The 241040-nt window shown below is 30.5% G+C and overlaps 4 protein-coding genes across 10 annotated transcripts; 2 read left to right on the top strand and 2 right to left on the bottom strand.

Moving 5' to 3' along the window:
- Nucleotides 1–12547: 12547 nt before the first annotated feature.
- Nucleotides 12548–28612, bottom strand: LOC129957161 (intraflagellar transport protein 22 homolog). Its single transcript, XM_056069338.1, has 6 exons — nucleotides 28428–28612; nucleotides 23720–23802; nucleotides 21947–22036; nucleotides 19646–19744; nucleotides 15451–15551; nucleotides 12548–12746 (listed from the first exon to the last, which is right to left on the bottom strand). The coding sequence occupies exons 1-6, from the start codon at nucleotides 28464–28466 to the stop codon at nucleotides 12592–12594; spliced, it is 567 nt and encodes a 188-aa protein (XP_055925313.1). The 5' UTR covers nucleotides 28467–28612; the 3' UTR covers nucleotides 12548–12591.
- A 13183-nt stretch (nucleotides 28613–41795) lies between these two features.
- LOC129956464 (CUE domain-containing protein 1-like) lies at nucleotides 41796–86854 on the bottom strand. Of its 4 annotated transcripts, none has more exons than XM_056068357.1 (8): nucleotides 86728–86854; nucleotides 55388–55853; nucleotides 53720–53925; nucleotides 50962–51160; nucleotides 47432–47581; nucleotides 46276–46345; nucleotides 44755–44875; nucleotides 41796–42608 (listed from the first exon to the last, which is right to left on the bottom strand). In XM_056068357.1, the coding sequence occupies exons 2-8, from the start codon at nucleotides 55764–55766 to the stop codon at nucleotides 42552–42554; spliced, it is 1182 nt and encodes a 393-aa protein (XP_055924332.1). In that variant the 5' UTR covers nucleotides 55767–55853; nucleotides 86728–86854; the 3' UTR covers nucleotides 41796–42551. The 4 variants fall into 4 exon arrangements, with proteins under 4 accessions (XP_055924332.1, XP_055924330.1, XP_055924333.1 ...); XM_056068355.1 differs by lacking the exon at nucleotides 86728–86854 and adding an exon at nucleotides 60598–60842; XM_056068358.1 differs by lacking the exon at nucleotides 86728–86854 and adding an exon at nucleotides 56484–56571.
- Nucleotides 77721–112979, top strand: LOC129956463 (ATP-binding cassette sub-family G member 1-like). Of its 3 annotated transcripts, none has more exons than XM_056068353.1 (13): nucleotides 77721–77821; nucleotides 94579–94840; nucleotides 98031–98145; nucleotides 101971–102160; nucleotides 102904–103049; nucleotides 104201–104324; nucleotides 105141–105255; nucleotides 106247–106446; nucleotides 107864–107965; nucleotides 109903–110071; nucleotides 110831–110931; nucleotides 111694–111849; nucleotides 111951–112979. In XM_056068353.1, the coding sequence occupies exons 2-13, from the start codon at nucleotides 94594–94596 to the stop codon at nucleotides 112293–112295; spliced, it is 2010 nt and encodes a 669-aa protein (XP_055924328.1). In that variant the 5' UTR covers nucleotides 77721–77821; nucleotides 94579–94593; the 3' UTR covers nucleotides 112296–112979. The 3 variants fall into 3 exon arrangements, with proteins under 3 accessions (XP_055924328.1, XP_055924329.1, XP_055924327.1); XM_056068354.1 differs by lacking the exon at nucleotides 77721–77821 and adding an exon at nucleotides 86938–87076; XM_056068352.1 differs by lacking the exon at nucleotides 77721–77821 and adding an exon at nucleotides 89218–89500.
- Nucleotides 112980–115618: 2639 nt separating this feature from the next.
- Nucleotides 115619–213714, top strand: LOC129956986 (ATP-binding cassette sub-family C member 3-like). Of its 2 annotated transcripts, none has more exons than XM_056069080.1 (31): nucleotides 115619–115697; nucleotides 119752–119961; nucleotides 124634–124765; nucleotides 126959–127087; nucleotides 131133–131264; nucleotides 134129–134190; nucleotides 140115–140249; nucleotides 142521–142682; nucleotides 146539–146713; nucleotides 149654–149908; nucleotides 154732–154797; nucleotides 157706–157843; nucleotides 173089–173232; nucleotides 175301–175385; nucleotides 178191–178390; nucleotides 183738–183917; nucleotides 186091–186258; nucleotides 187570–187754; nucleotides 190493–190574; nucleotides 192513–192608; nucleotides 192690–192801; nucleotides 194546–194690; nucleotides 196722–196887; nucleotides 199750–199949; nucleotides 200030–200156; nucleotides 201195–201299; nucleotides 203322–203471; nucleotides 206893–207051; nucleotides 209988–210154; nucleotides 211060–211254; nucleotides 212067–213713. In XM_056069080.1, exons 2-31 carry the CDS (start codon nucleotides 119896–119898, stop codon nucleotides 212176–212178), a joined length of 4230 nt encoding a protein of 1409 aa, XP_055925055.1. In that variant the 5' UTR covers nucleotides 115619–115697; nucleotides 119752–119895; the 3' UTR covers nucleotides 212179–213713. The 2 variants fall into 2 exon arrangements, with proteins under 2 accessions (XP_055925055.1, XP_055925054.1); XM_056069079.1 differs by lacking the exon at nucleotides 115619–115697 and adding an exon at nucleotides 117109–117189 and having other exon boundaries at nucleotides 212067–213714.
- Nucleotides 213715–241040: the final 27326 nt, after the last annotated feature.

Raw genomic sequence — 241040 nt, 5'->3', positions numbered from 1 at the left:
TCAGTAAGAAAACTTTTTTATAATTAATTTGATATAAAACTAATTTCAGATATTTTCAGTGATGCAAACGTTGTTCTGCATCACTGAACATACATATTCCGCCATATATGTATCGAATTCTCCAATTCAGTATCCTTGATAATATTTGGGATCATCCCAATTATCAGATAGCAGATTCTTGAACGATCACAGACTTACCGAATTATCACGTGAAATCCATAAAGCGAACAACAAATCATAAAGAATTCCATTAGAATGACAAAATGATATTAAAATGAAAAATTGTGGAATAAAAACACTGTCTGGAAAAATTCGTTTTAATAAGATTAAATTAACTCGGTAAGAATTGCAAAAGAATAAAGATTATCTCTTCGCAGTTCCCGTTAAAAATAATACTAGAATATTTTATTAGCAATAATAATACTTTCAATTATAAAACGTAATTTAATTAAATTCCTTTATGGATGTTTATTTTAATTTTTATTTCTTACAAAATTGCTATAGTAGATAAACAACTAAAAAAATGAACAAAAATTGTAAATAAAGCAGCATCAGGGTTACTAGGAGAACTATTCTTGCTTGGTTAGATTACCATATTGGCGACAGAATCGGGGGCACACTAAATTAGAATTCAACCTATTATTGCAGTGTTTGAGTATTTGCAATAAAAGCAAATCTTGTAAAAATATATATTTGAGTTAAAACATAGAGAAGAAAAAAGTGGTAAGACTTAAAATTAATGTTCGGTTTCTCGCCAAGCATGACAAAATCTTTACAACCTTCCAAAAAATCGCCCAATACCTATCATCTTGGAATTATAAGATACAAGATATAATGGCAAACGACTTATAAAGTTTGCAATAAATAATCGTCAGAATTACTTTTGGTAAAAAAGCACCCATCTCTTCAAAAATAAACAAATAAAAAATAATAAAATCAACTTTGGCGAATGGATATAAATATAAAATCTGGCCATAAAAATTCTTTACAATTTTAGGCAGGGAAGCTTTTATGGCCGAGAAAGATTCATAGGCTGAGCTTTGTAAATCGGCAAATTTTTTATTTACTGATACACGCGCCATCTGGCAGCTCAGCACGTCTTGTTATGTACTGTTAAGTGACTTGAAAAGTATTTGTTTTTCTTCTCTACTTTGTGTCACCTACATATGTGCATGAATAACTTAGTATTTATTTGTAGATGACGTACTGACTGTGAAAAAAATTCTAACTCTCCAAAGTTAACATATTTCTTTAACTGTTTCATATTCATCAACATCTTGGAAATTGCGTGAAAAAATGTTGTTCCCTTAATAGAAAACTATAAAAACAATATCTCAAATGTTTAAGTATAAGTTTGGCATAAAGCCAAAAACAAATTTCTGACTCGCCAGGCGCACTAAAAAAGTTTCTATTAAAAATAGCAAAAATTGATTGATACGGTCATGAAATTCGCTGTTTATATAGAAATAGCGTTTGATCAATGGCGTATTCTCGTAGCTTCACAGAAATGACGAATCTGATTACGTAGGCAAAAGTACAATAAATAATTTATCATATGTATGACGATTCGTTGTGTGGACATCAAGACTGAAAAATCTTCTGCACTGCTCGTTCTCAGATTGTGAAACCCTCCACGCTTTCACGCATGCGTCAGGAGACATTTATGTCATTAAAAATAGGGTGAGAGGTTAAGATGAAAGGATGATATGCTTACATTTAGCAATAGGGTGAAAGATTATTCGTGGAATTAAGAGGCGTAATAACCCCGCAGTTTTCTGTGCACCACTCCTCAGCAAAGCGCAAGCGTCGAAAAGTGCTGGTCAAGGAATCCTGGAACGAACAGTAATTAAATTAGTTTTCTCGAAGCTACAAAACTGCTATTCTTATTGCAGATTTTCCTGTAGTAAATTTTCCGAGCAAAAAGAGAAAATCTTTTCCAATAATTAACTATTTAAAATAGATTTTGTATCTTATTTTAGAAACAAATATAATATTTTTTTAACGAGAAAGAAATTTTACGAATGGTAACATTATGTCTAAAAAGGATTCTATAATCATCAGAAAAGCGATGAATTTCCTGAATATTGTAGAAATAGATAACTGCTTCTAGAAAAAGACACACATCTTTTATTAGGCGGTAATACGCGAGAATAGGGTACTGCGCCGTCGCCAAATATTCGAGTCTCGCCAATTATATCGAATTTCGCCAACTATTATAATGGTTGGTATTAAATCATATTAACTGCCTTAAATCAATCATATACTAAAAATAGTAATCTTTAGCTTGTAAAAATTACAAGTTTGGCGAACATTTGGCGACGGCAATATGTTCTTTCGATTCTGCCGATTTAGACGTTAAAATGTATAACGATGATCAGAACTACCTGTTTGCATTCTTATAATTATGATGTTATATTTTCAAAAGAAATAAATACGGAAATACTATTTGTTATTCTAAAATTTAGAAAATTGTATCTCTTCCACTTATTATGCAAGAAACAAATGTTTTGTTAAATTATTTTATCATCATTAACATATAGTGATGAAGTGAAGCAAATCTGGCTTTGGAGAGTTAGAAGTTTCTTTTTTTACCTTTATAATTAGCTCAGGTGTATATTGTCGAATGCAAAATAATTATTGATTTCTTTCATGTTCTGATTCCTGCTGTCTGTCGACCGAGTGAAAAAATGAAGTTTCCAATGTATTAATAAACAATCTTCCAAAATAAGAATTATTGTTGTGTCTTTGTTGTTTTTCCATTCGCATTAGGTATAAGATGATATCATCAAGTTGTAGTAAATTGTTCAGACTGTATAAAATATTCGAGTTGTAATAAATATAAAATAGGATCTTATTTTCTGTTTCATAAAAAAAAAAAGAAATCATTCAGACGTTTCTGTTAATGAGGATTTATTTGTTTGTTTTTATTGTACATAAAGTATACAGGGTGTCTTTGTACCATGGTTGGAAACTTCTAGGAGAGATAGAACACACCTAGACAATTCAGAATAACATTGAAATGGTTGCTGGCTGGAAATGCTTGCCAGACGCGATAGATGGCGTTGCATGTACTCAGGATTCTTGCAAAGAATCACACAGAAGTCATGGGATGATTGATTATACGAGCGCGGAACTCGTAGATATATAGTATCTGACTTAAGGGGCTGTGGATTTCAATAGATGAGCCGCTAGAACTTGTACTCTCACCGACACCAGATAAAGTATTCTTCACGCCATAAATTTTTTGGACACTGTGGTGAAAAGTTTACAAGCCAGATAACAGCTACGAGACACGAGTATTACTTTTGTCTTGAAGTCTTGTTATTCGGCTGCGAACCGCAAGGTCCCAGGTTCTATCCTCGTTCATTCCAATCCGCTACAACACCAACAGTTATCCAACAGCGGTTCAGCGGTCTGTTTATGTAATTTATTAATTTCCATTTCAGATCAAAAATTGAGAATGCGTACTTTTGTGGGTGTATTTATTTCACATTAATACATGCACAGGTGGTTACAGTCCATTTACAAGCTCTTAAAGCTGGAAATGAATCATAAAGGACATGAATAATAGTTATCTAAGAAAATATGCCAGCAAGAAAAAAAGCACACAACACAAGTGGATGGAAAAAGCGTTTTACTAAATAAAGTAACTAATAATCAATAAATAATGCTGCAAAAAAAAAAAATCTTCGAAATTTTAACGCCAAACAACGCCTAAAACATTAAATACCTAAAACGCTCGTCAGCCATAATGCATTTATAGTAAGAATGCATCCAACAAATGAAGGCAAATTTCAGTAAATTAATTAATCTTTGTCATGTGGTTTTTTCTGAATATTGTTGTCCTGTTAAGTTCTTAAATATTATTATATTAATTGCAGATTCATTCTTTCCCACTTTAATTTAAAGCATAAATTCTACGAGAAGTAACAGAAAACTAGAGATATACATATTACGTTATGACTGAAGTCCTTTATAATATTATGAGTGAATTATATGACTATCAAAATTTGAAGTTTTAAAATATTTTGATGAAGAATCTATTAAAGTAGGAATTGCGTAAAATATTTAATTACTAGCCGCCTTTGGCGACCAGCCGGTTCGCCAATCTTAATGTTCGTTTAAATTTTAATAATTAAAATATTTTACGCAATTCCAACTTTAATAGATTCTTCATCAAAATATTTTAAAACTTCAAATTTTGATAGTCATATAATTCACTCATAATATTATAAAGGCCTTCAGTCATAACGTAATATGTATATCTCTAATTTTCTTTTACTTCTCGTAGAATTTATGCTTTAAATTAAAGTGGAAATGATTAAACTGCAAAAAATATAATAATATTTAATAATATTTTTTACTGAAACAAAGCATTTTTTTATAATATGATTACTGATAACAGAGTCACTGAGTATTTTAACTTTATGGGCACTAAAGAATATCTTTCTTAATTTGTGTAATATCTCAAGAATTTGTCAACAAAATTTTCTCAGATTCATCATGAACAGATCGATTCATTAACAATGTTTAATTTTAAATGCATCAAACACTAAGAAAATATAATGAATCGTTTAAAATAATCGGTCGAAAACAGGTTTAAAAAAACGATGTACTTAAAACTATAAGCATATACAAAAAATATATAACTAACATAAATACAATTTAATTACAAAAGCATCCAACTAACCTAAAAATAATTTAAATCATCCGTTGATAATGGTTGTCATGTCAACAATCAGAACACAATGCGAATGCGTGAATTTTCAACGCCAGTTACGGTAACGCAAATACGTGAATTTTTCTACGTCAGTTGGGGTAACGCTATGCAGATTAGAAATTTTTAATTTCCTTTATTCTGTGTTATTTTATTTCAAAAGTACTTCAGAATGAATCTGAAAGATGGATTAATTAACAATGTTTAATTTTAAATGCATAAAACATTAAGAAAATAAACAGAATCGTTTGAAATAATCGGCCGAAAAATGTTAACCCTAGCCTCATTACTATTGGGGAAAAAAACTGAAGCCTTACTCATTTGGTGGTGGGGAAAATGGAAGTTTTTTTTGGCGGGAAAGTTAGTTTTTGATTAATAATTAAAATTCTAATTAAAAATTCAAAAAAAGGGACCCCAGATGTACATTCCCGACCTCTAAGGTATACATGTACCAAATTTGGTAACTGTAGGTCAAATGACCTGGCCTGTGGAGCGCCAATACACACACACACACACATTGAGCTTTATTTATAAGTATAGATTAAAATTTAAACGAACATTAAACTTGGCGAACCGGCTAGTCCCCAAAGGCGGCTAGTATTGAATAAATGTGTGTGTAAAACACTGTGTGTTTTGAAGAATGTTAAATAAAGCAAGAATGTTTATATATGTTTAATTACATAAATTTAAAGATAAGGGTAATACTGAATTTTTGCATTAAACAAATAATGTCGTGAAAAAAATGCAGTTTAAGAAAATTTGTTTATTTTTAAAGTGAAAAGAATGATAAAACAAAATAAAAAAGCTCAAAATGTTCTTTCCAATATAAGAGATTATATATACAAATCAAAAGAAGTAAAGCAGGTGTAGCTTCTGGAAGTTTCTAATAAAATATTTACATGATGTTGCCGATAGAAGTTATTGTTCTTCTGTTTTTCATTTATTTGATTATTTGTTTTCAAGATATTAATTTTTAGCTCACGTGCCTTTATGCATTTTTAAAGTAAGAAGCTCTATTATTTATTTTGTAGAAGTTTTATTATTTCTTTATTTTTTAAACGTGGCAATATGTGAAATAAATATTTTTTTTTAATCATCCAAACGTTATATAAATTATGTGCACGATCAAGGCCTGAGTACCTGGCTTGTTAAATCCAATTTTGAAAAGACGCCAACTGGCAAAATTTTAACGAGTTTTTCTGCAGACAAGTGAGATGTTTTGAGCCTCAATTATTTTGTTATTAAGTTGATATTTTCGATGGCCAAATTTAATTAAACTTGTTTGATTTCAAATTTGTTAAAATGGCCTTAAAATCTAGCCATTTATTTCCTAGATTTCTAAAAATCTTCTAAGCACAAATGCGACACAAAGTAAAGGAAAAACACATTTTCGAAATGGTATCCTGTTGTTACTTACGAGGCAGTCACACGCCCATAACATGCGTGAATATATATCGTTTGCTCTCTGGAGAGAGGACCGCTGAGTGACACGTTGTTAGGGCGAGTTTATTTCGATCAAAAGATGAATCATTCTGGGAAAACACCCGTTCTTTGTTTCGGCTTCGTGAGCAGCATGAAAACCGGTTTTAAAAACATTCGCTTTCTAGTTGAACCAACCAGTTCAAACCGGTTATTCTCGGTTTCGTTGAATCATATTTTGAAATGGTATCAATAGGAGGCAAAACTGTTTGAACATTTTGTAATTCTAACAGAAGAAAATAAGGAATAATGAAAAAAGTTTCAAAAAACATAAAATTAAAAAAAAAAAATTGCCTTAAAAATTTTTTTTTGCTCATTTAATGAGCAGAAAATAAAAATAATTATTGCAATAAAAAATAATTATTGCAGGATCTTATCGAGACGATCCCACATGTCTGGTAGAAAAAAATAATTGCCAAAGCTGTGCCATTTTCGCTCTATTGTTTTGCTATATAATTTTTTTAAAAAACGTATCAATTGGAAAAATAATTTGCTCTAATTTTCTTTATATATATATATAGATTATCAAATTTTATAATTTAAAAATTAAGCTTAATAAAACTGATACATTCTTTATGGATGAAAAATATCATATACAACAAATTAAATGTTTCACTGCAGGAGGAAAAAATTACAAAATGTACATACTTTTAAAGGATTTTCGATTTATCTACAGATAATCTATTATCTATTTTCGATTTATTTTTTCAATCGGCCAAATGGCTTACTTTATAATTCTTTTTTAACTTATGTAGCAGATTATACCAATATATTGTTCGTTTCGATATCCCATATTTATCACTTTTGCACAATTCTACTCCGCAGAGGGGTAAGGAGAGCACTTTTCCGAATCGAACTAGACAGTTGAAATTGTTTACTTGTCTTCACAATACATTTATAGATTTCTTTCAAAATTTGAACCAAGTCCGTCCTAGAAAATCTGTCTGCTAATCCCTGAAGTAGTTTTTGTAGAAAAATAGTTTTGAAACTAGTTTAATTTTTTAAGAGTTTTTTTTCAAACATTTAAAAACATTTTCCTTCTTATGACTTAAGATTCATGGTTTAATTTTACAGAAAGAAAATGTAGTTCATTGTATCTTTATCCTTCATGTAACCTTGAAATCCAGTGAAAATTGAGATTGGAAACGAGTGAGTGATAAATAATAACGTTGGGAAAAAGAACAATTGATCTGAAAATTCATATTTTTAGAAATAAGAAAACATTTAAGATTTACTGCCTATATATAATTTTCTTCATTAAAATTTCTTGCATAAATATTTTAAATTTTGTTCACAAATACTGAAATACTAATATATTAGGAGAGTAAATTAATTAAAGTAATTTTTAGTTTGAAAATGAATAGAATCAATAATTGTTCTTGATATAAATTGTTAATCGTCTGCTTTTAAACTTTCCTTCTAGTGGTTTTTTTTTTTTTAATTCTGCTATTTTGTTCTGAAAATAGTTCTTCATATGCATCTTTCTTCCTCAGCAATAAAAAAATATTATTAAAAATTGTGCATAAAATTGATTTTGAAAAACTTATTAAAATGCGAGAAACAAATTAGATAAAATTTGCGTCACTGAAAGTTACAGGATGTTAAGATAATTTATGGGAAAAAATATACTCGGAAGACAGACACTACGGAAAACTACAAAATTTTGCTTAATTTTTAATTAACTGAAATTTTAACTTCTCAGAATTCTGTATTTTTTCCAATTACAATATTAATCGTTTATTTCTTCGTAAAAGAGGTAGATAAAGATAACAGAAAATTTTAAAAGCAGTATTTTAAAATCTAATTAAATAAGCTTTAGAATTCTTTTAAAACCAAGAATAAATGTTGCCGAAAATATTTTTAAAAAATGAAACAGAAATATAAAAAATAAAGGCAGATTAGTTGTAAGTGTCATCGTTACCTAGCAACGGAGTACCAAACGATTTTCTTATTTAAAATTCGTCTACGTCTATTCAGATATTTAGTAAACTCACCTGTGAGTAAACTTTGAAAAGTAAGTTACAATGAAATGAAGCTAGTATCATTAAAAAGGCAAAACTTTTAATATTAACATAGGATAAGAATGCTTCTATTCTAATGGGATAATTTGCCCAAATGTTTCAGAAAAAAGTTCAGTTAATTTCTGATTAATATAATATTTAAATAAATTTTGTCTATGAAAAGTTGAAAATATTTTTTCTCTTGTCTTAAATAAAAAATGATCAGAGTTTGATTAATTCAGCTCAGTGATTTAGGAAAGAATGTGGATCATACATAGATAGAAAGCTATAAAGGCCTTTATTTATAAAAAATTTAACAGAAATTAATTGATTAGAAAATGTTACACGAAAATCTCTTTTATACAATCCAAATTCGACAGAAATTATTTCAAATATTCTTATAAATTTTTCCGGTTAAAGTTATATTATTTGTTAATAAAAAAAGAAGAAAAGGAAAAAAAAACTTATATTTAAAAATTTTCCTTTATTGCAGATTATTTTCTTAATTAATTAAAATCAATCATTCGTTATTCATATACATACAGATCATATTACCATATAGGTTCCATTAACCCCTCTTTAGAAAGAATTAAAAACAAAAATGCATAAAAAAGTTTATTACTCTATTGATGTCAAATGACCTTTTAGTCGATATCTCCCAAAGGTATTATTATAGCCTTATACAGCATTCAATTATTCCTTAATCTCTATGAAGTAATTTTGAATACTTTCCTAAATTTTAATTATCGTAATACACATTTCCATGATTTTCGCCAAATGAATATCACTGCGATATTAAATTCCATTAGGATTTTATTCTTCGCATTTTTTGCCCTACTGCACGATGAATTATGAAGTCTTTAAACGTTTTGGCTTAAACTTTTCTAATTATTTTCTTTCAGCAGAAATGTAATTTGCCAGCGTTTAATTTTTTTTCGTGATTCTTGTCAAAGTGGGAATGCTAGAAGTTTTTATTACAACCATTAAATTGCCATTTCGTATAGTTATCTAAGCTGGCGAGTTTTTGGATGGTTGGTTCGATTTCTTCATGCGTTTGGCGAGAATTCGGACAATAATCTCACCGATAAAACACTTGTTTATGCTCGTTTACGTGTAAGAGTGCGTAATACATGGAAATGCGAAAGATTTCATCCGGAAATTTAGAAAACCTATTTCCACGAAGCTAATGAATTAATTAATTCGAGTTACAACGAAAGTTTTTTTTATTTAATTGTTTTTACGAATTTAATACATTTAATTTTTTAAAAATTTATTTGTTAAGGTTTTTAAATAAAAAAAAAGATAACAAAAACAAAAAACACTTAGCAGGAGTGTTCTACCCAAAACTTTCTCACGCACTCTCTAACTCGCCATGCCAGAGAACATCTTACATGGCATTAGCATACAATAATTACGAAATATTAACTTTTGGCGTGCATTTAGTATCTTTACTGACTTTATCGTGTCACCCTTGGCGAGTTATTTGGCGAATAACCCATGGCACGCTGTTAATAGTATCCGGAAATGGAGTCTTTATTTTAGAGAAGTTTTGAGATTAAGGTTTAAGATTTAACACAACATTGCACTTGTAGTCACAAAATTTCACACTAAATTTGATATATTTAAGTCATTGTGTTTTTGAGTTATCGCATTTGCATGTTTCTGAAAGTAACAGACAATCAATCCGCTGCTGGATTTGGCTCAAAATTCGATTGGTATCTACACTATAGACGATGAACCTGCGCACCGAATTTTATCTATTTACCTTTTTCTTTTTTTTTTTTGGCGAGAAAAAATTCATCATTTATCATAGAATCATTCAGACATTTTTTGTTCTTTGTTCTTTCTGATGCGAGGTTGTGTATGTGTTTACATTTTATTTTCCATTTGTTTTCTATAGTTTTCCAATTTTAGGTATGTTCACCTTTTTTATATTTAAGGACTTTTATATTAAGGACTTTTTAAAATTTAAGGACGCCAAAACGGCAATTTATAGCCAAGCATGGAATGCCTGAATCTATCTTCTGAAATTGTTGCAAAAATAAATCAGTCCGTTTCTGCGCATGTGCTGTTTTACTTGCCGTCTTATAAGTGTAAACCAAGGCCAGTGTAAACTCGGCTTTACTACCAATTGTTTTTTTTTTTTTTTTCCTTTCTAAGGACTTAAATGAATAATTTGCATTCGCAGAAGCCATTTTTTCTTTGAAAAAATATTATCACTATTACTAATTAAAGGGAATGAGTGGCTGTTGTAGCTCTTCGGAAAGACTGTCTGATCATGAATTACCAAAATATACAGGTTGCCCCGAAAACTATGGATACATTTTCAAAATTGAATTAAAAATAAACAAACAAAGCTTTTTCCTAAATGTTTTTTATGATCCACAAAGAAAAGATTAATGTTTCTTGTATCACACAGAATTAAATTTTATATTAACATTCAAATTTGTTTTTTTTTAAACAATAACAGCTACATTGTCTCAATATTTCTAGAATTTTGATATTAAAAATATTTTTTTGCATAATTTCAAACAATATTGTTCATTGTTGCAATGAAATTCAAACCTTTTTATTGTTCTATCAAATATTTTGGCCGCTGTTTCAAGATCCTGTTTATATTTTCAGATTCTTTGGTAATTCTTATTGTAATTTTATCTCAGGAAATTTTGGGAGGAATTTATTAACAAAATCTGTTAATATGTTAAGTGATATGCCAGTATGCTGATAGATAATATTTGCAATTCTTAAAAAGTTTTATAAACATGTTTTAATCCAGCTAATATGCTGTTAGACGAGCTCTTACAATATGCCATGCTCTTTCAGTACCAGATCAATTGTGTTATATATATATATTATTTTGGTTGAATTATATTATTATTATGAATTATATTATATTATTGAATTATATTATATTATTATTTTGGTTGAAGCTGAGTGCAGGTTTGAAGACATAGGCGATACGTTGTAGTTTTGCTTTCGCTTTATTCTCTCTTAATATCCATCTCGAAAAGTAATTTATTTACAAACAGACGCAGCACATCACAAAAGCAGAACTAAGAATAAAGGGCCGAACAAATGATCACTAGTCTTATATAACATTGGATTTCTGGCCATGTGCTAATTCAATACACGTGGTGACCTTTGACACCTTTTCAAGGGCACCTAAGGGATCACTTTCATTTGAGACGTAGTACTGATGGCGCATTATTCTTTACAGAGGAATTAATCAAATCGAAAGTGGAATATTGGATCACGAAATAAGAGAATATTGTTAGAATGAAGTTACCATGGGCCAAGATAAAATATTGGAAATTAATTAAATTGAAATTAGAATTAAAATATCATTACACACACACACACACACACATATATATATAAACTGAAGTTGTCAAGTTTAACATGGAAGATGACATGGATACTTATATTGTTACGAATCTGTAATGTTGCTTTCCAGCACGAATAGTTCCTTCGTAAGAAAGGCCGTTTTACGATCAGCCATATTCGATGCTGATCGGATGCTGGATCAGTGACCCCCAGGCCTGGTGCTAGACTTGACAAAAAAAATAGATAATACTGAAATCTTCAAGAATTTTGGCGATAGAAGCCGATATATGCTGGATTGTTCCAGAACCTTCTCTGCCCTGCTCCGGAGACTATAAAAGGCCGGCAGTCTAAGCCGAAGAATTCGTGTAGAGAGTCGTCGAAAGGTTAGAATCGCATTGCGAGTCAACGGCGAATTAGTTGGATCAGTCCAGCGTAGCGCAGGCATCGAGTGGTGCTAAGATAATGGTACGAATTCGAAATACCACTTCACTGCTCAATTAATCCGAAAATAAGGAAAACTATCTCTAATGGATAGCTACAACTATCTCTAATGGATAGCTACAACTATCTCTAATGGATAGGGGATCAATGAGCTCCGGCCTTAGCGATTAAAAGGAGTTTCTGGAAAATGCACGAATTTTCACGATATTAACTAGAAACCAAGATACAGAATCGTTCTAAAACTTCCCATACTCTATCGTAGAAGGGCACATACGATAAATGGGATTCCAGACAATACTCTGTTTGAAATATTGGTCTCTAGAAGAATTCAAAGAAAGAATTCTCTTTGAGCGCTTTGTGATGTGCGGTTGTTTAATAACTATTTGCAGTTTGCATATGAGTTATTATTATTATTATTTGCAAATACTACCTTTGCATATATTTCTGTCGTCTTTTGCTACCTGTATTGCGTGTTTTCCTCCGAATAAAGCGTTGTAATTCAGCATTTCATTAAAATTAATTAATATTCCGGGGGGAATGAACAAGTCATCAAGGGCAACTATTCAATCACAATACAAACACAAGATTCAAAAGAGAATATTATTTTTATTGACTAAAATGGAGAGTGCGTCAGTGCTGGTTGAGGATGGAGAGCTCCTCTTGATCCCTCCGCTCGCTGATGTTGCTAAGCAACCGCTGCAAAAAACTGTTGAACTCCCGCCTCAGAGCTCCACCGTTCTCCTCGACGCTTGTGTTCAGCCACGGGATGCGGGAGAACAGGCTGGCTGAAAAAGAGACAAACGGGATGAGATATAACATCCACCCCCACATCCTTCCCTTACTCAGAATTATTCACAGCCCGCAATATAACATAGATCTGAGGGGAGGAGGGGGGGGGCGGAATAATAAACGGTCAAAATAGGAAAATACCTAACAGTACCACATCTCTGGCAGGCACCCAATTTTTCAATATTTTTGACGGTTTTTTCAAGAAATCTGAACTTAGAATGGACGTGCAATCGAACTTATTCATATAAAATCAAGAATTGTTTTTAGAAATCTATTCTAATAACAATTCCAAGTTTTATATTATGCCGTTTTATGACTCTAACAAAATACATCTCTTTATAATTTAAAAACTGCCCAATTAGATTATTAAATAGTATTTAGACTGAGTAAAATAAAATAAAAAAGGAGGGGGTATCAATTTTAAAATCAAGTGTATCAGTTTTAAATTAGATTTTTTTAAGACAAAATACTGAAATCAATCTGAAGATAACCCGAAACTAAATATTTTGTTATTTCAGTTTGTAAAAACTTACTATTAAAAACTACATATATATAGAGATTGAAATCAGTAAAAAGTAAACAACAAGTCCGATTGGTCCTGTATCATTTTTAATATTGTTACCCATAAAAGTGACGAGTTCATTATTTTACTTATAGGTAAGAAGATTTTTAAGAACAACATAATAAATATCTGTCTATATACTTATCTAACCGATAAAACAGTGATTTTTATCTGTTATTGTTGCTATTATCTTGCCACATTGGGCTTTTGTCTTCAACACCAGAAGACTCTTTTCTGAGGGAAATATATTGTGCATACACTCACAGCCAATACAGAAGAGTATCTATCTTTATTTTCCAACTTGCCGACAGGAAATTATTCCTTTTTTTAAAAGGTAATGAAGAACCCGTTTTAAGAAAGATGATTTGTTTCAAAGCAGAGGCTCTCTAAAACTATAAGTCGTGAATCAATTTTCGATGGATCACAGTAAGATCTAGAATGTGTATATCTTTCCAAAGTTTGCGAAAATATGATAGTTAATACATTAGAAATATTCTTTTTGTAATTATATTTAATATTTTTTTATTTACAAAATTACCTGCCCATAAAACCTTTTTCAAAACAGAATGTGTACCGCTGCTCTCTAAAAAAATTCCATACGTTTAGAAATGAAGTGGGGAGCTATGGATTTAGTTTCCAAAAAGTTGACCACAATGCTTTAAAATTTAGGAACCCTTGATTAAGAGATTAAAACTGATCTTTTATTATTTAATAGTTGCCTCAAGCGACCAGTTGATTCACCGGGTATACTGATTATATTCTGATATCAGATAAATCATGTAAATGTAACTCCATGATTTCGCCAGGCCCTGGTGGCTTGGTGGTAAGGTCTCGGTTTCGGAACCGGAGGGTTTCAGGTTCGAGACCCGATTCCACCGAAGAACCGTCGTGTAAGCGCGTTTGTGCACATTAAACGTTCGGGTCAAACGTCCTACCGCTGGTGTGGTATGGTGTGGAGAGGGGGGTGCCAGCTCAGGTGTCGTCCTCGTCATCTGACCGCGGCTCAAAATGACCAGGTCCGTCCTAAAATAGCCCTAGTGTTGTTTTAAAAGGAGACGTTAATATAACTAAACTAAACGATGATTTCGCCACATCATCTGACATTAACGCCCTATTTTTTTAATAGTCTTACTTAAGTTATGTTTACTGTGTACATGAACTTTTCAAATGGAGATCAGTCCCATGACATCATGGAGGGATTAAAAAAAAATGCAAACATGAGGTTCATCTGTCCTGTAAATTTTGCGGTACTGTAAATTTACTTTTTCATGTTTCCTAAACTATACAGATATTAAACAAAATCCTTCTTTCTTATCTTTCAACAGTACAAGAAAATCAACAATTTCTGATGAAACAATGAAAACAATTTGAATGTCAGGGAGAAGATTGCACATGTGCAGAAACTGCGAAGCAGCAGCTACTTGTTCCATCGACACAAGCACTTGCTATTATCTGCTGTTTCAGCACATGCGCAATCTTCTCTCTACGCATGTATGATTTTAATGGTATTTTATAACTGGCTGAGTGTAAATTTACCTTTAGATTCAGTCGTCGTTTCCAAGGAGGAAATAGTTCAAACTGGATCCCGGCGAGTTAAAGTCACGGTGAATTGTGTATTAGAGCTTAGAAATAATGAATTAAAACAGGAGTGACATTCTTTTTAATTTAGAAAATGTTAAATATAAATAATTTTTGGAAGGAAATTTCATTGTTTTATTGAAATTCAAATCATTTTTATTGTTCAATGAAGGATTTAATTTTAATTGATCTCCTTCAACAGTTGAAAAGTAAAGAGGAAAGATTTTGCTAATTATCCGAACACTTTCCAGGAAGAACCAGAAAACAAAATAACAATATCGTAAAAGACAACATGTATTTAAAAACAGATTATCCAAACGATTATCAAATTTTAATAACATTATGATATCATGGAATTCAATACACATGATAAGCAATAAAGCTATTCAAATAACACTATTCGTATGTCTGTTACAGTTTTATGAATATTTTGTCGAAGGAATCAATATTAAATTATGGAGAAGAGATTTAATTGAAATGAAATAGAACCAGTATTCTCGGAGATGTAGCGGGTCGCCAAAGGCAGCTAGTCAAGAACAGAATTAAAAAATCAGTCTTACAAAGTTCTGATGACCGTGTTTCTGACTGGTTGGGCTTTCTGTGACAAAGTATCATGCACTGAGCATCCTTCAGGCCTTGAGTTTGGACGAAGTTGGCATACCTGCAAGACATACAAACACTTAAGGGGGGACACGTTACCTTCAAACATTTTTTTTTAATTTTAAGCATTATACAGTAAAGTTTCATAGTAGTGTAACACTGAAATAAAAACACCCTGAAAAGAATAAACAATTCATCTAAACTGCTTAGATGAAATTTCCATTTTTAAAATTTGCTAATACTTTTTCAAATAAAAGTATTTTGCTTCAAATATTTTTATAGATTTTCTGAAATATATTTCTCAAAATTGTGCATGGATTACAAAATGTATTTGGCACCTATTTGAATATAAAATTTTTTTTATTATATGTGTAGAAAAATAAGGAAATTTAGCAGTATCTCATTTTAACTCTAGCCTCTAAAAAAAACTAAACAAATGAATACTTATTGCATTCACGCTTTTATTAAATACATAATGATGAACTTGTGCACAATATTTGAAAATGCTATCTTATTTTGGAAAAATGTCTTGGCGTTTTAAAAATATGGAGATGAAGAAAAACAGAATGTGGTGAAAAAGATATTTAAAAATTTATTTGTGAATAAAAATCTTTTTACTCTTTTCTCAAGCAAATTTTTTGCATAATCATAAGAACTACATAATTTAATATATATATATATAAATCAAAACACTTATCTTCAATACAAATATTTTATAGAGATTTAAGTACTCATTATTGGAGTAAAAAGAATTTTTGATCGAGAAAAACAGCTGTATGAAACCGACAAAATATTTAGATTTTTTAAAAATAAATTAACGTATCTGGTGATTAAAATGTATTGAACAAATGATTTAAAAAAAACAGATTTGTATAAAAGTTCTTTTAAAAAAAAATTATAGTATTCTTTGCGCGTTTACAAGAAAGTTTAATTTTTTTTTCTTAACTAACTTATACTCAACAGATTTCTTACGTTTTCTCTGATACACACGCCTATAATCCCTGCACATGGCTACATTATTTGTTCAAAAAATGTTTTTCCCTGCTTGAGCACTTTTTAATGATTTATATGTCCCTACATTGCACTTAGAAGCTGCATCTGCAACTGCAATTTTGACTCGATACAGTGAAGGTGAAATTTCTTTTGAGCACTTATTCCATATTACACTATGAAGACTTTCGTTTGAATTATGTGTCAAACATCTTGTGTAAGGTTAAAGAAGCTCCTCTGATGTCAGTCGTTGATAAACTGTCATGATGTTAGGGACAAATTTCTCATTTATTGGTGTTTTTATATGTGTTTTATGTGAACTGATGTTTTACCATTGGCCAAAGCTTCCTGATAAAAGCATCAAGAATCTTTCCCAGAAGGAGCCATTTCTCTGCTAAAAAGAGTGAAACACGGCAATATTTCTTTGGGCTGTGACACTAGTACGAAAATTCCGAGTCTTTAAAGGCCATTTTTAAAGGTTCAGGTCCTTTTAAATCCCTGTCAATATTATTAAATAAAAAATATAAAAGTTATTAAATAAAAAAATTTAATAACTTTCGAAATAATACAGATGCAGCTTTAATATTTTAGTGTGATGTGAAGGAGAGTATAAGCAAACCAATGCGCCAAGAAAAAAAAAAAATCGATATTTTGATCATTTTTTAGGTACCGTGTCGCCTTAAGTAGGGTAAGAAATAGGCATTGGATAGAATTTTGAAGTAATTACTTATACTGTTTTGAATTACATGTTTGAAAACCAGAAATCTTTAAAGGTAGCAAACAGTTAAAATAATAATTAAAAAATAAATAGAGGTAAAATGTAAGTATCTTATATTAAAAAGTAAAAATGCTAACTTTGATTTGCTTTGATCTCTTATAATCTCTCATCTTTGATAAAATATCTGGAGATCAAAACAAAAATCGTAAAGACTGTGAAATACTATTAAAAATCACAAATTTTAGTAAAATGGGAATTATATATTTCAAACATTAAAATTTAAAAGACGATTTCAGTTTTCTTTCTGATTGATATTTCTTTCGCTTAATTTCTTTATCGAACTGTTTTCAGTGATTTACATTAATGAATTTTGTTTTAGTCTTAAAAATGATGATCAAAAGTTATTTTCAATATTTTAGTGACTTAAGAAAAGCCTGCTTTTAAAATGTTTTTTATAATTCCTAATTTTTAATATATTTGATTATGCATTAAACAGCTCGTTCTATTTTTGAATTCATTTATTATTATATTGTATTTCATTCAAGAAAAGACAAATACAATAACAAAAATAATTTTTTTCGGATTTAGGGACAGCTAAAATATGAAGATTTAACACTAACGTCTAATTTTAGGATAATTATAATACTTTTTACATTTTACATCCGAGAAATTAAAAAAAGTTATTATTTTTATTTTTATTTATTTATTTCATATTTTTTATTTGCTTTCTTTATTTTTATCATTTTATTTTTAATTCAGAAAAATCTGGAAAAAAATGAACAATTCATAAAATTCTTGAAGCAAAATATTTTTTGTTAATGATTATAATTTGTCATATATGAGAAAATAAATAAATAAAAGAATGAATCTAAATAACAATTAGCATTCTTTTCTCCAATAGCTGTATAACTAAATTAGTTCAAAACCGAAATCTCTTTTGTCAACTGCATCAAATTCATTAAATACACTCAATCAGTTAAAATTTTCACAATAAAAATGAAGTGCACGTGATCAAAAAGTTGTGACGCCTTTGTCAAAAGTAAACAATCAACTGCAAATAAACAAAAGAAAAAGAAATCTAAACTGATAGAAAGAGTGTCATTTAAAAAAACAAATTATCACCGCGATTCAGTTGCAGCAGGTGTTCGAAATATTCGCTTTCCTTCCTGAATGTGAGTTCTGACTCACTTCACCGCATTTTACAGAACTGAGTGAAATATCAAAATGCTGAATATGTTGATAAATAGAATAAAACTGACTATTATCAAGACGACAAATAAAGCTTCATTTTCAGAAATATAATTAATTTTTAAATTATAATAAAATAGTTCTTGGGGAACTTTTTTTCCCAATTTTAAAAATATTTTTAAATATGATTTACAGACTTTTTTTTTCTTTGCAATAAAAAAAACAAAAACATTTTCATTATTTCTAAAAGAATTTAGTTTTAGAATTTTCTTTCTACAGATTAAAGATAAGAATCAAAGCAATACTGTTTTTCTTTCTTCCCCCTTTTTTTTACATACTAAAAAAAGCAATGAGCTTTATTATTAGTTCCAATTCTAAATCTTAAATATATATATATATATAATTTATAAAGTAATAATATATTGTCTGACAAAATACAGAAGAATTATTAAAAAAGAAGAGCAGATTTAAAATATTTCTAATGAATGGCAATCGTTAAAGGCGCATACGATAAATAGCTAGGTAGAGGAAACGTTTTATACTATACATTCGAATTAAAATTAATTGTGCATATCTATAATAGCATTTAATAATTTAAATTAACTTGAATTAAAAACGTATATTTATTAATAAATGTTTTGTTTTACTGCTGGATTCCAGAATGTTATTAATGATCCATTTACAGTTTTAAAGTCTGTTACAAAGCATGTAAGAAATTACTGTTTTTATGAAAAATTCTTAGTTTTAATAAATTATCAAATCATTTATTATTTAATTTTAATAAATTTTAAAACTAATTATAAATATATGTTACAACAATTCTTTTAATTGTTTGAGTTATTAGTTTTATACGCGATATTAAATATGTTTTTTGTATGCATGTTATTACTGCTTTATTTGAGACTTAAATTTAAAACAAAATAAGGATAGACAAATCAAATCTAAAACATTATCATGTTGCAATGTTTTAAAATAGAAGTCCGAATTTCTATTATTATTTAATACAATTTCTTCTTAATTTTCTCTCACTTGTATCTGCTTCCTGTATACCTACTTATTTTCTCATATATAGTATATAATCGAGGTCTGATTTCTGACAACTAACAGCGTTTTTCTATAGAATTCCGAAATTCATTTTTGCTTTTTAATCTGAAATAAAATTTCAATCCTTCTTTGTATAGATTTTTAAATTAAAAACTAGTTTCTGAAAAAATAAATATTGTGGTCATTAATCCATGAAAGTGGGAGATTATCCTTACCACATGTCCATCTCCTTCCGGATATTGGAATAGTCGCTGCTGTAGACAAAGATGACCCCATTTGCTTCCTTCATCAAGGCTGGCCAACAATTTTCGAATCTGTGCAATATCAATAGAATTACTGAGAAAGTTGAATGCTAATTAAAGTCAACTGAAAGCATGTTAAGCCGCTTATGAAAACCAGAATCAAACTATTAACCTTACGCAAAAAGATATTAAGAAATTTAAAGTTTTTGTATTACTGGTCGCTTGTCTATGCAAATAAATTTTAACAGTAAATCGAAAACATAAAAATTTATTTTAGTTGAGGATATTGAGATAATTCATTTGATCATAATCCTACCTTTAAACATAGCAAAAGCTGAAAATCTTATTCTACTTGATTTAATTTGTATTCGTAAAATTGAGTAATTTTGACAGCTTTACAAAACTTTATCTAACCAGCGGGAGTGGTTTTCCCAAAACTATCTCGCATACTCTAAAAAATTTGTCATGCCAGAGAACGTTTGGCATGATATTGGCGTAATAGTTATGAAATATTAATATGTGGAATGAAATTAGCATTTCTACTGAATCGATCGTGTTGTTCTTAGCAAGTTTTTTAGCGATTAATTTTTGGCATGAGGTTAATAGTACCGAAAATCGAATTTGAGCTTTAGACGCATTTTTCTCGATCGATTGAAAGAAAGATTTGACACAAAATTGCCATTGTAGTCACAAAATCCAATACCTAATTTGGCATATTTAAATCTCTGTGTTTTTGAATGATCGTTTTAACATGTTTCTGAAATTAAGACCGACAGAGAGTCAACTCTTTGTTGGTTTTGTCTTAAAATTTGACAGGTATCAACACTATAGATGTTAAATTTGTGTACCGAATCTTACCAATATAGCTTTCCTCGTTTTGTAATTATTGTCTTAATTTATATTTGAACAGCCCGACAGACGGACTTCCTCTGAATAGATTTTATTCAAAATTTGATACAAATCTGTAATTTTTTTTGTAAAAACGGTGTATCAAATTTCAACCTTCTGATTAAAGCGTTTCTGAGTTATCTTTGTCACAGACAGACGGACATTTTCTAATACAAAATATCAATCGATAGTGTTTAAAATTAAATTTTGACCCAATATATCAATAACATTTATATACATTAGGCTAACATTCGAAACTATTCAACTGGCCGCAATGATATATTCCGTAGTTTATCTCATATTGATACTTAAATTTCCCTTGATTATAGCTGAATATTTCAAGAACAAGTCCAAACCTTCTAGTATAAATTTGACTTAAAGGATCAAAATTGAAATTTAACTTACTTTCTATCATAACATATGTATATTATAAAAGTCATTGTGGCTATGTCATTGTTACATTTCTTTCTAAGCAAATAGGCCAAATTTCGCCAAACTCAGCATATTTTTTTAAAATTTATTTTTATTATTTTTTTTGAGACAAAAGGACAAATACTGTCAAAATTTCAAAGTACAAAAGATAATTAAATGTTCAATTAATTAAAAATTAACTGTAATTTTGAAGTTTTTCCGCAGTAATGTCAAAGTAAATTATCCTTAAGAAGTATTTTATACCATCTTAAAATTTCATACTTTACTCTTTCAATGACCTCAGTTTCATTTCCGTAATTTTTTTCTTTAATTGTAATTAAGTGTTCAGAATTCAATAAAGAATGAAATAGATGTTGATGATTTTTCGAAATAAGGTGAGCTAAACAATGGTGAGACTTTGAAGTATACTACTTTTATATTTTAAAATACTTTTGGCAAAGTTTTTCTATTGGTTTTAAAAGAATTTATGCGAAAAGCTGATAAGAGTTATTAAGAGTTAAGTTTTTCTTTTAATGTTATTCTAAAAGATCATTAAAAGAAAAATTTTAAAGCAGACGATTAACTATTTATATCATGAGCAACTACTGACGATTTATTTTTATGTTTTTATAAAAGAAAAAATAACTATTTAATTAATTTTCTCAAAATATTCGTTAAAACCTTTTTTATATTTTAGTATTTGTAAACCAAATTTGAAGTATATAATTAATATTAATAACTTGCGGCAAAAATTAATTATCGGTGGCTTTTAAAAATCATTTGGTTCAACTGACATTCTAATTTTAATTTAAAACGATTCAGAGGACAATGTTATTTTGTTTATTATATTTTATATAAAAGTACTTTTTGCATTAAAAATATTAAACACGTAAATATTTTAATTCCAAGCAACATTGGGTACAGCACTAAGAGTTATTATAATTACAAATCGGAGCAAAATTGAAGAAAACTTACTTCGTATCTCCACTGCAATCCCACAATTCCACTTCAGCTTTCGCAATGCGTCCACCAATATTTAAATTATCGCTCTCGAATTCTAAGATTCTACAAAATAATGCATCATAATTTACTAATGTTATTACAATATATTATGATGTTTATATTTAATAACATAGAAAAATTACAATTTTAAACATTAAATTACTTAAGAAATAATGAGCGATAACTCGAACCCGAATGACGTATGGGTTAAGGGGTAATAACTTTTCCTTTCTTTTTTTTTTTCATTTTGAAAGTATACTAAAAATAAAAAATTCTAGATTACATTTTTTGCCCTGCTTCCACGAAAGTTTTCAAAAATAATTTGCTAAAGAGGAAATCAAAATTAGATTTTATTCATTTTATAATTTTTTAATATCTTACTGCTATGTTTTTAAATAGATGAAGATAAAAAGGTTATAATTTATACAAAAATTTAATTATTTTGTACCAAATGTTTACCTATTTCTAATCGTACGACATTCAGTCTAATACTTTGCATATTTTATACGTCTGTATCATAATTCGTAACCAAGCAAAAAGAATAACCATACCAAGAATAATTCTTACACCACACTGCCAAGTGCTATCAGCGTTCTACTTTCGTTCGATTTCAAATGCATCATTTTGACACATTTTACTTGAGAATTTATTTTTAATCTCAAAATGCTAAGAGGTTTGAAAGTGTAGTCTGCTAAAATAAGATTAAGCAGTAACCTAACTTAGGTCAAATTAATGTAGCAATGAAATAAAAATATAAAATATATTAGCATTCAAAACTAAATATCACTTATTTTGAAAAAAAAAAAATGATTTGCAAATAAATACTTATTTTCAAAATTAAATCGTCTTACATCATTTGACCAGGATAATTTTGTACCCGTAGACTATTGATAAAATCATCTATTTCGTTGTATTCTTTCATAAATCCCGCTTTATGTACTAAAAATATACAAAAAAAGCGATGGTTTAATATCTTTTACTAATAAAAGTGTCTGCATATGTGTGTGTATGTTAACGCTCAACCTAGATAGACCGCCAGACGCAGAAGCATCACATTTAGCATCTTCACGAAAATTAGTAGCAACACTAAAAATGATTAGAGTTTCGCTTCAATAATGAAATATATTGTTATAAAATCGGATTAAAATATTTTTAAAACTTGCTTAAAAATAGAAAAAAAAAAAAAATTATGCAACACAAAACTGACTGAATATTAAGATGATGTAAAAATCCTCTTCAGTTATAATATTTTCGAAAGTCTCCCAGGAAAAAAAAAAAAAAAAAAAAAAAAAGCAAAATTTTCGTTAAATTTTTATTAAAATTAAAATTAAATTTCAAAAAACATCGTTATGAAGTTTTAAAGTATTTCCATTCTTTAAAACATACATGTGGTGCACTTGTAGAATATCAACACAAATACACTCAATCATCTCTATTACTAACTCAAATTGAATTCTGTTATTCATTCATTAGTTATCATTAGTTTATGTATATACTTTCTGAATAATGCATTTACAGTAATAACCATTAAATTTATGTGCGATTTCAATATTAAAAAATAATTATATCTCAGTTATATTTTTAGAATTTTAAAAATAGTTTTTCATCTTTTTAATGTGGCACATTTTTTTTTCTCAATATATTATGATGAGCACATTAAACGAAATAAAATGAATCGAAACAACACACCTATATATTACATGATATATAGAGAGAAAGAGGTATAAAAATCAAAGAACGAATTACCTGACACCTTGCGTAGGATAATATTCATTAGGAATAGTTTCTGTAGCATCAGCTAAGAAATTAGAGATGACAGTTTTCCCACACTAAAAAGAAATGTATGATTAAAGCCATTGTTAAAGCTTAATTGCAAAATAAAGAATAAATTCTTTATATTTCAAGAAGATATTTTTCTTTCATATTGATAGCAGCTGCCAACAAGAATAAATTTTGTTACCACACATTACTTTGCTATGAGTGCAGCAGCTGAAAAGTATATCCAAAATCGCCGAGAGAAAAATCATAAATTTTGCAATATTAGACAACGATATTTTAACTGCTTTCAAGTTAATGGAAAAACAACTTCTTTAAGAACTGTAAACAAATAAATTAAAATAAATAAATTGTGATAATAACAACCTTAAAGCTGTTCCACCTTTGATAATTTTTTAAAAAAAGGGGGAAGAAAATATCATAATCTAATCAATTTTATTATCAATGTTTTCGGATTACACAGTCAAATTGTTAAATTTTTAAGAATTAAACTTGAATTCAATTACCTGTGTTAAGATAATACCACAACTAGCATTTCTGTAAAATAAAAAAGCTTTTATGATATTTATAAAATAATTCTTTGTAAATATGATTTCATGCTATATAAATGTGAACAAAGTAAATTCTTCTGATAATCGAAACAGTTGAAAAATAACTTTCTGCGAATAAGGCTTTAATCTTCGCCAAATACGAATGTTGGCGCAATTCCTTTCTCGACATTTATTATCTAGAGTCGTTAATGAATTGTTAAGATTTGGTAGATATTTGTCTGGGGAGTATGCATGGGGGGATTTCTATTCCTACTCTAAATAATAAATAAGTATTCAGATATTTGCAAATAGGTATTATTCTTGGAAAATAATTTTAGTCACCATTTATAGGGGGGAAAAAAAGGCAAAAATTTTAGCAAATAACTTCTTATTTTTTTATGCCTTATATTTCATAATGAAAGCAAATAAAGAATTTTATACAGATGGATAATATTATAATTGCAAAAAGTATAAACAAGTGAACATAGACAATGAATTTTACATTTCTTCTGTATAAAAACCAAAAGAATTGTTTTAAATTAAAAAAATTTAGTATGACTGCAATTTTACACAAAATCTTTTTGGAAAAACAAAATAAAAAGTAAATAAATAAGGAATCATCTTATGAAGAAAATCATTCCTATATATTCAATTAAATAAAATTATTCAATTTCAATTTCTAGCTGAAATTTTTTTTTCAAGCATTAGTCTTAAAGATTCGATTAAGAATAAATTACTTATAATACATTTCACTTAAAATTTTCACACATTATAATCTTTTTTTTCTCTTTAAAATTACTACTATTCAATATCTACATTAAAGTACTTATTTCTGAAATATCATAAATCAATGCTGTTAATAAAAGAAGTTTTGAAGGAAGAAAATAGATAATTATATATTTATGACACATCATACAGAATAAACCAACTAAGCAAGAATATTACAATTTTATATTGTCAAAAAAATACAAATTTATCATAAATCATTCAATTTGAATATTGCTAGCTAAATGTCTTATTGTAAATTAGGCATTTTTGTACAATACAAGACACACAACTAATTGAAATAATAATTTTCCATTTAATTTATATTATTTCAATAGTTGGCAAGTTGAAATTGGCAAAATATATCAATTCTCAATTACCAAGATAATGGCCAAATCTATCAAAAGCAGCAAACTAATGTGAAATTATTGAAAAATTGTATATTTTATGGTGTAATTTTGATAATTTTGCTGTTGTAAAGCAAACAAGCAAAAATAAATAAATAAAATAATAAATAAAAATAAGTAGGCAAGATTTTCTTAGTATAAGAGCAATATGAACTTGCTGATAAATAGAGAGCCCTAAGTAAAATTCTGCTTTAAAAAAAGATGCAGCATATTTTGAGTTGCTGCAAGAAATTTCTAAAGTGCTGTACCATTTACTTTATAGAATAGTGACAACTAATAAAATTTCAAAACTGATTATTGAAAATAAAAACATGTCTTTAAATTTCTAATGTTTCCATTTTAGTCAGAATTAAGCTTCTATAAATATTGTGTTTATATTCCACAGTTGCAAAATGGCTTGGATTTTATTCTTTATTCTAACTTTATTAATTAAACTAAACTTAAATAATTATACGTGTTTGTTTGCATGTTTTTATTTATTTATTTGTTTGAAATACTATATATTTGTTTAAAATGTAATCAATATGTTGGCTTTTTAAAGATACAGCAAGGAATTAAACTTCATATAGAATTGCAAAGAAGTGTGAAACCCCTTTAAACATTTAAATCAAAAATGAACTAAAAAAATATTATATAACTGAAAAATGAGATAAATATATATTCATTCTTCTAAATGGGACTTCAATTCAATTATTATATAGTTCACACTACATGTAGAAACTTTTTGAATAAACAATAACAAACAGCAATTTTAATTTTTTTCTTTTTGAAATGATGGATTTCAACTAACAGATTTCTCACAAATACGTGAATGTTCAGCACATATATGAATTCAAAATCTGTATTTAGCAATTTTATTTACTGAATTCAATTTTGTATTCATTTTATAGCATAAGTATCAATAAATTTAGCAACAATACTTTTACTGATGAGTTTTAGACTCACAGCAATTAAAGACAGCTCACACATTTAACAGTTACTTCATTAAATATATACAAAAATATTTCAGAAAATTCCACGTTTAAAAATATTTCAAGCTAAGAAAAATATAATCAGCATATGAAAAGAAAAATGTTTTTAGTAAATTTAACACTTAGTTTTTCATATATTCAAAGCTCTAACAAGAAATTTTCTTAGAATTCAATGTTTGAATTTTTGATTTGTGGCATATTTCAGAAAACTTCATTTACTGTTGGGATACTAAATAGCACTAATACAGAGTCATAAAAGATTACTAGCAATGATCTCAAGTGATAACTTCTTAACTGTTTTGCCAAGTGCCATATATGCATTGATTTATCAAATTTTGATAATTGTAAGCAAAAAATAAACCATTTATAACGATTATAATTCAATATTAAAATTACTTAAAATATATAGATAAGTCTTCAATGGATTTCCACTTGAATCAAAATAAGAAAATATTCCCAAAATAGAAGGTGTCATCTTATTAGATAGTAAAGAAAATGAAACAGTTAAAAGGGGTTAAATTACAAATAGAAATAAACCAAGTAGAAGACCAAATAGGTTCAAATATATCAAACTAGTATATAGAGATTCAGTGGTGGCTTTAGACATTTTGCAGCCCAAGGTAGTGCTTACTAGGAGGCTCATCTTTTTAAAAAAGTCTAATCAATTAATAAGTTAGTTTAATTTTTTATATTAATAACTTAGCAAAAATGTATATTTTTCTTTCTTTTTTTGTTATGACTCATGATATCAAAGTTTTCAGATAATTATATTTAAACAGATGTTTGCTATTTAGATTTATTGTAATAATTAAATGAGTGCAATGAAACAGATAGAAACCTCACTATTATACTTGGCAAGATGTCAGTATCATCCTAATACTTTGTAATTAATAGAATTTGCATTTAAAAAAAATTGTTTTATTTGGCAATATGTTAATAACATTTTTTAAAAAATCAACTTGCCTGGAGTTCCCTCTCAGTTAAGTAGTCTTAGGCGATTGCCTAGTCAAAAATCTACCATTCTAAAGACCATAAAAGAAAGAATATAACTTTGAACTATACAGTGATTTAAACTATTATTTAGAGAACTAATGAACATGCACTTTAGCAAAAATTCGTACACTATAATCAGATGAAGATTTTAATTCTTTTCAACTAATCTTAAAATAAATATCAGGCCATGAAGGATGAATTATTTTGTTGATTGCAATCCAGTCAATTTTTTATAGCAATATTAAATATCATTTGTTAGCATTTGATGAAGTCATCCAGGATGGTGGACTTTTGAACGGTTGGCATGATTTTGTCATGCTTGTGGAGAAACCACTAATTTTAAATCTTATAGAATGTCAGTAGATAGGAAAAGATATATAAAAGGTAAATATCCATTAAATGCTTTAATAGAAAATATCTTTTCTCTTTTATTTAAATCAGGATTTTTTGAAACTTTTTCACTCACAATTTATTTTATGTACAAAGTTGTTCCATAATTATTTTTTTTTCAAGTATCCTAGAGTTCAAGTAATTTGATGAATAAATAAGGTCATGAAATATATAATTTTTTTTGAATTGATATATTATTTTTATAAAAATGATAAAGTATGCTTCAATTTAAGAATTATTCTTGCTTATTTAAGTCAACAAATTTGGCAAAAGAACAATTAAAGCTCTAGGGACTTTCAGGGTCATAAATTCTGGTTTCAATTGAAGAGAAAGCTTTTTTATCAGGTTCTGATTTAAAAATGTTTATCTTCTTTTGATAGTGCCAACGATTCAAGAGTTTAAATTGATGTTATAACTGTCAATAAACACAAGCACAAAAATAATTTTCTATCAACATTTTAAGATAAAATCAAAAGGATATATTTTCATATTTCTTTTATTTTAATTCTATGAATATTCATATAAATATATGATTTTAAGGTTCAGTGAAGGCATTGATTGTATTATGCACACTGAATAAATAGAATCCCTCCAAAGAAAAAAAGGGAATAAGAAAATTTACCTCACATGGACCAATGACTAGTAATTTTACTTTGTACATATTTACAATTAATTGCTCCTTTCAATTACAGATGATCCATTGTATTTTTGAAGAAACATTTGCAATATAATTTTTGTTTACATCTCGCAACATGGTTGCTATGAAGCATGGTAACCTCCAGAATGGGATGTTATCGTGGTTGCTAAGATAAAATTCAACATTTTGTTGCCAGTTGTAAATGTAAAAAGTTGAAAACAAATTTGAATTTCGTTTCACCATTTTTGTTTAATTTTATTTGTTCGGTTTGTAGGGCACTAACATACTGCTCGTAAATTAATTCAATCGAGTAGTCGTAAATTAAAATGTAATTTAATAAACAACAAAAACATTTTTTTTAAAAAGTAGCAAGACTATCAATTAAATAATTTCCATGGTTTTTCAAACATTTCTATCTGTGTTAATTTATGGCATAACTCATAATTAATAATATAAAGAAAATTTTAAAAAGATGCATGTTTTTATAGCTTTTTAAAACGATCGAGAATCAACGCTAGGGCTCATTACTTCTGCTTTTCAAAATATATTTCGGAAATTTAAAAATAAGCGCTGAAAAGTATCCAAAAATTCCCATCATAAATTACAGAACTTGTTTTAAACCTACTACAAATTATTATGACATTAAGATGGTAAAAATAAGGCATAGTTTTTTCTAACTATAGTGGGAGTTGTAAAAGATTCTTTTATTAGTCTAATTGTCTGATCCAAGGGATATAATCCTCATAAATGGAAACTTATTTTCATTCCGCCACCTTGCACAGAATAAATCAGATCTTTGATATTTAATACTACTTGATATTTTTGGTTTTTGCTTCGAAGAGGTTGAGGAATCTTCAACATGCCCCCCCCCCCTCAAAGTAGAAGAGGAGGAAATCAATACTGTTGGCTCCCCCACTTCAGGAAACAATGATTAGATTATGAGAAAGAATATTATTTAGTAAAATAAAGAAAGAAAGAAGATTTTAGTTTTCGGAGTTTCTTCGTAAACAAGATCCAGGACAATCAATACTTTCTTCATTATAAAATTAAAAATTTACCTAAGAAAGAATAAATTTCTGAAATAAACTAAAATAATAACTTGAAACGAATTCAAAATTTAATATTATTATAAATTTTCGCATCGAGTATTCAAATCTAAAAGGTGGTTAATTTTTAAAATTAAGTACAGTGCGTGTAGTAATAAGATAACCCACATTTCATTCGTTTATAATGGGGTCAATTCACGGTCACGTGTCAGGTACCAAACAAACCGCTTCTGTTCAATTTTCAACCATTCTGCGCATGTCGTTATGTCTGCCGATAACGTTGACACTGTTTACATTGTTGTTGACGTTGTTTAGTAAATATTAAGCTAGCCGATCAATTATTAAAAACTTCTGATTTTTTAAAAAAAGATATTATTTTGAATTATTTAATCCAAGTTTTCGTAGTTATATAATTCTATTTTTTATATTAAAGTTTTAATTAGTATTTTCAATGGAATTATTGTTTATGCAAAATTAATTAACATCGCTTTTTAATTCGTTTGGTGCCGCTTTATTCTTTCCTTTCCCATATCCCCCCACCCCCTTTTTTTTTGTCCGATGGATACATTTTGACAAATGACTATGGCAGTGTTTTTGAAAAATTACATATGTTCTTTTTTACATATTATTTAAATAGTATTGAATGTTGAATTTTATTAATATAGTTCCCCCAGTTAGTTCTTTTTAAAAATAATTATTACTCTTAGATAAGTTAATATTTTAAAGCTTACTAATGAAATTATTGTATTTTTTTTTTTCCCCTTATGTAATTACTTTTATAAATATTGAGACTTTGATGTTTTCAGTTTGCTTAGAAGAAAGAACATGAAACTCAAATTAGTATATATTGAATAAATTATGTTTGCAATTTCAAATTATGAAATATAAAAGGTATGGATACCTTTTTTTAAATCTATGCAACTTATGAATAAATAATTTCATTTTAATTTGTAGAAATCATTAACTAAAAACAAACAAATTCACGCTTTCATAATTTTTATTTATATATTATATATATATATAATATATATATATATATAGAGAGAGAGAGAGAGATAAAATATATGTGATAATTATTTGAAAAAATATGATCAAATGTATGTTTCAATGTACTCACTAATACAAAAAACTATTTACTATTTATCAACATTTATTTTTCTAGACACTTAGAAATAATATAAACACAGTATGACAAGAATGTTAATGTAAATGATGAAATCAATTTTATTCAACAAAAACATCCTAGATACTAAAGAACAGTTTTTTTTATCACTAATAAAAACATAATGTTGAACAGTATACTTTTAAAGCAGGACATTTATGAAATTTTTTTAAATGCTAAAGTTACATTGATAAAAATTATGTTGAATGAATAAACAAGAATAAGGTCATGATATATATATATATATATATATATATATACAGAGAGAGAGTGAGAGAGAGAAGTTAAATAGGATATAAAGAGGAGTCGAAAGAAACACTTTTATGCTTTCACAGAATTTTATAATTCAAAATTGATATGTTAAAGAAATAGAAAAAAAAGTGAAACATGCATGTAGCAATGAAGTTGGGAATAAAAATTATATAATAAATGCTGATATGGAAAGTGATTTTCAATGAAAAGACCTTTATTTATTAAAAATGAAATCACTGAAGTGCACAGTGTTATAACAGGATATTATGATAACAATGAATTTCAGTTTAAATACAATAAACTATTGACATTTCATTTTTAATAATAGAAAAGATGTTTGATATAAATTCACTTTGAATCCATCACAAATCTGCAAATGTAATTAGAAAACTAGTAATATTCACTTCCACCTAAGTTTAGCATTATAGCAGTTGTTATTTTTGCAATAGGAGTTTGTTTACTTACATAAATTAAATTTAGATAAGATTTTGTAAAAAAATGCAATGTAATACTCATGTAAACATTTTAAAACCTTCTAAACATATTCAAAATTATCAGAAATTTCATCAAATGTGAATGAAGTAAATTAGAAATGCACTCATGATTTTGTTTGATTGTTTTTGGTGGCAAATCGCTTACCGATTTCTTTTTCTTCGAAGAATTTTTCTAACAAATTACTGGAACAGCTATATTTAATAAATGGACACACACTGAATGAATTCTTCAAAATGATCGAAGCATATCACCGACTTCGAAGGCTTGAAAAAATCTATACCAAAGGTACCAACCATAGGCAGGATTGTTGAAAGGAAAATAAGAAAACATTTGATCATGACAGTCACACTTGTGTTTCGCATTAAAGCATCCATCAGCACACCAGTATTTCCTCTTTTAACACGTAATAAGAGGAAAGAAAATGACTCAAAAATTGTAACTGCAAATGTAAACAAAAAAATCCGCTTCATACTCGGCGGAGAACGTTAATGGCAGACTGATCGACGAGAGCGGCGCGGATGAAACTTAAATGCCATGCGCAAGAGGTACATGACATGTGACTTTTACGTCACATGAATTGACCCCATTGCTTAGTTCTTTTACATATACTTTTAAGGTTAAAAAAAAATCTATTTAGCCAATATTAGGAAAAATTTAAATTAACTATAAAAACAAAATCTAGTATTATTAAATAAATTTAAAAGTAAGTCAGAAATCAAAATTGGCCTAAGAAAATTCGGTACTTTTCAGTTAACCAGGCACAAGCGAAAAGTCGCCAGATAATTTAGACCTGCTCCCAAAAAAATGTTGCCAAAAAGGGCTGTAGAGGTTGGTTTGCATGCAAGTTGGCGCATGTCTTGGGGACGTTTGTTGGCGCAGTTCTAAATTACTTTGCTATCGAAAATTTTAAGATTATCATTCGCCAATATGGATTTTGCTGGCACTGATCTTAGGTATGATTCTGATTACCATCTCAAACACAACTACCCAAGAGTTTAAAAATCCCTTATAAAATAAAATTCTTTTCAGAACGGTGGCCATTGAATTTAATTTCTTTTCCGCTATTATCAAGCAGTGCCAAGGGCAATAATTTTCTTGATTAGCAAGTTTAAGGGAATATCTTTCATTAAAAACGACTCTCAACTATTCGGCCAATTATGATGGCAGAGCAGGACGAATAAAAAACCGGGGATCTATAAACGTTCACATTTACTGCATACCATTAGCAAAAAGCCTTTTTATTCAAAAACCAGTACTTATTTGTATTTTCTGACCTTTTGTTGCTCTCTGGTCAGTACTTTACTAATGTTTGCCATATACTGTAGCGTACATTTAAAAAAACTTATTGCTATAAAAGGAAGTTAAAGAAAAAAAAAATTATCATATACAATTTTAAACTAAATTTCATATCTAACTTTATTCCAGGTAACCAAAATTCGTATATACAGCACATTATAAATACAAACAATTTTAAAATTAATAAAACGTTTCTAAAGAATTTAAATTGATTTGGTATAAAATTAATCATAATTTACTATCAGCCACTTTTGGTGATTAGCTGGTTCCCGAGGAATTTTGATTGTATTTACTGTCAATTCAATCTCTTATACATAATGCTCATGATTCTCGCAAGATCATATTTTTAAGCATCAAATTATGACAGAAATGAAAGCCGGGTTAGTTAAATAAATTAACACCTGCTCTGTCAGTGTATATATGAACCATTCAAATAGAAATAAATTCTTTGATACAATAGCATCTAAAAACGTAATTACTCATTTCATGTTGTTGTCTTGTCCAGTAGTGCAATAGGATTAGATCTGTCCAAAAGTGGTTCAGTTTAGTTTCCTGTAAGCAGGCAACATGAACATTCATGAAGAATGGAGGTCAATTCCGCCAACTTTTTCTGTGTACCATTAATACTGAGTTGAAGAATATTCACTGTCCGCGTAGCTGATTTCTCGACGTGTCCTCGGACTGCAGAACACGACGCGTCGGCTGCCCCGTAAGCAGTAGCATTAAGACTAGACAATAATATTGCACTACTCATGGAAGAGGGGGGTTGCCAGAGCCTTCGGCGAGGTTGGACTTCTACTTGTTGATCCGCGGAAGGTTCTATTTCCCTTCTACCACCAAAAGGAAAAATTAATGGAGGCATTCCCCAATCCGCCACTTATTATTTTTCTTTGGTGAGTCTAATATACAACTTTAAATTATTGTTTTATGTTCTTTATGTATGGTAAATTAAACTAATTATAAGGGTAAACATTTTACAAACCCCGATTTGTTATTTTCATACACACCAACTATCTACTCCAAATAATATTATATTGGAATATGAGAACAGCAATTAAAAATTTATATAAATCCCATGTTTGTGTGACAAATATTATGAATACAGCCAGTGCTGTATAGAATTATTAGACTTTGATATAAATAATTGTATTTTCTCATGAAATATTTTATACTTTCACAAGAAAATTTAATAATTTTACATGTAACATACTACATTTCAAAAACCAACAATTTATTAACCCAGAGAGCAAAGTGAGGAAAAAAAAAAAAAAAAAAAACATACCTAAGTAATCTAAATGTATACAAAATACTTATTAAGGGCATATTTTAGGTTTCAATATAAATTATTTTTATTAAAATATTACATTTTTTTTATATTTAGTATGAATTAAGTTTTTCTGGTGATAAATGATAACTAGTTTTTTTCGTAAGATGAATTTAATAAATTATGAATGTTTTTCTAAGATATCGGTAAAGAACAACTCTTGAAAACAGCTGCTCAAATAAATAAATAAACAAGTTCTGAATTTTTTTAATGGTATAATATTGAAAATAATAATCATAAAATACAGAAATGACAGTGAAACACATTATCTCTTCAAGAATGCATTTATTATCTTTTCAATATCATAAATGCTTCACAGAAAAATTCATAAATAATAACTATAACAAAATCTCGACAACCATAGCATAGCATCTTTCATAACTGACATATGGCGGGGAAAAGTGCAAATATGAGGGGAGAAACACACAAAAGGTTAATCTAAGACATTTTTAACTTCCAAACATTTGATTTCATAAATAATGATGCTGCAATAAATATTCTCTTTTCTAAAGCACACATAAATAGTTATAAAAACAACTCTCTCATCAACTTTCACAAATCTTTAGTTTCTACATATATACATAAACAAATACAAGTGTTCCTCTTGTTTCACAACTGAGCATACTATTTTGAAAGTTCGATGCTAAAAATATGTAAAAGTTAAATAAGAAGACAAGTTAAAGCTGAAGGTCAAAAACAAGTCTATTTAAAGATCCAGAAAATATTTACACTAAAGATTCCTACTCAAACACTCTTAATGTATATAACTATGCATTTTCATTAAAAATAGGCATTTATTATTTTCTTCTTAACATTAAGATTTCAATTCTTTACAATGTAAATAATGATTACAATTTAATTTTAGTTATTTTATTTAATAATACAATGTGTCTCAATCTACAGATGTTTTTAAAGTCAAAATTATATACTAATTTTTAAGCTCCAACAAGTAATTTCTTGTTCAAAAACAAGAAGTTATATATTAAATAAATAAAATCATAAAGAAATTAAAAAAAATATTCTTTTTTAAAAGCACAATTTTATAAAGAATGTATAAATGCAAGAAGGAATAAGTATTGTAAGCGATGTCAAAGTGTTATCAAACTGTAGAAATAAAAAGAGAAAGTCTTAGATCACTTGTGGCAGCAAGAATTTTTTTTACAACCTAAAAATGTTTTTCATCATCATCAAAAAAAAAAAAAAAAAAAAAATTGAGGTAATGTGAATCATTTTTAATTTTTTCAAATTTTAATGTCTAACTTATTATAGACAGTGATACAATTAAGTTTAAAAGTATATGTTAAAAAATCACTCACCAACAAAAACATACACTTTTTCAAACAAAAATTTTTAATTATAATAACTGATTTTTAAATCTCATTAAATAATGAACTTGGCTATATTATATACATATGATAAATTGAAAAAGCTTGTGTTAAACAATAAGAGTAAAGCTAGGTACACCAAAACAAATCCACTTTATAAAGATATAGGCAAAACTGTCAAGCTCATTAACTATTAATAGAAGAATAAAAAGGACATATATATATATATATGTTACAAAAATGCTGTACTCAGCAATATGTGAATAACATCAGTTTTTTTTTTAAATACATGCTTTCAATCATTGTAAGCATTAATTGTGAAAAATTTAGCTTTACATCGTTTTTAGTGAAAACAGGCCCATATAGGGTATATATCGACATGGATTCACCGCTATTAATTTATGAACAATAGCTGCCTCATATATAAAATCGGAATGCTTCACATACAATATGGAATGCCATTTTAATATAATTATATTTCTGCTTTCACCACATTTTTTATTGAATATTGAATTTTTTATTGAATCACATATAAAAATGGAATGCTTCACATACAATTTTGAATGCTATTTTAATATAATTACAATTCTGCTTTCACTGCATTTTCTTTTATTAAATTAAGTTGATTCAAGATGACTATTTCAAGCTTCTGTCTATTAGTGTTATATATGAAATTCCTACTTAGATGTTCCCATATAACCCTGCTTGATTATGGTATTTTGAACCATTGTCCATTATGACATACAAGACATAATGGTTTTGAACCATTATGTAAAATCTTGTATACTATTTGAGTGATTAATAGCTTAGGAGCATTCTTTAGCATAAGAAATAGAATTTCTTATGTTCAATTTTCTTTAAGTCTGCACAAATTCCAACAATATTAAGAAATAAAATACAAATAATGAATGATGAGTAGGAACCTTATTAAAACAGGAAAACAAAAATAAACATCTCTTTATGCATAAAAATGAGCAAACATGATTGACTAGATGCAAAAAGGTATATAAAAAATAACAATCATTATAAGTTATACAATATGTAATATAAGGAGTAGAACACATCCCTTTATTCTTCTCCAATCTTTGTTTTATAACCCAAAATATACAATCAAGAATGGGCTAATGTAAAAAAACACACACCAGAAATTTGAGAAATGGACTAGAATTATCATTCTATTTCAGAAAAGGATGTGTTATATCCATATGCACACTATAACACAGATGTAAAAAAAAAGCAACAAATACAAAAAGAATGCAATCTGGTTTATACTAAAGTATTTTTCAAACCTTCATATTTATTTTAAGATAACACTTTCATGAAGATACTTTTCTCTAAAAATAATCTTGGGGTGAGCTATTTAGACATTATTGACACATAACAGTGGAATGCCAGAGAGAGAATGTTAAAGAAAAAAAAAAGAAAAAAAAAAAAAGACACCATTAAGTTTAATTAAATGCTGTTTTATTTTAAAAATACATTATCAGCCAGTGGACCACTTTCATGCAATATCCATATATTTGTATAAATTGGTGAATGGATTAACATTATGTGTATTATGTTTATGAAGATATTAGTTGTGGTGGTATTTACTAAAAAGGAATTTTAGGGGAAAAAATTTTTTATCTTCTTTTTAATCTGAAGTGAACTAAGCATCTTTAGATTATATTTATTACTGAATGTTAACAATAAATGTTTAAGCCATCATATAGGCATATTTTGTTCAATTCAATACCTTAAATAATTGTTTCACCTTATAAATATTTGTTAAACCATTTGATACAAACAAATTTTGTCACAAAACCATAACATTCCATGCCTAATGACTTTGGCTCATAATGTATTAATATATAAAATAAAACTAATCATAATTTTAATCTAATCTTTAAAATCAAAGACTAATCCTAATTTCTTTTGATAAAGCAATGAATTCTTTGAAGGAATAAATTCTATTATACCTTATCATAAGAAATGTTTCAATTAAAGGAGTTACTTTTGAGATTTTCTTTACTGAAAAAAATACACAAAAATTTGTCCCCCAAAAATAATTTTAATTAAAAAAAAAGAAGAATAAAAAGAACCCCCCTTTTTTTAATAAAAAGTTCAAAATCTTTCTAAAATGAAGCAAACTTAATTGAAGATTTAAATTCAATGTTGTAACAGAATATTTTTAAATAATTTTTACAACAAATAAACATATCAATGTAAACCAGATTAAATAAAATTTGTAATATTTCTCTATAGCAATATTATACTATAAACTTCTAAAGAAAAGCCTTCAATGTGTGCATCAAAAAATATTTTGAAGTAGCACAATGAATGTAATTGCACTCGGATTTCTCTTTTAAGCACCAGAACTTTTATGCGGAAAAGCCCGCACATTTATTAGAGTTTGTTCACAAACCTAATTTTGGAAAAACCTGCTTTGAGTAAGATAATTTTTCAATATTTTAAGAGGATTTTGAAATTCTAATTTTGCATATAACAATATATAGCAATTAAATATTCAAAATATCAGTATGATAAAAATAAAATATGAAACATCATTTTGTGAATTCTTTTACTTATTAAATATTTGAAACAAACAAACAAAATAAAAAGGAAGGATAAACTGATTTTTAAACAGAAATAATTAATTCAATCAAAGATATAAATATAAAAAAAACCGAATGGATTTTTTATCACTTGCTTTTGCAATATTTAATTATTTAAATTGTGCTGATGTAGCATTTTTAACTATTTTTTTTCTTTTACAATTTTTGCAAAGATTTTTAATTTGTATTTTTGATAAGATTTAAATAAATTTTTACTTGTTAAATATTGATATTCATAAAAGAAGTTAATATCTCCAGTTTCAGTTAATTATTGTAGAAATATAGTCAGTTTTCTAAAATTAGGCTTCCACTGTCAACAAACTCTAAAATTCAGGACACTTTCAGGTTGAAAAAAATGGGTTACATAGTGGCTTTGAGATGGATAAATATAATCTCGTACTGTACACAAGATATATATACAATCTCTGTTACAGCATAAGTACAAGCAAAATTGTACTAAGTTATGTAAACTTCCAAGAACCATAAAATAAAATAAAAGCCTTACAGTATGATCCAGAAGAAATATTGATAGAGGTTTTTGCAAGTGGCTGTCCTAATAGATTTTACATAGCACATCACAAAATCAAATAAAATTAATAAAATTATTCTTTTATTTTAGAAAAAAACCCAAACCAAACAAGCAACTGATTCATATATGATCAGTTGATACAATGAAATTCAGAGAAGTAAAATCATTTAAACAATTATTAAAAAGCTAATTTTTCAAACATTATTAATAATAATATAAATATGAAATAATACCTTTAATTTGCTTTCACAAACCCCAATCTTATAATTATCTTTTATATTCAGATCTGTCAATAATTACAACCAAATATAAAAATTACATCTAACAAAATTTGAGGCATTATATTCAACAAAATAAGCTCATAATGAATTGTAAGAATTTCAGCATTTAAATGTAGTAGCTCATATGAATTCTTTTAGAAAAAAATTATAGTAAATTTTTGCAAAAATAAATTAGCCTTTTTTCTTTGTAATTATAAGGAATGTAAAAATAATGCAGCATTTTTTTTTAGTATCACAAATAATTAGAAATTGAAAGAACATTTTTGTGTGAAATTGTATGAAACCTTGTCATGTCCTAAATTCACAAGTGAATATGGATATACTTAAACACATGAAGCATTCTCTTTTCATTTCAGAATACTTAGTTTTAAAGAAAAGAAGGTCAACATTTTATTGTTATCTGGAATTCTTGACAATTTTTTTTCCCAATTAATAATGAATAATTTAACAACTGCATAACAAAATTATTTTCTTAACACATTTTCTTTATCTTGAAAAATGAAAATTTTCAATAGAAGTTTTAAATTAAATTGCTATTTTTAATTTATTAATTTTATTAAAAAAACTTCAACAGTAATGTTTCTGTTTTTCCTTAAATTTTTTTCTACTATATACTTCTGCTGAAAAAACGCACAAAGTAGATTAAATGTAAAATCACATTTAATAAAAAATTATCTTCTAAAAGAAAACAATGTTTTTTGTATGCTACTACATTTAAGTTATAACTTCTTTCCATTTTGTTAGAATAAATTACATCTCAAATACAAGTCTTGTGAATTGGTGTTTCAAAATCCACTCCTTTCAAATGCACTTTCTTGGAAAAATATGTCAAGAGTGTTCACTACCATTAAACAACAACCAAAACAAAATGCTTTACAATTAAATTAAATATGTCAAGAGTGTTCACTACCATTAAACAACAACCAAAACAAAATGCTTCACAATTAAATTAACAGCATAGAATAATCACTATTTTAATTTACTTAAACAATTTTCAATATCTAAAAGAAGAGAATAAATAAAGATGTTTACAAGGTCAGAAATGCAGAAGATATCACTTGAAGTTGACATGCTAGTTAGTTAGTTAGTTTTTTTCTGATTTTGATATGTTTAAGATTAATGGAGTTATAACACTGAGAGAGGGAAAAGTCAATATTAATGATTAAAACATGATATCAAAATGTGATTTTATTTTGCAGATTCTCTAATTATTTTTTGATAGCTTGCTATTTATTCTAGAAGTCTACTTTAATTCATGGCAAAATAATTAATTTTTAAACCATTAGAAATAAGGATAGGACATAAATGAAAAGATTTTTAAATGACAAAAAATTATATTTCACATTCTTTTGCAATTTTTTGATTCCATTAGGTATATTTAGTAAACTTTTCTAAGAATTCTAATATTTTTTTTTAAAAATGACTTTAATGCTTCTGCAATTTAAACTCACTCAAGTTATGAAGTTTTAAAACATTGCTATTAGTGAAGATTTTAGATACGTTGAAAGCACCTAAAGAAAGATTATCCAATCAATGAATTTGTTTGCTTGAAGCAACTATTGATTATTTCAATATAATAAAATTCGAAGCATCATAACTCCATCAAATTTGAATTCAGATAAGTGGATATTTTTTTTTGTTTCTGTTGAAAATATTAGTGCACCAAGAATATTTTAATAAATATGACAAACAGGACCATGGAATAACAAATCTTGCAATCGTAATTTTTTCAGCAGTATATTAATTTAATTTAGTAACATAAAATATAATTCTTCACATTTTTTAGATAATTTTTCCAATTGGAAGCATATGCTTTTCTCTAGCACATTAGGCATGCATTAACTTTTGGGATACAATTAGAGTGCACATTATGTACATAGTATTCTCACTTTTTAGTAGCAGAAATAATTGATTTTTCCATTTTTTCTTTCTTTTCTATGAAGGTAAGCATACACTAGAATTTCTATTCAAACAAAATATTTTCTTTTTTAATCTACTAATGTTTTTCTAAACATGCAACTTATTCTTTTTTTGGAATGTAATAATGAATGTTTCTTTCACATACAAATGAAGGGGGGAAAAATACACAAATAATATAAATCCATTGTTACATTTCACATGAATATGTAATAACTGCTCTTATTATAGAGTAAAGAAATTAAAAGAATTCCAATCTGATTATCAAACCATAGTTATTACACTAACAAAATTATCCAATGTATTTGATTTTGATAAAAATGCTAAAATAATGATATATATATTTGTCAAATTCAAAATGTACATAAAATTGTCACAAAGCTTTTGATCATGTAGATGTAAAATAAAACGTTCATCTAAAAATGAAAAAAATATACAAAAATATTACATTGATTAGTTTACCCGCATTATATTGAATGTAATAATAAATTAGGAGGTAAAAAGAGTTGAAGATGATCAAATATTTTTGAAAAAAAAATTAAGGCAATTAATGTTATTATTAATAGAACCATCAATGTTTTGTCAGATTTCAGATTAGAAGCTCTCAAGAGCACCTGAACTTAATAGGACCACAGGTTATTTAAAAAGCTATTAGCCTAGCTGCTAAAAAAATAGATAAAAGGGAAAAATTTCTGAATTATAAAATATAAGTTTGCAACGTCTGATTACATAGAAATACTAAAACTCTTATTAGATAAATTAAAATACAATTAATTAATTATTATTTATAATATATTAGAATATTAATTAGTGTTTAATTGGTTATACATGTTATATTCCACTTGACTAGCCTTGCAAACTAATAATTTTCAATGTCATATTTGTTGAGAATTATTATTTTCTTATAATTTATCATAGCAATTAAATGCTTTTATTTGTAAATCAGAAAACCATTAATCAATAATTACTGATTGAAATTTATTATCATTTTTGATAATATATAAACATATTAATATATATATATATATATATATATATATATATATATATATATATATATATATATATATATATACAAAACTACTAAAATAAAAAAAAAATTAATATATTAAATTAAAAATTTGTCCAGAAATATAAAACTTGATTCATGTGTTATTAAAAGACAGGCTTTGTAAAATGCATGATTTGGGACAACAAAATTCAAAAATCCACTGCAATTCAGACATAGTGAAAATATAAAAAACATATAATATTCTTGCAGACAAATGAAACAATAGCAAAAAATTGTATAATATTATATAATCAATTATTTTAAATCTAAACATAAATAATAATAAAATTAATTAAGACTCTCTTCTAAAAGAAATATAATTTAAAGTAGCAGTTTCGAGTAATAGCAGATACACACTCAGTATTTGATATGAATCAGAGCCTTATGCTCAACCTTTACTTCACAACAACTTTCCCTATCACAATAGTTTCATGCTTGCATCTGGACACTAAGCAAAGGTATATTATTGCTATATAAACTGTTCACCTGCATGGATTTTAAAGGCATTTATTAAAAAAAAATATTTTGCTAATACCTTACTTTATAAGATCTGACTTCAGAATTCAGCATTATATGCCTATTATAATTTTTATAAAAAACAAAACAAATCTTTTCAATGGAAACATTTAAGACAATTTTTTTTCACAGAAAACAAGAAAAATCAACAATATAAATGCCACTGCAAAGCACTTTTAAGCTGCTTTTTTTCAGAAAGAAAAAATATAAAATAACCTGCTTGTATTTTCTCCACAAGAATTTGAAAAATCAGCAAAGATCAACAGAGCTTTTAAGTCTTTCATATGTAAGAACACTTTTTGACCAGTATACTCTGGTTACTTACAGATCCATCTTGGAACGTTCTAATGTTTGAGATCGACCACCTGGGCCTCCAACCTAGAAGATAAAAATAAGGTTAAAGAAATAAATATGATTTCTTAAATAAAATTCTCGTATAGAAAGATTTACAGTAATTATTAAGATTATTTTCTGTAACACATAATAACCTTTACAAAGATCTTAAAAGTGAAATTGTAATCAATCTGAATAATTTAACAGATTTTAAATTTTCCCACAGAGTTTTTCATTTTTTATTTACTTAGAATAAAATAAGTTCATATTAAAAATATTGAGCAAATAATTCATTCATAATTATATTCTTAAAGCAAAATAAATATATATTTCGCTTTTAGAGTATAACTGTGAAAGAATTTCATACATAAACTGTACAGATATTTGTTGATTAATTTGATACTGCTACAATCAAATGAAAAAGATATAATATTTTTAATTGTTTTTGACTCTAATTAATATTTAGACAAAAATATAAAAAAATTCCCAACAATTATAAAGAAAACCACAGTTTAATACAAAATGGAACAGATTCCACAATAAAGTTATTTATACAATTTATAAAACTATTAATTAAAATTAGTTATAACAATTAATAGCTTGAAACATTCTAAATACAAGCAAGAATTTTAACATTCCAAGTAGATACAAAATTTAAGATTTGCATTAAAAAAAATGTATACATTTTCAAATAAATAGTAAATTATTTTTCTTTTTTGGCCTGATTTGATTGTATCTATCAACTGACTTTGAACTTTTATATTTTAAAAGTTTGTTTCTTAATCTCCATTTTTTTTTGTTTTATGCTGATTAAATACATAGGATTTATTGTTTCACATATTAAGAAAAACAAAATTGAATTTGATTTTCATAAATTAAGATTCTAAAGCTTCAGTAACATATTTTTGCTCTCGATTCTGCTATAATTTTTCCAAATCTTTAGATATCATTTACATGCAAATTTTGTGTAAAAGAAATTGCATCATTTAAATCTATGACTGGTCAACTTAAAAATGTTCATAGTTACTTTATTTAGATTAAATATTAGATTGGGTTAAATTATCCTACATTTGCTGATAATTTATCACGCTACTGTAAACTGTGTCTTTCCTGAAAGATTTCTTCAAGGTGAAAATAAAGAAAAATAATTAAAAAACGACTTTCCTTTATTTTCATGAAAGTAATTGAAAATGAAAATAAAAAATAAATATAATCATGCGACTAGACAAAAAGGTTACAGAACCATTATTGTTTATTGATAATACTAAAAAAAGAGAATAATATAGCTGCTCGTCTATAAATACTTTAAAAGCTTGGCTAAAAATAACACAAATCTATTTTGGAAAGTAAAAAATCTGCATTTTGAGGCACTTGCAATTTTTTTTCCACTAAAATTTTAAAGTGAAATCTTGTCATTTTTCTGCAATAATTCTCGAAAATAGAATTACATAAATACTATTTTTACACCATTTTAGAACTTTTTGTTATTAATAGTAATTATGATGCAATTTTACCCTGAATTTTGACAATTATATATATATATTGCTCTATTCTTAAAAACTCAAAAAGACAGATTCAGTCCATTATTTACATTATAAAGAATAAGAAAGTGGAGTTACACGACTATGATAGACAACGGGCAATTAAAAAGTAGATTATTCGGACAACTATGATGTCATAGGCTTTGATTCTGTTACGAAAATTTAAGCAAGAAAAGAGCAGGAGTATAGTTAAGAGAAGATTAGTAAGGCTTTAAGATCTATCACAATTTAAATGTTTTTCTTTTCTTTTTAATGAAATCTTGAATATTAAATTATACATAAGTTTTTTATGAAATGAAATACAGCCAAAATTTTTTGATCCAACAATCTGCAAAGAATAAAATATTTCAGAAATTATTACACCAGAATATAATGCCATAAAATATTTGTTTTATTTTGTATCAAATGAAAATCTTATTACAGCCAGACATAATATATGAAAATAATGAAACACAGGGAATCCAACTTATTGAGCATTTTAGAAAATTTGGATTATATGCGAAATTTAATCAAATAATCTTGAAATGCCAAATGCTAACTACTGGTGATTCAGATTACTGAGGTTCCATCATATATGATACTTAAGAATAAGCAATATTTATAAATCTAATGCATTTAAAAAAGCTGGCAAAAGAACAAATAGCTCTTACATGACTGTTCCAAGTGTCTTTTTTATTGACTTCATTTTCTGAGTCATCTTCTGAAAGTTCTGAATATTCATCCTCATGTAAAAGGAGATTGTCCCTTGATGGATTAGAACCATCACCCAGTCTAAAATTCAAGTTAAAGAATAGAAACAAAAGAGAAAAGATATACAAAATATTGATATTTATATTGTTACAAAATTTTTTCTTCTACAGATACCGCTAATCAATCGCTAGTAACGCAGCACATTTAATTGCTAGTTCAGCAGCTTCCTTGCTGTCTAATCCTTCAGTTTCTCTATGTGTTGGCAACTCCAACTCTCACCACACACCGCCTCTGACTATACACACGACTTCTTCACAAACACACAACAATTTCCTCGCAGCTTGATGGTTGGGTTGACGGGGCGCCTAGCCCCGGCAGGGGCTTATCCTCGGTAAGGAGAGACTTCACAGTGCTTTGCTGTCTATACTTTGCTGTGGCCGTCTTCTTACGCTGCCATTGGGGTTAGTAAGTTTTTACTGCTTGTGAGCTAGAATTGGCTATTGAGATACTGTTTAATTTGAGTTTGAAAAAATAAAAGTTAGGAAGAAAAACTAAGGGGCTGAGATAAATTAAAGTAGTATATTACGGGGTCTTCTAGAGTTTGTAGATGGTTTATATTTAGGGATTTTAGCTATTGCTTCATTTTCATTCTTATCCATGTTTTTAAAGAAGTTAGTGGCTAGATTTTTAATGAATTTTTTAAGAGGGGGATAGTCTAGGCATAAGTACATATTTGTATTGGGCATGTAGTATTTCATATTGCAGAAATTACAATTTCCTCGCAGCTTCTGAGTGCCCGTCTTTTATAGTTCCGGGAGGCGGGGCTAGGATCTTCAGATCAATCACGGCATACCTGGGTGTATCTCGGTTATTACTGGATGGATCGTGAAGCTTCTCGAACTTTCTGGTATTATCCATTTAGTCGCCAAACTCGCCAAATTCAACGCCAAGCCGCCAAGCTCAGCACGCCGTGCCGGATAGCAAAATTACAGATTTGTAACAATATATATTTAAAAACACGCATTACTCCAACAAAACCAATAACTTATTATTTTCTGATCACTAATTTATTAGAATAATAAGATTTTTTTTTTTTTTTAGAATCATGAAAAAGAAGAATAATTTTTTTAGAATTATTATTAAGATTAATTTCAATTTAAAGTAGCAGTAGGGACTGATCTTGTAATTTTGAATAAAGATCCGATGATAAAATAAATAAGCACAAGACTCTAGAAACTTTCATATATTTTCAAAAGAAAGTACAAGAAGCATAAATAAATAACTTTTAGATACATTTATTAAAAAATTTTCTTTGACAAGAATCAATTGTAATTATTATATATATATATATATATATATATATATATATAGGAAGGAATAAATTAAAACAAAATGAAAATATGGCCTCAGATATAATGTAATAAAGAATTATTTCAAAGAATTTTAAAAAATGTCAGCAAATTTTATGAAGTAAAGGATACATGGGTTTGAAAGATCGTCGTTTTCTTCGGGAAAAAAGCTTTGCTAACTGAGTGAATTTCTTTCGTGAAACTGAAAAAAATATTTATGATTTAATTAAGAATTAAATCATAAATTAGAAGAAGATTCAGAAAACACATAAATTAATGCAAATATTTTATTACTAAATTTAAATAATTCTTTAGTATATAATCTGTCATATCTATAAAATTAATTTCTAACTTCCTAACTTTAATTACAGTTTTCAATATTTAAAAACAGTAAAATCTTTAATCTTTTCCCCAACTATAACAAAAAAAAAACAAAAAAAAAAAAAAAAATGTTTACAATAATATAATAATTTTAAAATTCAAAAAAATATTTTTTTAATGATTACAATTTTATTGCAGTACAATTCCCCCATTAAATGTTAGCAATTTTTTAAAAAATATTTTATATTTAATTTGCAATAACAATATTTATCACTGCAAAGAAATAAAAACTGTTTTCATTGTTTCATCAAACACTAAATCTACTGTTTTTTTTTTAACTGTTAAAAACCAAGACGTGCATATTGTTTATATTTTCAAATTCTTTTGCAATATAATGAATTTTTATTTTCTAAATTTTGTTTACCTTAATAATTTTTTTGTGTCTTTTAAAAAATAAATAAGTCTACTGAGATATTAAATATGCTTGAAAATAACTCCAGTATGCTGTATCTTTATACTTATCATTTTTTAATTCCTTATTAGAATATTTTAATCCAGTAAACATCCTATTGGATGTACTTGAATAATATATGTAAATTGCACTAGATAATTTTTAATATTGGAAAAACAATCTATAAAAAATAAGAAAGTGAAATTTCATCACAGTGTAACAACTAAATATTAAATAATTCATTCAGTTATAAATTCTACTCTTTTAAGAAGATTCATATTTTTAAAGATTGTCGCAAATAAAATAAAATAGTTAATTTTCTCATTTTGTAGTTTATAAGTGCTTTTTTGAGTGAATCATAGATATCAAGCTATGCATAAGAGATTTAATTGAAATCGAACACAACCAAGTATTCTAGGCAAACCAAAAGAGCTTAATTTAACAAGATTACAGCAGAAACATATCGTAATATTTTCATTTGTCTTTCAAAATGATACCTTTTCCCATGTTCCTTACCTTTTCCCATGTTCTTGATCTTTTCCCTAAATGCAGCATCTGTCTCCTCTGGAGGCGCCGCGTTGCAGTAAGGAAAATTGCCTTCCAATTCTTCCCCTCGGCCCTCAAGGTCTTCGGCCTCATCTTCAGGGGAGGACACATCGGAAGAGGCTGAAATAAGCCAGTTTCATGAGCTATAATTATACTATTAGGAATCTAAAATATTGTTTCTTGGCACAATTAGTTTCATAATAAGGAAAAGAGTTGTACAGATATTTTAATGAATATTGAATGAATACCAAGTTAATGCCACTAGGCTCTGGCCCTCATTAGGCAACAAAAATGAAGATGCTCAAAACTATTGGAATTTTGGTAATATCTCAATTAGGAGCCATGATACAATATTTTTGTAGAAACGTTATTGCTTAGTAATGGGATCCTAAGACTCCAAATCAATAATTCACATGAATAATAGTCACATGAATTCTGTCTTTGATCTCCAGCACATTCTCCCTGAGTGCTTAGTGATATTGCAGTTGTTTAACAATGATTTGTTGTTTGCAAAAGCGATGTTGAATTTTGCAAGTACAATTTTCCAAGTATACTTCAGATGTGTTTTTTTCTAAAATAAAGCATTGTTATTTGTAATTGAGACTACTAAATTCACTACACATTCATCAGACGATTTTCAACAACAATATCAAGATTTTATAACCAAACATGATACACACCAATAAATCTATGCAAAATCTTCACACATTCCAGTCTCCTCCCAAAATGATTCAAATTTTTGTTTGTTTAATAAAATTTAATACTCAGCAAAGTATACACATGAAATAGCTAAGACACTTCATTGATGTGAATGCTTTTGATAATCTATACTTATAATAAAGCTCAATGTGTGTGTGTGTGTGTGTGTTGGCGCTCTACAGGCCAGGTCATTTGACATACAGCTACCAAATTTGGTACATGTATACCTTAGAGGTCGGGAATGTGCACCTGGGGTCCCTTTTTTTGAAATTTTAATTAGAATTTTAATTATTAATTAAAAACTAACTTTCCCGCCTAAAAAATCTTCCATTTTCCCCACCGCCAAATGAGAAAGGCTTGTTTTTTTTTCTCCCAACAGTAATGAGGCTAGGGTTAACATATTTCGGCGGATTATTTCAGATTCTGTTTATTTTCTTAATGTTTTATGCATTTAAAATTAAACATTGTTAATTAATCCATGTTTCAGATTCATTCTGAAGTACTTTTGAATTAAAATAACACAGAATAAAGGAAATTAAAAATGTATAATTTGCATAGCGTTATCCCAACTGGCGTAGAAAAATTCACGCATTTGCGTTACCGTAAAAGGCGAAGAAAATTCACGCATGCGCACTGTGTTCTGATTGTTGGCATGGCAACCATTATCAATGGACGATTAAAATTATTTTTAGGTTAGTTGTATGCTTTTGTAAGTAGTATTTATGTTAGTTATATATTTTTTGTATATGCTTATAGTTTTAAGTACATCGTTTTTTAAGTAGTTTTTTTTAACCTGTTTTCAATGATTTAAATTATTTTTAGGTTAGTTGCATGCTTTTGTAATTAAATTGTATTTATGTTAGTTATATATTTTTTTGTATATGCTTATAGTTTTAAGTACATCGTTTTTTAAGTAGTTTTTTTTAACCTGTTTTAGACTGATTATTTTAAAGGATTCATTTTATTTTCTTAGTGTTTGATGCATTTAAAATTAAACATTGTTAATGAATCGATCTGTTCATGATGAATCTGAGAAAATTTTGTTGACAAATTCTTGAGATATTACATAAATTAAGAAAGATATTCTTTAGTGCCCATAAAGTTTAAACGCTCAGTGACTCTATTATCAGTATTATATTATTAAAAAATGCTTTGTTTCAGTAAAAAATATTATGATATTAATTGCAGATTAATCATTTACACTTTAATTTAAAGCATAAATTCTACGAGGGGTAACAGAAAATTAGAAAATACATATTACGTTATGACTGAAGGCCTTTATAATATTATGAGTGAATTATATGACTATCAAAAATTGAAGTTTTAAAATATTTTGCTGAAGAATCTATTAAGGTTGGAATTGCATAAAATATTTAATTATTAAAATTTTAATGAACATTAAGATTGGCGAACCGGCTGGTCGCCAAAGGCGGCTAGTTTACAATATAATGTAAAAAAATGTCTTTGTAAATGATATTTAATACCAGAATGCAAGAATCTTGAAATTTTCATCACTCTTGATAACGGCCAAATAAACATTGTTAGATTATCTATTATGAAACATATTGAGCAAATTAATTCTTTAAAGCATGTTTTACTTCACAATTGAACCGAAGTACGGTTAAGTTAAGGAATTGAAATGATGTGCTAATATCTATTATATTTTCTTTTGACTTGTACATTTTAAATAAACAATAAATTTAAGAGAATGGTAATTATATCTTTCATATCACGAATATATATTGAGCAAATATATACATACAAATAAACTTGCTTCATCTGAAATATGTTAAACTGACCAAAATAAAGTTACATTATTTCCAAATATGCCACAATGTTTGTGATACTTTTTCTTTTTAATTTAATCTAAAATACAACCAATGTATTTTAACATAAACTGAGCATACAAAACCAGAAAGTACTATTTTAACACAAAACAAATACTGGCACAATTCCTAGTTATGAATCATATTATGTCTCTTACAGTTATGAAAAACTACAATTAATGAAAAACTGTAGGGTAAATAAAATACAAAACTTATCTTTCTTTTCCTATTTTTGTAGTACAGCACTGAAGCTAATTCAGATTTAATGGCATATTTTTTTTCAAAATCTAAGAAAAAAATTTCTTTAGAAAACATCATTTAGATTATCCTTTAAAAAATACTGTTTTATTTTCTTAAAAAAAACTTATAACTGAATACTCAAATTATTATCTTTACTTATAAAAGGAAATGTTAGTGCGTATGTATGTGTGGCTTTTTACAGAAGACCATTAGATCTAGAGCTACCAATATAGGGAAATCAGAAAGTAACCATGTGGATAGATTTTGATCTTAATCACTTCAATAAAAAAAATTAATTAGAATTTATTCCAACTGTTTTTATTGTTTCATCAAATATTTAAATGCATGATTTTCTACCATTGATAAAAATTAAAGAAGAAAAATTCATCTAATCTTTAGATTATTTCATATGAGGAACAAGAAAATGAAATTACATTGTGATATAACACAGCATGGAGTCTGAACAAGTTATTAAAATAATTAAAGTGTGTGACACAATTTGATGCTTGAAAGCACTTTATTGAGAAATCATAAACATCAAGTTAATGCATAAGATAATTAACTGAAATTAAATAGAAACCATATTCCTCATCAAACAACTGACCTTCAAAGTGGTAATTTGAATACATTCACCCATTAGAAGTGTTAAAACAATAAAACATCATTTAAGGATTAATTAACTTCTTTTTTTTCCTCTTTGAAAAAAATAACTAACCAAATGTTTTCTTTTCTTACCTCGTTCTAATGTTGATAAGAATTCTTTGTTGTCTTTTAGCTCTTGGAAAAACTCCTCATTCTGAAGAAAAAGGGCAATACGCTCATCTTCAAGGTATTGTGTGAGTTCTGGATCATTAGTTGCTGTGCTGTCATGGCGTTTACGTTCATTTTCTTCAATGCGCTGCTGGAGAATTGTTGAACTCAAAATTGTCACTTTCTACAAACAAAGATAAAAGCAAATATTAACATTAGAAATCTTAAACAAAAGAAACATTTCAAAATAAAAAATAATTTTTAAATGTGTTACAACACATCTCATTATTTTTTACCTGTATGATTTGAAACTTTTATCAGATTCATACATTGTTATCAAATGGTGAAGATAAATTTCAATACATAATTTAAAAAAAATATTACTAAAATATTACACATCAATTCCCATAAAGTGCACATAATAATGATGAGGAAAAAATGAATCAATAAATTCAAAGAAAGAGAAACAAGCTATAATAAAAAAAAATATATATATATATATTTGTTCTATTAAAGCTTATGGAATTCAATAAATCATACTCCTTCAACATTGGAGCACTTCTCACAGAAAATTATTTCCACTTAATTTTATTCAATAGTACAAATATAATCAGATTTAGGGATAAATATAATTCAAAAGCATAAATTTAAAATAAAAAATCATTTTTTCCCTCTGAAAATTAATAACAATCTATTTCAAATGTTTCAAGAAAATTCTTAATTAACATGAAACAAAGATATTCTACCATAAGTCAAGAGTTATGAATCATAAGAATATCTTTTTAAATATAACAATACAAGAGATAAGAAATATAAATCTAATAATCAGCATAATTATAATCTAATAAAATAATCAGCAGATTTATTTGTATAATGTTTATTATTTAAAGATAATTACTAACCAATTTAACCGTAATTAAAAAAAATACGGATGACTGAAAACAAAAATTAAAAAACAGAGGCTACCATCCTTAATTTTAGATGATTGAGTGCCCAATCCATATATTTAAAATATCAGCAAAACCAAAGACCACTGGGCCAATTTTTATTTTAAATGGAAATTCTTAACACCTACAAATCTCTTTAAAAAATGTCTGCCCCACCACTTTATCCTTCATTATACATTCTGTGTGCAAAATTTTAAAAAATATTCCTCAACTTTAATAACTGGACAAATTTTACCATTGTTCTGGTTTTCAGGGGCATGAGATATAACTAACTGCATCCATGAAAACAGACAAATACACTGATCCACATATCGACTATGGATTGATCAGGTTTCTTTATCTTGGATACAATTTTTAATATATACAAATGGTGTCTAGGTTACTTTTAAATGTTTATTCATTTACAATACCTGATAACATACCCCACCATCATTGCTAAACTTAAACAATGCATCAGTCCGAGGCAGTTAAAATTTTACAGAATTAGTATGTAAGAGACTGTTAAAGATTCAAAGAGTCTGTGCACATGATAAATCTTTGGTAAAATTAAGTGGTAAAGTGTTTTGCTGGTTCCCTTTTGTGCCTTTTAAACCTCATAAGTAAAATTAGAATTAAATAACATTATTTAAGGGCAATTAAATAATAATATTATTTAAAGGCAATTGCAAATTTCCAAAAATTGAACTATTAAAATTATTATTAAATAAAAAAATAATCATTTATTTATTTATAATATACTTGGATTTTAATTACTCATTTAACTAGTTACTACATTTCACATAACAGATTCTATAAAATAATGATTGATATTTTTTTTTTTTTAATTTCATTATCAGCTCATAATTTATCATAATAGTTAATTGATTTATTTACAAGCAAGAAAAAACTTAACTAATAATAATGGTTAATATTTCAAAAGTAATAACTTTTTAATAATATAAAGTCATTTTACATCTTTATATGCATACTAAAACAATGAATACAAACATACATATTTTTATAAACTTGCTAAAATAAAATTTAAATCAAATCAAACCATTAACATGTCGATTAAGTTGATTTTCTTCTTTAAAAATGGGAAAGCAAATTCAAGCATAATTAAAAGAAGGGCATCTAAATGTGTACTCTGGTTATCATAAAAATGCTTTAAACTTGTCAATGTTTTATGTGGAAATTAGTTTCCAAATGGCTTATCTTTTTCCAAGTTTGAAATATTTATTCAGATGTTATATGAATTCTAAAATAAAAATATACTTGCCAGAATATATTTTAAGTGCTTTGTTTAGAAGAATAGTCAGAAATTTGATTAAATTATTTATGTAATATATATAAAGTATGATCATACAGAATTATTATGCATACATGGGATAAAATGGATTTTTTGTGTGTGAATTATAAGCTTCAACATTAAATATATCCTTATGCATGTACTTGTCTGTACTGTTCTTTTATGTTTCATCACCAAAGCTGCATTGTACCCAACGAGCAACTGTTATTCAATTTAATAATATGAGATAATTTATCAATCAACAGTGCTCAGAAGATGCTTTTCTCTTATACATAAAAATCTTAAGGTTGAGCCACCTCTGTAGAGAGATGCAAAACTCCAAATCAGGCCACCAAACTCTTAGTAAGAAAAGACTACATTCAAATTCTATTTTTGTAGCAAACAATTTGAATAAAAACTAAATTGTTTTTAATTGCTATATACATCCAGCATAATTAAAATCTCTTGCTACATACTTAATTACAAAAATCTTACTATAAATATTTTTAATACAAAAAATAAAAGATACCTTAGCAGCAGGCTTGGTTGAAGGACTTTCACCTATTTTTAAAAATGTTGGAGGCAATTCTCCCAAAAGAGGAGGCTTCCACTGCTTTAGAACATTTAAGGCCACACTCTCAGATCCCTCAGCACCTTCAGCTGCTGCTGCAGCAGCAGCAGTAGTTGCAGCTGCAAGAGACGCTTCTCCATTTTCTACAATATCAGGTAACCTGGCTAGAAGCACAAACAAATCATCAGACAAAGGCAATATTTTTTATCAGTTATTTGCAATATAAAAGCAGCTAATTAAAGCAGACCATGTTGCTTCTAATTTTTTTTCTTCCTTTGTTATAAATTATGCAGCCCAAAACTATATCCATTTACATCTATGAAAATGATAAGAAATTGATGAATGGATAAATATATGAAAATTATTCATCTACTGCATGCAATAAAACTACTTATTAATAAAGAACATGATAATACAGAAAAAAGAAAATTTGAGAAAAATAAAAAAATATCATAAAGCTGATACCCCCCCCCCCCCTAAGCTAGTCTGTTCAAAAGATTGTAAATTACTTATGACTATGACTCAAATATAAACAAACTTCAGAATTTTTTAATTTTTCAGATTTTTAATTTCTAAATTTATAAAGTAAGTTCATTTTTCAAATATAACAATCAGAAATTAATCAAATTAAAGGAATTATAATAGAATGTAAAACTTATATGAACATTATAAGCTCTAACAATGCATTGAATGAAATTTTTATGATTTTCAAAAAAAAAAAAAAAAAAAAATATGTGAAGCATTTAAATCTCCCTTTAGAGAATAATTTATGAAATAACTAGCTAGCTTACATAGCTTTTTTTCCGGTTCAATGAAACAATATCTTTCTGTTAACAATTCTGCATGTCCTATACCTATAAATGTGCGCATCTCCTGTTTTCATGCAATAATTAGAAACAACACAAGAAAAGAAAAGAAATGCTTGCTTTAAAACATTTATAGATGATAATGAACTTTCAAATATCAAAACCAATATATAATAATTTCCAGATCTTAACAATGACTTTTTTTTAAAAAGGAGGGGTGGGGAGGAAGGGATGGCATTTGTGAAGCTAAATAACTAAATAAACTAATAAGGAAATTAAACAAAAAGAAGCTTTAGGTATTAACTCATTTTAAAAGTTTTTTTTTTTTTTTTTTTTTGCAGATTTTGGAAGTCAGAATGAAGCTTGTCATCCATAACTTAAGTAAAGCAAGTACATGATGAATTTTGGATATCAAATAAAACAATAGAAAGAAGATGTATAGAGTTTGTATCACATTAAAATTCTTGATTATATTAAAATATTTTGGATGTTTACTTTACAGCAACGTCAGGTTTTTTGAAACAAGGTTACAATTACCAAATTTCTATCATTTTAATAAGTTTTTTTTCTAGAATAGTATAAACTTTTGTTGCATTAAAGACTTTCTTCATAGATAAACTACTCGTAATAATGATATTGATTAATTATGTATTTATTAATAATTATGTAATTAGAGAAGATCGTCATTGACTTTTGTGAAAAATCATTTGCTATTAGTAAACTACCAAATACTCAATCAAATGTTCATGATTTCTAAAATTTCCTTAAATTTAAATACAAATAAATGAAGAACTTAATATTTTATTACTGCCAGGCTTACCACTTTCCTCAGGAATCTTTGGGGTTGTTTTCTCAACAGAAGCAGTTTCAGTAGAAGGATTCTGTTCAGCTGAATCACCGGAAGCCAATGCAAATGGTACAGCTTGATTATAAGATGGAGGTGGGGTTGACGGAGAATAGCAAGGGGGTAGTTCGTCATTTTCGGTGGCATCCAGTTCAGTTCTCAATCGCTCATTCTCATTGTCTGTACTCATTGCCAAGAGTTGGTCAATTGTTGAATCAACTGCTCCATTGTTTGATCGCAACACAACCTCAATCACATCTGCATCCATTTCAGGAAACATGGTCGTGAAGTCCCGCATTGCTTGTCGAAACTCCAGCTGAGTGACTGGTGGCCGGTCCTGATCTGTGGCAGCCATGTTACTTAGGGAGAAGAGTTAGTCACGTCTTATCTGTTATGGACAGGAGGTTCTTTAGAAAAGTTGCTTTGGTTTTCATTCCTGAAACTGTAAATGAGTTTTATTGAAGAAACATTTTTTGAATCTGATGATATAAAACCTGAATATTAAGTATTGATCTCATTAGCAAGGAATAGTTAGTACCCAACATGAATGCTGGTAAGAAATGTCATCTCGGTGGCAATGATATATTTGAAAAGAATAATTCAATTATAATTTTTTTTTAATTATAGGAAAAGACAGCTAAATTTGCATGCATTCCACCTAACAAAACAGAAAAGTATCTAACATTGTAAATAAATTTAAAAAAATGAAAATAAATAAAAATAAAATGTGACGAAAGCTTTCATAAACATATAAAGACATTTAAACTCCATATCATCAAAAGCAAACATATAACAGATGAGAGCAATAGATTCTAGTCTCAATAATAATAAAATAAAAACTCTCATTATTTACTTGGAGTTAGTTTTAATGTTTTGATTTATTTGATTTGTCCTTCGCCAAGTGGGAAAATACATTACAACTTATGAACACATTGATTGCAAATTTATATGAAGAAATTGATTAGGTTATCTTGCCTCATCCAGACTAGCTTGTTATAACTCAGATATGCATAAAAATGGTAAGATAATTACATTTAATACACTGACTGTTAGGACAGCTGATTATAATTACATTTATACACTAACTGTTAGGACAGCTGATGGTCTCATGGGATGAAGATGAGTCACAAGCAAGGCAAGCTCTGTCCTACTCCTCCAAGCACTTAATTAAATCTTTCTGTTGATATAGACCTTCAAAATAATTCATTCTCCATATTAATCTTTTAAACATTTCCCTCAAGTAAAAACAGTTTTAAAATTGAATTTCATCTCCAAAGCATGTTTTCTATTTGAAAAATTTATTACTTAAAGCTCAAAAAGTATCAACCAAAGCAATTAACCGAGGATTAAGAATAAAGTTAAATTAATATCTTTTTTATATGAGAGATTCAAGACAAGAAATAATAATCTAAACCAAATTATAAACATAAAAATCTAAAGTAAAGTTATAAAATTAATATCTCAATAAATGAATTAATAAAAACCATATAAAGGAAATAAATCGATGAAAAGGTAAAATAAAAACCTCATAATGCAATTAAATCTAAAAATAAAGTAAAATACTAAATATATTGTTTTATAATTAAAATTCCAGTTATTTATTCAACTAAAGAGCAGAAGAGAAAGGGGGAAAATGCCATTTTATTAAGAGCTATTAAAATGTTATTTATATATCATATACAGTTTTGACTTTAAAAAAAACTTAAATCAATTATTCTTAAATATCAATATACATCTAAAGATCTGTTTTTAAAATAACCAATCTAAAATGTAGAAAAACAATTTTTAAATCTGAATTCTATTCATTAGCAAAAATGATTTAAAGTAAAATAAATGAAATTTATTTATGTAACGGTGAATTTCTATTTATCAAGTACAAAGCTATACAGTTTTGGAGTATTTCTCATTTCTAGAGTTGGATTAGGTATACTTTATGAACAGCATTTGTAAGCGTCATTTTATGATCAAGAATTCAACCTAAAATTGCATGGGACATAAACCAAGTGATAGACACATTTAATAATAGTTTTTTTTTTTAAAGTGGTCTCACCAATGTCCTGATGGGTGTGTCATTCAAATGACTGGTAAAGGGATAATACACACATCGTAAGAGCAAAGTATACAAAATTTAGCAGTTACAACCAATTACAATAGAATAAATATGTAAACTTGATTGCATCTGCATTTCCTGTCTATAAAGCTTACCTGAAAATTAAATTATAACATACAATCTAATAAATGTTAATTGAATAAAAAATAAGAAAAAGCATAGTAAATAAATAAATAATTGCTGCATACATTTGATAACAACATAAAATAATACTTATAGAAAGATTGTCAAATTTCCTTTATCTAGTCAGAGATCATTGGAAAATTGAAGACACGCATCAAGTACAAATAAAAAGGAGACAAAATAAAATTATATAATAAAAAAGTAAAATAAAAAAAAACTTTGAAACCACAAAACAAATAAATGAGTAAAATACATAAATATTACTTAAATACTCGGAAGAAAATCATCCAACTTTCCATTATCTGATGAAAGAAGTTACTAGAACTTCCTGCTTAACTTCTATGTTTTTAGCTCTCCAAGCTGTTTTAAAAACCAAATAAGTTAAATTAAAATAATTAAACTTTTTACTTAAAACAGACACAAATTGATTTCATTTTCTCTTTGGAAAAAGGATGTTTTCATTTTCTGACCAACAAAATTGATGAAATATTTTGTTCACTTCAGGCATTATTTAATTACATTTTTTAATAGTAATAAAAAAAATTTAAATTAGTTTTTTGAAATCATTTTTACATAAAATTGATTTTTTCTCTAACATTAAACAAAAACTTTTTAATGATAAAAATTTAGTTACTTTCTTATTTTAACAAATTGAAAAAAATATTTACACATTATTTGTAATAATTTTATTGTTTCAATGAAATTTAAATTATTATAAAAGTTTTTGTAAATTTTGAATTCTCTTATATTGTTGGAAGCTAAGAAACAAAGGTTCTGCTTACTTTTTTTTTTTTTAATCTTCAATTATACATACAAAATTTTACTTTTATTGCATCCTTTTTTTCTAGGATCAGAAAAGGAAATATGCATATTAGGAAATTGACTGGCAACCTGAATGATTATGGATATTATTCTTTTAACCAGTATGTTTTAATCCGATGAAATACTGCAGAATGTTAAATGTACCATATTTGTTTAAAGTTGCGTATTTTGTATCAGGAATCAGAAAAATGAAGAAGGTGCTAATGTTATGCAGTTAGACATTACTCAGAGCGGATTGTATTAACATACTATTAAGAGAGGTTAATGTACAGAACTGGTGCAAAGTTATTATTATAACAGACCTAAATAATTTCTTGCAATATAAAAATTAAAAATATTTTTGTAGAGAACCCACAATATTAAACAATAAACAAGAGATTTAATTGAAATTGCACAGTCAATATCTTGATGAATGAATAGAAAAGGTAGAAATAAATATGTATGCAAGTGATATTTGTACTTTAAAAGTAAAAGAAATGAGAACCACTTAACTAAATGAGTAAATAAAATAAAATGAAGACTTCTTTAAAGCTATGAAATTTAAATTTACACTCGTATCTCAAGATTAGATCTGATGCAATTAATATAGATGAAGAGAATTGTCATGTATTTTACAGAGTATATGACTATTTTATATATAAATATAATAATATGCAGATTGTTAAGAACATGCTAAGAGAAGTATATTTCATCCAGAATAACTTCATTTGATATTGATACTGATTATATTGATTCATATCACTGAGTAAATTAAATTATACATATATAATATTTTTACATTATTGTCAGAAAAATCTAGAGATCGCCTAGTATGAGGATTTTAGAGTATTAAAAAAAAAAAAAGAAAGAATAATTTTTCCTTTTTGTTTCACTGATTGATCAGAATTGTATTTCTCCTCAATCATACAAGAGATTACTTATTCTTATTTCTCATCACATATTTTGTATGTATTACATCCATCAAAATAATATAAAAGTGGAATAAAATGATATATAAGTGATGAAAATACCCAAACATTAGGCTAGTAGAGAGAGAAAATATTAATAAGTACAACCTAGATTATGTAATGCATATTTTGTACAAAACATAGGTGTTTTGTTTTTTAATAATTCAACGCAGAATGAACAGTGTTTATAAAAAAGTTGAATGCTATAACTGATCAATTGATATTTCATATTAAATAACTAATGTTGCATGCAGTGAACATACCATAAAATTAAAAATACTACTTTAATTCAGTAAGTATAATAAATGCTTGTAGTCATTTTCTTATTTAATAGAATAAAAAAAATATGAAAATAATAATAATGAATTCATAATAATAGCCTATTTCTAATTTTGTAAAAATATAAAATTGAAAAAATAAAGATATATCAGAAAGCAAAAGAGAGATTTATACCAACAATACATATTTAAAAAAGAAAACTAATGAAGCTAGGGTGAAAAAAAAAAAAAAAAATCTATCAGAAGATGAAAGAATGTAAAGATTACAAATCTTTTTAATTTATATAAATTGTATATAATTCATTTATTTTATTTAAAGATGCATAATAATTACTGTCAAAAACAATTAATTGAATTTGATAGATATCAAATTTAAATTGGAAATAAAGGAAAACCATTTTGTTAAAAATATTTCCTCAGAATTAAATTGACCAAATTTTGAACTTTGAAATCTGTGCATATTTCCTAGAATTTGTTTTAGGAAGTAAATTGATTCTGCATATCACTTAACATATGAAAAAAAGTTTATACCAAATCCAAAGCAATCTACGATTAACTCTAAAAATAAATTTAATCAAATTAGATTTTCAAATTTGATTAATTTGTACAAAAAAATTTTAAGAAAAAATTAATGAAAATCTGAAAATAAACAATATAACATAAAACTATTTATTTGACAGATCATTTACAAATACAATGGAAATATATAACTTATAACAAAACACAACACCCATACTTAAAATTTATATCAGATTTAAAATGCGCAGTAGATGAAAATCATTTGAGAAGTACTTTGCGATGAAAGAATTATTTTTACTAATTTATAAATATAGAACAACTGGTCACTCTTGTTCAAACAGAATCGAAATAAAATACTACCATTAATTGTTAAATCAAAATACATACGTGAATAAATTCGGTTGTTTTTAGTTCCATGAAACCGAATCATTAAATCATGAATGTAAGCTAACGGCAATTAAATTAGAGACTACGTCATTTTGGTTATCCTCAGAGATATTCAGTAATACAATTTGAACAGTCATACTTTTCTTTACATTTTGATTTCAAACGAAAACAGAATGAAGTCGGCCTCCGGTTTTTACTTTCTATCGCAATACCAGATAGTATCTGGAGGCAGCTTGAATCCTAATGTCAAGACATTATCGAATCCAAAAATATTCTGTCATGCAGCTGGATCCAGTAAAATCCAAGTATGCGGTTGGTTAAAGCAGTAAATCAATGCGTTCATTCAACGAAAGAACCAAATACAAAAAATCGTGTTTTCCTTATTTCATCTGAATAAGAGAAAAAAAAAAAGAAAGAAAACATGATAGAGAGTGAACTCTTCTCAAATTTATTGACCATTAAAAATCATTACTGGTTATGCACCTGCTTTCTTATCTCTATAAAATTTGGAAACAATTTCTATTCTGAATGAATGTATGAACCGGTTCTAAAGTACCTTTCTGGATCTAACCACTGTGCTTTTGGAAAAGCAATGCATGAGTATCACAGGGAAAGCTAACAGTTAGGGGAAATTTTTGATGGATTTTTAAGAGTTATACAATTAATTTAACATTTTTTTACAATCGGCTAACTTTTCGTCTTAGTATCTTAAAAATTATCTATAATACAATACAATTACATATTAATAAAGCCTAAGAATGGGACGATTTACTCAAATAAGATCTATAGGTGAAATAAAAAAAAAGAGTCTATTTCTTTTTTTTTTTTCTCCCCAAATCTTCAGTTTAATATAAAAAAGATATCTTTCTCCCTTCCTAATAACTAAATGAACATTCAATGGACTAAATGAGTTATAGCCCAGGAATACAACTGATCCAAGAATGTCTTGCAACTTATTTGCTGCTTTAATTTCAATTTTGGGCAAAAAAATTTGCCTAATTATAATTTTAAAAGAATTAAAAATAAAAGCACAAATACAAATATACTTTGACGAGGGGAAATGTGCATCTAGGTGGGATTTTCTTGAAATTTTAATTAATTCGAGATATTTTTTCGCTTTCCCCCAGCAACTTTCAAAGTATTATTGTACAAAAAGGATTTTCAAACCGTGTGAAAATTTGAAAAGAAAATTTTTAATGATATCACTTAGATCTCATCTAATTTTTTAAATGCATTTGGGCGATTTTATTCACATTATTGGTTGCGTTATTTTCAATAGTCTATTTCATTGGCTCAATGAAATTCAAATTGTTTTCTTTATTTCATAAAATATTTAATCACGTGATATTCTTCGTTTGTTGAACGCTAATGAAAAAAAAAAAAAAAAAAAGATTCTGCTTACGTGAGAAATCAAAAGAAAATTATATTCCACGAAACATAATATGCATTTAGAATATGGATTACATGGTAACTTATGTTTTTAATGGCACTTTAATGCCATGGGATTTGACTCCATAAGGAAAGTTAATTACATAATAAACAGAACCAGAGTAATGCCATTAAAATAACATGGCTCTAATATCTATCACAATTTGATATTTAAAATTTTTTTTTGAGGAAATCATTTAGACCAAAATGGAAACTAAACACAACCAACATTCCCGGTGACCAGTCTGATCGCCAAGCCTAGAGAGTGCTAAATAAAATAATAAGTATTTATATATGGTTTACTATGCTAATTTCGATATTAAGCATATTATTATATTTTTGTGTTAATAATTATACAGAATAAAAAGAATAATGGTACGACCGGAGTTTAACCCCTTGCTTGGCGCAATTTTCAAAAATCGCCAACTCTCCAATAACGGTCTTGCGCCGTGTTTTGCGAAATGTTCAAAAGCGAGGGAGTAGATGTTCAATCATAGCGCATAATAAAGGCGAGGAATAATAGGCTTGCCAGTCTGGAGGTTGCGAGCTTTTGCGCGTCATCGCAACTTGGCGAAGAACGTGGTTAAACTGCGGTTTACCCAAAATAATTTTTAAAATTGCACCAGTTAAAATTAGTTATGTATATGTTTATAAGTGGCGGAATTCAGTATGCCAAATTTTATTTTAAAATGTCATTTTATTTATTATGTCATAGTATTTGTGCTAAATAGATACATTGAATAAAAAGTTATTTTTAAGAATGTAATTCTTTCACGGTTATTTTTTAGATACCTATTTTCGTTGGGCCATAGGCTCTTAAATATCTATTTACAGTTCTGACGGAGCATTTAATTACGCTAGTACATGACCTTCAACTTTGGTATAATAGTCCTATTGTAATGGATTTTTATGATGAATGATTTCTGGTGTTTTCAATCGGCACTATACCATCAAAATAATTCAAAAATTTTCACACTACTCGTATAAGTTTTTAGTTGTATTAAAATGCTTTTGAAATATTATTTTGCATAATTTACAATTGCATGAAATATTTTTTAAATTAAAATTTACCGTACAAAGACATATGATTAATATAAAAATGCATTAACTGATTGAATTTAACAAATAATATGCAATCAAAATAATAATAATAAAAAAAGAACATGCGCGAAAGAAATGTTTTCGAAATCGAAAGAAAGCAAAAGAATATTTGTTGAGGAATAATATCAATTACTTTTCTATTTTTAATTTAATTTCCAGTTCGCCAATTTCATTTGTAGAATAAACAACAAGGATCATTTTTTTTTATCATTAATTCTTTTTCTTCTAATTTGAAAATTTGAATCAATGTGAATTTGTAAAAATATCACATTGGTACATAAAATGAATGAATGAATGCTGAGCTTTTTCTCTAGATTTCAAAATTAAAGAAGAACGCAATAAGGTTTTTCAAATAAATAAAACAAAATCCGATTAAAAAACAGTTATTCAACAAAATTTTTATAAAAAATAATGTTTTTAATCAAAATTATTATTAACTATATTGCATCTATGTGTTTAAAATAATTAGAAAAACTGACTAAGCAGTGCCCCAATCTCAACCACTCTTCCGCTTTCGCCAAATTTTGATTTATATAAAAGCTCATGATTTCTAGATATTGTATTAATGGTAATCTGCCGCTGACTTTCTATTTTTGAAAAAAAATTCTAGAATTACTGCACTGTACACTCTTTATGAAAAAAAAAAATCTTTCTCCAGCTACAACCCCTACACCGATTTTGCTAGTTATTATTTCGTATGAAATCTTATGATCCTTAAATACATCACCAGTTATTGCTTGTCTTCCATCACTCTCCATTTTTGAAAGGTATTGAAAAGAATTCATTTTCATTTTTCTTTCATTTTCTACGGGGAAAAATTTGACAATCCCACAACCACAGCCATTGTGCCGTTTTCATCAATTTTTATTTTGTTTGAAAGCTAATGACGTTTAGATGCAATCATCAACGAACATCCCTTTTCACTCTCCCTTTTATGGAGATATTGCAAAAGAAGTTAACTAGGCACCATTTCAACAATTGAACCGATTTCAGCAATTAATTTTAACACTTTGGGCGCATAACTAACCATTCAGAATGCTCCATGTCTGTTTTACAGTTATTATAATTCAAAACAGTTATTTTGTTTGGCGTTATAAGATGTAGTTCATCAATGTTAGTTGATATGCATAATTAATACTATTAATATGGTGGGAAACAGCTGGTCATCGATGGCAGCTAGTCTATAATTAATTTATAAAGACTGGTAAATTTTGAAAAAAAAAAAAAAAAAAAAAAAAAAGACTGAGACAGAAATTTTAGGGCTTCTATTTAGGGACACGATACTCAGTTTTAGAAGCTCTGAAATCCATTATCAGAATTTAGTTTATATTTTATTTAAACAAAAAAATCTACAAGGAAAGTAGGTAGGAAACAGGAAATCTGTCTATCCTGCTCTCTGACTACAAGTGAACACGATGATTACATAATATAAATGATTTGATAAATAAAATTTGGTATACAGGTTTAGCATCTAAAATGTAGATAAAATATTCAATCAAATCTGACAAAAGACTGACCATTTGTCATCTGTACTTGAGTATGCATTTAAACTCAACAACTCTAAAAAGAAATGATTTATGTTTCACCAGTATTTAGTATCGACAAAATACAATAACATTTCTCGAATTTCCAAAATGCTGGAACATCATATCCGTAAGATTGAAATGGGACAAGGCAAATTAGTTTGACACAATAACGCTCACAGCTCTAAGAAAAGAATTTTTAATAAAACAAATAATTACAAAAAAAAAAAAAAAAAAAAAATGGGAAAAAAAATCTTTAATTATCGTTTGCGTTTTCTCCTGAAACCGCTAAGTTGGATTGTTTAAATTAACCCTTTTAGGGCCGTGGGAAGTATGCTTCCCACGATTTTTGTATGAAATTATGTAGGTTGGCATCAGTTCTGACAAATTTTTTTAGAACTGAAGCATCTAAGACAGAAACTTAGATGCTTCAGTTCTTTATCTCACACAAAATGATGCGTCTTGATTTGTTACTTCATTATTAATTAACCAAATTAATTAATAAATTAAATTTAATTTATCTAATAAGCTAAATGAATCCCTTTTCTTATTCTTATTTCAAGCCTAAAATATTTTAACATAATATGACTAAAAAAAAAAAAGGCCCTTTAAAGGGTTAATTCATGTACGTGACAATTTAAAAAAATGAAATTTGATATGTCATCTTGTGAAAACAATTCCAATGCTATGTCAAGTTTTAGTTTTAACTGGTCGGAAAAAACGCGTCCGTCGGAAAATCGATTTTCAGATTTTATGTATTAAACTGCATTTCAGGAATTAATCACTAGGAAAATTCCCACAGATCATTAAATAGAATTCTGTAAAAATGCTAAATTCACACCAAAGGTTAATATTTCATAACGATTTTTCGTCAATGCTTTGCAAGATATAAGCGGCCTTACATAAGGTCCTTAATTTTATGTGGGAGGGGGGGGGGGTAACACCTCGTTTAGAGAATGTATGAGAAAGTCTTAAGAAGACCAATCCATCTGGTTACTTTTTCATGCAAAAAAGTATGAAAACAGTAAATATTGTAATCATCCAAATATTCGATTTCATGAATTTAATAAATTCCTGCGAATCCGAAAAAAATCCGTTTTCGAAACTATGCCTATCTGTTTCTCCGCAAACATAGTAACTTAAAACGCAAAAATGTAGATTGCTGAATTTTTTTTACGACCTTAAAACCAACATATTTGATTTTTATCGAATTAGGGACAAAATTCTGCAAGTAGAAGTTTGTATCTTTTGGTTGAAAAGAAGACGTTCGAAAATTCATATTCATGTTTTTTTTTTTCATTATACCGAGAAAATCATATTGTGTCAATACATGTTGCACGAATGTTGTGTCCTCCTTCCAGGGACCGGATTAAGACCCACTATAAATTTCGAGGCCCCCTTTTCTCCACAAACATAAAAAAAAAAAATTATTGATTTTAATTTAATCTTTATATAACTAACAAAGTAACACATTTTTCAACCAAGTAACAAATAAAGTAACAAGTTTTGACAGTTTAAAATAGCAAAACGTTTCGTTGAAGATCCTTTTTTTTTTAAAGTTGGTTGCAGTATATCGAGTATAAAGCCAGTGTGAGTAGTCTCTGCGAAACTATTTCGCATACTCACCAATAAATGTCGTATTCCGCTCCCCCCCCCGGAAATCTGGTGAATTTCGCAGTTTTGGTAGGACCACAAATCAGTAATTAAAAATATAGATCTTTGACGTGAATCTGGCAATTTTTAACTGCGTCTGTCTTTCGAATATGTATTTTGAACAACTTTTTCCCCAGATCAAACTTTGATCCACACTCCACAAGATAACATGCCGAATTTCATTGTTTTAAGTCATTGCATTTATGATTCTTTGCGGTTATATGCATGCGAAAGTATAGACAGACAAACAGAGAGTCAACTCTTTGACAGATTTGGTTTAAAATTTGATAAAAATCTGTATTTTAGATGTTAAAACTGCATAGCAAATATTATTTAAGTAGCTCTTTGCGTTTTGTATTGATCAAATTCAATTGTTTTCGAACAGCTAGACACAAGGATTGCCAGTGAATAGATTTCGTCAAAATTAGATAGAAATCCAAAAATTTGTTCGTCATTACACATAGCAAATTTCCCCCGTCTAGCTCAAAGCGTTTTTGAATTATGGTGATCACAAATAGGGCTCGACGGTTTTCCAAATCCGGTTTAAAAAAAAACGGTTTTTTTAAAGTAAATTTGTCATATTCGAAAACCGGTTTTCTTGATTTAAATACCGGTTTTCCGGAGCGCCTGGATATTTGTCTTCTTCATAAAAAAATAATAAATTAATTAAAAAAAATTGAATTTTATCGGTTGGGACCGCTTCGTGTAGCAGTTGAAGGCTTAGAGCTATGAGATGCCAATTTATTAACAAGTGAAAGTATATTTGAATTTCTGTTAAATTAATGAAATAATTTAAACACTGAAATAAGTTTGAAATTATTATATGCTTTAGAAGAAAGAATTTCAGAAAGAAGACAAGTAAAATTAGCAACTCGTTTGCTGTATTTGCCAAATATACAAAACATTTCTAGTTTAGCTAAAAAAATCTAGTGTACTTTCTTTGGTTTCAAAAACAGGAAATTATTAAGTTATCTGGTTAGATATTATCTAGAATATTTCCTAATTTTTATGTGGAAACCGATTCTGATGAAAAGAAAATGGAAGAAACTACTCATCAGAGTAATGCTTTTTCAAAAGAAGCCATGAAAAAATCAATTAATAAGTTTCTTGAAGACCTTGAAAAAAAACTTGCAAATCCAAAGACACTGAAAGCTGAATTTTCATTATTTGAGGCAACGAATAAAAGAACAAAAAGAACTTAGAATTGTTATTTGATGCCATGAAAACTATAAAACCAAGCTCAGTAGCTAGTGAACGAGTATTTTCGATTTCAGGCAATATTGTGTCCAAAATAAGAACAAGACTTGGTCACCGTTCAGTGGATATTTTATGTTTTTTAAAATCCTATTTTCTTAAGAGATATTAAAATTAGTGAAAAAATATAAGTATTATTTGAAATGTTTGTTTCAGTTTTCGTTATTTTGTGTAAGTAATAAATATGCGTAATCCTTATTTTTTATATATATTCTGATTTTGATATTGATTTCGTTTTTTTGTGATTGTATATAAATTAAATAAAATATTTTCTCTTATTCTATTTTTTTTTGAAAAAAATTCGAAAACCGGCTAAAACCGGTTTTTTGGAAATATTGAATTCGAAAACCGGTTTTTGTATAAACCCTATTCACAAACAGATAAAAGATAATGCTAAAGATAAGTTTTTCTAACTCAGAATGGTTCGACATGTAGAGATATCTGGAGTTTAAATTTTTCGGCGATTACAATACTTCTATACTTTGTTTAGGAGAAAGTAAAATTGATAAAACATCTCTTATCAGAATATAATTAACATTTAATAATAGAACCAGGATATTTCTACTTTCTCGTATACGTAGTATTGAGAAAGTATAGTAATCGTCGAAAAATTCGAACTCGAGATTTAGACGATTTCCCATGTTTTAGACCTTGAGTTCGAAAAATACATTTTAAGAAAATGAACATCTATGACTGAGATAATTCAAAAACGCTTTGAGCTAAATGAATGAAATTTGATATATGGTTTTCTATCAGATTTAGCAAAATCTATCCGGAGGAAATCTGTCTGCCCGACTGTTTGAATATAAGCTAACATGATCCCTATAAAACGAAGAGAGCTAGATAAATACAATTTGGTCCTCAGAATTAATATGTATAGTGTAGATGCTACTGAGAAAGACTGAAATCTGGAGAATGTGGACTTCACCAGAAAATGTCAACACATACCAAATACGTCGGTGAAGGACCGAATATTTGATTATAATCTTGTACATTCTGGCCATCACCGATGTTTATCGACAAGTACAGATGTGCTTTAGTGGAGGTCGAAAAAGAGACAATAAAGATGACTACAAAACAAAGAAATATGCTGTTGAAGTTTCGTTATTATATAAAAATAAATTTAAGGGGTCTAATTTAAAAATTGATAGCTTAAAAATAAATGAAAATCTTTTGAAACCGTTTTTTTTTTTTATGATAAAAAAATGTTTAAATATTATCACAATCATTTTGTAATCATTTGATATTTTTGATTTTTGGTTTCGACCTCCTCCCTAAATAATAAAGTATGATTTGAAAATGCAGCAAAAATATTCTTATTCTGTTTATTCTGGAGAGATTATTTTACCGTAAATCCTAATTGCTTGATTACAGCAGAAGAGTCCACTAAAGTATAAATATTCGTTGTATAAGTTGTATTCGTTCGTTCAAGTATTTCGATGGCTAAACTTAAAAATAAAATCTTAATTCTTATCATTTTTTTCAAGTATAATTGCCATCATTATTAAGAAGGCAAGTAATAATGAGCATCCTTTCTTTTCACTCTAGAATCTAAAACTACATGTCAAAAAAAAAAAAAAAAAAAAAAAATGGGCTGCCTTTTGAAATCTACAACGGCATTTAAATTCTCGGCTTTAGTAATGCAGTGAAAACTCCTCCACAGATTGACGAATCCTCTCTTCACTGTGATTGGTCACACTTCTCGCCAAAAGAGACGAAAGAGTTACGTCACCTTTGTGATGCTTTATTGCTTCTGAAATACGGAGAAGAAAAAATGACGTATTCTTTGACATATTCAACATTCACCATCAGTGCATGGTACATTCGACATCTGCCGGTGTAAGTGTAAAATAAGGGCTTTTAGCAAATGTTTTGGATACACACAAAGTGATTGTGTGAATGTCGACATTGTCGGTGAAAGTCGACATAATCCAGATTTCGGTCTTTCATGGTAAAATAGGCACCTATTAAATTCTGAGCCAAATTCAACAAGCGATTGACCATCTGTCAATCTGTACTTTCAGAAACATTTAAACTCGATAATTCAAAAACAGAATAATTTAAATATACTAAATTTCGCATGTGATTTTGTGACTACAAGTGTAGTTTTGTGTTAGATTTTTTTTTTCAATCGGTTTGGAAGAATGCTTAAAACTCAAATTCGATTTTCGAATGCTATTAACTGCATGTCAGGAATTAATAATAATAATAATAAACCCTTCGCCAAGGATCATCCGATAGATTCAGTAAAAATGCTTTCACGCAAAAAGTGAATATTTCGTTAACTATTGTACGAAAATGCCATGCAATTTGTTCTTTGGGGTAACACTTTTATTCGGGAGTACACGAGAAAGTTTCGGGAAGACAATTCACACTGGTTATTTATTTATTAACTAGCCGCCTTTCGCGACCAGCCGGTTCGCCAATCTTAATGTTCGTTTAAATTTTAACAATTAAATATTTTACGCAATTCCTACTTTAATAGATTCTTCATCAAAATATTTTCAAATTTTGATTGTCATATAATTCACTCATAATATTATAAAGTCCTTCAGTCATAACGTGATATGTATCGCTCTGATTTTCTGTTAGCACCCGTAGAATTTATGCTTTCAATTAAAGTGGAAAGAATTAATCTGCAATTAATATAATAATATTTTTTACTGAAACAAAGCATTTTTTTATAATATGATTACTGATAACAGAATCACTGAGCGTTTAAACCTTATGGGCAAAAGAATATCTTTCTAAATTTATGTAATATCTCAAGAATTTATCAACAAAATTTTCTCGGATTCATCATGAACAGATCGATTCATTAACAATGTTTAATTTTAAATGCATCAAATACTAAGAAAATAGAATGAATAGTTTAAAATAATCGATCGAAAACAGGTTTAAAAAACTACTTAAAAAACGATGTACTTAAAACTATAAGCAAAACAAAAAATATAAATATAAGCATATACAAAATATTAACCTACAATATAATACAAAATATAAACATATTAAAACTATAAGCATATACAAAAAATATATAACTAACATAAATACAATTTAATTACAAAAGCATGCAACTAACCTAAAAATAATTTAAATCATCCGTTGATAATGGTTGTCAACAATCAGAACACAATGCGTATGCGTGAATTTTTAACGCCAGTTACGGTAACGCAAATGCGTGAATTTTTCTACGCCAGTTGGGGTAACGCTATGCAGATTAGACATTTTTAATTTCCTTTATTCGGTGTTATTTTAATTCAAAAGTACTTCAGAATGAATCTGAAAGATCAATTCATTAACAATGTTTAATTTTAAATGCATCAAACACTAAGAAAATAAACAGAATCATTTGAAATAATCGGCCGAAAAATGTTAAGCATAGCCTCATTAGTGTGAGGGGAAAAAACTGAACCCTTACTCATTTGGCGGTAGAGAAAATGAAAAGAGTTTTTGGCGGGAAAGTTAGTTTTTAATTAATAATTAAAACTCTAATTAAAAATTAAAAAAAAAAAAAACGGACCCCAGGTGCACATTCCCGACCTCTAAGGTATACATGTACCAAATTTGGAAACTGTAGGTCAAATGTCCTGGCCTGTAGAGCGCCAACACACACACACACACACACACACACACATTGAGCTTTATATAAGTATAGATTTGCAGTTAGTAGACTAGCCCTGCCCTTCAGACTTCTTAAATTGTGTAGTTAAGGTTTAGTACTTTTCCTGCATTTTTGATAACTGTTAAATTAAAGTTAATCTCATATACGAAGTGTACGAAGGGAAAGTATTGTCTTCATCACAAAATTAATTTCGAGACGTCACCGAATCTCCAAATTTCAGACTTCACTGAGTCTGAAAAACAGTTTCTTTGGAATTATAACTGTCTATATGCGGAAAAACGCTTTGAGATTGACAGCTGAAATTTAGTAAATGGTTTTAACTAAATATATAGAATCTGTTAAGAGGAAGTTCAGCTGTACTACCTTCCAAGTACAAATGAACACGATAATTGAAAAACGCAAAGAGCTAGACAAATAAAATTTTGTTCACAGTTCTCAAGAGCACATTCGTACCCAATTTTAATCCAAATCCTTCAAGAGATTGACCATATGTTTGTCTATGCTTTTACATTCACGTAAATGCGATATTTAAAAAACGTAACAATTTAGGTGAATGAAATTTGATATGTGAGCTTCTGCATCAAATTTTAATTTCAACCTGTTGGGAAAAAAAAAAAAAAAAAAAAAGGCTTTCAAAAAACATATCGATTTGTGATGTATTTATCACATCCCGGCGATTAATCGCGAAATATGCTCTTTCACAATTATTGCTCGATAATGGCACGCGGTTAATAATTCATAAGCATCAGTTTTCTTTAATGTGTTACAACCGCCTTTGACGACCATTTGGTTCACCGTAATTAAAGCTCGCTAAAATTTTCAATATTTTATTCAATTTAGTCTCTAATTAGCTTTCTTAAGCAAAATATTTTGAAGCTGTAATCATATAGCGCATATCTTTATCGTAAGAATCTTTTAGAAGTCTTAAGCCATTCTATTCATTATACTATGCATCTCTCTCATTTCTTATTAGCTCCCGTAAAATTTTGAGTTTTAATATGAAACGGAATTAAATTTAAACTTCAATTAAAACAAAAGTGTCTTTGCTAAAACTATTATAATGATTGATTTTTCATTCATTAACTTTCAAAAAATATGAGCTCAGAAAACAGAATCGTTCAGTATTGAAAATATTACAAAATAAATGTTATAATTAATAATATATCTGAAAAGATTATTCTATAACAAATTCTACGCTTCTTCATAAGATACAATTTTTAGTTCCATTTTCAAAGGGATTTAAATAATAATTTATTTCACATAATAAATGTACTTCTGAAAAAATTAAGGTCTAAATTTTGTACAGCTTCTTGTTCCTAAGGAGTCATATTCAATTAAATATTCTTGACTTTTCAAATTTAAATAAATAAAAATTTTAAAAGAGCGCACGTTTCTATTTTCTGTGATCAAATTTGACCAAGTTATGTAAGTTTGAAAATCACTACTTTAGGATAACCAACAATTGTTTTACTATTAAATGTATATGTTTATTTTTAAAGATTTAGAAATTAGCTTTTGGTATTTTTTTCTTTGCATATAAAAACACAAAATGATGGAATTAATAATGAAAATATTTTAAAAATTCTTTTTCTTGCATTTATTTTTCCAGAAAATATCATGTTTCATATTTATTTTATTTCCTATGGACACGTGCTGAAAATTGCACTTTTCTATGGTTGGATTGCAGTAAGAGTTAAACTAATCTTATAATTTCAGCTTTTCTCAGCAAAATGGCAACACGTTGATAAAAGCTATTTTTTCCCCCTCCGCAAGCATAACGGGTTTATGCAAGCTAAATATTTATTTTTATTTCGTGTTCAATATATTGTCAGAAAATACGTTTAAAATATTTATTCTAGGAATCGAGAAAATAATACTGCAAAATAATCATCATCATCATTAAAAAGATAATTTTTTGAATTTTAAGATGATGCATAAATCATTTTTGAATTATAATATTTTCGCCGAAATTATCACAAAAAACGCTTAAATTCAGTTCAGTATTTAATTAATTTAAAAAAAAGATCGCACCGAGGAACACATTTCCATCTTCCAAACTAAATATGTGCCAAGTTAAATGGTCTGATCTGTACAGCGCCAACATGCACTCTCACACACATAAATGCAACCACACATTCATCTTTATCTGTACTTATAATAAAGCTCAATGTGTGTGTGTGTGTGTGTGTTGGCGCTCTACAGGTCAGGTCATTTGACATACAGCTACCAAATTTGGCACGTGTATACTTTGGAAGCCGGGAATGTGCACATGGGGGTTATTTTTTCGAATTTTTAATTAGAATTTTATTTATTTAAAAATTAAGCGAAATTTTGGCGTGTTTCTGCTATAACTTCCGAAAATAATACCGCACAAAAAAGATTTTTACATGACGTTAAGGATCAAAAATTTATCTTTTAAATGATACCAATGTTTTAACCTTAAAATTAAATGTCTATTTTTAATGAATTTTTGAATAAATATTTTAACTATATTTTTCAACAATTTTTTTCGTACAAAATAAAAATAAAATTTAAGCTGCACGAGCACGTTTCGCATTCATGGGGAAAAAATTAGCTTTTTTCAAAGTGTTGCCATCACATTGATTAAAGCTCCAACTAAAAATAAATTAAATCTTTTTGGAAATGAAATCTGCAAAAATATAATTTTCGGCACGTGTCTGTAGGAAATGAAACAAATATGAAATATTATTTTTTTAAGAAATAAATTCAAGAAAAATTATTTTATGATCTTTTACACTATCTGTATTATTAATCCAATAAATCGGTTTTATTTTAAGGCAAGTTTTGTTTAATATGAACAGGATATCCATTCAAATCAGGGCCACACAGCTAATTTGTAAACCTTTAGTAAGACACAGATCTGCTAAAATGGTCTAAATGGAAAATGATTATATTTTATGTAACTTGATTCAATAAATGCTCTAATAAATAACGAATTTTTGATTTTACATAAAGCTTCTGCTGTGGAAATCACGAATAACAAAATGTTCTTGAAACACTAATATTTTAAATAAAAAGAGTTAATTTTCAATCAACTAAATCAATCACTTAAACTGACTGATTTATGAAAATTTGAATATCACTATTCAATAAAAAAAAAGAATAATTTTAGATTTTCCATCGATCGTTTCAAAGAAAATACGCCAATCAGCGCGCAGGTTTCTCAAGATTAATTCGCCTAAGATTATGAAAATGTTGAGTTTTTCTAAATTTTTAACATTCAAAACTTCATAAATAAGTCTTAGTTGATCGTTGAAAATAGAAACATTCATTCATTTATTTAAAATTTGGTGTGTCCAGAATATTTCTCAGAATCTGATACCTTACTGCATTAAATTTAGATTTCATAATTTTTGAAATATATTTATAGGCCGGAACAAAATATTTTTATTGATTTCATTTCAATCCTTTTGAAAGCAAAATTAAAAACTGAATTTTATGCTGAATATGAGAAATTTTTGTTGAATTATTGTTTGAGATATTACATAAATTATGAAAAATATTTTGTAGTTCACATAAGACTTAAATACCGAGCGATTCTGTTTGCAATACTCATATTCAATAATAATAATAATAATAAAATAACAATAAAAATGATAAATAAAAAAAAGCTAAGTTTCATTAAAAAATATCTTTATACTAATTGGAATTTCAGCATTTCCACTTTAAATTAAAGTTGAAGTTTTATTGGAAATGACAACACATTAGGAAAATATATATAGTAAATTGAATGAAACGATCTAAACAACAGTATAAGTTTGGTATGACTATCAAAATTTGAAGATTAAAAATGTTTTGTTTGAGAAGCTATTAAGAGATCAGTTACTTAAAATATTTAATTGAAAATTGTAGCGAGTGGTAATACTGGCGAACCGGCTGGTCGCCAAAGGCGGCTAGTTATAAATAAAGATAATCACACATTGACTACTATGACCCGCTCTGAGGCCCAAGGTTAAATCTAAATGACAGGACCGCATACGAAATATTAATTTTTGGCATGAATTTAGCGCTTTTACTGAATCTATTGTGCCATCCTTGGCGAATGTTTTGGCGATTAATCTCTGGCATAGGGTTAATAGTATCCGTAAGTCGAATTTGTGTTTTAGACACGTTTTTCCCAATAGAATGAAACAAAAATTTGGCAAACAATACAAAACTCCACTTGTAGTCAACAAATTTCATATAAAATGTAATATATTTTAGTCATTGTATCTACATGTTTCTGAAAGTACAGATAGACAGATACCTTCTGGATATGGCTCAAATCAAATTTGTTAAGTGTTTAAACTATAGATGTTAAATCTGTGTACCGAATTTTATCTATCTAGCTGCCTTCATTTTGTTGTTACAGTGTTATCGTATATTCGGACAGCTGGACAAACAGGCTTCTTCTGAAAAGATTTTGCCCAAAATTAGATTGCTGTCTACAAATTTGTTGTAAAGACTATATACCAAATTTCATCCGTCTAGCTCAAAGCTTTTTGAGCTATCTTTGTGACAGACAGATGGACATTTTCTAAAAAATATGTTTTTCGAACTCAGGCTGATCTGAAAGTGGAGATTCGTAAAAATCTCAAATATTTTCTCTATACTTCATATAATAGATTGTAAAAATTCAAAACAAACCGATAACATCCCGAGATATCTCGTGATTGGCTTGGTTTAGTTATATTAACGTCCCGTTTTAAAGAAACACTAGGGCTATTTTGGGACGAACCTCGTTAATTTTGAACCGCGGTCAGATGACGAGGAAGACACCTGAGTTGGAACCTTCCCCTACACCACACCACACCACACCAGCTGGCGGACGTTTGGGCCGGACGGTTTTAACGTGCACCAGACCCTCGTGATTGGCAGTCAACGTCTTAAATTTTAGAGCACTAAAAAAAAAAAATTACTCTAATATCTATTTTTCTCCTTTGTATGGTGGGGTTGGGGATTGGGAAGAATACAGTGCCCCATTGGTTGGAGCTCGATCAAAACATTGCAAATTCTATAATCAATTCCATTAACATTCACCACCTATAATACTCAGTTTAATTATATTAACATCATATTTTAAAGCAACACTAGGACTATTTTGGGATGGAACTCGTAATTTTAAATAGTAGTCAGATGTCGAGGACTACACCTGAGCCCGCACTCCCCTCTCTAAACTTCCGCATCACACCAGCGGGAATGCATTCGACCCTGACGGATTTAACGTGCACCAGATCCACTTCCAAGATGGTTCTTCGGTGGAATGGAGAATCGAACCAGGAATCCTCCGGTTAAGAAGACGAGACTAACCCCCAGCCCCTCACACCATCTAAAATGCATACTTGTGGATCAGATATCTACTTGTTACTGGGGTGTAGATGTTCGTACTGTAGATTACTGGCTCAAATATCATATTGGCATCATATCAAGGCTCAAAATTGTAGGATTGTTTCAAAAAAGTTTTCTTATTGCTTCAAAGTGAAATTTAAGTATAGAGATCTTAGGTACGTAGTGGCACCCAGAAGGCTAGTTCATACTAAATTCGCTGTTATTTGTAAATGCATACATGCTGATTTTTAGTGAAATTTAAGACGGCGCTGTACTAATTAAAATATTATTTTTATCTGATCGAGGATCATTAATTCTGTTGGTTTAATTACATTAAAGTAACTTTTCAGAGCAATAGTAGGGCTATTTTGGGGCGAACCTCGTAATCTTGAACCACGGTCAGATAACGAGGACGGCATTTGAGCTGGAACTTCTTCTCCAAACTTCCACACCACAACAGAGGGAGGGGATTTGGCGCAGACGGATTTAACATATACCAGACCCGCTTACACGATGGTTCTTTAATAGAATCAGGTCTCGAACCTGGAACCCTCCGGTTCCGAAAACGGCACCTTACCACCATGCCACCGCAGCTCAGGAGCGAGCCATAGAAGTCTTGTTCTACAGCTTCTGTTTCGTAATAGAAGGGTCGCAGATTCGAGTCATACTTTCACCAAATGTATATATTGCACATAGGATACTGATAGTCACATTCAGCGTGGCATTTGACCTTATTCTTTGTGAAGAAGTGATGGCTCAAGTGTTGTCACTGTCATCTAAGGTTGGTTCAATATGATGAAATCCGTTTGAAAATAGTTCTCATCATTTCAAAAGGAAAATATACTAACTCATGTGACGTCCCCGTCATCTGACAGTGGTTCAAAATTACGAAATCCGTCCCGAAATAGTCTTAGAATTGCTTCAAAACAGGATATTAATATAATTAAACTAAACAATTTGGGACGCCTTTTTAACTGAACTAAATTAAGTTTTGTATTGTGTTTATATAATAAGAATTTCGAATCATGCTGTTATAGAACTGAATTCGAAATTCGAACCCGGTTCCAACAGACCTTTCAGAAAGGGTGTCTTTGTTTACATTTTCGCACTTGGCCGCTGTTGTGTCAGTGACTGCGACACCAGTGAATGCTCTGGAAAAGGGTCAGAAAGAGGGAGGCCTGTGGTCACACCAGTTAACTGTGACCGTATCTCGTGAGAAAACGTTCTTTTTCAGCTGACGGAGCGAATCGCAGCAGTTCACATTCGCAGACCTCAGCCGAAGCTGAGAGCTCTTCCCGGAAATTGACATCTGGTGAGTAGTTGCATGTTCTAGCTCATGTTAAAAAATATGCAATAGAAGTGTTTTGGAATTGTCTTAGTAGCATGGTTTTTGCTACGATTAAATAGTTATCTTTATATGTGTATATAATTTAGTATTAGGAAATTTAAGTTGTTTTTTGGGCAAATGGAAGTGGATTTTGCTTGAAGAAAGTATTCTTTTAATGAAAAGTTTTGAAGGCTAACTTGTGTCTATCCAAAATTTTCCTGATAAAAGCTATTAGTTTCGATTTGGAATTTGTTTAGAAGTTATATTTTGCCGATTACTGAAAATTAAACCCCTTTTTAGGTCATTTTCTTCTCAAATGCCTTTTGAGTATCGCGGATTATTTAAAGACTTTGTTCTATGTGGGTTCTCAGTATCGAATTTATTACTTTCAATTCTCAAACTAACTTTCCAAAGGGACTTGAATTAAAAATGACTCATTTGAAAATCTGAATAAATCTGTTGCGAGGCAATTGCAAGTTCTACCGTTTGTCTTGTCTGTGCTTGATTTAAATTGAATGAATTCGTGAATTGAACTGCGATTTCTTGCATACCAGTAAGCATGTTTTACACCTATCAAAATAAAGAGTTTGATGCCTATAATCGAGCTAACGGAGCATCTTGAGTGGAAGCAGTTAGTATCTGAAACAGATGAAATGTTTTTCTGTCGACTATTTTGTATGCGTTTCGTTTTTTGTTTAGCTTCATATGAAAAAATATAAACGTATATGAAGATGAAGTGTTCAAGAAGGAAATTCGAATATACGGGACCACATACTAAATTTCTTTTACCTATTTTGTATTTATTTCACTTATCCTGTTTAAAAACACACGTATCAGTATGCATCCAAATTAGTTTTTCGAAGTCGGGAAACGTAATAAGTGGAGATTTATCCAAATCCCGCAGTGGAAGTATTTTTTTTTGACGATTATACTAACATTTTATATATATTTATCTCTTAATCGAATTTAAATCCTAACTTCGTTTTTATCTTAATTTTGCCCATATTAATTTTATTTTAAGATGTTCTTATTTCCTGATCCAATTCCCACTTTTTATTTAATTTTATACGGACTCTAAAACTGCTGGTCTCGGCATTTTCTCACGCTCCGAGTGAAGGGATAAAAATTCTTAATGCTTACAACATTCTTTTAAGGATACCTAAAATTCCCTTTTTTAAATCGGCAAGTATCAAAGAAATCCCTATCAAAATCTCGTGTTAAAATCTCAGAAGGAAAATTTTTGTATTTCTTACACTTTTATCGTGATGTAAATAGATGTCGGTTTTATCATCGCTTCTGGTATACAAGGTGCTTCACAAAGTGAAATAAATCGAATTAAAAAATTTTCAAAAGCTTCTATTCATCCAACTGCTACAATATATTTATATATGTATATAAAAATTATTTTGTATTGAAGTCTTGTTGAAAAATCGAATGTTCTAATGCAATTTTATTTTCAAATGCTTGAAATTTATTAGAATTTATTAGAGTAACAGCTTTAACTGTGTTCAAGCGGTAGTAATTTTTAAAATGGCGTTTAGCATTTTTTTTGCTATTATAAATATATTAAAAGTAAACTAGTTATTCGTCAATTCTGTAATTATTCGTGTGGAAATAGTCGTGTAGTACAGTTTTGATGTTCGGGCGCGCGGGTGTAGGGCAAATGTCTTAAAGTGACAAATTTTACGCCTTTATACAATTTACTCGTATTCTTATAACGCAAGCATAACATTTTCCTAGTTTACCCATTTTTTCACCCTCTTCTAGCCCCCAAACGAGTGAATTGGAGCAATGCTTTTAATTGAAGAATACTAAGCATGTTAATTCGAAGCATAGAATTTATACTATTCTTTCACGTCTAAGTTTAAATGTGAATTGAAAAATGTATCTCTCTATTTTTAATGTAGTTAAAAAAATACAACGAAATTTATTAGTAGGTTCATTAATTTCTTAGTTAAATCATTTATTTTCCTCTTATTAAAATGTGTGAAGACGATGGTTGAATTCAAGGCTAAATTATTTGAACTTTCAAGAAGACACTTGTACAAAATTCTATTAATCTAGAATTTTCAGGTTTTTTCTCTTCAGTTTCTTGGTATACGTCTAAACATATAAAAGCATTTAATGCCATTCTTTTCCTTTTAAGCTTATTCACTTGAAAAATTAACATTCTGATTCGTAACGCATAAAAAATGATTGGTTATAATGTAATGATATACGGTTCTTATAACCAGCTAAACAATTTATAAAAAAAATCGCTCCGAGTAGTTCGGAAATGGATGCTGGAACGCACACGGGAGTTGTTTCGTATATCTGTTGCCAGCAAAATCTGGTATTCTTTTAAATACTCGCACGTTTTTTTTTTTTTTTTTTTGGCTTAGTAAGAAACGATTAAAACTTGTCATGGCATAAAATACTTAGTTTTCAAAGTGGCAAACCAGTGTAGTAGGAAATATTTTAACGATTTATAATTTCCTTGACCTAGTGTATAACTTCGCTTTTTGGTATGTTCGAGACTTTAAAAATTCTTTTTCTGAAATAACTGTACTTCTGTAGAATGCGACTCTACAATAACAGCTTTATAATCGGGTCATATTGCCTAAATTTTTTTCTATCAAAAATTTGGGTATTGCATATGACTTATATTCTACGATATAGAATATTCCATTGTGTGGTCAGGATAGCCTGGTTGGTAGGGCGTTGGATTCGCATCCCTTGGGTTTCGAGTTCGAACCCCTCGGACCGAAGACTCGCCGTATGTGTGGTAGCTGGAGCACGTATAAATCTGTCGTGGTCACAAAGTCCTTCATGTCGAGAGTAATACCACTGGGAGTACTGGTTCAGAGGTGATTATTCTCTGATTCAGGTCTAAATTACGAAGTCCACCCCCGTAAAAAGGATTGTGACGCGAGTAGCTAAATCGTACTCTTGACCTTAATTGGCGCTACTGAAAAAACATCCGGCTTAAATTGCTGATAGATAACTGTCAGCGGACTTTAAAGTGTCATAAGTTACAGCAACACAATAGAATACCATTGTATAAATTGTATTCTGTAACATATGTAATAGCCTCGAAAATATTTTAAATTCTCGAATTTCACTTTGTCTGAAAAATACTTATGTATTCTATAAAATGCTTTGTATACTGCCAGTTACGTATACAAAACTGCAACCTCTAAATTTTTGTATAAAAGCCCAAATAAGTTATTCAAGATTAAGATTTTTCAATTTAACTCAAACGCTAAATAAATGATTTAGTGCAGGTTTTAGCACAGATTTTTCAAACTGCGTCTGCTCAATATTGTGCCAACAATATAACGATTAGATTTGTTTAATCAAGAAATGTAACTAACCTAAAAACACCCGCAAAGCATACAGACTCAATGGATTTATTTTATCTTATTGATACTGATAAATGTTTAAAATTTCTGATTCGTTGGTTGAAAATTGATTCACAATTTGACTGAACGGTCGATGAAGATTAAAATATTCAACATCGCTTTCATAATCGGAATTGTAATTACATGTTAATTCTATTTTAACTCCACGATTGTTTAAAAATTAATAACTTATTAAGAAAAAAAGCATCTCGTGCTATTTAAAAATGCAAAGTCTGATTCTCCAATAAGCATTTAGATTTTTAAGTACTTTTTTGCATTAAACTGCCTCAATTCTTTAAAATTTTCAAACAATGGATTGAGTATTATCGTTTATAAAAGAATTTTGCATGAAAATTTTTCTTTATGGGCTGCATTGGCATAACGCCGAGTGTTGCTAAATTGTTTTTTCGCATGCTTATATACAACGAAGTTTTCAACAGCTGACTTAATCCAGGACGACTTTTATAGTACATATTTTACTTGTTTCAAGTTCTGCTTAAAAATACTGATTGTTTTATTAAAGCTTCAGTGGAAATTTCTCATTAATAAAAAGATTGTTTTCTAGCAAAGCAGAATTTATCGGCTATTATGGATTAAAATTTAACCTCAAATTAACCCCTTAACTGTGGTTTCAGAGGATGGTGCATTCATTAAAAACACTTTTTCGACAAGATAATTGCCATTCAGAACTTATAATTCGATATATAAACTGCATTGAATCCATATACGTCCGAAGTATTCCAAAAATTCAGTTGAATCAATACGGTCTTTTCCAAATCCAAAAGTGTTATCTAATTAGATAGCGAAGAAAATTAGTTAATAAATATTGCTTAAAATTAAACGTAAAGACGCTTCCTATCGAAGACAATGCTAATAACAAGTTAAGCAAACAAGATCCTTATTTTTCGTAAACATTAAATTTAAACTTTAAGACTTTAAAAAATAATTACGATAAAATATGCACTAACAGTGTTAACCTTTGCCAATCCTATGCCCACCCTGACACAGATGTGCGGAATGTAGTTTTCTTGTTCTTGTTGAATAATGATTAAAGAGCTGTATAATAGCAAAAACTTTCACTTCGGTTTTGAGGAATTCTAAACAAGCTTCGAACTATTTTTGAAGTTTTCAAGCAATAAACTCCTTATAAACACTTATGTATGACAATGCATTTCATTAATTTGCAAATGGCAAAGGATTAATTACGTATGATACAATGTAAAAGAATGCGTTACTGAATTGATCTTTGTTCTAATTATTTCGCCGCTACTTAATGACTTGGTTGGTTATTCGATTTTTAATTTTAGAAATATATCTGGCATGATTTGATTATGAATGAATTTTTCATAGATCTACTATGACTTCCAAATATTAGTATCTTTAGACGTACACTTAAAAAGTGCTAATTTTAAAAGTACTTTCCTTATTACTTAAGGGGCCGCTGTGGCCTGGTGGTAAAGTTTTGCCTTGCAGCGAAGGGTTCCAGATTCGAACCCGATTCCACCGTGTAAGAGACCTAGTGCACGTTAAATCCGTCGGGACCATTTGTGCTCCCACTGTTGTGGTGCGGAAGATGGCGAGGACGACACCCGAGATGAATAAAAATTACAAAGTCTGTCCATGGTTTTAAAAACTGGACTCTAATATAACTAAACTAAATCTGTGTCACATTTTCTTTTAACTCGGTCACTCAAAAGGGCCTTTAAAATGCCTATTCGCTTTACATGTAAAACACTCCTGTGCGGAATTCTGAAAATAAAATTCCTAAGCCCTCATGACCTTGCCAAAGGCTCCTTTTTATGCGGAAAGCGTGACGCCTCTATTGGAGTGCACGAGAAAGTTCTGCGGAGACCACGCCCACTGGTACAAAAATTTACCTTTTCCCCGAGACGAATATAAACATAGCTATTACCTGAAAGTGACGTATTAATTTATGCTACGACAGTTGTTAGAACCTCGCATCTCATAAAGCGTGGAATAAATATTGTAATTCTCGAGGGAGAAACGAAATGTATTGTAATTAAACGAACATCCAGTGTTTGCGACCTTGATAAACGTTCGTTTTTACGAGGAAGATTAATCTGCATATTATCACGTGCATATCATGTTCAGCAATTTTTCAAAAGGTACTTTATTTTTTTTTTTCTGACCGTCATTTCAGGAAGTATTGGACATTACGTAAGTAGCGCGAAATTTCTTGACTTTTTTAACAAGCCAATTTGCAACCGAAAGTGTATTCGAAAGTCAAATAAGAAATATTCAGTTTTCATATCCGATCTGTGATCGTTTAGAGATTAGTTTTCGCAAGAGACGATTCATTTTTATTAATACTTATATTTAGATCAAATACTATCAAGCCTTTTGGCGATCATTTAGTGAATGATTCCAATAAAATTATCAACTATAAAAATGCTATAATTCCCAAATCAAATTTTAAATTTTGGTAAATACGCGAAATATAATATTCTGGAAATCAAACGCCTGTTTTGTACATTGTACTCGAAGCTAACCAATTTTGCCGCCCCCCCCCAAAAAAAAAATATGGGGTAAAATGCAATGCAGGTAATTTTTTTTCCCCAAGGTCATATGTATTGAGAATCTACTTTTTAAAGTTGATCAATTTTGTTTCGCATTTGACCACACATTTAAGTTAACATGCTAATCTGTTTTTATTGGAGCTTTAATAAAAATGCGTAGCTATTTTTAAATAAAGTTCAAAATAAAATCGTAAATTCTGTATAAATTAACCGAATTATTTAATTTTTACAAAGTATATTATTGAAGTATATTTTTTAAAGTATATTATTGAATTATTATTAAAACTTGTAAAGATAAAGTTCAAACAAACGTACCGTTAAAAATTATTTTGCATGTCGCGTCAAATAAAAACGGAAAACAGCTATATATGCTAATACATAAAAAATGTTTAAATGTTTTTATACTTTAATGTGTAAGCAGGTAATCCTAATTTTATAAATATTTCTTAAAATTGTGTAACAATTAGAATGCCGTGTTTTTACCCCCATCGGCCTTCTATTGGGTCCCTTCCCTTCTTAATCCAGCGCTCTAAGCGTTTGCCTAATCAAAAATCAATCTCTGCTTTAATATGAGATCGAAAAGGATTAAACGAATCCAGAAAGTTATCGATTAGAATACAATTCGATATTGAAATCTGTTTAGTACCAAACTCTTCATAATTTTTGTAATCTTGAATTTTTACTACTTCAATAAATTTAGTATAATACAATGAGAACTTCAAATAAATTTTTTTTTTAATTTGAAGTTGTTGGGTGTTGGTCCAGAATCTCCACTTTCCGGTTTGGAAGCAATAGATTCTGACTTTTTGCAAGTTTCGGTGTATTTCACAAGCACAGAAAAACTTCGTGTTTAGTGCCTTTCAGTTTAACTGGATGTTTTATTTCAATATTCAACAAATCCTCTTCGGCAGTTCTGAATCTTTTCCAAACCGGCAATTTATTTTAAACTTTTGTTTTAAAAAAATCACTGCCCAAGTTTTATTTTGTAGCATACGCCAGTAAACTTTTCGTCTTCTGGCTGGGCGTATGCTGCATCTGGCTTCACGTGTCTAACGTTTTCCAGTTGGTGTGGGCCCAGACATTTGAAAAGGGTTGCCAGTTCAGGTATCCTCGGCATCTGATCACGGTTCAAAATTGCAAAGTCTAACTCAAAATAGCCTAATGTTTCGTAATGGGCCTTAATATAACTGAAGTGTGTAGAAATAGATGTATTTTTAGAAGTAAAGAGCACGCTGAAACGCTCTGTAACAAAAAGGCAATGAAAGACATCCGGTAAGCTAATGTATTAAGTTGCATATGAGAAATGCAAGTGCAAATCCAAGCAATAAAATTTAAAATACGCTGAAAAAATTAGATTAACAGTATTTTCTACAACAGCTATCGAATCGGTTTGAAATCTACAGTAACGCTAATTATATATCTAGTGGCGTATCGTATATTCATTTAATCGTGACGCCTTTTAAAAAGCTACACATTCGACTCTCCTAACAATGGATACTCCTTAATTTCAGATGAAGTCCTAAATATTTTTAACTGGTATCGATAAATCTTGCTCCAAAAATGGATGCGGTTTTAAACAGAAACGTTAATCCAAATAAATAATATTTGAGATAAAATAGAAATGGCTGTTTCAAATTTAATACCAATTTGTTTCGTAAGATTGTATTGCATTAAAAGAACAACGTGCAATAATTCTTGAAAAGTTTTATAGAATTTAGTTAATTTAATATTTTCCGATGTTTTATTTTAGATTTATAAATATGCAAATCGTTCCGTCTTTGAATTTCTAGTGATTCTGTATAATAGTTGGAAAAAATTTTAAATAATTGATGGTCGATGGCTTCCGTAACAATGCTCTTTTCTAAGATTTGTTTTTGAAGTTTCCCTTTAATTTTTTGAAAAAATTAAAGACAATGCACAAAAGAATATAAAAAAATCTTCAATTAACGAAATATTCGTACAAATGTCGCCAAATTGGCTAGTTTCGTATACCCCCCTCTCCATTTAAATGGAAAGAAATTACAGGGAATTGAGTAGGAAAATTTCAGTGCAATTGAATGGCGTTATGCAAAATTCCTTTTCCGAAAAAAGTATTGGGGACCAGATTCGGCGAGAATAGCTTCATGGGGTGGGGGAGCAGCTTGCGTCCAAATGAAGAGAACTGCATGTCGGGCTTTGTTCTTCAAGGATATTTGAATGCAGTTATGAAAATCGCTTGCTTATCGAGGGTCTTTGTCAATCTCCAGAGACTACAATTCATAAACAGATATTCAAGGCAGTGGAATGAAACGGATGAATATGAAATTATAAAGCTAGCCGTCTTGAACGACCAGTAGACTCGCCGGGAATATTGGTTTTATAGACTTAAACAGTTTAGGCATAAGAAAATTGTTCGTAATTCCCTCAGTCTTTTAAGCTTCCATTTGTAGTGTCAATTTAGTGTGAATTAAAACCGCGCTGTTTTAATATCCACTAATCGTATAGCACCATTTGGAAGAATTCTTCGGAAATCTAGATATTTAAAATTACCAAAACCAAAGGATTAGTAACCCCATCCCCAAACAATGACCTAATTTCGTCAATTTGTTCCCCATTTAGAAGCTCATAATTTCTTTAAGTAATAAGTGGCCATACGCTCTTCCTGCATTTTCCTAAGATATCGCAAAGATAAGATATGGATCAGACTTGACAATTTAATCGATTTCGCCAATTTTTGCCATTTTGCGTAAATAACCAATCATTAATTCTATTAATTAATTTTATCAATATAGTTTAAAAGGTTAGTGTTATTAGATGTAACACCTCATAATTGATTGAAATTACCAAATTAATACTATTAATATCATGAGCAGAAATCTGGTCTCCAAAGGCGGCTAGTTTAAAAAATTATCAAATATATAAGAATTCAAATAAATAGTATAAATCAATACATTTCTTAAATCATTGTCAAAAGATTAAATGGAGACTGGCTTACCTAATCAGACGTATGGTCATTTCCGGATGATTTTCGGCTATTCAATTGTTTTTCTACAATTCATAGAAATAACTCGCGTGTCTCGTAAAACACAAGTTATGATCTTTCTGGATCCTTATTGGGTTTTTCTAACTCTATCCTGTCGAATTTTCGCAAGTAACTCATCCAGAGGCTGAATGGGAATCACCTGCGGGAATACGACAAAGGCTGTCAACAGATGTTTTCCACTGCCATTGTGGTTTCCTGTCGTTTGAGCTGACGGCAAGGTCTATCAAATTGCTATTTTGTTGACAGGTGGAAAAAGGACAGGTTTCGTTTATACCGAGGAGATTTGCCGAAATTTTATTGCGTAAGTAAAGTTTTTCTAAATTAAAATGGTTTTTTCTTTGGGTGAGGGGAGGGGAGGTTGTATAGAACTTCAAATGCGATTCATTCAATTCTTTATTGTAAAGCATTGATATTTCTAACTACATAACCTCGCGGGAAAATTTTTGCAATGTTTATTTTAAAAGCTGTGATATTGTAAACACTCAAATATGGATTGATATATTTTGTTAGATTTTTTTTCTGTTCATACAGAACAATTTTAACTTGTGCGATTTCTTTCGAAATTTATTCATCGCATGGACAAGATTCGAACATATGCTGACGCGTATAAAATGTCGCATGTCGTAGGAAAATAAAATATAACAAATGCGCTGCATTTCGCAACTATTCGCATGGAATATTGATTTTCCTGTTTGTTAAACTATTAATGAAATGCATCTAAAATTTCATCTTGGTGTTTAATAATTATAAATCTCATACAAATGCAATCTGTTGATAACTGCGCATTAAATTACAGTGTATACATTACGAAAAAAAGCGGATGTGAAAAATCTTAATTTAATGTTAAACGATTCTTCTGAACGTTCGCTGAAGCACGCGATTGATTAAATGACACAAATAATAACCGTTTGATTTTAATAACAATAGTTAGAAATTGTGTATTATCAAATTGCATTTAAATATCCTTAATTATATTAATAAAACCAATTGCTTAATTTTTATATCATAAAAATGAATTGCATATTAAAAAATTAATTTTTCGGAAAACAAAGGAAAAACGCGAAGCACTTGGCGTTTTTATTTTTAATTAACTGATATTTTTAATCAAGTTTGACTTCAAAAAGCTGACAGTGACCTTTCTATTGTCCTAAAGAGCGCATGCGCTAAATTTATTCTAAAGCGGGCAAAAACTGTTAATTTGTATGAAAGTGAAACACCAGTCTTGCATAATTTCAAATCTTAAATATGCTGTTTCAAAAGCGTGTTAAAAAAGTTTGAGTGATATTATGGAATCAATGTAAATGGTAATTCATTTCAAAAGTTAAAAAAAATTCTTAAGGTAGGTGATTACGTAAAAATTATTTTTTGAAACAAATACAATCTGTAATTTCAATATTATTGAGAATTTTTAATAATATTGAACACGTTTCTTCATAAAACCGTTAGAATTATTTTCAAGTTATTTTCTTGAAATTACAAGGATTTTCATATTTGCATCTGAATACATTTTAAAACTATACATCTTTAAACTATTCTCGAATTCTAATCTTTAATAGAATTTTTTTACAAAAAATCTCAAATTCATCTAATGCATATTTTTTATTATAATGAATTTGAACAATTTCTCAATGTTCTCTAGTTCCTGAACTAGAGAATATATAACAATCGTATACAAATTGCATACAACTTTATTAAACTACAAAATTTGCTCAACTTGAGTCACTCGAGTTTAACCTTTTGCACTCGAATGTTTTCTGTCACGATTCAAGACGGTGCATTTTGAAATTTTATTTTTACCTTTTGATTTTTAAAAATACCTACGCAATCTTAAAGATTTAAATTCATTTTTCAAGGAAACTTAAAACAGTAGCATGTATTCGTTTTTGGTGTAAAAAAAAAACGGGTCGAGGTATTAAGTGAAAATTAGCCATCGAATTATCTTCCCGAGTGCGAAGAATTAATCTATGAAATTTTTTAAAAAAATAATGCTAAAATTACAGCAATGAAGTGTTGCGAATCTCCACCGATTAAAATATAATAAATCGCTTATCCATTTTCAAAATGGTAACTTTATTTCTCGCATAACAACTTTATGAACATATTTTATCAAATCATTCGAAGATAAATTACCATTCCGATTAGATAAATTTAAAAGATTAGACAAGTAAAGGTAATAAAGTAGTAAACGGTAAATATTACTAAACTTTTTTAATCGGTTTTAAGGAAAACTTTGAATGGAACATCAACTGTTTAACGCATTAAACAAGTTTTCTTTGGATTTTAATGTCTTGCAAGCAGCGTCATAAGAATTGAAGGACGTTATATAAGCACTTTGTTTTTAAATTGCTTTCTTCAAGATTTGCACGCCTTACACGATGGATTGAGCGTGAGTAGTTAACAAGATTGTGAAATCGCTAAACATGAATTGGTAGTTAGTCCCAGTGTTAAGAATTCCATTGTCGAATTCTTGTTTTGTATTTCTAAGTTGTCATCGTCTTCCAGAAATCGAAGACCCGTTAAAAATCTAATTTCGTATGTTAGAGACGTAATCGTTTTGGAGGTCAACAGTTTGTTCTGTATCTTTCGTCGCTTCTATTTCTGGGTTTAGTTTAGACGTATCGGCCGAAAATCGAAAGGGGAAAAATAATCTCTGGCATTTTTAAACCGGAAGAATAGTTGGTTCTACATGAAAATAAACTTCCAGTGATCGATGGATTGTATTCAGGTACGAATAAAATGTTTTGACTTTTAAATCATGATTGAAAATATTAGAAGTTTATTAACTTCAAAATCGGTTCTTAAGAGTTATTATTTTTAATGTATCTTCTACTATAAATTGATTGAAAATTCAATCTTTATTAGTAATATATATTATCGTAAATGATAGCTTTCCGAATGTTTTATGCAAATTGTAACTTTTGCTGGTTTTTCTTCAATATCTACTTTCTCTATTTTAATAGTTAACTATTGTCCAAAACACAATGATCTTTTTCTAAAACTTGTAAAGGAGCTTACTTCGTTGGAATTGTAAATTTCTCCGTTTATGAAGTGTCAAATTCTTGCATTGAATTATAGAATTTTTGGAACTTAAAGCGATATAATTTTACACAAATCACTTGGTCTCGATTGTACTTATCTAGGACTCGGCACTCAAATGTTCTTATGATCTTGCTAGTTGAATATCCACAGTTGCTGGGGATAAAATCCCCCCCCCATGTTAAAAATGCTTCAGGTTAAATTAAAAATTTCTTTAAAACATTATTCTCAAATATGGAAGTTTAAGAAATTATGCACCAAATGCAAAAAATTAGTTGCATCATTCAACAAAATCCCAAAGCTAAATTTTTTTAAAAAAATTTAAATGCAAGTTTATTTTGTATATTTATTATGCAAAATCTTTGTTTTTACCAAATGCCTCGATTCTTTTAAAACCAATTAAATATTGCATTTAAAATCAAATATCTCAAAGGTAGAGTAGTTCAGCCTAACAGTTGCTTAGCAACAGGTTATCAGTACTTTCTCGTATAAAAAAAATCGTCTGCATCTATTAAATTTGTTTTGAAAAAAAATTTATAAAAATTAAAAGAATATTGCAGAGAAATTTGGTATTATTGAAAGTGTAAAGTTTTGAATTTTAAGAAAATTTTGTGCTATAATTTGCTTCGAAGTTACTGCAGCAAAACTTTTTAATTTCTAATAAATGGAATGTTTAACTTTCGCCTTTTTAACATTAATTTAATCTGATAGTATTCTTTCGTCTTGATTGTCTGCCCAATTGTATTAGAGATGTGGAGCATATATAGTCAAAGGCATTATTCGGCATTGAAATCTTTATTTTTAATTTAAAAATAGTATTTGTGCCATACTATACTAACCAAAATTCTTTTATGCTCAGAGAAACGTCTTAAGGTGATTAAAGTGATATTCTTTTAAAATCCGGCGATAGCTAATTTCACAGCAAGTTATTAATTTTTATATTAATGTTTCAAACTTATCCACAAATGTTGAACTGTTAAAATAAGGCTATAACAAATTTTTCATGAATAAAAAAAACATAAAAATAAACCAAATCGACAGCTTTTCTTGGAATAAATCTTAAATCGTCTGCTTCTAAATTTCTTTTGGTGTTATTGCAGAATACTGTCAATATATTCTGGTCAGTTTTTACGTATTCTTGAACAATAAATTTCTAATAATTGTAATAAATATAAACTGTACGAAAATTCGTTACTGAAAATTTAATGTTAAAATTTTAATGTGTAAAATGGCTTTCGTGAGAACACTTTACTTACGACAGTAGGAAAAAACCGCTAAAAACTTGTTTAATTTTTTTAAGTAGCTGAAATTTTAAAGACTGAATAAATTAGGGGTTGTGATTTTTTTTAAACCCAATTTAGTAAATTTTAAAAGCAATAAAGTGGAATATTTAAGTGCAAGTGAAATCTGTTATTTCACCGTTGCCTAGCAACAGAATATCTGAATTTATTTGAAACAAAGCATTGTTTTGAATAGTTTGCTTTTAAAATAAACGTCGAAGGGTTATAAAATTTAATTTTCCGGAATGAAATCGGTATAATTACAAAGCATACTTGTCCTACAAATTGTAAATATTTTCGGAGTTATTGGCAAAAAATGTCATCTCACTTTTTATTATGCAATTGAATATTTTAAGTTTAAAATGGCATAATTGATCTAATATAATGCAAAAATTTCAACTCTACTGTTTTACTGTTAAAAAGGATTTGGATTACTAAGAAGACTGACATTTTTCTTTTTCATATTTTCGGTTTAATTGAATAATAGTTTTCATATAAGCTAATTTTTACTGTTTTTCATGTTTTTTTCTTAAACAATACTGGACGCTTCCAACATATTCATGATTAAATTTTCTCCATACGCACTTTTCACAACGACCTGAAAACGCTATCTATATTTTTGTAGCAGTAAACTTAGCTTAATTTACAAATATTGTAGATTTACTATAAAAGCAGATATATTCCCGAGACAATTCTTATTTCTAATATTTAAAAATTTCAGTTCCAAATGTCCTGCGATTTCCGTCTGCAGTTTCTTTGTTAAATATTCATGCGCTACAAATATTTACTAGTTACTTCCAGCCAACAGTTTTTCGCCAGCTGTGTTAATATTAACCTTTTTAGGTACATTTGACACATGAGAACGAAATATATTTTTTCTGAATTTATATTTCAATTTTTTGTAATACTAAATTGGTCAAGTTATCTCTATCATGAATAATAGGAAACGAATTTGTGCATATATAAAACCTATTGCTTTTAAATATCCAAAAAAATTGTGCTCCAAATGCAAAGTGTACCCAAAGGGTTACACCTCAGTTTTGAATCTTTTCTCAACAAAATTCTATTTGAAATCTGAACGATAAATAAGACATTCTGGTAGCTAGCAGCATCTGCAAATTAGCGAATAAAATTTTCGAAATTGGTCCATATTCTTAAGACTGGGGTAGGCTGTACTAACTTTAAGACAGGGGGCTAAGAGTTCCTATTTCAAATTTCCAAAATCTGTGCAATAGTTGACTGATCCCCCCCCCCTTCCTCCCAGAAAGCGTCTTTTTTGTTTCTGAAGTATCTGACAAATGGAAGGTGGCCTACGAGTCTTCATATGAAACGGATCCATGAAGTTGGGCTGGCTTGTTTTCTAAATTATTTTAGATATTAGATTTTGATGCACACAGGCATCAATTTAATACAATCGTAACTAAATTATTCTATAAACTTTAGTTTTGAAAAAAAAATGAATATAAATGTCGACAAAAATGTCTCCATTTCATTGAAATTTTTTAATTAGTTTAATATTTGTTTTACTGATTAGAAGTCATACTTAAATTTTTTGGTCTTCTGATTTACGAAAGATTATCCATTTTGGCAGTTGTTGAAGACATATGTCCGGATTCTAAGATCCGTCCCGGAACTCTTTATCGCATATTTACTCACGCGTACATTTCACTACTTCACCCAAGAATTCTTCGTTCCGTGACCAAAGCTTTGTCCATTCGTTCACGGGTCCTTGAACGCATTCGCAACAATTCACTCGTTCTCATAGTTCCTCTCTAATTAGCATCTTAAAATATTGTCGTTTGTATAAAGGATGTAAAAGCAACTCATTGACCTTTCTAAAATTTAGTAATGAAGTGTTATAAACAGACTTCAAATAGCACTGTTTACTATCCGTTTTTGATTTACTTCCGCGCAAAGGTGTCATTTATAGTTAAAAATGCACATTTCAATGCTAACGACAACTTGGTCTTGTAAAAAAAAAAAAAAAAAAAAAAAAAAAGTTTAACATTTCTTACCGTTATTTATTTCGTAACTATTTTCCTACTATAACTTTGAAAATTAGCATCCAAAGACAATTCATAAATTTTAAAATTATTTTATAAAATAAACTTGTATAAACTTTTTTTACTGTTCGTAGCATTTTCTTTAATCAGTTTCGACAAAATCTAAAACTCATTCAAAAATTCATAACAATGTTTCGGCCTTTACAAAATGACTTGAGTAATTTTTAATTGGATTTCCACTTTCAAAGATACAGTGTAGAAAAGGTGAAGAAAATAAACCTGACCCTCACGAGTTCTAGATGGTGTAAAATTTTGGTATTATTACTTTACTTGATAGCTATTTTTTTTACAGGTAGTATGACGTCATGGATTGGACTTCATTTGGTATGTTCATGTACACAATAAATCGATTGGGTATAAGGCTATTAAAATAACATCTTTATTAAAATATAATATAGCTTAAAAATATTTTAAAGGAATAGTTAGCAGGTATAATGGAGTTGAAAGGTTACAAAGGTGGCAAGTAATTTTAACAATAAATTCTTTGCACTCGGAGACCTTTATATTTTGACCTTTATTTTGGCCTTATAATTATACTAATTTCTTTCTTTTAATATATTTTGATCTTTCTTTATTTTGTATGTGCAGATGCTGAATTGTAAAAAAAAATGTTTCGAAAATTCACGTTAAGAACATATTCCAGCCAGAAACACTCGCGAAGTGCGTGTTACAGGGAAAATTTGGCACGATTTTCAGAATCGTAATCTAAACGTTAATACATTCAATGCCTTGGGAGTCACCGGTGATCGCACTTGACTGGAATGTGGCGCCTTGGGAGTCATTGATAGGCTCGCCTAGATTTCTAGAAATGATTAATTTGGGCACATGTCAATATCTGATTCTTAATACCATCGTTATTGTAATGGTGTGAAGAAAGTAATACATTGCAAAGTTTGTTTTTATTTAAAATGCAAGCCTATTCTTCCACATCGAGATATGATATTAAAGCAACTCAAATATGGGGCGAGTCAATAGTCTTTACAATACACGCATCTTTTTGCACAAAGAAGTCATGACATGTACAAATCTTCACGTGTGAATTTGATTTCCCAACAGCACGAAGGGAATATTCACGATCTAGTTCTTTTGAGAACTTAGGATTATCACACTGTTTCAATTGCGTGGTTAAATTTTAGCTGTTGACACTTAAGGTATTGAACTTAAAACTCTTTTAGTTGAATTTTACGTGAAGGCTGGATTCGTTAAAATTCGGAAATTTACACTTTAAGTTAGACTTACAATGATATCGGTAAACTCTTAATTGGTCCAATCCACCCGCGTACTTTGAGCCTTTTTCAAAGATCCACCTCTTAAGGAGAACTTTATGCATTTTTCATTTCGACGTTTGGGAAAATTATATTAAAATATATTTTAATAAACTTGGTTAGATAAAAGAATTCATTGTAAATGTTATTTTCTTGCAGGTTGCATGATCCAAGATGGCAGAGCTTGTATCCATCCAAAAGTTCGATTCCCCTTCATTTGACGGAACGCCTCCCCGATGGGCAGTCAGGGTTCTTGTCCCTCCCGGCACTAAAGGAAAGGAAGGAGCAGCGTGGTCAGCAAATGGAGGTTTTGACATATCAGCGGTCGATTCCGGAACACCGTCCAGTGGTAGCGGCTTCCACTCCCGCCGGCCACCGGTCAGTTTACAGTGGCAAAACATCACGCTTACTACTAACAATGGTAAGATTTTTTTGGTCTTTGGTATCCATACTAAAAAATCTGGAAAAATAGTGTAACCATAAAATTTCCCTATTTGGCGGCATCTGCAGCTAAAACGAATGAACGAATTGAAACCACATTTCATATAGACTGCGGAAGGCATGAGAAAATGAATTCAGCAGAAAAATTGGTACCAAAGGTTGCCGATAGGGGAAATACTGGCGCTGTTGGAGTACAATTATCAGTGAATTCATGAAACTCGCGGAGAATCTTATTCTTCAATATTAAGGTCCCCTAGACGTCGTGCGTTATTTTCAATATTCTGCCCTTTTCTGTACAACCTATTGAATACGTTGTATGACGATGTTTGGTACTTCTCCACTGCTGCGTGTAAACTGTCAGTTTCGATGTTTATAACAGCCCGTCTTATTTGGCTTCCACACATATAGGTTGCTTAAGAACAGCCATGGCATTATATTGCCTAGTGTAGAACAGTTTTACCAGTAAAGCATGCTGCAGCAAGGTGGGTTTATGTTAAGCACATCAACAGTCAATCGCGGACAGCAGTCAAGAACACCAAAAGTTAAGAATGAACAGCTAACAGGTCGTTTGCTCTTTTCACAAGGAATGCATTTCGCTGTTGTCGCGCACTAGGAATTTTACATAATCTCGATATGCAAATTTCCTCGTTCGTACGTGACAGCAGTGCCAATATTTCTACTATTGGTACTATTTTTTTCTTCGGAATTTCTTTCCATGCTTTTCATAGTCTGTATACGAAATGTGGCTTCGTTTCGTTCATTCGTTTAGCTCTAGAAGCCGCCAAACAGGGAACGTTATTTTATGGACGTACTGTATTGCAGTATCCTTTAAAATGGACTTCCACGATTCACTTTCGAATACTACAAAGCATTGAACAGGTACAAAGTCGAAAGAAAAGTGATAGTGTATGCTTGCATTTTCATTAAGAAAAGTTTGTTAGAATGCTTCACTTGTTAATTTTACAATGCAAATTGCATCTGAACCAGAAATGCAGTTTCACCGAGAAATATTGCGAATAAAAGTGGATGTACATTTTTCCTGTGCATCTGCTTAATTTACCTTGAAATGATAAATGCGATGAAATGAAATTCATCTTGATTGTCTGTTGACGTGCTATACACGTAAATAGATTTTAAGGAAGTAAAAATGATTTTCACAATCAGTCAATTGAAGATTGTTTGCCAGAACAATTTACATGAGCAATCTTGGATGGAAAATTCAGTCATTTAGGAGATAATCTTTTTTGACTTTTACAAGGTGTCGGCTACTTCGTGTGGCTTAGCTTCAAGTTACAATGGATTCTTTTTGGCTCTATCATCTGTGGTGGTAAGAATTTCACAAATGGTTAAAATCGACTCTTGTAGGTGTCGGAATTGTCCAAATCACAGGCAAAATTGATGTATTACAAATTTTATAAGGGAAACATTTCCGAACAAAGTAATCCATCGGTACGATTAGTAATATTCGGAAGCAAGATTTGCAATGAATCTCTGGTTAACTTAAGGCATTTACAATTCTATTTATTCCTAATTAACAGTATACCGGGGTGGCATTATAAAGGCTGATTTTGTTGAAAGTTAAGGTTCAAGCTCCGAAAGCCAATTCCACCCAAGAACCCTTCTTAAACGTTCAAAGAATTCAAGTTTTTCGCAACTTTTGCAAGAACTTGATGTTTCTACTGCTTGGGTGTCGTCCTCGTCATCTGACCACAGTTCAAAATTACGAGACACGTCTTTGCTGTTTCTAAATGGAATACTTGTAGCTTATTAAATGAAATTCACCATAGGTTCGTGCAAATCCTCATGCCGGATAAAATAATGGATTTGAAAATAAAGAATAGAATGTCTAGTTTTTGTAAGTGATTCGTGTTGTCAAAACACTCCTAATAAATGCAGTGGTGAAAATTATAACTATGGGATCCATTTCCGACTTTCATTCGGTCATAAAATAAGCATTTCATCGCCGAATTCTTTTTTCAGTCTGAAATCTTGGATTATACTAAACAGAAAACTGCATAAATCGTAAGTCGTCGACATATTTCATAACATAATATGATAAACTATTAAACTCGCAGTTCTTATAGTATAGCCATTATTTCAATTAAAAAAAAATTAGAACGTTGCGATTGCTTGAACAGTCATTAGTTGACTAGTTTGCAAGTAAGCTGTTCAACTTGAATTTTTATATACAGGTTTCTGAATTCATGGGCAAAACTTTGAGGTTGGGGAAATACATATAATTAACGTTTTTATATAGCAACATGGCGCCGGAGTTGGAAAGTGTAGGCGGAAAAAAGCGTTTTTTCTTTATATATTTTTTGCATGTTTTTATAGCAGACAATGTACAAGTTCAGTAACGTAGCTTTAATAAAAATGAATTGTTTCAGAACAAATATCGAATATCAGAGGTTTATTTAGTTTCCATTATCGAACCGTCTGTAAACTATTTTGAGTTTGACTGCCATTACAAGGCCGCGGTGACCTTGTAGTATGGTCTCGGCTTCGGAACCGGAGGGTTATAGGTTCGAGACGTGATTCTACCGAAGAACCGTCGTGTAACGGGTTTGGTGCACGTTAAATACGTCGAGGCCAATACGTCGGGGCCTCTGGTGTAGTATGGAAGTTGGGAAAAGCTGGTGCCCTCTCGGGTGTAGTCCTCATTTGACCGCGGTTCAAAATTGCAAGGTACTTCCCAAAATGGCCCTAGTGTTGCTTTTAAAAAACGGGACGTTAATAATTAAACTTGACGGGCATTACGCGAGCTTCAAATGATTCTTTGCTGTTGGAGAATATTTTTGCATGATAGAGCAATATACACACTATGAGAAATTAAACATGCTTCTTATGTACAGGATTGCAAACTGTAACGGAAGAATGGCTTCAAGGTTGTTCCATGAAAGGTTCCTCAACTGGACAATTCTGGATCAAACATTTCATAAAATAAACCGCTCTTGATTGAATTTTCATGCACTTTTTGATAGACGGATCCTCAGCCCTTGTTTAAACTGCCTATACTTTCCATTACCGACCCGATACTGTTATACAAAATTTCACGCATCTTTCTTACCGATAAAGTTTGACTCGTGAATTCATGGAGACCTTATGTGCTTAATGAATCTGTCTTGATTCTGTCCGTTTAATTCCATACATTTTTCATAATTCTTTTTCAGGCAAGCCCATTTTAAAAGGAGTAACTGGCAGTGCCAGTACTGGTGAGTTGACGGCCATCATGGGACCTTCGGGGGCTGGAAAATCCACTCTCCTCAACGTTCTGTCCGGTTTCACGTAAGTAGATCCTTTCTTTTATTCACCGTGATGTAACATTCTATTCGAAGTGGATTCAAACGATTAGTGTGAGTCAAAATGTGTAGGCTTAGGATTTTGTTTAAGCCGGGTATAAACTATAAACCATCGACTGAAATATCTTAACTTTTCTCCAGACGCTAATGTTGTCCAATCAATGACGATGCTCGATTTGCTGAATTTTGAATTCGAATTCAAATCAACTGATAGTTTTGTTTTCTGGCATCAGAACCATACTTTTAAATCATAAATAATATATTAATCGTATTACAAACTTGTTACATCCGGAAACTTGTCGAAAATTTTTTGTTCTTGAAGGGATAGATTTTGTAACGCAATGTGAAATCTATATTGCTGTTGGGCAGTCTTCATCTAAAAATCCGGTAAACGTCAATGATACAATCCGATTATTTTATCGCCAAGACACGAGATGGTATCGTGCTTTTGGCGATACTTTGCCTAGATCTGAACCCTAAATTTCACTTTTATGTTTAAGTACAATTTCTAGTGTATTTTAGAAGTTAGGAAAAAATTTTTATAGACTTCATCATGCATTTGATGCAAGATGAAGTCTATGAGGTTTTTAGACTCTAATCGGCCGTAAAAAATTGTAGATTGAAAAATTCAATTAGAGTTGCATACAAATACAATTTTCGACATAATTTCCTCCAAGATTCAAGCACTTGTCATATCAGTAGGCCAAGTTTTCGATCCTATCTTCGAAGAACGCTGCCTCAAGTATGTATTTTATCAAGTTTTAAATGCTAAACATCTATGTATAACTTTAATTTGCGTCCTATCAGAACAAAGTGTTTAAAACAGCTTTTTTTATGCAGATTCCTTGTCGTATTTATGCTCGGCAAAGTATTATTCCTTATCGTAGTTATTATTAACCTAGATATAAGGGGAAGGATTAAATTATGTATACTATATAAAAACGTTATTCTTGCGCCAGTCAACAAAAACGCCTTTCCCTCCCGACGTGGAAATTTTTCGGATCGTACAAAATGTGAAGTCATACTTCACTTGGTTGGGACACTGTCCATCCTATCAAATATCGTCTTGGAAACGAGGTTGTATTAAATACCTTGAGTAAACTGAGGTTCCTCGTATGTTAAATATTTGTCAATCTTTTTACCGTTCCTGTGAAAATGGTTATCTGGTTGTGGTTGAAAATCGAATTCAGGCTTCTAATGGTTCTCGTGTAGCTTCTTAACGGGACGGTAACTGCACTACAGAAAGCATTAATTTTTAATCCCGAATTCAAAGGCTGATATGCGATAAATCTGATATGCGAAGGAAAACGCCCATCTAGACTATAAAACGTCTCGGCGAAGTCTTTTCGTGGCAGCATCGCTGTGACCTTTGTCGCTAGTTTCACTTGCTGCTTCACACAACCTACTTTCGCCGTCTTTTTGTGAACGCCGTAACTGGAGCGTTCGTCTGTAGATCGCGAATTCGGTCATGCGCCGCACATGAGCAAACAGCGACTTCTGTGTTGGTATCCTTTTGTTTGATACTTCTTTATTTATTAATAAATACAAACGGTTTACTTAATTCTGCCAATCTTAGATTAAGTTGTCTTGTAGATAAATTTTATTGACTTGAGTTGCTTCAGGGAGAAACGGGATCCTTTAAAGGGGAGGGCGTTAAGCCGATCGCGATCGACTGGTGGACCACCAAGGCATTTTGGTGAGGCTGCCTTTACTAAGACTTACAACGCGCATACTGAGAGAAACATTTATGGAACACCGATATAATATAAATGTAATCTCTTTATCACTTGAAGAAAACGAAGTTTTTCTCCTTCAAAATGACATAATTTTGAAAGCCCGAATTTCATAACCCAAGAATAACTTTTGGAGTCGAATGGATGAAGTATCCAACTTAAAACAAGTTTCATATCATTTAACATCGTTCTTTGGCTTTACCTGTGAATCTGTATTTTCAACGATGAATATAAAACAATATATCGTTCCCGTTTCGCAGACTACCTCTTGGAATCTAGTGCAAGATTAGCAGTTAGTAATTATATGCTGAGATATTCAAGGTTGGCAGACAGTATGCAAACTAAATCTTCTACCAACTATCGCTACAAGAGCTTTAGATGACAAAATTTTTTAATTTTTTTTAATTGTTTGATATTAAATGCACCATTTCATATTATTAGACCTGTGGCTATTATATTTTATTTTGCTATTATGTCTGTAGTTATGTAGGCAAGTACATATTTCATATTTATTGTTATAATAAATATTGTAGACGTTTTTTCAAAGCGGTATTTATTGCAAGGATCTTGTACACTGCAATGATGGAATCGATTTACTCGACTTCAGTCTGAAGCTATAATTATTAGCACCTTAATATATTGTTGCAAAATTTTTCTACAACAAAATACCGTCGATCAATCATAATAGCGTAACGCATTTAATCGCTATAGTTCAACAGCTTGCTTGCTGTCTAATACTCCAGTTTCTTTACTTGTCGGCGACTCCGACTCCTCTCACACACACAACTTCCTTGCAGCTTCAGAGTGCTCGTCTTTTATAGTTCCGGGTGGCGGGGCTAGAATCTTCAGACCAATCGGGGCGTACCTGGGTGTATCTTGGTTCCTACTGGATGGATCGTGAAACTTCTCGAACTTTCTAGTATGATATATTTAGTCGCTCTCAGGTTATTGACGCGGCAGCTGCTCAGCACCGATCTTGCAACGGTCTTTCTCACGATAACACTATTCGTGCCGGTTAGCAAAATTAGATTTGTAACAATATTGACTAATTTTGCAATGTATAATTCCCATTGTTAAACATAAACTCTGTTTACGTTCCACGCTCATGTGAGTATAGATCAGCGACATGGTCTCCCAAGAACTTTCGTCTGCTATTGTGAAATAAAGATGTCCCCCCCCCGCAAGGGCAAAAAGAACGGTTGCATATTTCTTGCATCCGAATTACTGGAAAAAGCAGCAGAGTTTAAAAATGGAGCTTAATTTTTCACGATTTCTTTATTTTGAAGGTAAACCTTATTAATGAATTGCCGCTGACGACCAGTTATCTTTAAGGTGGGTTTACACTCAGCCAGTTAAGATTCCAATAAATCACTCATGCACAGAAGGCAGATTGCGCATGCGCTCAGAGCGGAAAATAGCAAGTTCTTGCTTCGACGGGACGAATACTTTCTACTGCAGTTCCCGTGCATGCATGGTTTTATTGGATGGTTTGTAGCTGGTTGAGTGTAAACCCATCTTTAATTTTTTTAAAAATAGCGGAGATTTATGTTCAACAATTCCGCTACAGTAACAGACATTGTGTTAAATTCTGTTTATTGTGTACATGTGCTTCTCTTATGGAAGCCAATTCCATGACATTACAATGCAATTAAAGCTTAGTAATATATATTCCGTTTTTCACAGTATTTTTATTTTTGCTTTGCATGGTCTACTAAAACAATTCTTCTTAAAAGTTGCAAATTTTATGTTTTTAATTTTCCTTAATTTTGACAATTTTAATTGAAGAAAAACCAAATAAGATTTTAACTTAGAAAAAAATCCTCCTGATTTTTGTCATGAATTAATCATGACTATAATACCTAGTATTTCATGGATATTCATATCGTGAATTATATTGCCGAATCATACGAGTTCAGCCTTTCATTGTTGGAAGTGGTATACATGTATTCTTCATATAATGGAATCGCACATTTCCGCACATATATCTAAATCTGATACACAAAATCCTAAGCAAAAAGCTTTTATTCAGAAGTAAAGTGTCTCGCCGTTCAAGAATTCAAACAATTTCTTTTTTACAGGCGTGCCAAAGTGAATGGTCAAATCACAGTGAACGGGGCTCGTCGGGACATGCGTGTATTCCGCAAGCTCTCCTGCTACATCATGCAGGATGACCACCTGTTGCCCCACCTGACGGTGCGAGAGTCCATCCAGCTGGCGGCCAGGCTGAAGATTCCCTCCAGCGTCTCGAATCAGGAGAGGGAGAAAGCGGTGAGTCGGTGCACATATCAATGCACATAATGCACTTCGAGATTCACTTGGTCATGATTGGGGCACATATTTGTGCTAATTAAGAGGTGGACTTTTTGACATCTTCTAGTTACGAGGTGGTAAGAAAGAAGCCATCTAATTAGATGGCCCAAATTAGATATGTCTATATACTATTGAATTGATTTTAGATGACGGGGTGTTTTCTGTTTTTCATTCCTGTCATTTGTCAAAATGAAACCAAATATGTAATCGGATAATTACGGTGTCTTGCCTGCTGTCCACAATTGCGACTTGTTTCCACACATTCATTAAATCAGTGACAGACAGAATCTAAAAGTGCTCGTAAAACTTTTTTACCAAACCTAAAGTAGGAACCTCTCGGCCTAGTGTCAAAATATTGGTATCGAGATCATGCAATTAAATGACACTTTCTGCCGTCTTTTGACTATACTAGAAACGAATATAATATAGATGATTCGATATAGTTGGCTGATTCACAGGCGAGTCGCATTGGAGGCACTATATTAAATCATATATCTTAAGGGGTCTCGTATTTGCTTTCCATCTGTAGCTTGTCATTTAAGTAAAGATAAAGTACTTAAATTCTTTTGGTTCTCAAATCCCAAGATATTTTTGGTTCTCAAAGTAAAAGTGTAAAGTTTTAAAAAATTATTTTCGGATATTGGAAATTCAGATTCTCTATTTTGAACTAATCAAATATTTCATTGGATTCTCTTAATCAGGTCGATGAATGTATAGAGGCTCTGGGTCTGACTGAGCGGCAAAACAATAAAGCCAGCCAACTTTCTGGAGGACAGAGGAAGAGGTTGTGCATTGCTCAGGAACTAGTCTCCAACCCGCCTCTCATCTTCCTCGACGAACCCACCAGGTAGATAACTCCAATTTTGTAATATACTTTCATACAAATTTTTCTTTATATGAACGTAATGAGTTTTTAATATACACCAGTGTCAATTATCTGAAATATATGGCATAAATAAGTAAACAATTGTCAAATCTTTTTTAAAATTCCAATTTTGATCTAGGAATTACTAATTCGAGGATGCATCCTATCTGGGACTTAATTCCTATAACACAAGAGTATATACCGAATTTTGAACGAAATGTTTTGAAGTTGTTAGGTTACCCGAATGAAAAGTGGGCAAGGTGAATGAGAAGAATCTTAGAAATCGGGAGAAATTGCCATGGGCATTGTAACAAAGGTCCCACAATATACGTAGCAGGTCTATACCTTTGCTGTAGAGAGATGGTTGTTGATTCTTGAGGAAATCCTGCACAGCTTCCTTTACTTCGTCATCCGAATGGACGACGCAATGCTCTTAAATGCCCCAAAGATATGGAAGTCTCAGGGTAACAAATATGAATTGTACGATGGGTGTTCCAACACTTCCCAACGGAATTTTAAAGTCGTCTGGGTTTCAGGAGGACGGGCATTATCACGGAGGAAGATCACTTGTGTTCCATTGTGCCGGTATGGACGCATCTATGTATAAGATGATTTTACTTTCGATTTCCTCTCCACGAACAGCTTTCACTGTAGAACGCCGTATGCAGTGCATGCCTCCTACTGCCCTTTATATCCCCGTTCGGTGACGCTGCTATGACTGCAGTCATTCTGGCGCAGTTGAAATTGTCATCTTTTCATGTGGGCAATCCTTATAAAAGTATGCAAGTTGAACTTTAAGCCAATTCTTAGTAGTGAAATATTATAAGCTTTTTTGAACCTCACAAAAGATGCAAATCGTGCAGTGGATGAACATTTTGTGCTGCCTAAAAGTGGTATTCAAGAGTGCTTAAGTGCGTCCAATTGGTATTCGTTATTAAATGGTTCATTCAATTAAAATACTTAATTGCTTAACAATTGCGATTAATTCATTAGTTCATAAATTAATCTCTTTGAAACAAATGTGCTGGTTAGGTTAGGGATGGCAGGGTCGTTCACAGCAATTCATCAGATTCGAAAGAAAACATTTAAAACAATCCTTCATATAGTGACCATCTTGATCGAATCTTTTGCAGTGGCTTGGATAGCTCTTCATGCCTGCAATGTGTCCAATTGTTGAAGTCGTTAGCTGAAGAAGGCCGGACAGTGATTTGCACAATTCATCAACCCAGTGCCCGGATATTCGAGCTATTTGATAAGGTAAGTTTGAGTGATCATTTAATGTTGAAACACTTTATGTATAATCAATAATTTCAAACCAAGTTGATTTCAATTTAACTGCCCATTTAAACCAATTCAGATTTGGGAAATCTATCGAGTGGGATCCCAATCGTTCCTTATAAGTGGTGCTAAAAATTCCACAAATGACAATCTTTAACGTGGTTGAAAATGGCGGGTTGGATTCGTTATTACAAACCTGATAATATTAAGCAATATAGTGATGATTCTAGTAAATATTTTTGTGTGGATTTGAATAAGTAGATTCATGAACAAAGAATTTTGATAGTATAAAACAACAGTGATTTTGACAAAGCAATAGCATTAACAGCAATCGTATCAAACTACGCCCACTGTAATTAAACGCTTCTATAAAACCTTCCATAGTATATTCATGACATTTGCGAGCAAAACCGTTAAATTATATTTAGTAATTTGGATCTCTAATGAACAAATTTATATAAATACTGAAAACAAGATGAGTTTGATATCGCGTTTATGTTAAAATCCGTTTTCCGGTGAGGGGGAAAAATGCAAGTTTAAAACATTTCTTTTAAAATTAATAGAATTAAATGCAAACATTGATCCCCCCCACAATGAAATAGTCTCATTTACTGATAACCCAATATTATCTCCCCCTTATACGATTCCGCATACACTTGTCATGGGTTTAGAAATGCTATTCTACATTTTTGGGATCCCGTGAGCTTGTTTTTAGCATTATATTGTTGGAGACTATTAAATAGTTGCATTAGATTCCGTATACCTATCCATTTAACGTCGGACGTTCTTTTCCAGCTGTACATGTTGGCAGAAGGTCACTGCATTTACAGAGGATCGACTAAGAACCTCATTCCTTTCTTGAGCGAGCAAGGTCTATCTTGTCCCACATACCACAATCCAGCGGATTTTGGTGAGTTATTTGTATAATTTTCTTTGTATTTTACATTTAACGGAATTCACTCGTGACATTATTCACATATTAAACGTAATCAAGCACCGTCATCTGAATTTGCAACTAACTATTTGGAAATATTGCACTGAATGGCAAAGTGCTCATATTCCAGCCATTTAACATCATGCTGTGCTGTTACGCTTGGCGCAGCATGGTCAAATATAGCTTTTGAGCCAACTCTACTGTGATGCTTTATAAGCATTTAGTGCTAATTTTTTGAGCAAACAAGATGTGTTACTGTTCCGCTTTTGCCAGTAATAAAACCAACGTGACAATATTTAAGCGTCGCAACTTACTAGACAAACACTACATGAAGAATCGTATGTTAAGGGGACTGAAACCAGCTGCAAATCATCCAGTAAAACCATACGTGCGCTGAAATTGTATAGTAGCAAGTACTTGTCCCGTCGAGACAGCAACTTGCTGTTGCCCTCTTTCTCAGCGCATGTGCAATTTTCCTTCTGCGCATGCGGGGTTTACTGGCATCTTTTTAATTGGCTGAGTTTAAATCTGCCTTTATACAAAATTGGTATATAATTGATAGTTTTATCCAAGTTTCTTCAACTTGGATACCTAGCTTAAGGGCGATTAGAAAACTTTGAACCAGGAGGAAACATTAGCGCCGAATGATTCCATAAATCCTTGGGTATTATCAACAAAAACGGTAAATTATCTCCATTAACGAACTCATTAGAATCTTACCACACTTAAATTTTTAACCAGGTACGACGAAATATTTCAATGCAAAACGAATTGAATATTAATTTCCCGGTTAACAAGTTTAAAATAAGTCCTCCATGTTCTTGCATCCAAACTGGAATCGATAAAACGTCTGTTCGCATTTGGGACCTGAATCTCTCCACTTGCATTGAGGTCCCGAGAAGTTAAAAGCTGGGATCTTGATTTAGAATGTAAAGGTATAATTGCAATATTCGTCTTCTTTCGGCAGCAACGGAGGTGGCGGCAGGCGAGCACGGCGACTGGATCTGGAAGCTTAAGACGGCAATCGACAACTATGATGGAGCCAATGATGTCACGTCTTTGGCTGACGAGTCTTTCATCTTCGATGGGCGCACTGAACTCGGATTGCAGGCTTCTACTCTTTGCCTATTGGAAGATCAGGTGGAGAACAAACCTTCTCTCTTAAAGGTAAGCCTTCGAATTGTGTGGTACACGATCAATCTGCATTGTTTAACCTTCCGGTACAAATTCTGTAACCGTAAAATTATTTATCACTTATTTCTATTTTGCAAAGATGTTAACGCCTTGTAGGCAATCTTTTTGTCCTGTTGCAACAAGACGTGCCTTGTGAATATAGACTTCTTGTAGACCATTCCGCCACCACTGAACTGAGCAGTATCGATATTTCTTTGTAGTCGACTGTCTATTGTAGTCACTTAAAATAAGGGTATTGGAGACGAATATCACACCAAGGAAGATGGGAATTAAAATTATGGATCTGAAGCTGACAATGGAAAATCAAGTCCTAGTTGAGTTAAGAACAATGGGAATGGTCATAAAGTTGAGGCAATTAACAGACATCCGAATGTGTGAAATGTAGGCAAGGCTACAACACCACAGATTAAAAAGACGGATATCATTACATACAATGTGGAAATAAGCGAGGCCGAAATGGAGAAATTGGATTTCTTCAATTGACTTACTAGGAACAGGTGGGTTATATATATGATAAAATAAAGACCAAGTTCAACTCGCTTGGTAATAAATTTGGTCCCATTAGAGTTCCGTATAATTCAAGATAAATCATGACTAAGTGGCTTTGTATAGTATATACTTAAAACATATGTGGAGCCCCTTAGATGTCATAACTAAGATTTTTGCATGTCCGATCAAAATGTATGCAAAAAGAAAACTCTGCCAAGTGGTTTGAATCGCATAATTATAAACAGCAAAATGCAGAAATAGTATCACAAAAGGATAAGGGTTATAATGCAAGCGAACCACACTGCAACATTTGAGAACTGCCTTATATTTATCAGGGAGGGATCAGTTGAACAAATTAGGGTTAATAAACCCTTAAATAAAAATTTCTTGACCAGTTATTCAACAATCTTGGACCGCGTAAATCTGTCGTTATATAGAACTGGGGGGGGGGAATACACAGCTTCCTAAGCAGTGTTAAATTGTTCATGGCTCTAAAGGTTGAAAAAAGATGGCTATTAATTTCTCTCGTTGAAATTTCAATCTTAAATTAATCTTGTGTTTCCCTTAATTGTCAAAAAAAGTTGTTATCATATAAATAGGAAGTTAAAATATTCCACGTTCTAAAAGCGTGTTCCATTCCATTACCAGGAGGCTGGAATTGACAGAGGCTAGAATTTTTAGTCGGCTAGCTGGGAACGAAACCTCATTACGAATTAGGACTGCGGGCTTCATTTTCGCGCACTTTGCCGTATTTACATAGCATTTATTTAGTGAAGTAAATTAAGTCGCATTTTCAGAGACATCCACTACTTTTCGATAACTCCAGCAGACACCCTATTTAATAATCGTTTGTTTATTACGACCCCGTGTAAAATGTTCTTATTTTAATTTCGATCTGTAGGAGAACGCCTTGGAAAGCAGCTTCGGTGGTTATGCTACCAGTTCCTGGAATCAATTTAAAGTTCTTACGTACAGGAGCTTAATTTGCACGCTTAGAGAACCAGTAAGTATCCTAAAGTACCTTGCCAATTTTTAATCCTTCAATTCCTTTTTAGATATTTGAATGAATATTTTTATTGCAAAGCTCTAGTTTAGTGTTTACTGCTGGCGTCCTCGACGAAATACGAGGCAAAATCATCAAATATGATGCTTGACCATATAAAAAATAGTGAAACAACCACTCGCCACTTTTATTCAAATTATAAGATAACGATTGCTTTATCTAAGAACTTCTTTTTTTACCTTCATGGATCACAATTGCTGAATCTCCTCTGAATTCCGAAATAACGAACTTTTGCAAACCGGTCACGGTCTGTATTTTATACAATAAAATTCTAATACGCGATGCCTTCGACATCTGAAGGTACAGTGAATTTAACCTTTTAAAAAAATCCTACGGCTTCGTTAATTTATTAAACTCGAGGATTCTGAGAATAACAAGAACAGTGCAAGAAAAATGAAAGCATCAGTTCCTAATAGCTTTGCTAGTAGACGACTAGATTTTCTTAAAAAAAAACTTGAAGGAATAAATACTTACTCGGCTCAACTGATTCTTCACTTGAACAGGGAACAATTTCTATAAAAACTTTTGTGATGCAAACGTCGTTCTGTCGCTGCCCTAAAGACTTCAAAATGCAGAAACAAAATCCACAAATACAACAACCCTCGTATTTGATCATATTTTTGATTGTCCTAATCGTCAGACATCGGATTATTTAATTCTTATCAAATAGTTACTGGAAATCTACGAAGAGAACAATAAGTCGCAAAGAATTCCTTTAGAATGTTAATATTAAAACGAAAAACTATGAAATTCCGTTTGAAAGCTAATATTAAATGAAAAGCTGAATAAAGACAAGCAATTCAAAAAGCTCTACCAGATGGTTTTAGTTTACGAATTTTGCCAGAACAGAAAATAGGCGATTTTAATAATATAATTCTGTAAGAATTGCAAAGTTAAATCTAGTTATATTTTAAAAATGCCACTGATTTATTAGCAGTAATACTCTCAATTATAAAACGTAATTTAATTAAATTCTTCAATAGATGTTTATTTTTAAATTTCATTTCTTACAAAAGTGCTGTAGTAGATATACAACTCAAGCAACAAAATAAAAATACAAAAATTAAAAATAAACCAATCAGTATTAAGGCTGTAGGAAAATTATTACGCTTGCTTTTATGGGGTTACCATATTGGCGACAAACTCGAACAGCAGTATTCGCAGCGCCAAGCAATACTCGTTTCCGCAAGTATTCCTTGTCTGAGTGGCCATACGACAGATTTGGCGCTGTGAACTTGCTTCCAACCCTTTGGAATTATCTAAGAGTTGTTATAGTATTTTCTAAAGTATTTTCTTCATGTTCTAAAATCGTAACTAGTTATCGTCTTTTTTCCGATGCCCTACAATTCGACAGCAAAATCTTGTCCTCCTTTCCTGTTGACAAGCAAAATCAAAATATAAAATCGCATTAAAGAAACTTGCTCTGAGTTTTATATCCGCTTCATTAAATATTAACTTCCAAATTATGATAAAACACATAATGGATATACTTTAAATTTATTTTCTTCAAATTAAAACTAGTTTTTATTATTCAATATATTTGCATCTATAAAAATATTCAAAGCGTCCTTCTTGCAGCAATTTGCAATTTTTTAAATTGCACTATTCTTGTAAAAACTGCCCCGCAACAATTTTACAATTTTATCGATATTGTCTGGAATTTAGAATATTGATTGTTATGGCTATATCTTAAAATCAGAAGCACTTGTATCAAATTAGCACAAGATATTTTAAATCTTAATCTTTCATGCTATTCCACAAAATATTCTAAACCATAATTACTCAATTGAATGAGAAATGAACATTTAATTTTCCATTACTTCATTTAAAGTATTTGTAGAAAGATTTCAGTGCTAACGTTATAATTCTCCCAATAGATGGCGACACAGCTCCGCTTCTTCGCCCACGTGATAGTTGGTCTTTTGCTGGGCATGCTGTACTATGGCATCGGTAACGATGCCAGCAAGATTTTTAACAATTCTGGGTTCCTCTTTTTCTCGCTGCTCTTCCTCATCTTTACCGCCATGATGCCAACTGTCTTAACATGTGAGTAAAGTCTTTGTTTTACTCTATCAATTTAGTTGAACTAAAATCCACTATCCAAATGGCTTTTTAGTACGCATTTTAGATTTTTAATAACTCGAAACGCTCTCGTACGTACATCTCTATGTATAAAACACTAACGTACGTGGCGCAGAAATCGGGCTTGTTACCAATTTTCAAATGGCAACAGTAAGATGTAAACAAAACATACATATTTCAGACTGCTTTATTCATTGAACTTTTACAGCTGTACTGAATCAAACGCTTCGCTTAGCTAATTATTGGAGTTACAAAATATTATAATACTTCCGGAGATGGTTCGCCATGTCAGCAAAGAGGAAATTAAGTCAGAAGAGAAGATATGAAAGAAATCAAAGAATTAGACTTCAAAAAGTTCAATCAAGTGAAAAAATAGGCTTAACGTTGTCAGATAAGTAATCGTGGTAAGACTTAAGATTAATGTACGGTTTCTTGAAGAAACATGCATAGAACTTATCTATGGTATTTTTCGTTAATTCAAAATGCTATTTAAACTTAAGACTAAGAGTGTTTTTTAGTTCTAAATCGAAATTGACGGATTTTACTCTGTACTGATATTTTGTTTCAAAGAATTCATTAAAGGAAACGTGAAATAAACTTTCTATTCGATTTGGTGGCCCCTCTCTGATGCGGGGCCTGATAAATTATTCTGGGCGAATAAACTGGTCGCTTTAGACGACTAATTTTTAATACTCCTATTTAATAGCATTTATATTTTTTCAGTCCCCATGGAGAAAACGATATTTGCCAGAGAATACATCAACAGCTGGTACAGTACCAGAATGTACTACTTGGCCAAGACTGTTTCGGAAATACCTTTTCAGGTGAGACATTTGAATTTCTTTTATTAAGTATAAAATGCTTCATTCATTGTCTCCGGTAACTTCAGTTCTGGGACGGTATTTGTTTAGATATCTGAACTCGCCAGTTTGCAATTCTTCGCTGAAAATTTAATAAAAAGGATATGTAGGGATTTCATCTTTTTATATTCTAATATTTTAGAGGACAGATGCTTTTTTTTTTCTAATCTTAATTTTCTGTGTAGAACTGTTGGTCGGTTAGAATTATTTTCTGTTATGGATTATTTTGTAAGCTCTAAAATATTGATGTATTGAAATATTTAGCCCATATATGCAATTTTCAAATCTTTAAAAGAAAGATTAGGATTTAGATTAAATGCTTAAAATTGCATCTTGGCTATCTGCTCAAGATTTTAAATTTCATACACTAAAGAGGAAACGGAATATCGAACCGACAGCAGATTTAAAATTCTGTAGAATTTTTTTTCGTCTTTAGCGATTACCAAAAAGAACCATGTGCCAAGTATTAGTTTAAGTAGTTTAGATTACAGTAATTTAATTCTACAAATTAAAGTTCTTTACAAACTTCTTGTAAAAATATTCCAAATTGTAATCTCCCCCCCCCCCCCAAAAAAAAAAAACCCCAACTAAACGCCAACATTTAGAAGTTTCCACTTGAATCCAACTACGATTTTTCACAAATCAGAATTGAAGACTGGTAATTGCATTTCATAAAAACGAAACTTTGGATTCTTAGCATCATTAAATCGTACGATACTCTTGCAGATCTTGTTCCCTGTGATCTACTGCAGTATCGTGTACTGGATGACTTACCAACCAAATGATTTAGTACGATTTGGCCTCTTTATCCTATCCTCTATCATGATCTCTCTGGTGGCGCAGTCCGTTGGTTTGCTTATTGGAGCTGCTACAAGCGTGCAGGTAAGAAAAGAAATATGTAAATTTAATTAAGTTTCAATATGTAAATTCTGCTTTTTTTAAAAAAAATAAACTGATATTAAAACTGCTTAATTTTTTGATAGAATGCTGTATTCTTGGCTCCCGTGGTGTCCATCCCAATTCTGCTATTCAGTGGTTTCTTCATCAGCTTGGATACTATTCCACCCTACCTAAAATGGCTGTCTTACATCTCTTACATTCGTTATTGTTACCAGAGCGTGCTACTCGGCATCTACGGCTTAGACAGAACCGAACTGCATTGTGATAAAATCTTCTGCCCCTTCCAAGAACCTCAAGACTTCCTGAAGGAGATGGATATGGCGGGCGGGAACCTGTACATTGACTATGCTGCCATGTGGGCTTTCTTCTTCGTCTTCAGACTGATCTCCTATTACGTGCTGTACTATAAAATGGTCTACAATCGGTGAATACTAAGTTGCTTGGAGACGCATCTTAATTTCTTGCAGAAATTGACATTGACACTTTCATTTTTTTCCAAGAACAGTTGTGCATTTTATTACTGAATGGTTTTATATTGTGTGCTTTTAGACACCTTGTACAATTGTGACTTATCGTTTCCATTTTTTTAACGGAAACTTTGAGAAATCTAATGTTGGTTGCAGCAATGTCTTGGAAATGCCTTCATGTAGTGAACTTTCTGATCTATTTTGGAACAATTTGTAAAGTCTGTGGTAGGATGTTGTGAGAACCGACTTTCAATATGCTCAAGTCACAATGGTGAAATTAGCTGAAAAAATCATTCGATGCGTCTCAAACTATTCGTCATGTAGACCAAAGTGCTTCATTTCTTAAGGAGGAAAAATTACCTCTTGTCGTACTTCACGATTCTCAATTTTTCAATCCATCAACCAGATGTCATCTGTATGCAATGTTTGCAACCAGTATACCAAATGTTTTGCGTGTGCATAATTTCCGTGATTTCTCTAACCACCGAGTGGTTTGTTTTAATGATTTTATTTTTATATTCTCAAAGTTTGAATAGTCAAACTGTATTCAAGTGTGTTTAATTTAAAGAGTTCTGTATTCGGACTTATTAGATTTCGGATTTTACTTAGTTTTAAAGGATTTTACAATAAAGTATTTTAGTTGAATTTTTACCAATAATCTGTTATTTGATTTTTATTCCTAGTGATTTCAGAACAAGAAATTACATTATGTTTGTATACCTTCTGATGGAGATTTAATTTATTCCTGTTCACGATATAATTTACAGCAGAGCAGGGTTGCCACTAGATCAAGTAACTAGTTATCTGTGGCCCTGCAGTTTCGGGAGGGGGGGGTACCTTAATGTTTACACAGCAGTTTAATTTACAAAGGTCGTGTATCCGAATTAAGAAATTCAAGGTTTAATTTTAATATTTTGATTGCCATTCGGGAAGATTTCGGATTGCAAGAATTTCAGCGCGGCAGTCAACATGTTAATAGCACTTTTATTTTCTCATTTTTCCGCACATGAACAATCTAGGCATACGTTGTAAAATATTTCAATTTGTAGTTATGTGTATTGTTTAACCCCTTGCGGTGAATTACCCTTTAAATTTTAAACTCGTAAAATAATTTGTGAACAACCTGTGTACTCCTATTGACCTAAAACGGTTAAATATCGAAGGTAAGTATAATCTTCCTGGGTTTTTTTTGGGGGGGGGGTCCCTTCCCTGGGACACTGCACAGTTAGAACTCTTGAAAGTGTGACTAAATAAGCATTGCAGTGAAGCGCGAAAATGAAAAAAAAAACTAGAATTTTAATAAAAAAAACACTACGTTATACCTGTGTAGCTGATTTGGCATAATCTAAGATGCACCACAAGGAGACATGCCCAGATTCGCTATTGAAGGACAATTTCCGTTTCGGAAAAAGTTAACTGCTCTCCAAGACATTTTAATATAATTTATAAAAAATTTATAGTTACATTTAAAATATAAAAAAAAGTTATAATATATTAAATACTTACACTATTATAAGAAACGAATGTTAGCGAAATTCGAAGGGCAAGCACCATGTAGCTCCAAGTAAAGATTGCAAAGGCTACAGATATAGTTTAGCAACGAACTGTAAACCCACGCATTTGCGATTGCGTTAGAGTGGGTTTAATTCGTCAAAATAGGGGGTGAAAGGAAAGATGAAAGGAGATGTTTAAATTTACTAGTATCTAATAGGGGAAATCCAAGGTCAAAGGAATACCGGAAATGCACTCGTCATTCCGCGTCTCACCCCTTAATGAGATGGAGTCGTCGAAATGTAGTCGTCTCGGAATCCGTTGACGAACTAGAAAAGCCCCAAAACTTCAGAATGGGTAAGGGTTGGTCATTTCCAAGAATTCTGACCTTCCCAAACATTCTTTGAATCGAGTTCATTTTCCACGAAAAAAAACGGGAAATGAAGACGCAGGTGTTCTATTTCCTGCATAGCGTCTCGCCGAGTAACACAATCGGCGCAGTGTTCTAGCTGATGGAACACCTAACTTTATTCAACGATTATACGTATGCTTTCTCTATGAAAATTATAAAAATATATAAAATAAAGATGCAATGAACAAAATAACACTAATTTTTACTAGAAAAAATGATTAACAATATTCCTTGAAAAAAAGCTCTTGCATAACATGCTATATCTGTAAATTATGGATTATCTCGATTTAAATTGTCATCTATTATTTAAAAAAAGAATAAGTGTTTCTTAAACATATTTTTTCCATTTGTAGTTGAATTTAAGGATTTTAGAAGCGAATAAAGTTGGGTGTTCCAAGAAATGGAACAACTGCGCCGCCAAGATTTAAATGTGATATTAAAACTCTTGTGTATTAAGATTAAATGTTAGTCTAGTCTATCATAACTATTAAAACATTCATGGATGTTAAGATTAAGATAAAATTAAATGAATTTTTAAATTAAAGATGAAGATAATTTTATAATTAATAGTAACAGAAGTTTTGGATTTTCTAAAAGATAACAAAATTAATAAACTTAAGATTATGAAAATTTATACACCAATCTGCCTCATGGAAAATTAATAAATGTATGTTACTCTTATATATGACGAATATTTAAATGAAGGTATTTTTATAAAAAATAACTGGCTAGAATTACGCAGCTTTAATATTACCGAAAATTTACGTTTTTAATGGAATTAATTTTTATAAACAAATAAATGGCATTCCAATCGGAACAGCTTTCTAAAGTGCTTTAGTCAATATTTTCCTACATTACTATGAGCAAAACACAATTAAATTTAATAAACGGCTGCAGTTATATTGATGACTTTTGATAAACTTAGATAATACCAATATTGTTATCCAATAGATTTAATTCTAATTGATACAAATAAAAATCAACTTGAAGATACCTATCTGGATTTAAAAATCAATTTCTAATGATAAAACATTAGTTAGTATCTACGATAAAAGGGATGAATTCAACTTTAAAATAATTAAACTTAGTAATTACCATTCTAATTTAAACTCTAAAATTTTCAAAAATTTTATTTTCTCACAATTTAACAGGATTAAAAGAGTTTGTAATACAAAATTTCCTATATTGAAGCAACAAATCTCATTAAAAATTTAATTACTAATGAATTTCCCAGAAACTACTGGAATATTGATATTTTAATTTTTAAAAAAAGAAGCTGGATCGGTACTAATCTTTCGACAAATAATACTTTCCGTTACAGATTAATAACTCAATAGATGGCGCTGAGATCCTCCAATTATTTAGTACATTGAATGACGAAGCAGAAACAAAATGAGACGCGGGAAACAAGAAAGAACACGATGGGACACTTTTTGTAGAAATTTTTTTGCCTGCTACTGGTGAGTTCTTTCCTTTTTGTTTTAATAATCAGTTGTGAGTGTTCTTTATAGTTTATATTATGTGATTGTATTTTTTTCTTAAATTGGAGATTTTTTTTTTGTAATTTGTTTTATTTCTGTATAAAATAGTGCATCTTTTAGGCCTTAATTTGAGGGGATTTTCGGGTCACGAGGGTTCAATATTGTTGGACTAAAAGTCAGACCCCTCATAGAAAAAAAAATCCTTTTTTTTTAATCCCTACCTGAGGGGGACCCTTGAGAAAGTCTTCAGGCCGGATTCTCTTTTTTATTCTGGTTTAATTTCTTTCTTTCTTTTTTTTTTTTACTTTTATTAACTTGGTATTTATTACTAATTAGGTTAGATTAATCTGTGTTTTAGTAGTAGCTGCATTAGCGCTCTCTAAGTACAGTGGGGCTTTTTCAGTTTGATTTAGTAATAATTTTAATATTAGATTGTTTCAGAAATAGGTTTTAATTTGGAATTTCATAATGCTTATATTTTTTATGATTTCTTATATATGTTTTTTTCCGAGTTTAAGCAACGGCGAAGTAGAATTTAAACAAAGAAAGTAAATAATAATGATAATAATAAAAAAAAAAATCTGAAAAACGCAATCGGTTAAGGGGAGAGAATCTAAGGGTACATTTTTCAGTTCTAGGATGACCTCTTTTTCCAAGTTATGAAAAGTTCCTAATATCCGCCAATTTTACAGATAATTCCAAGAAACTTTTTTGTGTTTTTTTTTTATGAAACAGCATCCCCCCAACTGGACTTTTTGCCCAATCTACTTTATTTTCTGCGTAACTTCTTTTTTTCGCCATTAGGGATGCTGTGACTTGTCTCAATAAATCCATTGCCGCTTTACTATAGGTACATGTTACTTTAATGGCTATACGAAACAATATATATGCTTCTAATTTATAATACCGATGAAATATCCTTAATTTGTTGTTAGAGAAACAGCTGAAGATAGTTCAAAACAATTTGTGACCAAACATATTTCAATTACTGCAAAATAATTATAATAAGCAAAAACTGCATGTTCAAAGAATATTCATATTATTGAAACATCTGGTTTCTTTTCGTACACCGTGCAAAAAGGCCATGCATATTTATTCCACTAAACACAAAATCTTGCAAATGTTTTAGAACAACAACTGTCTAAATTTGTCGCAACAAATACCTGAAAAAAGATTGCTCTCGTTTATCGCCTATGACCTTCGTATTGAATGAAAAAACATTCGCTTCATAACATTTTGAAATTTTAACTCGGTCAACCCCGCTGTTCCTTCCTTATAAATGCACATGCAAATATAGAATTGCGCCATTAAATTTCACTGAAACCTTGTTTTATCTTACGAACATCCGTTTCCTGACAACTTCCGATTAATCCATCACCAACAAAGTGATATGATTTGTCGGTGCGATTTTTAGTTAGACAAAATTTTCACGATAAATGAAGCGATGGATTTTTGTCAGACCACTTTTTGGGTAAATATCCTTTATAATTATTCTTCTAACAGCTGCGAAGTTCACAATAAATTAATAAAGATTCAATAAACAATTGGGGCGCCATCTAGTGACGATATCTTAACTGAAGTTATTATTCTTTAATTTTTAAATAAAACTTAACAATTTTCGTATATTTTAAAATGTATAAAGCATTTTTCCCATCTTTCCATATATTGATACTCTTTTCAAAATAAAACTAGGCATTTTCATTAAGGGTTTTTCCCCCCGTTAAATGCAATTTTTCGAATTTTACATTTAATAAAATGAAATTTACATTTGTTGAAAAATATTTTTTTCGCTAAAAAAATTGACTCAAAATTTCAACCTTAAAATTGCTTCTTTATATGGAAAGAAATATTTTCATATTAGGTGAAAAATTTGGCCATTTTATATCATCCTCATACGCCAAACTGTGGATAAATCGCCAAATTCGATTTCATTGTCGATGAATTCTCATTCATTGCTTAGTTTCTTCATGTGTTCTAAAATCTAGAAAACAGAGCTAGGCTTGGGATTTTTTTTTTTTGTTAAATCGTGGGGATTTTTTTTTTTTTTTTTGAGAAAATATTTAGATACTAATTGCATACTGATTACTTATGAATGTTTTACAATCTTACCTACATATGAACTGGTCTTTTAAATAAAAAGAAAATAATGCATGTACTTAGTTTAACATGTTAAAAGAAACAGTCTGCTATATTACAGTATTCGTTTTACAGTTTATCTATCATTATTTACAGTTTTGAACTTACATTCAGTTTTACCATTGAGAAATCGTGTCCGTGATGGCGCTGTATGACATTCTCAGCGTGAGAGCAGATAGAAAAAATCTTTAAAAGTTATAAAAAATGCTTTTTTGTGTGTGCAAAATCACGTTTTTTAGGAAAGACACTTATATAGATAATTTTAAAAGCAAAAATATTAAATATAAATACATAAGTAAAAAAAAGAAAAGCGTCTCGAACCGAGAACCTGCAACGCAGTGTTATTCAGGTCGTTCTGACACACTATACAGCACTGCCCACACTTCGAAGATGAAGTTGAATATACTTATTCTAATAGTTAGATATAAAAAATGCTTGAGACAGCTCGTATAGGAAGACAACCTATTGCAATGGTTCTCATGACACGACTTCGGGAAAATTTCTTCTGTTCTTCACCGATCATTATCTTATGAACAGGATAAGTCGAGTAATTTTGTTTGGATTTTAACTGGCTTGGAATATGTTGTTAGAAATGGAATAATCTCGAATCGGTTCGTAAATGAATGGGCTATCTAGCTCAAATAGGGTGGAAATGATAGGGGGTTGAAATTTTCGTTTCGCTATACCTTTCTTAATATTGAAGATAGAAATATAACTCCAGTTAACCGAATGAGCGCCTCATTAAAACGAACAACTTTTGTATTTGAAATTTTTCTACAACTTCAACTTCAATATTTTAGAATTTAGGAGTTGAAGAGTGATTTTCAAGGCCAAATTTTGACTGTTTCTAAGATCAACAATTTATACTGCCAGTTAAAAAAAAAAAGAAATAACACTTTTACTTTTCTTTCATTTTTATAATTTGAAATGGTTTAAATGCACATAGAGTATAGATGAAACGCTTGCATTAAATTAATTAAATAAAAAGTAGAAAAATTCAATCTCAGCATTATGTAAAGACGATCATCTTAAAAATTTTCAGAACGTGCGTGTTTTTTAGTTTTTATATATATAATAAAAATTTCCTTTTACAATTAAGTGAAATATTTAAATGCACAACAATAAGATCATAATTCCAATGTTAATTTAGAAAAGCAGACGATTTTTTTCCTCCAATATAAGGGAAAAAAATCAAACGATAAATTCTTACTTTCTGCCATAAAACGTTATTGTTTGCAATTAATTGAAACAATAATATTTGTAGACGATAGGGGATTTTTTCAAATGTTTTCAAATGTAAATTTTCAGTTCTTGTTGATTAATACAAACTTTTGGCACTTAGTTTCCAATAATATAAACTTTGTTAAAAGCCTAGATTTGTACATGATTTTTATAATATTGGTACTTTGACATTATTTATTTTTCAATAAATACTGAATTATTTGACAGCAATATAATCATTATTTATGGTTGCTTCAATGTGTAATATTTCATTTTTACTTCATCGTAAACGAAGTATGCAGAAAGTATTATAATTTTCAAAAACTCAAACTCGAAATTTTGTTGAAATTATTTGTTTCTGAGTTCGAAAAACCTATTTTTGGCATTATGGCTTTCTGTGAATCAGTCTGTTCAATCTCTCTGTAACAAAGATAACTCAAAAAAAGGAGCCGCTATAGCTAAACATTTTCTGAATGGCTTAATATCGCTAACCATTTTTTCAAACCTTAATTTAAAAGCTTTTAAATTATATTAATTAACAATTCTAACACCCAATAAGATTTTACGAATCAACATTTTCATACAATAGAGCAACATATAGTATCTAGAAATGTTTTATTTAAATAGTATCTGCCCTTTTATATTTATGTAGTATTTTGATAATTTTTGTTTACAGAACTGGAATGCGTTTTGGAATGCTGATGTGCCAAAGCTTCCCAGTTGTTTCCGTCATTCCATCCTAGTGTTCGTTCCTTGTGGGATTCTGTGGATTGTCAGCCTCCTCAGTTGGATCCGATATTGCTGCATCAGATGCTGTTGTATGTCAGGGCAGTTGCAAGTTAGAAACGGTCACACCCCATGGACGAAATTTACTATCTCTAAATTGGTACGTTCCTTTGATTCAAATCACCTGATTGTCATTTTGTGCAGAATTCGAATGGAGTCAAATCATGTTACGACAAGTCACATGAAAAAACCCTTGATGATGATGATGTCGTGCCCGCGTTACCACGGAAAGGGGGCTCAGTATCTTCTGAGGGTAAAGACTCCGAAAAACTTCTTCACTTCTTTCTCAATCTTATACTAGGGCTAAGTTATTAAATAGGCTCCTTTTTCTGGATCCATCATAAATTTAATAGCCCTCGTCGTCTCGATATTTTTTCTGAAATATTTAAAAATAAATTTAATTTTGTGCTTTCATTAAATTACAGGGGCAAAGCATTCGAACAACTTAATTAGAATATTGCTTTGTTTAATTTTTGGTACATTATTCTAACAAAATTCCTAATTAATTATCTTTTGGAAGTTTTATATTAAGTTATTTTATTATTCTGAGAGAGTGTTTTTTTATAATTAAAAAAAGGCTTGATCTTATAATTAAATTTTATTTAGATTCGATTAAAAATTCTGCCATTTTTTATATTTCGTATGAAATTATTTTTAAATTTTAAACTATTATATTCGCAAGACATCATACGACTCTTCTGAAAGTAGCTCTCAAATAGAAATATATTATTTTATGTTACTATTTGTTACTTAAAATTTGCTTATACAAAGATTGCTCGCTTATATAAAAACTTACAGGCAAAAAAAATCAATAGTTGTCAAACATAAAAGTGAAGAAAGTACTTTTGATTGGAGTGCTACAATAACTGGATACCCTCAAGAAATCGATTTGCACTTTATTTAAAACTACACGAATAAACCAATAAAAATCATGATCGTAATTTTCTACGACGTTATTCATTGTGCCACCGGTATGGCTATCAAAGTCGCCATTGAATTGTATCAAAACAATTTTTGATTTAATACTTCGCGTTGCTCCGTTTTCATAATTGGCAACATGTCTTTTTTTCCTTTCTTTTTACTTTGATTTTTCTTCTTTAATATACTTCTAATAAAATTCAGTTGAACTTTTTTTAATACTGAAAGAGTCTTTCCTAGAAAAACTGTCCTTTGTAATTTGTTTTTTTAATTAAAGAAAGAAAGAACTAAATAAACGAATTCAATTAAATTAAAGTTAAAAAAAAGTAAATAAGATATCGAAGCACATTTTACTATAATAATTGAATATAGAATCTCCCTGAAAAGAATCGGAGTTCAGCCTAAAATGATTATTTTAAAAATTTTAAATTAATAAAACATATAATTATAAAAAATTATTAAAATTCAGATTTCAAAACATTTGTTAATTATCTTGAAATAAAATCGAAACTACCTGCAATTCCATTTTCGATTTTTAACAGTAAAACAGTAGAGTTCTCTAATTTTAAGAATCAATTTATAACAAAGAATTAATAAATGTTAAAAAATTATTCAATTTAAAGGCTGTTGTCTGTGAAGAAGTAAAATATATTCAAATAAACAATCATACATTTAAGGCAGGCTTTTTAACTCTAAAAAAAGAATAGAATAGAATAGCAACTAAGAATGAAAGAGCTGCTATAAATATATAGATTCTAAATATGCTCAAATTGGATAAATTAATTAAATTACCTGCTGGTAGAGTTAAGAGATATTGTAAATATAGCTTACAGAAAGTCAAATAGTTTAAAATTAGAATGTAACGATTTAACAAATGCTATTTCCATAAAAATAATATTAACGCGGCTTGACTAAGATACCGAAAATCCTACGAACTATCGTTTGATTGAAAGAAATTTATTTTTTTAAAACATAGCTTAGAATTTCTATTGTCGAAAATAATGGTATTAAACTATTTCAACAAGACTCCCTATAATTATAAAATTCCGGAAAACATATCATGGTGCAACAAATAAGCTAAAAAAAAAACATGTTAATTTATTCAGAAAAATCAAATATGCTGTGAAATCTTTTATACAAGATAGAACATCCATTAGACATATGTTCTGATTAAAAAAAAATAATAATAAAGAGCGTTCCTAAAATAACCAGATCATCATTTCCAAGAATTCTAAAAAAAAATTTGAGTTTTTTTAATGTAGTTGTTGCTTATGGCACTTGTCATAGAAAAGCCCGCTGATAAAGTCAGCGATTTTATACCGAGTCTTTTAGCGTAGTGTCATTTAGCTACTTGTACATCACAGTCCTTTTGACAGGGCTGACTTCATTCACACATTTCATTCACTCATCTACAGATCGCAATTTAGATCCGAATCAGAGAAAGAGCACCTCTAATCTATTACCCCCAATGGTATTGTCTGGATTTGGAGGACTTTCTAGCTACGGCAGATTTATACGTGCACCAACCACCAGGTTCACGGGGAGTCTTCGGCCGGCGGAGTTTGAACTCATAAGCCGAAGGATGCGAATACAACGCCCTACCAACGAGGCTATCCCGGCCTTCAAGTTTCATAATATGCCGAGTTAAGCAACTTTCGTTTCCGCAAGTGTCAAAAGGTCGATCATTATTCTTTAATCACTTCGGGTCAAAATGTGAAAGCAATAGTGAGAAATCGAATTTCTGCTCTCGCACAGAATGAATTTCTACGCATACTTCCATACCTCACTAGCGTTTTGAGTTTGATACACCGACATTTATATATATGTACATATTAAAGTATATATTTTTTCAGAGAAACTTTATTCAGGCAATTTGTTTTTACTGTATGCGTTGTCATTCAAGCGGCAATGGTTTTCCAAAAACTTCCTCGCATAGTCTCCAATAAAGGTGTTACTTCAGAGAACGATTTGCATCGCAATAATATATACAATAGATTTCGTACAATAGATACAAAATATCAATCTTTGGTGTGAATTTAGAATTTTTACTGAATCTATGGGTTGAGTGATTGGCGAGTTTTTCGGCGATAATTGCTGGCATGCGGTTAAAAGTATCTGAAAATCAAATTTATGCTTTAGTCGTATTTTTACTATTCGACTGAGAGACAAAATTTGACATATGGGTACAACTGTAATTACAAAACACATATGTCTGATATATTTAAGTAATTTCGTTTTTGAGTTATAGAGTTTATATGTGTCTATAAAGACAGTTGATCGTCTATACAGACCGACAGACAGTCTACTTGTTGTTGGATTTGGCTCAAAATTTGAAAGATGTCTACACTATAGATGTTAAATCTGTGTACCGAATCTTATCTATCTAGCTCTCCTCGTTTTGTAGTTATCGTGTTAACTTATATTCAAAGAGACGGCCAGACAGACTTCCTCAGCACAGATTTTACTCAAAATTTAACAGAAATCTACAAATATATTATAAAGACCGGACCGTATACTAAATTTCATCCACCCAGCTGAAGGCGTTTTTGAGTTTTCTTCGTTACAGACAGACAGACATTTTTCAAAAATGTGTTTCTTTAACTTAGGAAGGTCTAAAACGTGAAAATTCGTCAAAATCTCGAGTTCGAATTTTTCGGCGATTACATATTTTATAAATCGTATACGTGTAAGTAAAAAAGGCAAAGTGTAGCAGTTGCATTACTCTTATTTTCTCTTTTGGATACTAGATGGCGATACCTGATTAGGCCATCCTATATGTCATCCCATAGTGCATTGCGATTGTAATTAGAATGAGATGTGATGCTGAACTGTGAAGCCGCGCGCGTGAATGTCTTGTCTTCGTGTTTGTGCTTGTTTAGTGTGTGAATGTGATTATTAAAAGAAATGTTTCTAAAAACATTCGTCCTGTTGCTTCCTGCATGGATCATAAGAATCTACATACCAGCACAAAAGTGATTTGAAAATTAGAAGAAAAAAAAAATCGTTTGGAATATAATAAGAGCTAATGTTCATGCTTCAGTTACAAAATATATAATTTTGGTATTCATTTACCGCAGATTGTAATGCTGTACAACTTTTTGGTTGGCCCTTCATAGGATCATATGTGTTTATCCAATATATTGCGAAAGATTGAAAAAAAATCTGTTTCATTTCCCTTTTTTCACCTAGAAACCAAAATTCCTTTTTTCTTGAGGGGGGGGAGAGGGAATCACACTTGAAACGGCCATACTGATCTTTAGATGAAACAATAAAACTTTAGTCGCGTTTTCCCCTCGTTTAAAATCTCCCATTATTAGCCTATGTCCAGGTTGCTCAATGCATTATTGTATCTAAGCATTATTAATGTATCTAAGCATTATTATTGTATCTAAGCATTATTAATGTATCTAAGCATTATTATTGTATCTAAGCATTATTATTGTATCTAAGCATTATTAATGTATCTAAGCATTATTATTGTATCTAAGCATTATTAATGTATCTAAGCATTATTAATGTATCTAAGCATTATTATTGTATCTAAGCATTATTAATGTATCTAAGCATTATTAATGTATCTAAGCTTATCGTACAGTGTGCATTATTTTATGGTATCTATGTAGGCGACTTCTGAGGTATCGATAAATTGATGTATTTAAAGCCTCTGGGGAAAAAAACTTGGTCTACTTTTCCGAATCAAAATGTTTAAACTATTGAATGAATTAACATGGTTAAATTTTTTTTTTTTATTTTTTCGCAATACCCAGGCCCTCTACCTTAAATTCAGTCCATATTTAAGGTAGTCATTTTGCACAGTTATTATGAATATAATTATTTTCTTCCTTCTTCTGTAGGTTCTGACTTCAGTACTGATTGTGTGCGGCTTAGAGGAATGCGTCTACCTTCTGTCAGAACACAGCAGTTTGCAACCTGTGCTTGTAGCTAAAGTATATTACTCATCTCTTATAGTTCGCACATTGACATTTGTAAGTATTTGATTTATTTTATAGATTAATTTTAGTCAATATTAATGCAAATTTTTGCTGAAAATTGTTAAAAATGTTATTCTTTCTTAGTTATTATTCATTAGCTTAAGGGTCGGTGGACTCGAATGACTTTCAAAAAACTATTTAACATTTAAAAAATTATTAATTAAAAAAATTTTTAAAAATATTATTTGAATGCCAAAATATTCCAAACGATTTAATTTTTATTTTTTTTTTCATTATTTATTCTTTATTATAGTATATAAACTCATTTGGAGCAAATCTGAATTTCTAATGGACGATAGACTCTGTTACCTTTAAAAAAAATATTATTTTTTATTAAATTATTTTTTTTATTATTCCATATAAATTTATTTGGAATAAAACTGTTTTTGTCATTCCAATTAAATGTTAATTTTTTTAGGAATATTTTTATGTGCACGTACTGAATTTCCAAAAGAATTTTGTATTTTTCTGAACTAAAATTGATTTTCAACTGTCTAAAAGAAATCGAAACATAAAATGCATACATGGTTTTCTTTTAATGTTTAACTTCTTCATTACTCACTTTAATTCATTTCCTCCAAAATGAAGACATTCGAAACATATGAAATGAGGTTTCTTCGTTAAAATTCTTCACAAGTTAGAACTAAATTTTTACCTATACGAGCTTCTGCTAAAATAAAATGTTTTCAATTTATCACTTCAGTTTTGCACTGGAGAAGATCGTCGTTGATCAGATCCTTCACTAAATTCAATTATTTATTTTAAATGTGTATCTTTTCAGGTATATTCATTACTAGGAATAACTTACATTCTATTTTAGATGCTTGCCTTTTATCTCCAGTATAAGCAAAATAAAGAAGGAAACTGAATTCATACGCTTTATCAACGTTCTGGTTGCTGTTTTTTTATTTGTAATTTATTGGATGTGAATATGGCTCAAAATTTGACATGCGTTTATATTATAGATGCTAAATCTATGTACCAAATTTTATCTGTCTTCGTTTTTTATTTATTTATTTAATTTTTATTGGGACAGCTGGACAGACAGACTTCACCTGAAGGGATTTTTCTCAGAATTTGATAGAAATCTACGAATTTGTTCTGAAGATCGTTATACTAAATTTCATCCGTCTTGTTGAAAGCGTTGTTGAATTATTTATCACAGATGACGGACGGACATTTTACAAAAACGTGTTTTTTGAACTCGGGGAGATCTAGAACGTGGAGATTCGTTAAAATCTTGAATTCGAATTTTTTGACGATTACTATACTTCTATACTTATATTCTATACTATACTTCATCTATTTTACTCTTCTATTCTATACTTGCATTCTATACTATACTTCATCTATTCTACTCTTCTATTCTATACTTATATCCTATACCATACTTTATCTATTCTACTCTTCTAATCTATACTTATATTCTATACTATACTTCATCTATTCTACTCTTCTATACTTATATTCTATACCATACTTTATCTATTTTACTCTTCTAATCTATACTTATATTCTATACTATACTTCATCCATTCTACTCTTTTATTCTATACTTATATTCTATACTATGCTTCATATATTCTACTCTTTTATTCTATACTATATTCTATATTATACTTCATCTATTCTACTCTTCTAATCTATACTTATATTCTATACTATACTTCATCCATTCTACTCTTTTATTCTATAATTATATTCTATACTATGCTTCATATATTCTACTCTTTTATTCTATATTATATTCTATATTATACTTCATCTATTCTACTCTTCTAATCTATACTTATATTCTATATTATACTTCCTCTATTCTACTTTTCCTCAATTCTTCTTAGTGTACGAGAAAATAATAATAAAAAAAGACGTGCATCATACTTTATTGAATCAAGAAACGCAGATATCATCTAAGGCAGAAGACTCACTTAGCATTAATATGTGAATTAGGAATAGAATAATAGAATTAATGTATGAATATATTATATCCTAAAATTCCTCTCAAGTTAGAACTAATTTCTTACTTATATGCTAAAATAAAAGGTTTTCAATTTATCACTCTAGTTTAGCATTAAAGAGATTCGTCGTTGATCACATCATTCACTTAATTCAATTATTTATTTTAAACATGTATGGGTATCTTCTCAGATATCTTCATTATTAGGATGAACCTGTATTCTATTTTAGATGCTTGCCTTGTATCTCCAGTACAAGCAACATAAAGAAAGAAAACCGAATTCAAATGCTTTATCGACGTTCTGGTTGCTGTTTTTTATTTGTAATTTATTCAATTCGCCCGTCATCTCGGCCTTTGGGGTAAGTAAGTACTTTCGGATTTTTCAAATGAATTTTTTAAATGTTTGATAATTTGTATGTTTCTCATCCCATCGCATATATAGTCTTTGGCATTGAAAAATGCCTGCACTATTAGGTAATACTATGCAACGCCACTTAAGGTACGCGACTACTTTCGGGATGTATAAAAGAAAAGAAAAACGTTTGAAAATAGTTGTATTTTCGAACATTTCCATTAAGGAGATTGAGAAAATCTATATGAAACCAAAATAGGCCAATTAAAGGCAGAACAGAACGCCGTCTCATGCCCCCGTATCCGTGACCATTCTGGTCACTGAACGGTTTGGGCATGTTACGGGAATTTTATTTAATTAACAAAATATTTACAGTAGGAAAACGAAACAAAAATAACTATATACAGAATTTACAATTATATAAGAAATTATATCATGATGAGACCGTTTACATAATTTTTCAACTTAGAAATATAATTTGTAGTAATAAACTTAGAAATATAGTGCTGAGAGATAAAATGTGTAAAAATATACATATAATCTGTGTTCACTTATTTTTTATGATATAGTAGATCAGGATGCAGTTAAAAAAAATCAGATGGAACATAATTTGAGAAATGGAAATGAAGACAATCTCTGATTGATTGAAATGTGTGACAGGAGACTGCGGTGCTTGTTTTTTCCCTTAGTCTTTTTTGGTATGAGACTTGATGTTAAGAGCTATGGTGGCAAGAATAGGTCTCTATTTTCTCTTATAAATTTGATTATACTGTGGATTTTTTGCCTCGAAAGGAAGTTGTTGGCGATTCTTTTCAGCCATTCCTGTTCATGGCTTGGTGATGGTTTTTTCATATGCCAGGAGATTGTAAGGATGCATTCTGTAGCATGATGAAGTGCGGTGCCTATCCCACCACAACTGCACTGGTCACTCTCAGACAGATTGAACCTTTTGAGGTAGGCAGGAAAAGGGCCGTGTTCTGAGAAGAAAATAATATCCTCTCTGATCCAGTTAGTGGGATTAAAAAATTTTCTGCCTGTGACACCATTGCTCCAATATCCTTGCCATTCCTCTAGCACGTTTTTCCGGAGGAGAGCTTTTATATGTGCTTTAGGAAGCTTTGTTTGCATATAAAATTGCCCATTTTGCGTTGCGTCCTTTGCCAGTTGATCTGCTTTTTCATTGTCTATATTGCCCGCATTTGCTTTAACCCAAGAAATTTTTATTGTTGGTTTTGAAAGCAGGACACCAAACATTTCTCTTGCTGTTTGGTTTGTGCTCTTTGGATTTGAAGATGCCATGATACTAGCTCTATTGTCAACCTGTATTTTAAAAGTATTGTTGTTTGAAAACTGAGATGTATATTTTACTGCTTAGTCCGGGTGCCCCCAATTAAAGGCAAAGGAGTTTTTAAAAAATAATTGGGAAAAAGGGCCATTTTTGAGTAAAAGGATGTGATACACTGACTGATAGATAATACGGAATTTTCAAATTTTTTTTTGCACATTGTGGTGTACTAAAACAAATATAAAATATTTATAATTAATTAGATTACTTATTTTCTAATTCAAAAACTGCCTGAATGTATTGAGAAATTGTTATACAAATTTGAATAAAAATTGGAGAAACGTTCGAAAATAGTTATATTTTTGAATATTTGCATTAAAAAAAATTGTAAAATACATCTACGAAACCAAACTATGCCAGTTAAGTTCCAATTAAAAATATCGAAAAAGGGGTTTTTTTTAAAGCTAAAAAGAGAAGTAAAGTACAAATCTTCTATTTTAGATCTTTATCAAATGATTCACAAAATTTTGCAGATAGCTTAAGAAATATATTGTCTAGTCCCTGAACTAAAAATAAGTTTTATATCTGTCCCCTCCGTAAATATTGAGGTTCTACTGATAAGTAACACGAAAGTTTTAATTTTTTCCCACATTGTGAAGTACTAAAATAATTATAAAATATTTCCATTTCAATAGATTTCTTATTCTTTGTGGGCCGGGATAGCCTGGTTGGTAGAGCGTCGGATTCGTGTCCCTTAGGTTGCGAGTTCGAACCTCGCCGGCCGAAGATTCTCCACGTGTTTGGTGGCTGACTCACGTTAAATATGTCGTGGTCACAAAGTCCTCCATGTCGAGAGTAATACCACTGGGGGTTCTGGATCAGGCGTGATCGTTCTCTGATTCAGGTCTAAATGACGATCTGTGGATGAGTGAATGAAGTCCGCCCCGTAAAAAGTGTTGTGACGCTTGTGTAGCTAAGTCGTTCTCTTGGCCCTAGATGGCGCTACTATAGAAACAAGAGGCGCTTCCCCTCAGGCTTAAATCGGTTGTCTCCGAACAGCGGGCTTGACCATGGCAAGTGCCATAAGAAACAACTTATTCTTTAGTTCAGGAACTGCAGAACATACTAAGAAATTATCATACCAAATTGGAAAAAAAAATTTTAATTTATGACGTTTTTCGTAAGAAAATGCAATCAAAGATTAGAATTTGAGAAAATACTATCTGAAAGCGCAAAACAGCATTAAAAAGTAGGTAAATGCAAATATAAAAATCACTGTAATTTTCCAATAAATAGATTTAGAAATAAAATTCTAACTTTTTTATAAAGAAACCTGCTCAAATATTAAGAACATTAAATAAAAAAAAATACAAAATGAAATAAAAATTTCACATAAAATTGACTTATCAACGTAGTAATCCACCGTAAAAAAATACGTGATGCATATTAAATGGAAGAAAAAGCATAGTATAGTACTATAATTGCTTTATTTAGCTGTAATAAATTTATTCCGCAATTATAATTATAGAGTTTTATATGGCAAGAACGAAAATTCTTTTAGTGACGCCATCACTCTTAGAAACAGCTAGGAGAAAATGTTGGCTGCCGACATTATCAAAATACCGGTAGCCAACGTCTTCATTAATCGTCGAAGCCATCATCTTCATCTATATGCCAAAACATCTTCATGAATCGTCGAAGCCATCATCTTCATCTGTATGCCAAAACATCTTCATTAATCGTCGAAGCCATCATCTTCATCTGTATGCCAAAACATCTTCATTAATCGTGGAAGCCATCATCTTCATCTGTATGCCAAAATATCTTCATTAATCGTCGAAGCCATCATCTTCATCTGTATGCCAAAACATCTTCATGAATCGTCGAAGCCATCATCTTCATCTGTATGCCAAAACATCTTCATGAATCGTCGAAGCCATCATCTTCATCTGTATGCCAAAACATCTTCATGAATCGTCGTTCAAAGCGATTTCACACGGCATTCTGTAAAGAACCTCCGTGTCGTCACAACATCCAACGGCGGGTGAAACAATTTCAGAACACTGGGTGCTCATGCAAGAAAACCACTCTCAAGAAGAACCAGGTTTAAATTTTATGAATATTATGAAATCCAATAAAGGTAATTCCAAGTCATGCCACGCAAATGCATTGATTAATGGTACCCTATGTCATTTTGCATTTTTCACTCATTCATTTAAGACGACTATTCACAACTCTTTACTCCAATTTTCTCCCTAAGCGAAACCCTTCTTAGAGTATACAGAAAAGCCTATGGTTCCACGTGAACGAAGCTTCTCTCTCTCCCCCCCATCAACATTTTGTAAAATCCCCCCCACCAAAAAAAAGAGACAAGAACGAATTAGGTATCTAAAGTTAGTCCATCATATTCATCTCACGCTCCCTCTTAGGCTAGTCATTCATAGACACTACACACCAAATTCGTCAGTGAGCACCTTGATAACACACTGTAAGCCCTCCACCCCACTTCCCACATGCATATTTACTGTGTTTGGTTAGTGTTCCATTCCAATGACTAAATGGAATTCGACTAAAAAAATTAGCACAATTTGGATATCCATTTTTTTTTATCCATGCCATGCCAATTCTGACCTATTATTGCATTGATGATTGATTTTTAAAAGGCCACCATTTTATTGGTTTAAAATGATTATGAATGTCAGACATAATGTTATGTATTTTAAAATTGATTCTACTCGGAGTTAAATTGTAAATGACACTTTTACAGATAAAGCTTGAAGAAATGGAAGATCCAGTTACTTACACCTTAACTATGATCACATTGGTTGCATTAACTGCTCAAACTCTTTTGTCGTTTTTCACCGATCCGCCCAGCAGTTGTTCGTGGCACCCACAAAAGGTAAGTAAAAATGAAGGAAAAAAAATATTTTTTATCAGTTTCAATCGCAATGACTGGTTTACATTTTAAAATTATTTACATTTTTTTTTATTTATTATATGATACAAATTTCGCTTTGGAAACAATCAGTTATTATCTGATTGTTATCAGTTATTCAAAAATTTAAAACACTTTTAACTAACTGCTTTTGTATGTATCAAGAAGTATGTATCAAAGAAATCGTTTGCGTTACTAAAATGTTTTTTACATTTAACTTTCTCGTGTATATATAGTATACAAACGGAAAGTTTTGAAATGATCAAAAATTTGAACGAATAAGGATTGTAGTCGATAAGGAACTGATAATAGCGATTTTGACGAGTCTTCACATTTTAGACTAAATTGAATTCGAAAAACACATTATTGGAATTAACTCTATGTTCCTATCTATGAATGTGATATCTCAAAAACAATTTGATCTATACGGATGAAATTTGGTATGTGGTATATACACAATTTTTGTAGATTTATGGAAAATGTTGGACCAAATCCATTCTAAAGAAATCTGCTGTACAAAAACAATTGAAAAAAGGCAACTACAAAACGAAAAGAACTAGGTAGATTGCATTTAGTTCACAGGTTTCGCATTTAACATGCAGATCCATATAAAATTTTAAATCAAATCCTTGAAGGGGTGTTGGCAGTCTGTAGGTCTGTGCTTTCGAATGCGACTGCTCAAAAATGCAACGATTTAAATAAATGAAATTTAGTATGTGATTCTAAAGTTATAGCTGTTTGTCATTGCTTCAATATGTAAAACTTCTTGACCAATATGCATATTCAGTTTTCTTCCCGATATTACGAAGTACAAAGTTCTCATGTAGGTAAAAAAAAAGCAAATAAAAAAACACCCAAAAAATTATACACATGTAAATAAAAAAAAAACCACCCAAAAAATTATACACATGTAAATAAAAAAAAAAAAAAAACCACCCCAAAAATTATACACATGTAAATAAAAAAAAAACCACCCCAAAAATTATACACATGTAAATAAAAAAAAAAAACCACCCCAAAAATTATACACATGTAAATAAAAAAAAAACCACCCCAAAAATTATACACATGTAAATAAATAAAAAAACACCCAAAAAATTATACACATGTAAATAAAAAAAAAACCACCCCAAAAATTATACACATGTAAATAAAATAAAAAAACCACCCCAAAAATTATACACATGTAAATAAAGAAAAAAAACACCCAAAAAATTATACACATGTAAATAAAGAAAAAAAAAACCACCCCAAAAATTATACACATGTAAATAAAAAAAAACCACCCCAAAAATTATACACATGTAAATTAAAAAAAAAAAAAAACCACCCCAAAAATTATACACATGTAAATAAAAAAAAACCACCCCAAAAATTATACACATGTAAATAAAAAAAAAAAACCACCCAAAAAATTATACACATGTAAATAAAAAAAAAATAACCACCCCAAAAATTATACACATGTAAATAAAAAAAAAATAACCACCCAAAAAATTATACACATGTAAATAAAAAAAACCACCCAAAAAATTATACACATCTAAATAAAAAAAAAACACCCAAAAAATTATACACATGTAAATAAAAAAAAAACCATCCAAAAATTATACACATGTAAATAAAAAAAAACCACCCCAAAAATTATACACATGTAAATAAAAAAAAAAAACCACCCAAAAAATTATACACATGTAAATAAAAAAAACCACCCCAAAAATTATACACATCTAAATAAAAAAAAAAAAAACCACCCCAAAAATTATACACATGTAAATAAAAAAAAAACCACCCAAAAAATTATACACATGTAAATAAAAAAAAACCACCCAAAAATTATACACATCTAAATAAAAAAAAAAACACCCCAAAAATTATACACATGTAAATAAAAAAAAAATAACCACCCAAAACATTATACACATGTAAATAAAAAAAAAACCACCCAAAAAATTATACACATCTAAATAAATAAAAAAAAAACACCCAAAAAATTATACACATGTAAATAAAAAAAAAACCACCCCAAAAATTATACACATGTAAATAAAAAAAAAAACCACCCAAAAAATTATACACATGTAAATAAAAAATAATCTGTTGTTTTGAAATGTATTGAAGCGTATATTTAAAAATAATCTATATACTTATTTTTACTTATCAATGAAAACTTATTAATATATTTACAAATCCTTTATTTCATAGCATTCTGCTGTACAGAGGAGAAGCATTGTTACAAAATTGTGCTTTAAAGTAATTTTGAAAAAACCATTAAAATTTAAAAAGAAGTTGAACGAACACAAAATTTTTATCATTGTAAAGTTATTTTTTAATTTTAAAATGATATTAAACTTTTCTTTATTCTATAATATGTTTAGAAATTAATGAGAAAATCGTAAAGGTTTCATTTGATTTTTATTAATGAAAATCTAACTAAAATTTAAAAAAATAACTTAATAGTATCTGCTATTCAAGAAATAAGAATCAAATTTGACAGTTCTAAGTCCAAAACTTTGCTCCATACTACGTAATAAGATTTTATTCCGTCAAACAGGATTTTCCAAGCAGAATGCCAAACGATAATCGTCGTCATATTAAAGAAAACAATTTATTAAAATTTCATCAGAATAACACAAAATGGTAAACACAGAGTATAACAGATTATTTATTATTTATTCGTTAAATGGAATCCCAATTTATTATTATTTGGAATACAAAATTTTATGGATATTTGACTTTTTATATGCATTGTTTTATAGTGTAAATTAATTTTTGTTATTATATTCGCAATTTTTATTGTTTTTGACATTGCTGAGATTTTCTTGCAGGATGAATTTTTGATTGAGGAACAGACTCTGATATCAAGGTTATTGTTTTCTTGGATGACAAAGTAAACCTTTTATTAAATACTATTTCTCAATAACACATTTATAATTCTATTAATAATAATATATTATTTTTTATAAATATTGAAGAAAATTCTCCAATACTATTTTTTTTTCCTCTTTCTTTCTATCAATATGACTAATATTCCATTATAAGAATCTTTATAACACTGAAAAATAAATAGAATCTTAGAGTTAGCTTATAACAAGCATGGTTTTTTCACAAGATAAAATTCTTTTTATTTCTTCGCAAATGAATTGACCTAAAATAAAGTAATTCTAAAACAGCTTTCATTTAAATTATTCCAGTGCAATATTTCTATGCGAATTTGCAATTACGAAATTGTGATTTTAGTGCCATTAAAAAAGTGCATCTATTTCCTGTTATATTGTACTAAATAATAATTGCAATACCTTATGATTTTAAATCCATTAACAATTAAAAGAAGAATAAGTAATTTTTAAAAAATGGATGGATTGAAAAAGAGATTTATTATGTAGGCATTCTAAGCCAATGGTCAATATTTTATTATTAAAAATATTAATAATTGGTGCGAATAAATATGTGCACAAAACTAATGGTAATTCAACTTTTTTACTTTTTCGTATGCGTAGTACAATTCGAATTCGAGATTTTGACAACATTCCACGACTTAGACTCCCTGAGTTCGCAAAATACATTTTTGGGAAATGCCCGTCCGTACGTCTGTTTGTCTGTTCGTGATAAAGGTAACTCAAAAAGCTAGACGTTAGCTGTGAACAAAGCGAAAAGATTTGAGCTAAACGTTTGAAATTTTGTATATGGCCTTTATACCAAATTTACAGATTTATATCAAATTTTGTGCAAAATCTGTTCAGAGGAAGTCCGTCAGTCCATCTGTCCAAAAATAAGTTAACACGATAGTTACAAAAGAAAGAGAGCTAGATAGTTAAAATTCGGTACACAGATTTAACATCTATAGCGTAGACACATGCCAAATTGTGCATCAAATCCAATTAAAGGTTGACTGTTTGTCGATCTATATTTTCTGAAATATCTAAAAGCAATAACTCAAAAGCGAAATGACTTAAATATATCAAATTCGGATGGAATTGTGTGTCTACAAGTACAATTTTGTGTCAAATCCTTGTTTCAGTCGGATGGGAAAAACTCCTCAAAAACACAAATATGATTTTCGGATACTATTAATGGCATGCCAGGGATTAAACTCGCCAAGGATGACGCGATACATTCAGTAAAAATGTAAAAATTCACGCCATAGATTAATATTTTATAACTATTGGACCCAGTGTCCTGCAAGACGTTCTCTGACATGACAAGTTTATTAGGAAGGGAATATGTGAGAAAGTTTTGTAAAGACCACTCCCGCTGGTTATTAGAACACCAAGTGTTCGACATTTTATCTAGTTTACAGAGTTATACTACTAATAATGGTACTTACTACTAATAATGGTAAGATTATTTATGGGTTTTTCGGTCTGTCTGAAAAATCTGAACCATGCTACAGTATCCTTTATTATGGACTACCATGACCAACTCTTTCATGAACACTCTGCAAAACATACGAGACTACGGTGGCCTGTAGGCAAGGTTCTGGCTTCGAAATTGGAGAGTTTCAGGTTCGATACAAGATTCCACCAAAGAACCGTTCTGTAAGCGGGTCGAGTGCACGTTAAATCCGCCAGGGACAAACATTCCCCTGCTGATGTAGTGTGGAAGTTTGGAAAAGGGTGCCAGCTCAGGTGTCGCCATCGTCATCTGACCTCGGTTCAAAATTATGAGGTCCGTACCAAGTAGTCCCAGTACTGCTTTAAAACGGGACGTTAATAAAACTAAACTATACTAAGAATGGCACCGCCTAGGGTAATTTTACCTCTTCCAAATTCACATACATTTGCCATACATATTATTTAAAGCAAGAGAAAGAAAACTGCCAGCCTTTTAAAGTGCAAAAGATAAATATTGAATCAAAACCTGAATTTTTACCATTTTTATTTAATTTCCTTATATGTATCTCTCTAGTTTTCTGTCAGCCTTATATCAATTTTAAATTGATGCAGAAATGATTAAAATTAAATTAATACAGTTTTTTTTCCAGAAACCAAACATGTTCTTTTAAATATATGAGTATAGAAAAAAGTTGCTTTCAATACTGAAACCTAAATGTGATCATTATTAAAAAACTGGCGCATCTGGGCCTCATCAATCAGTAGTAATTTCAATGATGTGTGATCGTTATTAAAAGACACAACCGACTCGATGACGCATCTGGGCCTCATCAATCAGTAGTAATTTCACCGATGTGGGATCGTTATTAAAAGACACAACCGACTAGATGAAGCATCTGGGCCTCATCAATCAGTAGTAATTTCACCGATGTGTGATCGTGAAATATTGGTGTGATTGTGGTGATACGTAGATATTACAAATAAAGTTTAATTTGAACTTTTCTAATGTGGTCATTTGCTCCAATCGACTATTCTTTATCACTGTCTCGCTTAGCGGCCATTTTTATACCACTTTAAATGCCTCCCCACCCGCCTCTCTCACAAAAAAAAACATTAAATGGACTGCTTTTTATTTTACAAATTTTAATATTAGCAGAAAAATGCAGTTGCATGCTTTGGTGGATGTTTTAGAATTTCACAACATTAAAAATTGATTGTTGTAAATTGTATATTATACATAAAACATTTATTAAGAAAATTTTTTTTACAAAAGATGCAATTGATATAATTAAAAAGCTAATTTTTTGAGTTTTAAACTTATGTAAAAAATATTTATCAATTTCCTTAGGTAAGTTATAGGGCATAGATTTACCCAATGGTTAAACCTATTTTTGCACTCGATTAATTAACCAAACTGAAACTAAATCCTGTTTGTTACTTATTTCTTGGTTCGTTTTACATTTCTTACCTCTGAGCAAGTTCTTCTTGCGTACAGCCGACCACCCCGCCACCACTGAACGTAGCAGTATCGACAGGATTTGTTGTGGCCGACATCTCTGAGCAAGTTGAGTTTTTGTTGAGCTGTATTTTGCAGCTTCATTAAGAAGCGAAGCCTTGAATTAAGCGCAGCTGTAAAATAGTTCGATGAAGCAATCTGAAGTGTTCGTAAAGTGATTTGTTTACACTCTGCAGTTACCATTTGAAAATACGTAATAAGAGAGATTTCTGTACCATATACTGTTCGTTTTAGTATTCTGAGACGGCCACTTTTCGGCGGTTTTATCTCATTAAGGGCTGACACACGGTAGGATGTGCGCCATTTCCGGAATTTACTTTATTGGTAAACTAGCCACCTATGGCAACCAGCCGGTTCGCCAATCTTAATGCTCGTTAAAATTCTAATAATTAAATATTTTATGCAATTCCTACTTTAATAGCTTCTTCATCAAAATAATTTAAAACTTAAAATTTTGATTGTCATATAATTCACTCATATTATTATAAAGGCCTTCAGTCATAACGTAATATGTATCTCTCTCATTTTCTGTTAGCTCCCGTAGAATTTATGCTTTAAATTAAAGTGGAAAAGATTAATCTGCAATTAATATAATAATATTTTTTACTCAAACAAAGCATTTTTTTATAATATGATTACTGAAAACAGAGTCACTGAGCTTGTAAACTTTATGGGAACTAAAGAATATCTTTCTTAATTTATGTAACATTTGTCAACAAAATTTTCTCAGATTCATCATGAGCAGATCGATTAATAAACAATGTTTAATTTTAAATGCATCAAACACTAAGAAAATAAAACGAATCGTTTAAAATAATCGGTTGAAAAGGTTTAAAAAAACTACTTAAAAAACGATGGACTTAAAACTATAAGCATATACAAAAAATATATAACTAACATAAATACATTTTAATTACAAAAGCATACAACTAACCAGGGCCGCCGCGTGGGTATTAGGCGCCCTTGTTCAAATGGAAATTTGGCGCCCCTTTATGGGGTTCTGTTGCACTGCTGCAAATTATATGTGCTGCATCATATGATTTTCTCTCAATATACTATTTGAATGTCGAAAGCCCATTTATGTCCTTTGCTACTAAATAAAGATTCAGATAACAAAACTAATTTAACTAAAATTTTAGAAACATTTTTTTGCGGAAAATTTATTTCTGAGAATTTAATTTGAAATTTTTTCTTCTTTCCGCTGATTCAAATATTTAAGTAAATTAAACCAATATTAATACAAATTACTAAAAAGCATTTGTTATAAGAATTGAAATATTGAAAACATCTCAGGTACATTATAAACTTTTAATGAATAAAAGCTATAATTATTAGTAATTTTTTTAGAATTTTTTTTTGATTATTTGGAAATTGTAATTGTATATCAGAAATAGATAAATCAAATTCTGCCCAATTAAGGGTAAGATTTATCTGAGTTTTATAGAGATAAATAAAAAGTTGTTTTTTGAATTATTTTGTTAATTTCAAAGATAAAAGTTTTTCTTAATGAATTGTTTCTTTTTATGAATTTTTACTGCTATGAAAATAATACTAATAATATATTTAGATTGTTCATTTACCTCTAAATAATAATCCTATTTTTTTGAGCAATTATAAACAAAAAACGATTTGAAAACAATTAATCACAGTACTTTGCATCCGAAGCAATTCACAGAATGTACGCACTTTATGAGCAGTGACTACGCATATGATTAAAAATAAAGGTATTCCCTGTTAATTCAAGGGCACACACGCACGGTGGCGCCGTCACCATCATAAAAAAAAAGCAAACTAAACAACGACGTTGAGCTGCAACAGCTTCACAGCACATAAAGAATAAATATATGCCGATACAAAACATTCCCAATTCCTGTTGTTACATGTTACAAATTCTTAAATTTTTAACACGTTCCGTGTGGTAGCGCGAACTCCACACGGAACGTGCTTTTATTGTTCGTATCGGCAGTCAAATTTTGTTTTACACAAAAGAAAACAACCCGCAGAAAGGAAAACAAAAGTAAAATAATATTAAAATATAAAATAAAATCTCATTTTATTGCTTAGAAAATATAAAACATGCAAAATTGCAAGCGTATAATTAACAACTTTATTTTAAGTAAAATTAAATTAAAAAAACTATAAGTACTATAAATTTTGGCGCCCCCCCCTGGCCCAGGCGCCCTTGTGCGGTGAACAATTTTGCCACCCCCACATGGCGGCCCTGCAACTAACTTCAAAATAATTTAAATCAATTCCGCATCCGTTGATAATAGCTGTCAGCAATCAGAACACAATGCGCATGCGTGAATTTTGGATGCCAGTTACGGTAACGCAAATGCGCGAATTTTTCTACGCCAATTGGGGTAAAGCTATGCGGATTAGAAATTTTTAATTTTCTTTATTCTGTTTTATTTTAATTTAAAAGTACTTCATAATGAATATCAAAGATCGATTCATTAACAATGTTTAATTTTAAATGCATAAAACATTAAGAAAATAAACAGAATCGTTTGAAATAATCGGGCGAAAAATGTTAACCCTAGCCTCATTAGAGTAGGAAAAAAATACCTGAAGCCTTACTCATTTGGCGGTGGGGAATATAGAAGATTTTTTGGCGGGAAAGTTAGTTTTTAATTAATAATTAAAATTCTAACTAAAAATTTTAAAAAAGGGACTCCAAGTGCACATTCCCGACCTCTAAGGTATACATGTACCAAATTTGGTAGGTGTAGGTCAAACGGTCTGGCCAGTAGAGCGCCAACACACACACACATGCATGGAGCTTTATATAAGTATAGATAGATGTAAACATCTTCACCTTTCCTTTCACCCCTATTTTGCCGAATTAAATCCATCCTAACGCATGCGCAAAAGCGCGGAGGTTTTAGAATCCGTTGGCAAACAATACGTTAGCCTTTTATATATATAGATTCCTTTTTAATGTTTTTTTTAAATTTCTTTTAGGATCGTGTGGCATGGATATAGAAATACCTTCGACATCAATAACCTTGCTATTCTAGGCCGCAAAATGCAAGCAATGTATGCATATTCACGCTTCCAGAAGCCGTGGAGTAAAAAGCAAAAGTCACATCGAATTTCGTAAGTACAGCACGGATAGAAGTCATTTTATGCACGAGTAGCTTTATGTGTATAATAAAATAAAATAATTTTAAAAAGTACTAACAACATAAACCCTGTATTCAATATATAGGGCAGACATGAATCATTTGGACAATATCGCTTATGCATTTAATTTGCGAAATTTTAATTGCAGAGCACTAATTCAACAAAAGATTAGTAGTATTGTATCCTTAAAACTGCACATTTTTACTGGAGATTTATTTTAATCAAAGAATAAATTGCAAATAAAATTCGATATGCTTCATGTATGGAGGAATTTCATGACACATTATTGAGCCCATAGTTTTCCAAACTTAGGCCACATTCACTGGTCAGTGGGGATAAACCTATGACATACAATAGACCCGAGTTCACTGTTTAATAACGGCTATAATTGAGGTTGAACAGTAGGTTGCTTTCTTCAATCCTTTCACTTTTAATGACTTTATGTTGAAGGAAAGAAAAAATTTTAGTAAGCGCGCATTCATTTATCATTAAATACTCCCTATTAAAATTTTTGCAATTTCTTTGTTTGTTTAACCTAATTTTATTTCAAATTTTGGCAACACAAAAACTTTTAATGCATTCCATTTGACATACCATGTCTTCTTCACTTTCTCATGTGCGTAATTTAGTGAAAGTATTAGGATCATCAAAAAATTCGAACTCGAAATTTTGAGGAATCACCCCGTTTTAAACTTATATAATTTTTTAAAATGTGTTTTCAATCTGTGACAAAGATAACTCAAGAACTCTTTGAGCTAAACTGTTGAAATTTGGTATACGGTCTTTACATCAAATATGCAGATATCTATCAAATTTTAAACAAAATCTATTCAGAGGAAGTCTATCTGTCCGACTGTTCGAATATAAGTTAACACGATAACGACAAAACGAAGAGAGCTAGATAGATAAGATTCGGTACACACATTGAACATCAATAGTGTAGATAATGGGGGATGGGACTTTGTGACTGCAAGTGCAGTTTTGTGTCAAATTTTTTTTTCAATCAGTTGGGAAAAACGTGCCTAAAACACAATTCGATTTTTAGATACTATTAATCGCATGTCAGAGATTAATCACCCCCCCAAAAAAACTCAGGATGACATGCTAAATCCAGTAAAAATGTTAGATTTACGCCAAATATTAATATTTCATAGTTATTGTATAACAATTCCATGAAAGGCATTTTCTGAGAAGCCACTTCCATTAGAGAGTATGAGAGAAAGTTTGGGAGGGACCATTTTTATCTTGAATTCACTAAATACATTTAAATAAATTATTTCATTAAATAAATAAAATAAATTATTTAAAATAAATTATTTCATTATAAATAAATAAATTATTTCATTAATAATAAATAAATAAATTATTAAAAATAATAATAAATAATTTATAAAATAATATTAATTAATAATATATTATTAAATTAAATAAATTATTATAAAATAAATTATTATAAATTAATAATATAAAATAAATAATAATAATAATAATATAAAATATAATAATATAAAATAATATTAATTAATAATATATTATTAAATTAAATAAATTATTATAAATTAAATTATTATAAATTAATAATATAAAATAAATAATAATAATAATAATAATAATAATATAAAATAATAATAATATAAAATATAATAATATAAAATAATAATAATATAAAATATAATAATATAAAATATAATAATATAAAATAATAATAATATAAAATATAATAATATAAAATAAATTATTATAAATTAATAAATTATTATAAAATAATATTAATTAATAAATAATTTAGTTAAATAAATTATTTCATTTGATAGTTTTTTTTTTTAAATATTCTATTGTAGTGGTTTAAAACTAACATGGATCAACAATTTTTTTTTTTTTTTTTTTTTTTTTTTAACATTTTCTAACTATATATTTTTGGACTTTTTTTTAACTTCGCAATATGTAAAATTCATGCTTTTAAACTATTGTTCATGATACCATATCATTCACAATTCACAATTCAAAATTAGAGTTGAGGATCTTGAAACCAGTAAAAGATATAAAAATAAGAGTGAAAAACTGTACATCGTGCAAGTGTTTTTCTTTTTCTTTCCTATGTACAGAGCTGCAGAGAAGAGGATTCAGTAACTAGGTGACAATAAAATGAATTATTAAATTTAAAAAGTTTAAAGTAATTTTGTACATAAAAATATCTTGTTTTTAGATATATAATTCTGAACTGACGTCATACATTCTTTTCAGTTCTGAAGCCGACAACAAATTCATAAGAAGGAAAATCATCTTTTTTCGCCGCCTTTTTCTACTGTTGGCTATATATAAAGGCGTATGGCACTGGATATTGCTTACAGGGTTCATAGAACTGATATGCACTGTCTTATATATACTACCAATTATCCTCATTGAGTAAGTAGCTTAAAATGATAAATACATTTTATTGTTATTCAATAAATGTTTCAATCCCCCCCAACTACAACTGTGTCAAGTGTCGACGCATTTTAATATACATTGCTATCGTTTCCATAAAAGGTAGATACAATTAATAGTGATTTTGTATGTTCAAATTTCAAAAACATTGGCGAACTTCAGAAACCGATATTTTACTTTACTTCTTAAAAAAAGTGAAAAATCCAAAATTTTTCATCAAAGAAAATTTCAACATTTGTTGTTGTCATGAAAATCAAACCGTCTTTATAGTTTCTTGAAATATTTTGAATATGGTAAAAGGATCCTGCTTAATATCACTGTAGTTAGCAGAGGGGATAAGAAAGTGAAGCTACAGCCCTGCAGTAACGTGCAGTTAGAAGATAGATTACCCAGAACAGTTACGTTTTTATATACAGTGGCTCAAAAAATTGAGTGTACACCTTACTTTTACTTGATAAATCCAACTTTCAATATAAATAACACATTACCGGGAAGTGCAAACATGTTTTTTATTTTTAAACATAACAAATGGTTTAAATTAGAGTAAAAATAAAGAAAAATCAACGAAAAACGTCTAAATTGAAAAGTTTCAGAAGCATTTTAAATAAACATACGCAGAATTTTGCCTCAAAAAATGGAGAATACACCAATTAAATTCTTGTAATATCTCGCATAGAAAGAACGTGTCAGTATTTAGTTGCATGTCTATTTGCTTTTATAAGGACTTTTAAACATCGTGGTACCGATTCGACCCATTTTTGGTGATATCTGAAGATATTTTACCCCATTCTTCTTGCACCACTTGTTTTAAATGGTTTTTTTTCTAATTTTGTGTTTTTGGACCACTGCTTCGAGTGTGGCCCACGAATATTCAATGGCATTGTTGTCGAGGATGGATGTTGTCGGATGGATGTTGTCGAGCAGTATGTAACTGCTGTTTACAATGAAAAAGATACCATATTTTGACGTTATGTGCATTCTGTTTGCGGTCGGTGTCCTACTGGAAAATGAAATTTCCATCCAAACCTAAATTTCCAATAGACATACAACTAAATACTGACACATTCTTTCTATGCGAGATATTACAAGAATTTAATTGGTGTATTCTCCATTTTTTGAGGCAAAATTCTGCGTATGTTTATTTAAAATGCTTCTGAAACTTTTCAATTTAGAAGTTTTTCGTGGATTTTTCTTTATTTTTACTCTAAATTAAACCATTTGTTATGTTTAAAAATAAAAAAAACATGTTTGCACTTCCCGGTAATGTGTTATTTTTATTGAAAGTCGAATTTATCAAGTAAAAGTAAGGTGTACTCTCAATTTTTTGAGCCACTGTATATAATCTACGAGCTGGTGCCTGTAGACGAAATAATTTTGGAAATATCATTTGAAATTAGAAATAGCTGTCTTGTTTAATTAGGAATAATAGAAATAATGATATTTATTTTCTTGTCGACAGTGAATACATTCATTGAAATTGAATGATATATGAAGGAAAAGTATAAATAATATTAATTTTTTTCCTTTATTATTCAAGTATACCTCAGGGTTGACAATATTTTTTATTTTGCCGCCTTCAGCAAAAACAAATAAATTTCTTGACTGTCCGACTCGCGCGCATCCAACATACAATTGGTCTTGTGAAAAACATGGATTTACTAAGTTCAAAGCACTATGTTGGCAAAGTTTTATCGCCATCGGATGAACAGTACGGCAGCGTAGAAAATACGAACAAAAATTTATTTTCATATATTAAATGATTTCCTGGAACTTAATTCTATAAAGTTCATTTGTCCGATAAATATATAAAATAAAAGGTTTTTAAAGGTGCAAGTCTCTAAAGTGTGTCACAAATTGATGTTTAAAAATATGTTTCGAGGAAAATATAAATTTATCCATGATATATTTAATGAAAATTAAATTCAACCAGTATTCTTGTCGAAACAGTTGGTCTCCAAAAACGAAAACTACGAAATAATCTGCGCGACTTTCCTCAACATTATGCAAAGATGAATGGTTGTCTTTCTTCTAAGAATTCTCAAGGAAGAATGTGTGTTTTTTCCTAATCGTGGAAAAGAAGTGAGGAGGAGCCAACCGTAACACAGATACTGGCATGAAGAAAGATTGCCCTATCAAGAAGGTCATGAGAGTGGTGGCACGATCTTCGTAATACAAGGCCTCACAACTCCCAATGCTTTCAGCCAGTGACGTCATGAGGTTGGCTGAATTCTGTAGAAAACAATAGTCGTTATCGTAGTGAAGAATGGGAAATATGTTATTGGCTTTGTTTGAAAGTTTTCTGATCTTTTTGCATATTAATTTTAATTTATCGTAATGAAGATGCCTAGTGCGTGCAGTGTTCCCAATTGTAAAAGTAATTACGCAAAAAATAGCTCCAGTGTTTCTGTATTTTCGTTTCCAAACGATGAAAACACTAGAAGAGCGTGGATCTCTGCAATAAAGCGGGAAGATTTCGTACCAACTAAATATAGTAAGGTAAGTTTGATTTTTTTGTACAATTTTTAGTTAATGAATTCTTTTGAAATACGAAATAATATTATATAAATATAAAATATAAAATTATGTATAACTTCCATTCATCTGTCATTTTTGTTTGCTCTACATTTAGTTGCTTATGTTTCCAATTACTTTGGTATTGTTTGCTTGAGCTAAATAAAAAAAACTTCTTTGTTTTATTGTTACTTCTTTTGTTCCTAACAAATAACATAGTCTTTAGTATATTTGTTTTAGGAAGGTCATGGTGGTTGGCGTTCCAGGCGGTGACATGGAATTGCTGAAAAGGAAAGAGGAAGAGGGGTAGTAGTTAGTTATATTAACGTCCCGTTTTAAAGAAACACTAAAGCTATTTGGGGATGGACCTCATAATTTTGAACAGCAGTCGAATGATGAGGACGACACCTGACGCTCAATCCCCCAAATACCACACCGTACTAGCGGGAGAACATTTGACCTTGACCAATTTAACGTGTTCTAGACTCGCTTACATAACAGTTTTTTGGTTTAATCAGGTCTCGAACTTGAAACCCTCGGGATCCGACGGCGAGGCCTTACCACTAGGCAACCACAGCCGACTGGTTAAAAGATTCAATGGATTAAAAATCAGATTTTTTTTGAGGGGGGGGGCAATGCAGAAGCTTTAGGAAATTTAGGGGAGGGTTTTTGGGTTCATTACCAAGGTGTGCGTTGATCAAAATTAGTTTGATCTATACAAAAAAATATTATCTTCAAGATCGTTTAAAATATTGCTATTGGTAGTTTAAACAGCGGTAAAATAATGCTAGGAGAAGAATCAGCAAAAAAAAAAAAAAAAAAAAGCAAAGGGTATGTCTTGCTAGTATTAATCCTTTATAGGGCATGATTCCGGGACATTGACAAAAATAAAATATTTTAGAGTTATATCATGATAAACCGGTGTTGTACATACTAAAACATCAAAAGTTCGTTGATTTGCTATTTAATTTATGAAGTAAAGGATGGCAAATATACTTACCAGAGATCGTTCAGGGAAAATTGAAAGTGGTAAGCATACTTACTACTGAGTACTAAGGGTAAAAATACCATCGATGTTCATTGGTAAGTATACTTCCTATTCAAATTTAGATAATTTAAAACAATTTTCTACAGTATTTTTAGTTAGAAATCATGGGATACTAACATATTTATCATAAAATATCTCCTAAATTGTTTTAAATGATCATAAATGCATATTTTATATTTTGCAGGATCTCCACTTTGAGACGAGGTTTTAGTGTTAGTTTTCCGTATTTTGCAAGTATTTTATCATAATGTAATAAATTCCGTTTTTTTTTTATAGTTACATTATTCAGTATTCAGAAAGTAACGAGCCTGCATGGCATGGTTATATGTACGTTGCATCGATTTTTGTCGTTTCTATCCTCCACACTTTGCTATCAGTTCACAACACGAATTTGGCGCAAAATGCATCTTTCTTTCTTCGACCTGCTCTCAGCTCTGCCGTCTATCGAAAAGTAAGTTTTCTTAATTTGTTTCTTGAAAACCAAACCGCCTTTGGCGAACAGTTTGTTCGCTCAGATTATTTACATTTTAGACTGACAAGGAATTTATGAAATGCATGTTTTACTTTCTCGTACACGTAGTATAGAGAAAATACAGTAATCGTCAAAAAATCCGAACTCGAGATTTTGACAAATCACCACGTTTTAGAACACCCCGAGTTCAAAAAACACATTTTTGGAAAATGTCCATCTGTCTGTCTCTCTGTAACAATGATATACCAAAAACGCTTAAAGCTAGACGGTTGAAATTTCGTATACGATATCTACACCAAATTTGCAAATTTCTATCAAATTTTGCTTAAAATCTGTTCAGAGGAAGTCCGTCCGCCTGTTCGAGTATAATGTTACAAACCTGCAATTCTGCTTCCCAGCATAGTTGGCTCCATCCATCATCAGAATGACAGTTTTACAGTCAACTGTATTGGACAGAGTCCGGGTGTCGCGTCGGAGGTCCCGGAGTTTGGCGACAAACTTAGCGCCCATTTGGCGACTTGGCGATGGATTTGGCGACATTGGCGCAAAAATAGATTATACCCGAAACATCGAGAATTTTCCCGACCGTCCATTAGGAACCGATATACGCCTCGAACGTTCCTGATTGGTTGAGAGGCTTCTAGCCCCGCCTCCTGAGACCTATAAAAGGAGGCAGCCGCAGCTACCAGAGCAGAGTAGTCGGATTCGAGAGAGAAGAGTAGTCAGAATCGACGGTGAAGAATAGTTGGAGTCGACAGTGAAGAGCGGGTCTTTCAGAGATTGGCAGAGCAGCGACGGAGTTAAGCTAGTGCTGAACTGGGCTGTGCGCTACTGTCTGTAGTATGGAGTGTCGTTGTATGCACGTCTCGGCTGAAGATAATTGTCTTCTCTAGGCTGTGTATAGTTGTCGTCCTTGTGCTATCCTGTGTGTCTTCGTGTAAATAAACGTCGTTGTTTTATTTTCTACTGCCGCCTGCTGATTGAATGTTCTCCACACCATATAACTTCCACTATCCAAACGAACCCCGGAAATTTCGTAACCATAAGTTAACTACACAGATTTAGTATCTATAGTGCAGACACATTTTAGATTTTGAGCCAAATCCAACAACGGGTTGATTGTCTGTCGATCTGTACTTTCAGAAGCATGTAAACGCGACAATTCAATTCGACAATGACTTAAATGTATCAAGTTAGGTATGGGATTATGTGACTACAAGTGCGGTTTTGTGTCACATTTTTGTTTTAGTCGGTTGGGAAAAACGTGTCTGAAATCCAAACTCGACTTTTGGATACTATTAACCCGCATCCCAGGAATGAATCGTCAAGTATGACACGATCGATTCAGCAAAGATACTAAATTCACTAAAATGCCATTCAAAAACATTCTCTGGTATGACAACTTTATTAGAGAGTATGCGGGTTTTTTTTCTTTTTGAAAAAAATACCGTTTTATCCTGTTATTTGATACGAATAAAAAAATATGAATTCAAGTGAATCTGCTTACTGCAAATTAAAAAGCGTATGTATTGCAAAATAAAAGCAGAAGTGCAATCCTACTGTGGAATGAATGATTAGCAAACACACTCAATTGAATGCTTTATTGAATGAGTTTGAAGTCCATCATAGCATTTAAAAACATTGTATATTGTTACGAAATTTTCCGGCTTCGTTTGGATAGTGGAAGTTATATGGTGTGGAGAACGCTCAATCAGCAGGCGGCAGTAGAAAATAAAACAACGACGTTTATTTACACGAAGACACACAGGGCAGCACAAAGACGACAACTATATACAGCATAGAAGATGATTATCTTCTGCCGAGACGTGCAGCATACAACAAGACTCTACTGCAGACAGTAGCGCACAGCTTAGTTCAGCACTAGCTTGACTCCGTCGCTGCTCCACTTATCTCTGGAAGGCCAGTTCTTTATCGTCGATTCCGACTATTCTCTGTCGCTTCCGATTACTCTCCACTACTGCTCTCTCCGACTACTCTGGCAGCTGCGGCTGAATCCTTTTATAGGTCTCAGGAGGCGGGGCTAGAAGCCTCTCAACCAATCAGGAACGTTCGAGGCGTATATCGGTTCCTATTGGACGGATCGGGAAAATTCTCGATGTTTCGGGTATAATCTATTTTGGCGCCAAAGTCGCCAAGTTTGTCGCCAAGCTCTGGGGCCTCCGGCGCGACAAACAGACTCCGTCCAATACAGATGACTGTAAAAAGGTCTTTCTGATGATGGAACCAACTATGCTGGGAAGCCGCATCACAGATTCGTAAGAATATAATACTTGAAATTGAATTAAAATATTATTAAAATTAAATGGAATTGTCATAATTAGAAAGGTGATTGTTGAGTCTTGGGACAATTTTTGTACGATATGAACACCAATTCCCGAAGGAAAGTAGGAAAGTCACAGTAATTACACAGCTGACAACGGTTAAGTTTAATTTTAAGCTCGTTTGAACTTTTTGTTTAAAGTCTGTTTCTTGATTTCTTTTACATCTTCATTTTTCTGATTGAATAGATTTTTGGTGACAGCGATCTATCTCCAGAGCATTTCTAATAATATTTTTCAATTCTGTTCGAAGGGGATTCAATTAAACAGTAAAGGTTTTTAATGAAGCAATTTGAAATTCGTACTTTTGTTTGTTTACATATAACTATTGCCATACGGTATTAACTAATAAAAGCTATTTCTGTGCCACACACTTTTCATATTAAACATTTTGCAGCTTTATTAACTAGCGAGGCGTTGAATTAAGTGTGAAACTATAAAAACATTCAGTGAAAAAGCCTGAAGCATTTGTATGGTGATTTGTTTACATTTTAATTTTGGCATTCAAACAATAAGTAATAAGAACAAATTCTGTGCCACTTCGGTTTAGAATTTATACGTTGTTGTTTATTCATTACAGTGTTTACGTCTGAGCAACAGACAGAAGCACCTTATTGAATTTACCAAAATAACCGACCTAGCGACAGTGGAAGCTCCTCAGGCCTCCGAGTGGTTGGCAGACACTCATAAGATGTGGAGTATTCCACTGCGAATAATTTTGTTAATTTTCTTGCTCATCTACAATGTGGAGTCGAGTTTGGAATTTGAATTTCTAGTGCTCACTCTAATAGTTTATGTGATAGCTTATATTGAAAAGAAATCTCAAAGACAGCAGGTGAGAAATTTTTTCACGAGTATACACTAATAAACCATTTTTTATAAGATATTATCAGCAAACTAGTCGCCTTTGGCGAGCAGCTTGTTCGATTAGATTATTGACTTTTTAGGCTGTTTAATATTAGGGTGGAATGTATATATTTTTTAAATTTCAAATGACAAATTTTTCAAAAAATTTGCAATTTTTTTTTAAATTGTGTTATTTGATAAGGTTAATTAAAAAATGCAAATTAAAAAATGATTATACTACAGATAAAAACGGAAGAAGGGAAAATCCTACTGCGCAATTAATGTCCAAAGAAAGCAATTTTGAACCCTTTCGTAACAGATTCGTCCTAACTGGCCATGCAAATTCTGTACTGGAGAGTCAAATTCTATTTCACACGAGGAGTGTAACATGTAAAGCGAGGACATTCTTGGTAATAACTTATTTTACATTCTGTACCCATTTTACGAGAATAGATATCCAGCTCGCCAGTACTGAATTTGGATGGCCTTTTAGTGCTGGTCATTAGCTAAAAGGTTAATCTTAATTTTTATTTGCCAAAGCCCCCGATTGACAGTTTTGATGGAAACTTTCAAAACACTAAATACTAATCATTTAAAATTGTGTATTACATTAAAAAAATTATTAAAAGTAAAGAAAACATGTTACAGAAATAAAAACTGATATCGTTCAAAATTATTTAAAGGTAATTTTTGTTTAGTTTTAAAATGTGAAACTCATTTTTGTGAGATAATAGTTTTGGAAGATATGGTCATCAATTTACTTAAACTAGTGATAATGATTACCCATATGGCAACGGCTAAGCTATTTTTGCCTGTCGATTAAGCATCGTTTGTTGCCTTTATTTATTTAATTTTTAAAATTTCTTTTGCATTTTTTTCTCTGAATGAATAGAGTTTTTGGTCAGCTCTATCCAGAGTATTTTTAATAATACTTTACAGCTCCATTGATTAACAAAGCATTTAACTAATAGCAGCTGCAAAAACGTGCAATGAAGCAGTCTGAAACGTTCGTGTAGTGATTTGTTTACATGTTATTGTTGCCATTCGACAATAAGAAATAATCTGCAAAAATTTAAAATTTGTTAAAAATTAATCGAAATGTTAGAGTTTCTTCCTCATTAACTTTTAACTTTGAGCATATTATCATGTTTAAAATATTTAAATTTAAAAATTTGTCCTTTTTGTTACACCAAGATTAATACGATGAAATGATTCCTTCAATTTTAACAATTTTTGAAAAATAAGTTTTAAGTATAATTTTGTAATTTTCTTTTCCTTTAGATAACTTTTTAAATATTTATCTTTCTTTTCTTAGATATTTTTTTTTTACCTGTAGGTAATATTTTACAATAAAACAATAATGTTGTGAACAGTACATGCAGAAATTTTAATATTCTCACTCGATTAAGGGGAAATTAAAATTAGATTTTTCTATTTATGACTATCTAATTTTTAACAAATTTAAATTTATAAGAACTGAATAAATCTATGAATATAAATAAATTTTCGAGGTACACGAAAACATTGTTTAAATTTAATATAAGGGAAAATAACAACAATTTATTTATAGAAAAAAAATGGAAAAAACAACAACCGGGAAACAAAAATAAGAATACTTTTAATAAATAATACAGAGTACCAAACGATTTTTTTGAGTGAGCTGAATTGGGAACTGAAACGTTGCCAGTTAGGGAATAATTACTTGTCCTCGGATTATCAGTAGGGGTAAAAAAGTTAAAGAGCGACTATAAATAAATGATGCAATTTCATTAGAACAAAGAGGAAATATTTTTTAAATGAAAAATATTCAGGCTGGATTATTTATACAAATCGCTGACTGCAAAGTTGGTCAAGCAGAACAAATAAAGCCTGAAACAATATCATGCTACATTGTTTCGTACTAAAGATTTGAATCTTTTTCATTTTATTCTAAAATATTTTTTAACTGCTATTTGCTTGCATAAAATAAAGATTGGATTTGCAGAATGGAAACTCACTTCACATCATCTGAACAATGAAAGTTAATTAATAAAAAGTTGCATATATTTCAAGAAAATACACTTATGTTAAAAATTTTAAGTGTAGAAATTCTCTAACGAAGAGAAAGAATGCTTCATCTCAAAGTGTGACTGGAAATTATTTATCATTACTATTGTTTTGAAAAAATTAGAAGAAGTTCTTAGAAATTATTTCTTATTATAATAATTATCATGAAAAAGTTAGAAGAAATTATTGGAAGAAAGTAAAGTATTCTTTACATCTTTAAAGTGCTTTCGGAAAGTAAAATTCTTTAATTTATCACGTTTTTTTGCTGAGCTTCTGCCTCTGCTCTGATTTTTTTTATACATAACCATTAAATTAATTTATAGATTTTCACGAAAATTCACATAAGTTGACCCATTTAAAACCTGTAGTATACTAAATGCTTCAAAATTTTTGTATGTGACTGACTTTTATAAGTAAAATCCTCTATATAAGAAGAATTATACTGTTACAAATTTTTTTTTTTTTTTGCTCTGAAAAACTTATTATAATTTATATGTTTTAATTAGTATTCTTATATTTTACTATTAATTACTATCATTACATTTTCTTAATTCTATTATGTTTTAAATTTAATACATTAAATTTCTTATTTACATTATTTATTTCCAGTTATATACCACTGTGTCAAATAATTTTCTAAACTGTGGCTGGATCTCAAGCTACAGAGACTGAAGTGATGCACATTTTGAAGCTGGTTAGTACTATAAAAGGCATCAAACTTTGACTAAAACATTTGATCCAACGTTTGAGTCAGATAATTAGGCAGCTGGAAGAGGCAAGTGTTTCTTTTAAATGGTGTAGAGAATCTTCGATCCAGTAAAACAGGATTCAAAATTTACTTCTTGTCTGGGTACTCTCTTAGCGCCTTGAGCTGTTGTGGTTGTTTATTAATGATTTATCGCCCGTGTGTCGTTGATTTCAGTGATGTTTTTTTTTCTAAGCTTCGCCTGTATTTTGTTACCAGTGTTGCATGTTTTGTGTAAAGCACAGCGACATTATAAAGCCTTTTGAACTTTTCACCGTACCAGAAGGATGTAGGATACGAATTCCTTATAGAAGCTTATTTGCCCTATCTCGGAGACTATTGAATTCCGAGAGACTGAGCTGAGGAGAGTAATCTAGTAATTTCTCTCTTTATTGATCTTCAACGGGTTCTTCCTCAGCGCTTTATACTGTTGTTTATTAACGATTTGTTGTTTGTGCATCGCTTATTTCAACAATACTTTTTTTCTCTACGTTTCGTCTGCTTTGTTGCCTATATTTTATATTTCCTTGTAGAATACAGCGACGTTATCCATTATTGAGCCTGTTTGATTCCTTACCGTGCAGAAGTATGTAGGATATGAAATCCTTAAAAAAAATTCTTTGTTGTGTCTGGGAGACTATTAAAACGAGAGAGACAAAGCTGAAGCGAGTAATTGAGAGAATTCTTTCTTTAGAGTATTGATCTTCAACTGGTTCTTCCTCAGCGCTTTATACTGTTGTTTATTAACGATTTGTTGTTTGTGCATCGCTTATTTCAACAATACTTTTTTTCTCTACGTTTCGTCTGCTTTGTTGCCTATATTTTGTATTTCCTTGTAGAATACAGCGACGTTATCCATTATTGAGCCTGTTTGATTTCTTACCGTGCAGAAGTATGTAGGATATGAAATCCTTAAAAAAAATTCTTTGTTGTGTCTGGGAGACTATTAAAACGAGAGAGACAAAGCTGAAGCGAGTAATTGAGAGAATTCTTTCTTTAGAGTATTGATCTTCAACGGGTTCTTCCTCAGCGCTTTATACTGTTGTTTATTAACGATTTGTTGTTTGTGCATCGCTTATTTCAACAATACTTTTTTTCTCTACGTTTCGTCTGCTTTGTTGCCTATATTTTGTATTTCCTTGTAGAATACAGCGACGTTATCCATTATTGAGCCTGTTTGATTTCTTACCGTGCAGAAGTATGTAGGATATGAAATCCTTAAAAAAAAATTCTTTGTTGTGTCTGGGAGACTATTAAAACGAGAGAGACAAAGCTGAAGCGAGTAATTGAGAGAATTCTTTCTTTAGAGTATTGATCTTGAACGGGTTCTTCCTCAGCGCTTTATAATGTTGTTTATTAACGATTTGTTGTTTGTGCATCGCTTATTTCAACAATACTTTTTTTCTCTACGTTTCGTCTGCTTTGTTGCCTATATTTTATATTTCCTTGAAGAATACAGCGACGTTATCCATTATTGAGCCTGTTTGATTTCTTACCGTGCAGAAGTATGTAGGATATGAAATCCTTAAAAAAAATTCTTTGTTGTGTCTGGGAGACTATTAAAACGAGAGAAACAAGGCTGAAGCGAGTAATTGAGAGAATTCTTTCTTTAGAGTATTGATCTCCAACGGGTTCTTCCTGATTGCTTTGTGCTGTTCTAGTTCTTTATTAACGATTTTCTGCTTGTATGTCTTTGATGTCTGCAATATACCTTATTTTTTTACTCTTTGTCTGTGTTTTGATACCAGTTTTTCTTGTTTTCGTGCGTCGTTATCGTTTATTAAGTCACATGGACTTTTCACAATGCATTCAGTAGACGGATTTTCCATAATAGAAATGATTGGGGTCAAACGAGATACATAAAATTTTTCTCAATGACAAAAGTGTCAAAGGAGAAGTATATCAGGGGAACATATATCACAATTTCATTCATTTAAAATTTAATTATAATTTTCAAGTTATATCAAAAGGATATTTTTTGCTATTGGTGCGGAATGTTAATTATTTATTTATCCTTTCAGGTGATACAAGAGGAACTAAGAGCACTGAGAATAAAGCAAATGAGTGATGTTTTGGAGAATATAAAGGTGAGTTTCCGTTAATCAATTAAGAGTCAATAGAATTTTTACGTTACATCATTATGCAATTAGTATTCAAAAGTAAGGTCAAAACACATTTTTCTCAGTAATTCAAAATTTCTACAAGTAAGATTGTTGAATTTTGTATTTTTGTATTGTATATGTTTTGAAAAATAAATAGTATAACGCTAGTTCCCAGTTTTCAATAAATATTGTTTAGCCTATTTTTTACAAGTGAAAATAAAATGTGACCTTCTAAACATCTAGGGCTGTGAATATTGTCTTAAAATCTCCAAGCAGTTTTGATTGCAGTGAAATAACTTTTCATAATTCACTTAATTGATTGAATGGGATAGAGAAACCATTGGCAGGCTATTCCAAGCGGTGGTGGCTCAATAATTACAAGTAGAGTATCCAAAAGGGTGTAGTATCAACTCCAAATAAATAGATCTATCGTCAAGAGGCCTGACCGAGAGCGATGATGCTTGCACCGGCACAAGTTCTATACCTGCTATTAAGATACGACGACACACTTTTTCCTAGCTGCACAATATATAGACACTTGCCTGAGAGGGCCCAGTAGTCTATGTTAGATTTTATCGGATTGTGGCGAACCCGGATTGCTTTTTCTTGATCAATGTCTCCCTCTAACCTTTTAGCACAAAAGAGTCTATTTGATGAAATGTTGAATACACCTTTTTTTAACACACCAATAACTCGGGCGCTTTTGTTTTCTGACGAGTCGAGATATAGCACACAGAGAGATTCTTGAATAATTTTTACCTGGAGAAAAGCTGGTCACCCTCTATCATCCATCCAATCTTGGTCAGGAAATTAGTCATTTTGGTGTCGAAGGAATCTTTGCTTGGCGCGACATTGTTTGGACAGTCCTATTGCATGCCTTTGATATAGCTAATGTCTCCACACAACCCTGTAGATATGAAATCTCTGAAGTCTACGTTAGGTTTTTTCGGACTGTTGCAAACTCGTACTTCTTTTGCATGAATAGTGTCTCCTTCTGATCGTATAGCACAACAGTCTATTTGTCCTTCTTGTCTGGTACAGTGTCTCTTGTAAATCACAAGAGAATCACTGTACTAGACTTTGTACAGTGATCTATTCACTGTACTACTTCACTGTAGTAATCACTGTACTATTCTTTTCTAATACAGTTCATCATCTCTCTGACCGTATAGTGCAGAATAGAACGCCGTCTCATACCCCCGTATCCGTGACCATTCTGGTCACTGAACGGTTTGGTGGGCATGTTACGGGAATTTTATTTAATTAACAAAATATTTACAGTAGGAAAACGAAACAAAAATAACTATTTACAGAATTTACAATTATATAAGAAATTATATTATGATGAGACCGTTTACATAATTTTTCAACTTAGAAATATAATTTGTAGTAATAAACTTAGAAATATAATGCAGAGTGAGAGATAAAATTTGTAAAAATATACATATAATCTGTGTTCACTTATTTTTTTATGTTATAGTAGATCAGGATGCAATTAAAAAAAAAATCAGATGGAACATAATTTGAGAAATGGAAATGAAGACAATCTCTGATTGATTGAAATGTGTGACAGGAGACTGCAGTGCTTGTTTTTTTTTCCCTTAGTCTTTTTTGGTATGAGACTTGATGTTGAGTGCTATGGAGGCAAGAATAGGTCTCTATTTCCACTTATAAATTTGATTATACTGTGGATTTGACCGTATAGTACAAGACGATCTATTTTCTATAATGGTGAATACACCTTTTTTCAGACACGCCAATAACTGGGCGAGTTTTGTTTCCTGGCGAGTCGAGACACGGCACACAAAGTGATTCTTGACTAAGCTTTAACTTAATCTTCACTCGCTATCATCTCTGCAACACGAGGGAAATTGGTCATTTTGATGGAAGGGGAATTCTTGTTTGGCGCTGACTTTCTTTGATGTTACTAATGTATGAGATCCTTGAAGTCTTTGATGTGACTAATGTCTGCACATACCTACTCCTGTAGGTATCAGATCATTGAAGTCTATGTCTCTGGTGTCACAAATGTTTTCACATAATCCTGTAGATATGATATCCTTGAAGTTTGTATCTTTGATGTGGATGATATCTCCATATAATCCTATAGGTGTGATATTCTTGAAGTCTATGGCTTTGATATGGTTATTGTTACCAAACAATTCTGTAGATATGAGATCCTTGAAGTCTATGTCTTTGATGTGTCTATGTCTCCATACAACCCTGTAGGTATGAGATCCTTGAAGTCTATGTTAGATTTCACTGGGCTTTTGCAATCCCGAACTCTTTTTCCCATGAACAATATTGATAGCTATACAGAGATCACATCGTACATAATTTTCTTGCATATGAAGATATTTGCTATATGAAATGGCCCACGTTTCTTAATTCTATATAACATATATGGGATAATCTGGGAACGACCACTGCACAACATCAGCACTCTGTCAGAGCCTTCCAGGCGTTAAAAGCCTCTCTTTTAGAAAAATTGTTTCTTATTGCGGCAAGCATTTCGAGACAACCTTATTAACAAGGTAATGGCTCGTTGTGAGACTTACACAGCGGGGTATCCCAACATAACACCTTTTAAGCCCGTTCCGACGACCTGTTGCCTTTACGGATATGGTCCTAAATCTGCCATCTGAACTATAATAGGATCACTTAAGACTATGGACCTCGATCGAGAGCTTCCCGCTAACTGTCGGTAAAATGAACAGGCATCAAAGAACCTCGGGAAACCCCAAGCGAGGGGAAAGAGAATAAAGTGCGCCGGACTCGAAACGGGGTTTCAGACGGATCTTGTTAAAAAAGTCATAATTTAACCATTTTTGAATACTTTTGCATGTGGTTAAAGAATAATTTGTTATAACATCTGCACTTTTCATCTTTCCAGACCATAAAACTGTGCAGATGGGAGGCGCCATTCATGAAAGAAATAAACAGAGTGCGACAGGAAGAGGCCAGTGTTCTGCGGATAATTGGGTTATTTGGGGGACTGATTTTCTCTATTCAAAATTTCCTTTACTTTGCGGTAAGATGTCATTAAGTCCTTTATGTGTTAAAAGAATTTTTATTTTGAATGCTTTTATTGTTGAATGAATTTTGATTTACAGTAGGTAATTAAATGTAGAATTATTTTAAAAAATGCTACAAGATATTTATATTTTTTGCAGAAAAAAATTTATCTAAAGAACAAAAAAAAAATCCTTTAAAAGTAAAAAATAATTGGGAAATTAGAAAAAAGGACGGTTTTATTGACTAAAGTTAACATCTGGATTAGAAGTTTATTAAATGATAAAAATTCTTGCAGATAACTTAAAAAATATGTTGTCTAGTTCCTGAACTGCGAAATAAATTGCATTTTTATCTAATCATTAGATTATTGAAATTCTATTAATACTATAATAATATATTACTGTGTAAAATTTATAAATATAAAAAAAAATCATTATGACTTTCCGAAGAACGAATTCAGAAAGAAAATTAAAACTTTTCTTTTTAAGAATAAAGAGTTTTTAAAGAATACTGAGCAGAAAAATGTTCGATATTTCAATCAAAAATCTATTTTTTTTATTTATCTACTATTAAATCTAAGTAGTCGTCTTTTTTAAAGTACAATCCATAAAAAAAAATACCGGACTTCTTTTATTTATCGTAATCTATGAAAACTAAATTTTAAAAAAAGTATGTCATTCAATTTGGAGGTTAAGGGGGTCATCTATATATTTATAATTGAGTAATCTACAAATTTCCCAGTTGTAACTCAACTTTTTTGTTTTTTAAAAATAATTCTAAATAATTAGAAATCCCCAGAAATAAAAATTTTACACAAATCTTTTCAAAAGAAATGGAGATATACAAAAGCAAAGATACAGGGGCTGTTACAATGTATGCAAACATATCAAATAGGTCCTCTATTAATATTTTTCTTTTTTTTTTTGTGGATTTATTCAAGTTTTAATTTCAGTCATTTCATTTTCAGTTGTTCAAAATTTTTTTAAAAAGAATGAAGTATAACTGATTGAGAATTCAAAAAGCATGCTTTTATTCGTATATTTAACTATTAAATAAATGAATAGTAGTTGAATAAGCATTTCCGATTAATATCGTTAAAGTAACTGGAATTTCTAGATAAATTTAATAATAAATATTGTTATAAAAAGAGTACATTAAAAAGTTTTGGAAGCAGCTGAATGACAAATATTTATTCATCTCCTGAAACATTTCTTGAAAGCTGAATCATAAATAGTATAATGCTGTTGATTTACATTTTTAAGTTTTCCACCAAACGATATTTAAAATCTCATATTATCAAAAATAATATTAAATAAGACTAATTAATTTACCGAAATATTCTTACATTTTTGCTTCATTTTTATTTTATTATTTTATTTCTTTATTTTATTTTTTCATTTTCATTTTTATGCTTTTTGTATGTGAAGTGCATTATGAATGCACATTTTTGGCATTGTACATGACAGTAAGTAAATGAATTTACAAATTTTCGAAAAGGACATTCTAGCAAATCGAATAATATTTTTTCGTCAATACAATATTCCTGATAATATTTGTGATCATAATATTTCTGATAATGAAAAATCGATTTTTGAACAATCCCTAACTTGTCGAATTATCACGGGCAATCCATGAAAAAAAAATCGCAAAGAGTTCTGTTAAAATGAAAAGATCACAGAATTGTGAAATAAAGACAAACGATTTCAAAAAACTCGAGCAGATGATTTTAATTTTTTATCTTCTGTTCTGGCAAAATTCCTGAACAGATGATTTGAATTAAAATAAATTATTTCAATAAGAATTGCTAAAGAATAAATATTATCTGTTCGTAGTTCACTTTAAAAATAACATTAGAATCTTTCATTAGCAGTAATGATGCTTTCAGTTAGAAAATTGTTGTAGATATATAACTTAATAAACAAAAAGAAATATTAAGCAAACAAAGCAGCAGCATTAGGGTTACTAGAAGAACCATTTGTTTGCTTGTGTGGGTTATCATATTGGCGACAAACTTGGGGCCACACCAAACTAAGATTCAACTTGATAAAAATAATATATCCTTTTCTGATAAGATGTATTCATTAAAGCTGATTGACATAACCAAATTAATCTTATTATTAATCGTCGTTTTCGGCGATCGCTTCAATGTTATTAAAAATATGTCTTTCAATTTTGATTAAAAACATCTTATCAAAACAGGGAAAAGAAAGAAATTCAATTCGATCTATTCAATTCAATTTTGATCTTTTACACATCTTAAAATTATACATTTTTGTTTCCTAACTTTAACATACAGTCACTCAAAGAAGTATTGGGACACTTGGCTTGAATAATGACAAAGCTATTTATCACATTAAAATTTAAAAAAAAAATTAATCAAGAAATATTTTAACACTTGGTGTACAGTATGTAAGGAAAATTTTAGTGATATTTTAGAATTATAATTTGATTTAGCTTTTTTAAGATCGTTCAAAGACAAATAGGAGTAAAAAAAAAGTATTGGGACAATTTTGAAATGAGAAATTCAACAAATATATTGCACATAAATAGAACTGCATTTACTACCACATTTTTAGACTATAATTTTAAACATAAAATTTTCAATAGATGATTAGTTGTGCAAAAAATGGCGAGAAATAAAGATATATCGGTTGATGTACGAAATCTTGTGATAAGTCATTAGAAACATGGAAAATGAGTTCGCTGTAGAGGACATATCTTGAAATTGATTAAGTCTATTGTTTTTAATATTATTCACAGGTTGAAGAGCCGTAAAATTGATTCTGCTATGTAAAAGTAAGTTTGAAAAATCTGTAAATCCTGAAATTGTCAGAAGTGTTTTAAGAAAACATAAATATCATGGCAGAGTACCTCAAAGTAAGCCCTACATCAGCAAAGCAAATTTGACAAGTTAGGCTGGCATTTGCTAAAATGTTTGTAAAACAGTTGAAAGAGTTTTGGGAAATTGTAATTTTTGTTGATGAAAGCAAATATAACATTTTCGAATAGGAAGGGCAAGCAAAACGTTTGGGGAAACCAAATACAGCTATACTTGCGAAAAATTTACGACTTACTGTCAAATATGAAAGTGGAAATCAAATAGTCTGTGGTTGTATGGCAAGAACTGGTATCAGGTACTTACATTTTATTGGTTGTACAATGAATTAACATATCTATCTTTACATTCTAAAGCGAAATGTAAAGCAAAGTACTAGCAAGCTGGGAATCTCAAGACATTTTAAACTGTATCAAGATAATGACCCCAATCATAGAGGATCCATCACTGATATTTGCAAGTAATGGGTCCTCTACCAATGTCCTAGTGTTGTAAAGACTCCTGCACAAAGTACAGACTTTAATCCCATTGAGCATGTATAGAATTATTTGCAGCAAAAACTATAAGAACATCAAATTTCTAACAAGCAAGGCTAAAGAAAACATTTGGTCGAAATGAGGGCCAAAATCGATGGATCATTTTCCAAAAAATCGGTCCAACCCATGCCAAATAGACTATGAGAGACCATAAAAAGCAAAGACAGCTCATCCAGATAATAACTTTTAAGTTTGCATTGCTTTCCTTTATTTATTAGGAAGTTTCCCAATACTTTTTTGAGCACGTTTTTTTTTTATTTGATTTCTTCTATTTCCAATTATAACCATAAATGCATTAATATGAAAGTTTTGATTGAATTATTAGGAATTGTATATTTCAAAATAATATTTACTTCTTTGTTTTAGTTTCATTCATATATTTAAGTGAAATATTATGATAAAAATCTGTGCACTTATGGGGGTGTCCCAATACTTTTTTGACAGACTGTACATATGTGGAGAAAGTGAAAAATTGTTCACCATCTTCGCAATCGCCAACCTGTTGCGTTCTCTTGCAAATTTCTGAAATCGGCTCGAGTACCCCAATTGGCATTATTATGATGATTTAGTTTCAGTAATTGATAAAAATTCATGTTAGGAGTGCATGCAATTTGAAATAATTCAAGTTTACTTTTATTAATAAATGCATTTATAATTTCTCATTATTAACAGAAATGTATAACTAAATGGCGAGCGAGCTGAGATCATTCGATTCTGTGGGTTACATTTTTTTCACTTTATTTATTTTAATATTGTTTCTTTGTATTTTTTTACTTTATTTTTATCCATTTTTATTTCTAAATTTAACTTTTTGTTTCTTATGGTTTTATATTTATAAGAATATGATACATTATAAATTTCTTAAATGTTCACGCTGTAAAAAGGATGATTAATATCTATTTGATTTCTAATACTTTTTTCAATGCAGGGACTTTCTCCTCTTTCATTTCATAAAATAGTAGCAATCGTGGCAATGGATTTCAACAAATTCGAAAGGTCGACCTGTAACTGGAAGCAGTTTAAGATGACATTCCTAAAATTTATTTTAATATTATATCTATGGTCATAAAAATCTGCGCTGAGTAAAAATGATCATTCAGAGGATATAATCAGACAAGAAATGACAACTTCGAGAGGTTTTACTACATAATGATATATATTGAGCTAATTTTTAATAGACAATAATAATACAGGGTGTTCATTAATTATTGTAGGGGTCTCCGTACCTCATAACTTTCGAATAAAAAATATTACGCAAAAACCGATTACGTATTCGTAAATTACAACTCAAAGCATTTTATTAATGACATTAAAGTGTAAAGCTTGCACAATTTGCACTTTGTAGGTATTCAGCTGAAGGCGATTCTTTGAGTTGTACTTTACGAATACATAATTATTTGAGTTGTAATTTACGTATTCATAATTCTTTGAGTTGTAAATTACGTATTCATAATTCTTTGAGTTGTAATTTACGTATTCATAATTCTTTGAGTTGTAATTTACGTATTCATAATTCTTTGAGTTGTAATTTACGAATACATAATCGCCTTCAACTGAATGCCTACAAAGTGCAAATTGTGCAAGCTTTACACTTTAATGTCATTAATAAAATTCTTTGAGTTGTAATTTACGAATACATAATCGCCTTCAACTGAATGCCTACAAAGTGCAAATTGTGCAAGCTTTACACTTTAATATCATTAATAAAATTCTTTGAGTTGTAATTTACGAATACATAATCGCCTTCAGCTGAATGCCTACAAAGTGCAAATTGTGCAAGCTTTACACTTTAATATCATTAATAAAATTCTTTGAGTTGTAATTTACGAATACGTAATCGGTTTTTGCGTAATATTTTTTATTCGAAAGTTATGAGGTACGGAAACCCGACAATAATTAATGAACACCCTGAATATACTGACAACAATTGCTCCAAATTATTAATTTCCTTAAATTTTGCTATATTTGTTATAAACAATAACATTAAAGTAATTTAAAACGTTTAATTTTAGGTAAATTGCTGTTCAAATATTATCCTTTCCTACTATTGAATTTTCATACTAAGATATTAAAATGCAGAATTTAACACTGTAGGAAGTTTGCTTCCCAATGTGCCCGGACAGTTGATTCCTCGAAAACTTTATGCAACATAATAAAGATGCAGCAAACATAATAACAGTGTGATGATTGGCCAGCATTGGCGACGTCTGCGGAAACGATTGGCGAGATTCGCCGCCGCCGTTGGGGTTATTATTATTTAAAAAAAAAAAAAAAGATACGATTGAGAAGAGCTTGTGTGACGGTAGGAAGTGGATGGTTATGTTTTGATTAGATTATAAATGGATATTTCTTAAGAGAAGTCTGAGTGATGCGTTTTTTTTTAGATAAGTGTTTTTTTTTAAGTATTATAATACGCTCGTGTCATTACAAATAGAAATGACAAAGATTTTTAGGTTCCTACTAGAATCGTAATAAACAGCAACATTGTCGATACTATTATATTACAGCAGACAGAAAATTTAGCTTCAGTTATTAACTGAAATTTTAAATATTTGTATTTGGGAACTGTGCATTAAAGTGATTATAAATTTTTCTTGATTATCGGCAGCATTTTAAGTAGTATTAGTAATATAATATAATTAATATCTGGAGGAACAAATTTCAATCAGCAGTTTTTTTTTTTACATATAAATATGTTTCAATCTTACCTACTTATGACCTAGTCATTTAAATGAAAACAATGATGAATGTACTTAGTTTAACGTGCTATTCGAAACAATCTGCTATATTACAGTATTCACTTTACAGTTTGTTTATATTTTACATATATTTTTGAACTTACACTCAGTTTTATCATGGTGAAATCGGGTCCGAGAGGGCGCTATATAGCATTGTCAGCATGAGAGCAGATAGGAAAAAAATTCTGTAATAATTAGTTTTTTTTTGTATGTGTAAAATCTCTTTTTTACAGGAAACGCACGTATATAAATAAACTTAAAAAAGCAAAAATATTGAATATAAATACATAAGTAAAAAAATATCACAAGGACGTGCCTTGTCCGCGTCTCTGTTTGCAAATAATTATGCTTTGCCGGAATAGATATTAAAATTAATTTAAAAATGTAAAATGTCTCTTCATTGTTTTCAAACCTGCATTCTACTTTCAAGAATTAAATGCTATAATGAGTGTGTTGCGACTTTCTACTGAACAGCCCGGTTTTTAAATACAATATTTTTAATCTGCACAATCACAGCTACACTACAAAATTTACAAAAGAAAAAAACATGCACACAAAGACAACTAAGTTAAAGTAAACAGTATCAGGGGTGTTTGTGGGACCCCAAAAAATCCCCTGAAACTTTTACGGACTTACTACCGACATTTTGGAGTTTCGAGAAGGGGGGGGGGAGAAATGAAAAATTACGATTATGAAGTATTGAATGACTAATTATAAAAGTTCAATTAATTACTTTTTTTGCAAAATTAATAACCATTAATTTTGCAAAATTAAGACCTTTGAACCCAGGTCACGTGATCGCACATCTGGTCGAACGAAGTCTCTCCCTTTTTTTTTCTACCGCGCCTACTTGCCGAAAAGAATCCAGAAGAGAATGTCCGAGAACCGGGGGAATGAGTCATAACTCGCAATAAGGAAAGAACAAAAAAGAAGTTTTTTCCCCCTTTTCACGCATTATCACTGCCTTTGGAGAAAGAAAGGAAAAGTTTTCACCACACACACTGACCTTGCGTTTTCTGCTTTCAAAGCAAACAAAATTACCCAGATCAAAATAAATAATTCATTATTATTCCTACTTCCTTTTGAACGACGATCCCCGGAATTTCCGGGTATCGAAGTTCAAAATCCCCGGAATTCCGGGGTTTCCCCGGAGCACAAACACCCCTGCAGTATGGTGGAGGAATTCCACCCTTTCCAACCGAAAGCATTCGGTGTTAGCGCAAGGGTTGCGCATAGAAAAAAAAACCCGACCTGAGGCTGCAGGTCTCCCGTTCAACTCCTTTTCTATAAACGCCACAAGGGGTTTCTGTAAAACGCCACAAGGGGGCGCTCTCTGCTTAAGGGGAAAAAGAGGTGCTACAATCTCTCCCTCTGGCTCCGATGACGTTCCGGCAAGGAGACAGAATTTGAATTGTCTGGAGGTCTATTGGTTCCTGAAGAAAGGGGTTTAAGTTTTGGTGGTCGGCCTCTTTTGCGATTCAGATACAGTGGTGTATCCACTTCTATGTCTTGACTGTACGAACGTAGAGCTGAGGTATTATATGTTCCTAAGGAGGTGGATGGATCACTTGGGCTAGCAATTTCATAGGTATTTGGAGAACGCTGCGTTAATATGATGTATGGACCATCTCGACGTGGTGCAAATTTCGACGATTTACGTTTAAATTTGTTACTAATGGGATGGGATGTTACCCAAACCTTATCACCCGGAGAATAAAATACTTGCTTCCTGTTTTTGTCGTAATATATCTTCCTTCTTCCTTGTTTAATTTCTATCCGTTCCCTTAATTCATTCATGATGTTTGCAAACCTTTTAAGATAAGGTGTTATCTCGGGTACAAAATTGTCATTCTCGACAACTGCTTTGAAATCTCGTACAACACCATCAACAGTCCTTAATTCTCTTCCGAATTGGAGGAATGCAGGTGTATGGCCAGTGATATCACAAACTGCGGTGTTCATGGCGAAATGAATCATTGGTAACTTCGAATGCCAGTTTCCGTGATCATCTCCAACCAATGGGGCTTTAAATCTCTATTCTTTCGCTCTACAGGATGTGATTGAGGAAAATAGACAAAAATGTGATTTTGGCTAATGTTGAAGGTAGCAACACAACTGTTGATGAACGGCGCTGACGAATTGAGACCCATTGTCGCTAATGATTCGTCTGGGAATTCCATATCTCAGGAATATGTCCTCAATGTGTGTAATGGCGCACTCACTAGCTGTTGCTTGAGATAGTGGAAATAATTCAACCCATCGGATTGCACAATGCTCAATAATAAATATCCATTGCTTACCATTTTCAGTCTTTGGCAATGGACCAAAAGATCGATCGAGATTATCTCAAATCTTTGAGAATAGACTGGGGTTCGCAGTAAACCAGGTGGCTTCTGGTTGTTGGCTTTATATCGGTTGCATTCTGGACAGTTTTTTACATAATCATTTATGTATTTTCTCATACCAGTCCAATAGTAACGCTTAGAAATTCTTTGAAAAGTACCTTCTTCTCCATAATGACCGACCATCGGATCATCATGGTGTTTTTCCATTATAGAATCACGTTCGGAAGAAGGAATTACCAGTTGTGCCTCTTCGGAATCAGCCTCTGGCAAATATCTGTAAAGAACACCGATTCATTAAGAACCCACGTTCTGTCCAGTTGGCATAATCTTCTGTTTTCTGAGTAGATTCGAAACTGACAATAATCTTTTTCAGATTTTCATCAGCAAGTTGGACTTCACGCATATCTCTAGCACTTCTGACAGACAGGTCAGCAATGGCTATGTTACTCACTTCATAAGGAAATTCTTTCTCATCACATACAGGTCTACTGAGCATGTCTGCAACTACATTGGTTTTTCCAGCAACATACAAAACTTTCAGGTTGAAAGCTTGAATTTTAAAGCCCATCGAGCAAGTCGACCCGTCGGAGACTTTAAAGTTAAGAGCCATCGTAAAGGTTAGTGGTCGGATGCCACAGTGATTTCAGAACCTTCTAAATAACCACGAAATTTCTTTAAAGCCCAAAGAACAGCCACTGCCAATAATTGCGTTCTGCTTGAGTGAGCAGTCGACTTGCATATTCGATTGGATGTTCTTCTGATCCGGTACCCTGAAGTAAAACAGCTCCAAGTGCATAGTGGTTTGCGTCAGTCCGGATAATGTATGGCTTGGTGCCATTAGCTTGCTTCAACACTGGGAGTGTTGTAAGGCACTTTTTAAAGATTTCGAATGCGGTCTGCTGGGAAAATCCCCAATTCCAAGGATATTTCTTTTTTTGTGAGGTCACTGAGGGGCCGTGAAATCTCGGCAAAATTTTGTATATATCTTCTGAACCAGAAACAAGTCTGTAGAAACGATTGGACTTGTTTAACATTCTGCAGGAGGTGGGATGCTCTGGATAGAGGCAATTTTCTCAGGATCAACTTCTATTCCTTTCTGAGTTATCCCAAAACCCAAATATTTCACTGTGCAGGATGCAAAGCAGCATTTCTCGTGGTTGGCTTGAAGTTTGAAGAGGATCAGTCTTTCAAAGACATGCTGCAAATCTGAGAGGTATTTTTCAAATGTTTCTGACAAAATGATAATGTCATCTAGGTAAGCGAGAGTAAAGATATCTTCCAGACCATTGCGGAAGCGGTCTATTAATCTTTGAAAAGTTGCCGGTGCATTTCTGAGTCCAAATGGCATCCTTTTGAAGCGGTATGTTCCAAAAGGGCAAACAAAGGCTGTTTTGTCTTGATCATCTGGATGGACCTTTACTTGATGATAACCGGTTTTCAGATCAATTGTTGACATGAAAGGTGTCGGCTTTGCCTCATGTAGAAGATCGTCCATTCGTGGCAATGGATAAGAGTCTGGAACAGTGATGGAATTCAGTTTCCTGTAGTCTATAAAAAGTCTCATGGTACCGTTGGCTTTTGGAATTAGGACCACTGGAGAGGCATATGGTGACTCGCACTCTTCAATAATTCCTTCAGCAAGGAGTCGATCAATTTCTTGTTTCAATGTTTCTTTTTTAGTTGGATACATCCTATACGGGGGTACGGCGACTGGGAAATGATGACCAGTGTTGATTCGATGCTCGATGAAAGGAGTTGGTTCTCCCCCTGGTTGGAAACATTTTTCGTACCCTTTGAGCAGGGAATTGAATTTCGTCCGTTGTTCGTCTGAGAGATGGGTACCCTCATTTTCTCGAAGTTGACAGGGATGGGATGCAACATGTACAACCAGGAAAGACTTAATATCAGCCGGAGGTTCAATAAAGTTAAACGATTGGTGAGGAGCCTCTGAGAAATAACAAAGTCCTTTCTGAAGATCCAGGACGATACCTGCGGCTCTCAGAAAATCTGTACCCAGAAGAGTTCGGTTTCCCTTGGAATTCTTCAAGGCTATAAGTTTCGTGGGAATAACTTTTCCTGCCATACCAATATCTACCGTCGTTGTGAGTATATCTGTTTTCTGTACATGCCCGTCGGCTAGGGCCATGTCAACAGTACTATTTTCGAATCTTCGTCCATTATTCTTGAGGAAATGGTAAAGTGTTTCTCCGACAACCGAATGTGTAGCTCCAGTGTTGGCACACACTGCTGCTTGGAAATCACAAATCATAATTTCAATAATGCTTGATGGCTGGCTTTCCGTTAAGATACTATAAAAGTTCATGTGATTAAGGGGTGGAGCTTGAGTGCAGACTCTTTGAACCATAGGATTACATTTCGCACAAGCGCCTTTACAACTCCTGGATCTCCACAACCATAGCATGACAGAGGGGGTCTGTCTTTGTAGCTGGGATCCCGCCTACTTTGACTGGGAATCCACGGCAGATCCTGTCTATCATCTCTTTGTTCAAATCGGGTTAATTAATATTGATTTCTTTTTGGGTAAATAGCTTTTGTTTCATATGGTTTTGAGGGAAGCTTTAGGTTTACAGAGCGTTAGTTGTCATAACTGACAAGTTTCTCCACTAGATCATTTAGGACCATCCACTCCATACATCAATAAAATGGTTCTTGACTTCGGGAAGAACTCGTTTCTTCATTTGATCCAGGATCATTAGATCTTTTAATTCTTCAACCTTCGTTATGTTCAATTCTGATAGCCATGCTTCAAAATAGCTACGCAGTTCAAAATGGAAGTCTTTCCATGTGCTTTAAGGATTTTTTTTTGTGAGTTGCAAAGAGTTGTCGCATCCTCTCGGCGCTTAATTTAAACCGTTGAAGTAACATGGATCTAATATGATCAAAGTTATGTGTTCCTGTTCTGGTTCTCTTGCGATGAGCTGTGCCACACTATTGGGTAGTAGCCCTAGAAGATGAGCAACCCAGGTCTGTTTACTTATTTTTAGAATTTTCATTTGACGTTCGAATAGATTTAAGAATAGGGTCATGTCCCCATACTGCGGGTCAAAGTCAGGGAGCAACTTTTTCAAGTTAAATGTAGCTTCTGCAGGCAAAAGTTCAAGACCAGAAATCTGCTCCAACTTCTGAGATTCCAATTGTAGACGTTTCTTCAACTCGTAAGCTTTGTCTCGTTCTATACTTTCTTTTTCATCAGCGGCACGTTCTCGTTCCTCACGTTCTAATCTTTCAGTCAAAATGTTTTCTAGGGTATTTTTCACAAAGTCTAAATCTTCTTTGTAAATCGACGTTTCCAATATTAATTCGCGTAATTCAATCACTTTAAGATCACCTTCCACCTCCTCACCAAGTTCTGTGGCAAGTTTTATTAAATCTTGTTTCCTACCTTTAGACATAAATGCCATATTGAACGTTTACTTTAAATTCAAAATACTAACAATAAAATTTGCAATTACGTTAAAAAAAGAAATAATCAATATTAACATTTTACTGATACACAATTTCTAATTCACTTTTCAATATGCAAAAATATATAAAAAAGATTCACAATTAACATTTGTAAAACAAAATTATGTTTGAGATATATTATGGAATTTCTCAAAATAACAATATATCAAATCATATACTCATATCATAATCATCATATCTAAATCATATACTCAAATTTCAAAAGAATAAAAAAAACGTAAACATTAAAACAAAACAGAAAATACGATTTTCAGAATAATGCCAAGTAAAATTTAAGTTAAGAAGTATTCTTATTGAATAAAAAAAAGGAACACTCATGGTATATTTCAAATACTATAACACAATTAATAAAACATATCAATAAAACAATTTCTCTTCTTGGAACTTTCCTATTCCGAGAGAAGAAAAATTAAGAATACTTTCATCTACTTTCCTTTTTCCCTTCTTTTTGTTTTAAAAAACTTCCTTTAATAAAAGGAATAAAACAAAATTGATTAATAGTCTATTCTTAAATATAATGCAGTATAGAAACACAAAAAGAAAAATAGATCACCGGATATGCTAAATCAAAAAAAGAAAAAAGCAAAGCAATAATTTATTTGTTTCGTCTCAAAACGAAAGGATTCAATAAAACAAAATTACGTTTTTGATGGAATACAGAAATGAAGCACATAAACAAAGCTTTCATAGATTTCAAAAAGATATCTCATTACAAAATGAATACTCGCAAAGTATGGGTGGATCCTAGCGCAGCCCACCTCTTAGCGTCTTTTTAAATTCTCGCCAAATGAGTGGTGATAACGTCGCCAATATGGCAACCTAGACGGATTTTTCTTATTTTTTTTCTTATTTTATTATTATTATTTATTTATTATTTTATTTTATTAATAAATAATCAACATAGACGGATTTTTTAAAATTTTTATTTTATTTTTTATTATATTTATTTGATTTCATTATTATATTTATATATTTATTAGATTATTATTATTATATTTATTATTATTCCTGGCCTTCAAGTATCGTTTTTAATTGAATATTCAATTTTCAAATATTCAATTAGTAGTCAACTTGGCGAGATTTCAAATAAGTCGCCAAGAGGTGGACCCATCTAGGATTTTACCCAAAGTATTTGCAATAAACTTATCAAGGAAAGTGTTAACATAATAAAAGTGATCCGAACATAAATACCTGTACCTGTTACTTACAGAACGGTTTCTCAAAATAAAAGTTATTTTACAAAGTTACATTCTATTTCTAAATATTTCAAATATTCTACATATTTTCTATTTTTGATCTTAACATTCCTATTTATGGCTAATATTTATAAGAGCGCCAAAATATACATTAACAAAAGTATTAGGCTAAAAAAGAAAACGGAGGAATCAATACTATTTTTATTACAGTATTTTTTATGTCAAAGTTACAAATTACAAAGTCACAAAATTGAGTATACATCTAGCAAAATCTGTCAACAAAAAGAGAAAAGGATAAATTAATATTTTCTTGCAGATCCTTTTGCTTGTAAAAAGGTGTGGCATTAAGTTGACAAGAGTTTGAGTTGCTTCGCCGGATATTTCCGACCATTCTTCTTGCAATATTCTTTTTAAGTGTTCCTTGCCCCTAATATCATGTTTTTGAACTAATTTTCCTAATTGTGCCCACAAATTTTCAATCACATTGATATCTGGTGATCGAAGAGGGGTGTGCAATTGCATTTTACAATTATACAACAACCATAACTTAACTATTTTCGCTGTATGTTTCGGGTCATTATTTTGTTGAAACAGAAATCTTGACCCTAAACCCAAATGTTTTAAATCGTTTGTTTTAAATTGTTCCCAATTTGTTTTAAATTGTTCTTCAATATACCCAAATATTCAATTTTGTCCATAATTATATCAATGAAAACTAAATTTCCCACTGCTTTTGTAGACACACAGCCCCATACAAGAAGTGAACCACCTCCATGCTTGACAGAAGGATTGGTGTTTTTAAGAAGTTCAGAATTGGGCTTTCTCCAGACATAACATCGATCGTCACTACCAAAAACATTGAACTTACTTTCGTCACTGAATATTACTTGATTCCAGAAGTCAGGGGGCTTTGAAATATGACTTTTAGCAAATGAAATTCTTTACTCTCGATTTACTTTAGAAATGAATGGTTTTGCTCTGGCTAGGCGACCATTATAATTTGCTTTTCGGATTACTCTTCGAATTGTTTCTGCAGAAACATACTTTCCAATTGTTATTGAAGTAGATGTAGCAATTTTTGTAGCACTCACCTTAGGATTGTTTGCTACCTCTCGAATAGCTCTTCTCTTGATCGTGGCACTGAGGATTTCTTTTCTTGCTCTTCCAAGTTTATTAGCAATCTGTCCATACATTTTATGCTTCTGGATAATTTTTTGAACGCATCCGTGACTCTGTTGAATTTTCCTTGCAATTTCTCGCAAAGATGGACCATCTTCAGACAATCGAAAAATAAGTTTCATTTCTGGAGCTCATTATGATATCCAAAACGTTCGTTTTCGCTTGGAAACCAATTATTACCAAGTAACAAAACTATTTTATTTATTCATTTGAAAATAAATAGTGGTAGTCAAGTTGCTTATTTTATAAGGTGTATACTCAATTTTGTGATTTTTGAATTTGTAACTTTGACATAAAAATGACTGTAATAAAAATATTATTGATTCCTCCGTTTTGTTTTTTTAGCCTAATACTTTTGTTAATGTATATTTTGGTGTTCTTATAAACATTAGCCATAAATAGGAATGTTAAGATTAAAAAGAAGAAAATTAAAGAAGAAAAAGTATAGTGTATACTCAATTTTGGGAGCCACTGTATATATATATATATATATAATATACAATATACAATAATACAAGAATTGCTCGTTTAAATATATAAGATATTACTGTAAGTAATAAGTATGTAGTATTAAGTAGAAATATAATATTATTATTATTATATTTTTTGCGATAATTTCTTTTGATAGAACTATAAATATTCTTTTACTTGCTCTCCATATTAATTAAAACTTAAGTCGTTTATATCATTTTGTCGAGTAGATAAATTTTTCATAAATTCTTTTTTTAAGTTCGAAAGGCATACGTATTCCCCCTCAAAAATAATTTTATTGCAAATCCTAAATTTCCACCTTTCCTTTTAAGAATGTTTGTAATTTGCTAGAAAAAAAAATAATAGATTATTCTATTTATCGTTTCATTTCATTTTAAATTTCTTTTATGTTTAATAAGATCACTCAATGATATGCTTGTAGATAACGTCATTTTATCTAAATTTTATTTGCAGCTTGTTATAATTTATTTTTTGAATTACGCCGTCTTTGGTGAGGAAGTCCTCAATCCCGGAGCAGGTTTTGGAATCCTCATCGTCTGCAATCTCTTGGCTTCAAGTGCCTATACCAATGGTATACTGAGCGAAAAATTCTCGCAGGTGAAATGAGTTTTCATTACTTTCTTTTCATATTTAGGAATCTATCGTGTTCTTCCATCGAATTCTTTGGCAATTAATCTCTAGCATGAAATCAATAGTATCCGAAAATAGTATCAAATCATACAAATTTGATATTTTTATATTGTTTTGATATTAAATTTAATATTGGTTTGATATTTGGCATTTTTGACTTATCGCATCTGCATGCTTCTGAAAATACAGACCGACAGGCGATCCATTTGACATTGGATTTGAATCAAAATTTGATAGGCGTTCACACTTTAGATGGTAAATATATGTACCGAATTTTAGTCATCTAGCTCTCTTCATTTTGTTGTCATTGTGTCAACATTTATTCGAACAGCCGGACAGACAGACTTCTTCTGAATTTAATTTGCTCGAAATTTGAGAGAAATCTACAAATTTGGTATGAAGACCGTATACCGAATTTCATCTGCCTATATCAGAGAGTTTTTGAATTGTCTTTGTCACTGACAGACAGACGGATATTTTCCAGACATGTTTTTGAAATTCAGGGTGGTCTGAACCTTGGAGATGCATCAAAGTCTCGTGTTCGAATTTTTGGACTATTGAAATTCTTGCTCTGTTGTTGTTACTAATGGCACTTGCCATAAACAAGCCCACTGACGAAGTCAATGATTTTAAGACGAATTTGTGCAGTAGCTTCTGAGGGTCAGAGAGCAAATCCGACTTCTAGCTCATATAAAGCTGACTCTCATACACTCGCTTTCAAAACCCCTTTTTACGGGGGGGGGGGCTCTTTCACTCACATCAAAGATAGAACACGGGGTAAAGAACAATCATGCACGAACCAAGACTCGCACCCGGGAAGGCCGGATCACGGGGAAGACGCGCTACCTTTAGGCCAGGACGCCAGCTTTTTTTCTCTATACTACATATACATGAAAGTAAAAATGCATGCATTATAAATAATAAATTACATTATTATAAATTTGTATGAGTATGTTTTTTGGAAATGGAACGTATTGTTTTATTTTACATGTATGCCTATGGAAAAAAAAATGGCTTCATTTGACAAGTGTTTCGCATTACGAATAAAATTCAGGAACAAATTGTGCTCTTTAGGAGAAGTTCCACTGTTCTATAATATTAATTGTTCGTAATTAATATCTTAATGTTTATATCACAGTAAATATTTTAATCAAATGTTTATTTTGTCATAAACTCTCTATCGCTGACTTGTCATTACATATCCAAAAAAAAGTGTAAGTCTCGATCCAGTAAAAGATCCAATAAAGGGTAGCGTTATAATCAAATTCTTTATTTACAGCTTTATTTACACAAAATTACAGTTCATCATCTAGGTTCTAGGTTAAATGAGTTATTCGTATTCTATTCGACACAACAAGGATAGTTCGTCGAATACTTTCGGAAAAACCTCCCAAGAAAACAGCTAACAGACTCTTAGCGTTCTAGCAAACACAGGCGTAGCTCCAGGGATCCACCGAATCTTCTCGGGTGGAATTCTCGTCGGACACTCCGCTCTCACCGCTATCTTTCTCCTTCTCCACGAATCTCTCTCTCTTCCAACCTCCTCGCACTTTTATTCTGTCCCCACCCTCATTCACATCAGACCATTTTCCCGGTTATCCAATAATCGTTCAGCAACAACTTCACTGGTCTACCGTCGACCGTGGGAATCCATTGAAGAGCCACCCTCTACAATGTAAGGAATGCAGGTTTACATCTGTTTCAAATACCCGTTTTCTGCAGGTGTGGTCCCTTATCTGGACTCACACTAATTGCCCAGATGTCCTTACTTTAAAGGGCTTGACCACCTGGCACTTCTGGAAGCACTTACACTGCGGTAGGGCGTCGCCATTGCTGATACTGCTGTCTGGATGCTAATTATGGAGCGTGGGAAAAAGGAACGTCACCATGGTCAAGCAGAGAAGAAACTAAATCATTACAAAAGACATCAAGTTAAAATATCTGCATGCTTTTGAGCAATTGATATCTTAGTGTAATAAAACTAATTGTTTTAAATATTTGCTATAATTTGACACTCCTTCTTTTAATTTCACAGGGGCGTGAATCTTTCATAAGAGTAATTGATTTCCTTCTTGGAGAACAGATTGATGAATCTGTTTTGGACGATGAAGCAGATATTGGTAAGAATTTGTTTTTTTAATTCATGTCTTCCATTTATAACCAACACAGCTTTTCAATCTCAATTTTTTTTTTTTTTTTGAAATTTCAAGGACTTTAATAATCTCTTTAGATTTAGAGTTCCATCCACTGAAGAAATTCTAAAAACTATGTACCCAAATATGTAAATTTTACAATACGCCTAATCCTTATAGAATTGAACGTTTTCAGAAAGATACAGCACACATTCGTTTAAAAAAAGTATTTATACTAAAATCGTAAAAATAAAATCATTCATTATAAAATATAATAAATATTTACACAAATGATAACGAATCGTCTAAGAATTATTGTGCAAGGCAATAGAACTGAACGTCCTTAGCAAAAAAAGGAGTTTCTGATTCGGTAGGTGGTGTTTAAGCATTGTAAGAAAACATAGCCTAAAACAAAGCCTTAAACTGTGCAACATTCAACGCTACAGACAAATCGTATACAAAATGTCAGTTCTCTATACACGTCCTTCGCATATTAAAAAAAAATGGTTGTGAGTTTTTTTTTTTTTTTTTCATTTCTTGTTATTCGACACGAGTCGCTTATTTGCGTATTGCGCCTTTTTTTTGTCCTGTTGCTACAACGTAGTTTGATGAAAATTTGATACCCACATCAAACTTTTCAGATTATAGAAAAATCCATAAACATTCAACCTGGAGCAAATAAACAGATCTACCTGGAGCAACATTCGTCTTAGAGCCACACTTTGGAACTCCTGACATAATGAATTACAACAAAAATGAATAATTCTGTGGGAAAATACGTCATATATCAGAAAGTCGAGATAAGAAGTAGTGAATTTTATCTGATTTTTTTTTTATTAAATAACTGATATTTTTCGATAGAAATTAGTTTTTAAGGCGTAGGCAATTTCACTTCATTATCTTTTTTCTATAGCATTTAAAGTCGTAGAAGTACAAAATGATTCACCTGTTTTCCTTACTGCCTACTTGAAGTGACATCGATAAGCAATATTTTTAATTCAGCGTTATTATTTTGTTAGATTCGCGTTTGAACGAGCTATATTTTATGTTCCGACGTATTCCTTCGTTTATAATATTTCATCATCAGGAAGATTTACAAATCAATGACCGAGGCTTTTCGATGCCGATTGGCTTAAAGTAATGAAATTCATAGTTTCATAATTTGGTTAGCTTTAGTCGCAAAACAGTGGAAATGATTTGTTTAAAATATGAGTGGCAAGAATATTTTATTAAATATGTTGTCTTCAAGAGGGTGCATGTCAATTTAAATGCTGTAATTTTGAAAAAAAAAACATATTTATTTATTGAAATATCATAAAATTTAGTTCTTTATTCCATTTAGAGCAATTTTTCCTATTGGCAATACGCGCATATCTCTAATGATTTAGAAGTTAGGCTATTGGTCCATGACTAAAATTAACATCTTGTATATAAGAAAGAAGCTTCAATATTTTTCCATAATTGCCATAGCTAAATTGGTAGGATATGTAGAGCTGAACTCACCTGGTGTAGGGCATAGATTCGAATCTGTAAATTAAAGGCTCAAGTGAAATTAAATTATGACATTTTCTTTCATGCAAAATGAACAATGGTCAGCTAAGTATCACTTGAATGAATTAGCTCCAATTTAAAAGGGCCAGTTGCCTTTTCGGACGAATTTTGAAAAAAGTATTTCACAATTTTTTCTCATGGAGAAAGATAAGTCAACCATCCAACTCTCCGACCCGCCACGAAGGCACACGGATTTAAACCATAAAACTGAATGACCGGACCGCCGCAACAGCAACATTGGCGGGAGCTGTGGTTGAGTCCTAAGGGCCGTCACCGGCCACGGTACAACCCTCCGCGAAGGAAATACGTCCCATCATCGATGAGAGGAGTCAGATCCCCCATGCATTAGTGTACCCTCCAGGGTGGCGAGATCCAACCACCATGCCGGAAGCATCTCATCCTCATTTTGAGGTCCTCCCCTGGGGATGCATGGAAAAAGATAAGGGCAATTTCAATATGCCAGATGATCCGCAACTAGCAATTCGTCCCTAAAACGTACCAAGTTTTCAATTTTGGTTAAGAAAGAGGACAATCCATAACCATGTACTTCTGCTTCATATCTCCATGCCATTTTCCTTTAATGCTTCATTTTGAAGGCCGTTACAGTCTGATTGGTAAAGCGTTGGATTCACATTCCTTGGATAGTGAGTTCGGAAAACACCGGCTCAGACTCTTCTTGTACATGGTGGCTAGCGCACATATAAATCTGTCGTAGCCACAAAGTCCCTTAAGGCAAGACAAAAACATTGGGAGTACTGGAGCTGAGGTGATCATTCTCAAATTCAGGACTAAATTATAATCTGGAGATGAGTGAATATAATGTATGAATGAAGTCCGCCCTGTGAAAAGAGCTGTGTCGCATGATTAACTAAGACGTACTCATGGCCCTAGATGGTGCTGCTGAAACAAAAGACGCTAATACTCGGCTTAAAATAGCTGACTTCATCATCGGGCTTGTCTATGACGAGTGATATAAGCAATAACATGCCTTAATGCATAAGCCCACTAAGAGGTTATCTCTAGGATGCGATGGAAATGTTGTTAAAGAATGGTTTTTCTTACATTTTATAGTGTGTGTGTGTGTGTACTAGTACTCGATACTCCAGACAGCTGAATTTTAAAACTCATTTTCTTCTGCTGAATTTTTAAAATAAAAATTGTTTATAAACTATCAATTTGCGTATTTCTTGATGGTAATATCAATAGATATTTCCTCACATGTTCATTGATTCCATTTCTTAGGAAACGCCATTGAAATCGAGAATGGCACTTTCCAATGGGACAAAGAATCCGACCCGACTCTGCATGAGATCAGCATTTCGGTCCCACCCGGGTGCTTGGCGGCCGTCGTCGGGCCAGCGGAAGCAGGAAAGAGTGCCTTGTTTTCCGCGATCATCGGCGACATGCATTCCTCCGCCGAAGGGGTGGTGCGAAGAATGAAGGTAGAATTCTTTCTATCAAAACTCTTTTTACATTTAATTTAGATGAAAGTTAAAGTGAGAAAATTAATGAAAGAGAGGAAGAAGAAACTTGAGTGATTTCCCCAAAATTTTCTCGCTTACTCTTTAATAAAGCAGTTATCCCAGAAAATGCCTTGCATGGCATTTGCGTACAATAGATACGAAATATTAACATTTGGCGGGAATTCAGCATTTTTACTGATTCTGTAATATAATCCCTGACTAATTTTGGGGCGATTCATCCCTGCCATGAGAAGTGCATAAAAAAAAAATCGAATTTCGGTTTCAATGCATTCTTTTCAACTGACTCAAACAAAAATTTGGCATAAAATTACATTTAAAATCGCAAAATCATGCACCACATTTGATATATTTAAATCACAGCGTTTTTTAATCAGGGCATTCATATATTTCTGAAAGTACAGATCAAATGACAGTCAAGCCCCCCCCCTTTGGATTTTGCTCAAAATTTGATAGGTGTCTGCATTATAAATGTAAATCTGTGTACCGAATTTTATCTATCTAGCTCTCTTCGTTTTATAGCTATCTTTTTAAATTGTATTCGAACTCCGAACGCAGTTTGCTCAAAATTTGATGGAAATCTACAAATTCGGTTTTATGGATATGTACCAAATTCAATCTGTCCTTCTCAAAACGTTTTTAAGTTTTTTTAAAGTTAGAGACAGGCAAACAGACGGACATTTTCCAAAAACATGTTTTTCGTACTCTGGGAGTTCTAAAACGTGGAAATTCGTCAAAATCTCGAGTTCGAATTGTTTTTCACTATTACGATATTGTCTCTATACTTCGTGTACGAGAAAGTAAGTCAGCCATCTAACTCTCCGACCCGCCACGAAGGCACACGGATTTAAACCACAAAAACTGAATGATCGGACCGCCGCAGCAGCAACATTGGAGGGAACTGTGGTTGAGTCCTAAGGGCCTTCACCGGCCACGATACAACCCTCCCCGAAGGAAGTACGTCCCATCATCGATGGGAAGAGTCAGATCCCCCACCTATTAGTGTACCCTCCAGGGTGGCGAGATCCAACCACCATGCCGGAAGCATATCATTCTCATTACGAGGTGCCCCCCCCGGGGGATGTACGAAAAAGTAAAAAAAAAAGGGGGGGAGTTGTTTTGTTATTTCCAAGTCATTTAAGGCTACCAGCTAGTTTCGCGTTTAACACTCACCTTTGCAATAAAAGATTTCATGAGAAATTGATGAAAGGTAGATTGTTTGAAATAACAAAATTAATTTCCATTTCGTTTCAGACAATTAATTTCTTTTAAATTTTCAAACTCGGTATTCCCTAAGGATAGAATCAAATAAAGTAGGCTTTTAAAGTCTATCACTTATCAAAATTTCAGAGTCTAGACTCGCGCAATACGCTCAAAGACGTGTTCATTTACAGGCGTGTTTCCATTTTTTTATTTTTTTATTTTCGCTTTTTATTGACAACGATTAGCCTTTTAAGAGGTTAAAAGGCATAAAATTATTCTGTAAAGGATATGAAATTCTAATACTTTAGTGATATAGCATCTGAATCCGTTAAATCCAATGTCGGAATTAGGAATTGAGCGATCCAATAATATAACCAATGCAAGTTATGATTTTAATGACTGACCATTATGTCATGGGAAAAATAAATTTATCTGAAAAAACCCAAGAAAAAAATGAATAAAATAATAAATTCTAGAAATTTTTTCATTAATTATTATTAGCAAATTAACCATAAACATTATCAAATATTGATCTATCAAGAGTAATATAAAGTAAGCAGTTAAATGAACAATTAATGTTCATTTATGATGTTAATATGCAATTATTTATAATTAATTTAATAATACTTATAATAATTGTGTATTATAAGTATTTAAGTATTATAAGTATTAAGTATCTGTATTATAAGTATAAGTGACACCTTCTATTCCTAATATTTTATACTTCATAGAATTTCTACTTTATACTTCATCATTTTGTTTATTTATTTGGCAACAAAATTAATAACATTTTTCAATCGACCTGCTCGTCACTGCTTAGGTGTATGAAAAACAAAAGTTGTTTATAACAAGTGATATAAAAAATTTTTTAAAGTCAATTCCTACTTAGGTCAACAAAGAAATTTTTTTTTCTCCCATATAAAACTAAAATTAGTTAATTAAATGTAATTAATGAATTAATATTTGAAAAAACTGTATTAACATCAAATGTCATCCACGACATGTTTTAAAAAATGTATTTGAACTTGAGTGGTTGAATAAAAAGTATTTTATTAACGATTAAAAATTTGAAAAAAATATATAAACATATATAGGGAGAGTGTGAGCTAATAGTAGGAATTGAAAAATGAAAAGTATTTAATTTTTCAAACAAGATTGTTTTTTTATAACTTTTGGCGGCACTTTTCGCTTCCTTTCGCGTTAGGATTGAACAACATATTTACAAACAAAATTAAGTTAAATTTGGCATATCGCAAGAACTTCCAGTCACTTTTTATGCTGAATGTTACGTCTCTATAAAACGATAAAATAACAGACAACAGGTTTATATTTGGTAATTGATTTAAATTGCAAAACTCATTTCCTAAATAAGTAAATTATCACCTAACTAAATGAAAATTTAAACTTATATCTTCCAAATTTTCTTCATCAATTTCAGATTCAGGCTCAGCCAAATCTATTGTTATGGCCTAATGTAAAAGCTCAAAATTTATTGACTCATTCTAAAATAATCTGTTAACACAATCATTTTTTTCAGCAGACGATTTATTTTTGTAGATCTGGTGTGAGTCATCCAACAGGCTGAAGCTCAATTTTTAACATCTGCTTTTCTTTAAAAGCAAAGAAAAGAATAAATAAACAAGAATGATTTTGGAGAATCATATTTATTCAAACTATTCCCTAACCGTGAATCAAACAGATGCACTTTTATCTTTTTTTTTATTATTATTATTAATAATCCACTTTTTTTTCTGGATTAAGTGAAAAAGTGAATTTAATCATGTTCGTGTTCGTGTGAATGTCAATGTCGTCACATTTTTTTATAAACTCTTTTCTATACCAAACCGTGATCGTTCGTTTTGGAATTTGAAAGCAAATATGTATGCGAGTAATTAATATTCTGATATCTTTGCAATTTGTTGTTCTTTACTGATAAAACTAAAACATTTTGACCCAATGTATTATATTTTCATATTCAGTAGGTTAAGAGCATTTTCATGTAAAAAAAAAAAAAAAAAGATGACAATATAAATGTATAAAGGAAGCCACGCAAATTATTAATGTTCTTATGATCAAATGAATGGTATTCTTCTATTTTGGATTATTTATTCTGATTTAGAGTAAAATGTATCGTTTGTCGAGTATTTATTCTTTTTAAGCAAGCAGTTTATTGTTACAAACATTAAAAAGGCAAGCATTAATAAGTTTTGTGGTGAATAGCATATAAGCCAGTTAACAACTTTTCCACCCGAAAAATCGTTTGGTATAATGGTTTAGTTACTGGGCTGCGAACCACAAGGTCTCAGGTTCTGTCCTAGCACATCGCCTACCGCGTCAGTTTCCTTTCTATTATTAAGTATAATTATTATGTGTATAATTACATTACTGTACTAAATAATTTTGAATTCATATCATCATTCTTTTGAATATCAATGAATTACGTGTATAAACTCATGTTGCCAATGTTGAAAATAATACGAGTTTGCTATATAAATGGTTATTAAAAAACCCAATGTCTCGGAATAGAGAAGGGCCGTATTTACAATTACATCGCTATCTTTACATTCTTTTCTAACATTTCTATTTTAATTATCTATCAAAATTTTTAAAAATTTTGAAAGAACATGAAAACAATTTTAACAGAAAGAAGACACCAAAGATTACATTATAATATATATACAAGAAAAAGATTTCAACTGCAAAAAAAAAGGGGGGGGGGTGGATTTTATTACAAATTTTCAACTTTTGCATTCTCGAATTTTTATTAAATTCTTCGCCTCGAAAGACATTTTATAAAAACTCCAACTCTATAAAACGCAGAAGGATTTATTCTTAATTTATACTTGATGAAATTAAAGGCATATTTCGCTTAGATTAACTTCTATTTTTAGACTACAAAAGGGCTATTTCAAGTTGAAGTATGTAATTTTCAATCATCGTCAGATGTCTCTGATAAACTTTTTTCAAATTACCATTTCACACCAAAGAAGTGATTTTGTGGATTTAAGGTGGAGCCCTCTTCAGTATAATATTACTTCTAATAATATTTTGCAGCTGCATTAATCAGCGAGACGCTGAATTGAGTGAAGATGTAAAAGCGTTTAATAAAGCAATCTGAAATGTTCACATAGCGACTTTTTTAACATTTGAATTGTTGCCATTCATTAAGAAGTGATAGGAACGATTTATATGCCACGTAATTTAGATGTTTATAAACAGATGGATTATAAAAAAACTATCCCGCTATGTGAGACCGAAATTATCATGCCGTTCACAGAAACGGAATAAAATTTTGGCTCAAGGTAATTTGAGGTATGAGCTCAAGAATCGTATGAAAACAACAGTTAAGCTCAACAGTTACAGTTACAGTGTTAAAATTTCAACATTTTTCAAATGGCAACACCAACTTTATTTTATTGGAATGTGTTCTCCAGAGCAAAAAACAATATATTTCGTTGGAACGGTACCGGTAGCACGAAATCACCAGCGGTAGACAGGCTAAGGAGAAAAGAGAAAACAACCAATAACAGCAGAGAACCATCAGAAAGAAAAACATTTAATCGGGTTTCGCAAATTTTCTATTTGACCTACTTTAACCATGGTGGCACTTTGCATGCGGCAGATGGTGCCTAGAATCAAAGCACGTGCCATGCCGAAAGGAATCTATCGAACTTCGCGTCTTTGTTAGGCATACCACTGTTGTTTTCGCTTTTCTCCTTAATCTGTCTAGCACTGGTGACTTTCAAGCTGCAGTTACCGTTCCAACGCTATTTATTTATTTATTTATTGCCTGCTAAAACACATTCCAATAAAAGAAGGTTGATGTTGCCATTTGAAAATTTTGAAACTTTGTCACTGCACTGTTAGAGCTTCAATGTTGTTTTTCATATGATTCTTGAGTGCATACTTCAAAATTCCTTCAACCAAAATTTTATTCCGTTCCTGTAAATGGTATGATAATTACGGTCTCGTATATCGGGGTCTCATATACAGGGTGGTTTCTTTATAACCACCATGTATATGGATATATAATAGAAAATTGCACAATGTGAGTGAATAAATTTCAAGCATTTGGCACGTTCGTGTGACAGTCGATATATTTCAGGGTAAGCGACTGGCTTATGTGGCGGAGGATCCGTGGACACCGAACACCACAATCCGGAAGGAAATTCTCTTCGGAAGAACGATGGACGAAGAGAAATACGAAGCCATTCTCAAACTCTGCGGTCTTCATCTTGACCTTCAGTCCTTCCCGGATGGCGATCTCACCAACATAGGAATTCTGGTAAGTAGATTTTTCTAATTTATATTTGTTCGCTTTTGAAGAATAAGTGCTTCAGATGTCCTGATCGAATTTTCGAATGTTATCGAATGAGGTTCGAGGGAAATTGTAATTCGGAAAGAAAGGACAGAGATGAATCGGATTTTCAATTTTGACATAACACTAGAATTTGTTTAGGGATGACGAATATTTTACGAGCGGTTATTACATAACCAATATCAAAAAGTCACAAATACCAGTGATCAATACTTTTCAAAGAGGGGTGAGATTCAAACTCTTGATACGATCTTACTGGTAATATTTTGATTACAGGTCTTGGATCATGATATTAAGTAACAATCGATACGACCTGTGAATGGGTTGAAAAATGAACGAACCGGGTATTCTTGGAATTATCGTATCATTGAATTGCATATCACAGAAATTTATCGGAGCGGTGACTTCACTGGAAAGTGTGAAGTCACCGCTCCACTTCATGGGAGTGACCTTGACACTCCGATATTCGCATTTGACGACGCACTATTCCATAAAGATAATTTTTAATTGCTTGTGACATGACTGTAAATATTCTGCTTACTGCTGGCGCCATCTATTGGTAGAATAGAACTAAAGTAAACATTTTAAAGAAATGACATACATTTTTAATTCAAATTTTTCAGGAAATGGTTTACTCCAATAAAGAAATGAAATAAATAGGTTTGAAAAAAAATCAAGAAATAAACTGAAATTGATAAATGAATTCAATCACACGTTACTTACATTAGTAAATTATGAATTACTATTAATAAATTTTATATTTTATACTAATTAATAATTTTTAATTAATAATATGATTGAAATAACAGATATTTGGAACAAATATTTAAAAATAATAATAGCAAAATTATTTGTTATTCAAAAAATTGTGGATTATGCATCTCTAAATTTGTTTGCTGCACATTTTACAGTTTAAACCAATGGATAGCTCTGAAGTTGTGAGAGTGATGCATTGTGTAAGATAGGGCGATGGATTATTTTTAGTCCTCTGTTCAATACGTTTGTCGTCTTCTAACAGAGACAAGAAAAACGTTGCTTAATGTTATGGGGCAGTATCTTCCTCGTCTGTGATAACAGTCATTCTAAATGAAGAATGACTCAGTGAAAAGATATAAAGAGACTTTACTTATAGTGCATAAACATCTTCCAGTTGATGGGATCCTCGTCATCTGAGTACGGTTCAAAAGAATTAGTTTACAGTTCTAACTTAATTTACACATTTCTCCGAAACAGATAAATATAACTGAAGAAACACATCGCTCAGACAGTTGCAGAATTATCTGCTTGTGTGTATTTCCATCTTTACTGGGCAAACTGCATCGTTTTGGTTCCTATCCAATCCAAATTATAAATTTTAATAATTACAATTGGCAACACTTGGAATTTTTTTTCTGAGCATGATAGCTATTTAATAGACCTTACCCCCATCATCGATTATTTACTTATATAACCAACACCGGCTGCCTCCACCTTTTGAAAAAATGGTGTACGGTGCTCGTATCGATGATTTGGAGTATCCAGTACTTATCTAACTTGCAATCTGTGCACAAGATATGCACTGTTACTACAAAATGGAAAGCAATTTTTTTAAGGCTTCAAAATTAACAATCAATACGAAAAGAACACAAACGCCAATTCAACGGAACTAAGGAGGCAGCCCCTATTGCCTGAATATCACTGCCGAATTCCTCCCCCATCGTTGAATATGCTTGATTGAATACCCTCGGCGCGTACTTTGTTTGTTAGAAACACTCGCCCAGATGGGTTTGGGGGAAAATGAAGTTTCCTATAAGCATTTAAAGAATATCTGAGTATAAATTTGCTTAATGATTATCAACTAAACGGAGACTACTTTTGTATATCAACCTTCCCCCACTTAAGAATTCGAGCCATCACTGTGGTTTTTGAGGTGGTGGGAAAATGTTCTGATATTTGACAGAGAAACTCGGGCTTTCCAGTATTCTGAAATAGCTGAATTAAAATGACCTTCGGCATGGAAGGATTCACAACTTTTGGCTTTCTTCCAGCCTTCCTCTAAAATTGTTTGGGAATTTAATTTGTGAAGCTGAAAATATAGATGATTAAAATCATAGCACTAGAATCAATATAACCTCCGAATGATCGCTTATTCATTTTACAGGCAAACAGGTTAACAGAAGAACAATTGCAAAGAGTGTGTTTGGCACGAGCATTATATCAAGACGCTGATATTTATTTACTGGATGACCCGTTTCATTTGTTTAACTCTGAAGACCGAGAGCAGCTCTTCCACCAGGTTTTAGGACCAAATGGGTTTCTTAAGGAAAGGGTAAGACCCAGCACATATATTCTATCTCTCTTACATAGAAAATGCACAAATACGTGGCACAAAAATCTCTCTTATCACTTATTGTCGAATGGCAACGGCCAACTGTTAACAAATCATCATATGTGCGCAATATTGCTGTAGCTTTATGACTCTTCATTGAACAGCTGCATTTATTGAAATTTCATTGAACTATTCAACGAAGCTATAAAATATGATTAGAAATTCTAGAGGGGAGGACTCACCTGTTTTACTGATTCGCCATGCCACCAAAACCTCCATTTAGTCAGAAGAAACAAAAGTATTGTTTGCTGACGGATTCTAAAACCCATCACGTTTTTGCGCATGCGTTAGAATAGATTTAATTCATCAAAATAAAGGGTGAGTAGAAAGATAAAAGGAGATATTGTTTACATTTAATAATAAAGTAAACTCGGATGACTCGCGGACGGAATTAATATAAAATGACGAAGAATATCAAAAGCTACACGATACTCGCACACAAATGAAAAAATATCAAATAGGCCGGAAATAAAGGTCAAATAATAATGAAGAAATCCAGAAATGTTATCATCCTTCCGCGTCTCGCTGCTTTGTCAGATAGAATCGTCGGAAAACGGTAGTTGTAACCTCTACCTTTATAAATCATATCATCTTTGTTTTGATAACATACGTAGACAGCGAATGGCAACATTATAAGAAAGAATATTCTTAGAATAATAATGTTCTTAGAACAATAATGTTGAAAAAGGAAGTGTTCGTAGAACAATAACGTTGAAAAAGGAAATGTTCTTAGAACAATAACGTTGAAAAAGAAAGTGTTCTTAGAACAATAATGTTTTAAAAAGGAAAGTGTTTCTTTAATTCTCAGTATTTCCTATAATATGTAGCTCGATCACATCCAAGTTCACCAAAAGAATGCAGCGGTTGTTACACCACAAAACATTATCTTCTATTAAAGAATAATTTTTCAAAAAACACTTTCCTTTTTAAAACATTGTTATTTTAAGAATGCTTCCTTTTTTTAGCATTATTTCTCTAAGAAAACTTGTTTAACATGATTGTTCCGAGAACCCTTTCTTTTTTTTTAACATTATTATTCAAAAAACACTTTCTTTTTTAACATTATTGTTCTAAGAACACTTTCTTTTTTAACATTATTATTCTAAGAATATTTTTATTCCAAGAATGTTCTTTCTTATAATGCTGCCCAGCAGTCAGCTCTGCAGGGTGCCAAAGCATAAACAGATACACATTCGCTTTTATTATTAATTGTAGATTTGAGAATTTTCAGTGTTTTATTTTTATTTCCAGACCAGAATTCACTCTACTCACGATCATTCTCTTCTACCAGAATTTGACAAAATCTTCTTCATGTCAGAGGGTAGGATCATAGAGACTGGAAGCTTCCAAGAATTAATCACCAAAAATGGCGATTTCGCTAAATGGATGAAGGAAAATCAAGATAACCCCGAAACAACCAGAAACGAAGTCCTAAAGTTGTTCTTTTGCACTTGTTTTAACTACACACTTTTATTTAACTAGAACTGATTCATGTTTATGGAATGAGTTTCAGAATTTTTTTTTTATAATTGTGTGTTTACAGTGACAATACTATATTACTATAGAATATGTTAAAGAGTAATTAGTTAATATGTACGCACAAAAGGCTCTCTTTAATCCGATATTAACACTAGTCTGATTCTCCTATTGAAACATGTTATTTCGTAATCAGTCATTCTTCGCAATTCCCCCCCTCCTTTAGTACTTTCTGGTTGAACATGTTCGTATTTAACACATATATTAGCATATTTTTCCCTTAACATAACGTTAACTCGTTTCCTACACATAGAAAAATATATCATTGTATAATTCTAGTGATTGATGTCTGTATTATCCGGACACTCTCTGTAATACGGTAGGTTCCTTTCCCTTAGTTGTCGTATTATAGAATATCTATTGTAATACAATATAAATAGCACCACTTTGTTGTGAATGTGAGATAAATGATTTCGAAAACTCATAAAATTTCTAATTATAAGATATATAAAAAGCAGAGAAAACTGAAAAATATTTGTTATAATAATATTAAGTAGAAAAACATGTTATTTATTTAAAAATAAATAAAGTAAAGTAAAAACAAAATTTAAGAGAGTGATGTCATGAGAAACTTTTATAAATAAACTAACTCACAACGAATATCTTTTTTTAAAAAAAGGACGATACTCTGAACATTGATCAAAAATTAAAATATATTAATAATTTAGTCATAATTCTTGTTTACTTACAAATGGCATTCATATTTTTTTGATATCGTGCTGCCATCTATATTTTCGAGAAAATAATATTTTTCATTTTAATCTGCCAATGAAAACGTTTTCAAGACATATCAGTTTTTATAGCAAAATTTAGTAATTAATATAGTAAAATTTTCGATTTCATACTGGTTACGATACCTGAATTGAGAATCTGAAAAAAAAAAAAATAATAATTTCACAATTTAATAATACTGATCATCGTAAATTTATGATTAAAAAGATTAAAGAAAACAATTCCAATAAAAAATTCGAGTTATTAATTTACTAATTTAAAAAAGAGCTTTTAAAAATTTCTTTATTAAATCTATTTATTGTTTAAAATTGTCTTTATGCCATGATTATAACGAAAGATTTATTTACTACAAATTAAATTGTGTTCCATTACTTTTATGTGCTCTCGTATGTACTTCAATATTTTTTTTCAAACTTCATACAACGAAAGTATCATAGGTTTTCGAAACCTCTTAGTACTTAAAATAATTTTCAGGGTGCATAAAACTTTTTTTAGAAATCTAAATGTATTTTAAAAAGTTTACGAAATCATTCTGATTTTTAATATCAGTTATCCTAATTTAGAAGAAATCTTGCTGGCCGTAATTGATTGAAGGTGGAAATCATAATTTTGGATTCAACGATTTTATTTACGTTTATTACCAAAAGTAATTGTTTGCATTAATGCTTAGTTCTATAATTGAAAGGATTTCTTTTTTAGAGATTTGGTGTGTACTTGAAATTTGGAATGATGATTTTTTAAAATGTTATTTATTTTGTTTTATTTATTTATTTATTTTGTGAACGATTTCAAACACATTCCAAAACACAGTTAAATATAAACTCTGCAAAAACGTGGAAAAGCAATGTACATATACCCAGGATAACATATTAATGACTGGATATTAAACATTTATATTTTCCAAAACTATTATGCAGAGTATAATCAGTAATATGTAAAAATAAAGAAAATCCATTTCAATTATTTTTTTTTTTTAGTTATAAATGTTCGATTTGCGAATTTTTTGTAAACAGAGCCAAGTTTTAAGTCGTCAATAGTGTTTCATGCAGCACTGATGCATTTTTTTTTTTCGACAATGGGAGCTTACAAATAAATTTTTTGGCTTAATTTCATAAAAAGAAATCACATTTGCTAAGATCCCAGCATTTTAATGCCCATGTAAACAAGTGTTACTTGCGCGTTCAATTCAACATTGTAAAAACTCCTCATTTAGGTAGGCTGCGAACATCCAAAATTCAAAGAAATGGAGCTCCAATTTGTTGAAAGACAAAATTTGTATTACTAGCCGCCCTTGACAACTAGCTTGTTCGCCCTGATTATTAACTTTTGAGCCTATTAAATATTAATGTGAAATGAATAATTTTTTTAAAAAAAAATTCGCCTTTTTATTTGATTAGACCAAAAATTATGAATTTAATTGATATAAGTAAATAGCAACACGTGCCGATTTAAAAGTGTATATATTACGCATTAAAAGCGGAAGGGAAAGTTTTACTTCAAAATTGCTATGCAGTGTGTGTTTTAAAGCAGATTTAAAAATTTTTTTACTTAAAAAATGAGATTGGCGCAATTTTTCTCCTTATAATGTAACCGAAATCTTCTTTTTAAAAAGTCGCGTCATTTTGAATTGGTATGCGTATGGTAGATGACAAAGACAATAAATTCAATTATAATCAAATCAATTGCAATCAAAGACAATAATTTGAATGCCTATTCCATTTCAACTAAGATTGAAAAAAAAATATTATAATTTCAACCTGAACAATATATTTAGAATTTATTTGTTCTTTATTCAACACGAATTCGTTTTGACTTAGAATATTTACTTTATCTCACAATAATGTGTAATGCATGTCCTAAAAATTTATTTCAAACAGTTTTAACTCATACTCAATGTTATTTACAGTGCATATCTTAGGATAAACGCCAGCAGTGAAGAAGTGGATGTTAAGGAAGACTATGATGATGAGAAAGTGGAAATAAATGGAGTATGTTAAACGAAACGTATTTTTCTTAAGCATTGTGAAGTTATTAAAATGAACTTTTCAGAACATAAAAAAAAAAAAAAAAAAAAACCCAAACAGCTTAAAATGCTATTATTTTTGCATGACGATTCTGAAATCATAGAACAATTTACGGTTAAATTGAACATAAAAAAAGTGCAATTATTTTTTTGCACAAATAAAAACCGGTAGATGCGTTTCTTTTGTCTCTAAAGGAATTAAAGAAGGAGTAAAGGGCCGGGATAGCCTGGTTGGTAGAGCGTCGGATTCGCGTCCCTTACGTTGCGAGGTCGAACCCCGCCGGCCGAAGATTCCCCGCGTGCTTGGTGGCTGACGCGCATTAGTAATACCACTAGGGGGCACTGGACCAGGGGTGATCGTTCTCTGATTCAGGTCTAAATTACGATCTGTGGTTGAGTGAATGAAGTCCGAACCGTAAAAAGTGTTGTGACGCGTGTGTAGCTAAGTCATTCTCTTGGCCCTAGATGGCGCGACTGTTGAAACAAGAGGCGCTCCCCCTCATGAATAAATCGGCTGCCTTCGAACGGCGGGCTTGTCCATGGCAAGTGCCATAAGAAACAACGACAATAAGAAGGGGTAAATCAAACAAAATGTGCAGAGGACGAATGATGGAATGCACATGTATTTAAAATTGAGGGAAATAATACCATGGAAGTCATGCGCCTATATTTGCTAACGGAGTGGCGGTAATTTTTAGTAGTTTGCTGAGTTCATTTCAAATTTTAGCACGAACGTTTCTTCAAGTTTTGGAAAGTTCATAATTTAAATCTCAAATATCTCCGCACATTTTACACATATTTCCATGAAACTTTTCCCTACGTTTTTATTATGGCATAAGCACATTTTTCTAGATACATTTTTTTGCTCGTTCTCCTTCATTTTCGTAACTTCCTTATTTCACCGCTGGGGCAGCTGTAACATGTCTCACTACATTCAGCATAGTCATTTTATCGGGTTTCAGAAATGACCGGTATATTTCAAAAATCAATAAAAACTAAACGGGAAGCGATAGAAATATACCGTTTGTTGCAACATGCTTGGGCCAGCAGTAAATTTTCAGACAAACTTGCGAAATTAGTTACAATTTACAACAACAGATGGCGCTGCAGGCGATTTGAAAGATTTAGAAGCAAACGCAGTCTGAGTTCGCCATTCTGTAGGTCGTCTTTCTGCTTTAAGCGTGTGCTGTTCACAGACTGCAAGTTTGTTGTGAAAAAATGGTTTATTCCTTAGAACAAAGGATTTTTCTGGTGTTGGAATTCCTCCGCGTAGAACACAGTGTTGTTGCAACAAGACGAAGTTTTCAACGAAAGTTTAATGTAACCAAAGAGTCGAAAAGCGATACAATAAAGGATCTATTTGAAAAATTTTGAAATCGCTAGGCATGAACCCCTGCGACTTCTTTCTGTGAGGACACTTGAAAGATCAGGTGAACCGCCACAATCCAGAAACAATTGAACAACTGAAGCAATACGTCTGTTCTGCATGTGAAGCCATCCCGCCTTAATTGAAATTATTCATTTCAATTAATTAATAATTAATTGAAATGTTAAAAATTTTTTTCTCTAGCGGAGTATATTTTTCTGCAAAATTTATTATTATATCATTTTAAAGTTAAAAATTTTATCTCCGTGTAATTTTGATATAATTTTAATAAACTTCGAAAAAATATTTTAAACTTTCCTTTCAACAATACTTTTTATTCTTTAGAATTGCTGCCTTTATACACGCATTTTTTGCTGTATTAAATATATTTTTTCCATGCACGTTATCATTGTTACAATTAATAATAAATTTTTAAAATAAAATAAAGACAAACGAAGCGGGTTTAAAACATAGTCATGCTGCGTTATTTCAAACGAGATTTGAATTTCCTCTTTTATTATTTTTCATTTTTGGCAGGTAAAACTGAGGAATGTAAGGACATATTTTCTATATGGATCATTGAGAGGATCTCTTCTGTTTTTCCTGGTATTTGTGGCATACCTATCTCTTGATGTGAGTGCACTCTGCTTGTTATTAATAGTTACCCCTATTAAATTCTGTATTTTAGTTAAAATTTGTTCATAAAATATACAGATCGGCTCTAGTGTTTGGTTGATCCAGTGGAGCAAAGACGTTGGTGAGAAGCCTTATAAGGAATGGTACTACTCACGGAAAGTTATTTACGGCTGTTTGCAGTTTGGACAGTGTAAGTTGTTTTTGATGGTATTTCTATTGTTTAATGAGAACTATGACAATCTTTCGCACTCATTTGCATTGTCAGTATTGCTATACGGTGACAAAAATATGAAAAATTTCAGGCTATTGAATCTTATCGAGAGATGGCGCCACGTAATGTTCGCCAGCGTCATCGTCTTGCAATTGGGAGCATTCAGCCAATTTTGTTAATATTGATAAAAGCAGACATTTAGTTGTAATTTTGTTCATATTTATAAAGGCAGATATTTAAACGAAATTTTATTAATGATCATAAAATTATCGGGCTGTTATTGTAATTACAGTTATATTTGTAATTGTCTTTTTTTTTTGTTCTGTTGTTTTTTCTCTGATTTTAATATGCTTTTTTAAATCGTTGTCGTTTTTAATAAATCTCTTTTTTCTTTTTATTCGCTCTTATGAACTTCATTAAATCAAACAGCATGGAATAAAGATATGACAATTTTTCGTGCCCATCCGCATTGCCAGTACAGCAATGCGAGCAACAATTCAAAAACATTAAAAATTTCAGATTGTTTTAACTTACCGAGAGATGGCGCTCCGTAATCTTCGCCATCGCCATCACCATAGCAACCGTCAATATTCGGTCAATTTTGTTACTACTTGTAAAAGCGAACGTTTAGTTCTAATTTTGTAAATACGTATAAAAGCAGATATTGAAATGCACTTTTATTAATATTCATAACATTATAGGCTGTTATTGTAATTACAGTTCTATTTGTAACTCTCTTTTTTGTTCTGTTGTTTTATCTGATTTTACGATGCGTTTTTTAATCATTGTTCTTTTTAATAAATTGCTTGTTATTTTTATTCTCTCTTTTGAACTCCATAAAATCCATTCATACATTTTGGTTCAATCAAAGAGCGTGCGTCAAATGCCAAGACAATCATTCCCCGTGCATTGTCAGTATAAAAATAAGAGCGATAAATAAAAACATACATATTAATCTTTGTCGTGCATTTATCATTTTTACTGAATCTATCGTGTTGTCTTTGGTGGACTTTTGGCGATTAATCCTTGGCTTGCGGTTAATAGTGTCCAACAATCAAATTTGTTTTTTAGACACATTTTTCACAGCCGATTAAAATCAAAATTTGATACAAAAGTACAATTTTAGTCATAAATCGCACACTAAATTTAAGTCATTGTATATTTAAGTTATGGCTTTTACATGTTTCTGAAAGTACAGACCGGTCAACCCTAGTAGGATTTGATTCAAAACTCGATAGGTATCTATACTATTGATGTTAAATCTGTGTAACGAAATTTCTTCATCTAGTTCTCTTCGTTTTGCAATTATTGTGTTAACTTATATTCGAACAGCTGGATATACAGACTTTCTCTGAACAGATTTTGCTTGAAGTTTGACAGAAATCTGCAAATTTGGTGTAAAGACTATGTCAACCGTCTATCTAATTCAAAGCGTTTTTGAATTATCTTTGTCACAGACAGACAGACAGTTGGGCATTCTCCAACAATGTGTATTTCGAGCTCAGGGAGTTCTAAACCGTGGAGATCGTCAAATCTCAAGTTCGAATTTTATCGACCATTAATATACTTTCTCTATACTATGTATACGAGATAGTGAAATAATTGTTGAGACGTCGATAATATATTGATTCCAAATATGTCTCTAGTTAAATTAATACATTTCTTAAAAATTGGTTGTATGATTTCATTTTCACATCGGTAAGTGTTCTTTTTTCTTTTATAGGTTTTATACTTATCACTGTATTTGGTTTCGGGTCTTTTATGGCCAAGAGATTTGCAGTAAACTTTCATAAGTCGATGCTTCGGAGCGTTTTGCGTGCCCCAATGTCATTTTTCAACACCACTTCGCTGAACACCATAGTGAAGAGGTAAAAATGTTGTCAGATTTATTTTTTAAAATTTACAAATCAGTTATTTATCTAAAGCAGCTTGACAGTGATAGAACTTCCCATTACAAACAATATGCGCTGAAGTTTATGCAGGTGTGTACATTAGCAGGCAATCTTAACCCTTCACTGCGTATTAGATTTGATACATAATCTATTTTTCATGTATTAATAAATTTTTTTTTGTCCACGCTGTATCAGATTAAAAAAATCGTATCTTCCTATTTTCCAACACCATTTGTGATTTATTTAATTGTGAAAATCACATTTCAATAAAATTATTGGCGACTTGAATTGATTTTTTTAGGCAGTTAAATAACTAATATAATGTTACGAAATTTCCGGGGGTTCGTTTGGATAGTGGGAGTTATATGGTGTGGAGAACACTCAATCAGCAGGCGGCAGTAGAAAATGAAACAACGACGTTTATTTACACGAAGACATACAGGACAGCACAAAGACGACAACTATATACAGCACAGAAGACGATTATCTTCAGCCGAGACGTGCAGCATACAACAGTATACACATCAGCTCTACTCCGTCGCTGCTCCGCTAGTCCCTGGAAGACGAACTCTTCTCCGTCGCTTCCGACCACTCTTCGACTCCACTGGTTCGCGACTCAATTCACTGTTCACTGGTCCACGATGACTCTTCTCTGTCGCTTCCGACTACTCAATTCACCACTCGACTCACCACTACTCTGCTCTGTCGCTTCCGACTTCTCCTCAATTCACCGCTCCGGTTCACGACTGCCCGGCAGCTGCGGCTGCTTCCTTTTATAGGTCTCAGGAGGCGCGGCTAGACGCCTTTCAACCAATCAGGAACATTCGAGGCGTATCTCCGTTCCTACTCGACGGATCGGGAAAATTCTCGATGTTTCGGGTATAATCTATTTTGGCGCCAAAGTCGCCAAATTCGTCGCCAATGCTCCAAATGATCGCCAAGTTTGTCGCCAAGCTCTGGGACCTCCTATGGAACCGACTATGCTGGGAAGCCGCCTCACAGATTCGTAACAATAACATGCATTTTTTTCCCTCGGGAATTTTACCTTGCTATGTGGTATGATTGAAAAACATGAATTCAAATAAGTCAGTTTCAATAAATCAAAAAGTGCATATATTACGAAATAAAAGAGGAAGCGAAAATCTTACTTAAAAGTTAAAAACAGGCGGCTGGATGTTTTGACGATTGAATTTGAATTCCATCATAATATTTACAAGACATTGATTTGACTGAATAACAAATTCCATTAAAAATAACATTAAAATGAAGGAAAAATTGTACAGTAATGAAATTGGCATCATTGAAAATGTGAATTTTTTTTTAGACTTAAGGTAATATGAAGATCATCTCTGTAAGATAATTGTTTCGGAAGATTTGAGCAACAATTTCCATAACCAAGTTTTAGAAAATACCCATTAGACGATGTTTAAGCGCTTAGTTAAATTTTCTGTTTGAAACATATTTCTTGATGATTTCTTTTTTATCTTCTTTCCTCTGACCGAATAGACTTTTTTGGTGATACGGCGGGCACTGTCCAGAGCATTTCTAAAAATGTTTTGCAGCTCCATTAATTAGCTTAGTGAATAATCTGAAAGTTATATGATGTTTTGTTTGCATTTGACAGATGTCATTCGGTAATAAATAATAAAAGCGACTTCTGTGCGACATACATTCGCTTTATGTGTGTGTATAGACTTAGGAAAGAGAAATTTAGGTATCTTTGAAAGAATATAGTAAATATTAAGGATTTTTATCCCTTCACTTGGAGTGCCGAAACCTGCTGAATTAAGCAGTTTTATAAAGCGTGTGTTGAATTAATTAAATTAAAAAGAAGTGGGAATTGGATCAGGAAATAAAAGTACATTTTAGAATGAAGTTAATAAGAGTTAAATTAAAATAAAAGAAAACTAATTAAGTTTTTAATTAGATTAAGATATATCATTACATATACATAGATAGATAATAAAGGAATTAGTAGTAAAATATTGTTCTATTCATTTCTTCTAGATTTCGAGACGATCTCAAGATAGTGGACGACCACATGCCGAACGTACTTCTGATGACTTTTATGTTGATGGTGGGAATTTTTGGCTCCTCTATCGTCATAACAGCGATTCATCCTTTTTTTCTCATCGTTCTTACTGCACTTTGTATTCTCTGTTTTTTCCTTATAGTAAGTTGGATTTGCAGTTCTGTTTATAGTTCTTTTGATACAAAGAATATTTATTTGTGTAATTTTGAATTGAGTGTTATCTGCTATTTTTTTCAATGACATCGTTGCTTGGTAGTTGTGAAAGAAAATATTTTTGCACGTTCTCCCGTTGGTGTGGTGTAGAAGTTTCGAGAGGTGGTGCCAGCCCAGATGTCGTCCTCCTCATCTTACCACGGTTCAAAATAACGAGATCCGTCTCAAAATAGCTTTTAAAAACGGGACGCTAATATAACTAAACTAAACTACCCTATCCCTTACACTTAAAGAACTGATCGAAATACTATTAGTAATTCTTAAGGACAGAGAAAGCAACGAAAATAACCTCTTTGTTAAGAAGTGCAGCAAATGTTTTTATTTGATTTATGTTCACTGTAAATAATCTGTTAAAAACTTTTTTATAATAATATCTGCTGACAAGAAATACTCCAGAGTTAGGAAGGGTAAGTCAGCCATCTATCTCTCCGACCCGCCACGAAGGCACACGGATTTAAATCATAAAAACTGAATGACCGGACCGCCACAGCAGCAACATTGGCGGGAACTGTAGTTGAGTCCTAAGGGCCGTCACCGGCCACGGTACAACCCTCCCCGAAGGAAGTACGTCCCGTCATCGATGGGGGGAGTCAGATCCCCCACCAATTAGTGTACCCTCCAGGGTGGCGAAATCCAATCACCATGCCAGAAGCATCTCATCCTCATTTCGAGGTGCCCCCCCCGGGGGAATGGGAATGGTATACTCCCTTACTCGCACTGTTCACCAACTCCCTGGAATCACATTGTGACTTTTATGGGGTTTTTGTTCACTCGCCATATAATTATGCATTTTTCTAGTAATAAGAAATTATAAATATATTTATTATTAAAGGCAAATTTAAATGGCTTCAAATTACATGAACTTCTACCATTAATTTTTCATCAATTACTAAAAACTAAATTATCAGTTTCTAAAATTAAAGTTTTTTTGATAACAGAGAGACATTTAAATGTTAGAAAGCAAAAGTATTTAATTCTAAGATGCTTAAAAATCGAAACAGAATTTACTTCTTTTTTTTTCTTCTCTATTTTGATAAGGTCTGTTTCTTGAAAATTTGCTATAGCTATATAGATAAAACTAGGTACACAGATTTAAGGTGTACGTACACACTTGAAACTTCGAAAATCGTTCAAAATATCGAATATTTTTTTGTTGCTTAATAATGTTCTCTGATTCTTTAGCTTTCAAACGATGCTTAGCTTTCAAGATGATGCCAATATTCGAAATATTTCTCGAGTTATAATTATTTTTCTTGAGGTGCTTTCATTAAAAACTCTAGATACGGTGTTTTTAAAACTCATTTTATGAAGAATGATATTTTTCCATTAATTTGCCTCATTCAAACAATCATAACTCAACAAGAAATGAACCAAATACAGTGATTTATATATCAAAATAATCTGTATGAAATAGCGGATGTTTTGTGCCTCAATCAAAGTTATATTTATAGAAATAAATTTTAATAGCTATTTAAAAGTTAAAATGACAGAAAAAAATTTCGCTTTTTCTATTTATCGTTGATGAAAAAATTGTTTAAAAAAACTATACATTTTTATAACTTGATTGAGGCAGACAACATGAAGACTCATGTTAGGCATCACTTCCAGCTAGAATTGCGTGTCTGTAAAAATTAGAATTTAAGATGTCATGTTTCAAAAAATAGCCTAATTAGCTCATTAAATATTATTTAATTAATTAATAATTAGTGTAGTATAGTTTTTCTCACTGAAATGAGTTTAAACATATATTAATGACCTACTGTAAAAAAACAGGATTTTTAAAGTTAAAAAAAATCTTCTAGTATACGTACACCTTAAAGTCTATAATTTCGATAACTATCACATTTTGGGCCTAAGCCGACAAGACGCTCACCATCTCTAGGTCTGTATATTCAGAAACATGTAAACGAAATAGCCCAAAAGAGCAAAGAAATGTATCAAATTTGGTATGGCATTTTATAACTACAAATGTAGTTTTGTGTCAAATTTTTGTTTCAATCGGTTGAAAAAAACGCGTCTAAAACACAAATTCGATTTTCCGATACTGTTGTGGGGAATAGCATATAAGCCAGTTAACAACTCTTCTACTCGAACGATCGTTTTGGTATAATGGTTTAGTTACTAGACTGCGAACCATAAGGTGTCAGGTTCTATCCTAGCACATCACATACCGCTTCATTGGTGACCTCGGACGATGAACTTTCAACCTTCGTACAGCTGTTGTGGCGCCATCTACCCGCAACCAAAATGGTCAGACTCACGTGAAGTAGCAACCCAAATCCGTCAGACACACTTGGCGCATCAGCACCCACACACGCTCGCCATAACGCTTAGCGCTAATCAATTGGGTACAGACCCATTTAGACAACAGCTACTCAATATATCACCACTCAACAGCCATATCGTTCGACTCACTGGAGGGAGAGTACTGTGGTGAATAGCATAGAAGCCAGTTAACAACTCTTCTACCCGAACGATCGTTTTGGTATAATGGTTTAGTTACTGGACTGCGAACCACTAGGTCCCAGGTTCTTATCGTAGCACATCACATACCGCTTCACTGTTAACCGCATGCCAAGAATTAATCGCCGAAAATCTCGCCAAGGATGACAAAATAGATTCAGTAAAAATGCTAAATCCAAGCCAAAGTCTAATGCTTCTTAATTATTGCACGTCAGTGCCATGCAAGGCGTTCTTTGGGATAAGAAAGTTTTGAGGAAACCACTCAGGTTGGTTGTTTTAAGATTTTACCCACCAGTAATATGAAAATTAATAATCATAATTTTACAGCGCTTCTATATGACTTGTAAGCGACGATTCCAGGCCCTCCATAACCAGACATATCATCGGGTGTATCAGAGCTCCATCGATTCCCTAGTGGCAGGAATGACCATACGCACTCACAGATGCCAAGATGAATTTGCCCGTTTTCACGACGAGGTCACGGACAGTAACTCCAGAGTAATACTCGCTTCAGAACAGCTGGACAGGTGAGACAATTCAAAAAGACGCATATCCACAATTGATGTAGATTTCCTTTAGATAATTTCCCCATTCAAATGTTTTTCAGGTGGTTTGACATCCGTCTTCAATTTTTGGCGAACGTAGTTGTGTTTGCAACTGCTTTGCTTTCTGTGGCATACAAATCGTCTCTGAGTCCTGCACACGTTGGATTAACCATGTTTTATGCGATAAGTGTAAGTGTAAGCTGTGCATACTTTTTATTTGGCAAACAGGGGGAAATTAACCTAATTACATTAATTGTCTAGATTTGATTAGTACCACAATTTCGATTCTATTAAAATTGTGGGTCCCAAAATGGGCGGTTTTAGTTACAACAATATTGTTGTTTAAGGCACTTGTCATAGACAAGCCCGCTGATAAAGTCAGAGATTTTAAGCCCAGTTTTAGCGTCTCTTGTTTAAGTAACACCATCTAGAGCCATGAGTACTTCTTAGCTACTCACAACCCTTTTAACGAGGTGACCTTCATTTACTTATCCACAAATCGAAATTTAGACCTGAATCAGAGAATGATCCCCTCTGATCCAGTGCCCTCAATGGTATTGTTTCGACTTGGAGGACTTTGGGGCTACGACAGATTTATACGGACACCAACCACTATGCACATGGCGAGATTGGAGGGATGCGAATTTGAGGAATGCGAATCCAACACCCTACCAACCAAGCTAACCTGGCCATGCAAAAGTAGCTTATGGAATTACAGTATTTCATAAAAAGCGGTGTACAGTTACAGGTAGAAAAAGTGTGTTTGCACCTAAATATTACTAGGAGTATTTAAGAACTTAATTCCGATAAGAAATTAAAACAAAAAGAGAAATTACTATTAGAATAACACTTTTATTGCATAATGAAATGCAATGCCTATGCTATTTTTCAACAGTGTTGCCATCCTTGTTGAAACATTTATCTTAAAAGATTGCTTATCCCACTAATCGTTTAACAATCCAATTGCAATTTGCAATTTTTTAAAGAATTTTCTGATTATATAATTTTAGGACTGTCTGTAATATGCTAGAATTAAAACTCTAATACTACTTCAATACGTTTTAGAATCATGGCAGACCGTTTAAGAAAAGAATACCAACACTTATACGTAAAAGACGCTTATACAATAATGTATCTCTTAAAAACTTAAGAAGTCTGTGTTCATTTTTGATGCAACGGCAGTAATTGCTTCTGCGCAGTTTTAAAATGACCTTTTTTTTTTTCCAGCTATCGAATAAACTGGTCAGTTTGATTCCAATCGTCGTTGCAGTGACAGAAGAAACAATGGCATCTCTTCATAGAATTCGAGAATATTCGAATATAACGCCTGAGGTTTGTGGATGAATGCTTTTTTTGTTTGTTTCTTTATTTTGCAATTAATTATCGCGCCACAAAGTGCCATAAAAAAGTAAATCATATTTGAATACTGTACTTCAAACATAAAATAAAAAAGTGGGTTGGAAATGGATTCTTTAGTTTTTATTCCTTATTTTAAATACTTTAATATCCACTATAATACAATTTTGGATGCGTCGATTCAGCAATGTATGTACAATTTCAAAGAAGCCTTGCGATTCTCACAAACTTGAGCCTCAACGGTATTTTTAAATCTCAATTCTGGACAGCATTCATCCAAAATCTTATCCAAGCCTTCTAGTAGTAAATGGAGCCTCGCTTAACGAATATGCTTCGTTTCTAAATTTTAATACTTGTTAAACAAAACATTTTTTTTCCCAATAGGAACCATTCAAAACAAAACAAAGCATTCCATTTCGAAAAAAAAATCAAACGTATAGTAATGTAATTTATAATTAATGTTTTTTTACAAGGAAATTTTCTAAAAAATTTATCTTCTGCTGCGCTGTAAGATTTGGTGAAATGGTGGCAGTGCAGTATCGTTAAATGAAGTTGTAGCTAGCACAGATACTGCCTTATCAGGATGATGCTTCTCAACGTACGATGCAATAGTTTCCACCACCTTTAGCATCGCCCTTATTTCACTCGATGTTTTTTGCTTTGCTGAGTCTATTAATTCCTACTATCCTACACAAATCTCCTCCGCAGCATTTTACTGTGACAAAAAAAAAAAAAAAAAAAAAAAAAAAAATGCAGTTCCATAAGCTCTTCAGTAGTTCTGACCATGTTCTTTCACCGGCTCATCGATCATTGTTATCCAATTTTAACCCCAAATTTCATAGATTAAGGCTGCTCCATAGGCACTTGTTTGAACCCCTCGGAGTTATATTCGGCAACTCTATCCAGTTGGAATCTCTTCTATGCAGATATAAAAGTTCTCTTCAAATAAGCGTCAATGCAGACTGATACAATCCAGCGAATATCTCGTCTTCACTCTTTCTGCGAAACATCGCTCGTTAATTAGGACATTTTTTGGGGCTTTCTCATATACATAGTAATCTACACTACACCTCCCTGAATTCGATGTAAACACATTTTTGGAAAATATCCGTCTGTCTGTGATAAAGATATCTCAAAAACACTTTGAGCTAGACTGGTCAAATTTGGTACACAGTCTATATATCAGTTTTTCAGATTTCTATCAAATATTGAGTAAAATCTGTTCAATGGAAGTCCGTCTGTCTGACTGTTTGAACATAAATTAACACGATAATTACAAAACGAAGAAAGCAAATTAAATGAAATTCGGTAGACAGATTAGCATCTATATTGCAGGTACTTGTCGAATTTCGAGCAAACTTCAACGCCGGATTGACTGTTTGTCCTTTCAGAAACATGTAGACGTGATATTCAAAACCGCCGTGACTTAAATAATCAAATTTGGATTTTGTGACTACAAGCGAAGTTTTGCGTCATTTTTTTTGTTTTATTCAGTTCAGAAAAATGTGTCTAAAACACAAATTCTATTTTCGGGTACCATTAACGCCATGCCAGGGATTAATCGCCAAATATGACCCGATAGATTCAGTACTAGAAATGCTAAATTCACGCCAAAGGTTCATATTTGTTAATTGTTGTACGCCAATGCAACGGAAGACGTTCTCTAGCATGACAAATTTATTAGAGAATATGTGTGAAAGTGTTAGGGGGGCACTCCCACTGGCTTTTCTAGCTACGCGACATATTTGGAAATACGATGGTATTTCCAAGTTATTGGTAGATGTAGTTTTAAATATTTATTCTAAGCATAGCTGTCAAAGAATTATTATAAATGATCCTTAAAAGTAAAATTAATTAAGGATTCATTCCGTTTTCTTTGTCTCTCTCTCTCTTAGTGTGTGTCCCAAAACGTCATTCCATAGTCTTCTCGTGATTTTAGAATAGATCCGTTTAATATATGCTGTAGTTTCATTTGCGAGTAATGTTCTATTTTCAAAGGATTCTTCGGTGAAGGAACGTGATCCATTTTGCCCGATTGACTGGCTGGACAGGGGACACGTCGCATTTCAAGATTACTCTGTGAAAAGAAAGCAAGGGGATGGATATCTTCTCCAGGGCATTAATATTGAGTTTCTCCCAGGAGAAAAGGCAAGTACACTTCTTATATTTTATACAATTATCGCACCTAATAACTATTCTATTTATTTAATTATTAACTTGATTAATTAATAACAAAAACGGAAACGTGGAAGTATTCACCTTTTGTATTTTACACAGTAGCTGTCTTGGGCAGAGATGCCAAATTTGATGCAAGTTTAATCTGAAACGTGAGAATCAGTACCTCGAAATTATTTTTTTTTTTAATTCCTGGTTTACTTGTTCTACTTTTATTTTGTTTTTTGGTATACTTAATATAGAGAAAGTAGTAAAATCGTCGAAAAATTCTAACTCGAGATTTTGACGAATTTCCACGTTTCAGACCTCCTTCGGAGCTCTTAGAGTTTGAAAAACACAATTTTAGAAAATGTTCGTCTGTCTGTAATAAAGATAACTCAAAAGCACACGGATGAAATTAAATGGACAATCTTTGCAACAAATTTGTAGATTCAATCAAATGTTGAGCAAAATTCGTCTGTCTGTCCGGTTGCTCAAATATATATAACACAATAGATTCAATAAAAGTGCTAAATTCACCCTAAATGTTAATAACTATTATGCGCCAATGCCATGCAAGGCGTTCTCTAGAATAAAACCTTTGTTAGAGTATATGCGAGAAATGTTTGGAGAGACCATTCCCGCTGGTTAAAGTAAGAGGAGTTATGGCATATCTTCATGATAATTTCCAAAATTGTTACCATCCAAACTAAATTTTTACTTGATTGTAAAATTTAATACATCTTTTTTTTTCGTCGTGCGACTATTTAAGCCAAATTTTTGCGCAGTAGCTTCTGAGGGTAAAGACCGCTGAGCACCCGAGGGCAGAAGTCTGACTTCTAGCTCAAATGAAAGTAGCACACACACACTCGCTTGCACAACCCTTTTTTACAGGGGGGCTCATTCACGCACCTCACAGAGAGAACACAAGGAAGAGAACAACCATGCCCGAACCAAGACTCGAACCCGGAACGCCTAGATCACGGGGAAGACGCGCTACCCCTAAGCCAGGATGTTGGCAATACATCTTTTCTATTATACAAATTTGGTTTATATGCAGTTTTTTCCACTTGCATTTAATGCATAACATTTTCATTTCACCAAATTCTTTCATAGAAATTTGGGAAAAAGACCATATTCATTTCATTCGAAATTGGGAATCAAATTTTATGCCAGTCACTCAGTTTGTTATGAGTATTTCAGTGACTTATCTCAGCACTATCTATGAGGGAGAAATTTACTGCAACGGCATTTTCCTCGTTAGCCACTGAGTAAACATAATATAACACCATCCCGTTCCCCGGCGTCTGTAACGTTGAGTTATCTATCCAGTTGGATAAGCACAAGATAAAAATGAAAAAAAAAAAAAAAAAAGAGCAGGGCGCGGGGAGAAACGACAAGCCATCCAGGAATCTCCACAGAGTCACATCCGTGTCAAATCCGGCACGGCTATATTTAATGTTTAGGCGAAATAATAATCAAATGAAGGGAACAAAAATACTTAAAAACAAATGGTGACAATGGGTTGAACTCACAGAGAAATATTGATGTTTACAGACGCAACCTCTTTGCATTTTTTAGGCCGTTAGCTGTGGGTAAACTGTATAGAGATTACTAATTGAAGAGGGAAAAAGGGGGGGGATTGATAAATAACATTGTAAGCATCCATATGACATGTATAAACATATAAACGAACATTGTAGAAGCAGAAATCTGTAGCTTCTGTCAGGGTCCTGTAGATTTGATTTCTTTTGTGAGAGCGTGTTTCGTTGGCTCTGTAATGAGGGAATAGCTTAGATTGATTTCGACGAGTATTATTTTGGTCTTAGCTATTCAGTGATCTTGAAGAGATCTTTGTTTTTGTGAATATGATTTATTATAGCGTGGATCTTGCCATGAGAGAGGGTATTTGATGCAACTCTCCTATGCCAGACTTGTTTCTGGCTTTCTCGTGTGCCATAGCTCGTCAAATTATGGCATAGTGAATTGGAGATCCTATCTCCCCACAGCTGCAGTAAAGAGAGTTGGCCAGATGGAATCTGTGTAAATATATTGGGAATGGGCAGTGTCCATTGTGAAGAACAGAACATCCCCACTGTTACAGCTGGCCACATGGAGAGAAATTTTGGGTATTATGTTGAAAGTGGAACGGTCTGTTTTACCTTCTTTCCGTTCGTTTTGCCATTTTTTCAATCTCCGTTTGAAGGATGTTCTTTAAGTGACATCTTAGATATTTCACTAAATTCCGATCTTGATTGGCACTAGCCTCTGTTTTAGCAAGTTTGTCCACCCTTTCATTCCCGTCTTGCCATAGAGGAAACAAGTAAATCAAATTTTATCAAAATAATTTTATTCGTGAGGAAATGATACTGGAACATACATCTAGCATTAACAAGTTGAATTTTATATTAGGGATGATGAATATTTTACGAGCGTTTATTACGTAACCAATATCATAAAGTCACAAATACCAGTGATCAAACTTTTCAAAGAGAGATGTGATTCAAATCCTTGATACGATCTTACTGGCGATATTTCGATTACAGATTTTAGATCACGATAGAAAGTAACAATCGATACGATCTGTCTAATGGAAGCTCTCAAACAAAACAGAAAAGGAGAAATCTGTGAATGGGTTGAAAAGTGAACGGACCGGTTATTCTTGGAATTATCGTATTGTTGAATTGCATATCACTGAAATTTATCGGAGCGGTGACTTCACTGGAAAGTAATAATCGATACGATCTGTCCAATGGAAGCTCTCGAACAAAACAGAAAAGGAGAAATCTGTGAATGGGTTGAAAAGTGAACGGACAGGCTATTCTTGGAATTATCGTATCATTGAAATGCATATCACTGAAATTTATCGGAGTGGTGACTTCACTGGAAAGTTCATGAGAGTGACCTTGACTTTCCGATATTCGCATTTGATGATGCACTATTCCATACAAATCATTTTTAATTGCTTGTGACATGACAGCATATATTCTGTTTACTGCTGGCGCCATCTATTGGTAGAATATAGAACTAAAGTAAACATTTTAAAGAAATGACATATATATTTAATTCAAATTTTTCAGAAAATGGTTTACTCGAATAAAGAAATTAAACAGTTTTGAAAAAAAAAAATCAATTTTAAGAAGTAAGCTGAAATAGATACATTAATTCAATCACACGTTACTTAAATTAGTAAATTAAGTATTAGTTACAATTAATAAATTTTATATTTAATATTAAGTAATAATTTTTAATTAATAATATGATTGAAATAACAGATATTTGGAACGCATATTTAAAAATAACTATAGCAAAATTATTTATTATTCAAAAAATCGTGTATTATGCATCCCTATTTTATATAGCGCGATTGAAGTTTTAGTAAACATTTTAGCGATAAAAATTTAATTTGTTTCAGGTGGCAATTGTTGGTGGTAAAGAATCTGGAAAGGACCTTTTAGCCTATGGTCTTTTTCGGACAGTAGAACCTGAAAGCGGCAAGATTTTTATCGATGGTATCGATATTACGATGATTGGATTACAAGAACTTCGGTCGAAGATAGCATTCATTCCTAAAGTATGGATTTATTCCTTATATTTTCGAATTGTAGAAGAATTAACTTGAACGCTATTAGTAATATGAAGATTATATAATTTAAATGAATATGACTGTGATATTAAAGCATTTTATTACATCAGAGAATTTTATTAAGCATGAAGTAATTAAAGCTAATTTAGTGTATTTTTTTAACTAGTAAGATTCCAAAAATAAATAGGCACTATTTCCCGAGAAACCATTAATGATTAAACTAAGAAATAAAACACACAATTGTAATTTTTATTTAAGGTATGTGACTAGGTTAAGGATGAATTTTTTTTTCTTCTCTAATCTCTAAAATAGTTAAATTTTTAAATTTTTGCACAAAAGTGTTTGATAAAACATCTATCAAATCAAAATATATCAGTAAAATAGCAAATTTTTTTGAAAAATTGGAAAAATGTGCCTTTTTTGGCTAAAAAAGAGGTATAACGCAAAAATATAGTTTAATCAAATGATTTACTTAACATTTTGATTGTATCTTAAGAAATATATTATCTAGTTCCTGAACTAAAAAATAAACTACATTTCTAGCTATTCTGTAAATATTGGAGTTCAACTGATAAATAGCATGAAAATTTCATTTTGTTCCAAATTTTGAAGCATTAAGACCACAATAAAATATTACTAAATGAATGTTACTATTTATTCTTTGTTCAGAAATTCGCGGAACATATTGAGAAATTACTATAGCGAATATAAACAACAAAAAAAATATTCATAATATTTTACTTTGTAGGGATTTTCATAAGAAAATTCCACCAAAGATTAGAATTTGAGAAAATAGCATCCAAAGATATAAAATAGTGTTAAAACATATACAAATACAAATATAAAATTCAATGCAACTTCCAAAAAAAAAAAAAAAATAGACTTAGAAACAAAAATTAAACAGTTTCATAAAGAAACTGTTCAAACATTAAGAAAATTAAATTTAAAAAATTCAAAATTACGCAAAAAAATAAATAAATAAATTAAAAATAAATTTAAAAAATCCACTTTTAACGTAGTCACATGTCTAAATTCTACACTGAAAACTTTGTCTTTCTTTTTCTCATTTCGATTAACATTAATTTCTGTCTCGAGTATATTTTATGATCGAAATATATAATTTTAAAATTAAGTCATCTAATTACATAGCGAGTAATTTTAATGCTCTGCAATAATATGCGGTGAGTTTTTCTCAAAACATCTACGGCTCTTGAGGGAATCGCGAAAGATTGCATAAAATCAAACGTAGAGAAATACAGCAGTTATTGGTCTTAATTCTTTATATAAATATACCCTACCTCATTCGTGTTTTGTGATTTTCAATTTTTTCCGGTTGGTTTAAATTTTTGTCAACATTTTGAAAAGTTTTTTCTTATAAAAACTTATTTTATATTCTTTTTAATTACTTTTTATATTCGAATTATTTATAAGAAAAATAAATGAGTACTTTCCTTTTTTTGATTTTGCGTTTATTTATGAACAGTGAGAAAAAACTTTGTAGAAATGCATTTATTGAGAAAGATATTCGTTAAAATTTTAAATTAAAAAAAAAACAGAGAAAGAGAAATAAAAATTTCTTTTAAAAACTTCAAATAACACAGAAAGCACTAATAATCACGTGTCATTTCTTTTACTTCAGCCATGAAAATTAAAATGCATATAAGAATAGTTAATGTAAAGAAACGCAAAAGAGGCTAATATAAAAAATAATGAATAAAAGAAAAAGTGTGGTTAAAATAACCTGGTTAATCTACTGATAACCTTGTTAACTGTTACCTATTTGACGATTAAAAAAAATTAAAAAGTGCAAGACTGTCTTTTGTGTATGATGAATTAATTGAAAGAAACAAATAAATAACAACAAGTAATTGAACCTGAATATTCTGGAAGTTATTATATTCGTGGTGAAATCAAATGAAAATAATGCAGCTTGATTTTAAAATTATATTCTAATATTTACAATATATTTACAAATTCTTTACGAAACACAATTCGTACGAATGCACTTAAAGTCATAAAAAGTGCTGTTATAAAATATACAAAAAGATGTTTAAAGAATAAACTAAGTTGTGAATTATAAGAATGCGATAATTAAAGCAGAAAAAAGTTCCAAAACACCAAATGATATTCTTGCGATTCTTTGTGGTCCGAGATTAATTAATTTAAAGTTAGAAACCAAACGATAAATCTGTTGCGCCGACTGAAAGTCTTAGTTAATTATGCTAGAATAAACTTACGTATAATACTTAATAGATAGGCGTGTGAAAAAATGATTCATTTATCTTTTATTTCCTGTAGAAGTGATTGGCATCTAAATAGCAATGATTAGCAATCTAATTGTTAATAAATCCATGTAGACATAATTTAACTTTTAGACGAAAGAAACATTATTTAACACATTAAACGAGCACAAGAAGAAGAAGAAAACTTACCATTACATCCAAAATGAACAAACATAAGTGAAAAAGATGATTAGATGTTTTTACGTTACAGAGCTCTACATTAAAGAACTCCATCTGTCAGGCATAATAAACAGTTTCTTTCAAAACATTAAAGGTAAAAAAAAGCCAAACGATAAATTAGTAGCGTTATCTGAAGGTGACGTCACTTCATAGTAACGCCGAACAAGAGCAATGTAATATCAATAATTTTTCAATACATCTTGACAATATTATTTCGTGCTATTTTATGATCAGGGTAAGATTTTGTCGGTTTTAAAAACCACTGTATTTAAAAATTCAAAATTCATTAGAAGGCTGGTGAAATTTAATAAAAATTGTTGAGATGTATTCACTATTAAAATTCATTTAAAGAGTGAAATTCCAAGTCATAAAAATTTTTAAACTGTTGTTTGAGAAGGATTAAAATGCCAGATATTTTATAAGTAAATGCTTTCCATAAATGATAGTTTTTCACAAATACAGAATCCAGTGATGCTCGACGGATCCATAAGATTCAATCTCGACCCACTAGAAGAATATTCTGATTCCGATCTGTGGAAAGCCATCGAAAGGGCACATTTGAAAGATTACGTCACATCTCTGGAGGGCAGACTGGATTTCTTGATCTTAAAAGAAGAAGAGGGGCTAAGGTTTTTATATTTATTTAATTTCATTATTTTCAAGTGAAATATTTATGTTTTGAACACAATACTATATAATTACGTATTGGATATTCTTTGTTCACAAAATTTAAAACTTTTTAAAAGAAAAAAATATGTCTTAAAGAGATCTGAAACACGATTATGTTTTAGCTTTGATTCATCGATGTTTATATTATTTAAAATGCATGTCTTATACATGTAGCAACAACAATATCCGCAGGAAAATTTATTCAATATTTTATCAATACTCGTGCGTATAATGCAGCAACAAAAAACGATGAAAAGTCCTGTTGTTTAACGATGTTTTTAAAATTAAAATTGGTGTAAAATAATTAATTTTTGAAATTTTGAAATGGTATAAAAATTATATTTGTGCACTAATGCCCTCTGAAGCTATTGAGAAAAGAAAAACTAAAATTTTGATAACTTCTTACTTAAGAGTATTGTAAGAATTTTAAATGGTGAATTATTGATAACCACTTGATATCTAAGAACCAGCTACATTGATTAAGCAGTAGACCATGTAGAATTTCCATTCTGAATCTTGGGTAATTGGTATGGTACACTATCCAGATGTTATAATTTCTAATTAATTTACGCTCTAAAAATAATTTCCTAATTATTTCAGTTCTAATATAATTATTTCAATTCTCATCCTAAGGAAGACTCGCCCTATGTACTAAGAGCACATTTGCTTTGATCTTAGACATTAATAATAATTAACTTCAAACTAGCCGAAAAGATTTCATTTTCAAACAATACTAATTAAAAGCAGAGACTAAGGATTGATTCTAACTTCTGATTCTTCAACCATGTCAATGCCTTGGCTCATCGGTCTCTCATATTTCAGAAACTCATCATCTTGTGTGCTTTATGAAGTTTCTTTCTTTCAGTGACGGTCGGAAGCAGCAGCTGTCCCTCGCACGAGCTCTTCTGAAGGATTCCAAAATTCTGGTCTGGAACGAGGATCCCAGTCCCAAATATATGGAAGAGGATGATTTGATTCGAAATATCATTATGAATGAGTTGCCAGCCTGCACTGTTATCACTGTTTGTCATCGACTGTACACAATTCAGAATTATGACAGGTATGAGTATAATCTTGCAATTCTAAAATATAAATTTCTTATTGGATGCTTTTTTTTAAGGTATAAAACTTTACAACGAATTTTTCTTGTATAAACTTATAAAAGGAAATAGTGCTATCGAAAAATTCGAACAATAGATTTCAAAGAATTTCCGTGTTTTCATACCCATATCAGTCCGAAAAACGCAATTTTGGAATTATATCTGTCTGTATGTGAATACGATAACTTAAAGACACTTTGAGTTTCAGGTATGAAATTTGGCATGTAGCTTTTTGGTCAAATTTGTAGATGATTATCAAATTTTGAGCATAATCCATTCACAAAAAATTTTGTCTGTAAGGCAACAAGAGAACATGACGGGGGAAGTTATGCCTGTCTGACAGCAAGTGAACACAATGGGGAAGTTTCAATGAACACGATAGAGAAGTTTTTTCTTTCCGACAAGAAGCGAACACAAGAAAGTTTTGTCTGTCTGACAAGAAGCGAACACAAGAAAGTTTTGTCTGTCTGACAGCAAGGGAACACGATGGAGAAGTTGTATTTGTCTGACAGCAAGTGAGCAGGTAGGTACGTTTTGTCTATCTGACAGCAAGTGAACATTATGGGGAAGTTTCAATGGACATGATAGGGAAATATTTTCTGTCTGACATCAAGCGAACAAGATAGGCTTTGAAATATTTTTTTATAAATCACACAAATGCAGCAAATTTTTATATGTGCAGCAAAATTTTAAGTATTTCTATATTTTTCTGCATATATATCTGGTGCCACTCTGAAACCTAAATGAAATAACAGTTTTGTCTTATCCATAGGGTCTTAGTAATGGAAGACGGAAAAATCGTAGAAGAAGGAAGACCAGTCGCTTTGTTTTCAAATGAACTGTCGCCGTTTTATAAGTTGTGCAAGGCAATGGCAATGGTGTAAGACAAATACATTATTTCATTTGAAAAAAAAAAAATGTACATATGTATTATCAAGTTCCCCGAGAGAAAAATTTTGTCTTTCATTCATTTCATCAAATATTAAAGCATGCCATTATATTTCGTCATCACCTTTTATATCATCAGGGACCTCGTGCAATGTGTTTCAAAGATTTTCCATCGTAAATATAGTCATAAAATTGTTTAACTTTACTCGTGATATCTTATCTAGTATTCCATCCTTAATATCTAAATCATTTTAATAGCCTTTCTTTTAAAGTCAAATATGAAGGAACAACCTTTTTTTTGGATGGAATTTTCGGCAGACAAAATTAAATATATCTCAAGAATTATTACGAATTTTGAATCAATCAATTGAATTTGATACAACCACAAGACTTGCAGGGCGGAATCACTGAAAAATATCAGTTTATGTAATTGAAAAATTTCGAGAAAGTACTTAATTAATTTGATTAATTAATTTTTCAATTGAAAGGAACCTGCTCCATCAAAAAAAAAAAAAAAAAAAAAAAAAAAAATGTGAACATGCGGTAATAAGCAACAAAATTCCAGAGTTGTACCATAATTTTAAACTAAATACCAAATTCAAAATAGCATGTAATAAGAAATTCCAGAAAGAAAAAGACGTAATATTAAGTGTAATTTCTCAGATGGTCAATACTTCGCCCGTGCTAAGTAATTTTGGACTAGATGAAGACTCTCATAGACACTCTTGCGATCAATAAAGGAAAGGACATTGACCATACATATTTTCTTTAACTATTTTAAATATTCAACTCATAGAACAAACAATCTTAATCAGAAATTAATAACGTCTGTCAAAATACCCCCAAAAGAATTAATTTTTAATAAACGCCATCCGCAGATTCTTTTTCAGTCATAAGATTTTTGACGTACATTAATTTTTTGACATTGTGTCATAACGTTTTTTTTTTGTTAAAAATCCAAATCGGTATATTTTTTAAGAATGAGCTGTTAATTTTCCTAACCAAAACGCCTTTAAATTGATATAGTATTTCATCCAGTGCTTTACTTTCGCTAAACTCTTTGCTTGCAGCGCCACCTCATTTATTTGTTATATACATATGTAAAGAAATAAATAAAAATGAACTCCTTCTCTAGATATTGCTACTGATTTAAATTTAATATCTTAAAAAATTATTATGAACCTAGGAACCCTATACTTTGCTTTTTTTACATACATAGAAAAACCAACAGAAACCGGTGGCGCTGCGGATACAGCGGTTAGTGTAAGAAAAGGCAAAGATAAAATATTAGCAACCAATAAAAGCGATTTGAGTTTAACTTCAGCGGTGAATTGTAAAATACACTTCTATATATTTTTTTCAAAAGTTTATTAATAGAAAAATTGTACAGCATTGAAATTGGTATCAGTGAAAAGATAAGTGTTTGAACTTTAAAAGTATATAAAAATCATTATCACTGATTTAGTATTTTCGGCAGTATCTATTTCAAGTTTTATTTTTTCAGTCATCATTTCAAACATCAGTGTTTCTTTTATCCAAAATTTAGAATTTATAACTACTTCACAAAAATATAAATAAAAATTATTTTTATTTCACAGATTTTAGAAGAAAATTTTGCGTTTTAAAAATTTTAATATTTATGTTATTTTAAAGAACCGGTTGATAGATACGAAGAAGGAAAATTATATAAATATTTTGTGTAACAAAATGTGAGTCATGTTTCTTCCTTACAGTATTGATTACAGCAACAAAAATAATCATTCAAATGAATTTGTCATGAAAATTTATTAAAATCTAAGAACATGTAAAATATCACTCATTCTATATATTTTTGAAAATGAATTAAATCGAATATAATCCTTGATAAAGTAAGAACCATTGTTTTTTCTTTAAAAATTCAAAGATTTGTATATCAGTCAATTTTCAGTTATTTATTATGAGTGAACATTACTATGCAATCATTTAAGGAAAAAGAATCAAATGTGATGGTACAATTACTAGAATACCATATTCTGCATACATGAAATTGGATTCTTCAAAGAGAATCAGTTAGATGTGTATCCTCACAAATAAATTACAATTCTTAAAATTTATTATCTTTCTCTTATGAAAGCTGTACTGAATAATCATAAAAATTTTACCAAACAGAAATGACATTTTATTATCTTTATCATTTCAGTCAATTCTCATAATTTTGCCATTAGTGAACATGATCTTACAATTATTTTTAAAGAATTAAAATTTATAGAAATAATTACTGAAATAACATTATATATACATAGAATCAGATTCTTCAAAGAGAATCATCGTTACAGATTTTGTATCATTACAAAAGAATAACAATTCTTAAAATTTAGTATCTTTCTCTTATGAAAGCTGTACTGAATAATCATAAAAATTTTACCAAACAGAAATGACCTTTTATTATCTTTATCATTTCAGTCAATTCTCATAATTTTGCCATTAGTGAACATGATCTTACAATTATTTTTAAAGAATTAAAATTTATAGAAATAATTACTGAAATAACATTATATATACATAGAATCAGATTCTTCAAAGAGAATCATCGTTATAGATTTTGTATCATTACAAAAGAATAACAATTCTTAAAATTTAGTATCTTTCTCTTATGAAAGCTACGCATGATAATCTTAAAGTCTTAAATGATCTTTAAAAATCTTCGTAACTGAGGATATATCACAGAAAGTTCATCTCAATTCATATTCCTAAATTCTTACAGTTTGGTTTTTTTTAAATATATTTTAAAATTATATTAATTTTAAAAACATCTGAAATTAATATAATTAAAAACTGTATTGAAAATTCAGTTTCAACTACTAACAGGACAACCTAGATTGAAAAAATGATAAGAATGTTTCACTTAATCTATAAGGAAGGAAAATATAAATAGTAATTTTTAAAAAAATCTTTCAGATTGGACTTTGCATTCTCGAATCTGAAAGACTTGAAAAATTTCATAAAAATTTGAAGTAAAGAGAGAGTTTATTTTTTAATATGATGATATTTTAAAAACTTCCAACTCCTAGACATTCAAAGATCTTAAGATGATCCCAATATAGGGGGGGGGGGAGGAGGGGAGGAAATATCATAGTAGTATGTGTTGTGACTTCAATATATTCATAAAAATATTAATCCCTTTCATGTTATCATAGTCAATTTTACCAATGTATTCATTAAGAGAAACTTGATTCTGATTTAATCATTAACAAGATTATAGCTTGTGATACCAAACTTAATACCATGGTATTCTTCACACTAGGAAGTACTCAGACTAGCAGATCCAAATTTTTAGACCCCATACTGATTACACAAGGATTTACATGGTGTAGACTAGAAGAAAAATAAGGAGAAAATAATAAAAATATTTTTTTAGACTGTGAAATTTTCAAATTCAGAAGCGATTACAGTATGATTTAATACTCTCCAGACTAGAATAAAAAGATCTATTTAATTATTTAATCTTTGCTTGATCCATTTACTTAAAAGAGTTAAGGCATTCATCAGGGTATTATAAAATGAGATTCGAATTGGCTTGATTGGAATAGAACAAGATTATTTTGACAGACAAATTTTTTGATCATTCACAATTGCCAAAATTTTAAATTATACCTTCACAATACAACTAACTTAAGCTGCTTTTCAATAAAATTATTTTAATCAAAGCTTCAGTTATTAATTTTTATAATCCTTTCCCTGTCTTTTGTGTAAAAATTTACATAGAAAACCAAGCTGCAAATGGAAAAAAAAAAAAAAATGAAAGTTTAAGAATTGTTGCAATCCTGTGAATTTATATATTGATTATGAGGATTAAGTGAACATTAAGAAACTGGATATATACTTTCCTCTCTCTCTATATATATTATATATATGTAACATTATTTGTTGTGAAGCATGATGCAGTTTGAAGACAGTGAAGATACTTTTAATTTTTGTGACGTCGTTTAATTTCATTTTGAAGAAGCAAGCATATGTACAAGCGATGAGCACACAGAGCGACACAGAAAAGGACTGAGGAAAAAGCTCTTGGACATTTTATCCCTGGTCTTATATAACCTATGATTTTGATAGGGAAAATATTTCTTTACAGTGCTAAGGTATTATGAGATTTCAATAGGGATTTTCGTTACATGCGCGGAGAAGGTAGGGGAAACACAGGGAGATTTTAAAAATGAATTTGCCTGATCAGCGGTATTTTATCTCTTCACGCGTAGTGTGGGAAAGTTAGTTTTAGCTGATTCGGCAGTTTAACAATGCTTCTCTTGAATTAATTAAGTAGAGACAGTGGAATTGGATCACGAAATAGGAGAATATTTTAGAATGAAGTTACTATGGGCTAAATTAAGATATAATCTTGAAAATTAATTAAATTGAAATTAGAGTTAAAATATCATTACATATTATATATATATATATATATATATATATATATATATATATATATATATATATATATATATATATATATATATTGCTTAATTAAAGTACATCAGTAAAGTTGATATAAAATGGAAGGGTGATTGTAAACCAAATACATCTGAAATTATGATTTTTTTTTTCTTTCTGAAAACTAGAAGCATTATTTTTCTCAAATTTTGTTTTTTGAAAACATATCATTCAAAAATTCAGTTTATGAATATCATTACTAAAAATATAATGAGTGTTCTTGAATATTGATAATTTAAATGCTATTCAGACAGTGAAGTGTGTTTCATTCTCTTTAAATAAAAATGAATATGACAATTCTGGGTAAAAGCTGGATAACTCAAAGAATGGAGATTTGTTAATAAAAAGATAATGGTATTTGCATGAGCATTATCTTTCTATACGCAATTCTTCAACCCCAGTATTTACAAATATAGATATTAAAATGATAATAAAAACGATAATTCATTATTCACTTGTTGATGAATGTTGTTGTTGTTGCTGACTTGTTGAAGAACATTTTCTTCGTTAAGGAAATTATTTAAATACACATATGTGCAAATATGCATGCTCCTTTATATCTTAAGTTTATAGAAATTACATCAGTTATTATAGTTATAGAATCACAATCATCCTTAGTGAGAATAAGCAAAAACAGCTTAAATTTGACACAAAATTCATAATGCCAGTAAAAATTATAAAATCTTTTAAAAGAATGAATCAATTGGAGAACTTCACCAAAAAAATACCCTTTTAAACGATATAAATATAATTATAAATCAATTAACAAATTGAAATAATATAAAGATAAATAATTACTATGTTTTTTTTATTAATTTACAAAACACTGATTAGTCGAGAATGAATTTATGATTGGATTTTCAGGTATTATATCAAAGCTAAAAATTTCACATATCCAACATATATAAATCATTAACCAGTTATTTTTTATTTTAGCAGTAAAAAATAATTTAAGGGACATTGTATGGGATTAAAATATTTGAATGTTTATTATGAATAACAGTAAAGAAAACTAAAGCTCCAAAGCTATTATAATCAACTTGCATTAAGTGTTCCTCATTTGGCACATTTTAATTTTTTAAAGGAAAAACAGAGAAAATTATTTATAAAAATATACTTAAATTAACAACACATAACTAATATAACAAAACAGATAAAGAGATATGTATTATAAAAATATACACAAATAAACATTTGGAATTAAATGCATATAATAAACCTGAAGTTTCACCACATTCACATTATTCTAAATTTTGAAAGATGGAATAATATGTTTTGTTCCGATTATAAAAATTAATCAGAAAAAATCTGATTCGTTCTTTTAAAATGTCACTTTATTAAAAAAAATTATAGATTGTTCATTTGTTTACTTAGATAAGAAACAATGCTTAATTTAGAAACAATAAACTAATATCTGTTTCAATATTTGTAAAAAAAATAATGGAATATTCAAAGAAACAAAACAACAGCCAACCTTAAAACCAAAAAAAAAAAAAAAAAGGCCATGCAATAACATGTTTCTGTTAGACAAAAAAAAAAAAAATTACAAATACTATATTTATTGCTACCAATTTAACAAAAATAATTCAATTAAAGTTGATACTAATATATTAAGTTAATATCAATATTAAAGTTGATATTAAGTTATTTATTAAAAATTTTGAACATAATGTATTCTATCTTCTGTAGACCCCTTCATATTTTTTTTTAATTTTAATCACAGTTAAATCACAGTTAATCACATTTAATCACAGTTAAAAGTCATTATTTTACATAATTTAAATATTCAGAGAAAAAAAATTCTGTACTTACTTTTCAAATGGTTCTGCACTCTCCTCTAATTGTTTCTCAGAAATATCTAAAAGTGTTTTATTTTCTTCTGTAATGAATTCAGTAGTAGTTTTCGCAACATCAAACACCTTATTGCTAACCACATTTGATTGCTTGACAGCAGCTGTTATAGATGAAGTTGATTTCTTAGATCGCAATTGAAATTTTAGATCATTATCGATCATGGTAGAATTAGTAATTTCAACAGCACCACCTGATTCTTTCAACGGTTCAGTAGAATTTGCAGAAGAAACTTGAACCTTATTTTTATTCTTGGAGTAAAGGGATTCTTTTGGCCTTTTTATTTTGATGACAAGCTTCAAGCCTTCTCTCCTTTCACAACAAAAGTATTTGGAAGTGTGTGATTTTGATGCAATTTTTTTTTCATTCATTACCTGGCTAAAAGACAAAACTGAAGGTTTTTTTTTTTTTTTTTTTTTTTTAATGAGAGTTTTGGTTTTTTTTTTTTTAAACTAAAAGAATGTTCTAGGGAACTAAGGCTGGAGCTTTCTGTTCTCAGCTTCTTAGAACCATTTTCTATTTTTAATCTTTGATCACAAATGATCCTTTTAAAATTTGTTTGAATAGGGAATTTGTGGCCATCATTTTTGGATCCAACAGTAGAAGACTCCCTAAGACTTTGGCTAAGACACTTGCTTGCATAATTTTATGAACACTTTTTTTTTCCAGCACTCTGGACTAAACGACTTAGCTATTTGATTAATGTCATCTATCATATTATTCTTATTCCTTGTTTCAGTGAAAGAGAAATGTCTTTCAATTTCTTGGTCCAATAATGCAATACAGCAATAGAAAACTCTTTGGAACTTTGGCTAGGATTCTTGTTGCATATCCTGAAGGTTGGAAGGATAACATTCTCTCAATATTTTTAATCATCCATTCTGGACTAAACAATTTAGCTATTTTAGATACTTGGTTAATGTCTTTCTTCTTATTATCCTTGACACCTGTTTGAATGAAAGAGTCATGTCTTTCAATTTCTTTTCCCAGTGATTCTCCAATGCTTAAAGCACTAGAGCTTTTAAACCCTTTCTCAGGATTTCCAAGCAGATTATACTCTTGATTGTTCCAACTTTTAAATGAAAAAAAAAAATTAATTAGATTTTCATTACACTTTTTCAAAATTTAAATCTATACTAATAATAAAGATGAATGTGTTTGTGTGTGTGTGTTGGTACCCTAAAGGTCAGTCCATTTGCACAACAGCCATCAAATTTAAAAGATGTATACATTATAGAGCAAAAGCATGCTGCTTGGAGCGATTTTTAAATTTTTTTATTAGAATTTCAATCAACTAAAAATTAAGCTGAATTATGGTGTTTTTCTGTAATAAATTCCAAAAATATTATTGCTCAAAAATAAATTTTACGCCTTTTCAAAATTAAAAAATTTGTCTTTAGTAATGCCGAGTTACTAGTCTTGCATTTTTTTAAAAATAATTTTTTGCTTGATTTCCAAAAGTAATTGTTACTCTGAAATTCAAATTCTTTCATTAATCACCTGATTTCCTTCTATTGTTGAAAATTAAGGAACAAGGATTCTGTTTAATATCTGTTTATTTACAAGATAAATAAATAATGATAATAAAAAAAACAGAAACTACAAAATTGTGAAATTTAGAAGACAGATTAATCAAATATTTATATTTTTAATATAGGTTTCCATTAGACATTTCAAGTGAATAATAAAAAGAGCCAAAGTAAGATAATTAAATTAAATCAGCTTTAATGTCAGACAATTTGGCAGAACCATGGACATGAAATTACATTTAAGTGATTTATCTGAAATCAAACGTAATCAATACTACCAGCAAAAAAGCAGAATAAAAAAAAGTAAAATTATAAAATCGGAAAAATTACGATTATTCTGAAAGCAGCTGCATTTTAAATTGCACTATGATCTCAGGGGATTTGATTCTATTACGAGACACAATGAAGAGAACAAATATCAGGCTATTAAAATTACATGGCTTTGATGAATGTCATAATCTGATGCTTAAAAATATTATCTTGGAAAATCATGTAAATTTAAATTATGCATAAGGGATTTAATTGAAAATATAAACTACACATTTTCCGAAAGAACCAGCTGGCTGCCTAAGGTGAATAGTTATTAATAAAACACTTTTTATAATTTATTTTCTCACACTAAATAATGATATTTTCCCATTAGATAAAAAAATAATGTAAATAAAATGTATATAAAAACTGCCAGTAAAAAATATGTATATAAAAATTATTTGAAATTAAAAATTTAGGGCATCTATTGTCCTTATAATTTTAGCAATTAAAATAAATAAAACTTCATCCAACAAAGTATAACAAAAAGAAATTACTTTTTGATTGAGAATTCGAATTTTGTATGTTTGAAGAGATTGTCATTGGCCGATCTGAAAGGGTGGAATTGCACCTGGCTGAAAAAGAAAATGCCCATATAATTCTCACAGATGCCAGTGATTTACTTAATGGTACAGAGAAAATTTTAAGGGAGATGCAGTTCCATTTAACTAGTCGAATTTGGTGACTTAATGAAATAAAAGCAATTTACTTATCAAAAAATTAATTAATATTATTTTTAATACTACCTATTCGAAACTGTAGAATTTTTCATATTTACTATAAATAAAAAAATAATATCAACAAAAAAATTCATGAGATTGTAATCAGAAAAATAAGCTAATATGAAGTGAAACTCAGCAATTTCTGATTTCTTTGGAAAACCCTAGGTATCATTTTGTCAAATACAGAACAGAATATTTTGCACTGTTTTTTTTTAATTTTATTATTTTTCATATTCTTATTTATGGAGCTTCATCATCTTTTAAAATTTTAACATATTTTTTTATGTTTAAATAGTCAGTTTAGTTTAAATAATTTGCTTCATATCACAAAAGACTAAAAAAATTATATTGTAACAAAAAAAGAGAAGATAAATTTATTTAAATTCAATCTATATAGCTGAGATAGAAACAAAATAAAAAATAATACTAAAAAATCATATTTTTTAATACATACCACAATGAGTCCCTGCTGGTTTAATCTCTTTTGTACTAAAAAAAGAGTTAAAAAATAATAAATAAAGTTGATATTAAGTTTTTATAAATGATTTTCATTATAAAGATACTAACTTTTTAACAGTATAATAAAAGCAGACTGATAATTAAATAGCATATCAAAAAAAGGGGAAAAAATTATCTATACTAGTTGGTAATAAAAATATTATTTAATAGAAAGAAATTCTTACTAATATTGTTTTTGATCTTTCTTTCGAGCTGCCAAATTGAACTTGATACTTTCGTACATATCCTCTTGGGCATGTTTCTGCATTTTCATCATCATGCAACCTAATGATTTTAGGGAACTAAAAATTCAAACGGTTTTTTCAAGAAATGATTTAGTCTTAGAACTACTACTGCATGTAAATGACTGCATAGTAAAAATGCAATAAAAATGTATTGTAAAGAATAATTACTGTTATTTATTTAATTTATATGATTTTAAACAAATAACAAAGTCGAGGAGATCAAAAAGAATTTATCAGTTGTTAAAGAGATCCTAATGTAACAATACATTTTGCAATTATTACTTTACATTACAATTATGTGAATATTGTAGCTATTTTTTTAAAATTGCAAGGAAAGTAAAAATCTGTTGTATATTTTAGAACATTTTAGAAAAGAATTCAGTTAAACAGCAATATAAAATATATTCAGAAGCTTCTAATAATAAAATATTTATATGCTTAAAATAATGTCTTTAAATTTTTTTTATTGGCAAAAAGTGCAAATCGTATTAATATTAATGCAAATTAGCTGATAATTACGTTATTATATATAATTTATTTTTCTCTCTTGCTCTCACTATTAACTTCTGAAAACTTCATTTCAATCAAAAATTATATAAAGTATTTGTTGGTGTACATAATATTTTGATGATAAAATGACTATCTAATTATATATTTTTACTATCCATAATATTTAATGAGAAATTTTCAATTCAGTATACAAGTTGTTGAATTAATTGAATTTTGATTTTTCCTGTTTTACAGTAAAGCTCTAACTGGAAGTTAGATTGCAAACCCATCAATAAGAAGGTATAAACAGAAATGATACAAGGTTTCGGATATACTATAAATTTTAAATGATAGATCGTAATTTAAGAATGCTTTGAAGGCAGAAAAATTATGGTGAAGCTATACATATAAGCTTTAATGAAAATGAAAGTCAGCCAACATTTCTGAGATATAGAGAAATTAATAAAAACAGCCAACATTAAATAAAAATAAATATAAGAATAATCTTTGAATTCTAAAAATAATGTATCAAAGAAAAAAAATAAAAACATAAATATTTTGGTTATGTACCCCTTTACATTTTGCTGTATACATTCAAAACTCCAGTTCATAAGACTATTTCAATCTTCATTTTCTTTTCCTGCTGTATTTGTCAGACTGAAATTATACTTCTGCATTCATTTATTAGAAGGCCATGTTATCTCCTGTTGGGGGGGGGGGCAAAAATGTTATTTAATGAAACTTACAAATTAAAAATGTCTTGTAAATAAATAATGCAGAACTTAAAAAAGAAACATTTCAGATTCAAATTATATTATCAATAATTATTAATTAAATTTTCACCAATTATTTTAAATTTATATTATTTTACATATTACTGTAGATAAAATCTCTTACTATATAAAAAGGAAATATATTTGATTATTGTTTGGAATGAATTACAATTAATTAGCCAAAAAATAGAATACTGCTTCTTGAAATTTTTTTTTGGGAAGAATGAAGCAAGAGTTATATCCTGATTACATCCAAATAATGAAAAATATGTTTAACTGTTTCCGATGTTCGAAATTCTGAAAAAAATAAAAAATAAATCACTTATTTTCTTTATAGTCGCAGACTTTGTTAATTTATTTTTATTTTTCCCGAAAACAAAATGCTCAAATTAATAAAAAAATAACAAAAACATTATGTTTAAATTATAAAATAAAACAGTTAAGTATTTTCTTCAAAAACAATACTTACCCCACCATGTTCACTAAACTGCATGGTCGGTTTCGGGCAGGTAGTCTATAAAAATTAAGAATATGTATTAAAACATATTTGACAAAGCAGCTCATTGCCAATTATGTAAAAGTAATTTACAAAAATATTCAATTAGCCTTACTTCTTTAGCAAGAATATGACACATTAATTCATTTATAATTATATATATACTGCTAGGAAGCAAGAATATATTTTAGTTCTTTTCTAATAATTTTTCACTTCTAATAAAAAAATTAACATACCAATAGAGTGAAAATAAAGAACATAATATATTATTTTGCATTAATAAAATACAGAAGTACTCTGGAAGAGATAGCAAAATAATATTAAATGGTACTTGAGCATTAACTGCATGCTAACAATGGCAAATCCTCAAAGGTGCTAGGTTTCTTGAAAACAGCAATTAATCATGCAAGATGCCATTTATTCATATCTAAAATTTTATTTCCTTTACCAATAAGATGTAGTTCCGCCTAAAGTTTGTCAATGACCTACATTTGATACACGAATACCATTTAAACATCTAAAAAACTTAAATGTGAAAAAATACTTAAAAACCCAAGATATTCAACAGAGAAAATATAACTACAAAATATTTGCAGAAAAAAATTTCAGTAGAGAAAAAATAACAAAAAATAATTATAGATTATATCTCTAAGATTACAAAAATTCAATTTATTACATTAAAATGGCATATAGTCAGAATTTTTTATGGGTGGTCTAAAAAAAAAGTAGTCAAATTGACTGTACTAAAATCAATTTATATAAAATATTAGTGATACATGGATAAAATAGTTTCAAGGTTTGGATCTTTTGCTGCAAAAGAAAAATTTAATTTTTGTTTCTATGGTATCTTCTATGGTTGGAGGCATCTATATTTCTCTGTCACAATGTTAATGTCGACAGATAGTTCTGATAGGTATTCATTATTTCTATAATCATACAAAATAATCAGTACTTGCATATTAACTAATGATTGCAAAAGATGCCATGCTGATTGCAACTATAAATTGCTATAAATTGCCAAAAAATTCCTTTCAGTTTTCAACTTAGAATGTGAATGGATTTATCAAAAACATGTGTTTAATACACAAGTATCAAATGTCCTTATTCAATTCTTTATATTTTAAGATATTAACTTTTAGGTTAAAGTAAAACATTTAACATTATTTTCTCATAAGAAATGTATTTATATTTTTAAAAAAACCATATAAAATATTTTTCAAAAATTAATAAAATACATAAGAAATTTTAATTTATATAAAAATACTTCTAATGATATGATAAGCAGCCAAAAAAAAAAAAGGATTGTAATTTAGCTTTAAAATAAAGGCAAAGCTTAGCTTAGCTTCAAATAAAAGTTATTTGTTTTTTTCTCATAAGCATACATTTAACACACATACACATACAAAATGAAACTGTTTCCAAGTTCACAAAAATTACATTTAACAACAATCTATATTCAGTTTTCATTACTTTTGTGATCATTATCAGATTTACTTACATTTTTCGAATTTTCTTCGATTAGTTTCAAAAATCGGCCAGTTTCACGAAAATTAAAGATTTATTTTTGTTTTTTTCTTCATTGGATATAAAATATTTATTTCCCTATACTAAATCCATTGCACAATTTTTTAAAAAAAATACTGGTATTAAAGTCAAAAAACAAGTGACATTTCTTGGTCCAGGGTAATTGTGTTGAGGATGCTCTCTCTAGCCAGAAAGAATGTGTTTTTAGAAATTTCACATAAGCATTCTGCGCACTCGTTTGCGATTGGTTGCAAGTTCAAGTCATTTTAATGCTTTTTTTTTCAATAAAAATATAAATTATGTCATTAGTTACACTCACACAATTGGTTACAATCACACTCTTTGTCAGTTTTACAATTTAATTATTTCTCAATCCATAGTTTTATTTTAATCATTTTTTTTCTACTGCTCACTAAAGCGGTAGATATTTCTCGAAGGCTATACTAGAGCTCAGCATGTGGCTTAGAAAAATACAAATCATAGACATATGAGGTATCAAAAATTGATGGCATTAAACTCCGCCATCAACTTGGTGCTATATTTATTTATTTAGCCAGAAGTATTATTTTATGACTAAAATTATAAGTGTAACAGTAATTCATCATCACAAACGAATTTAACATGTTCCCTGAATAAGTGAATTCAAAATTTTTTCGTCCAAATTGAACTCTATAAAAATTTAAAAACAATTATTAAGCATACCTGCCCTCATCAGAAGGAATCTTGAATCATGTCAATCCAGGAATCCTATATCCAATGCCAATTCGCGTTTTTCCCGGAAGTTCCGCATCCATTTCGAAAATATACTAAAAGGAGAGTGCATAGAGAAAAAGAAATAACTAAACATAAAAAAAGAGAATATGCACTAAACTGATAATTAGAATTAAAATAATAATTCTAAATATCATATTTAAATCAATAAAGAATCTATCAGCCTTCAGGAAGTACAGACACCATACATAGATATTCAATATGGCGATGAGTTTCGAAAATTCGCGGCTTTTACTTCATGTACAAGCCAATCAAATCAGATGGCGCTGCAATCGTTTAACAAATATTGGAGTGAAACCTCTGATTCTCTTTCTCTATGATTTGGAATTAAAAAATGTGGATACTTTTGATAATAATAATAATAAAAAAAACGGTGTTATTGAACAGAATTAACGTCAGATTTAAATGCGATTTTAATTGAAATTTATGACATTATTTATATTTAAAGAATGATTCTGTCCGAGCAGTCCGAATATGATATAGATTAGGTCACCCACGTCTACTAAACCAATGACTTAATTTTTAATATTTAATTAAATATCTTAATTAATTTGAAAATAGCACAGTTTCCTTACAAACATATCCCAATAGCATGTCTAAATGCAATGTTGTTTGTTTAAACATGGTTTCTGCGACTAATAAATACGTATGTATTTTCTGTTTTATTTTTCAGTAAGCAAGCATGGAAATTTTGTGCATGCATTCAAAGAAAAATATGATTCAATTAAAAAACATATGTAATTCAGCACCAATATGCATCTGCATTTAAATATATATAGTAACTGGTGCTATTAAATGCATAAATTTAACGAATAAATCATAGGGAAATCTGAAACTCCTTTCTCAAATAAGAAACAAATTTTTGTATTCAAATACATATTTCTTATTGCATATTATTCTCTTCTATTCATCTCTAATTCTGCATATTACTTAATTTCTCAGAATTATCATATATGATTCCTTATTGGAGATGTTAAGTATACCTACATTAAAAGAATTTTGAAAGGCTAGCAATATGAAGTGATTCAGTACAAACAGATAACATTTATAATCAAAAAATGATCCCAGTTTTAGCTTTCAATAATGACAAAAAAAAACAAAACCCGATTAAATATTTGATGAAACAATGAAAGAGATTTCGTTGTCATCCACAAAAACAAAAATATTCTTGTGAAATATACTTTAAACAATGTGTTTAAAAAGTTAATTAAATCTAGACTAAAGAATTTAATGGCTACTTTAATTAGCATCATTGATAAGATAGTTTTTTGGCTATTAAAATAACATAAAAAAGTATTTTTGAGTGAGAATATATTCGGAAATCATCGCAAAAAAACAACAACAACAACAAAAAACAGAATCTAGTTTAATTTTAATTAATTAAAATCCTACTTTTTAAAAAAAATCATTTCATGGCGCATGTTTCCTCCTTTCAAAGTATATATGAGCAAATTTGGTAGTTTTAGGTCAAACAGTTTGGTCTGTAAAACGGCCATGCACACATACACGTAATCACATTTATTATAAGTAGCGATTAAATTTTCTATAATTTAATACATTTTCCAAAATATGTTTAAGTTTGTAATAATTTTTATTGTTTTAATGAATACTTGCATGCGTCATGACGATATTAAATACATCTGTATTTTCTCATATACGTAGTATAGAGAAAGTATTGTAAAAAGATTCGAAAAGTTCGAAAGGCAAAAAGATTCGAACTCGAGATTTTGACGAATCTCCACGTTTCAGACTTTTCTGAGTTCGTAAAAAAAAGAGAGAGAGAGAGAGATTTAATTGCTTATCTTGCATTGGATTCTGCGTGGTAGTCTGTGAGATTGGAACAAAATGTTGTCTGAATTATATTCATCGTTGAAAATACAGATTCACATATGTAGGTAGAGCCAAAGAACGATGTTAAACGATGAGCAACTTTTTTTAAAATTGGATTATTTTACTTCGTCCATTAGATTCCAAAAAGATATTCTTATGTTCTGAATTACGTGCTTTTAAAACTTTCATTTTGAAGGAGGAGAACTTCTCAAGTTTCTCAAGACAAAGAGAATACACAATTTATATTTTTAGTTACTTTTTTTTCACCAAATGGCTAATACATGAATGTAACAATTAATTTCTTTTAGTATGCACGTCTGAGGTCTTAGTGAAGGCGGTCACCTCAAAATGTCTTGGTGGTCCACCGGACCGTCGTGATCGACTTAATGCCCACCCATGTTATATAAGTTCTTGTACTTTCGCAATTTATATATATATATATATATTAAAAAAATTACTTTTAAATAAATTTGTAAAAGTGCTATTTATAATAATCAATTATATCATATCATTATCAATAATATCATATCATTTAATCAATAATATCATATCATTTAATCAATAATATCATATCATTTAATCAATAATATCATAAGTGCAATTTATAAAAATCAAAGTTGTTTATTACAATTTTGATAGCTGTCTTTTCATTTATGCGTTGTGTTACGTCAGTTTTTCGGAAGACATATAAACGATGCATTATTGCATTTACTTTCTATTGCTACCCACGTAATCCTGGACTTTTTTTGGGTATGGTCATTATATCATGTCTGTTTGTTATCTTCTTGTAAACCAAATGTAAGTGTCTGTCCTCCTTGTTGCCCACTCTTTTTTCGTTGACATCTGTGGGGGAAAAAACTTCGTAGAATGACCTCCATTCACAAAAATACATTTTATTTTTTTATTTTTTTGCCCACGCGTTGCCTCAAGTGTCACTTTCATAGAAATTTACGCAATATTGTAAATAAATCAACGGAAGTACTTTCCCCAGTCATCATCTCTTAAACTTACTTACACATGCTTTCGTAGTATAGTTGGCTTCGTAGAATAGCAAAAAAAATCGAGTGTTCAGTTTTGAATCACGTCAAAAACCAAGATTATGATTTACATTTTTGATACAATGATAACATAATTAAATTCATGCATCTTGCTTGGTGCGTTATTCTGTAATTTCTTTCACATTTTGAAAAAAGAATCATAAAATTTCAGAGCCTAATTTGTAGTAGGGGAGAAATGATATTTTGATATATAATATATAGGATATATATAAATAATTGTTTGATAAAAAAAATAATATATAGGATATATATAAATGATTGTTTGATAAAAAAAATAATATATAGGATATATATAAATGATTGTTTGAAAAAAAATAATATATAGGATATATATAAATGATTGTTTGATAAAAAAAATAATATATAGGATATATATAAATGATTGTTTGAAAAAAAATAATATATAGGATATATATAAATGATTGTTTGATAAAAAAAATAATATATAGGATATATATAAATGATTGCTTGATAAAAAAAATAATATATAGGATATATATAAATGATTGTTTGAAAAAAAATAATATATAGGATATATATAAATGATTGTTTGATAAAAAAAATAATATATAGGATATATATAAATGATTGCTTGATAAAAAAAATAATATATAGGATATATATAAATGATTGTTTGAAAAAAAATAATATATAGGATATATATAAATGATTGTTTGATAAAAAAAATAATATATAGGATATATATAAATGATTGCTTGATAAAAAAAATAATATATAGGATATATATAAATGATTGTTTGATAAAAAAAATAATATATAGGATATATATAAATGATTGCTTGATAAAAAAAATAATATATAGGATATATATAAATGATTGCTTGATAAAAAAAAATAATATATAGGATATATATAAATGATTGCTTGATAAAAAAAATAATATATAGGATATATATAAATGATTGTTTGATAAAAAAAATAATATATAGGATATTTATAAATGATTGCTTGATAAAAAAAATAATATATAGGATATATATAAATGATTGTTTGATAAAAAAAATAATATATAGGATATATATAAATGATTGTTTGATAAAAAAAATAATATATAGGATATATATAAATGATTGTTTGATAAAAAAAATAATATATAGGATATATATAAATGATTGTTTGAAAAAAAATAATATATAGGATATATATAAATGATTGTTTGAAAAAAAATAATATATAGGATATATATAAATGATTGTTTGATAAAAAAAATAATATATAGGATATATATAAATGATTGCTTGATAAAAAAAATAATATATAGGATATATATAAATAATTGTTTGATAAAAAAAATAATATATAGGATATATATAAATGATTGTTTGATAAAAAAAATAATATATAGGATATATATAAATGATTGCTTGATAAAAAAAAATAATATATAGGATATATATAAATAATTGTTTGATAAAAAAAATAATATATAGGATATATATAAATGATTGTTTGATAAAAAGATAATATATAGGATATATATAAATGATTGTTTGATAAAAAAAAACTTTAATAGAAACTAGGTAAGGTCAAAGAATGAAACAAATTGATTTATTTCTATAATCCACCTCTTAGTGGCTTTAGATATCTAATTTATTGACTAAAATTCAATAAATAAATAATGTATTTAATAAAAACATTTTTTTTAATTCCTTCTTTATTTGACTACGCAAAATAGTAGAAATTTCTTTTATTTGCATATTTTTCTGTTTTTTAGATTCCAGTTCATAAACCCTTATTATTAATATAATGCAACCAGTTCATAAAATTGCTACCAGATGGCCCCACGGTATCAAATAAAAATTTAATAAAATTAACCGATTAATAGATCGATCTCTTGCAGAAAGCACCAATTTTACCCTTTCTGGGGTTAGTGGGGAACAAACATACTTCATGGGAAATATGTTCCCCACCAAATTTATCATTCTTTGTATGAAGTCAAGCAGATTGGCATTAATCCTGATAAATATTTCAGTAAGTCAGAAACTTAGATGCTTCAGTTCTTGGTAAAATCCTAGATGGGCCCACTTCTTGGCGACTTATTTGAAATCTCGCCAAGTTGACTACTAATTGAATATTTGTTATTATTTTTCAATTAAAAAACGATACTTGAAGACCAGAAATAGTAATAAATATAATAAATAAATAAATTAATAATAATAAAATAAAATAATAAATAAATAAATAAAAATAAATAAATAAAATAAAATAAATATAATAAAAAATAAAATAAAAATAAATAAAAATCTGTCTAGGTTGCCACATTGGCGACGTTATCGCCACTCGTTTGACGAGAATTCAAAAAGACGCCAAGAGATGGGCTGTGCTAGGATCCACCTCAGTTCTTCATCTCAAACAAAATGGTGTTCCTTTATTTGTTACTTAATTATTAATTAACCAAATTAATTATTAAATGAAATTAAGCTCATTTAATAAACTCACTAAGAAATTTAAGAAATTTAAATAATTAAATTTTTGTGTTACCGAGTTAAGTTTTGAGTTTGAATTTTTTTGAAAAGTACAGACTGACAATCTCAATCATAAAAAATATTTTCATATATCATAGTTAGAAAAAAAATGGCCTTTTAAAAATTGTTAATCAATTTTAATTTAAATAAAGATTAGCTTATTACAGTACATTTTTTTAATTGATATCTTTTACGTAACGATGCGGTACAATTAAACCTGTTACGCGTAAACCTTCTGCTTCAATTAAATATATTTCCTGTTTAAAAGCAATATGGGAGAAACGTTGCGATGAATTTTGCAATTTGGAGCGATGATTAGACGACGAGGAAGACAACTAAGCCGAAACCTTTCCTCTTGGCTTTCTTGCCGATATCATGTGGATGCCATTTAGTTCTTGGCTCGTTAGAAAGCGTACACACATAAAAAAATAAACTTCGCTATAACCCAGTTCTGAACCTGGAATACACCGATACAAGGTCCGATACTATTTCAAGGTATTGCGAATCCCATTTATAAAAACATATTCGCAACAGAGTATTTTTTTTTTTTCAAATTTTCTTAATAATCTGTTTTATATTCATTAAATGCTTTTAATTTATTTTTTTAATCATTAAATGCTTTTAATTTATCTGATGTTTATAAAGATGATTTTTGCAATCCTTTTTCTGATCGCTTCTTTATTTCATAGGGTCTTGAAATTTTACAAAATTGATAGTTAAAGTATACTTTGGCATTTTTTTAGGACCATAATTAGCAAGTTGTTTTAAACCATAATTAACAAGTTTTTTTTGTTTGTTTTACTATTTGAAGGATGTGTCACGAAGTTCTTGAATTTAAGGTTCTTAACCTCCAGGCAGACCATTTGATATGAGTATTAACATGGCATTGAGATTACTTAGTAAATGATTGTGCTTTATGAAGGTGAATATTTTTCATGGAACAGTAAACTGATTATAACTAATATTTCGAAACTAGCGGGAGTAGTCTTCTCAAAACTTTCTCGCATACTCTCTAATAAACTCATCATGTCAGAGAACGCCTTACATGGTACAGGCGTACAATAGTTACGGAATATTAATTTTTGTCATGAATCTAGCATTTTTGCTAAATCTATATTGTGATAATTGGTGAGTTTTTTGGCAATTAATTCATAGCATGCGGTTAATAGTATCCAAAATTCAACGGTTTTTTTTCAATTGATTGAGACAAAGATTTGAGAAAAAACTGCACTTGCAGTCATCAAATTCTATACCAAATTTGATATATGTAAGTCATTGTGACTTTGCATTACAGCGTTTACTTATTTCAGAAATTACTGACAGACAGACAGGCAGTCAACCCATAGTTAGATCTGGCTCAAAATTTGACAGTTTTCTACACTATAGATATTAAATCTGTGTACTGAATCTTACCTATCTAGCTCTCTTCGTTTTGTAGTTATCGTGTTAACTTATATTCGACCAGCCGGACAAACGGACTTCTTCAGAACAGATTTTACTCGAAATTTGATAGAAATCTGCAAATTTAGGGTAAAGACCGTATACCAAATTTCATCCGTCTAGCTGAAATCGTTTTTAGTTTTCTTTGGCACAGACAGACAGATAGACAGACATTTTCCAAAAGTGTGGTTTTTCGAACTCAGGAGTGGAGATTCGTAAAAATCTCTAGTTCGAATTTTTTGACAATTGCTATACTTTCTCTATACTACGCATAAGATAAAGTAAAAAAAGAGAAAGAGAGAGAAAAGAAAAAGATAAAAATAGCTAGCAGTTAATCAATCAACTTTGTGATGTCATCAGGTTGTGAATTTGGTAAAAATCGATTTTAAGATTGCTAATTAATTATGATGATGAATTATGAAATATATTTAAGAGTAAAAAGTTAAAAAATAATGACCATAAATGCACTTTTAAGAATGTGATTTTTATTAGTTTACAAAATTACATATTGTAATATTCTATTGAAGTATATGGAGGACAAAAGATAACTGTAAACGCTTAAAGCGTTGAAAGCAATACTATAAACAAATTAATAACAATGATTAATTATTAAACATTCATTACAATTTAAAATATAATATAAATATGATTAAATTCAAATTTATTAGGGTATTTTTTTAAAGACATTTTGTCAACATAATGTTACACTATTTATTTACCTAATAAAGACATACTTTTAAAAAACTTTTTTTTTTTTAAATTTTATTACTTCAATCCTACATTTCGCATCTGCATATTTAGAACTATGTTGCTAATATTTAAATTATTTTCAGGTATTTCGAGGATTTATTAATAAAATAATTCACATGATAATATTTTAGACTTAAAATAGATTTTTTTTTAAAAATAAACTAAGTTTCATTTGAGAAGTTTAGTGTTTTTAACCAAGCAAAAGCACTTAAATAACAATTTTTTAAAAAAAGCGAAAAATTAATCATCCAGTGCAGGGTTTAAAAAATACATTCTAAAATTTATCGTTGATATGTTTTCAAAACACAATAAATTGTCTCCTATTTGTGGTCTTTTTCTTGAATTAGACAATTGTAGAGCCTTAATGCCTAAACGTTTCTATTCATTTTGAAGTAATTAGTAGCAGAGGAAAAAATAATAGGAATGGTATCAGTGGTATTTTGGGGTATCAGGAGCAGTGCACATTATGAATCGCACTTTTAATAAGATGGTCAATTTAGTTTCATATGTCAGCACATTTTAATTTCTCGTATACATAATGTTACGAATCTGTGATGCTGCTTCCCAGCATAGTTGGTTCCATAATAGGTCCCAGAGCTTGGCGACCATTTGGCGACTTGACGACGAATTTGGCGACTTTGGCGTAAAAATAGATTATACCCGAAACACCGATAATTTTCCCGAACCGTCCAGTAGGAACCGAGTTACGCCTCGAACGTTCCTGATTGGTTGAGAGGCTTCTAGCCCCGCCTCCTGAGACCTATAAAAGGAAGAAGCCGCAGCTGCCGGGCAGTCGTGAGCCAGATCGGAGAGTAGTCGGAAGCGACAGAGAAGAGTCGTCGTCTGGATAGAGGGGGAAGAACGTGTCTTCCAAAGAGAGAAGTGGTGAACCAGTGGAGTCGACGGTAAAGAACTGGTCTTCCAAGGATAAGCGGATCAGCGACGGAGTGAAGCTAGTGCTGAACTAAGCTATGTGCTACTGTCTGCAGTAGAGTCTGTTGTATGCTGCTGTTTATGCTGTTTTGTATGCTGCACGTCTCGGCTGAAGATAATCGTCTTCTGTGCTGTATATAGTTGTCGTCTTTGTGCTGTCATGTGTGTCTTCGTGTAAATAAACGTCGTTATTTTATTTTCTACTGCCGCCTGCTGATTGAGTGTTCTCCACACCATATAACTCCCACTATCCAAACGAACCCGGTAAAATTCGTAACAATAATATATAGAAAGCATAGTAATCGTCAAAAAATTCAAACTCCAGATTTTGACGAATCTTTACGTTTCATACCTAACCGAGTACGAAAAACACATTTTTGGAATACCTGTAGCGGATTTTTGAAACCATTTGAATAGCGCCAAGCGTTATGGCGAGCATGTGTGGGTGAGTGGTTGCTGTTGCGCCAAATGAGTCTGACGGCTTTTGTGTTGCTGCGTCAAGTGAGTCTGACGACTTTGGTTTGCTGTGGGTAGATGGCGCCACAACAGCTGTACGAAGGTTGAAGGTTCATCGTCCGGGTCACCAATGTAGCAGATTGTTATGGGTGAGGATAGCACCTGGGACCTAGGGATTCGCAGCCGAGAAACCAGACCACAAGACAAAAGCTGTTGCCCGTGTTTCGTATCTGTTATCTGGCTTATAAGCTTTTCACGACATATGTCATTCTGTATGTGACAAAAATACTCGAAAACGCTTTGAGCTAGAAGGATGAAATTTGGTATACGGTATTTATACCGAATTTGTAGATTTGTTTTTAAATCAAACTTTGAGCAAAATATGTTCAGAAGAAGTCTACCTGTCCGGATATTGGAAGACAATTACAATTCCGACAATTACAAAACGAATAGAGTCAGATAATAAAATTTGGTAAGCCAATTTAATATCTATAGTCTAGACACTTAGCAAATTTTGAGCCAAAACCAATAAGGGGCTGCCCATCTGTCGGTCTGTACTTTCAGAAACATATAAACGCAATAACTCAAAAACGAAATGAGTTCAATTTGTTATTTAATTTTGCGATCAAATTTGTATACTGTGTAAATATTTTTGTTTCAATCAGTTGGAAAAAAACGCGTCTGAACCACAAATTCGATATTTCGGATACTATTAACCGTACGCTAGGCATTCATCGCCAAATAACTCGCCAACACGATAGATCCAATTAAAATGCAAATTTACGCCAAAGGTTAATATTTCGCAACTGTTGTAGGCCAAAGCCAAGCAAGGTGTTTTCTGGGATAATACCTTTATTAGAGAGTACACGAGAAAATTTAAAGGAGATCTCTCTCTTCATTTAAATTGTTAATGATATATTTTAGGCTAATATTTTTTTTATTTCATTAACTTTGTGAACGCATATTCTTTTTATTTATCTATTACGACCTCCGACTCCCCGGTAATCACTTTTGTACGCAATATTAATGAAGTAGATTTTGGTTAAATAAATAAACTAATATTCACGTGATAATAAGGAAACATAAAGGAATATTAACCTGACTGTATTTGATAAAATGTGGATATTATCTTAATATTTTATCATGTAGTGAATAGCTTATAAGTCAATTAACTGCTACGCTACCCGAGCAATTGCTTTTGTATCATGGTCATGTTACTGGACTGCGAACCACAAGGTCCCAGGTTCTCGCTCATAGCAAACTGCCGCAATCATTTATAAAATTCGTAGTTTTTGCAAAATTTACTTATTTGGCAACTAGGAAAATAGTATTTTTTATAGGACCTGCTGCCTACGCATTCTCAACGTAACTACCACAGGGAGCTGCCCACTTGAAAATCTGCCTTAGTGCTCAAGAAATGTTGCTAAAAAGAATTCAGTAAAAAAAAAAAAAAAAAGATGTTTTAATATAAACAAATAACTAGCAAGTATAGTCTCCCCAAAACTTTCTTGCACACTCTCTAATAAATGCCTTGAAGGCATTGACGTTCAATAGTTACGAAATATTAACCTTCAGAGTAAATCTAGCATTTTTACTGCATCTATCGTGTTATTCTTTGAGGGTTATTTGGCGATAATTTCCCTGGTATAATAGTACCCTTAAATCGAATTCTGTTTCAAGCGCGATTTTCTCAACCGACTGAATACTTGTAGTTATAAAATCCCTTTCTAAATTTGATATGTTTAAATTCTTGCTTTTTTGAGCTATCATGTTTACATGTTCCTGAAAGTACAGACCGACATACGATCAACCGGTTGTTGGATTTGGATCAAAATTTGATAAGTGTCTACTCTGTATGTTAAATCTGTGTACCGAATTTTATCTATCTAGCTCTCTTCTTTTTTTTAGTTATCATGTTAACTTAAAACCGAATAGACGGAGTGACAGACTGTCATAGACAGACAGACGGACTTAATCCAAAACTGTGTTTTTCTAACTCAGAGAGGTCTAAAACGGAAAGATTCGTCAAAATCTAGAGTATGAATTTTTGGATGATTAAAATACTTTATACTTCGTGTACGAGAAAATAAAAATATTGACTAATTTTCTTTTTTGTAAACAAAAACAAAACCAACAACTTATAATACAGAAATCTATGGTAAAATCCTAGATGGGCCCACCTCTTGGCGACTTATTTGAAATCTCGCCAAGTTGACTACAACTTGAATATTTTTTATTATTATTATTTTTAAATTAAAAACGATACTTGAAGGCCAGAAATAATAATAAATAAAATAAAATAAATATAATAAATACATAAATAATAATAAAATAAAATAATAAATAAATAAATAATAATAAAATAAAATAATAAATAAATAAATAATAAATAAATAAATAATAATAAAATAAAATAATAAATAAATAAATAATAAAAATAAAATAAATATAATTAAAAATAAAATAAAATAAAAACAAATAAAAAAATCCGTCTAGGTTGTCACATTGGCGACGTTATCGCCACTCGTTTGGCGGGAATTCAAAAAGACGCCAAGAGGTGGGCTGTGCTAGGATCCACCCGAAATCTATAATTCAACGCAATATAATTGTATATGTAAGCCTCTTATTGTGAATAAAAATTGCTCAATATCATCCTCTTTTTAATTTGTGTCCTTTTATCGGCCATTTTGCGAATTAACCGTGGTTACCGAGACTAGCTAATTTCACGGATAATCAAGAATTTGCTGTAAGATGTTTCTTTCCCCTTAGGTAGTTAGAAGGCTTTTTAAACTGAAGCAATTTCAATAAGTATTATAATTGTTTAAAAAAAAACTATGTTAACCGATCATTTATTTCAAATAACTAATTGAAATGCTACAAATCTTTTTATCGTTGAAAAAAAAAGAAAGAAAAGAAAGAAAGAGATAAACATTTTTTTTTAACTTCACCTTGACAAAAACTAACTCGGTTTTCTTTGATTCTTCGTCTGATACGAGCGACTCAAGTATTTCCGCCTCCGTTCTTTTCGAAATATATCCACGCACCTCCCTTCCAGCGATCTAATAAATTCGCACACAAAGTAAATAAAAGCTTCGAAACAAAGAAAAACACATTCGCTCACGTACGTCGTCGCATCCGACTTAACTGTGCGACTGCGCAGCCAGCGGATACTCATACGTCACACGAAAACAAAAGCAACAAAAAGTTGCAAAGATAAAGAAAGGCCGTAAAAAAAAGTAACAAGCCTGATTTTACAGTTCGATAAAAGGCTTGTTAGTTCCGCCACTTTGCCCCGAAGGCAGATGCAAGAGAGGGGAAAAAAGCTTTCGGCACATATAAAGGGAGAGTGACAAAGTAAAAGCTGCTGTATTGCGCATGCTCGTAGGCGTCACTTCCTGTTCTTGACTAAACAGGAGAAAAAAGAAAAAGTCCAGAGTGAAATTAATTCAGTCTGAAGAATCAACGTCATTCATTCATTTATACGGGCATATTTTCTTTCTTTCTTTCCCTCCCCCCTCAAAAATATGTTAATGTTTAAAGATATGTGTGATAAAAAAATAATTCAAAACTCTGTGTAGGATAGATTTTTTAGACCTAAAAGTGTAAATCTACGAAGCAATTATCATTCGGATAGTAGGCGTTTCCTAAGGAAGGGTTTTACAAAATTTTTAATCAAAATCACTAAGGTTTACCTCAATAACTTTCGAACATATTGTCACACAAAAACCAGTTTTACACAAATTTAACATTAAAAAAAAGAAAGAAAAACTGTTATTTTATTAATATCAATTTTGTTTTAATTTTCCTTTAAATTCAATAATATCATTAATATATTTTGAAACAATAGCTTAATGGTTTTTTTCTTATGGCATTTGTCATAGTCTAGCCCTCTGACGAATTTGTACGCGATTTTAAGCTGAGAGAGCGTCTTTTGTTTCAGTAGAACCATCTAGGACCAAGAGTACGACTAAGCTACTCTTGAGTCACAAGCCTTTTTACACGGGGCAGTCTTCATACATGCATTTCATTCACTCATCCACAGGTCGTAATTTAGACCTGAATCAGAGAACAATCAACTCTGAACCAGTACCCCCAATGGTATTGTCTCCAGATGGAGGGCTTTGTGGCTATGACAGGTTTATACGTGCACCAGCCACCACATACACGGGGAGACTTCGGCCGGTGGGTTTCGAACTTATAACCCAAGGTATACGAACCCAACGCCCTACAAATCAAGCTATTCCGGCCCTTAATTGTTTTAGTTAATATGTACATGCATTGAGATGATATTAAATACTTATTTTGTGTATATGCTGTTGCCGGCGTCCTGGCATAGGGGTAGAGCATGTTCGTTCCGGGATCGAATTCCGGTTAGGGCATAGTTGTTCTTCAACTGTGTTCTATCTGTGAGGTGTGTGAATGTGCCCCCCCCCCTGTAAAAAGCGGTTGGCAAGCGAATATGTGTGAGTTTCATGATCTAGAAGTCAGGATTCTGTCCTCGGGTGCTCAGGGGTCTTTACCCTCAGAAGCTACTGCACTCCCTTTCCGTGGTAACACGGACACGACATCATCATCATATGCTGTTGTTGCTATATAATTAAAGGTAACTTTAAAAAAAATAAAACAAGACAGATAAATCAAGAGTAAAACATTATGAATTACGATGTTTCGTATTAAAAATTCGGTTCTCTTTTATATTCTTGATCTGTTATCTATTTTCTTTTCCTTTCTAACATTATCAATTCCGAAAATAGTTTTTAAAATACTTGATTTTGAAAAAAAAAAAAAAAAAAGAAGAAGAAGAAATAATAATAATTTTTTAACTTTCAAAAATCATTATTCAATATATAGACATATTTTCAATACGTCGTCCCCATCCTATCTTCACCTCCTCCTTTCATCTTTCCTCTCACTCAATACGCGGAAGGTTTCAGAGTCTGAAAATGAACAACCCCCATCTATTGGAGAATAATAGTTACTAAAAAGCGTATATTTGGCGATTTTTTGAGATTCATCGCTGAGATGCAGTAAACACACGAGTACAAAAAAAAATGAATGCGCATTTTGGACACCTTTTTCCCGACTGGTTGAAATCAAAATTTGAAACACAAAACTACAACTGTAGTCCCCAAATCAAATATCAACTTTCACATATTTAAGTCATTTCGTTTTTTGAACTATCACGTTTACATACATGCGAAAGTACAGACCAACAAACGCCAAATTTGGCACATATCAACATTTTAGATGCCAAATTTTATTTATCCAACTCTTTGTTGTATTGTGTTAATTTATATTCGAACAGTTGGATAGACAGACTTCCTTTTAGTTGATTTCATTCAAAATTTGATAGCGATTTACAAATTTGAAGAAAGTACTATATTTTTTTTGATAAATTTGATATTTTTTTGATAAATTTAATATTTTTTTTGATAAATTTGATAATTTTTTTGATAAATTTGATATTTTTTTTGATAAATTTGAAGAAGATACCTCATTTCATTTGTCCAACTCAAAATGTTTTTGAGTTACTGTATTCACAATCAAACATATTTAGAAATTTTCTTTTCGGGTTCAGGAAGCTCTAAAATGTGAAGATTCGTCAAAATCACGAGTTAGAATATTTTGACGACTATAATACTTTCTCTTCGGATACTTCGCATGCAAGAAAGTAAAAGCATAAAAAAAAAATAATAATAATAAAAATTCGCTTAGCAAGTGAATGTAACAGCGGTAGCGTTTCCATCGGATCGTTGCCAAAATATAAAACACGTCATGGAATATTATGCCACGACGTTGTGGTGAATCAACAAAAGTTGTTTCAGGTTGAAATCATTCGATGAATGGACGAAGAATTTCCCAAAGCAAAGCAGAAGGTTATGAACTGGTAAACGCTTTTATTGGTAATGAGCTAGTTCTATTCAGTCACTTCACTTGGGTGTTTAGGGTGTGCTAGTGTAATGGAAGGAAAATAAAGAATATTCTTATAGCTAAATGCTTGTCGTGAGAAAGTAAAAAAACAAAACAAAGATATTTTTAAAAAGGTAATTCGTTGCCAATTAGTTTTCTATCAAAACGAATAATTGGATTATGATGCACATGTAGTTTATGGATTAATTAATAATTATTGAGTTATGATCTACAGTTTTAGGTTTTACTAGAGTCAATGGTGCAATAAGATATTTTGCGGATCTAAGCACTGCATATTAGTAAGTCTTTTTAAATAAACTG

The sequence above is a fragment of the Argiope bruennichi genome, chromosome 11, assembly GCF_947563725.1.
Source record: "Argiope bruennichi chromosome 11, qqArgBrue1.1, whole genome shotgun sequence".
Classification (NCBI taxonomy): Eukaryota; Metazoa; Arthropoda; class Arachnida; order Araneae; family Araneidae; genus Argiope; species Argiope bruennichi.
This window is presented reverse-complemented; position numbering and strand designations above follow the sequence as displayed.

Excerpts from the sequence above, each read along its gene's own strand:
- LOC129957161 (XM_056069338.1), bottom strand. The coding sequence starts at position 28,466 with ATGTACAAAGTAAAATTACTAGTCATTGGTCCATGTGAG. Across the intron at positions 19,745-21,946 it reads GATTGCAGTGGAGATACGAA|ATTCGAAAATTGTTGGCCAG; the intron begins GTAAGTTTTCTT and ends GATATTGCACAG. Across the intron at positions 15,552-19,645 it reads CGGAAGGAGATGGACATGTG|GTATGCCAACTTCGTCCAAA; the intron begins GTAAGGATAATC and ends TATGTCTTGCAG.
- LOC129956464 (XM_056068357.1), bottom strand. The coding sequence starts at position 55,766 with ATGGCTGCCACAGATCAGGACCGGCCACCAGTCACTCAGCTGGAGTTT. Across the intron at positions 53,926-55,387 it reads AAAGATTCCTGAGGAAAGTG|CCAGGTTACCTGATATTGTA; the intron begins GTAAGCCTGGCA and ends TTGTGCTTCTAG. Across the intron at positions 51,161-53,719 it reads CAACCAAGCCTGCTGCTAAG|AAAGTGACAATTTTGAGTTC; the intron begins GTATCTTTTATT and ends CTTTGTTTGTAG.
- LOC129956463 (XM_056068353.1), top strand. The coding sequence starts at position 94,594 with ATGGCAGAGCTTGTATCCATCCAAAAGTTCGATTCCCCTTCATTTGAC. Across the intron at positions 107,966-109,902 it reads TTTGCACGCTTAGAGAACCA|ATGGCGACACAGCTCCGCTT; the intron begins GTAAGTATCCTA and ends TTCTCCCAATAG. Across the intron at positions 110,072-110,830 it reads GATGCCAACTGTCTTAACAT|TCCCCATGGAGAAAACGATA; the intron begins GTGAGTAAAGTC and ends ATATTTTTTCAG.
- LOC129956986 (XM_056069079.1), top strand. The coding sequence starts at position 117,163 with ATGGATTTTTGTCAGACCACTTTTTGG. Across the intron at positions 131,265-134,128 it reads GTTCGTGGCACCCACAAAAG|GATGAATTTTTGATTGAGGA; the intron begins GTAAGTAAAAAT and ends ATTTTCTTGCAG. Across the intron at positions 192,609-192,689 it reads TGGCATACCTATCTCTTGAT|ATCGGCTCTAGTGTTTGGTT; the intron begins GTGAGTGCACTC and ends TAAAATATACAG.